The 222,721-nt window shown below is 39.7% G+C and overlaps 5 protein-coding genes across 9 annotated transcripts; 2 read left to right on the top strand and 3 right to left on the bottom strand.

Annotated features, from left to right (window-relative positions):
* The first annotated feature begins 13,855 nt into the window (after positions 1 to 13,855).
* On the top strand, positions 13,856 to 35,675 carry LOC129731172 (lysosomal alpha-mannosidase). 2 transcript variants are annotated; one of them, XM_055690980.1, is made up of 6 exons: positions 13,856 to 14,250; positions 31,944 to 32,046; positions 32,103 to 32,710; positions 33,144 to 33,277; positions 33,337 to 35,107; positions 35,164 to 35,675. In XM_055690980.1, the coding sequence occupies exons 1-6, from the start codon at positions 14,080 to 14,082 to the stop codon at positions 35,605 to 35,607; spliced, it is 3,231 nt and encodes a 1,076-aa protein (XP_055546955.1). In that variant the 5' UTR covers positions 13,856 to 14,079; the 3' UTR covers positions 35,608 to 35,675. The 2 variants fall into 2 exon arrangements, with proteins under 2 accessions (XP_055546955.1, XP_055546954.1); XM_055690979.1 differs by lacking the exon at positions 33,144 to 33,277 and adding an exon at positions 32,774 to 32,907 and having other exon boundaries at positions 13,857 to 14,250.
* Positions 35,676 to 47,451: 11,776 nt separating this feature from the next.
* Positions 47,452 to 58,631, bottom strand: LOC129730607 (lysosomal alpha-mannosidase-like). The gene is made up of 4 exons (XM_055690067.1): positions 58,288 to 58,631; positions 49,837 to 50,547; positions 47,964 to 49,781; positions 47,452 to 47,905 (listed from the first exon to the last, which is right to left on the bottom strand). The coding sequence occupies exons 1-4, from the start codon at positions 58,450 to 58,452 to the stop codon at positions 47,519 to 47,521; spliced, it is 3,081 nt and encodes a 1,026-aa protein (XP_055546042.1). The 5' UTR covers positions 58,453 to 58,631; the 3' UTR covers positions 47,452 to 47,518.
* Positions 50,556 to 58,281, bottom strand: LOC129730608 (uncharacterized). 3 transcript variants are annotated; one of them, XM_055690070.1, is made up of 3 exons: positions 56,133 to 58,281; positions 56,000 to 56,076; positions 50,556 to 55,930 (listed from the first exon to the last, which is right to left on the bottom strand). In XM_055690070.1, the coding sequence occupies exon 1, from the start codon at positions 57,973 to 57,975 to the stop codon at positions 56,299 to 56,301; it is 1,677 nt and encodes a 558-aa protein (XP_055546045.1). In that variant the 5' UTR covers positions 57,976 to 58,281; the 3' UTR covers positions 50,556 to 55,930; positions 56,000 to 56,076; positions 56,133 to 56,298. The 3 variants fall into 3 exon arrangements, with proteins under 3 accessions (XP_055546045.1, XP_055546043.1, XP_055546044.1); XM_055690068.1 differs by having other exon boundaries at positions 56,000 to 58,281; XM_055690069.1 differs by having other exon boundaries at positions 50,556 to 56,076.
* Positions 58,632 to 70,491: 11,860 nt separating the features above from the next.
* On the top strand, positions 70,492 to 90,215 carry LOC129733179 (lysosomal alpha-mannosidase-like). Its single transcript, XM_055694804.1, has 5 exons — positions 70,492 to 70,738; positions 87,078 to 87,788; positions 87,844 to 87,977; positions 88,036 to 89,716; positions 89,777 to 90,215. Exons 1-5 carry the CDS (start codon positions 70,592 to 70,594, stop codon positions 90,149 to 90,151), a joined length of 3,048 nt encoding a protein of 1,015 aa, XP_055550779.1. The 5' UTR covers positions 70,492 to 70,591; the 3' UTR covers positions 90,152 to 90,215.
* On the bottom strand, positions 90,148 to 208,772 carry LOC129733177 (cGMP-dependent protein kinase, isozyme 1). Of its 2 annotated transcripts, none has more exons than XM_055694802.1 (12): positions 208,078 to 208,772; positions 138,328 to 140,061; positions 120,086 to 120,334; positions 119,067 to 119,440; positions 118,714 to 118,994; positions 112,589 to 112,758; positions 112,363 to 112,465; positions 111,931 to 112,194; positions 111,408 to 111,859; positions 111,173 to 111,336; positions 90,557 to 90,742; positions 90,148 to 90,488 (listed from the first exon to the last, which is right to left on the bottom strand). In XM_055694802.1, the coding sequence occupies exons 2-12, from the start codon at positions 139,681 to 139,683 to the stop codon at positions 90,326 to 90,328; spliced, it is 3,762 nt and encodes a 1,253-aa protein (XP_055550777.1). In that variant the 5' UTR covers positions 139,684 to 140,061; positions 208,078 to 208,772; the 3' UTR covers positions 90,148 to 90,325. The 2 variants fall into 2 exon arrangements, with proteins under 2 accessions (XP_055550777.1, XP_055550778.1); XM_055694803.1 differs by lacking the exon at positions 208,078 to 208,772 and adding an exon at positions 170,786 to 170,931.
* Positions 208,773 to 222,721: the final 13,949 nt, after the last annotated feature.

The following is a 222,721-nucleotide window of genomic DNA, read 5'->3' as shown; positions in this document are numbered from 1 at the left end:
TCTTATCAGTACACCCTAGAGATTATCGAAAAAATCCCCACGGACCATTATTTCATCTTAAGGGACAGTCTCAGTTTCATTGGATTCTCCGATCGATAAAAGATGTTAAGCGCTCTCAAATACGGGAACGTTTGAGTGCTTTATCCGAAAAATCTTCTCAGATTACCTTAGTGCGGGTTCCTTCTCACTGCTCGATACCGGGCAATGGGAAAGCGGACTCTTTGGCTAAAGTAGGCGCAACAAACGGTGACATTTATGAATGACCAATTGCCTTTAATAAATTTATTGCACTTGTACGTCAGAATAGATCATCAGTTGGCAAAATTCTTGGACCAGAGAAGAACTGGGATACCTTCCCACATTCCATTATACACAAGGTATCGACAAGCCCGTGGTTCAAGGGGTTGGATGTAGGTCGAGATTTCATTTACGCGATGTCTCGGCTTATGTTCAATCACTACAGATTTGACGCGCATCTTCGTCGTGTTGGGCTCGGAGGAAGTGGTATCTGTGCCTGTAGTGAAGGTTACCACGACATAGGGCACGTTGTTTGGTCATGTCTTGTACACCGTGGCGCCAGGTCTAAATCAATAGCTTTCCTTCAGGCCGAGGGCTGTTCCTGTTCCAGCTCCTGTCTAAGCGAGCGGTGACCTACCCTACATGCCCCTTAGGGAACATTCATAAATGATGTATCATTCGAGGGGGAGGGGGGTGTTTACAGTTTTGTGACGAAATGTGACGATGGGGTGGGTGAGAGGTCAAGCCAAGCTACGTAGCAAATATGAAATCAAGAAAAAAAATGGATTTGTTCTAATTGTTCCTTTTTATTACTGTTTTGTCTGTTAAGGGTCATTTTACTTTATTGCCTTTTCTTGTTCATTATTGATACAATGTATGTTCTTGAAAATAATATTTGCAAAAAATTCATGGGGTCTGCAACTTTGTGACGAAATGCTACGATGGGAAGGGGGGAGTCAAAAAACCCAAAAAAAAGCTACGTCATTTATGCATGCTCCCTTATATAGTATTCCTAAAATCAACCCATGCCCCAGTCTAGTCCCGCTCCCCTCCGCCTACACCCAGCAAAACGACAAGAACACGTTTGAACCTCAAGCATAGAACCAGCAACTAGACCCCGCACAATACCTCCAGGACCCGAGGATTACAATCCCCTGCCTTAGCTCATGACATCGAGGCTCAGCAGAACATTCCATACATACTGCATATTTATGGCCATCCGAAGATCATCAGACGCCCATTCAACAACAAAACACTGATAGAAAAAATCCATGTTAGTTTCAAGTTAGACTTAATTTCAGCTCGTAGTCGGTAGCGAGGATAAAAACTATTTTAATGTGGTTTGTGCCATACAGAATTTCGAGGGCGACGAAACACGCGAATGAGGACAAGACAGTAGGATTTTCTATCCGACTATCCGTGGCTGGATTAAACCTTAATGAAAACTACGGATCGCACTGGTCCTGAGCAGTATCGCCAAATCGTTCAACACTCTGACGACCGCAATATAGAGCCGTGCGGACGAAGAACTAACACTGGAGCTAGTGAAAACTAAGCTGATTAGCAGAGAAACTATGAGTTCGTTTTGAAGGCCGGAACTAGCAAAAAGGAAAAGGAATTCCGGAAACGGAAACTGCACGTGAAGCACGTAACTGTGCGTTCTTGGCAAAGGAGTCGGAATAAACCAGAATCTAGATTTTTGATTCTTGGCGACATGCCACATGGATGAAACAATGGAAATATCACGTTTGTCGACGGGTCGATGACAGCTGCGATAATCATATAATCAAAGGGACCTGTCTAATGATCTGCTGGAATAGCAGGTAACATACGCACAATCAGGCTTTTTAACTGTCAGCATTTTCATTTGATTTCGATACCTTAGCGTGCACCACAGTAGACTTATACACTCGTAAATGTAAAATAACCGTCGTCTCTCACACAAAAGACACGATGGTCATTCGACACTCGCGCATCAAAGAGATGCACACTGTCATTCGTTTGGCGATATTATTTTGGCCTGTTTGTGTCTACTTCGTTCTATTTATGTTGAGAAATATTATTACAAAATCAATGATATAGGTAATTTCCAAAATCTCCACACACAACGTGCGTAGAAAAATCCCACACGCCGAATTGACAGTACGCGTGGCAAATTAGTACGTCTTCCGCTTTCAAATAACGCTGAATCGATCGAAAATATCTTTGGTCTGATCCACATAAACTTATGTGATGGAAAACGTTGCGCTAGGAGGTTACCGGTATTACCCGTGTTCTTCTAGCGGAATAAATCCGACGCTGGAAAGAAGATGCGAGATCGTACGCTCGGACAACAGAGGCGAAATCAAGAATAAGTCACTCGAGAATTCTACAAGCAAAAAAATAATCAGACAATAGAGACCCATACTCCACACCGCGCAATATAACAGAACGGCGGAACGCAAAAAACGCTCATTAAACAAAATGGCGCGATGCTGCATGCTAAGCTACCGACGTGGTACCGGGTCGAGGCGGTGAACATCGCAATTTGTCTTCAAAATCGACTGCCTTCTAGATCGCAGAAGAATGGAGGGTAGAGAAGACAGACGTGAGCCACCTACGCGCGTTTAGCACTGATTTATTTATTTATTTGATTATTTATTTATTTTTATCATCTGACGTAGTCTTAAAGAATGTTTAAAGAGCCATTGAAAATTCTAGAATTAATTAATCTATGTTTAAAAATATGACTAGGCTCACCATACTCAAACAAATGCTGATGCTTACGTTTGGATACCGAAGCAGAACAGGACGAAGTTTGATGCAGAAGATAATTTTTGTTGGTTATTCGTCGCAGCAGAAGGTGAACAGATTTCTGGAAAGGAGCGCCGGGTACATAATCAACAGCAGAGATGCACGGCGCGGATTATAGAAGAATCATGGAATATCACTTCCCTTCCATCGACGAACTCCATTCTAATTTTTTTCCCATGGTTGCAGGGGACGTTTTGGGAGGACCAGCAGACGACGAGGAAAAAGGATTTGCACCGGACCCTGAGAAACGCGATTCATCGAGTGGACAGTCAAGCACGCCGATGCAACCATTGCGTGTGTCAAGTCGAGTGAACTACCGTACCGCTGCAACGCGTTCGAGCTGAGTACAGTAGCAGAGGCACTAGCCAGTCCAGAATTGGACCACTAGAAGAACGCCATATATAAAGAATATACCAAGAGAACTCCACCTAGGACATCGCGAATCTTCACGAAAACGAATAGCAGAAAACCATTCGGCTGACGGTTGATTTTCGAAAAGAAGCTGAACGAGTCAACTGGATTCCGACTCTTCACCCACGGGCTCAGCCAGAAAAATTGCAACCGACTACGACGAGGTCTACGCGGCGGTGGCTAGCAAACCACGCTTCGGGCACTCTTGTCGATAGCAACACTTCGATAAATGCACGTCAGGCAATTTGTACTCATTTATATAAAATAAATTTCAGAAACCATCTACATGCGTCGCATAGCCGAAGTACAAGACTAAAAATCCTTAGGTTATGTGCCATTTGAAGAGGAGCCTACACAAGCAGAGCGGGTTTGGAACTGTACCGTCACTGACGTTCTGCAGCAGATTGTCACCTATGGCAATAAGGAGTATGACCGAGTTTGGAAATACGCGAAAAACTAGTTGGAGTAGGAGGAGTAAGAGAATCCCAGATGGTCTCCAGGTAGGTTCTGGTCTCGACTCAGAAGAGACTGTTCGTGTCAGTAGGATCGTAGCGCTAGCCTTGCAATTGTCCTGTACACCAAAAAGAAAGTTGAGTTCAAAATCGGAATGTAGCACCGAGGCTTTTCTTTGTTTTAAAAGGAGTCCAAGATCTCCAGTAATGGGTGTGTGTCCGTGCTAAGCGGCAAGAAGTGGAAAAGTTTCTGTTGTACCAAGAGAACTATATCGAGCAAATACTGACGAAATTCAGGATGGAACAGACAAGCCATCGCCGATTCCAATGGATACTGGCTACGTCATCGAGAAAAAGAAAGGAGAAAATGATGACTACCACGAGGAAATATCAGAGTCTAGTGGGAGCCCTACTCTAAGTCGCCGTATGCACATGGCCTGATCTGGTAATACCGGTGTCCATCCTTGGCATCTCTGGCACTCGGATCAATTGGGTAAAGTTCATACTTTCTGATCCCACTTTTCAATGTTTCACCGATTTTTTTCCATTTCACTTGAGGAATGGTGTCATTTATTTTCTTGACGGAATCACGCCAGCGTTCCTTGATTCTTGATCCCAGTGAACTTAAACCAGGGTGGTTTACCGGTAAAACGAAAACCGGTAAAACCGATATTTTTTTCAATACCGAAATACCGGTATTTGAGAGGCGAAAAAAACCGGTTTTTTCGGTATTTTTCTTTCAATTAAAAAAAAACTTGCCACAATATCCTAAGGCTAATGAATGCTTAGGTACGCTTACAAATCACATGACGATGTATATATTTATTTCTATTTCAGTTACAAACTTGTTCATATGCCACATTTTTCGTTTCTCCATCAGGAGCTAAAATTAATAAAATAATTATAATAATAAATAATTTGGACGAACTGTTTAAGGAGCATCGAACAGAATAAATTTACCTTCGATTCCTTCGGATTCGTAAAAAGTAAATTCTGGTCTGATTGTCTTTTGTTTTTATTTCTTTTTTTTTCTTCATTCAAATACTTTTTTTTTAGTTTTTCAAACACTGTTAAATTTATCCAGTGCTGAATGTGGATCCTATACCACAAGAGATCAAAAAAAAGGTCGCAGAGGTCCAAATCTTACAAAAAAAAACTGGACCGTAATGAAGCATAGGTACTCATAAATGCAAAAAGTAGGAGGGTGGTATTCAAGACACGACCGCATGACGTTGACTACCGTATTCTTATAAAAAAAAAATTCCATTGAAGCAAATAGTAGAGGGAATTGCAACGCTTCTTTTACAAAACTTCTGTAATGAAATTTCGAGGCACCAAAAGGTACCAGTTGCCGATTATTCTCGTTTACTGGTTAGTCCGTCCAGAATTCCAGCCATTTAAGTGTTTTGCACTAGCCATTTACTACTAAAGCCACCAGCATTACGGGTGAAACCGGCACGAGATGACCGGTACTATTTTGTTTTTCCTCCTTTTAGCTGCTAATACCGAGCGTCCGTATGTATCCGGTACGGTTTAATAATGAAACTGATGGGGTGAAACGTTCGAACGATACGTTTTATACCAAGGCTTCGTCAGATAATTAGAAAGAAGGAGGGGCTACATAGATGATAGAATGGTAGAGACAAATGTTTCTTGAAAGCTGCGCCGGCCGCTGTCGTAATATTAACGCCAACACAAACATGCATTTTTGCAAGGTTTTTCCGCTAGCAGCAGCATTTGGTAAAACAAAAAATTCAATTAGCCGCTTCTATTACACAATTTCGAGGCACCAAAAGGGGCCAGTTGCCGAATATATCCTTGTTTTTGGTTAGTCCGTCCAGAATTCCAGCCATTTAAGTGTTTTGCAGTAGCCATTTACTACTAAAAGCCACCAGCATTACGGGTGAAACCGGCACGAGATGACCGGTACTCTTTTGTCTTTCCTCCTTTCAGTTGCTATCACCTAGCGTCCGCATGTCACTGGTGCGGTTTTGGAATTAAAATTATATGCGCCGGCCGCTGTCGTAAAATTAACACCAACAAAAAGATGCATATTTGCAAGGTTTTTTCCGCTAGCAGCAGCATAAACATCGGAAACAGAAAGTGACAACAACAATAACAACAAAGTCAGATCGATTGTATCCGTTAGTGTCGACTGTGCTTGGGAAGAGAGGTAGTGATTGGCTGCGCGGTATGATTTAGACAATCGATAATAATTACCAATTTTTCAATAGTGTATCTCAAACAATAGTTTGTTTTTGTTACATAAATTTAACCGTAAAAGAATTTCTGATCGATTGATGCCAAAACCTCGAAAACCTGATTATAGATGACTGCAAAAAAACCTGACCACTTTTCTCTGGTTTTCCCTGGTTGAATTACTAGATTTTCAAATTCAGGGGCCTAACTTCGATATAGACGTTAGTCAACGTCAAAACATGATTATGCAGCGACACGTCTATACATGGATGCAACCTGAGACCTAAACGAAAAATAAATTTCAAATCCAAATTTGTGTAGGTAACGTCTTCGGCAGTGGTTCACTCCGGCAGGCTTTTGCATAAGACTGCGGCAGAAAACCGGCCGATAAAAACCACTGTCGGAGACGTTCGACACCCCCCTTAAATTATTTTTCTGTTTTATTTTTAAATAGGGCAGCGAGAATGACTTGCGTTTTTTCGCGGACAATCATCATTACTTCTCCAAACTATGATGTTAAGAATTTTGTAGGAAAAGTACGTTCAAAGTCCACAAGTCATCCCTGGTTTTCCGAAAATATCCGAAAAAATACCGGTTTTTACCGGTTTCACCGGTTTTTATTTTTATGAATACCGAAATTCCGGTTTTTCAAAAAGTCGGTAATACCGACCACACTAACTTAAACGGACGGAAGAAATACGGACGGAAGTATACAAGTCGGGGGGTAAACACAACAATCCTATATTCTTTGCCCAGCAAAAATCAATAGTGTTGTGTGAAATATGAAAAAATGATTGGTCACATATGTCTCAATGTCTATGCACCATTCTTATCGTTGTTTCGGAAACGTTTGCACAGGCGAATTTTTATTACTACCCTTCTATGCAACTTCGCGACGGAACCGCATTGTGGAAAATATTTCGTCTGTTGGTTATCTTTGCAAAAATTGGTGACGCAAACTCAAATTTTTCGCAGGGGAAAACTCAGCCTTTTTTATCATCCACTCGTAGATTTTTCTATACAGTCTTGAGCCTAATTTAACGTATTTTATGATTAATACCTCGCAAAGTACCGTGCTGGATCGAAACCCGTACAGTATCGAAATCCGTACACCTTGATTTTTTTCTTCAGTTTTAGGCATTACAAAAATGAAAACTGATATAAAAGTTACATGTACATGTCCGTTGAACTATTGGCTTTCTGTTAAATTGAACTATGCGCCAGTAGGCCATAAAATAAAATTATTAAAAATGAAAAATCAATCGTGTATCGGTTTCAGTTGTCATTTCGTCGCATCGTTAGAGATTTCACTAAGGAAACGTTCTTCAGATAAAAACGTTTTTCAAGTGGGATATAAGTGTTTTACTCTGTGAATCTTTTTGAAATCGATTGAAAAGGTAAGTCTTTGTCATTTTCGAGCTGTGTATTGTCTGGTAAATAGTGCAAATTGTATTTATTCATCAAAAACTGTGCCGTACGGATTTTGATCCTTGTTAATCGCTTGAATCCAAATCCGTACAGCGTGTGTATCATGCAAATTTTGTTGAACTTTTATCCTTGTTTTCAGCATTTTATGGAAGAAAACAAGCATAAATATACGGCAAACAATCCCGAAAGAGCTGTGACAGAAATGCGCGAGGGAAAGTCGTACCGGGAAGCTTCGAGAGGTTCCGGCGTTCTAGTGACTACGATAAAAGAGCCGTAAATTATGGCTACGAATCTCAATCAAAAGGAGTTCCACCAACCTTCACTGCTGGAGAGGAAGATTTGGATCATGAAGTGGGGTATAGCAATCGGGGGCCCGGGGCATTTGCCCCCTCCTTAAATCTGGGCCTGGAAGAAGGCGTCTTGCAGCTGGTAGTTGAGAAAAAATTTATGTTTTTTATGTCGAATCATTCAATTGGGACCTAAAGCTATTCCAGATCTTAAATATCATTAAAAGAAAGCCGCATTTTCTGAGCAAAACTTGATTTTCAAAAAAAGTTTATCGTTTTCCTTCGATTTTTAGACGAAAAATAAGAAATTGCTCGAAATTTAGGGCATTTCGAGCAGTTTTTTATTCTTCATTCAAAATTTGAAGGACAACGATAAACATTTTTCAAAAACATGTTTTGCACAGAAAGCTGCACTATTTCAGCTGATATAAAAATTAGAAAATCGTGTAAAACTTTAGGAACCAATTGACCGCCACAATTTTTTTTTGCTAAGTGTAGAATTTTATAAGAAGTAATTCTTACTCTACATGCCAAAATAAACAAATAATAAATAAATATAATATATTTATTCGTAAATTTAGAGATAAATCGAAAAATAAAATTCATTTACGTACTTCTATATCTATACGGATTTTGATTCACTGCTGTACGGTCTTTAATCCAGTCTATATCGCGTGCGTGCGGATTTCGATTCAAAAGTGTACGGATTTCGATTCAGATGAAAAACTGCGTACGGATTTCGATTCAAAACATGTTCTATTCAAACATGATTTTTTCGAGTTTCAGAGTAGTTTAAATCATTTCGCTTGAAAATAGTGATAAAATATAAGTAGACCTATAAGTTAACATGTCAGTTTAAAGCAATATGTAATTTCTTGATTTTATATTGGCCGTTGAAGATTATCATGTGCTTAAGTGTACGGATTTCGATGCAGCACGGTACTTAGTGGATTCTCGAGTATCGCATAAAGTGCTCACCATTTTCCCATGACAAATTCTTGTTACATCTGCGTTTCCCGATGGAGATTTTCTCTAAATTTGTTTGCTGTTTCTTTCTGTTCCTTTCTCTTCAACTTCTCATAATTTTCGCATAACCCTATTTTGATGGTTCCTTTCCATCTAAAAACTTTTAAATGTAATGTTAACACTGCTATCTATATGAGTATATTTTCACGGTGCTCCCACAGACCGTTATTATAAAAAAAGTGCACCAAAGAATCTGAGTACACCATTCGATTTGTTATGACGTCCAGAATCTCTGGTCAAAATTTCAAAATCATCGTACGGTACATTTTTGAGTAATGCTCTTTTGAAGGTCGTAAGGTACAAAAAAGTGATATTAAAAAGACGAAATACTCAATGTAAAGCACGTTTTTCAGCCACAATTTTATGAAACAACTTCCAAAATAGTTTCTACACATTACAAGTATCATATTTCAAGACATTTACAATTGGTGGAAAGATTAATTTGAAAATCCCACAGTGCACAATGGTCTAAATTCGAAAAATCGTGATCGTTCTAGATTTGACTATGAAAAATTGATTTTATGTACTCAATGTCTTCAGCAAAATTGTTTCATAGATCAAGGCCTTACTTTCGGCGTTTTTGGTTTTTCGATCAATCCACAAAAAACTCAATTCAGACGTGTTCAACGTACAGATAGGACATCACAGTATTCCGCAGTTGTTTTTCTTTCAAAATTTCCCACAACTTTACCAAAGGAAGCAATCCGGTATATTGAAAATTAGAAAAAATATTTTTTTATCTAACTGGTAGGTGGATTGATCGAAAAACCAAAAACGCCAAAAGTAAGGCCTTGATCTATGAAACGATTTTTTTGAATACATTGAGTACATAAAATCAATATTTCATAGTCAAATCTAGAACGATCACGATTTTTCGAATTTAGACCATTGTGCACTGTGGGATTTTCAAATTAATCTTTACACCAATTGTAAATGTCTTGAAATATGATACTTGTAATGTGTAGAAACTATTTTGGAAGTTGTTTCATAAAATTGTGGCTGAAAAACGTGCTTTACATTGAGTATTTCGTCTTTTTAATATCACTTTTTTGTACCTTACGACCTTCAAAAGAGCATTACTCAAAAATGTACCGTACGATGATTTTGAAATTTTGACCAGAGATTCTGGACGTCATAATGAATCGAATGGTGTACTTAGATTCTTTGGTGCATTTTTTTTATAATAAGGGTCTGTGGGAGCACCGTGTTTTGTTATTATAAGCACTTTGTGTAACCTTTTGAACACCAATGAATGTGGACAATTTCTCACCCTTTTCGCATTTTCCCCACCACAAAATTTTTTTGTCAATCTCTCGATTGATAACATTCCAATAAGTTTCAAATTTGAATTTTTCCAAATTACTCTTTTAAATTCGATAATTTTCGTGTGTTTATGTATTTTCAATCAGATTTTTATTCTTCCAAAAATGGAGAAAACTAAAGTCAACTTAACGATTACTGCCCAGACTGTTGACTAATTAATTGTTGATAAAATCATAACAAAAAATTACTCATCCAGTTATGTTGAGATCAAAATCAAAACTTCTGATTAAATATTGATGTATTTGCGTAAACATTTCTGTTTATGTTGCCATTACAATTGCCTATTCTTCCAATATGTGGTTTATCATCGATAATTACTTACTAAGCTCAGTTTGTATTCGTATCTCTCATTTATTTGTTATTTATTACTAGTTTAATTTCCTAGACGAAAGCTTCAAATGTATATCTCTCACTTGGCGTTACTACACATACAGCATGAATATCATCGCGGAACAGCTTTCGCGATGTTTCTCTCGACGCCATCTCTGTGAAGCTAAGAGCAACCTGGGCAACATTTCATGTAACGCTCGCTCTCCAAATGGCTGCGTGCTTACTTTCAATGGGTGGTTTAGGTGGAATGTAGTGAGCTTTTATGTTAATGCCTAGTGGGTGTTTTGAACACAACACGCAAATCTTATTGAATGTATTTGATATGGTCAAAAGTGAACTATGGGAAAATTGTGCAAAGAAACCTGCAATAGAAACCTTACATTATGTTAATGAAAACCATCGAGAACCTCAGTGGTTGTCGATTGATCTATTATCATGTTTGAAAATATTTTCTTGAGCGTCTTATTAGAATATCACTAGTCCATACAGATACATATTTCGGTTGCTACATACAACCACAATCAGGTCTACATATCTGTACGAACTAGTTATATTTTCAATATTTAATGCTCTAATTTATAGTAATAATTCTCATTTCTGATTTTTAATTATCTATTTATTTGAATTTTAATTTTATCTACCGCGACAGCCAATCTGCATCAGCGGTCAGTTCAGCCGACAATGGCAACGGGCGCATTGGCATTGAACTTGAAACCGGTTAATCAAAGAATTGTGATACACCTGCTTACCGCTACACCACGCCGCGCCGGCCATTCACTTGTGATTGCGTTTCGAAGTGAGAAACAGGTAAGCGAAAGAAGAAAAAAAATGTATCAGCCAAAATCAAAATGAAAGCGAAATTCGACGCACTCGACGTTAGTCTGCACACAAAAAAATCCACATAAATCTCACTTTGCATACAAGCAGTAAAAGTTGGGCGATCGCTCAGCTTAGCCACAGTCCGTAAATGATTGGTGATGTGATGAATTGATTGAATTGATTAACGGCGACGGTTATGGTTATGGATGATGTGACCGGAAATTAATTATACCTCCTTCGGAGCTTCTTCTCGAAAAACAACAAAATGTACCGTTGAAAAGTGCGCTATTTAGGGAAACCCAATTTCGTTCGATTTCATAACATGTAAATTGCAAATTACACTCCCGCGTTCAGTTATTAGTTGTTTTCCTTGCGAATGTGTGTCTGTCCGTAAGTTCTACGAACTTTTCCGCTTCTCGCCACCAATCGGTTACGGTTTTCTTATCAACTTTTATGCTTCTATAACAGTGTGTAAACAAACTCTTCGAGAAATGCTCTCATAAATTACCTCAACAAAGCATCCAGCGCGGAATGCCACTTCGTCTTGTTTTAGTTCCTGCCGATCTGGCGAGCGACGTTTCGAACAAGCTCTCGCATGATATAGATGGGATGTTGCTTTGTTAATTAGTACATCTCACAAGCTAACGTAAAATATCTAACGTTATTTTTTTTTCTTTCTCCCTTGTCTATACTCTGATTTTTTTTTTAAACGCAAAGAAATTGTCTCAGCCTTTCAAGGTAAGTCGCTTCATACAGTTGCAGTCTGAAGAAAGAGAGATACAAAAAAAAACATTATTATAACACACTGCACTCATGTAATTATCAATGAAAGTAAACGCGATTGAAATGATTGCCCCCAGACAAACGAAGGGAAAAACGGCGTAAACTGAAACGTTATGTAAAGCGGCAAACATTTCGGTTGTGTTGCTCTATTGGAGGTGAGATAATTTCGTGGCCAGATGTTTTTGTGCAGTTTCAACTGTTAGTGCAAAGCGGATTTTTCTTTTTCTAGCAATTTGACGTCAACATTGGTGGATCAATCGAACGGAGGAAAGCGATTGCAGTTAATCTTCTCCTAAGCAAAATGATGCAATTGTTGTGGAAATTATACTTAACAAACGTTTGCGTTTTAAACAACCGCATAAAATTTGGTGCGTTGAACGTCTCTGAAGTCGATGTGAAGAAAATATTATTTTTCTAAATTTTTTTACAACATAATCATTATTATTAACATCATTAATAATCAGTGAATTTTTTCTTGAGTTCTCCTTCATTGAAACTTTGCTTTTGAAAATTTCTTCTTTTTCACTAAATCTTTTGAACCAAATGTTCAAATGTCTAGAAAATAAATTAATACTATTCTGTAGATACTTAGTAGATACTTACCTTCAACTTGACATCTAAACGCTTTCTAGACTGAAATTAAAAATGCTCTACGTCCGCTAACAAGCAACTAGAGTGGCGAAACCACAGCACAAACCTAGCGGCATTTTTTCGCAAAAGTGAAAAATGAAAGCAGTTAACACTGCAGCAGAATGGCATCAAAAACCGCTCGAACCATAAAGATCTAATTTCTCCTTCGTTACTTATCAAAGACCTTCAAAGACCCTAGCGTTTATCTCCGCGGATGAAGCAAAAAAAGCGGACTTGGAAAAGAAAGAAACGTGACCAAACAAATTATCCATCAAACACCCCGCAAGCGGTCGAGCGGTGCAGCAGACTTGCGCTAGACGTGTTGCGAAGTGGAGTAAAACGCATCAATCATTTGGCTTAAAACCGCTAGAAAAGCAAGTCTTACCCCATTGTTCCAATCAAATCGAATAGAATTATAGTCCACGGTGTCTCGACTTGATGGACGCACGCATCGGACCAAGTGCTGCTGGTGCTGCGGTCTGCCACGGCAAGGCCCTGATGAAAGTGAGAACTGAACTTTCCAATTTAGTTCGACCGCCTGCGCCAAGTGCCAAGCGAGACTCACCGATGAAAGTGAAGGTATAAGATGATTTGTTCTACTTTTGCCTGCGGCGTGCACCGTCCCTTTTTTATGACCGGCAGCGCGCAGCGGACCACAGCGGCGCTGATCGGTTTTCCGGTTTTATAGTGGTAATTTCTTCCAAATCTGACGCGGAATGGTTTTTTTCTTCGTCTACTTCCTCTGCCGTTAGTATACCCTTGAAGGTAGACGTGATCGATAGGTTTTTCGGGGTAAATTAACGGTGGCTGTACTTTCTAGCTGTTATGCCATAATTTAATTTTCGGTACGTTGATCTGAACCGCAGTCTGCCTTGCAATAATGGCTGCACATGGAAGTGGTTGAGTACGAAAAATCCTGATGTATCGATTGGGCTGTTCCAGGTTATGAACCTTAATCTACAGCTCAATCATGTACCATGATCCCAGCTGACGCTAATGGATGTTGAAGTAAAGTGGTTGAACATCGCGTTGCAAAAGCAGCGAATCAAAATTCACATTCTTATCAACGTAGATAATCAAGAGCGTTCAGCACATAAAACACTCCACGATAAACAATACGATTATGATCGAATAGTTAATCCACTTACTTTCACACGATAAGCCCGCAGCATGCAGCGGGTGCTGCACCGGCTTCTGATCTTCCGTTCAATGATCTTCTGCAAAACAAAGTAACGCAGCAGTGATCCGCTCGCGCTCACGAAGCTGCGCTGCGTTGTCGTCGATCAGAGTCGACAAAGAGAGCAGCGCAGCTCGAAAGTCGATTCTAGCGGCCAAAAAGCAGCCCGAGCGGAACTTCGCCAGTCAGTCTTTCCCGGCGGTTGGCTCTTGATGGTTCGATTTTCTTGCGCTTTTTTTCTTTCAAATTGTTCGCGTTTGCTCTGTTGATTGGTAACCTTTCTTAGGTCACCGGCGTCAGGTTGTTATCAATTCAGTTCGGTTTCTTTTACAAAAAATACATAAATGTGATTAGTTTGAATTGACAAATGTTCTAAGGAAAACAAACTCGACACGATAGTGTAATGAAGATGTTAAAGTGCTTGATCCTGTTGATAGCGGTTTGCGGTGCCTTCGCGGGTCCAAGCGGCCAACGGTGGAGGAATGGAAATGGATTTTATAAGCGCGGCCAGCGTGACGACTATCAGGCGTATTCAGATGCTGACAGAAGCGGATCTTCTACTTGTGGATATGAGGTATGAGAATTACGCTGGGAAGGACAATCGAGCTCTTAGTTGGAGCTCAATAGACGGTGTTACAATGAATGAAGAGTGAACAAGCGAAGATGATGTAAAATTACGAAGCTAGCTTTTGTTGTCTGCGTGCTAAGAATGTCATTTAATAATATTCAATGTGAATTTTGAACTAATTAAAACTAAACAAACATTATTTTTGTTGTGCCACGTGAAATAAACATTTTGTGAGCAAAAAAAAATTAAATTTCAGTCTAGCAAAAATATTTATGTTTAAATTGGACCATTAATAATTTCTGGATCTTTTTTTTTAATTATCTCTGCCAATAATGGCTTGGTTGGAAAAACTAGTGTTGCTTGCATTCAAAATTCAACAGGGAGCGGATAGTGTGAAGTGTGCCATAGAGAACAACGAGAAACGGAGAAGCTAGCCGCTATCTCTTATTCTCCGCAGACGATAAAATTTGGGTTAGAATTACCGACTGTGGCCTAAAATCAAGAACTAGGTGGTTACTGTAAATAAATCATGCAGAGTGTTGTTCCAGAAATTATTGATAAATTACTTGGACGCAGAGATAAATAGAATAATCTTTTCGAATTTTTAAACTTCAAAACTTAACCCCACAGAAACGCTGTTCACCTTTTCTTCGAATTTATTCATTAAAATTAAAGGAACAAAAAATAATTAATGCATTCATCAATATTTATCTCAATATCATTTTTTCGTGCTTTTGTCATTCGAGCTACCTGAGTATATTATACAAGTTTTTGAACTGTTTTTTCTGTGCAAAATTATTATTCATGGAATTTGTTCTCACAATCCGACGATCAAATTTTCTTTTGTTAAATATTCACATGCATAAGTAATTTTTTCATATATTTTGCCATTATTATTTTGCATTTCTATGATGTAGATCAATTCAATATGTTTCTACTAATTTGTCCGTCTCTCAAAAAACTTCATTTGTGATTTTTTTATTTTTCATTGATTATATTAATACATGTTTACATAATAGAGTCAGAATTCGTGAAACGTATCACTAAAAATCGCGATGTCTAATATTTTAAAATAAATTATCAAAACTTCGAATTTGCGCTTATCGCAAAAATAGGTGATGGTCGAACCGCGAATAAAAATTTTCGTAGTCCTAAGCTTACCATGTGATCATGTATTGGATACCACCCTCCTATTTAATCCTAGAATGCTTTTCTAACAACTTATTTTTGAATATTGAGCCTAGATATGTATTAGATCATTGACTTCGTTATAACTTTTAACGATTTCCAACCCTGCAATTTTCATCGGTTTGGTTTTGAGTATTTCGTCAGTTCTCGTCTTTTTAGCAGTGTATCGAATATGACAAATGTTTTGTTTTTTTTTTTTTGCTATAAATCATGTGACTAAAAACCTTAATTAATAAATTATGATAAAATCACATGGAACAACTAAACTTTGACCACAAATTACTGGTTATATCTGCTGTTTTCAGCTATAAAACTATTCCTAACGAATAAGGAATAAGTTAATGTTAGTAGATCATTTTTCAAAGCAAACCCTAATTTTTCACTGCCTGAAAGAAAGTAAAGTGTCGCATAAGCGCCGGCAGAATGATGACCGTTTCCTACGGAAATTCGTTCATAGCTCCAGCGCACTTAGCAAGAGCCTAGCCCGTCAAAATATTTAATTGACGACTATGCTTATTTTGTAAATATCTGACTAAGCCGTCTAAAAGTATACTGGTTTCCGTTACTTACCGATACCGCGAAGCTCTTGCCAAATTGTTACTGAATTTACGAACACTTTTATACGGATCAGCAAAAAGTCAATAGCATACCTGCTACTGACATATTGCTGAAGCAAAACCTAATGCGTTTGCGAATTTCCCCTAATTTCTCTAGCATCGATTCTCTATGATTTTTCTTACCCTTCATTCTTGCTCATTTACCATACTGTAAATAAATTTAGGTTCAATTCGACAACGTGATATTAAGATCGGGGAAAATAATAATTCAATGGTTTCCTTCCAATTGATATGTGATTTGGAAAAAAATGGAAGCAGTTTGAATGGACAAATATCATTTTGCTTCGTGATGGATCGTGGAGGGTACGCGGTTTGCATCAGCAGGATTTTTTCGTCATTCATGAAGCACATGTTATATTGATTCATTCCTGCTGGAAGATTTCATCTTCAAACGAACTTTTTTGCCTATCATTTTTACTACTTCACAAAATACAATGTGCATCTAAGTGGCAAGCTGAAGCCGGTTGGTTCTTCAAAGTTTTTAACGATTGTTTTTACAGCCTAACTTACCTAGAGTGCAACTGATTTGAATGCATTTCCAATCTGTGAGAAATTTCTGTTAATTTTTAAAAGTATTTGTTCAGCGATTTTGATTACTGTACAAATCCTTTTTTTGTTACTTGCAAGGGGCAATAAAACTTGGCATGACTGCTACGGTACTTTTTCTTATCTCCAGCGGTTTGATAGTAAGAAAACTCTGTTTATTTGATTTTGCAGGGGATCCACCGACCTACTTATTGATCAGCACATATTTTATGTTTACATATATTTTTTCGCTTTTATATTATAGAGTGTGTCGTGCATTTCATACTCTCTAGCTAGTATTCATATTTTAGGCTTGCTTTAATTCAACAAAATCGATCAATTATATGCAGTTTAATCTGAATAACAAAAATTTTTCACGCCCTGCAGGAACAAACCTTTGAACTTAAATTTCTTAAAATACTGAATGTAACTTAATTTTGGGTGCAACAAGCTTTATAGTCTTCAACGATATTCAACAATTTCCATTACAAATGTTTTCAAATTGAATTTAACTATCCATTTACGGAAATGATAGTTCTGAAAAAAAAAAAAACGACTCCGTGAAGGTTTCAAAATTTAGTATCGTTTGTTATACTTCAGTACTTCAAAATGGTACCCTGGGTTGGTTTTCAACCGCTTGACATCATTCAACCGCAAGTCGCCTACTTTGACTTCTAAATAGTGTCTTAGGGTGGGGAGAGGGGGTTAAGAAATCGTAACGGTTTGGGACGAAGGGGGATGGGGGGTATAACGTTGCGTGACGTCACATAAAAATTATTTGAAAATATAAAATTTACTGGAAAAATTGTAAAGTTTACCTGCTTTTTAATCAAAAAGGATTAGATTAAAAAGAAGGTAAACTAAATAATTTTCCCAGCTAATAATCAAACTGAAACTAACTGAGACAAATACAATAAGAGCGAGGGAAATTCTTCCGAAACTGGTTGCTTCAAGGCATCAGCAGAAAACCCCGATGCCCCCAATAGTCTGACACAGTGTTGCTACATTTTCGTTTCTACTAAGAGCTGCAAAAATCCTTTTCATTTGTATTATTACCTACAAAAAACTATACCAAGATCTGTTCCATTGGAACATAGTTGTTTATTTTGTAAACTGTGAAAAAACAACTTCAACGACGTTTGTGCATTGTTTTGAGGAAACTGTTTGACTCTGTTAATATTAGTTCTGAAGCACAAACTCGCTTGTCAATGAAACTTTTAGATTGCGAGATCACGTTCATTGTATCGTTACTGAGTCGGTTACAAAGTTCAGTCTAATCTCTCTGACAAGCTCGAGTTGATGCATAAAAACTACATGGATATTAAAGAAGCTTCCTTTGACATATCTAAGGCTACTGAAACTAATCCGATTACAGCAATCGAAGAGCATTTCTAGAATCTGTGGAATTTTTTGAAGATGAGCGAGATGGGGAGGGTAGTTTTTGTGACGTGACATACTTCTCTTGGGGAGTCGTCAATGTGTGACCAAAGGGAGGGGGGGGATAAAATTTAATCAAAGTTTGCGTGACATACTTAATGGAAGTCGTCTTAGGTGGATTTTCGGCCATTGGGTTTAATCCCGGTTCAGGAAATATCCATTTTGGGTGATTTTTTACCATTTTTGGATGTTTTCCTAAAACCAGAGGTCTCCTTTGTGGATTTTGGATGGTTCAGACTTGTTTTTCAGCCTCTGAACGTTATCCCGTTTCAGGAACTCAAATATTGGGTGGTATTAGGCTTTTCTGGCTGTTCTCCTAACACAATGGTAGTAGCCATTTTAGATTTCAAGATGGCGTCCAGAGTCTAGATCTGAGCATGCCTTTTAGCTTCGGAAGTATCCGTCTCAGAGCATCATCCTGGTTCCGAAAATACTAATATTTGGTGGTGTTTGGCTATTTTACAGTCAAACACACCTAAGAAACAAAGAGAGCAATATCGCCAAGATCAACTCAGTTAATGGATTTCGCATTTAGATAAGAATCAGAGGGATCCAAATTTTCATAAGAAACTAATAACTAGAAAACTGATCATAATAATGTAAAAACAGGAGAAAAAATACATAAAAACATAAAAACAAGGAGTTGGAAGTCAAAAAGTTGGCTGTGTTTAAAAATAAATCACATACAACTTAGAAGACAAACATTTTAAAGGCATTTGAGTACGTAAAAATGCAATCGCTTGAAACTAGAGTTCGAAAAATAAAATTGGCTGGCGTTGTAAGCGTACTTGAACAAATTTTAATTAGTTGCGTTGGAAAAACTAACCATGTTCTCCATTAAATATATGAAACATTAGTTGAATGTTCCCGGCGATTCTCGTGATCAGAGGTTTCGAAATTAAAAATCGTTTTTAACATTCCATTGCCGCATTAGCACAACTTATTTCAGATATATATTACATCTTATTTATATCCATCATCACTTTAAATTAGTTTATTTATTCATTTGTTTATTTCTAAGTGCATCAACTGACATAAAGTCTTAATGAAAGAAGAATGATCATTAAAAGTAACTAGAGTTAGTTAATCTACGTTTAAAAATATGACTAGGCACACCAAATTCAAAAGATGCTCGACACTCGTGAATGCTCTCACCAGAGCTGCGAAAAGTCAATATCATACTACTGACATTACGCCAAAATGATGCAACACCAGAATCAGCCAACTACGACGCATGCCTCATTACAAAAGAGTTTGCGATGTTACAATGATTCTCTTATCGTCAACTCTCACTCTCATTTTTTTCTTGCTATCTTTCTCGATCATTCGGGTATGGCTGTACTGAGATTGAACCAGCAGAAATATCAAGTTCATTTTGACAGCATGATATTATGAGGATAGCAAACATAAAATCAATGATTTTTCTTCAATTGATATGTATGATATTGATATATGGTCGGCATGCGATCAGACTGAACTAAGCGCCGTTTTCTCAGATTGAGTTATTGACACCCAGTGGATATGAGAAGTAATAATCTATCTATTGTGAAGTAACGAAATCGTTTGAGCATTTGATAACGATATTATAACAAAAATTCTCTGTAACAGCTTGAACACAGCAATTGCGGCGGTAAATGTTTTTCGATGCTTGGCTCGGTTTGGCTGCACGCCGACTAAAAGCATTGTCAATAAACAACTATTACTTCGTTTTGTAACTGAGCGTATTTTAGTTTGGTACTTTTGAATCTGTATGATCATTCATTTTTATTCTCAGTAGAGAATATGCTCCTTCATAACACCAATTGTAATAAAAAGAATTCTTTCAATATTTTTCGAATGATCTCATATCTGAAAAATAATATTGCATTTTTATTTGTTTTTTGACAGCATGAGTTTATTAATTTGATTCTTGAATATTGTGCTTGTTGTAGGTTAAACTAAAGACAGTGTTGTTCGCGGCAAAAAATGAATCGCGGGTGGCAAAACAGAAAACTTTTAAATATGTATGGGTATGTATATTTATATACAGATCCTGTTAAATGTTGGCACGGTTCAACTTTGAAACTGTTCAATTTTGGTTCGGAACGGTTTTGCTTTTCTCCTAGTTTTTATTCATATTTTCTTTTAACGAAGAGGATGGCCGGAGTTAATCGACTGGTTTCGGATATATGACCGGAATATGTTTCAGTAACATGGTAACGATGATCAAAGCAGTGCTTAGAAGTGCTTAAAACCCTACCATGCCTCTCATTGAAAAATGTAAAAATGCGGACCTGTTCCGGTTGTGTTCCGAATACTCGGAGTTGTTGTGCCAGCCCATCAAGCGACACCTATAACCGCTGGTTTGAAATTATAATCCTAGTTCATTGGTTGCCATATCTTGAGTTGGGATCGTCACAGACCGCAAAGCAGATCAATTTTAAAAAATCCTGATAGCAACAAACTTCAAGCTAGCACTGACATAATCACGCTACTGAAACGATTTTTGATATTCCAAAAATCACCCTGATTTGCATTGCACTGATATTTCCGAGTGAACTCTGTATATTCACGACGATTGACAATGAGAAGCCGAAAATGGCAACAAAAGAGACAAGATATTGAATCACTTGTCGGAACCTCACGCTTACTGTGATGGTTGCTGGCTATTTATGAGAGAAAGAAACGAGTGCGATGATATTTTCTCTCTCGTCATAGTCAGCATGTTGCTTGGATTAATCGCAGCTCTGGCTCTCACACAAAAAGCAACAGGTTCGTAATAATCATAGTTCGTGCGATGGAATTGGTTTAAAAGCATCGAAGAGGGCCTCAGCATACGTTGAGATACAGGGAAATTCATCAATGACAGCAACTCTGGGGAATCCAGTTCAGCGTTCAGAATCTTGGCAATGCGTACAGCCTGTTGTACTTTGCGGCGGTGCTCTAGAGTGTCAAGTCCAAGCAGGCGGCAACGAAAACCGAAACGTCTCTGTATACGCTCGAGACGCAGGTTCCATGAAAGCTGGTACAACATTGATATTCTGAGAACGCACAGAAAGCAAATACAATATGTGCTGTTCTCCAGAAATTAGAAGTTGCCATTTCAGATGTTAAAATGACGTATAGAGTTCCACTTTCGAAAGTATTGGTTTCGTTGGCCGAATTTAGGATATTTTCTATGAAACCGGAAGTCACCATTTTGGGAAGGATTTCTAGCCTCATCCTGATTCTTAAAATACCAATATTGGATGACATTTGACCACTCTGACCTGTACGCCAGAAACTGGAAGTGGCCAGCACATAATTAAAAATTGCGCGTGAAGCTGATTGCCGGTCTCTGAAAATCATCACGGTTTTGTAGATAATCAAATATGGGGTGGCCATTTAGGGCTTTTGTCTAGGGTGATCCCAGTTCCGAAAATATCTGTATTTGGATTGTACTCGGAACAGTCGTTTACAGTATCAGTTAAATATTTTTTTACGGTACTTTCAACAAAAAGAAATCAATGAAAAAAGATTAGAGTATGACAACTCATGTTTAGTTCTCCTCTGCAATGAAATCTAAAGAGATGACATGTGGACTTTTTACACGAGAATGTTTATTGGTTTCCAAGGAACACGAAAAAAATTAAGGTTTACTGATTACTAAAATAAAAACAAGTATCTTTTAATGCTTAAGTTGTCTCCTAACCGACATTTAGACCGGTGAAATGGGACCTTAGTTTCAGCTGAATGTTCCTTTATGCTCAAAGATCTAGTTTGAGTAAAAGTCAAAACAAAATCTGAATTCTGTAATATAAGACTATTCACAAAACTACAAAAACATCAGAAATGGTAATTTTTAGGCTTGAAATCAAAACATGGGTTTTTCTGACAGAAAATATTTGCAGATGTTTAAGAACAGCAGCATTTTATTGAAAAAAAGTAAGAGGGTATGTGCTTAAGTGCAAGAACGCAGCAGTGTTGCTGGAAAAATTCAATGGTGAGCCGTTCGTCAGACATTCAATCAGTTTGGGGTGAATAACTTTTTCTACAAGCATCGTAGCGCCTTACGGTCTTCAGAAGAGTTTTTCCCACGAAAATTTCCTACAAATATCATGTAACGATATTTTTTTGGGCGCCAACTGGACATCTCTAGAGAAAAAGTTTTGAAAAAGTGGATTTTCTCATATAAAATCGTATGGAAACTTTAAAAATCGGACGCAACAATATAGTTTCACCGATCGATCTGAAAAGTTATTATTATAGAACCCATAAGCCCATTAATTATTATAGAACCCATAAGGAACACGAAAAGTGCATGGGAGCTAACATTTATTTTTTGTCCCACCCTAGTATACAGCCCTAGGGTTGTATAGAATGGAGACGTGGGACTAAACACTATAGTTAGAGAGATATTTGTTACAAAAGTTACAGATTCCGCAGACAGAATCAATTCGTTTGCTCAGTGACTCACGTATTTTTATTGTCAGCCTTCCCGCAAAATCTATTTAGAAAATATATTTAACAACACTCGAAGGAATTTCGTTTACTTTTGGCAATATAGTGCCTGTAGTGTTTTGTTGTGGAAACAACATTTTTTGACAAGGCACAAGCATATCGTTGTTGTTGAAGAAGCACCGACAATTTCTCGTAATGTGTCTAAATGAGAATTAACTCTATTTCCCCAAAAACCAAATCCAATAATACACCCAACACAAACGGGGAACATTTTGTTACTTTGGTAAACTTTTTATTACTTATTGTGTATAAGACCGCGCATTATACACAAACAAAGTAACAAAAATTATGACGGCCACACGCTTGTATGTGTTTCTGCAGGAGAACATACAGCCAAGAACCGCAATGCATGTGCTAGCAAAACTACACTCGTTGCATTTGTATTGATGCAACGATCAGGTTCATTTCTGTCCTCTTATTCACACATAATAAGAATCACACCCGTCAACCTCAAATGTCTAATTAGAAACACCACTGTTTCGTTCCCCAGTGTTTACTGGAAATGAAAATATGCAATACCGTGAGCCCAGAGTTGCGAATGTTGTTCGGGAAGGGCACGAGTTTTGTATCTTCAAACAGGTCCAAATGAGTTTCTATGAAGCACTCAATGCGTGTTTTAGATAGTTTGCTTAAAGGCAAATGTTTGTGTTTTTCTCAGACGCAGTTTACAAATCATGATGTGATTCCAAAACGCATTTGAAATCTTTGAACTCATCAACGTTAGCATACTGTATGACGGGAAAAAATGCTGCTTGGCAACTCTTGTCATATTATTTCTTTATTCCGTATGCGTACAACAAACTAATACACGCACAACGGATGACTTGTAGATAGAAGAAACGGCTTGAGTTGCAATGACGGTTCGTTTTGCCCTGAGTTAATGTACAGCCCTAAGTAGTGCTGTTCACTACCCTGCGGCAGGGGGAGACACCCTCGCAGTGCATGTACAACATATGCGACGGTGTTTTTTTTTTTTTTTTTTTTTGACTGGAGATGGAAAGGGAGCATTTTTCGACAGAGAAAATTTTGTATGTGGTTGAAACGTCCATCATTAGATGGCCGTACTCTCGTAACACGTGCCAAGTATGTGACAGTATGTGTTGTTACTTGACTGGAGATGAACTTTTTTACTTTTTAACCGTTATGTACTCGGCAGGGTACCCGGGTACCTTTTCAGACTTTATTGCTTTAAAGAACAAGGATAACCTCAACCTAGCCAGCTGAAACTTATGGAATGCTCCTAACCAGTGGAAATAAACCATTCCCCATCATCAGACTGTTTATAGCAGCAGGCGGAGTCGATGGGGGAGGCTTCAAATTTGTATACCCCATAAGTACTCGGCAGGGTACCCGGGTACCCACAAAATGAAATGCTTCTTGCTTCTTTAGTTCTTGGTCGATTTGCGGTCTTGGCCTGTCAAAAGATTGGGAAATCTATCTAGTTTTAGAATCTGAGACCGACATGACATGGTCACTGGGACCGCATAGGGTTCCCGTAGATCCGGATTTTCGGGAGCATGTTCCGGTAAGACAAATTAGTACAACTGTCGATAAAACCGACCAAAATTGATATCAAAATTCATGAAACCACTCCAGGCGTTGATTTTCATTTATTTTGAGTCCATTTGATGAATTGTCCGAAATTGGCCATTTCGGAGCAGATTCCCGATCTTGAACACGGTCCCGAAGATCCGGATTTACGGGAACCATATTAGGACCAATGGCTCTTTCAGCACCACATACTAAAAATAGACAAATTTTCCAATCTTTTGACGGGTCAAGATCGAACATCGGTCAAGAATCGAGGAAGTAAGAAGCATTTTTAATTTTGGTGGGTACCCGGGTACCCTGCCGAATACTTACGTGTGGTAAAATTGCCAAGTACATAACGGTTAAGTAACAGATTTGTTACCTAAAGAGTCATTTCACATTATTGCTAATCAAGTAATACGGAAAAGCTTTGCGTGTACTTACGTTATTATAATGAATGATTTGGTGTTATGTAACTCTGATTAAATCGAATTTGATATATGAATCTTACTTTTGAAATAATTTTTTTTTTTTTGAATAATATGGTTCGCTTATAGGCAAACGTAAAAAGATATATTAAAAGTAAAATTATCGATAAGTTCCAGCAAAAAATCGTAGCAATCAACAGTTACAACGAAGTTGGAGTTCAAAAAGATTCATTTGTGTTCTTTTCCTCGCCAAGTTTTTTTTTTCTTTTGCTAACAATTACACGCACTGTATAACGAGGACAGCTAAATTCATTGCTTGTACGTTTGTTATTGTTACGTGGTCCCCGTGGCTCTGTGGTTAGCGATGTCGGTCGGCTAGCTTTCCCACACGGTTGTGATATCGGATTCGTTTCCCGATCAGGTCGAGAATCTTTTCGAGCTGGAAAAACAATATCGATAACGAATTCTCTCAACTAATCTAGTTGATCGAGACCGCTATTAGCCCCAAGGCTAAGCGTGCGATATTGTTTTACGTTTGTTATTGTTGTTATTTTTCAAGTAGCAGAACCAAAATACAACCGATCACGAGATCTTCAAGTGTCGGAAAAAACATCTAAAGTGGTATTCTATTATCGTGTAAAGGATTGCCCCACGCAATACTAGAGCAACCGATCGGACAACTTTTGTTTTTCACGCTTTTCAATCCGGATTGCATCCAAGTTGCGACCGTTCTAATTTACTCTTTCGATATTACACAATATTTAGTGCATGGCGAAACTGAAATGAAATAAAAATAACTTATAACCGTTGCAAAAATGTTCAATTTTTTTTGAGGAGTTCATGGTAATCATATACATGAGATAAACTTTTAATCACCATCAGCAGCAGAAATGCAGTTTTTTCTCGATTGCACACGCATAGAAATGTACGAATAGAAGTGTACCGCTGCAGTACGAATATTACACCCAACACAAACGAGCAAGATTTTGTTACTTTAGTGCAATATTTTATTACCTTTTGTGTCTACGACAAGGTTACAAACTAAAAGTAATAAAATAAAAGACCGCTACACAGTTGTATACCGTACTGCATCCAATTTCGAACACTTAAGCTATGATGTAACTTGTTGCCCTGAAAAATCAACGAAAAACGAACTTTCTCACCGTAAAGGTTTAGCATGTTAGTTATTTTATTGGTGTTGCAATGAAGTGTTATTTATATAGATTTAAGCACGTTTTGTACATGAAAACAAGAAGAATTAGAAAACGGTTTTGTTTCAAATTCCGAACACTTCATCGTAATCGCTAAGAGATAGATAGGCAAACCGTCTAAATACTGGCTGTCACTTTTTTCAACGCCTGCTGATTCCCTAGAAGTGGCTCTACTGAAAAGAGCTATACATCACTGGGTGGAGGACATTCCAAGGAATGAAATTGTATATAGGAATCATTCTTTTTATCACACTAGCTATAAAAATGTGCAAAATATGCGACAGTATGTGCTGTTTGTTGACTGGAGATGAATTTTATTACTTTTTTTAGTAATGAGATCATTTTAAAAGGAAACCTTTTTTTTGTTATTGCTTCAAAGGAACAAGTAAAAATGTTGCGTGTGACCGTTTGTTTGAGTATGTGAAACACTCGCGATCTCGTAACATATGCAAAACACATGACAGTATGTGTTGGTACTTGACTGGAGAAGAATATTATTACTTTCCAAGTAACAAACCTATTACAAAAGGCAGAATTTTTAGTTATTGGTTTTAAAGTAACAAGGAAAAGTTTTGCGTATACCGCTGCAGTGCGAATAAAAGTATGCCACTGAAATGTACCACTGCAATCATAGACCTGCGGCTCTCTGCTACACATAAACTGTACGGTACTGTTACTTTTATCATGTTGCATGTTTTCTTTCAAGACATCAGTTTTTCACGGTGCTCCCACAGACCGTTATTATAAAAAAAAATGCACCAAAGAATCTGAGTACACCATTCGATTCGTTATGACGTCCAGAATCACTGGTCTAAATTTCAAAATCATTGTACGGTACATTTTTGAGTAATCCCTTCTTGAAGGTCGTAAGGTACAAAAAAGTGATATTAAAAAGACGAAATACTAAATGCACGTTTTTCAGCCACAATTTTATGAAACAACTTCCAAAATAGTTTCTACACATTCCAAGTATTATATTACAAGACATTCACAATTGGTGGAAAGATTTATTTGAAAATACCACAGTGCACAATGGTCTAAATTCGAAAAATCGTGATCGTTCTAGATTTGACTATGAAAAATTGATTTTATGTACTCAATGTCTTCAGCAAAATTGTTTCATAGAACAAGGCCTTACTTTTGGCGTTTTTAGTTTTTCGATCAATCCACCTAACAGTTAGATAAAAAAAATATTTTTTCTAATTTTCAATATACTGGATTGCTTTCTTGAGCAAAGTTGTGGAAAATTTCAAAAGAAAAAATCACAGAAAGGTTGTGTGCAAAGCCACGACCACAAGGTTGAAGTAGAATACTTTTACAAGAAAGATAACCCGGCTGCTCGCGTGTCAATCATTTTTCCTAGTAAATAAATGTTCACCGCTCATTGGCAGTATTGAAAATTCTGTGCAAACGAAGTTGAAGTACTACTCAATTTCAGTTTGCACATATAAATACGACCTCACTGAACAGGAAAAGTACAAACTCTTTATGGCGCAAACAAGTTTCAACAGTCAGAGTATATAACAACAACAATATCGCACGCTAGCCTGGGGGGCTAATGCGGTCTCGATCAACTAGATTAGTTGAGAGAATTCGTTATCGATATTGTTTTCGGCACATTTTGCATGTTGTAGGATAAGTACAACGATACACCGTGCCCCAGTGCTGAGTCGAGAAAATTTCCAGCTCGAAAAGATCCTCGACCTGATCGGGAATCGAACCCGATATCACAACCGTGTGGGAGAGCTAGCCGACCGACATCGCTAACCACAGAACCACGGGGACAGAGTATATGTACATGTGAATTCAAATTAAGATAATTAACTTTTGGTTAAAGCTCAGAACAAGAAAATGTTAAATCTTCTTGGTTGTCCTAAAAAGGACAGTTTGTTGTTGAATTTAAAATCGGATATGACGCTGATTGCATCTCTGTGTTACGCCGATAGCGGGAGTTATGGTGAACTCGTGTATGACGAAGGCATCGTATTACCTGTTTTATTGAATGGGAAAAAGAGGAATATTGTAAAATTTTGTAAACATTTAACTCAAACAATAATACCAAAGCGTAGTCAGGCACTTTGATAACAAAGTTGAAGGCTGTTTTCACACTGAAAATCAAACAGCCAGCAGAAGTTTTGATTGCCAAAATCCAGAATGCTTGTGTAGTTGCCAAAACAAGGCAGAGCTTCACCGGAGGAAGGCCGAAACCCTCAACCGGCAAAGCTGCTCCGATAGCAGGTAAATAGTGGTTCCGCATTCAAGAACGGCATCGTAGTTAAGGATTCATGAGTAGGCAGATGTCCGTGGAGAACTGTTTCCAACTTTAATGCCAGAACAAAGCAGAGCTTTACTGGAGGAAGGCCGAGACCCTCAACAATTACAACCTTTGAGCTGCCCTAACATTGGGGGAAACAGCGATGCCAACCTTTTTTTATTAAAAACTGGAAGCAAAATAAAAAACTGAAGAAAACTTGAAGCTTTTACATAAATTTATTCGATTTCAGGTTCAAAAATGCTGCACCGTATTATTGCATGTAACCAAAAAGGCTAAAATAAAATTGTTTACACATGGAGATTATAGTCACTGGCGTACTTAAAATTGAGTAGATTTGAATGAAATCTTACAACCGAGGCGCATGAATGCACAAAATACTGAAAAGACCATACATGTAATGGGAATGAGTCAAAAAAATGTGGTGATGAACATAAAACTGGAAAAATTTTCAAAAAACTGGAAATATTAAACCTTCAGCTGTTTCGCTGACGATCTTCAAAAAAACTAGAGATATCCAGGAAAAATTGGAGGGTTGGCAACGCTGGGGGAATTAAGATACACGGACAGCATGCACTGTGGAAGCTATTTCACATTCAGTAAATGTGACGGGTGCGACAAATTTAAATTGCTAGGATGCAACACAGAATGCTTGCTTGCGTTGACAAAAATTATTAACTTTCAATGACTTGTTTATTTGCCTTGAAAAAGGCATTTTGATGTTCAAAATTGGATTTCCTGATGGCAATCTTCATGCTGCCCCAACACGGGGGGAATAATGGCAGTCTGGCGACACACGCTGAGAAGAACCGCGCTGCTCCTGAGACGTGATGACCAACCACAGGGCAAGTGATTTGTTTAATTTGAAGGCAACCACAGGCGCAACCCGCTGCTATGGTCTGTTACTGCTGAGTGCCGATATCTGCTGTTACTGCTGTCAACGTTGTGGACGGTCCTCCAGTTCACCTTCCGACTAATGAATGTAGCTAGTTTTCCCAGAAACACTCTTTTATAGCCGAAGGGTGCTACGTAACAGGCCACGCCTTTCAGTTCAGGTTTACCATTTCCTTATGTTTTTTAGACGAATTATTCCACAATTCGCATTTGATTTTTGTATCCAGCGAATAAACACCGATGGTGCTCTCACACACGCAACGGTTTTAACCCGTATCTTATCGCGGTTTGTAACATCAAGCGATTTCGTTTGCTCGCTGTTGCGTGTTGCATCATGTTGCAACTTGGCAGCTGGGAGACGACGAAATTCTGTTTTTTTTTTTTTTAGGGAATTTGTTAGTAGTTTAAGTATTTATGATAAATATTAGGAAATAATGAGTATGTGTGTCCAATCACAAATGGTGACTTCTCAACACTGTTAGAAATTTGTGATTTTAATTGTTAGGATTTGTTTGCTTTCGCAATTAGGACTTATCATTCGTAGGGATTTAAACCTATTCGTCAGAAAAGGGGAAGTAAACTTACAACTAACTTAATTGCTAACTTATTGGCTATAAAGAGAGCTTATCGTAGCAATTGAGGATTGCAACGATTTTTGTCGAAAATTGTCAATAATTTTATTTGACATAGTTTCTAATGGTTCAACACCAGTAAGTCTAAGTAATTCGAGTGTACCAAACCAAGGAGGACGCTTCAAAATTATTTTTAGAATTTTATTCTGAATCCTTTGGAGCGTTTTCTTCCTTGTTGAACAGCAACTTGACCAGATCGGTATAGCATAAAGCATTGCTGGTCTAAAAATTTGTTTGTAAATCAAAAGTTTGTTCTTTAAACAAAGTTTAGAATTCCTGTTAATGAGAGGATATAAACATCTCGTATATTTGATGCACTTGGCTTGTATACTCTCAATGTGCTCTTTGAAAATAAGTTTTTTATCATAAATTAGTCCCAAGTACTTAACCTTGTCAGACCAACGTAAAATAACCCCATTCATCTTGACAACGTGATTATTGTTTGGCATGAGGAAAGAAACCCTAGGCTTATGCGGAAAAATTATCATTTGAGTTTTAGAAGCATTGGGAGAGATTTTCCACTTTTGCAAGTAGGAAGAAAAAATATCTAAACTTTTCTGCAATCGACTGCATATGACACGAAGACTTTTTCCTTTTACGGAAATGCTTGTGTCATCGCAGAACAATGACTTTGTGCATCATGGAGGCAAATCAGGAAGATCTGAAGTGAATATATTGTACAGGACTGGACCCAAGACTGAACCTTGAGGCACACCTGCTCTGACAGGAAATCTATCAGATTTTGACGAAATTCTGTTACTGCTGATTGATTGAATCGACTTCATATTAGCTCTGCATAGTCGAACTAACTGTCTTTGTGAATGCGGTCTAACAGGGCAGTTTGCTATTCAAAGTTGGTTATGCTGATCGCAGCCTTTGCGTTGCCCCTACAGTGGGGGGTTTACTAAATAAAGTAAAAGTAAAAATTAGACAACTACAACAGAATTTGATTGCATCTCGCACAGAATGTCTGCTTGTGTTGATGCCAGATAATTATTAACCTTCAATTATGTTTTTATTTGCCTTGAAAAAAGCATTTTGCGGTTCAAAATCGGTTGCTAATTACAACCTTTGAGCTGCCCTAACATTGGGGGAATTAAGATACACGGACAGCATGCACTGTGGAAGCTATTTCACATTCAGTAAATTCGACGGGTGCGACAGATTTAAATTGCTAGGATGCAACACAGAATGCTTGCTTACGTTGACAAAAATTATTAACTTTCAATGACTTGTTTATTTGCCTTGAAAAAGGCATTTTGATTTCCAAAATTGGATTTCCTGATGGCAATCATCATGCTGCCCCAGCACGGGGGGAATAATGGCAGTCTGGCGACACACGCTGAGAAAAACCGCGCTGCTCCTAAGACGTGGTGACCAACCACAGGGCTAGTGCTGCTGCTAAGGAAGGACGACTGCTGTTGTCGCTGTCTAGAACTATTATGAGCGGCTCCGGCTGAAACAGGCTCTTATATAGGCCAAATAGCATGTTTTCAATTGCAAGGTATAGGATCCTGTCGGCCGTGCTTGGGAAGCAAGCATATAACGACCAATCAGAGGTCGAATTTTTCGTTTTGACAAGGCTTGACTATTTTCAATAGTACAATAGTGTGAATAATAAAATTACAGTTATCTTATTTCGGGAAGAATCTTAGAAGATTTTCCAATCTTTTGCTGCAAGAACGAAGGAAATCCATCGAATACTAACCGATTTATTAGCATTTGAAATTGGACATATTTTTCACTTTTTTCGGTTTTAGATTTTCATTTCACATCCCTATGTAGCCGAACTTCCTGAGAGAAGTATTCTACTTCAAAAAAACAACATGTGCCTTGTTCGAGTGGTCATACAATAACTTGACTCGACGCAATTTGTTTTTGGCTCTTTTTCATCCGTAATTATTCTACTAAAGCAATGATAAAATCGTTAAAAAGACGAAAACCATTTTACCTATATTTCGTCCAATTGAAACTGTCAACGCACGACTCTGCCAGGGGGCAAGTGTGCCCAAAGTGCTGAGATAATTGTTGGAAAGCTTTGTTTGAGAGGGATAGAAACTGTTGATAAGTACTGGCATGACAAATTGACCTTGTCTCTTCGCTCATCATCTCGAAAATCGCTGACAGCAACGAACAACATCATAGTTACTGGACGCAGCGATAAGGCACCCTAATGCTGATCTTGAATCAATTGTTCGCAGCTGTTATTATTAACTTCAGCGGCTGATAGCAATCGGCACTCTCTGCAGACCTTGATTAACAGAAGATGATTGTGTTTTTTTTTGTGCTGACGATGGACACCGGGGCACTCCCAGCCTACCCGCCTGTCTGCTGGAGGTCAATGTTTACAAAATATACGTTAAGCTTTTGCAGCTGGAAGCCACTGTTCAAGGGGAAATAAACAATGGAATTTTTACCTCGCTGCTCACGATCACGACATTCAATTGATTTGTTTTTTGTCTCTCTCCTCTTATCATCTATTCTAGTCATGCCCGGCGGTTAAGAAGAATATGCTTAACATCCATTTGGTTCCGCACACCCACGACGACGTCGGCTGGTTGAAGACGGTCGATCAGTACTACTATGGCAGTGAGTTGCGGTTCCGGTTTCATTTGTTCGCCCTCATTAATTTCTATTATTTTTAGGTAAAACATTAATTCAAAAAGCTGGCGTTCAGTACATACTTGATTCTGTGATTGATGCCCTGTTGAAGGAACCATCGCGTCGCTTTATTTACGTCGAATCGGCGTTCTTCTTCAAATGGTGGAAGGAACAGACGCCGGAGCGACAAGACACAGTTCGTGATTTAGTGAACGAAGGCCGGCTGGAGTTCATCGGCGGTGGGTGGAGCATGAATGACGAAGCAGCCACACACTATCAAAGTATCATCGATCAGTTCACCTGGGGATTGCGGCGGTTGAATGACACATTTGGGGAGTGTGGCCGACCCCGGGTCGGCTGGCAGATTGATCCGTTTGGTCACTCGCGGGAACAGGCTTCCATTTTCGCCCAGATGGGTTTCGACGGGCTGTTCTTTGGCCGGTTAGACTACGAAGACAAGCGCCAGCGGATGTCGAAGAAGAGCGCGGAAATGCTTTGGCGTTCGAGTGCCAATCTTGTGGATGGCGATCTCTTCACGGGAGTGCTGTACAACACGTACCAACCGCCGCCTGGATTCTGCTTCGATATTCTATGCTCGGATGAACCGTTCATAGATTCGCCCTACAGTGCGGAGAACAATGTGGACTCGAAGGTGAGATCGTTGCTGGTTTTGCGATTATGAATGAACACTAATTGGCGACCAATTTCCGGGAAGGTCGAGAAATTTTTGTATTACGTAGAATTGCAGGCTAAACACTACAGAACGAATAACATAGTGTTGACGATGGGCGGGGACTTTACCTACATGGACGCCAATGTGTACTTCAAGAACTTGGACAAGTTGATCAGGTAACGAAAAAGTTTGGGTTAGATGAGGTGTTTGGAAAATTTTCGGTTAAGTTAGGAGCACACGAGTACTTGGCGTTCTGACCATGTCTTCTGAATGACGACGTAGTTCATAAACGCCCTCATGGACTTCAAAACAAACAGACGTTTGACACTATTCATCCCAGAAATTGGTCGCACCACTTTCGCATCGATTTATTCCCTCTTTCTGTACATAAAATCTGAATCTATCGCTGTAGGTCGACCAATTCATAGCCATTGTACAGAACATGAGTTCATCCTACCGCACAAATAACATTATTCTAACAATGGGTGAAGACTTTCACTACCAATACGCCGAAATGTGGTTCAAAAATCAAGATAAGCTCATTAAGTATTGTTGCACCCCGCGGATCTTTCCGTCACTTATATTAACTTTAATTTTTTTTTTAGATACACCAACGCCCGTCAGGAAAACGGCTCGAATGTGAACGTTCTCTACTCAACACCCTCATGCTACCTGAAGGCACTGCACGACGCCGACATCACCTGGCCCACAAAAAGCGATGACTTCTTCCCGTACGCTTCGGATCCGCACGCATTCTGGACCGGCTACTTCACTTCCCGTCCCACCATCAAACGCTTCGAACGTGTCGGTAATCACTTCCTCCAGGTATGCAAACAACTCTCGGCACTCGCACCCACCAAGGAAAACCACTTCACCGCCCATCTGAACGTCCTCCGGGAGGCGATGGGTGTGATGCAGCATCACGACGCCGTCACCGGTACGGAAAAACAGCACGTAGCGAACGACTACTCTCGGATGTTACACCTTGCCATCGAAGCCTGCGGCGCTAACACTAAGATCGCCCTGAACCAGATGGTGGATCCCGCCCAGAAGAAGCAAACCTTTTCCAAACGAAACTTCCACGGAATCGAACGCGAGTTCACGTTCGAATTCGACACCTGCCACTGGTTGAACATCAGCAAGTGTGAAATCAGCGAGGGCAAGGACAACTTCATGGTGACTCTGTACAATCCGTTAGCCCACTCTGGGTACCAGTACGTCCGGCTGCCCGTTTCTGGCAACAAATACATCGTCAAAGACTACCGTGGAGTGGAAACACCCTCCCAGATGGTTTCGATTCCGGAGACGATCCAAAATCTAAACTATCGCTTCAGTAACGCCACTCAGGAGTTGGTTTTCCTAGCGAACGAACTTCCTCCCCTGGGGTACAAATCGTACTTCGTCTCGCGCGTGATCGAAACCGTAGATGATTTCACCCGAATACATCGTTCCCCACCGGCAGTATTCTTGCAATCCACAGGAGCACCCAAACAGTGGCACGCAGAGGAGGTCATGATTGGGAACAAATACCTGAACGTAAGCTTCGACAGTAATGGGTTCTTGAGTTCGATCAGTGCTAACGGTGTTAGCAATCGCTTGCGACAGACATTTGTGTACTACGAGGGAGCGATCGGAAACAATGTCGAATGGCGCAATCGATCTTCGGGAGCATACATTTTCCGCCCCAACGGTACCGAAAAGTACGTAAGCGATTCCGTACTACTGCGTGTTTTCAAGGGCAATGTGGTTCAGGAAGTTCATCAGGTGTTCAACGAGTGGATCAGTCAAGTGGTTCGAGTCTACGCCGACGAGAATCACGTAGAGTTCGAATGGCTGGTCGGCCCGATTCCGGTGGATGATGGTATCGGCAAGGAGGTTGTTTCACGATTCTACACAGCCGCTCAGTCGAATGGCGTTTTCTGGACCGATTCAAACGGTCGAGAAATGATTAAAAGAACACGAAACCACCGGGATACGTGGAAATTGCAGCTTGAGGAACCGATCGCCGGAAATTACTATCCGGTGACAACGAAGATCGCCCTGGAAGATGACAAAATTCGGCTAGCGGTTTTGAACGATCGTGCCCAGGGTGGCTCCAGTTTAGAGGATGGATCATTGGAGTTGATGGTACATCGGCGGCTGCTGCATGATGATGCTTTTGGTGTTGATGAAGCTCTCGACGAAAACGCCTTCGGTAAGGGCCTGATAGCTCGCGGTAAGCATTACGTGATTTTCGGTACGAAAAAGAACACCAGTCCAACTCTGCAGGCTAGGGAGCGATTCCTGCAGAACCAGGTGCTGCTACCAACGTGGGTCTTCCTAAGTGACACCACTAACTACAAGTACGAGGAATGGCAGAAGAGATTTAACAATATCGTTAGTATCGACATCAATTAATTTTTTTTATAATTATAAATAAATTTTTATTCTAGTACTCAGCTCTCTCGCTATCCCTCCCGCTGAACGTCAACCTGATGACGTTCGAGCCATGGAAGGAAAACAGTCTCCTGGTGCGTTTCGAGCACCTGCTGGAGAAGGACGAAGACCCAATGTACTCGAAGCCGGTCCGATTCAACCTGCAGGATATCTTCCGCTTGCTCAGCATCGAAGAAATTGCCGAAACTACTCTGGCAGCGAACCAATGGAAGGAGGATAACAAACGGTTAAAGTTCAAACCGGATCCTGCGTACATGCAACAGGTGACCAGTGCAGATCTGGTCGATGTCGATCCTTCTCTTTCTAGTACCGACCGTACCAACGCAAAGCAGGAAGAGTCAACGGATGCTTTGCGTAATGTGAGCAACGAAGGATACGAGATCGTACTCGGTCCGATGCAGATTCGAACCTTCGTGTTGCAGCTGGAGTTCAGGCCATAGAAATACAGGTGTAGACGTAAGTGTGACTGATACGTACGAATTAAATGTTAGTTGTAGTTTTATCTTAAGTCGTTGTGGATAATTGAATTTGATGACACCAAAACCGAAACTCAGTGTCAAACCACTCATTGGCAAAGCCACTTCTCCAGCTGATAACCGCTGCATGCTCAACAGTAGTTTCGTCGTTGTCTTGGATTAGAATACGTTTGACAGCCGAGCGCGAATTTTGCATACTACGAGATAGTGGTAGTGTTGGTCAACGTTTGGTCCTCTGAATGATCTTATTTCTGTAACGTCTGAGGAATGCCCATCGTTCAGAACTTTTGGGTGCCTTCAAGTGTGCTTTCGAATATTCTGACGTGCAATCAATAAACCATCTGCCATTGCTATTCGTAGTAGAGTGTAGGCTTTCAATACTAATTACAGAACAGAAGAAGTCTGCTTGCCCGACAGGCGCATTTGGCTCTCCGATGACGATCTTGAATAAGTCTTTTCAAAGAGCTCATACAATTCTTTCTCCTTATCATCGGGTTTATCATTGGTCACATTGCAAAACCGATTCTACAGAATGCCCGTTCCTCCGTTTTCGACCCCCGCTTCTATTCGATACCTGCAACCTCCATATTCACGTTTCGTCAGCTCTCTTGGTTACCTGCGCGTGCCTTTTCGAGTGGTGTCCTTACATTCCAAGTATCGAGTTAGCTGATCGTTGTCATTTTTGCCTATATGCATACCGGTTATTTCGTTCTGTATTATTCTCTGGATTCAGTAATTCTTATTTAGTGTGCTAATTGCTGCGAAACCTAGTCTCGCGATGGAGACATTGTAGGCATCGCATTCAATGATTCAGCATCTCACTCAGGGTCAGACGCTGTAGTTCGCCGCCCCTAATATGGGAACACAGCCTCGTACGATTCCCCTCCCCAGTCAGCATACGACCAAAGTTTCCAGCGGGGGTTGATTACCTGAAGGTTGAGATAGAAGCTGCTGAAGAGAGATGAATGATCACAATAGGGTACACGTGTCCAGCTCTTTACCAACAAAGACTTGCGACGTTCCCAAGCGGTCATCAATAGGCAATTCTGGATGAAACCTGCCCACTAATGACACGAGGTCTTGAATATTGATTTTTTGTGTTGTTAAAAAACAATTATTACAGTTAAGTTAGTTCCAATTAGTGGACCCATCGTTCATCTGGTTTTTGGAAAACTGAAAATTTAGCATGCTTATAGAGATATATTTCAAAATTTCGCTCCAAAACTCTACAAACAGCACATCATTATGCAGGAAAGATCTTGGGCTGTTTTATACATTCTTCAGTGATTCGACCGCCGGTTTCAATTGAGAAACCGGCATACGAAAGCTGAGAAAAAATCTTACAAGATACATTCAGAAAAATAGGGTTTCGGGAAAAACATGCCCACCGAGTCAACTTTCTGTGCAAATTTTGAAATCGAATGGTCACTGTATTTAGCCTCAAGAACTATATAAAGTGATTGTAAAACAATGTTCCAATAGTTCTGAGAACAAAGTCAAAAGCCTCGAATGCAAAGCTTTGGACGTTATTAAATTTAATCAATTGGCTGGATAAGATGTGTCCCGATTAAAGTTGTCGGATAATCCCTCGAGTTTCCGAATAAACTGGCGAGTAGTCCACTATGAGCAAAGGTACTATAGGTGAATTTACCCTATCCAGTCAATCTGCAACAAAATCACGAGAAACATTTATATCTGGGTGCCTATATCAAGAGAATAAACAGTTATAAAAAATGGATATTTTCCTCATGTATGCACTTTGTTAGGTACGATGATTTTGAAGTTTATTTGGACGGCAGTTCAACATACTGACTGGAAATTTGTTGTGTTACGATCAAAAAAGAGCCTAAGGTAGAACTACCTTGGATTGACCACGTCCATCAGTAGACCACACCGACAAAAAACTGTCTCATGATATAAATTGAAATCAACACATATTTCTCGTGACTCTGGCACAAAACTAGCTGAATAGGTTGTTCCCCAATGGTAATATTCTGGAAATCCCTCGAATGGAGTTAATCTGACGGGTGGTCCACTAAAAGACGAAATCCATTCAAAGTTGTTTACTCTAACTAATAATGTGGAAGAACCGCGGCAAAAGCGTTTCTGTTATAAAAACTGATCACTCATCGACAATTGGTGAAAAACTACATAGATTGCGGAGGTGAAACGCAAACTCATTACATGTTTGAACAAAAACAACAATATCGCACGCTTAGCCTTGGGGCTAATAGCGGTCTCGATCAACTAGATTAGTTGAGAGAATTCGTTATCGATATTGTTTTTGGCACATTTTGCATGTGTAGGATAAGTACAACGATACACCGTGCCCCAGTGCTGAGTCGAGAAAATTTCCAGCTCGAAAAGATCCTCGACTCGATCGGGAATCGAACCTGATATCACAACCGTGTAAGAGAACTAGCCGACCGACATCGCTAACCACAGAGCCACGGGGACCACAATTCGTTTGAACAACGAATGGTATTTGCTTAAAGAAAAGTATAAATTGATAGTTAAACAACATACCAATGTATTGATGTTAAATGTATTGGAATTAATTGAATATTTTCTTCTTATCTTAAAAAAAATTGACTTTTTCTGATGGTAATTAAATAAAATAGGACGTATAATTGAGTTTGATAAGTTTCCCATTCAAGGTAATTATTTTAGCTTACTTGCGAACAAGTTTTACCATTCAAGGTAATTATTTTAGCTTACTTGCGAACAAGTTTTACGTCCTTGCGAACGGCCTTGCGGCAGTTAGCCGGAAGAATTACCATGGCGGCCGAAAACATGCTTGTGAGCATGTTTTTGAGTTCTTTCTTCGTTTATTCATCAATTCATCTCCAGTTTTCGCGACAAAATTGTTCGAGTAGATCTTACGCTTTGGCTTTATCCAGAAACTCTCGATGGGATGCAGCTGAGGAACGCTGAATGGATTAATCGACTCGAGTACCAGATCGGTATTCAGATCTGGCCGACGCCAGATCCGGCCAGAACACCGTGTCTTCGCTCTTATAGTACTTCTTGATGAACGACGCAAATTCAGGCAGGTACTTCGTACTATAATTTTCCTCGGATCTCGAATTGCCCTGCCACTCGTTGCCATTTAGGGTGTGATGTGTCTCGTCAACCATCACCACCGTCGCCCTTCGATTCACCGGGTAAATCGACATGACCATTTTATTCAGCCACTGCCGCTGCGTCATTGCCTGTAGCTTTGAGACCAGTGGACAGGCCCGCCGCTACCTGCCATATATGTCCATGTTCATCAGGTATTTTTTCACTTTTGGTCCGGATGCACCGACATCCCGGCCAAGCGCACGCAGCAATGTAGCCACTTCTCCCTCCGTCTTCCTTTGGAGCTTCTCGTCGCTCTGGGTCGTCGGCTGTCTGGAACCGGGTTTCCTTTCGATGCTCTGATTATTGTCCAAGAGTGCCAAGGTGTCGTAGATGCCGGAACGTATTGATAATGAGTGTCACCCGAGTCAATTATTAGTGAAAATCATGTCAGTGAAATAAATGATATATCGTAATTAATATCGAGATTTTTTGATCCGAGCCAATCCATTGAATGACGTCGATGAAGAAGGTAAGTATCTTCATCCTACACCGCATAAACATCGCTAGAGAAACATAGCATGTGCGAAATCACTGTAATGCTGCCAGTCAGCATTATCACTGTCAACTAATTGAAGCTGAAAGCAATTATCACCTTCAGCTTGTTCGTGTTGAAACTGATATTCGTTGTTTTCAGTTTCAACTGAGAATCTATCACTGACAGTGAAAATTTGCAACCATGCGCCCGACATCCGTTTTCGACGCAACGCGATACCATTCTTTGAACGCGGACACTTCTGAACGGAGTAGCTTCACTGTTTTCACCATAACGACTAGAGTTCGAAGGATTCTAAAACGCGTCTGAGGAATCACCTTCGAACTTTTCAAATTCGACGCTTCTGCTCAGCAGGAACATTGAAATTCGGAACGGGTACCTTCTTCTAGCTACACGATATTTATGATAGAGCGGTTTATTACAAACTGAGGGTGATTTTTTGCTACGGAAAGTCTTTCTGTCACAATTTAGGAAGGATCCATTAGATTTTTTTTGAATATTTGGCCTTTGCCGTACCTACAGAAAATTTGTCATCCTTTTTCTTCTGGAGCTTCTCTGGAACATCCAGGTAGGACTTGCCGACGAAAAACTCCGCTTTGATGTACGTCTCGTTGTCCATTACCGTATTTTAGTTATTGGTTCGGTTAGTCGACTCCCTTATCTTGAAAACATGAAGTTCAGTCCGCCTCCTTCTCTACTGGACGAACCAGGCGAAATAATTATAACCTGGGTCGTCTGGGTCTTTTTGAACGACACACACGGTCGACTGTCGGTGTCACGGGACACAGTCGAATAATCAATTCCTAACTGTTTCGTGATCCACCTGTGGGACTGGCTCTTTTCGATTTCATCGATTCTCGCCAATGCAATACACACAACCTGTACGAAAGAAAGCATTTAATATTTGTCGAGTACAATCTTCATCATGATTTAGATGTTCTAGAGTAGTCCTTTCAGTGCGTCTTGAACTGTCCTACAGATCAGTCGTTTTTTCGGTTGCTTGTGGACTGGTCTTTGACTGCCTATAGCTTCAAAGTTTGTGTTTTGTCAGTGTGTCTTTTAAAGACTACCTGAAAGTTATTTCCCATCAGTCTTTCTCAAGACTACCTACTTTTGAATTTAACATTTGTTTAAACTTTTTTCGTATCACCTGAAATGGCTGGACGGAAAAAGAAACCTCCATCGCTGCGGTCAGGAAAAGAGAGGCATCTCTTTCTGACACTTCGAGTGTCTGTAGTGACAATCGTGTTGATATTTTGCCTGAGCAAGAAGCTGGTGAAATGGAAGTTACCAATAATGAAACTATACAGAATATAAAATCTTTAAAAAAGGAGAAAGTTCCACCTATTGTGGTAACTATTTCTTCTGAATTTAATATATTCAAAAAGGAACTTTCAACGTTCGTTTCTGACGTTGAAGTTACCTATCAAATTGGCCGTAGAGGTGAATGCCGCTTATTGGCCGACTCAGTAAAGGATCGTGATCGTCTTGTTCAGTATTTAACTGACAAGATGTACAAATTTTTTACATATGACACCAAGAACGCCGAGCCGTTCAAGGTCGTATTGAAAGGTCTCACCAACGATCAAACCGTTGATGAGATCAAACTTACTTTAACAGAATTACTTGGCATAGCCCCTACCCAAGTAATTCTAATGAAACAAAAATCACGAGGCGATAACAGTCAGAGAACTGGAATTTCCCTTGTTAATTATTTAATTCATTTTAACCGCAATGAGGTTAACAACTTAAAATTTTTTGAAAAAGCACATGCTTTGTATAATGTGCGTGTAAAGTGGGAAATTTATAGGAAGTATGGCGGAGGTGAAAAGCATATCACCCAATGCCGTACTTGCCAACGTTATGGCCATGGTTCCAAATTCTGTAACATGGACCAAAAATGTCTTAATTGTGGAGATTCTTCTCACAAAAAGGACACATGTCCTGTGAAAGAGAGTAAAAATTTTCGCTGTGCGAATTGTAACGGCAACCATATGTCAAATTTTTATCAATGCCCAGTCCGTTTAGCAATTGTTAAGGCAAGGCAAGGTAAACAAAATTCAATTTCTCAATTAAAACCAACGTCAAAACAAAATTCTCCAAGCGTACCAGTGACGCATAGTTTACCTACTCCTTTGCATACCCGTTTAACTTATGCACAGGTTACAGGTAGTTCGAACATTATACCGCCTAGTGTTGGTAGTTCGAAAATGACCGTTAATATGGGTAAGCAAAACACGCTAGAAAATAATTGTACACCTATTACTCCAGCTAATATTGCTGCCGAAAATATTTTTTCTAATGTCAACTGCCTGGGGCCTATTACGGCAGGTAAACTTTCTTTTTTTGCAACAGGCAATGTTCGATCTTATGAACGCCATGTTGCAGGCAAAATCAATGTTCGAAGCCATTCAAATAGGCACAAATTTTACTATTAAAATTGTTTCTAATTTAAAATTTAGCAATGATTTTAAATAAAACAATTAAAAAATTAAATTGGAATGCTCGCTCATTGAAGGCCAATGAGAATGAGCTTTTGAATTTTTTAACAGTAAATAATGTGCATATTGCAATTATTACTGAAACATTTTTGAAACCTAACATAAAATTAAAATATGATCCCAATTACGTGGTTCATAGATATGATAGGATTCAGGGTTCCGGCGGTGGAGTTGCAATTGTTATTCATCGCCGAATCAAACATCGTGCTCTTCCCCATCATGGGACGAAAGTTATTGAAACTTTGAAAATTGAAGTTCAAACTGAACTTGGGATTTTATTCATTGCCGCAGCATATTTACCATTTCAATGCACACGCGAGCTCAAAAATTATTTTAAAGGTGATTTACAAAAACTCACCAGAAATCGTTCGAAATTTTTCATAATCGGCGATTTTAACGCAAAACATCGTTCATGGAATAATTCTCAAAGTAATTCCAATGGCAAAATTTTATTCAATGATTGTTCTTCAGGATACTATTCTATTTTGTCTCCGAATAGTCCTACATGCTTTTCTTCTGTAAGAAACCCTTCAACAATTGATTTGGTGCTAACAGATCAAAGTCATGTATGTAGTGATATGATCACACATGCTGACTTTGATTCTGACCATCTTCCAATAACTTTTTCTTTATCACATGAATCAGTTTTAAACCCTATGAGCTCTGTTTTTAATTATAACAAGGCTAATTGGGAAAGATACAAAACTCATATTGAGAGAAATTTCAATAATGAGCTTGATTTGCAAAACGAAGTGAATATTGATTCCGCTTTGGAAGCATTAAAGTGTGCAATTGTTGATGCCAGGAATTATTCTGTTCCAAAGGCTCAAGAGAAATTTGATTCACCAATAATTAACGAAAATCTTCAACTTCTAACTCGTTTGAAAAATGTCCGCAGACGTCAATATCAACGTTCTCGTGACCCTGTTTTTAAAACTATTTATAAAGATTTACAGAAAAAGATTAAGCATAGATTTACTCTTCTGAGAAATCAAAATTTTGAGACTAAAGTTGAAAAATTGAAACCATATTCAAAACCATTTTGGAAGCTGTCGAAGATTCTTAAGAAACCTTCAAAGCCTATTCCAGTTTTAAAAGATGGTGAACGTTTTCTTGTGTCCAATGAACAAAAGGCTCAAAGACTTGCTCAGCAGTTTGAGAGTGTTCGTAACTCAAATTTGAATTTTGTGAGTCCAATTGAAAACGAAGTCACACGTCAATTTGATTTAATTTATTCCCAGAATTTTTTACCTGCAGAAATAATTGAAACTAACTTGAATGAGATTAAATCAATTATTAAAAATTTCAAAAATATGAAAGCACCTGGTGACGATGGAATCTTTAATATACTAATCCAACATCTCCCTGAGAGCACAATGGAATTTTTAGTGGAAATTTTCAATTGCTGCTTCAAAATTTCATATTTTCCCAAATTATGGAAAAATGCAAAAATTACTCCCATTTTAAAACCGGATAAGAACCCAGCTGAAGTTTCAAGTTATCGACCAATCAGTTTGCTTTCTTCAATAAGTAAACTGTTTGAGAGAATTATTCTTAACAGAATGATGTCACACATCAACGAAAATTCTATTTTTGCAAATGAACAGTTTGGATTTCGCCATGGGCATTCCACAACTCATCAATTGCTCAGAGTTACTAATATGATACGAGCTAACAAATCTGAAGGTTATTCCACTGGAGCTGCTCTTTTAGACATAGAAAAAGCATTCGACAGTGTTTGGCATAAAGGTTTGATTGCGAAATTGCAAACTTTTAATTTTCCAATTTTCCTAATCAAAATTTTAAAAAATTATCTTACTGATCGAACTCTGCAGGTTGTCTATCAAAATTCAAAATCTGATAGATTTCCTGTCAGAGCAGGTGTACCTCAAGGTTCAGTCTTGGGTCCAGTCCTGTACAACATATTCACTTCAGATCTTCCTGATTTGCCTCCAGGATGCACAAAGTCATTGTTCTGCGATGACACAAGCATTTCCGTAAAAGGAAAAAGTCTTCGTGTCATATGCAGTCGATTGCAGAAAAGTTTAGATATTTTTTCTTCCTACTTGCAAAAGTGGAAAATCTCTCCCAATGCTTCTAAAACTCAAATGATAATATTTCCGCATAAGCCTAGGGTTTCTTTCCTCATGCCAAACAATAATCACGTTGTCAAGATGAATGGGGTTATTTTAAGTTGGTCCGACAAGGTTAAGTACTTGGGACTAATTTATGATAAAAAACTTATTTTCAAAGAGCACATTGAGAGTATACAAGCCAAGTGTATCAAATATACGAGATGTTTATATCCTCTCATTAACAGGAATTCTAAACTTTGTTTAAAGAACAAACTTTTGATTTACAAACAAATTTTTAGACCAGCAATGCTTTATGCTGTACCGATCTGGTCAAGTTGCTGTTCAACAAGGAAGAAAACGCTCCAAAGGATTCAGAATAAAATTCTGAAAATGATTTTGAAGCGTCCTCCTTGGTTTGGTACACTCGAATTACATAGACTTACCGGTGTTGAACCATTAGAAGCTATGTCAAATAAAATTATTAACAATTTTCGACAAAAATCGTTGCAATCCTCAATTGCTACGATAAGCTCTCTTTATAGCCAATAAGTTAGCAATTAAGTTAGTTGTAAGTTTACTTCCCCTTTTCTGACGAGTAGGTTTAAATCCCTACGAATGATAAGTCCTATTTGCGAAAGCAAACAAATCCTAACAATTAAAATTACAAATTTCTAACAGTGTTGAGAAGTCACCATTTGTGATTGGACACACATACTCATTATTTACTAATATTTATCATAAATACTTAAGCTACTAACAAATCCCCCCTTAAAAAAAAAAGAGTAGTCCTTTCGCCTTTGTCCTCGTCTAAGATCTCATATCAATCATTACAATCATACATGGGAAAATTTCATGTCCGAAGCCTCAATAAAAATTTTCGAATAGACGCTATCAAATAATAAATCCTATTGCGCAGGGAAAAAGTCAAGTAATAGGTTTAAAAACTCATGCTCAACTCACTTTACAATTTCCAGGAAGTCAATAATCTTTATCATCACTAACATCGATGTCGCATGTCAATGAAAGCATTTTATGAGTAGGTTTCATTCCTCTATTATTTTTCAGTGGACACTTCGTTGCAGGTGGAACCTTCTGAAGGAATTCAATTGGTCTGCGCAATGAGCCTATTCTAGAAAAATAAAATATCATCTCTATCACAAGATGGTTTATTTTTCTCGGATGGCCCAGTCAAGAGCAATAGTGTTGGATTTGGAGTATATAATCCTGAGACTGAGACCTGTTTTTGTCCGAACGATCCCTGTACAATCTTATCGGCGGAATGGACTGCAAGGAACCACGTTTGTTCTGACAGTTTCGAAGCGCTCGAAACTGTAAAGAATATCATGGTCTCCATTAGTTAAATTCGTGATACAATTATATATCTTACAAAATAGAACTACATCGTGTCATCTACATCATGTCTGTACATCTTCTATCTTGTTTTTGTGGGTATCGTCTCATTGTAGAATTGCTGGAAACGAAATGGCGGATACACTGGCAAAGTGCGGATACGAACAGGGCGAGATTTTCAATGGAGAAATCGAACCACACGTTGTTTTCCGGATTCTGTGTAGTAAAACGATAGAGTCTTGGCAAAGTGCTTGGGCGAAAAGTGACTTAGGAAGATACTCCCACAGAATCTTTCTATCCGTCAAGCTGAAACCTTGGTTTGTGGATCGTGAACTAGAACCTATTTTGATCTCAAACCACTACACTCAAAATAGCCCGCAGTAGTGAATCAACATCACCAATTCCAACCTCTGCGAGATACCTAAATATTAACCATCTCTTGAGGGAATGTGAACGATACGAAGAAGACCGAACAGCTCTCCTCGTTGGCAAGCCAACCAGTCCGAGATGAACTTGGAAACATGGATTTTGGAACGATGAAGACCATCCATGAATTCATTACTAAATACAGAATTTGGCTTTACTCTTATAAAATTCATCTGATAACTGATTCCAAGTAAACCGGGAGTGTTTTTTTTCAGCCACTAAAGACAAACATCCCTGTCGCGGTTCGAGAATAACATAGCTTTTTTACTACAAAAGATCAAAATAATGGTCGCAGTGTTTTCAAGCGTACAAAAAAAACATAGTAGTTTAGTTAGGTATAAGTTTTTCCATTGTAGGAGCTTATGACCACTGCTACCATTAGTTAGATATATTGTGGTATACTTCGCGTTATTATATATGTGCTGTCAGTTCGTTCCATCACTATAGGTATCAGTGACGGTCGCCCTAGGACTTTGCATTTCCCCCCCAAGAAGGAATGCCCTCTTTGATAAAGTTCATTACCTTTGTTAGTTCAGCATTCCGTACCTCGTTGGGCGTAAGGACACCTTTTCCAAAAATACGCTGTCTTTGCTGAAATAATGCGCCGCATTGGCACAGTAGGTGTTCCGAAGTTTCAACTTCAAGATTACAGAAGCGACATATGTCCTCTCTCAGTTTACCTATTTTTTTAAGGTGATAACCTACTCGGACAGTGTCCAGTCAGTAGGCCAGTCAACGTACTCAGATCAGCTTTATTTGTACTGAGGAGGTTGCGGGTGATTCTATTACAAGGTGTAATGAATAGTTTAGATTGTCTGGCATTGGAAGTAACCTTCCAGTTGGCACCAATCATCATTGCTTCCCAGTCTCTGAGCTCTGATTTCAGGTAGGATGTAGAAACCCCACAGAATGGCTCCGGTCCGACGAATCCAGTTGAAGAACCAATGCTTGGTAAGAGATTGGCTTTTTCATTTCCTTCTAGAATTTTGATTGATTGATTTCGAGATCGGGATGATGATCATAACCGGAATTATTGAGGAATGAAACTTCGTTGTTTTCATTAAACATTTTTTTTTGTAATTTTAGTTTTAAATTTTTCAACTTTTCTCGGCTTCCTTTTTTGTAATTCTCGTCTTTGAATCGTGCTTCAATAATATTAAATGGTTTTGGATACAGGATTTTTATTGAAAATAAGACTGAATCAAGATTTTGAATAAAAAAAAACGATTGGGATTGGAATTGGATTTAGGATCGAAATTGAGACTGGAGCAACAGTTGAATTCGGAATACATTAAAAAAATGGGGTTGTAATATGGATAAGACAGGAAATAAAAATTGAGATTGTAATCAGAATTGAAAGTTAAATTGGGATTGAAATTTAATTTGGGGCTGGGATGGGATTGGCAATAAAATTTGGATTGAATTGTGATTCAGATTAGGGTTGGGATCGGAGCTATGATTGTGACACGGAATATAAATTCTTCCTTTACTGCTGCAGTAAAATGAAACGGCTTGGAGCAATTTTATATTTAAGTAAGTCATTCTTCCAACGTTTGTTTAGTTACAATCGAATTGAAATTTATATATGCTTTTCCACTATTTTTCTATTCATAAATCGTCTTTCAATAATAACACTCAGGTTATAAATTGAGTGATTGTTGCTTGAATAGTGTTTATTATTCCGTAATTTAATCAGATTTGGATAAATAATTTAAACTCTCCTGATTTTAGTACAGTGCTTTCATGAAAAATCTTTCCAAAAAGTTGAAAAAAAAAACTGTGACTAATCATTTCCTTCTTTAAAAAAGTTTTTGTCTATAGAAATGATAAAGATTAACAGTAAATTTTACAAAATGATATATTTATTATTTCAATAATACATCAAAATCAATCTAGATCTGGAAGAATCAAGTCTCCACCACAAAAGTTCGAATCTCCATCGGTTTCAAGGTGAACTCCATTCCGGAGGGGTGCGGAGCACTAGCTTCTTCAACCACGCCAGCTTCTTCAGCAACGCCAGCTTCATCATCAAGTGGTACAGGCTCGAAGAAAAACCGTAGACGCTTGCTGTCCGCCTTCCACTGGTTTCCTGCCAGAGTCGTTTCACGAGCGCTGGAAATCGAGAACTTGGAAAACACTTCCCGCAAATTTATCGTCACCGGTTGGGAGTAGCGGGAATCTTCGTTCTTTTCGAGCAGATGCTCGAAGCGTACCAGAAACGAGTTTGCTCCTTTCCACGGTTCGAATGTCAGCAAGTTTACGTTTGGTGGAAGCGACGTTTTCAGGGCGGAGTACTGAAATAAAATGATGTCAAATAATACTAGAATAAAATGTTCAAAAATCAATAAGTACCGAATTGTGCGAATTGGCTTTCCACAGATTGTACGATACATCCGATGCATCACTGACGAACATCCACGGCGGAGTGAGAACCTGATTCTGTAGAAACCGTTCTCGAGCTTGCAGTGATACAGTTTTTGGACCGGCTGTTTTCGGCCCAAAAAGCAAATAATGCTTTCCACGAGCAATCAAACCAGCTCCGTATGCAGTCTCATTCAGTGCCTCTCCAACGCCAAACGCATCATCTCGCAGCAATCTTCGGTGCACCATCAGCTCCAGGACTCCATCCTGCATGCTAGTACCTCCCTGGGCTCGATCGTTCAGCACGGCCATTCGCAGCTGTTTGTCTTCCAATGCGATCTTCGTCGTCACCGGGTAATAATTTCCCGCAACCGGTTCGACCAGCTCCAGATCCCACGTCTCTCGATGGTCCCGAACTCTTCGGACCATCTCACGACCGTTGGAGTCCGTCCAGAATGTTCCACTAGACTCGATGTCCGAATAGTAGCGCGTAACGATTTCCTTTCCCTTATCGTCATCGATCGGAATCGGACCTACCAACCACTCGAACTCCACATGCTGCTCACCCTTGTAGACTCGAATGACCTGACTTATCCACTCGTTGAACACCTGATGTACTTCCTGAACGAGCTCACCTCTCACAACGGTTAGCAGCACACTTCGTCCAACGTGTGATTCAGTTCCGTTCGGTCGGAAGATGTACGCTCCAGAAGAACGATTCTCGAACACCTCGTTATTACCATAAGCCCCTTCGTAGAACAGGAAGTCCTGCTGCAACCGATAAGTTTGCTTCTCGATGTCGATTGTGCTAAGGAACCCGTTTTTGTTAAAATTCAGCGTCAAATGTTCGTTCCCAATGCTGGTCTCATCTGCTACCGGGAGTTCGTCTACAGCTTCTCTTCTGTAGTCGTTACTCTCCGTAACGTAGAACGATTTAAAGCCCATCGGTGGAACTTGATCTGCCTTGAAGACAAGTTCTTCATGGGCAGAACTTTTTCGGAACTTCAACTCCGAAACGGGTGCTGGAACTGGGACCACCTGCGAGTGTTGTTTATGACCTTGAGGGTCGTGGATTTCGTAACCGTTGCCGCTGACCGGTAGACGTACGTAGTGATCACTTGCTTGAGCCAGTGGGTTGTAGAGTGTGACTACGAAACTCCTCTTGGTTTCGGATACTTCACATTCGCTAATGTTCAGCCGGTTACATGATTGGTACTGTAATTTATAAGCACCAGAAGGAGTGGCAAGGTTCGTAAGAGCTGCATTCGTGTTCAGACCGCAAGCCTCCAAGGCAGTGTGAATCATTCGGGCGTAATCATCGGCAACGTGTTGTTTTTCCGTTCCAGTGATTGCGTCGTGATGCTGCATTACTCCGATTGCCTCTCGCAGATAGGTCAAATTATCTTGATAGCTTGTTTCGGATGCGGATAGTCCCAGAGCGGATAACTGTTTACAAACTTGCAAGAAGTGATTACCCATCCGCTCGTAGCGTTTTGAGGTTGGCCTAGAGGTGAAGTACCCCGTCCAGTAGGCGTGTGGATCCGATGCGTACGGGAAGAAATCGTCGGTCTTCGCTGGCCAGTTCAGTTGTGCATCATGTAGTGCCTTCAGGTAGCAGGTTGGTGTTGAGTAGAAAACGTTAACCCTGGTGTCTTGCTGTCGAGCGTTGGTATACTTAATAAGTTTATCCATGTTTTTGAAGTTCATATTGGCGTCCATGTAGTTGAAGTCATCCCCCATGGTGATGAGCAGGTTGTTGGAACGATACTTCGTAGACATATTCCCAACAAAGTACAGGAATGTATCAACCTGAAAATAAACTTTTGTTAAGAAATTTCCTACTGAGAACTCTAAGCCAACAAACCCTATCTTTAACATTATTCTCCGCACTGAACGCTCCATCTACAAAAGGATCATCCGAACAAAGAACATCGAAGCAGAACCCTGGTGGAGCACTGTAATGATTATACAGTACCGAAGTAAACATTTCACTATCATCCAGGTTTGCACTGGCCTTCCAAATCATCTCCGCCTTTTTCTCCTCCAAACGTTTTGACTTATCCCTCCAGTCGAGTCGAGCAAAGAACATCCCATCGTAGCCCATTTGGGCGAACAGCGAAGCCTGCTCCCGTGAATGTCCAAACGGATCGATCTGCCAGCCCGTGCGAGGCCGTCCACAATCGCCGAAGGTGTCGTTCAGCAAACGTAATCCCCAGGTGAACTGATCAATCAAACTCTGGTAGTGCGATGCTGCCTCATCATTCATACTCCAAGCACCACCCACGAAGGACAGCCGACCTTGTTCGATCAGTTCTCGAACCTCGGCCTGCCGCTCGGATGATTGTTCCTCCCACCATTTGAAGAAGAAAGCTGACTCAACGTAGATAAACTTACGATCCGGATTGTGCAGCAGGGCGTCAACTACGGAATCCAGGATGTACTGAACGCCAGCTCGCTGATGGTTGGTTTTGCTACCGTAGTAATACTGATCCACGGTTTTGAGCCATCCGACGTCATCGTGAGAGTGCGGTACAAGATGAACGTTGATCATGTCCCTTTTTGGGGTCGGGCATGACTAGAAGAGATGTTTAATCAAAAATCAGTGTGAGTGTGCATATGAAGTGTCAAGATAAACTAAGGCATAATTTTAGCTTTGAGATGCCATTTGCTAGCACAGATTCGGAAGACAATGAATGTTTGTTTTGGCTGGGGGTTGATTGTGTGACTGATAATTAAAGAAGAGATGGAGTTGTGCAATATTGATATTGTACTCATCTAAAATTAGATGTTTCTTTGTCATCAGTGAAATGATCTGTCAATTTGCGGAGATTTATTAGTTCAATACCTTATCACTTCAATGCACAATATTATTACTGAAACTTAGTTCTTATTTTGAAATTGCTTTTGGATATGGACTCGGGCATGAACTTGGACTTGGACTTGGACTTGAAAATATTGCATCTAAGCTGTTACCTGAAGTAAAACTCCACATATACGGTGATTTCAACCAACGCAACATTGATTTTATTCCGGACATCGATAACCATAACATTTTACTTCCTATTATTGGCGAAAATGAAACGCTGCAACTTCTTTTTGATAAAACCTCTAGTCTTGGTCTTAATCAAATAAATCATGTGAAAAATGGACAAAATTGTTATCTAGATCTGTTAATGTCCAACATTAGTGAAGACTTTTGTGTGCGAATTCATTACAACCATTATGGAAGAACGAAGTTTATCATACAGCAATAGAGTTTTCTTTATTTGTGCATGTGAATAAAAGACCTGACGAATATGAATTCGAAGAAGTTTTTGACTTTCAGTCAGCAAACTATGATGAATTAAAACATAAACTAAATAGTATCAACTGGCAAGATGTATTGTTTGAAGACGGAAACGTCGATTCGGCTATAGAAAATTTTTATAACATATTATCTGATTTATTTATTAGCGAAATACCATTGAAAAGAATAAGACGTCATGGCAATTCCAAATACCCAGTCTGGTACAATAGACAAATTAAAAACTTAAAAAACAAAAAGCACATAAAAAATACAAAACTCATAAAAATCGTGATGCTTTAACAACTTATCTTAACATTTGCGGCGAATTAAACGATGCCATTAGTAACGCGTTTGAAGAGTTCACATTAAAGACTGAGCTTGAAATCAAATCCTGTCCAAAATTTTTTTTCAAATATGTTAAATCAAAGTTAAAATCTGAAAATTTTCCATCAAAAATGCAACTGCATGACAAAGTTGAAGAGAACCCGGCATACATCTCTGATCTATTTGCTGATTTTTTTCAACAAAATTATACAACTTTCTCCGAATCTGATCGTGACTATACATTCTTCACCAACTTTCCTGAGTTTCCCAACTATTTCAATATTGAACATGTCAGCGCAGAAGATGAAGATACTTTAAAAGCTCTGGATGCGTCTAAAGGTCCGGGACCAGACGGAATTCCGCCAGCATTCATGAAACATTTAGCTAAAGAGCTAACTTCCCCACTGTTCTTGATTTTCAATATGTCGCTGGAATCCGGTTGCTTCCCGAAATTCGGGAAAAACTCATATCTAGTGCCTGTGTTCAAATCTGGTAAAAAAACCGACATTAGCAACTATCGAGGCATAGCCATTCTTTCCTGTATACCTAAGCTTTTTGAAGCAATAATAAACAAAAAGTTATTCCACCAAATAAAAAATAGAATTACCCCAACGCAACACGGTTTTTTCGAAGGGCGCTCAACAACAACTAACTTACTCGAGTTTATTAACTTCTCTTTGAACGCAATGGATAATAATACCTAAGCTTTTTGAAGCAATAATAAACAAAAAGTTATTCCACCAAATAAAAAATAGAATTACCCCAACGCAACACGGTTTTTTCGAAGGGCGCTCAACAACAACTAACTTACCCCAACGCAACACGGTTTTTTCGAAGGGCGCTCAACAACAACTAACTTACTCGAGTTTATTAACTTCTCTTTGAACGCAATGGATAATAATACCTAAGCTTTTTGAAGCAATAATAAACAAAAAGTTATTCCACCAAATAAAAAATAGAATTACCCCAACGCAACACGGTTTTTTCGAAGGGCGCTCAACAACAACTAACTTACTCGAGTTTATTAACTTCTCTTTGAACGCAATGGATAAAGGTAATTATGTTGAAACCTTATATACTGACTTCAGTAAAGCTTTCGATCGCATTGATATACCCCTGCTTCTCTTCAAGTTACGAAAAATTGGAATTCATCCACAATTACTCAAATGGATTGAATAGTATTTGACAGATCGTCAACAAACAGTCAAATTTAAAGGTAGAATATCGAAACCTATTCAGGTAACCTCAGGAGTTCCTCAAGGCTCTCACTTGGGCCCTCTACTATTTTTATTATTTGTAAACGACGTTTCCTTTATTCTAAAACATGTAAAAATTCTTATTTATGCTGACGATATTAAACTTTCCATTGTAATTAAAAACGCTGATGATGTAAATATTTTTCGTAACGAGATAAAATATTTTTACATTTGGTGTAAAAAAAGCCTTCTTCAGCTAAACGTTAAAAAATGTAGTTCGATGGCTTTTGGCAGAAAAAGAAACATGCCAAGCAATATGATTTCCTTAGAGATCAGGTAGTAGAGAAAAGTGAACGAGTTAGGGACCTAGGAGTCATACTCGACTCAAAATTAACATTCACTGATCACTACAATACAATTATTAATAAGGCTAGTAACATGTCAGTTTTATAAAACGTTTCTGCTATAATTTCCAAGATCCATACACAATAAAAACACTTTATAATTCCTATGTCAGGTCACTTTTAGAATACTGTAGCATTGTATGGTCTCCGTTTTCTGCAACACATGTAAACAGAATAGAATCAGTGCAAAAACAATTCCTGTTATATGAACTTCGTAATCTACGATGGACGTCATTTCCCCTACCATCATATGACGAACGCTGCAGACTTATTGACATCCAATCATTAAAAGCCCGTCGTGAATTCGCAATGATGTCATTTGTTAACGATATCGTATCTCAACGTGTCGATTCACCCGAAATATTATCAAAACTCAATCTTTATGTACCTTCTAGAAATTTACGAACTCGGACTTTGTTTTATTTAAATCATCAACGAAACAATTATGCTAAATACGGGCCAATTAATCAAATGATGTTAGTGTATAACCAACACTGTGAAGCAATTGACTTTTCTATGTCGAGAACTAAATTAAAACAATATTTCAATTCAACGCGCAATTTAAATCGATAGAAAACATTCATTGTAATAATCCGACAAAGTGAAGAAATTATTATTCAATTATGTATAAACTCTTTTTTTTTTTGCTCCCACTAGTATAAATAGCATATAGCATGTAAGTTAGTTTTAAACATATGTAGTCTACTTTTGTTTGACGAAATAAATAAATAAATAAATAAATAAATAAATAACTTGGACTTGGACTTGGACTTGGACTTGGATTTGGACTTTTACTTGGACTTGGACTCGGATTTGGACTTTTACTTGGACTTGGACTTGGGGACTTGGAATAGGATCTGAATATTCTCTTTTTGGTTGCCAGTGTTTTTGGGAACTTGAATTTATTTGATTTTGTACGATTGCCTAGTTTTCAAATTTGCGATATTTCTAAGATTTCTTTGGAACTATTTGTAGAATTTTGCAAGGAGAAAAATGAACATTTTTCAAGACTTCTGGTATTGTTTAGATATTGTAGCTTTTCAAGTTATTTCTTCGTTCTGTCGACGTTTCTGCTTTGCTATTGAAGTAGAATACTTCTCTCAGGAAGTTCGGCTACATAGGGATGTGAAATGAAAATCTAAAACCGAAAAAAGTGAAAAATATGTCCAATTTCAAATGCTAGTAAATCGGTTAGTATTCGATGGATTTCCTTCGTTTTTGCAGCAATAGATCGGAAAATCTTCTAAGATTCTTCCCAGAACGAGATAATTGTAATTTTATTATTCACACTATTGTACTATTGAAAATAGTCAAGCATTGTCAAAACGAAAAATTCGGCCTCTGATTGGTCGTTATATGATTGCTTCCCAAGCACGGTCGACAGAATCATATACCTTGCAATTGAAAACATGCTATTTGGCCTATATAAGAGAATGTTTTAGCCGAAGCCGCTCATAATAGTTCTATACAGCGACAACAGCAGTCGTCCTTCCTTAGCAGCTGCAGTAGCCCTGTGGTTGGTCATCACGTCTCAGGAGCAGCGCGGTTCTTCTCAGCGTGTGTCGCCAGACTGCCATTATTCCCCCCGTGTTGGGGCAGCATGAAGATTGCCATCAGGAAATCCAATTTTGAAAATCAAAATGCCTTTTTCAAGGCAAATAAACAATTCATTGAAAGTTAATAATTTTTGACAACGCAAGCGAGCATTCTGTGTTGGATCCTAACAATTTAAATCTGTCGCGCCCGTCTAATTTACTGAATGAGAAATAGCTTCAACAGTGCATGTTGTCCGTGTATCTTAATTCCCCCAATGTTAGGGCAGCTCAAAGGTTGCGATCAGCAACCGATTTTGAACCGCAAAATGTCTTTTTCAAGGTAAATAAACAAGTAATTGAAGGTTAATAATTTTCTGGCATCAACACAAGCAGATATTCTGTGCGGGATGCAATCAAATTCTGTTGTATACAAGCATTCTGGATTTTGGCAATCAAAACTTCTGCTGGCTGTCTGATTTTCAGTGTGAAAACTGCCTTCAACTTTGTTATCAGTTTGCCTGACCACGATTTGGTAATATTGTTTGAATTAAATGTTTACAAAATTTTACAATATTCCCTGTTCTCCCATTCAATAAAACAGGTAATACGATGCCTTCGTCATACGCAAGTTCACCATAACTCCCGCTATCGGTGTAACACAAAGATGCAATCAGCGTCATATCCAATTTTTTTTTATTTTTTATTGTTTTTTTCAACAACAAACTGTCCTTTTTAGGACAACCAAACAAATGAAGATTTAATATTTTCTCGTTCTGAGCTTTAACCAAAAGTTAATTATCTTAATTTGAATTCACATGTACATATACTCTGACTGTTGAAACTTGTTTGCGCCGCAAAGAGTTTGTACTTTTCCTGTTCAGTGAGGTCGTATTTATATGTGCAAACTGAAATTGAGTAGTACTTCAACTTCATTTGCACAGAATTTTCAATACTGCGGTCAACATTTATTTACTAGGAAAAATGACTGACACGCAAGCAGCCGGGTTAACTCTCTTGTAAAAGTATTCTACTTCAATCTTGCGGTCGTGGCTTTGCACACAACCCTCCTGTGATTTTTTTTAGCATTAGAATTGATCAATTTATGTACTTGTCAGGGGGTGTTTTTCGGCTTCGCAGTCTTTCAGCAATAAAACGAATTAATATCGCTCTTTCACCAACGTTTCGGTGTATATTGCACCTTCATCAGGGAATCCTGAATTTAGAAGACAAGACAATATAAAATTACAAACTTACACAACAAATGAAATCACAAAACTCTTACAGAACATAAATCGTTTTTGTCATACAAGCTTCGGCATCAGCATTCCTGTCCTATTCACTAGCTACTATTGTGTCAATCTATAAAATAACATGTAAACATTCAAAAACTGTAGCACAAAAAACAATAATCTTACATTCAAACCCGCTCTTATTTAAACTTAACAAATAAACTCTGCCACAAACTTTCTTCACTACTCTTTCAACCGCTAACTCAAATTCGATTCAAAATGGAGCGAAAAAGTGTGGACTAACAGTGGGTGCAATATATATTGGGTATTAGCTATTAGCTCTTACAGTTTGCTATTGGGTTTCGTTTGCTGGTGTGTGCGTGTTCTGTGTTGGGATCTGTTTGTTAAGTGTGTGTAGTACACCTGCATACATGGAGCTGAGATTGTCAACATCGGACCGTTTGTTGACTGCATGTTTGGTGTTAACAATATGACAGACTTCTAAAATCGGGAGAGCTAATTTTCGTGTGTGCTGATCGATAATTTTTGTTTTTTCTAGGTTGAAGTTATGATTTGCTTCGATGCTGTGGTAAAGGAGTGCCGTCTTCTCTTTAAGTCGTTCGAGATCGAATTGTGTGCTGGGATCGTCATCGTTTTTGCCGCGGAGTCTTTCCATTTCATTAATCGTTGATCGGTGGCTGCTTATGCGTTTTTTCAGTTGGGTTGTGGTTAACCCGACATAGCTGGCTTCGCAATCGTTGCAGGGAATCCTGTAGATCACGTTATGTCGCATCTCTGGAGGAATAGTGTCTTTCATGTTGGTGAAAATTCTGCTGGCGGTGTTCCCGTATCTTGACGCTAGTGTTATGTTGGGGAAGGCCGCTTTTAATGCCTTACTCAGCCGTTGTGTCAGGTCATTCACAAACAGCATCGGTTTGTACACAACCGTGCCTCCATCGTCGGACGAATTTCTCGTGTTTCGTTCGGTGTTTCGGATGTTGCCATTCAACAGCCGATGTCGTAGCGCCGCTGGGTAGTGGTTCCGCCTCAACAGTTCATTTATGGTTATGTTAGCTGCTTCCTTCGGACTGTTTGTGGTGAACTGTCGGACTCTTTGGATAAAGTTTGCGATGGTATTCATTTTTAGATGAAGTGGGTGGCATGAATGAAAGTCTAGGAGGCGACCAGATGCCATCGGTTTGCTATACCACTCAGTACGGATGGTTTGGTCAGTTTGCCGTATTAGTACCATGTCAAGGAATGGTATTTTTCTATCTTTCTCCAATTCGATAGTGAATTGAATATTGTTGTTGAAACTGTTAAAAATGTTCAAAACGACTGTGACTCGGTCCGGGGGAAGAGCAAGAATCAAGTCATCGACGTACTTTTTTAAAACTGGTACTGGGAAGTCAATTTTTCTAGCGACGTTTTCCAGAAGCGATTCCATCACTAAGTCCGCTATTGTTGGTGAGAGCGGATTTCCCATGGCTGTTCCGTGGATCTGCCGGAAAAACTTTCCTTTGTATGAAAAGTAGCTTCCATTCAGACAAAAATCTATTATCTCTAAGAATAAATCTAGGTTGATATCCGTGTTTTGCTTTATATCCTGCCATCTGTTAATGATAATGCCAGGAATCATGTACGTTGGAATGCTAGTGAAAAGCGATGTAACGTCAAACGATACAAGGACATAGTCTTCTGGTAATCGAATTGAGTTAATATAGCTACAAAATGAAAACGAATCTTTTATGTTAAAGTCGCTCTTGATGGATGCCTGTATTATTTGCCCGACATATTTCGACAACATATATGACGGTGCTCCTATGTTGGAGACTACCGGCCGGAGTGGCATGTTTGGTTTATGTACTTTGGGTAGACCATATATTCTCGGACATTGCGCTGTGGTCGTTTTTAATCGGTATGCTGTTTTTGCATCGATTAGCGCCAGATTTTGAAGGCGTGAAACAAGGCTGTTGTTCGTTTTCTGATGGCCCCACGTAGGATTCGCTTTGATGGCCAGGTACGTCATGGTACTAATCGCTGTGCTGCTGAACGCAAAACACGTTGCCGCTATCCTCTCAATTTAATTGCAAAATAAACAAATTTTGATCATATCATATCAAAATAAAGCAAATACTGTTTTTGTCAGCAAATTAAGAGTCAACAAGCAATTCTATCAATGTAATCGAATTCCAAATATTGCCTTTATAACGACAAGGTGAAGTGGTTTTCAATATTGAACTCACTTTCAATTGATATCACTGCCAGCAAGTCAATAGATTCTCAAGTCCTCTTCAATTGTTATGTATTGAAATTAAAGTATCATAAACACATTACCCACCTCGTAGCCGCATTTAGCAACTTGTTGTAGATTCCGTCCATACTCGGCATGCCTTTCCACAAACGTTCCACTGCCGCCGCCACGATGGTTCCGTCCAGGCCGACCGTGCCCTTTCCCTACGAAAACCGCCAGTAGCAGCAATCCAACAAACCAAAAACACCTCATTGATGACGCAGCGAAACCACTTAGTCCAAAGATCAGCAAATACTACAGTAACAGAAAATTTCGCGCTTTTGCGCTGATTCTGATTTCTGCCTAGTAAACAGTTTTCGTTCTTTTCGTTCCGTTAGCTCCGATCCGTCTCTGAAGAGCCCTCAGGCTTGACTGAGCTGATATAGCCGATCCGGGGGTGACTGGGCCAGAATGAAGTCATACGCGAAGAAGAAAGGCCATCAATTGTCGTGTATTTTTTTTGCTCTGTTCGAATGCGATACAGATATACAGAAGTACACCTATCATGTGCATTGATTCTTTCGACATATAGAAAACAATTGCCCATTCAAAGTGTACGCCAATCAGACGTTGATGGGCGGTCTCCTCCTTAGCGCCAGGAGGGTAGCTGGAAGCTTCAAACGATAAGGGGTGGCACACAGAACGTTTGTTGATCATTTTTGTTGATTTGTTAAAGTTTTCATGTTTTCAGGTATTTTTTTTTTTTTGGATCGTTCCTGGATTGGATCTGCTGTATGACAAATTCATCACTAGATAAAATCTGTTAAATCAGTGACAAAGCGCTTTGTTTTAGCCTTTAGGTAATATAAAGTTAGAGCGTTAATTGAATGTAAAAAATTTGTAAAAATTTGTTTTTAATAAAAGTAAATAGTAAAATTTGAATTTGAGAAATTTCATTATAAATATCAAGAAACGGATTTGAAATTCGAACCATACAATATAGCAATGAACATCATGATGATTTGTAGAATTGAATCTCACAATACAGCATTCAGCAGGATAAAAGGTCCGTATCAAGGGTGCTTGATCTTGAGTGATATGATAAATTTCAAAATTCTTATTAGAATTGCTATCGCGTCAAGTTTCAGGACTTGGCCTACAAATGTCATGTGATAGTAATGTTGCGAGTTCAATATAAAAGTTCGCACCTACACACTACCAAAAAATGAAATTTACAACTAATACAAATGAAAACACATAACGATTTCTAGCACATGAAGTGAAAAACATATACAATTTCACACCGTAAATCATGTACAATACAGAATCGTTTTAAGACATGTAAATTTGTACGTTAATTGATATAAACTTAAAGCTTCGAATATAAATATGCATGCAAATTCACAATATATTCATTTACTTTGCATGTGATTATAATGCCACACGGAATATTACGTGGTTTCCAATGCTCCATTTATGTGCATTTAAAGTAATGTAAATTTTCTTTACTGTGTAGCTCTTATACATATACGAGTTCGGATGCTCGCACTTTCGGTCAAAAATTGCAAATTGAAGAATATAAACTCTTCTCTTATGTGCGACTGTTTCCAAAAATACAACAAAATTACCAAGAATCATAGATCATGTTAAATGAAATATCGATTTTTAATAATTGCTGTGATTAAAGGGCATGCAGGATGCTACATCGTTTTTTTTTTCTTTATTAGTGAATATATCTAGGTTCTTATATTCCGTCGGGCAACGATTGGCCGGAAACTATGTTAAAGAAAATAATTTAGAATATTTCAAACGCACTATAATCTTACTCTTACCTTACTAAAACATACTCACTCTCACTCTTACTAAGTACTCAATCCATTCGCACTCACATTCATGAACGCACATTCGTTCAAGAGAGGAAAATTAACCTATACCTAGCTCAATTCATGGCAAGACTAGAGTTCAAGAAATAGCCAGTGTTATTTTCACAAAGTCAAGAGTTGGGTGGGCAGAGGATTCCTTTAAGCCCTTCAAATCGCCCGGACCGGGCGGGATTTATTCAGTGCTTTTACAAAAGAGTAAGGATATAATAGTTCCCCTTCTGATAGAGATGTTTAGGGTCAGTATGGTTTATATAGGGTGTGGCAATGGTATTATAGTTCTACATCTACATCTACATTTTTTGTTATATCATGTGTAAAACTACTATGATGATATTTACGCAACCGTTGCTAAGAAAGGGTGCTACGTCATACCAATGTTTGGTATTCATATTCTTGTTAGTGCTGAAGTGTAATTAAATACCAAATGATTAAAAATTTGGTTATTTCCCTTCTGAAATTTAGAAGACTAAGCGATGAGTAATTGTGCAGTCCCCTTTTATGGAGTTACTACAAATTGTGTTGAAAATAGCTTCGATTTCCATTGCTCTCCGAAGGAAAAGGCATTACGAAGAAGGTGGATATTGAGTTGTTGAAATGGATATGACGGGTCTTCTTGCAGACTAACTGCATTTCCAAGTAATTTTTCGAAATCATAGCGCGAGTTAACAACCGAGCTACCAAAGGAATTTGCTGACAATTCAGACAATGCCATCGACGAGCAGGTTGACGACAATCGAACGATCGGAGCCACCACCGAGCGATGCGGAGTCAGCGGTTCATATTCTGACCAACGTGAATCGAACGGCGGGCACAAATGTAATCGTTAGAATTAATAAAGTTAGTCTTAATTGAGCAGTGAAATGTATCGGTAGCTTTTTTAAAAACTCCGAACAACACCCAAGTGTTTAACTGGCGCCCGAATAGGGACCCAGAAGTCGGGAAAAGTATAAGTGTTTTAAAGTGTGAAAAACTTCATATTCGGTTAAAGCAGCCGGATCACAACGGTGGAAAGAGCCACACACCAGAAACCAAGCGATCTGCAGGACACTGAGGTAATCACCCGATCGATATGAGAGTCCCGAGTACCGCTAGGAAAAAGGAGCAACTCGTAGCATCTGCCTGCCGATCCCCCGACGATAAAGGGATTCCCGTCAACCCAGGAAAAGAAAGTCCAGATATGCTGGCATTCATGTAAGTGATAGTTTTAATAAATAGTGACGTTATCATAATACATGATTTTGTCTTATTTAACTCTGATCAAATTAAATTTATTACTTAAATCTTATTATGGAAGTTATTTCGAAGCCGTTACATAGGTTCACTCATAGGAACAACAACTTCCAGCGAAAAATCATAACAACCGACAATTACAAGGAAGTTAAAGTTCGAAATGATTAATTTCTGCTTTTTGTTTGACAAGTTTTTTTTCATTTGCCAACAATTACATTAACTGTTTTACGAAGACAGCTAATATACGTAGGAATATTATTTGTTAATATTATTTGTTGAAATGTGTTTCAATCCTAGTTAATCGACAAAATATTGAGAAGCATTTGCTGGCTCTTAGGCTTCTATAAATATGTATTTTCAGAAATCTACTCTTTCGATCACGATCATCTAGAGAATATCGAAGATTAAATGCAAAAAAAAAATCTTATGACCGTTGCAAAAATGCTCAATTCTTGTTGAGTAGTTTATGTTCTTTTAAGGTAACCATATTCATGACATAAACTTTTAATCACTATCAATGCAGCAGCATTGCAGTTTTTCCTAATATTCACGGAAATGGAAATCGTGTACCACTGCAGACGACGAAAGATCAGCGGCGCTCTGCTCCACATAATATGTAAGTAATGCTCGAATGGTTACGAGTATTATAAAAAAATATTTATTCACGTTTAAGACCGATTACAATAGAACGCACGCTTAAGACTAACTCGATATTCCTATCGCTAAACCTTTTATTAACTAAATCTACCTAGTCAGCACAACCAATATCGTTCGATGGGTCCTCCACGTTGGTACTCGTTGGTCGTGTCTACGTTGCCTTCCTGGGTTGTTGCTACGCTGGATTCTTCCTGGCTCATCATTTCTACGGTGCATCGATCGTTGCGTCCGATCGATGGGGCAAGTTGGCGTTGGTCGTCTCGATGTAGTTACCCTGGCTGTTGCTACGCTGGTTTCTCCTGGCTCATCAATTCCCTGGCGCATCGGTTGCTGTGGTCGATCGATGCGGCGTGTTGGCATGGTCGGCTGGGCTCGTCTTTTCATAACGTCTCCCCCCATAAGTATCAAGCGTCCTCGTTTGATGTTTAAGGACCTCGAATAATGGCGTCATGGTGTGGACTCCATTGCTTCCGTGCTTAGGCGTATCTTCATTTGTCTTAGCCGTCCCGTCTATTTCTCCTATATGTTTGGGGGTAAGAAGCTCTGGTAGCTTGGTGTGATTTTCCTTGCTCACCCTCGCATGTATTTTTCTGTAGAAAAATGCAGTGAAGAAACAAAAAAAAGGTTAGTGCGAGGAGGATGACACCTCCATATGTTACCCGTTTTTGTGTATGGTTTAGAGATATTTGAATCTCGCTGAGTTCTTCTAGGTTCAGGATCCGAAGCATAAAGTTTTCTTCGTCATCTTTTGAGTAAGATGTGTTTTGTAGAGGTTTGCTGTAGATTGGAACCAGATACTCGTCTTGTTGAACTACGTCAAGCCTTCCAGAGAATGTAAGGTTGCGAATTCTAATGGTACAGTTTTCGGTTTCTACAATGGTGGCATCCCGTACCATCTTCGAGTTTCCACAAGAGTCTCTTACTTCAGTGTTTTCGGAGGTATCGATCAGGATAACGCCTTTTACAATTTCATTGACTTGGAATGCTTGTTTCGTCTTTACAAGCGGGCATGTTGGTGTTTGATGGGTTAAAATTTTGTAGATACATTCGTCTTCCACCAAGTTGTTACCCTCGCATATGTCGCATTTTGATGTTTGGGAGTAAATTAGATCGCCATGCTTAGTAACCAGGTTGATATGAGTGTCGATTCGTGTTTCGTTGATTTTCAAGGTATGAAGTTCCAAAAGGTCGTACGTCTTCTCGTCTAGAATTGGTGTCTTGATGAGTATAACTGCTTGTCCTTTGCTGATGCCGATACTAGCTGTGCTGTACTGAAAAATTTCGTCTAAATAATTCAATTTAAGGTTTTGGTTCACAAGTTTATCGAAAATGTACATTTTCTCTTCTACTGAAAGAATATTTTTGTTTAACAAGCCTATTCTAGAAAATTCTATCTGTTCCTCGATGTTCTCTAAAATATGAATAATTTTATCTGTATTCCAAATAAGGTTAATGAATTCTAAATCTGATCTCAAGCCTTGTACTGAATTATATTCTTTTGATATTTTGGAGCTGATTTTTCCAAGTGCATCTGTAATGTTGTTGATTTTGTCTTTAAAAAGTTCATTGATTTGAATTTGTCGGACTTGGTTGCGGACTAATTTGTTTTCTTGTGTTTGCAATTCTCCTAAGCTTTTATGTATGATTTCGAGATCATCATTATCTGGGTTCCCTGCAATGATTTTAATAGCCGTTCCTAGTGCATTTATTAGTGCTCTTTTTGTTCTGTGTGTATTTAAACTCCTAAGTTTTCCGTTGGCTACTTTAATTTTTTCTACAAGAGTTTGTTCTAAGTGTTCAATTGTTTTGAATGACTGGGTAATTTTTTCTATATATTTTACGTTGTCTTCTAGCGACCTAAGATTGATTTTGTGTAATGTCCTGTCATATCCAGTTTTGATCCTTGCTGTTTTGATTTTGAACGCAACCAGTCCATTGCTGTTGGGAATTTCTTTGTATGTGGTAGCATTAATTGTGTGGATGAAAATTATTCTGAAAGGAAAAAGGGATGGTTGAAATGTTTAGTTTTTTTTTTTTATTATTATTTTGTTAGTTTTTAATTCGGTTTTTATGGATTTTAATATCGTTCGCATCAGTAAAAGTGAATTCATCTTTGGATTTAACAGTTGCAATTTTATAAAGGTTTTGATCTTTGGTTTGTCTTTGACCAATTTTTATGTATTTTTTATCATTTATATTTAAAGTTTTTGGTGTTTCATTTTTATCAAATTTATTCTCGTGTGCTTCCTTTCGCTTATTGAGTTCAACTTTTATCGCGGATTGAATTTTATCAAAATTTCTTGCGATTTCCTCGCTATTTGTAATATTTGTTTTGTTAAAGACTACATCGCGTGGTTTTTGATTAATTGCCGAATGAAAAGTATTGTTGTAAATGTCGGTTAAAATATTCATTATTTCGTTTAATGCCAAATCTTTGTACTTCGCGTGTAAAGTTCTGTACAGCTCAATCAATGTTGAGTGAAATTTTTCAACAATGCCATTCGATTCGGAGGAACTAGCGTGATGAACGACTATTCCTAAATCGTTTAGGAATCCGATAAAATCAATGGATTTAAAGGAAGGTTCTTGATCGCACACAATCGTTACAGGTCTTCCAAACTGTCTAATGTGATCCGTTATTGCTTTTTTCATGTCAATAATGGTTCTTGTTTCGAGTGCAATTATATTATATTATTTTATATATTAATCAGTAATACAAAACAAAAAAAAAACGAACTGATTTTACCTCCAGATATAAACTTCTCCAAAAACTGTATACTTGATTCATAGAGCACACAAAACTAGTACAGGGTTTTCATGACCTTCAGCCAGACCAACCACAACTATTTCATGATTTTCTCTAAGCATTCAAATAACAATTTTAATTTGCTAAAAGAAATCATTTATATCTGAAAACCGCGCGCGAGGCTCAAGCTTTTGTAGTCTCTTTCTATTATTTTTAAAGCTACAACAACAATAATGAAAGAAAAAAAATCCATCATCATCACCGTGACGAACACAGTAGTTTTGTTGTTATAAATTTAGAAAAGTCCAATTTAATATAAACATATAAATAAAATTTTACAACACAATCAGATCCGTTCGTATAAAACTTCGTCATTTACAAGCTTCAATAAAACAATCAATATATGAATAGAAACCAAAACAAATAGTTCATCTAAAATAAATCCGTTTGTTAAAACTTCGTCATTTAAGATCCGTTTGTTCAAACTTCGTCAGGTGAACTCTACATCATTTTGAAAAACTTAGTATCGTTCTATACAATAGAAACTTTAACGTGTGAAATACATTGTCTCTTGAACTCCGCAAGTGTTGGTGCACGTTTAACATGTCTTGGCATCGAATTGAAAAAATTTATACCTTTATAAAACAATGAATTTTGTGAAGCTCTCGTTAGAAAGAAAGGTGTTCTTATTTCATTCGCGGTTCTAGTGTTATATCTATGAAAATCACTTCCTCTTTCAATTCGATCACACAAATATTGAGGTAGCAAACCATTAATTATTTTAAAAATGAACACCATAGACAAATAAACAATTCGTTGCTTCACGGATAACCATTGCAAAGCGTCCAACATAATAGCAGAGGAAGTTAATCTATCACAATTTAAAATCAAACGCATTATTCTATCCTGCAAACGCTGTAACCTCAATAATTGTGTGTTATTGGCTAAATACAAAAAGGTAGGGCAAAAATCCAAATGGGGCGAGATGATTGACTTGTATAGCTGTATTTTACTACTAACCGTCAATTCGTTTTTCAGACGGCATAGAATTCCATACTTTTTGGCAATTTTCTTGATGACATTGTCAATGTGAGCGTTGAACTTTAGATTGTCATCAATAATCAATCAATCAATAAACGCCAAGATATTTAATCTCCCGAACGCGACCAATTGCCTCATCATCAATCAAAACAGAGACATCATCATTTACAACGGTGCGCGAGAAAATCATAAATTTAGTTTTATCAATATTCAATTTCAATTGCTTATACTTCAGCCATCTGCTTAGAGAACGTAAATCTTCGTTCAAGTGTGAAACGGCTTCTTCTACGTTCTTAGCTGCAATGAATAATACGGTGTCATCGGCAAAAAGATTAATATCACAAAAACGTAAAACTCGTCGCATGTCATTTATATACATAATGAACAAAAGGGGCCCTAATACACTTCCCTGTGGAACTCCAAGATCATTCTCCACGGGACTAGATACAGAATCATTAAAAACAGTCCGTTGAGTTCTGTCAGACAAGTAACTTTCAAACCATCTGAATGCAGTACTCGAAATTCCAAAGCGCTTGATTGTGTTCAACAATAAGGGCCTAGAAATTGTCTCAAAAGCGCGTTTTAGATCCAAAAAAACAGCAAATATTGTGTCTCTATTTTCTAAGTTATCTTTCCATTTTGCTAGTACTAAGTTTAACGCGGTTTCACCTGAGTGGCCTTCCCGGTAGCCTGATTGTTCCGGAATTAGCAACGAGTTACTATTTAAATATTCTAGAAGCTGGCCTTTAACAACTAGTTCTAATATCTTTTCTAATGTGTGTAACATGTTGATGGGACGAAACTCTTCGGCTTTAATCGTTCCAGCAACCTTTTGAATCGGAACAACCAACGATTCTTTCCACACCAAAAACACGTGCCCTGTTTGCAACGATTCATTAATGAGGTCCAGCAAAGTGTGACCAATGACATTGAAGCAATCTTGAATAACTCTAGCATTTACATTATCTACTCCAGCCGTTTTACCTAATGAAAAACAAATTTTTCTCAGTTCTTCTAACGTGATTGGGTGAAAACCATCAAATGTACAACTACTGTTAATCGGCTGTTTTATTTCGTCGGGTTCCTCGACCAATTCAATGGATTGATTGATCAATGAAACACTATGGACAAAATAATCATTAAATCTAGATGCAATAATTTGTTCTGAATGTTCTAATGTGCCTTCAAAAGTTATGGACCGCGGTTTACAATTACTAGGTTTCAACAAAGATTTCAAAATTTTCCATAACTCTTTGCTGTTTTTTTGATGTTGAACAATCTTTCTCTGGATATATTCACAACGCTTCTTTTTAATCGCTTGTGAATATTTATTACGCGCGAACGTGTACTCAATCCAATGATTCTGATTGTTTGATCTACAAAACTTTTTGTACAGTTTATCTCTCTTGCGCTTTAGGCGCAAAAGATCCAAACTATACCAGCTGTTCGAGTTTTTCAGCGAAACAAATTTATGTTCAACTAATTGATTCGTACACGTCTTCAAAATGTTAGTAAGAACAGCTGCAGATTCATCTAAACTACCGGTCGCGATTGGAAAACCCAAGCTTCTCTCAACAAGGTTCGAAACAGCCTGTTTCGAATATTTTCTCCAGCATTTCAATTTTATTGAATCATTATTATTATTCAAGTTTTCTAGAACATTAATTACTAATGTCTCATGATCGGTTATTTTCATATCAGAATTCGTAACTGAACGAATCGAATCAAAATTGCAATAAACATGGTCAATCAAAGTTCTACTCCACTGGGAAATACGCGTATATTCATCTACACTTTGTTTCAAATTGAAAGACTCAACTAAACGCTTCAAATGATTCGAATTTGCATCATCTCGCCAGTTAATATTAAAATCGCCCGTCACTATATTTATTTTACCCAAATCAAGAAATTCATCAAGCCAGTTTTCCAATATTTCAAGAAAACGGCGGTCACTAGCATTAGGAGAATGATACAAAACACCATAATTGCCCACCTTCATGCCACCAACTACTGTAATGCCCAAGAACCAGTTACCATCCTTAGCTTCGTTGTGACAAAGCTGGAATTGAACTGATTCTCTGACATAAATAGCAACACCGCCAGTTTGCCTAGAATGTGATAAACAAGCAGCAACATTGTATCCCGGAATACTATATTGTTCAAATGCTTCATCATCGACAATGTGAGTCTCTGATAAAAACACCAAAAGTGGACGTTTATCTTCAACAATCTGACGTAATGCAACGTAGTTTGTTGTCAACCCCGCAATATTAAAATACAAAAAATCAAACTTATTCACATTCTCGTTGGAACTTGTTTGCTATTTATTGAAACGCAAGCTGCTTTTCTTTTGCTCGAATAGTCTTTTATAAATTAAACACTCTGAACTAAAAGCGGCACCTCGTGCGAAGGGATTTGGTAACCCCTCCGCACCCGTCTCTTTTGTTTTTGAGCTCAACATTTTTGTTTATTGGGTCCCCCTACCAGCCGCTATCCTTATCCATAATGGAGTAGTCGCCTAAATGGTCCCAAGGTAGTCTATGCCGGAGCAGTGAGGCCATGGCTAGGGGCGGCTGCCATAGCGCCTTATGGGCAACTATGACACCCCCGACCGGCGCAAGTCAGGAAAAGACATCTGATCCTACTCCTGCCGGGTCCCCACCCGGCAATGGACTCGGAACGTACTGGAAGGCCTGCCAGGTTTTACGGGACGGAGACCCCTGCACCGGTTGTAATCTCGCCGTTTCAAGCCGTTATCACACGACATTACTAAGGGAGCTCGGCGCAGGTGCCAGCCCAAAATCATGGTACGAAAACGAGATCCGACTCTTATCCTATAGTGATGCGACCAGTTGCCGTAATTGGGAACATTACTGGCATCAGTCCCAATTGGCGGTATAGTGCATTTGGGTGGTGGGAGCGGCACTACTCGCTCCGTCGGAGCTGCTTCCGGCCAGTGTGGCTTTTGCGAGAATTCAGCGGCCCAGTGCCTGAATCTCGCCACGACCTAGGCTAGCTCCCGCTGATGGTCCGGGACTGCTTGCTAGCAGTGAGCACTTCCGTGGCCTTCGGTAATCGCCAATTACCGACCCGTGGTGGCATTCAGCTCTGCCAGTGGCCGTCTAGCATGCCTATCAATAACTGGAGCGATGGCCAGCGCACCATTAAAAGCCTTAGAAGCTCTTTTGTATCTTTTACCTTTGCATCAATATGTGCAACTTGAAGCGGTAAAAGGTGCTCTCAGGCTCAAACGCGTTAAACTTCTTCAGGTAGGGGATCTAGAAGGACACTTACGAATCCCCAAAGATTTTCATCTGAACAACTTAGTAACAATGTATGAAGACTGAATGGAATCCAAGACTAACTTCAAAATTCCCTTCGAAGTGATTGAATCTTCTCGCAGCGAATGGGAAGAAGGAGGTTAGGAAACTCGTCCAGGATCACTCTTGTTTTCCACAGATGGCTCTAAAATGGGTGAATCTACTGGTGCTGGGGTTACTGGACCAGGAAATAACATATAAATTCCAATGGGACAGTGGCCCACAGTCTTCCAAGCTGAAATAAATGCTAACCTAACATGCACAAATATTTGTTTGGCTAGAAAATATAGATATGCCAATGTTTGTGTTTTCTCTGATAGTCAAGCAGCTCTTAATGCACTTAAAGCCTACACATGCCGGTCGAAGTTAGTTTGGGATTGTATTCTATCCTTACGACAACTGACTGTAACAAACGATGTAAATCTATACCTGGTCACTGTGGTATAGAATATAATATTTCTAACGTAATATAGTTCCAATAACAAGTCCAATCGCGATCGAATTCCCAATATAAATCTAAATCATGTTTCCATCCCAACTCCTATTCCAATCCCATCCTCAATTGCAATACTAATTCTAATTCCATTTCGGTTCCAAGTTTAATTTCAATCCAGCACTGATTCCCAATTCTATTATTAATTGCCATCCGAATTAGAATTGTATAAATATTACCTACATTCAAGACATTGAACCTTAATTTTAATAAAAATAAAATATCCTCTACTGACTGGTTATGAGACTGCTTTTTAAAGACACCTGTTATACAAGGTGGCAGAAACAGAAACTGATTTCTGACTTGATTTTTTTCTAACGATACTCAAGAGATTTACTATCGCGTTGTTAAGAGACACTTAACATATTCTAATACCGGCTTAAAAAGCAATCAAGGAAACTTTGGCCAGCAACTGATACTCTAAGTGAGTTTAAATCTGAACCTTCAATGGTAGTTTTACTCATCACTGACAAAAACGCGCAACTCATGACCACAACAAGCTGTGAGCTGCGCAGATGTGAACACAATATTGATTGATCCCCGGTGCCCTTCCGACTAATTGACAGCGCACCCACCAATTTCCAGGCGCCGGACTCAATCGTACAACCGTTATCGGCGACTTTTTGAGATCTCCCACGAAAACCTATCGAAATTCAATCCAAAATTTATATTTAGCTTCAGATTCTCTTTCTCTCGGCTGTTCGTGCTTATTTTCTATAACATGTCCCCGTAAAATTATGCAACAATGCCATTGTTCTCTGGCCCCAGGACAGACAGCGGGGATAACGAATCGATAAAAAAGACAATCAATAAGGCACCATGCAAAGAAAATGCTCTCGTACATTCGCTCACTGTATAACGCTGATAAACAATCTGACTTTCTTCGAATCGCCAGGCTGCTTCATATATAAGTATAGGCCACTCAATTAGTCAAGCTCGACGGCTCTAGGCGAGTGGATCGAACGCTAGAGGACAGTTTTGTTTCTTAATTTTCTGTACTGGTCAAAAGAAAAAGAATCAGACCTCGGCCTTAATTCGCGGAATGAAGTGTTTGTTGATTTTGACCGCCGCCGCGTTGATTGCGGTGGCGTCAGCGCGTCCGGGAAAGCACCACCGCGGCAACGGAATTCTGGTGGAGCAGTTCTCCGAGTGGGATCACGCCCAGCAAGGAGCCAAATGCGGATATGAGGTAAATATTCTGAACAAAATAGTGTTTTCATAAGTCATGGTAATTCATGAATACGAAACAAGATTAACTAGAAAAAAAATGAATTCATTAACTTCCATTCTATACGACTTCTGAAAAAAAAATGATATTTGAGAAAAAAAGCGAATTCTGAACGAGTTTTTTCCACTCCGAAAACCGTTCAGAAATGCGTAAATCTGACCAACAAATGTGAAAAGCAGTTTTTTCAAACCCCTGTTTAGGAGTTTACTGCTAGATTCAAAGCGAAACTGGCTGAAAAAGATAAAAAATGAGAAAACGAAAAACAGAATTTGCTGTAATTTCTTTTTTTTTTTCTTTATCAATATGACAAAAAGACTATACTGTTCCATCGAGCAAATGTTGGCCCTTGAATTTTTTTACGTTTTGTAAATGTGAAGTCTAACCTACATCTAAAATTGTTAGCTTGGGGGTACCAATTACCCGCGGTCATCTCGGGCTAATATATTACAGTCATACTCGCATACATACTTCTCAAGCATTTCAATCATTCATACTTGCGTTCTCTCCCGCCTTCATTCGAAGGGGTGAGGGAACCTAAACCTAACCTTAATACTAAGAAGTTGTTCTTGTTGCCAAGGATATCTCGGATGGGTTGTACAAGAATTCCAGTCAACATATTATAGAGATCCTCCCTAAAACGTTCACATGTTGGATTCAGTGATGTTATTCCTGAAAAGATTACCGTTTTGAGTGTAATGTTGGACCACTGAAAGGATACTGTAACAGTATCTACCTAGCTCACTATCCGACCATCCTTGCTACCCCGAACCGATTGCTCTGCTACGCAGAATTGGAATTAAGTCATGCGATTCACCCTCCCTAGAGAATACATGATCCTTATCATAGCTATGCTTTGCCAAGATGTCAGCCATTTCATTACCGGCAATCTCAGAATAAGGTGGAATCCACATAAAACTTACAGTGTAGTTGTACGATGAGAGATACGCAACGATACCTCTTAGGGGCCATCCACATATATCGTGGACAGATTTTTAACGGTTTTGACCCCCCCCCCCCCCCTCCGTGGACAACTGTCCATATAAATTCTAAAAAAAATGTATGGACCGTGGACATTAGTCAACCCCCCCCCCCCCTTTCCCTTCAAAGCTGTCCACGTGGTATGTGGATGGAATTTGATGTTCTTTATAGCTTCCAAAGCACTGAAGCTGACAGAACATATAAGATATTTTTTGACGTGGGACACGTCTTTGTTTACTATACTGGGATGCATTCTGTAAAATTGGAAATGAAACGGGCAAATGTTGCGTCAGATTTCAAACGCTAATAACAGCATAACCACATGATGGATAACAATAACCAATATGTTGTTGGATAGATAAAATGTATAGCAATTTTGTAATGTGTTAATTATCACTCTAATTTCATTGCTAAGCGGTAAAATTGATAATAATTTCAATAACAAATTTACGCGAATAATGAACCAATTACATGCGAGCATTCCTAGCACAGACGACGTGAATGGACACCATCCGTTCCCTGTGATATTCCCTGTATCAATTTCGAAATAAAAACTGACAGAGTCTCCCCGTCCCAATAGGTCAATTTATTTTTGCTTCCATGAGCTTAGACTAATATGATGTCTCGAAGGTAAAAGTTTTCCTAAAAGTTTGAAACAATACCCATCCTTGAACAACCTCTAAACCTGCGTGTTAGGTACTGTAGAACCTAATAAAAACTGATGTCTTGAAAGAAAACATGCTAGTAAAAGCAACAGTACCAGTGGAGTATAGAACCGCAGGTCTCTCGTCGTCTATGATTGCATTGGTACTCTTCTATTCGTACTGCAGCAGTACTATTCGTATTGCAGTGGTACACTTTTGTTCGTACATTTCTATTCGTATGCAATTGAGGAAAAACTACAATGCTGCTGTTGATGGTGATTGAAAGTTTATTTCATAAATATGATTGCCATGAATTACTCAACAAGAATTGTAAATTTTTGCAACGGATATTTTTTAAATTTTATCTTCGATATTCACTAAATAATCGTGACCGGATATTATCGAAAGAGTAAATTCCTAAATATATACATTTATAGAAGAGTAAGAACCTGCGAATGCTTGTGATTTTTTAGTTTATTTAGTAAGATTCGTACAGAATCTCTTTATATATTTCAAAATTGTTAGATGATATATTATTATTCTAAGCTTTACCATAATAAACGTATATTTCCTGTCTTCGTAATACAGCGAATGTAGTTGCAGGCAAATGAAAAAATTGTCAAGCAAAAAATAAAAATGTAATTGTGGATTCCTACGATTTTTTGCTGGAACTTGTTAGGAATTTTGTTGCTTCTTCAACAAGCATGATATGCTTGTGCCTTGTTAAATACATATTTTTGTGCAAAAAAAAAAATACTAAAGGCATAATATCGCCAAATATAAATGATATTTCTTCGAGTGTTAATGAATATATTCCAAAAATTGATTTCCAGGGGAGGCTGAAAATAAACACATTGATTCTGTCTGCAGACTCTGTATATTTTGTAACAAAAAATCCTCTAATTACAGTGTTTAGTCCCACGTCACCATTTCATACAACTCTAGGGCTGTATACCTTGTAGTATTTAGTAGAAGGTTTCTAATGTGTTCAATCACAAAGAGGATTGCTGATAATTCAGCTGAGAAAATTGAACATGGGTCATTCAACAGCCATCACACCTCTAGGTTGAGGCCACACGCCGACTCCATTTGTCTTCAGTGTACCATCCGTGAAGAATTCATCATCCTCAGAAAATGCTGACAACTTTTCTTAGTATACCGAGGATCTTTCACTGGGAATATCTCTCTGTAAGGAGGTATCAACTGACATTCGAAACATAATAGAGGAAAAACTGTAGTCAAAATAACGCTTCATCGCAGATTCTGTTGAGGGCAGAGTAAGGGAGTTTCTATACACTGTTGGGAACCTTGACTGTAGGTTTATGTTAAAGAGGCAATCTTATTTATTGAGAACTCTACTGGATGCAATATGACAATTGACAAGATACCTTCAATCAATTCAATTCATCAAAACGATCTCTAAGGGGAAAAACTTCAACAATTTTTGTACGAGCCGACGTCATCAAACCTCAGCAGATTCCCAGGCATCTGAAAAAAATACGCTCGAGCTTGATAAAGTGTAAGTTAGCTACTTACTTACTTCAGCAGCCTAGAGTCGTAGTGGCTCGTGTCGTATCAAGAATTTTCCTCCCTTCTTCTCGGTCCTGGGCTACTCGTCGCCAATTTCCTAGACGTCTCGATACTCGCAGATCCGCTGCAACCTGGTCAAACCATCTAGCCCGTGGTGCATACGCCTACGCTATTCTCCGCTTTCGGTTTGTACTCCTCCAAATATCCCAAGTATGCGAGCTCCTCTACCACTTCGAGTTCATCGCCGTCCATTATCACCGTCCGTGGGAGGCGAATGTTGGTTTCTTTCGAGCCTTTTCCTTTCATATACTTGGTTTTCGACGCATTTATTTCTAGTCCTACTCTTCTAGCTTCCACTTTTAGTCTGGCGTAGTTGGCCTCCGTTGTCGCTGAGTTTCTCGTGATAATGTCCAGGTTGTCTGGGAAGCCTATGAGTTGACTAACTTTGCTAAAAATCGTGACTCTCGTAGCCCTTGCCGGCGGCTCTGTTGTTCTTGGGGACTCGGCGTGTGGTCTCCGCGGGATTGGTTCAGCTTCTCAAAAAACTTGCGCGTATCGTTAGTCCGAAACAGCTGATCCAGCTCTTCACGATCTCTGTCCTCCAGCTGGTGCTTCTTCCTCCTCAGAATCGTGGTCAAATCATTTCAAGCTCGTCGGTTTTTGGCTGCGTTCCCTCTTGTAGCGATGCTCAGATAGTTTTTCCAAGCTCTCTTCATCCTCTCCATCGCTTGCTAGCATTTCCCGTCAAAACAGTCATTTTGTCGGCTCGACGTTACCACACCTAGTGCCGCGGACCTCTCCAATGGCCGAGAGTAACTTTCTCCATTCATCGTCAAGAGTCGAAACACATAATTCTCCCGTGGAAGTGCTTCATCGTGTAGGCGCGCGTAGTTCTCGGTAACCTGCGGGTTGGTCAACTGCCGGATGTCTGGCCGAGGAGGACGGTTCTGACGTGTGTGAAATACCGCGGCAAGTTTTGAGCGAACCATTAGGCCTCGGGAAGCTGCGAAGTTGATGCATCGTTGACCGTTGTCGTTCCTGTCAGTGTGTAGGCTGTGAGGCCCTATCACCGGTCTATACATCGCTTCCCTGGGCGTTCATATCCCCGATGACGATCTTGGTGTCCCGTGACGAGCAGCCGTCGTATGTTGCCGCCAACTGCGCGTAAAACGATTCCTTCTCGTCGTCAGGTCTACCTTTCTGCGGGCAATGCACGTTGCGATGATGCTGTAGTTGAAGAAACGACCTTTAATTCTCTAGTTGCTCAAGCAGCACCCTGTCTCCGCCCACAAAATTTAGCGACTCACAGTTCCAGGTAACGAGTTTCCACTCGTGGTCCGTTTTCCGTTACCTAGGTCCATGCCAAACGTTCCGAGTTTTATTTTCTCGGTTTTTCGTAGTGTAACTGTTTATGTAGGTTACCTTATTAGGGCCACGCTACCGAGTCGCGTAATGGGGCTTCCATCTTGGGTATAGCCTCCGAGGAAGCGCGTTTTTTTATTCAGCCGCCCACTCCGGGTCAGACGCTGTTATAAGCCGCCCCTAACCTGGAAAACAGACCTTCAGAAAGGCTGGGCTCCGGAGAGGTCAAACCACCTCCCCCTTATCTGTCAGCAAACGACCGAGGTCCCACCACGGGTTGGTTTGCACGATCTTCGCTTGATCACTCGTATCCCGGTTGGTACCACGGGAAGGTAGGAATGGAAGTTGCTGGGCAGGATGCTATAGACCACAATGGGATCTATTTTATGACAACTAGTACGCCACCACTTCACCCTTTTCTAAGATTCAGAAATAGTAAAATTCCAGAAAATCCAACTCAGAAACTTAAAGTAAGAGTTTCTTTGCTGATAGTGGGAGATTTTTTATAAGCGAGAACTTTATACCATCTGTGCCTGGCGAAGAATTGTTGCTTTGGGTCAAAGCAAGTTCTATTTCAGATAAAGCAAAATCTGTCGTTAAGTCGTTCACAAATTCAAGAGATTCACTAAACTCGGGCCCGTCAGAAGGAACGAACGATGATAAATTTTATTAGGAAATTCAAGAACCCACTCTGCATCGTAATTGTCAACGTGCGGCGGGAAAGGGTAATAATTATTCATTTTTCGAGCTGTACTCGATAGTGTTGTCATGGTTGTTTCTCTAGTCCGAGAGTCAACGAACTTTTTTCCAATTGTTACGTTTTTTTGGATTTAAAGATTTTTTACTACTAGCCGCAAGCCGCTTATATTCCAATAGGTGTCGGATTTCACAAGCATGGAAATGTTCACTCCCTAGCAATATTTCATGCAAATGTGTTCTTTGATTTATCAGTTATCGTTCAACTATTTCCACTCGCGTACAAGTTTCTATAGAAACGCTGCTGATTGTTTTTCGCTTCTAACAGTTCCGAATACAATAGAAGGAGACTGAATGATTCAAACACGGTAGTATTTTTTGTGTCCAAGTTCACTTGCACTCAACATTATCGCGAGAAGCTTTGAGATATTATCGCCAGTGATTCAAAATTATGAATCCAAATGAACGTTAGATTGCGTTCAATTGTTTGCTTGCCGGAGCTAATAGGTATCATCAATGCTTACGGAAATTGTAGCATGGTGCATTAGCATCTGATACTTGAAATCACCAAGAATCATCGTGGTATATCACGGTGAAAGCACGACGTGGAGTAGCCGAATTACGCCTACAAGCAACCAACATTTGAAAGAATCATTGCGATCGCTTGAGTGCAATCGTTTACGATTCTTTCGTGAAACACTCGCTATATGTTGCTCGCTCCGCCTAAAGCAGGCAATACTGAAACAAAATCATCAAAGAAAGCTACCATATATTTCTTTGCTCTAAGTTGTCTCTTGCAAGCTTGAGAATGTAACTTTTAATGGTGATGGTTTGCTAGGATTGAAAGCTTATAAATAGCACGTTCAGAAATGATACCCGAATGATTGCTATACGATACGAGTTTTTCCATCCTTGAGATTTCACTATGTTTTTAAACTCTTTCAATGCCTTAGAACGTTTTTTTTTTTTCACTATTTCCAAGCATTCACTATACCATGTTTGCAGACTGTAGAAGAAACAGGGACGGCTCTGGTTTGTGCTTGAGAAGCAGTTTCGATCATAAGCTTGCTAAGAAAATAATGTAGATCTGGGAAAGCTACCTCCCAACAGTTTACAGCTTTGAGCGTAACCTGTGAAAATTGCATCCAATCGATATTTTTGGTAAGATCGTACGGCATTGTGGTTTCAAATGTATTCAATTTTTTTTTTTAATTTTATAGACGCTTTAACCATTTATTTTATTTGCATCAACTTTTGGAAGTTTCTCGTATATGATGTCTGAAGTTCTGTCCTTCATTTCCAGGTATTCCACAGTGTCCTGGAATCCACACCAGACATATGTCTTTATTTACAATATCGTTTTCGCAAGCTTTCAAGCTGTAAGGATGGTCCATGGATTTTTATTTTTTTATTTGTTGGGGAGTTTCAGATTGCTGTCCGAATTCCCATGATTTCTGCTGACAGTACGGAGCATTAGTTATTGATTCTGCCACATATCGAAATGTTTTCCGAATGCACTCCGAAACCAACCTCACATTCTTTTTTGAACCACCTGTGAGTATTTATAACTTGTCGATGAGCCGCTTGCACTTTCTGTGGGTTGTCTCCGGCTTTTACCATGCGCAACATAGACCAATTTACTTCAACTGCTTTCTGATTCCATCGTTGATTACCCATTCGCCATATACATGTAATTTTTGGAAAGTCCGAATCTGTTATTGCAGCAAATGATACTTTTGCTCTTTCTATCACTGTAAGATTAGTAACTCTGTTTATTTCTAACAATCTTACAAATGTATTCCGTATGGGAAATTCTACGTAAATCGGCAAATTATCGCTTCCAGCTGCGTCATCCAGTACACACCAGTTGCAACTCAAGGCTAAGCTTGAAAAACAAATCGAAAGATCTACTCGGTTACATCTAGCTGGGGGACAGGCCAATCGCGTAACCTCGCCTGTATTAAGACGCCTGTATCGGACGAGGTAATTGATTGGTTAAATTTCTGAGAGCCGTTAGACTCAGTGAACAAGACGCTGGAATGTAGACTGAAACAACAGTGACCCGTTGGTCAACAACTTCAATTGTACACGCCACTGCCTCTACTGTCTCTAGGTTCACTAACTGTACACGACTATAAGAAAAGTTGTCTTTTATACCTAACAAAAACCCACCAGCACGACTTTCGCGATCTTCTCTATTGATGTTAAATTTCGGAACGGCCAGATTAAAACCATCAGTCAGAAATGTTTCTGACAGCGCAAAACAATCAGCACCAACAAAAAAAATTCTAAGATTCGCCTGTTTTGGCAAGAAACTTCTACAGTTTCACTGGAATAAGGAAAATTTATTTCTAGATTGTCGTGAATTAGCCATCGATAGTCAAAAACATTTCAATGATAGGGGAAAAAATTCTGAGATTGTTCAGAAGAGTACTCAAAATAGGAGTTAATTTCATCAATGCATCTGTCCACATTGGTGGTTTACCGGTAAAACAAAAACCGGTAAAACCGATATTTTTTTCAGTACCGAAATACCGGTATTGGAGAGGCGAAAAAACCGATATTTTCGGTATTTTTCTTTAAATTGAAAAAAAAAAACGTCACAATATTCATAAATCATTGTTAGGCTAATGAATGCTACTCACTTAGGTAGGCGTTACAAATCACATGATGATGTATACAGGGTGTAAGGTAGCTCACTTTCTATCAAATCCCTTAAGGGGTGATTGAGGACCCTATTTGATGAAAAAAAAACCTTCTGCGCATGTGGTCAAAATTTAACTACTGAAGAGTTATTCTCTTTTTCTAGTTTTCGGTTATGTTCATCTCAACGAGGTCTATCACAAGAAGTATGATAGCTAGCTCAGTTATGTTGGTTCTTTTGGAGAGCTGAGAAAATTTCGTAAGCAATAGTGTCTCAAAAATTCACAATTTTCTGCTCGTTAAAGGCAAACATAACCGAAAACTGAAAATAGTGAATAACTCTGCAGTAGTTGAATTTTGGCCATATGTGTAGAAGGATTTTTTTTCTTATCAAATATGGTCCTCTATCGCCCATTAAAGGATTTTATGTGAGCTCCCTAACATCCTGTATAATAAATACATTTAGACAGATGCAACATTAAATATTAATTAACCCTTGTCTATGTATCAATTTTTGTTATTTTCTGACAATCTGCTCGGATTCAGACGATGTGTTTGTGTGTATCGATAATATGTCAAAAAACTTCATATCAATAAAGCAACACATTCATTGTTTAAGTATAACAGCTAATCTCTCTACACATTCATACTCACAGAGGCAACGCGTGGGTTTTAAACCTACCAGTTTAACTACAAATAATGAAATCATAGTTTGAGGCAGTAATCACAATCATGTCAGCGAAAATACGCAAGTCATTATTCATTTTGTGCTATTTAAAAACAATAAATAAATATAAATCAATAAATAAAATTTGGATTAGGAATTTATTTTTGTTGATACAAAGTGTTCACAGGATGAAATAATCAACCAATGAAGAATTTCATCCTAAAAATTACTGCTCCTTGATAAAGTGAAATTTAAATAGCTGTAGCCTGTAGCATGGTCAAAGCTTCGTCGCCCGTATCGCAGCGGGCTTTTATTAGCATCTAGCTGAATGTATCCGGCCTTACTCGTGTAAAAGCTTCTGCTTTTTCTATCATTTTCTACATTTTTATATATTTTTTACCAACCTCTCATTTCAAATATTTATTTCTATTTCAGTTACAAACTTGTACATATGCCACATTTTTCGTTTCTCCATCAGGAGCTAAAGTTAATAAAATAATTATAATATTAAATAATTTGGACGAACTGTTTAAAGAGCATCGAGCAGAATAAAGAAGTATTTACCTTCGATTCATTCGGATTCGTGAAAAGTAAATTCTGGTTTGATCGTGATTTCTTTTTTTTACTTCATTCATTTACTTTTTTCAACAGTTTCAAATATTGTTTTTCTACGAATTTTAAAGTTATTCACTAATTTGAAACTAAGCTTTGCGATACGAAAGAAAGTTAAAATAAAAATCTGCATGTTTTTTGTTATTACATGAGTTTTGAAATTATGTTCTTCGTAATCATATCACTAGATTCATTCATTGGAGTTTTTCAAACACTGTTATCCAGTGTTGTATCTGGATTGTATGCCACAAGAGATCAAAACAATGGTCGCAGAGGTCCTAATCTTACAAAAAAAAAATCTGGATCGTAATGGAGCATAGATACTCATAAATGCAAAAACATAATCATGCAGCGACACGTCCATACATAGATGCAACCTGAGACGCTAAGCAAAAAATTAATTTCAAAATTAAATTTATGTAGGTAACGTCTTCGGCAGTGGCTTACTTCGGCAGGTTTTTGCATAAGACTGCAGCAGAAAACCGGCCGAAGAAAACCACTTCCGGAGACGTTCGACACCCTTTCATTATTTTTTAGTTTTATTTTTAAATAGTACAGAGTTTTTTTTTTTTTCGAAGACGATCATCATTACTTCCCGAAGCTATGATTTCAAGAATTTTGCAGTTGAAAAAGTAGGTTTAAAGACCATGAGTCACCTCTGGTTTGTATTAATCTGAAAAAATAAAAATACCGGTTTTTTACCGGTTTTACCGGTTTTTATTTTTATGAATACCGAAATACCGGTTTTTCGAAAAGTGGGTAATACCGACCACCCTAATTCACACAGACACACACACACCACATACCCACACATACGCACACACATACACGCTCACAGATACACACATACACGCTCACACATACACACATACACGCTATCACATCGGGGTACAGGTCGGGGTACACACACATCACTTACTTTCAATACGGGTTACGTTGCAGTTGAGGAATGGGTGCGAGAGAATATTAAACAGAAAGATGTACGAGAGAACTACTTTGGAAATGAAATGTTTTTCTGCTATCATTAGTGATGCGGCTTACCGTGCAACGCACGGGCTGTTTGAATTAATCGGTGAGTTCAATGATCAATTCAACTTTTGGAATTTCGTTTAGCGGTTGGTCTCAAATGTTTTGTCTTCACGAAAAAATTCCCCATGCAAATTTCCAACTGATTCGTGCACGCTGCGTCTTTCCCAGAGGTACAGTCACAAAATTCTGTTCCCACATGCGGACATTTGATGCAACCCCTCTGTTGCATAGTCTAAAACATAAAAGATAAAATAATTTTACCGACATTCCTTTGCCAGAAAAAAGTGCTGATACTAGACACCTTATTTTCCACGGAAGTAACGTCGACGACCGCATGGCAGCGCGATGAATTGGCAACACAAGAAGAATAGCGCTAAAGTTTTCAAAGCCAAGAAATAAAATGCTATGGAAAGTCATGCGGAAAATTTGGAATAGGAAATTTTGTTTCTTCGGGGTCAGAGTAGAATTTGTTTAATAAAATTAATCTAAATTTCAGTTTTTAACCTCTGTATGCCTGAAGGGCACTGGGTACTGAAATGCCACTGCGACATTCTTGCTGATTGTCTTTTGTGGCGGGCCCCGATTGCTGTGCACAGGTTACGGATTGTTCGTACTCATTGATGGAGTAGAACTGTTTTGTTGTAAACCTGTACCCCAATTAGGTACAACATAGTTGATGAAACTAATGACCTGCTTGGGATTGGAGCTCCATGCTTGGTATGGAGTTAAAAGGTAACTTCCTAAGAAGTTGTACCTAGAGGAAGCAAGAGCTTCGCAAGAGCAAAGCAAATGCTCTGAACTCTCTGGTTCAGATTTGCAGAATCGGCAGGTGTCGTTCAACACTACGCCGATTTTCTTTAAATGATAAAAAGCGGGACAGTGTCCGGTGAGGAGTCCCGTGATTATCCGTAGGTCACTACGATTTAGACTAAGTAGCTTTCTGGCGGTTCCAGGGTTCGGATAGATAAACTGTTTGCCTTGTCTACAACCCTGTGCCTGTTGCCATTGGGATACTATTTCTAGCCTTTCCCAAGTTAATAGTTCGCTTTTGATAGCGGAAATGGACGTACCCAGAAACGGCTCGGGACCAATAAACCGCTGAGCTGATCCCTGTCTTGCTAGGTAGTCAGCGTGTTCATTACCCTCGACTCCGCAGTGTCCGGGCACCCAAAACAGAAAAACTGAATTCTGTCGGGAAAGTTCCCGTAGAGTTTCAATGCATTCCCAAACAAGTTTGGAAGCGCATTTGATGGACTTAAGTGCTAGTAGTGCTGCTTGACTGTCCGAGAATATACCGATTTTCGCATGTCTGTAGTTGCGTTGCAGACATATTTTTGCGCAGATATATATGGCATATACCTCTGCTTGAAAAACGGTGGGCCATTTTCCCAGGGAAAACGTTTCCCTGATACCGGGTCCGTATATACCAGATCCCGTTAGGGATCCCATTTTCGAGCCGTCCGTATAAAAATTGACGATGCCAGGTGGAAGATTAGGCCCTCCATTGTTCCACATAGAGCGGTTTGTTTCAATCACTCTATATGGAATATCCATGTTGGACCTAACGTCCATCCAGTCGGAGACTGTGGTTAATAGCGGAGTTAGTTTGAACTCCCTAAGTATGCGAAGGTGGCCGATTTGGTCCCCTTCAAGTATGGTTTTCCTCCTTTGCAACCTTAGAGCGCCAAGCTCTGCTTCCTTTTTCACATGAAGATGTAGGGGTAGTAGGCAAAGCATAGCTTCCATGGCTGCAGTTGGAGTTGTTCGCATAGCGCTGGTAACCGAAAGACATGCAAGTCTTTGAACTTTTTTGAGTTTGGCTTGCGCAGTCACTTCGTTCACCTTAGGCCACCACACTAGGGCAGCATAGGTGATTCTTGGTCGGGCAATGGTCTTGTAAGACCAGAGTGCCAAGTCTGGTTTCAGTCCCCAGGTCTTACCGAAGAGAGTTCTGCAGGCCCAGATCGCTGAGATCGCTTTCTTAGCGGCATGATCCAGTTGTGCAGACCAGTTCAGTTTCTTGTCCAGAATAATTCCGAGATATTTGACTTCATTGCTGAAGCCCAGTCTAACTCCACTCAGTATTGGAGGAGGGATGGAGATCGTCCTTCGTCTGCCGAATGGAATTAGGACTGTTTTTAAGGGGTTTATGTTTAGACCCTCCTGTAAACACCATGACATGGTGGTATTCAGAGCCGTTTGCATTCGGCTCGACAGAGTTGCGTCATCTTTACCTCTGACGATGAGGACGATGTCATCGGCGTATCCAATGACCTCGTAACCAAGCTGTGAAAGCTTGTTGAGAAGTGCGTCGACAACTAGTGACCATAACATGGGCGAGAGAACTCCTCCTTGCGGACACCCCTTGATCACTGACATTGTTACAGACGAATCTCCCAAGGTTGCTGTGATCACTCTGCTAGAGAGCATTGCGTGTATCCAGTTCCTTGAAGTTTGGTCGATTCCCTTATGAGAAAGAGCCGTATCGATTGATGCAAAGGACGTGTTATCGAAGGCCCCTTCAATATCAAGAAAGGCACATAGCGCCGTCTCCTGATAACTTAGGGACTTTTCAATCAACGTCACTAAGCTGTGAAGAGCAGTTTCTGTTGACTTGCCGCTTTGATAGGCATGTTGGTTCCTGTTCAGCGGGGAGTCTTTAAGAAACTCATCACGGATATATTTATCCATTATTTTCTCCGTCAACTTGAGAAGCGATGAAGTCAGACTTATGGGTCTGAAAGTTTTAGGTAGGGTTTGTCCTTTCTTCCAACTTTGGGGATAAACACTACCTTCACCTTCAGCCAGTTATCCGGAATATGGCCCAGGATAAAGCTGGCTCTGAAGAGGTTGATGAGTTCGGACATGATAACTGCGGCCGATTTTTGTAGAAAGATGGGTAGTATGCCGTCTGGACCAGGAGACTTCATAGGGTCGAATGAGCTTAGAGCCCAACCTATTGAAGCTTCCGTGAACAGTCGACGGGCCAGCAGGATGGACTCCCGAGACGCCATATGTCTCGAATTGTCCTGCCGCGACCCATCACTATTCAGTTCTTCGGTCTCTGTCGATCCAGGAAAGTGGGTGTTTATAAGAACCTCCAGCGTTTCCTTGGTAGTGACAGTGAGGCATCCATCCTCTTTCCTCACCTGTCCTAAACCGTTAGTATGGTCTTTGGACATCGCCTTTTGGAGCCGCGTAGCTTCCGGCAGAGTTTGGATTCTTTCACAGAAACTAACTCTGGATTTCCGTTTAGCCTTGCGTAGCTCGGCGTTGTATTTAGTGAGGGACGCCCTGTAGTCGTCCCAGTTAGACGTGACTTTTGCCCTGTTGAACAACCGCCTAGTTTCCCGACGAAGGTCGCTAAGTTGATCATTCCACCAGGGTACGTCACGGCATACTGACCGCTGTGTTAGTGGACAGTTAGCGTCGAAAGCATCCATGATTCTGTTTTGTAGATCATTTGCTGCCGAATTCAGGTCAACAGGATTCGTTGATCCACGGCTCCTGGATGAAAGCAGCCGCTAGCTGCTCTTTGGCGAATCTCCTGCAAAGAACACCCGAGGCGCCTTTTGCGTGATGGAGATTCGCTTGCACGCAGCGAAGGCTGCTCACTTTGCAGCGAAGTTGCCGTCTTTGTCCGGATCGGAAGATGATCCTGGTATTGGCTGACGGCTGCCAACAGCGGTTTGGCTGGTTGATGGAAGTTGCTCTTCCTCACTGTTCGGCTTCGGTTGCAGCAGTCGATTGGGAACAGAAGGTCGTCGCGCACACTGTGGCGGTTTTTGACTCCGGGGGGTGCGACTTTTCGGTGGTTGATGCTTCACACTCTTGCGAGTCTTCGGCGGAACCGTCCGAGCAGCCGCGGGGTTGCGTTTTTTGGGTGGTGACAGGGCACTCACGGGGGAGCATCCTGCGCGTACCTTCCCAATCGCAGGGTTGCGTTTGGGTGGTTGTGGGGCACTCCCGGAGGAGTTTCCCACGCGAACCTTTAGCCCATTCGCAGGATCGTTTTGCCTGGGTGGTGGCAGAGTACTCCCGGAGGAGTTACCCGCACGTACCTTCCCTGACATTGCGACGGAGTCTTTCCTGCCTGTGACGTTCGGCCTTCCGCTTACCTTTCGGATGCGTGCTTTGCCGAAACCGTAGTGCAGTTCATAATTTCTACTCTCAACGAGTTTGGCCGATTCTTCGTCAATATCCAGAACTAGTTCGACCAAGGTCTTTACCAATTTGCGGTTACAGACTCGCCACATTTTGGTAGAGAGATGGTCGTTCTGATTCTGGAGTGAACGAAGAATCTTCTCGTCCGGAGAGTTCGCACTGTCCGCGAAGTAACCGACATACCGTCTGGCCTTCGGCAGATCCTTCATGTGGTATACACGAAGTTGTGCTCCCTCCCATGGTACGAGAGAAGGTACCTCCCTTTCCAACCACTGCACTGTGTCGTTGTCGGCACAGGCAAGTTGCAGGAAGCCATTTTTTAGATGGCAACCGTTAAACTTGGGCTTGGTGGTTGGATTTTCCTGGTCCGCAGTGTGATCGAGGATGGAGGTCTGGACAGCCTGAAGCTGGTCCGTTGTGAGTAGGGAGCTGGGGTGGGTAGCAGAAGTAACCGCAAGGCTTATAGCTCCCACCATGTCCCTATATGTGGCCTTCGGGAGCGGCTTCGAACCCGATGACCCCAAACCAGTGCCGTTCCGCAGTTTTTTAGGCTGTGGACACTTAGTACTGGTGTTTGGTGACACCAAGTCGTCCGACCGCTGTCGCTTGACGGCAACTTGGTTCGATTGAGCAGGCTGCTCTGTTGGAAGGAGGGCCAGCTTCCTGGCTTCTTCGTACGAGAGACCGGAGCGGAGATTTTTGCTCAGTCGCCGCCTTTGCGCATTTGAAAGTCGCTTGACAAGGGGTGCCGATGATTCGGGTTTCCCTTCGTCATCGGGCCTTGTCTGTGGACCGGGAACTAAGTCCATTTGACTTTCGTCATTCCCTTGTGGAGAAAGTAGGATTAAGGATGAAGCCGAGGGTCCTCCGTCCAGCGATTCGCTGTCGAGGTTGAAATCATCCTCATGCTCCATCTCCTCCGTTCTGCCCGGTGCGTTTGTTTTTATTGGACTACGCTCCGATGAGTCCATGGGTTCCGGCAAAGAAAGGCTGCCGGTGGCCGAATTTTGTGAAGTTTTGTCGTTCATAAAATTCCCACGAGTCGCTGGGTAAAGAAGAGTCCGCTGCATCAGTGACCCGCGTGATGCAGTAAGGGCTAATTACTGTGAAGGGTGCCCTGGTACTCCACAGGCTCCGTTAGAGGCTGGGTATTTCTTAAACCCCCCCCCCCCCCCACCACGTCATCCATCGGCACGGGTCGCATAACACCTTAGCTTAGGGGTTTTAGCCATTGGATTTTACGCAACAGCCATGGTTAAGAGCTGTTGCAACCATCCTCTTCTACAGGGGCTTTGGACCCTCTGCTACAGTTCTCAATAATTCAAGTCTATTCGTAAAGGCTAAACTGAACCAAGAGAATCGTAACAGGCGGAGTTCTAAATTTCAGTTAGATCGAATGTAATATTAATGGTGAAAAAGTGCAGGGATGTTACGGATGTGATTTTTTAGACATCTGCAGATGCAGATGCGGATGCGGACATGTGATTACGGATGCAGATGTTGATGAGTATGTCAATTTTCATGCGGATGTCCCGCATTCGCGGATGCAGATGCGGATATCCGTAGCATCCCTTGTGTTATTCTATTTTGCTTTTTTCACATAACCATGCTTCTCCCCAGTACAAAAGTTATTTCGGCGAGCAGTAAATACACCAAGGAAAATTTTTCTGCAATATTTTATGAAGCGATATTTTATTTCAATATCCGCATGGTATGATGCTGATGCGGATATGTGACTACGGATGCAGATGTTGATGCGGATGTCAATTTTCATGCGGATGTTCCGCATTTGCGGATGCGGATATCCTTTACAACCCTAAAAAAGTGTAATGAATCAGAGATTTGAATCAATTTAAAGATTTTATAAAATGCTAGTAATATATGTCATTCTTGCTATAAGATCAATCATAATTATCAAAGAAATAGATAGAATAATTATTAAAAAACCTTCAACTTATTATAATGTCATTACAAGTCCTGTCCAACGGCACGCAAAGGAATGCTCAACCTTCACCTTGTCCCGCACACCCACGACGATGTCGGATGGCTAAAGACGGTCGATCAATACTACTATGGCAGCAGAACTAGCATCCAGCGGGCCGGTGTCCAATATATTCTGGACTCCGTGATCGATGCCCTGCTGCACAACCCGGAACGCAAGTTCATCTACGTCGAGTCGGCTTTCTTCTTTAAATGGTGGGATGAGCAATCACCCCAAACGCAGGCAGACGTAAAGCAGTTGGTCCAGGAGGGACGGTTGGAATTCGTTAATGGAGCGTGGAGTATGAATGATGAGGCTGCGGCACACTATCAGAGTTTAATCGATCAGTTCACATGGGGACTGGGACTGCTAAACGATACCTTCGGAGAGTGCGGCCGACCGCGGGCGGGCTGGCAGATTGATCCGTTCGGGCATTCGCGGGAGCATGCCTCAATGCTGGCGCAGATGGGTTACGATGGCATGTTCTTCGCTCGACTTGATCATGCTGATCGGGCCAAGCGGGAAGCCAGCAAGAAGACGGAGCTGATTTGGAAATCTAGTGCTAACCTAGAGGATAGTGATATGTTCACAACTATTTTGTACACTCTGTACCAGGCTCCGCCTGGTTTCTGCTACGATGTGCTCTGTTCGGATGAACCTATTTTGGACGGAGCTGAGAGTGCGGAGAATAATGTGGAGGAAAGGGTATGTTCCTGTTATTCTTAGCAAAGACTTTTTCAATAATTGTGGACCATTTTAGATCGACGTTTTTCTTGAGTGGGTTTACGGAATGGCCGAGAAGTATCACTCGAACAATCTGATCCTAACCATGGGCGGTGATTTTACTTACCAGGATGCCGGCATGTACTTCAAGAACATGGACAAACTTATCAAGTAAGTTTTCCTACTATAAATCAAACTGATTGATACAGTCTTTTACTTCCTACTTTAGATACACCAACGCCCGCCAAGAGCAAGGGGTGATGGTGAATGCCTTCTACTCAACGCCAACCTGCTACCTAAAGGCACTGCACGATACCGACCTCACCTGGCCCACCAAAACGGACGATTTCTTCCCGTACGGTTCGGATCCGTACACCTACTGGACGGGGTATTTCACCTCGCGCCCAACTTCCAAGCGATTCGAACGTCTCGGAAATCACCTCCTACAAGTCTGCAAACAGTTGACCGCTCTGTCGACGGCCACTCGATCAAGCTACTTCCAGAATCGTCTCACCGTTTTACGCGAAGCGATTGGAGTTATGCAGCATCACGATGCGATCACCGGAACCGAAAAGCAACATGTTGCCGATGATTACGCCAGAATGCTGCACGTGGCGTTCGAAGCTTGCACCGAAAACACAAACATTGCGTTGAACGAGTTAACTCGTAAAGTTGACGTTCCCCCTCCGCAGGTTACCTTTGAGTCGTGTCACCTTTTGAACATAAGTCACTGTGTGACTTCAGAAACTAAGGAGTCGTTTGTGGTAACCTTATACAACCCGTTGGGACATTCTACGTATCACTATGTAAGACTTCCGGTGAACGGTAACAGCTACTCGGTCAAGAACGCGGCGGGTGTCGACATTTCCATTCAAATGATTCCCATACCGGCAACTGTATTCAGTCTCAACTCGCGGGATAGTATTGCGAACCAAGAACTCGTATTTTTAGCGGACGAAATTCCTCCGATGGGCTATGCGTCCTTCTACGTTACGGAAAAATACGATGCGAAAGCACGCGATGACACCAACGCTCAGCAGATTATCAGCATTGGAAACAAACATCTTTCGGTGTATTTCAACAACAATGGTTTCCTAAATTTGATCAACATCAACGGTGAAAGTCACTGGCTGCACCAGGATTTCCTGTACTACGAGGGAGCTCTCGGTGATAATCGTGAGGCTAAGAACCGTTCATCCGGAGCGTACATTCTACGACCAAATGGAACGGAAAAACATGTCACCGACTCAGTTCGGCTGGAAGTTTACATGGGTGATCACGTCCAGGAAGTTCATCAGGTGTTTAACGAGTGGATCAGTCAGGTGATTCGCGTCTACGAGGACGAGCAGCACGTTGAGTTCGAGTGGATGGTCGGACCGATTCCGGTTGAGGATGAAATTGGAAAAGAAATTATTACTCGTTATCAGTCGGATATTAAATCCAATGGGGTCTTCTGGACGGATGCCAACGGTAGGGAAATGATAAAGAGAGTGCGAAATCATCGTGATACTTGGGATGTGGAACTGCTGGAGCCAGTCCCTGGTAATTATTATCCGGTGACGGCGAAGATCGCCCTAGAAGATGATAACTGGCGGATGGCAGTTTTGAATGATCGAGCTCAAGGAGGAACCAGCATGGAGGATGGTGTACTGGAGCTGATGGTTCATCGTCGATTGCTGATGGACGATGCGTTTGGCGTTGGTGAGGCACTGAACGAAACTGCTTATGATACAGGGCTGATCGCACGAGGAAAGCATTATTTGATGTTCGGTTCTAAAGCTACCCAATCGCCAACTATGAAGACGAAGGAACGCTTCCTTCAGAATCAGGTGCACACCCCTGCTTGGGTGTTTGTCAGCGATGCCACTGAAGTTCCGTACAACGCTTGGCAGACGAATTTCAGAAGTGTCGTAAGTTGAAATTGACTTTACTTGTAGAATCAGTACAATTTTATAATACTTTTTTACCAGTTCTCAGCTCTATCAGAATCGCTACCTATGAACGTAAACCTTCTAACGTTTGAACCGTGGAAGCAGCCGTACACTTATCTGGTGCGCTTCGAGCATCTGCTTGAGAAGAACGAAGATCCCTTGTACTCTTCACAGGTCACTATCAACCTGAAGACGCTTTTCTCTGCATTCGATATCTACAGTATCCGTGAAACCACCTTGGGTGGCAACCAATGGAAAGAGGACAAATCCCGGCTAAAGTTCTACGCCGATCCCGTCCCGCAGTTGGAGGAACCCGCCAGCCAGAGCGCACCCCAGCATGACGATTCCAATGTAGTCACCCTGGGCCCGATGGAGATTCGGACGTTCATCATGGAAATGAAGTTCAACTATTGATTTTAACATAGTGTCATTGTCATAAAACTTCATACAATAAAGCTACTTCAATGTTCAAACTCCACGTTAAAGTATTCTTAAGCAAAAAACAACAAGAGATAAATTTCTAAGATTACAAACGCTAAGGCCACTTGTTCCTCGCAGAAGCTCGTATTTGATATTGCCTTGAGTGCACTAGAAATCAATATCCCATCCGGAGTTCTCATCCGGCGGTACGTCCGAATCGGGCGGGAAAGTATCGAAGTTCGACAAATCGAGCGGTCCTTTCAGCTTCGGTTGTAGGGGCGATTTGAACGTCAGATTAGATAGGCCCTCCCAGTCGAAGCCCTGGAACCATCTGAAATAGAAAACCGGGTTGTGTTAATGACGGACGCTTTAGAAACCATTTGTTAGTAGAGACTTTACTTGTGCTTCTTGATGTCCAGAATTCCACCCCGCTGATAGCCCAGCCGCTCCGAGGGAATGTCACGGCAGAGCCGCTTGATTAGGCTGATCGCTGAACGGGACATGTGCTTCGGGAAGTTGACCATGTCGATGCCCTTCAGGATGATGTTGTACGTCTTCATCGGGTCGGCGGACGCGAACGGTGGGCTGTTGATCATTCGAAAAAATATTAGATTACTTAAAAATTTTCGGAAACGTGTTTGCATTTTTTTTTCAGTTATTAAGCTTAAATGATTTGACTGATTTGTTTTATGGAAATTAAAATGCCAATCTTCAAATCAATAGAATTGTAAATTTTTTAACAGATTTCCATCAAACTTGGCATGAATATTCCTCATGCAAAGGAGAGCATTTGTGGGGAAAGAAAAGTAACAATTTCTGAAAGCTGAGGGGTCCTATTTGATAAACAAGTCAAGATTTTTCGTGCATTATGTGAACTCTGTGAATGAAACCAAGAAGAACAACTATACCTAGATCATTTACCAGAACGAGGGTTAATAATTTCTCAGATAAATAACAAGGCTGATCAAAGCTACCATGAATCAAATCATGTATTTTGTGCGTGTCTCGAGGACATTTTCGAACCATTTCAAGTCATGCAGAGAATTGAGACCTTGAAGGTGTGATACGAAGAGTCCATAGGATAGTACTACTCTCTGATGCGTCGAAAACAAAGTATGTGCCAGGAAGACACTTTAAAAAGAATAACATCAGCCTCTCACAGGTGGTTTAAGAGCTTGTTTACTGCCAGCGTGAGATCTGTAGACGCATGTAAATCGCGCCTATTTTTCACTTTAGTCGACCCTGAGATCGAACAGGCTGGGCAGACGTTATTGAAATTGTACAAAACACTAATTAGACCTCTATGCTAACCTTATTATTTGTCTTCAGTGAGCTTGAGACGACTACCTCATCTCAGAGAACCTGAAAGTCTTTGGAATTTAAGTAAAAGTAAGTATATGAAAGGGGAGCTGCGTAGCCGCAAGGTTACAGAGTCCGCTTTGTCAAGCGGTTGGTCGTGGGTTCGAATCTTAGAAGAACCAGGCCATCCGATGTCAAAAAGGACTTATGCATGGGTTTATTCTCAGGCTCCCCACCAGTTACCCTTCCTTTACGCTGAAATCTACAAAAAACCTTTGCGTGACTTCCTCTTAACAAAAAAATAAGTCCCTCTTATCAATAAAACTGGCCAGAAGGACGTACGACGAAACTTCTCCAGGGAATTATAATTGGTGATATTTGGCAAGAGGAACGAGTATCGGTATAGAACAGCAAGCGTGTGAGGAAGAGCATAACATTACACACAAGCACTGATGAACAATAATAATAAGCATGCCATTTCTCAGTAGCGGTATTGCTATTAACAGAAGTGCGGGATACAGCAGACACCCGGGCATATCTCACAATAGATCTACGATTCTGGTCGCAGTGAGGAAGTCCATACAGGAAAAAAAAGTATATGAAACCAAGAAGATTTACCATCATAGGCATCTAACCCACCCCTACACGTCTGATCCTCAAAAGAAGCGGCACAAACAGCGTTTGACCAGCATCCAGCGGCTGAATAAGAAACTCTTTCTCACCTGAAGCTACCCCACGGGATCGGAAACCTTAGGCCATCCACCCACTTTCCCCGAAAACTTCAAGTTGTTGCAAAAACCGAAAAAACAACGACAACTGATTTTTGCCCAACCAGGCTAACCCTCTCAAGGTAAAGACCATGGGACTGAGTCTGATGGCTGAACTCTGCTCTGGCTACTCTGGCATGCAAATCGAAAACACGACTCGGGAACGAGTAGTTGGGTTCCTAGTACTAAGCCTTGAAGCACACCCGGCGAGATTCAGAACACGGCACGGGTGAGGAACCTTCCAGTGCAGAGTATTTTAGCAGTTTAGTTTAGTTTTAGTTAGCAGTAGAGCGTGATTGGAGAGATACCAAATGGTGACGTCCAAATCCATCTGGGTAACTAAACGCAAAGATTGACCCCGAAAACGTAGCCCTTGAGCGGAGAGTTGTTTGTAAAATTCTGTGGCAACAACAATATTATCATTGATGGGTCGCTTTACCTCCATCGACCATAACATAAGGCCACTGGGTGTCTCGAAATGGCCGAAAGACGCAAGTGAAGAAGGTTGGCCAAGACTATCGCCCACCATTGATACGTCGGGTAGGAAAAGATAATTACTATCTTGTAAACGGGATAAAAGAGCCTGGAGAAGGAAAAAAGCTACGATAACCGTTTGTTGTACGATATTTCTGGCCGCCTCAGTGGTACCAGCACTATTGTCAAAATGCCACTAAAAACCGAGCAGCTTAGCCATTGATAGATCCAACAGATCAGCCCAAGCATTGGGTTGAGCACTTCGACCAACTTTACTGAGTCCCTATTCGGGACTCCCGAATAACGTTGCCCTTCACTTTTCCGGCCAACTGAATGCATGGCATCTTGTTAAAGGTCTCCAAGAAGGGTAAGCACAGAATGTGAGGGCTGCTCTGCATAACGCTCAAAGTACAAAGTGATCTTTAGTAGGATCCTGGAAGAGATCGACTGTACACTCCGACGGTTAGAATCTGGAATCCGTGTCGGACGATCATGTGTGGACCACATTACAACGCTCCGGATAATATTGGAAACAGTCAACCAATTCCAGGACTCTCTTCTGCTGATATTCACTGATTTCGAAAAAGCATTTGATCGTCTCAACCATGAAAAACATCTGAGCTGCAATTAGGCAAAGAGGAGTCCTAGAGAAACTAGTCCATCTCATCGAAACATAATACAAAGCATTAAAAATAGTGTAAAGTCTTGCACGACGGTGTGCTATCGGACCCTATTCATATCGTTGTTGAAGTGAGGCAACGATGCATGCTATCTCCACTACTCTTTCTCATCGTGATGGACAAGATATTTTGACGGTACTCCGAACCAAGAGTAAGCTTAGAATCCTTTAAGAAATGAATGTCTCAACGGCCTCTACCTGGCCGACGATATTGTCTTGTTCGCCCAATAACAAACAGCAAGCTTGATTTCCTCGCTGAAAACTACAAAGCAGCTGGTATCAAAATCATCGTTGCAAATTCCGTCAATTTTACAGTAGCAGAGCAGCAGGTTGAGAAGATACAAATCTTTCAATATTTTGGTACCCAAATAACGCCGCACAGTGGTACCAAGAGTGATTTAGAAATCCGAATCAGGGAGGTTCGACACATAAACCACGAGTTACGGCTAAAAACGCCTAAGTGGCTAAAATCGGAAGGTTACGGTTGACTGGGCATGTCATAAGAATGTCGAACGAAACCCCAGTCAAAATGGTTCTGGATAACGCCCCAATAGGAAAGAGGTCTTTGCAGCCTACACAATCTGCAATAGTGGCGAGGCGCAGCCATGGATCGAGTACAATGGCGTCGGCTCTAGGATACAACAAAGTTAAATCTCCGGATAATAGATAATAATTGTTGGTTTGTATAAGACGAGTGGGGAAATTGACTTTAAATTAACAGATAACTATATTTAATCATCAAACACGTTTTAGTTTATTCAACCGTAAAAAAAGGAAATTCTTGGACGGAGTAATAGTTGTTCTCTTCTTCTCTTGTCATTAGCAGAGTTGCCAGAAAGTACAGAACGAATGAGGTAAATGATTATTGAATGCATATAAATGATGACGTCAACACTCCTCCTTAATCTTTGCCTGACGTTCTTTACAAATTTCCGGCAAGTAATCCCATTTGCCTCGACAGTTTTTGGTTTTTAACAGATCCTAACGGCTTCGTTAGTCCATCGGCTATCATTTTTTCCGAACTAAGGTACTGCAAAACAATTTCTCCTTTCTCGCAAAGGTCGCGCACAAACATCTCCTTCGTTTCCATATGTTTAGACCGTTTACCAATCCGCTCCGAACGCACGAAAGCGATGCACGATTGGCCCCTTTTGTTCAAATCCTAAATCAGCAAGTATTCTTCGCAGCCACAGGACCTCCTGTGTGGCTTCACTAAGCGCAATGTACTCCGATTCCATCGAAGAAAGCGCCACGATATTCTGCTGCTTGCTCTTCCAGGCTACTGCAGTGCCGCCTACCGTGAATACAAAACCTGATGTTGACTTGCGAGTTGTATGATCCCCAGACCAATTTGCGTCAGAATATCCCAATAACTTTGGTTCAGATCCGCTGTAATGTAGTTTCCAATCAATTGTTCCGCGTAGGTATCTTACGACACGTTTTGCGGCCGTCCAATCCGCCTCCAACGGTTGTGAAACTTTCCGAGCAAGGATAGAGGTAGCAACTGCTATATCAGGTCTCGCGTTCACAGAAACGTATAACAAGGCTCCCACTAAACTTCTGTAGTCCACATTATCCGGAAGCGGTGGACTATCTAAATCACCACGAGCGTAAGCTTCATCCATAGGTGTGCGAGAAGATTTCGCTTCACCTAGACCGAAACGTTCAGCAATGCGTTGAATATACCCCGACAGACACACACTGTAGTTTCCGTTGATTCGTTCAATCTGTAGCCCGATGAAATACTGAAGATCTCCTAATCCGGTAGTTTCGAAAGACTTTTGGAGCTCTTCGTGGTTCTTTCCTTTTGTATTTCGCTGTGATCGCCTGGGAAAACCTTCGAAATCCGACTCATCCGTTTCGTTCGGTGTACCGAATTCAAGAGATTCACCATCGTGTTCGCTTTCACCGTCTGATTCGGGTTCATCATTCAGACCGTTCATATCGTTCACGCCAACCGGTGTACGTTCTACTTCAATCTCGATCATATCCTTTACAGGAGCTACCTTTTCGCTTTCAAAATGATTTTCTGCAATTTTTGGAATAGGAACTACCTCACGAATATTTTCCGTTTTTGAAACATCTTCAACCAACTATGCATCTCTACTTATAATCACCGCATCCGTTTCTGAATCGAGAAACCTATATGCCTTCCTTCCATCCGCATAACCGACAAAAATCAATTTTCTTTAGGTACGTGGACATACGCAATGGATCCAAAGATACGCAAATGTTTGTAGTCCGGTCGCTTTCCGAACCAAAGCTCAAATGGCGTTTTACCAGTCGCGGAGCTAGGAATTCGGTTCAATAGGTAGTTGGCAGTGTTTATGACCTCACCCCAATACCTTATGTCCATGCGTCACGTAGTAGGCAACGGGTCATTTCGATCAACGACCGGTTCATTCGCTCAGCTTTGCCGTTTTGCTGTGGGCTGTACGGCGCAGTCTGTTGTAGCAAAATGCCTTCCTTCCGCAAAAAGGACTTAAGTGATTCACTCGAAAACTCTCCCCCTCCATCGGTGCGAAGAATTTTAGGCGCTTTCTCAAATTGCGTTTGAGCCAAATGAACAAATTCCCGGATCTTTTCTTCGGCTTGAGATTTGCGTTCCAGGAGATAGATTATGAAATATCGGCTAAAATCATTGATTAACGTCAAAACATAACGGTTTCCGCTAGGGGTTTCTACTTCCATTTGTCCACATAAATCGGAATGGATCAAATCAAGAACTGCTTTTGATTTAGAATTTGATTGTGAGAAAGGCAAACGGGAAAGCTTACCCTCGCAACAGATATCACAAACCGATCGAATTCCACAGTCCGACATATTCAATCCTGTTCCCAAAGCATCACGTACAATCTTGATTATATCTTCCGGGTTACGGTGTCCCAAGCGACGATGCCAAATATGTTGGCATCCGTCCCGATGATTCGCTTTTACCAGCAACGACTGCTCATTTTCACGCTTCAGTTGGTACAAATTGCCATCCCGTATGCCGGTTACAACAACATTGCCATTCCTAATTATTTGACTCTCACTTTTGTTGAACGTAACTTTATATCCTTCGTCAGTGATTTTGCTCACAGAGAGCAAGTTATTTTTCAAGTCTGGCACCTGCAGAACGTTTTTCAGTTTTAGATTCACTGGGTTACCACCACCATCACAAGCATCTATGCGACAATCGCCAACACCTCTGGAGTGCACTTTATTGCCATCGGCCAAACAAATTGTTTGTTTATGCGAAGTGTTCACTGACATGAGCTTCGAAACGTCCCCAGTCATATGGGAGGTACACCTCGAATCTAAATACCAATTTTTATTTTCATTCTTCGACGGCGCACTAAAACAAATTTCTTTTTCTTCTTGGACTTTATTCACTTTCTGCTTCGTGCTATCGTAGCCACGATTAGTTCGCCGTTATTTCTCCGTTGTTGATCCTGGCTCCACTTTCGGCAATCTCTTTTAAAATGGCCCTCCTTGCCGCAGTAATGGCACTTTTGTTTTGATTCTGTGCCAGTCTGCAGTGCACGCTGAGGCTGTTCCGAACTTCTGCCGCCATAAATATCTCCACCATTACGTCTGCTCCACTCGTCCAACAGTCGGCCTCTAACAAAATCCAATGAAAGTTCTTCTTCCGGACGAGACTCAAATGACATAATGAGAGTATTATATGATTCTGGTAGACTGGAAAGAATTATCGCAATCAGCCACTGGCCTGTAATCTTTTCTCCTATCCCAGCGAGACGATTGTGCAATAAGGTTATTTCGGAAAGATGGTTGGTCATACTGCCTTTTTCTGGCATATGCAGCGAAATCAACTTTCGCATCAGGAAAACTTTTCCGCACATCGACTTTCTCTCGTGGTGTGACTGTAGTGCTTCCCACATTTCTTTCGCAGTGGTTTTACCCATGACGTGGCATAATTGTGTGTCCTCTAGCGCTAACCCGATTACGGATCGTGCAATTCCGTCCTTCAGAATCCAGTCGTTCGTTGGTTCTGCTTCTTTCTCTTTTTTAACTATAGCAGCAAGACCCTTCTCACCGAGAATAAGGTTGATCTTAAACTTCCATAGAGGCCAGTTGTTATCCCCTAATTTTTCGATCGAAACCATTTCCGCCATTTTGTTCACACGACAAAATACAATTTCCGACTGATTTACCCAGCGATGAGTTCTCAAATAATTCATACCGATTTCTATGCAAACTGATTTCCACCACTCAACGTATCTGGGCACATAACCTGTTGGTTTATATAAGACGAGTGGGGAAATTGACTTTAAATTAACAGATAACTATAATTAATCATCAAACACGTTTTAGTTTATTCAACCGTGAAAAAAGGAAATTCTTGGACGGAGTAATAGTTGTTCTCTTCTTCTCTTGTCATTAGCAGAGTTGCCAGAAAGTACAGAACGAATGAGGTAAATGATTATTGAATGCATATAAATGATGACGTCAACAATAATCAGGATTCGGGATCGTAAGTGGAAGTGGAATAGACATACGCTGCGACGGAGTGCGAACGAAGACGACTGGAGTCCACAAGAACAGCGGAGAAGAGGTTGACCCAGAAGCTCGTGGCAGCCGATATACAGACTGTCGACGACTATCTTAGCTGGCGTCAAATGAAAGCGAAAGCGGCTGCTCGTCGATAGATTTTTTTGTGTGACCCTATGCGACGGTTATTCGACATGAAAATCATAAGTAAGTAATCATACAAAATATTCATATCACATGGTTTCGGGATCCGGGACCGCTACTGAAAATCTCTGTTCGATGCCATTCTAGTATTCAAGATGGCGCTCTCCAGTCTCTAGAAAAATGAAAAAAAGCTGAAGAAAATACTCCAATTCTCCAGAATATTACTATTTCCAGAGCCCGAAATTGATGTCTAGCGCCGTTTTGAACCCTAAGGAAGCGATTTTCAGTTTCGGGATCCGGGACCGCTACTGAAAATCTCTGTTCGATGCCATTCTAGTATTCAAGATGGCGCTCTCCAGTCTCTAGAAAAATGAAAAAAAGCTGAAGAAAATACTCCAATTCTCCAGAATATTACTATTTCCAGAGCCCGAAATTGATGTCTAGCGCCGTTTTGAACCCTAAGGAAGCGATTTTCAGTTTCTGGAATACTAATTGCGCTTGAATACCGTTTTTGACGTGGGACTACGTCTTTGTTTGTTATACTGGGATGCATTCTGTAAAATTGGAAATGAAACTGACAAATGTTGCGTCAGATTTCAAACGTTAATAACAGCATAGCCACATGATGGATAATAATAACCAATATATTGTTGGATAGATAAAACGTGTAACAAATCTATAATATGCTGTTTATCATTATTATTTCACTGCTCAACGGTGAAAATTGATAAAAAGTTACAGAGAAATTTACGCGAACAATGAACCAATTACATGCGAGCATTCCTAGCACAGACGACGTGAATGGACACCATCCGTTCCCCGTGATATTCTCTGTATCAATATCGATATACAAATTGACAGAGTCTACCCGTCCCAAGAGGTCTAAGGGGCCATCCACATACCACGTGGACAGATTTTTAACACTTTCGACCCCCCCCCTTCCCCTCCGTGGACAACTGTCCATATAAATTCTAGAAAAATTGTATGGACCGTGGACATTAGCCGACCCCCCCCTCCCCTCCAAACCTTCCACGTGGTATCTGGATGGCCCCTAATTATTTTTGCTTCCATGAGCTTAGACTAATATGATGTCTCGAAGGTAAAAGTTTTCCGGAAAGTTTGAAACAATCTCCATTCTTAATCAATTTCTAAACCTGCTTTCAGAACCTAATAAAAACTGATGTCTTGAAAGAAAACTCTCGTCGTCTATGATTGCAGCGGTACTCTTCTATTCGTACATTTCAGCGGTACACTTCTATTCATACTGCAGCGGTACTATTCGTATTGCAGTGGTACACTTTTGTTCGTACATTTCTATTCGTGTGCAATCGAGGAAAAACTGCAATGCTGCTGTTGATGGTGATTGAAAGTTTATCTCATAAATATGATTACCATAAATTACTCAACAAGAATTGTAAGTTTATGCAACGGATATTTATTTAATTTTATCTTCGATATTCACTAATTAATCGGGACCGGATAGTATCGAAAGAGTAAATTTATAGAAGAGTAAGAGCCTACGAATGCTTGTGAATTTTTAGTTTATTTACTAAGATTCCTTCAGAATCTCTTTTTACAATTCAAAATTTTTAGTTGATACGCTGGATTCTTGATGCGATTGATGCGTCCGTGCAAAAAAAAAGAATCCCGTAAAAGAAGTCGCGTAATTTTCGTGTTAAAAAAAGATCACGTCGTTTTGATAAAATTATCCACCACGTGTGAAAAAAATCGTTTAAAATAAAATTACGTAAAAATAATCGTGTAAAAAAAGAATTCAGTGTATATCATTGTCCTAAACTTTACCATAATAATCGTATATTAGCTTACTTCGTAATACAGCGAATGTAGTTGTAGGTAAACGAAAAAAATTGTCAAGCAAAAAACAAAAATGGAATTGTTGATTGTTACGGTTTTTTGCTGGAACTTGTTAACAATTTTGTTAGACTTAGCTTCTTATGTTTGCCAATTAATGAACCTTTAAAAGGGCTTCTGTATTATTCTGAAAGTAAGATCCATATTGTAGATTCGATTTAATCAAAGTTTAATAAGACAAAACCATTTACAGGGTGGCCACTCTACCGGGAAAAACGGGAAAAGCGGGAAAAAGCCGGGAATTTCAAATCACCGGGAAAAAACTACGGGAAAACCGGGAAATTAGGCTTCGCGCCGGGAAAATCATCCTCCTTTATGTCTGCCGTTTCATTCGTTCAACAGTTTCTGAGGAAATGTCAACATGGAAACCTGTTTTTTTTTGCACTGGCATGATTCTGTCGGTTAGGGGAAAGCTGGTTGTTGGTTTCAGCCAAAGTCGATAGCAGCTTCGCAGCAAGATCTGCGTCAAATAAAATCAGGCTTAATCAGGTGAATATATTTACTGTTCCGTAACATATATTGTCAGATTTTTAAAGAAATCAAAAAGTAATCAGCGTCACGAAAGGCGTGTTGAAACTTCTTGTGAATAGTGTTCGACCTCGCATTGGGTAGAATCCGTTCAAAAGTCAGATAGGACCGGAAACTTCGAGTGTCGATTTTATTTCGAACCGGACCGAACGGAGCTACCCGGTTTGTACTTCTCGATTTTAGATATGATTTTGATCACAGGCAGCACATTTATGTTGCGGATCATTTTAACCCGTAAAGACCCGGGACGGAACTTGTTTTGAAAATGCTTGTTCTCAGCACCGGAACGGCCGATTTGGGAAAACTTGGAATTCAAGGGGAATAGTTGCTCTAAGTTTTGGTAATGATGCCACCCCTCTAGACCCCTCCCCGTTTTCGTGAGACGCAAATATGTCTGTGTGTTTTTTTTTAATTTTTCAAACAGATTGAGCAAACACTGGAAATTTTCATACGTATCAATTGCTTCATGTATCAAATCATGTCAGGTGGATGAAATATGGTATGTAAGAGTGAATTTTGGAGTTTCCAAATTATTTCAGTACAAAATCACAAAACTACGTATTTTCATAAAAATTCAAACAACGAAACCGTTGTTCAAATTTTAAGCTCTACATTTTTGCGGTAAGGTCTTCTTTTTTTTTTATTCTGACTTTTTGACTACTGAATTACCTTTACGAGCTATTTGTTAAAGATTTCTCAGATTTTGTGATTGTGTAATTGTTTGGAAAGAACAGATCTCAATGTTTCATGCATTTTGCAAAACGCATCTTGACAGTTTCATGTGCATTTTTTCATTGGTCATTCTGGGGCTCTTCTTCCCAAAGTCCGCTTGAAATTTTGCCTGAGGACTTTTTTCGAGAAGACAAAACCTCTACGCTCCAACTCTTAAATTTATCCCATGCATTTCATTGGCATCCTGATACAGAAGCACTGCAAGCTCGAGAGTAGGTTAACAGAGAAAGAAGCAGAAGGAAGCAAGAAAGCGCGAGAAAGCGAAGATTGTCAACGATTTGAAGATAAAGAGGGCGAAAATTTCGCAGCAGATCACTATGAAAGTAGTTGCCAACGTCTACGAACACCTAAAAACGATAAAGGAGAAATGTTTTTCATAGTTTTGTAACACTATTTTTGCAAGGCATAAAAAAGCAATTGAAAATTGATTTTTTCTCTTGTTTTGAAAAAAAAAAACAAAAAACACCGGGAAATTTTATTAATATCATCGGGAAAACCGGGAAAAAACCTGGAAATCGAACATTGATATTGAGTGGCCACCCTGCATTTATTATAATAACGTAAGTATTATTGGATTTGGTTTTCGAGGATATAGAGTTGATTGTGACTTTGACGCATTACGAGAAATTCTTGGTGCGTTTTCAACAAAAATGATATGCTTGTGAAATATTGTTTGCACAACAAAATACTACCGACTAATACTAATATCGCCAAATATATACGATATTCTTTCGAGTGTTGTTGAATATATTTCAAAAAATTGATTTCCTGGGGAGGCTGAAAGTAAAAATACGTATAGTCGCTGAGCAAACACCTTGATTCTGTCTGCAGGCTCTGTATATTTTGTAACAAAAAATTCCCTAATTACTGTGTTTAGTCCCACGTCACTATTTCATACAACCCTAGGGCTGTATACCTTGTAGTATTTAGCAAGCAGAAATCAATCGGTCATTCATTAGTACTAAAGTGTCATTCCCGGAATGGAATTACCCGGAAAATTTTATTTTCTCCGAGATTTCCTGATCCCGGAAAATATTTGATCTAATCCCGAAAAATATATTCTACAATGAAAATTATTGGAAAATCGAATTAAAATTACAAACCGGTTTAAAATTGTGTAACACTATTATCCTCCTTTCTCATTCTTTGATTCGTTATCTTATGTAAACAAACTTGGCCCTGAATAGTGTAAAACAATTCTTCCACAATTTGTCTATGAATATTAGGGTGGGGCAAAGTGATTGATTTTCCAGAACCAAGTTTTTTTGGTTCTTTTTGGGGCCCCAAACAACCTTAAACTTACTGAAAATCGATTGGTTTTGTCTCCGCTTGGCGCATTGCATTTTAAATTTGTATGAAACTTTATAAGAGAAAACCTGCTTTTTTGCAGTTACCTTTCTAAAAAGCTCGAAAATACTCTAATGATGCACTACATTATGTGAAAGTATAGTACTTTAGATGCCCAACAACTTTACAGAAGACACTGACGAGCTAGGATGTCCCTAAGAAGAGCTATAGCTGTTCAAAGTTGAGTATGACGATTTAAATGCAGAAAATCTTGTCTTCCGCCAACATTACCAATCTACCAGCGTCAGTAGGATTCCCATCAGAAGAAACCGGTCGTAAGGAGTTTATACATTCAGCTGGATCAAGCAACCAAATTTAAATTCTAGGCATGAGTAGAATCTACAACGTGTTTCAGAGGTTACTTCTGATGGAAATTTGACTGACGCCGCACAGTGGGACGAAGAGAGAAAAACTTTCTTATACAAAGTTGTTACATATGATAAAGCGCTCATGGAAAAAATATCAAAAATTAGGGTGACCAACATTTTCGATCCAATCAAGTATCTAACTTTTTTATCTTTGTAGATAGAAGAAAAATTTGTTCTACAATGTTATAGCTCCATTAATTTTAAGTAACTTTGTGAAAAAAGTTTTTCTCTATCTTTGAAAACAACCTATTTATATTGAAAAAACCTATTTTACGCTCTTACTTTTTTATTTCAAGTTTTATCTCAAAACTGTCTTTGAACGACTTTTAGAGCTTTTTTTTCGATGTATTTTATATTAAAAAATTCATAACTTTTAAACCAGTTGATCGATTTTCGATCTTTTTGAGTCAAATTAAAGGTAATTACGTCTAGTTGTAAGAAAAAATACCAAAACATAAATCTGGGTGCTTCTATATGCATAATGTAAAAAATTATTGAAATTTTCGTCTTGTTTTTAAATTGAATTTACTCAAATTTTAAAAATAACATATTTCTAAAAGTTCCTCCATTTATAGAGTCAATTATGCCCTTCAAAATGAGACCAAGAGATATTTTTTATGTTTGCCCCAAAATAAATGACATACAAATGAAAAACGCATATTTTTTGATGAAAAATATTAATAACTTTGAGTAAAATTGAGATATTTACGATGTCAGCATTGCAAATTGTTTCTCTTAAAAAGCTCTAAAAGTCGTTCAAAGACAGTTTTGAGATGAAACTTGAAATAAAAAAGTTAGAGCGTAAAATATGTTTTTTTAATATAAATAGGTTGTTTTCAAAGATAGAGAAAAACTTTTTTTCACAAAGATACTTAAAATTAATGGAGCAATAACATTGTAGAACAAAATTCTCTTCTATCTACAAAGATAAAAAAGTTAGATACTTGATTGCATCGAAAATGTTGGTCACCCTAAGTTTTGATAATTTTTCAATGAGCGCTTTATCATATGTAACAACTTTGTAGAATAAAACTTTCACGTCAGAGCACACTTATCAACTGGCAGACCTCGTGGGATAAGGGAGAATTGGGAATTGGGTGGCTACACAGCATCATCCCCAAGGTATCCACCAAACCTTGGTTTTGGGGGTTGGATGTAGGACGAGACTTCATTCGCGTGATGTCCCGGACTATGTCCAACCACTACGGGTTAGACGCAAATCTACTGCGCATTGGGCTCACGAACAGCAATCATTGCGTTTGTGGCTTGGGGTATCATGACATTGAACACGTAGTTTGGGTGTGTGCTGAATTCCGTGACGCCAGATCCCTACTTTTGGACTCCCTCAGGGCCCGAGGAATACTACCCTACGTCCCTGTTCGTGATATCCTGGCTCAGCGACACATAACATACATGAAGCTGATTTATGGCTATTTGAAAAACACCTGAGTGCCCATCTAACAACAAACCGAACCACTGATTAAAAAAAAAACCATACTAGTTTTAGTTTTAGCTCGTAGTCGGCAGCGAGGGTAAAAAATTTGCCTTTAGTTTATAAGATACGCTAGAAATAAGAGTTTTCTGGCTCCGGTAAACATTTTTTGTATTGTGCCGTGTCAAATAAACGTTATGTAAAAAGAAAAAAAAACTTTGTAGAAGAAAGTTTTTCTCTAAAATGTTGTTATAGAGCTCTAGACCCAAATTTCCCCCTAAGTTTGGTTTCTGGACCATTGTGCATTGGTGTTTGTGACGAAACGCATGGTTTTAGCGTTTCGATGTCTTCTAGAAAGTTTCTTAGTTTTATGAGTACTTTGTTTGAGTGCTGAAATTTTTTGTTTAAGGGGGTATACACCAAAATAAAACAAAATAATTATTTTATTTCTTGATGAGCTTGGTAACTTAATTAACTTGGTAATTCCAGGAAAGTTACAATTTAATTTCCAAAAAAATACTATGAATTCCCTTCGATTCCAGTACGACGGGGACGGGACACGAGGCATATGGACGCTAGGCATATGGATGGTAGGCATAGTATGCTAGGCATACAGACGCGAGGCATAATGGATGTGAGGCATAATGGATACGAGGCATACTGCCACAAGGCATAACGGACGCGAGGCCGAATGGACGCGAGGCCGAATGAACGCGAGGCCGAATGGACGCGAGGCCGAATAGACGCGAGGCCGAATGGACGCGAGGCCGATTGGACGCGAGGCCGAATGGACGCGAGGCCGAATGGACGCGAGGCCAAATGCGATGTTGTACGATCGCATGATATCCAATTATGTAGTTCAGGTGTTATTATATTCCTAAAGAGTTTAAGTTGGGTATAATACCTTTCTTGAAATCATGCGGCGAAGACGCATAATCGAGGGCAAGGAAACGTGGTTTCCGCAGTCCGAGCCGGCCGCCGACCCGCCGTCGGAAGCGGCGGCCTCTCGCACCCAAACGACTGATCTACTGGTTTGCTAGGTCTACTCAAACAGAGTTTTCTTCCCTTAGTTAAGTCCGAACGAGCGGTAGCGAGTAAGGACAGCATTCGCTCGGACAGCGAGTCGGCCGAAGGCCGCGAGTGTATTGCTTTTCAAATGACACTTTGAAGCGAAATACATGTTATCGAATGCTGTGTTGATGATGACGGTAATAACACATTCCATATCACTTCCCCTTGGCCTTGTGTCCTAGCGTTTATTCGGCCTCGCGTCCATTCGGCCTCGCGTCCATATGCCTCGTGTCCGTATGCCTCCCGTCAATTATGCCTAGCGTACTATGCCTCGCGTCCGTATGCCTCGCGTCTGTATGCTTAACGGGGTGTCATCCAGTACGACATATATACACAATTGGAGGGAATAAGTATCTGAATAAAACGAAACTCAAAGTAGCTGCCAATATTTGCCTTTCCGCAAGTTATGTTCTTATGAAAATTGAGTCAAAAATTGCAAAAACAGATATAACTCCTCTTAATTAAGAGATAGCGATACGCTTTCTTCTAAGAAAAATGTGACAATTAAGCTTAGTTTAAAGTTTGTAGAATCCTCAAACAATGGCAGAATTAAGATAAGAGCGTTAACACCCAAAAACACAATTCAAAGGGGTGCATCAATTTTATACCTTATAACTTTGTCAAGTTAAAGATAGAATTTTCTAATCTTTTTTTTTTCCTGTATGGGCTTCCTCACTGCAACCAGAATCGTAGATCTATTGTGAGATATGCCTGGGTGTCTGCTGTATCCCGCACTTCTGTTAATAGCAATACCTCTATTGAGAAGTGGCATGCTTATTATTATTGTTCATCAGTGCTTGTGTGTAATGTGCTACTCTTCCTTTACACGCTCACTGTTCTACTATACCGATACTCGTTCCTCTTGCCAAATATCACCAATTATAATTCCCTGGAGAAGTTTCGTCGTGCGTCCTTCTGGCCAGTTTTATTGATAAGAGGGACTTATTTTTTTGTTAAGAGGAAGTCACGCAAAGGTTTTTTGTAGATTTCAGCGTAAAGGAAGGGTAACTGGTGTGGGGAGCCTGAGAATAAACCCATGCTTAAGTCCCTTTTTTGACATCGGATGGCCTGGTTCTACTAAGATTCGAACCCACGACCATCCGCTTGACAAAGCGGACTCTGTAACCTTGCAGCTACGCAGCTCCTCACCTTCTAATCTTCTACAAACTTGCTCAAAATAGCTAGTTCTACAATGTATTAGAAGAAAGTTACCAAGTTTATCAAGAAATAAAAAAATGTGCCGTGTCAAAAAAAAAAACTTTGTAGAAGAAAGTTTTTCTCTAAAATGTTGCCAAATGCTGTGTGAACAAAAATAAAAATGTTAAAAGTTTTTTTTTCGAAGACTTATGAATGTGAATAAATTGTTAGGGGCCATTCAATAGTTACGTAAGCAAATAGGGGGGAGGGGGGTGTGTTATTTTCTTACGCTGTCTTACAGGTGAGGGGGAGGGTGAATTGATTATCTTACGTAAGAAAAACATTGTTCAAATAACCATGTTCATGACAGTGTGAAGGGTAAAATTCATAAAAAGAAAATTACGGAAGGACGATTAACTGGAATTAAAACGAAAAATTGTGCTTGCTTCAGGATGATAAAACTATAATAAAAATCTATATAGAGTATAAATAGTAAGATCTTACTAGGGGGAGGGGGGGTATCAAAAAATCTTACGATGTCTTACAAGGGGGGGAGGGGGTTTTGAAAAAGCGGAAAATATGCTTACGTAATTATTGAACGGCCCCTTAGGCTTGAATTTTAAAACAATCAAAGCATTGAATAAACCTAAAAAAATCCAACATTTGAAACAGAAAATCCATTATAAATTACAAACACTTCTTCCTCGATTTCGTTGGGTTTCTTCGACGGGAAGACAAAACGAATCATCCAGGAAAGCAGCCGAGAGGGTACGCCAAAAAAACAGTTTTGAATTCAGAGTACGAAGAGCCAGGTGCGGGGAGTTGGATGGTCAGGTGTCGACGGCTGAAGGGTTCAAACAACGTGACGAGGGGGATGAAAAATATCGAGAAGGTGATTTGTGACGACAACGAAATCAAGCGACGGATAGAAACCCACTAATCACTTCACGGGGCCTACACGCGTGGATACAATTATTACCAAATAAAACCAAAAAAAAACTTTTTGTTACTATAAAAGCTGACCGCCGTGAGCCGTCTTTTCTAGATGGCTTATCTCATGAGTGGAAGGGGATGCACCGGCCACCTTTTCAGAATTAGTTATGAACCCTACATTCTATTTTCAACTGTATATTTTTGCCACAGACTTTCAAAAACTTGATGCAACATTCCGTTGTATATTCTGAAACAGTAACTGCGCGCGTTTATTCATTATCAGTACTTTTTCTGTGGGAAACCAACACCCGCTGAATGGTCAAATAAGGGAATAACGGTCGTTTAAACATAACTAGCGAGTGAGAGAGCAGAGGATAGAGTTTTTCTTTTCCCAGTCGATAATCGGACAAATGAATTGTTTCTCTACGATGCTTTTCGGAAGGGTAGAATTCAGTTGGAATGTTCTAGCTAGTATACCGTGGGGTCGCTCAACTCCCACGTACGGAACCTAATGGTTTCTTCAGTAGATATAACATCACAGGATCCGGCAGGAGTCCTGGGCAGAATCCTGCAACCAGTCGATAAATCGACGAAATGGTTTTATGAGCGCAACCCTATTTGGTCGGTATATCGGGCGAATGATAAGCTGAACGCACCTGGTTCAGTGTGATTTTTTTGTGAAATTTTCGATGGGACACCGTGAAGAAGTATTGCATGGACAACAGCAACTGTATGTTTCATCGTTGTAAACATAAGTGAACCGGCTTGGACTAGTTTGGTTTTCTGTAGGTGATCATTGGGGGTGTTGCTATTTACGCCAAGGAAACAGTATCATTCAATATTCTATCAAACAAAATTTGTAGACAAAAATCATGTTTAGAATGTAAAAGACAAAGGGCCACTTTTGTTTCCCGGAAAGCTGTATTGATCAAATGCATCAGCTACTAGGGTAGAGAACGGCTTAAGCAGTAGCGCATGTTTTAATCAGTAGAAGAAAACAGGCCTCAAACTCCTGCATCTTGATCAATATCGACAATTTCAATGATGGAAACGAAATTTTGATTGTCTAGCTGTCTTACGAATATAAGAAATGATTGATGATTGTTGAAGTTTGCTAACTTAGTTTTACAATCTGAAAGTTAGTTTTTGTTAGAAATACCATCACTGGAAGTTTTGCCGCTAAGTAACATAAACCAGCAATATTTAAACTATGTTTCGCGTTGCGATTTGTTTAGCAGCTATTTACCAAAAACCTAAATTAATCCACCTAGCGGTCAGACTGAGCCTTTCTCATTCAAACTTCTTATTTGTAAAAATAGATTGACATGAATGCTTAAATCCAATAAAGGTATTTCCACTTTTTGGATTTTAAAATATTGAAGTTGTTATTAAGGTATAAAATATGAAATTTGACGTAATGTTAGTGCTTAAGAAATAGCGAAATAAAAGAAATGATTCTAAATTTTGAACAATTTAACCACGAGCGATGCGGGAACGTTTAGATAGTACGATACCGCATTTAAATCATGTTGAGGCCAAAAATATTGATCAAAGCAAAGTGTGTTATTTGTAAGTTTGAGAGATGACTCGTTTGTATGACACTAGTTATGTTCAAATAAGTCGTGTAATACTTGAGATAATAGACTTTCATTGTTTTACCAATTAAAACATTACGGTTGCTTAAGTTTGATTACAATCAAATGAAAAGGTAACGTATAGGGCAGCCAAACTTTGAAACCACGTGTTCAAACATAATTCATCAGCTAACCCTTAACTAGCACGTTCATCTGATATCAATATTGTTCAAATCGGTTGTGTAGTGTCTAAGATAATGAAGTTTCGTGATTTTCACATTTCGATGCATTACAGACGAAGTTACAGTCCGATTACAGCAAAATTCAATAAGGTGTTATGAAGCAGCTAGACCTTTCATTAGATACTAATTCTGTGGAAATCGGTGCAACCATCTCTGAGAAAAGTGAGTGAGTCCGAGTAGTCTTAGTAATATGTTTCTTTTCATAGCTGGACTTCACATTTTTAAACATAACAGGCAAAGTAATAATTCGTTTGCAAAAAAAAAATCATTAGTCTTATGGGGCAACAAGACCTTCCATATGACACTAATTTTATGGAAATCGGTCCAGCCCGTTTATTTGAAACCAATTTTGTTAAAATCGGTTGTGTAGTTTCTGAGATATTGATGTTTTGTGATTTTTACATTTTGATACATAACCTCTAAACTAGAAATCAGATTACAATAAAATTCAATAAGGTCTTATAGGGCAACTAGACTTTTCATTTGCAATTAATTTCATTGCAGCAACCTAAGCGGAAAATAGACTCTTCAGTTGACACCAAGATAGAAAGAATCGGTCAGACCATCTCTGAGATGAGTGAGTGCGAAAGGGAGGTGCACATACACACGTACACACCCACACACAAACATATACACCAATACATGCATATATGCAGAAAATGCTCGATTCGTTGAACTGAGTTGAGTAGTATATAACATTCGGCCATTTCAATCATTTTTCTACCTTTTAATTAGCCAGTGATCGTTAGGAGAAAGTCAATATGTTTACTTTTATTATGTGATTTCACATTTCTATGAACAACGGACACAGTTACAATCCGATTGCAATGAAATTCAATAGCAACCTATGGGGCAACTAGACCTTTCATTTGACACTAATTTTGTGAAAATCGGTTAAGCCATCACTGAGAAAAATGAGTGAGTTTGAACAACCTCAGGATTACTTTTCTTTACATAGCTTTTGAACCATATGTTCAATCATAACGAAATTCAAAAGTTAAGGGTTCTGGGGACAGTCCAATCATTTGAAACCAGTTTTATTGAAATCGGTTGTGTGGTTTCCGAGATATTGATGTTTCGTGATTTTTACATTTTGATACATAACCTCTAAACTAAAAATCCGATTACAATGAAATTCAATAGCAACCTATGGCGCAACTAGACCTTTCATTTGCAATTAATTTTATGAAAATCGGTCCAGCCATCTCTGAGAAAAATGAGTGAGAAAAAAAAGTTGCACATACACACACATACATACATACATACAGAAAATGCTCAGTTCGTCGAAGGAAGTCGAGTGGTATATGTAATTCGGCCATTGGGACCACTTTTATACCTTCGGTTTTTCCAGTGATTGCTATACCATTCTAGGAGAAAGGCAAAAATGTATCCCTTTTTTGTCTCCGATAAACTGAACACAGTTAAATTCAGTTGAAGAACAATCAGTATCAGGTGTCAAAAATATTTCAATTTTAATGATATCTCACAACAAAGTAAAGAAAAATGTTTTTTTGAAAGTTTGCCGAAAAACCGAGTCCGATCAACAAAATACTCTAATGTTGGTCGACAAAAGCGAAAAAAGTGCTGCTCAAAACTCGAAATAGCTGCCCTAGAAATATTATAGATTTTGAGAGTTCACATAGTAATTGCTCGCTGGGTCGCTTCAACGTTGTGTTTACGAAAAAACTCATTTAAGTCTGTGAAAAAATGTTGGTGATTAGAGGTACCAAAACTTACAGGAAAGGCCAAAAACCTATAATTTGTTTTTAAGTTGAGCTTTAGAGCCACACTTGTGTTGACCAGTGAAACAAAAAATATTTTCTTCCCCTTGTAGGAGCCTATGACCACTGCTACCATTAGTTAGATATATTGTGGTAACAACAAACAAAAAATATTATGAGAACTAATAAAAATATACTCACATTCCTGTCAGCAACTCATGGATCAAAACGCCTAGCGCCCAGTAGTCCACCGAACGGTCGTGACCTTTATTCAACACAATCTCCGGCGCCACGTATTCCGGTGTCCCGCAAAACGTCCACGTCTTACTACTGTATCCAATAAATTTCGCAAATCCAAAATCAACCTAAAAATATATGTTAACGACCATCACAGAACCATCACTCAACAAAGTAAATTTGCTTCTCATTTACTCACCAACTTCACGTATCCCTTCGAATCGAGCAGAAGATTCTCCGGCTTCAGATCGCGATAGACAATGCCTCTGGCATGCAAAAACTCGAACGCTTTCAGCACACAGCCCACGATAAACTTTGTCGTTCCGTCATCGAAGTACGACCGATCCCGCAGAATTGTCCACACTTCACCACCCAGACAGGCTTCCAGCAGCATGTAGACACACTTATCATCCCGGTAGGTTCGATACAAACGACAAATAAACGGACTTTGGCAGGCCAGCATTATTTTCCGCTCGCTATAGACGTGCTCCTGCTGTCGAGTGTCGATGATATGTTTTTTCTTCATACACTTAAGGGCGTACACCTGAACCGTTCCGTTACGTTCCAACTTGACCAGTTCCACTCGCCCAAAGCCACCCACTCCGAGTGTCCCCACCACGTCCAGATGCGACATCTCCACGTCCATCAATTCTGTTCAAGAGAAAACAAACAACTGTTCGTTAATTTAACCACCAAAGTGGCAAACATTTGCAGCTCCTTACCGGGTTTCATCGCGTCCAGCGCGGGCGGATTGTTTTTCAGATTGCGGAATGCCAGCACCCGTTCTGCATCGCCATAGTCCTTCTCGTGCAACTCGCACAGATCCCCGATATGCTTGGTGAAGGACTCTCTGTCCAGCGTGAGGCACTCCACACCCGGGGACATGGCGATTATGTTGGCCGTCCGTTTGTCCTCCTTGATGAGAGCCTTCTCGCCAAAGTACTCCCCCCGGCCGAGTATTCGTATCTCCTCCTCGGTGGAGCGCCCTTCAGAGGTGGGAAAGAAGAAGAGTAAAAATGAGACGTAAGGATTAAAGAACGCGGACAGAAGCAACAAAACGTGATTAATTGCACCTTGGCACTGACTGACTTGCACAGTTTCACTAATGAGGCGGTGCTGTAAGCACACACAAATTGGTAATCCGGTGCACTTACCCGGCAAACGCTGCGTGACCTTCACCGTGCCCTGACTGATTAGGAAGAATGTATCGCCCGCGGCTCCCTGACGGATGATGTACGCTCCGGCGGGGTAGAATTCCTTTTGCAATTAGAAGAAAGACTGTTGTTTGTTTCGTGTTCCAAAATAGTCACAAAAGAAATCTTATAAAAAATAATGCGAAACGAAAAAGTATGACATAATAAACAAACATGATTTACTTACCACCTCGAGCACATCGGCAATCTTGGTAAGTACATCGTTGCTAAGATTCTTGAGCAGTGGCACCGAACGTAGAAAACTGACGTTTTCCTCTATTCGCTGCATACCGGTTCTCATCATTATCTGTTGAAAAACCCGTCGATCCAGTACCCACACCCGGGAATCACAAATCACTGGTGAAAAAGTAAAACGTCTCATTAAAAACTTTATGTTTCAAAATCATTCAAATCATTCTGTGCCGAACACGCATCAGTATCGGACGTGTGATCGGTGATCGCTCCGATAGAATATAAAACAAAAGACGTGTGAACAAGTGTTGGCATTGTTTGCCTGGTCGAGTAAAATAAATCCGAGTTCAAGGTCGCGCGTTTCGCATCGTGACAACCAGCTGGTGCGTAAGCCGATTTGGCTGCTGGCTGAATTGTGCTACAGCAGTGGACGAGACACAAAAGAGGAAAAAGAAGAAGCCATCAGTTGACAGTGAGATGTATCGCTGTGTGGAGTGATCTCACACCTGGCTCGCTGCTGGTGGCTGTTTGGTGCTGCTGTATTGGTGCTGCTGGCTGTAACGGCTGCAACTTCGAACGATCGGACAACCAACCTTACTGGAAGGGAGAAGTAAAAAGGTACGTGCTCTTGTCGGCGCTAGTGCGCTAGACTTAGCGGGATGGATGTAGATCCCGCGCCTCCCGTGCCACCATCCCCGAACCCCCCTGACCCTGACCCTTCTGTTACCCCCTCCCCTGTTCATTCTTCAGTCCCCCCTCGCCCCAGGCTTTACCCAGACGGAGCCCAGGGCAGCTATACTGTTTATTTTCGGCCAAAGGCGGGACCGAAATCGAAACAGTTGAACCTCTTGCAGATTTCTAAAGACCTGAAGAAGGAGTACAAGGGCGTGACCGAAATTTCCAAGGTCCGGCCTAACAAGCTCCGTGTCGTGGTCAGTAACCTGAAAGAGGCCAACGATATAGCTTGCTCTGAGCTCTTCACACGCGAGTATCGCGTTTACATACCCGCACGAGACGTGGAGATCGACGGTGTCATAGCCGATTCGAGTCTGTCCGTCGAGTGTATACTGGCAAGTGCCAAAGGGTGCTTTAAAAACAAAACCTATCCCGATGTAAAGGTGCTCGACTGCAAGCAATTGCGGTCAGCATCGATCATCGGTGGCAAAACACTATACACCCCGTCAGACTCGTTTCGAGTTACGTTCGCCGGGTCAGCGCTACCAAGCCACGTCTCGATCCACCGGGTTCGTCTCCCTGTGCGATTATATGTGCCTCGCGTCATGAACTGCCTGAATTGTAAGCAGTTAGGCCACACCGCCGCCTACTGCTGCAATAAGGCACGTTGTGGCAAGTGTTGGGAGAATCGTGCGGATGATTCCTTCAGTAAAAATGCTGAAAAATGCATTCACTGTGGGGAGAGTCAGCATGAGCTCTCGACATGTGCGGTGTACATGCAGCGCAGGGATAAAATAAAGAGGTCTCTCAAAAAGCGTTCGAAGCGTTCTTACACTGAGATGCTGAAGAAGACCGTTACCACTTCTTCCATTACATCAAACCCTTACGATCTGTTGTCCTCTGATGAAACCGATTCTGACGATTTACCAGCGGGAACATCTTACGCCAATCCTGGGGAGTCTAGAAAGAGGAAAAATATTTCCTCTCCTAAACTTCCCAGAAAAGGTCCTAAGATTTCTCAAAGTGAAATGAAAGTTACAAGCAAACCAAACAGTGCTGCGGAAAAACCGAAGCAAACTCCTCCTGGGCTTGCAAATTTAAAGTCCCAGAAGGAGTTCCCAGCACTGCCAGGAACATGTAAAACCCCAGTTGTTCCTTTTGCACATCCAGTTGATGAAACAAACTCTGGATTAGTGAAATTTTCTGACATTGTGGACTGGATTTTTGAAACTTTCAATGTACCCGATCCAATTAAAATTTTTCTTACAGCATTTCTCCCAACAGTTAGATCGTTTTTGAAGCAGTTGACTGCCCAATGGCCCCTCCTTGCAGCGATTGTATCCTTCGATGCCTAATTCAACTGCGTATATGAAGGATTCTATCTCTGTCTTACAGTGGAATTGTAGAAGTATTTAACCAAAAATTGATTCGTTTAAAGTTTTGATAAATAAAAACAAATGCGATGCATTTTCCCTTTGTGAAACTTGGCTTACTTCAAATAGTGATCTCAACTTCCATGATTTTAATATTATTCGCCTTGATCGAGACCCCCCTTATGGAGGAGTACTTTTAGGGATTAAAAAGTGCTATTCTTTCTATCGTATTAACCTCCCCTCGATTCCAGGCATCGAAGTTGTCGCATGTCAAATGACAATACAAGGTAAAGAGCTTTGTATTGCCTCAATATATATTCCTCCCAGAGCACAGGTTGGGCAACGGCTGCTCTTTGTATTAGTAGAACTTCTTCCCTCGCCACGTTTGATTTTGGGAGACTTCAACTCTCATGGCGTGGCTTGGGGTTCCCCTTACAATGATAACCGCTCCTCTTTAATCTATAACCTTTGCGATGACTTCGACATGACTATTTTAAACAACGGCGAAATAACACGTATCCCGAAACCTCCAGCGCGCCCAAGCGCTTTGGATCTATCCTTATGTTCGACGTCGCTACGGTTGGATTGCACATGGAAGGTGATCCTCGATCCCCACTGTAGCGACCATTTGCCTATTCTTATTTCAATTAATAACGGGTCAACTCGCATGCGACCAGTTGACATTCCGTATGACCTCACACGGAATGTCGATTGGAAGTTATACGAGGAAATGATTTCAAAAGCGGTCGATTCGATTCAACATCATCCACCACTTGAAGAATACAACCTCCTCGCGGGCTTGATTCTCGACGCCGCGTTGCAAGCCCAAACGAAGAAACATCCCGGCGTAACGATTAAAGAACTGCCTCCCACTCCGTGGTGGGACCAAGAGTGCTCCGATGTCTATACGCAAAGATCCGACGCGTTTTTGGCCTACCAGAAGGGAGGTATACCTGGCGACTATTTACGGTATTCGGAGCTTGATACCAAGCTTAAAAGCTTGGCTAAAGCAGAGAAACGCGGATATTGGCGTCGGTTCGTGAACGAGACGTCGAGGGAGACATCGATGAGCACTCTTTGGAACACAGCCCGAAGAATGCGGAATCGCGTAACGGTCAACGAAAGCGAGGAGTCTTCAAGTAGGTGGATATTTGATTTTGCCAGGAAAGTATGTCCGGACTCTGTTCCTGAGCAAAACATTGTTCGCGATGCGTCTCCGGGCCACGACGCGATAGAATCACCTTTTACGATGGCAGAATTTTCAGTTGCCCTCCTTTCCTGTAACAATAACGCGCCTGGGTTAGATAGAATCAAATTCAACTTGTTGAAGAATCTACCCGGCAATGCCAAGAGGCGCTTGTTGAGCTTGTTCAATAAGTTCCTGGAGCAAAACATTGTACCGCAGGATTGGAGGCAAGTGAAGGTGATCGCCATCCAAAAACCAGGGAAGCCAGCTTCTGATCACAGCTCTTATAGGCCGATTGCAATGCTATCCTGTATCCGGAAATTGATGGAAAAAATGATACTCCGTCGTTTAGACCATTGGGTCGAATCAAATGGTCTACTATCAGATACTCAATTTGGCTTCCGCCGTGCCAAAGGGACGAATGATTGTCTTGCGTTGCTTTCAACAGATATTCAGCTGGCGTATGCTCGCAAAGAACAAATGGCGTCTGCGTTCTTGGACATTAAGGGGGCTTTTGATTCCGTTTCTATTGACATTCTTTCGGGTAAACTTCACCGACAAAGATTTTCTCCAATTTTGAACAATTTTTTGCACAATTTGTTGTCCGAAAAGCACATGCATTTCACGCATGGCGATTTGGCAACTTTTCGCATTAGCTACATGGGTCTTCCCCAGGGCTCATGTTTAAGCCCCCTTCTTTACAACTTTTATATAAATGACATCGACGAATGTCTGGCAAATTCATGCACGATAAGACAACTTGCAGACGACAGTGTAATCTCTGTTACAGGAGCCAAAGCTGCCGATTTGCAAGGACCATTGCAAGATACCTTGGACAATTTGTCTGCTTGGGCTTTACAGCTAGGTATCGAATTCTCTCCGGAGAAGACTGAGATAGTAGTTTTTTCTAGGAAGCATGAACCTGCTCAGCTTCAAACACAATTAATGGGTAAAACGATTTCTCAGGTTTTGGTACACAAATATCTTGGTATCTGGTTCGACTCTAAAGGCACCTGGGGTTTTCACGTGAGGTATCTGATGAAAAAATGTCAACAAAGAGTTAATTTTCTTCGTACAATAACCGGACAATGGTGGGGAGCCCACCCAGGAGACCTTATAAGGCTTTACCAAACAACGATATTGTCTGTTATTGAATACGGGTGTTTCTGATTCCGCTCCGCAGCAAACACACATTTGATCAAACTGGAGCGAATACAATATCGTTGTTTGCGTATCGCCTTGGGTTGCATGCAGTCGACCCATACGATGAGTTTGGAGGTCTTAGCCGGAGTTCTACCGTTGAAAAACCGCTTCTGGAGCCTGTATTCTCGTATTCTTATCAAATGTGAGGTCTTGAACCGTCCCGTGATTGAAAATTTTGAAAGGTTAATCGAACCTAATTCTCAAAGCCGTTTTATGACATTGTATCTCAATCACATGTCCCAAAATATTAACCCTTCTTCGATATTCCAAATCGTGTCGACTTATCAAATACTTCTGATTCTACTGTGTTTTTCGATACATCCATGATAGAAGAAACTTGTGGAATCCCGGATCATTTACGCGTGCAGCAGATCCCCAAAATTTTTTCCAATAAATATCGAAACATCAACTGCGACAATATGTACTACACTGACGGATCACTTCTTGATGGGTCCACTGGCTTCGGTATTTTCAGTAACAATTTAACCGTCTCCCATAAGCTCGATAATCCTGCTTCTGTTTACGTCGCAGAATTGGCTGCAATTAAGTACACCCTAGGGATTATCGAAAAAATGCCCACGGACCATTATTTCATCTTTACGGACAGTCTCAGTTCCATTGAGGCTCTCCGATCGATGAAAGATGTTAAGCACTCTCCGTATTTCCTGGGGAAAATACGGGAACATCTGAGTGCTTATCCGAAAAATCTACTCAGATTACCTTAGCGTGGGTCCCTTCTCACTGCTCGATACCGGGCAATGAGAAAGCGGACTCTTTGGCTAAGGTGGGCGCAACAAACGGTGATATTTATGAAAGACCAATTGCCTTTAATGAATTTTTCGCATTTGTACGTCAGAATACGATCATCAGTTGGCAAAATTCTTGGACCAAGGGGGAACTGGGAAGGTGGTTACATTCCATAATCCCCAAGGTATCGACGAACCCGTGGTTCAAGGGGTTGGATGTAGGTCGGGATTTCATTTGCGTGATGTCCCGGCTTATGTCCAATCACTATAGATTTGACGCGCATCTCCGTCGTGTTGGGCTCGGGGAAAGTGGTATCTGTGCCTGTGGTGAAGGTTATCACGACATAGAGCACGTTGTTTGGTCATGCCCTGTATACCGTGACGCCAGGTCTAAATTAATAGCTTCCCTGCAGGCCGAAAGTAGGCAGCCGGCTGTTCCTGTTCGTGATGTCTTGGCGAGCCGTGACCTATCCTACATGTCCCTTATATACGTTTTCCTGAAATCCATCCACGCCCCAGTTTAATCCTATTCCCTTCCGCCTACATCCAACCAAACGACAAGAACACGATAAGACCCCGGATCCGGAAACAGCAACTAGACCCGCACGATACTCTCAGGTCCCGAGGGAGACAACCCAATATGCCAGTCCGTAATATCTTGGCCCAGCAGCGGAACATATTCAATATGCTGCTTACCTATGGCGATGGAAAACCATCAAACAACAAATCAGTGCTTTTAATGCAAAACATTCTAGCTTTAAGTTAGATTTAGTTTTAGCTCGTAGTCGGCAGCGAGGATAAAAAATTTGCTTTTAGTTATTAAGATACTTTAGAAAGTAAGCTACCAGATATAATTGGCGCCGTTAAACATTAAATTGTATTTGTGCCGTGTCAAATAAATTATAGATGAAGAAAAAAAAATCATTCAAGATCCTACCTCTTATCGAAGCCGTTCGAGTGCAATTGTACAAAATGGCGAGCTCCCCAAAGGCTTTACCAGGGCCCATCAGCCCGAGCAGCCGGCCGTCCTTCACCACTTCGAACTCGCCGGCGTCCGACACGTACAGATGCGATCCGGCGTGTCCTTCGTGTATCACGTACTCTCCGGTGCGATACTCCCGACTGTACATCGAATCGACAATCTCTCGAATTTGTAACGAATCGATATTCTTGAAGAAGTCATTCTCTAAAATGGCTTCCTTAATAAGCTGTTTCGCACTGGAAACGGAATCGAGGTCAATTGTAATTACAACCGTAAATTGCGTATTGGTTCTAGTCCTCCGGGCTTACCTGTAGTCCTTTTCGTATTTGGGAATTTTAATATCAGAATGACTGCCCATCAGTTCGCAACTTTCGCCAGAGACACCTTGCTTTTTCATGGCCATCAGCATTGCTCCTTTTGCGTTGTAGTTGAAGTTCCCATCCGTGGTCCTGTTGCCAGTGCCATTATGGCTCCCTTCAATGTGATTCAATTTGTATCCCTTGCCGGAAATGCCGTACAATTCGGACATGGGCAGCTGCTGTCCTGCCATCACGTAGTTGGCCTGAATACTGGATAACAGATCGCCCTCAACCACGGGAAGCACCTTTTCGCTCGAGGCCGCTGTCGTGCTGCCATGTTGCTGTAGATTCAAGCTATTTGTTGCTGTCTGCTGAAGAACACTCTAACAAACGGAATAGAAGGGCAGTCACAAGGGACATCAGTGAGCCTGTCGTTAACCTTAATTTCTTCATGTATCGAAAAATTATTCATTCCCAACACGCGATACGGCCTCGGCACTCGGCAGACCTTGCGTCGTACGTCTGTCAGTCAGTAGTGGCCGTCAGTGTCAGCTTTGCGATTTAGTGCCTATCAGTCACAGAAAATTATTGATTCATAAATGCGATGCGTAGTTATTAAGTCAATCAAAAATGCCGGGCCGCACTAGCGGTAATGCGTGGCGTACGGGATACGAAACGTAGTTGAGGGATTTCAGTCGTAACTCGTCTAATGAACTTAAATTGTCGATGTTATCGATGTTCGAGAGGACATTGACAACGGCTGCATGAATTGGCGTAAAATCCCTCAATTCATGAAATGCAAAACGATGGAAATTTGTCAACAATCTCTTCGCATCGCAAAACAAAATTGAATGAAGCTAAAACTTTTAGCGTCGATTTGTTAAAAGCACGCGAGCAATCAACAGTGAGCTTGCAAACACGCTCCGTCCGTCTGTCCGTTTGTCCATCGGACAGATCATTCCAATTAGTTCCCGCCCGTTAATCGTGCCGCGTGACGCGACTGTCTTTGACACTTTGTACATACTCACTTTCAGTTTGTCGATCTCACGTTTCAGCTTGCTGATCTCGTCGTCGCGGGTTCGGAGCAACTGCCGCAGCCCGGCGATTTCCTTCTCCAGCGATGGCGATGCCGACGGCGGGTGGTTTTCACTGGTCAGCGTCGGTGTGCTCCCGTACGACTGGAAGCTGTCCGAGTTGCTGGCCGGTGGGATCGATTTGCGCCGCCCGTTGCTGAGTACTGTGCGTTTCCCGTACAGGAGCTTGGAGTTTCTGCGAATCTGTGAATCGTGTACATACAGAAAACATTAATCAGAAACCGTTTGACTACACTAGACAAACACAACCATATTTATGTAAACTGTGTAAACAGAGTAAGTGGGAGAGCAAACGCAGAAATTGTGTGCGAATTGTGTCGTCACGCATGAGGACAAACTATTAATTTAGCAACCACGAAACGGGGCAGTAGGAGATCACGATTCCAGTTAATGTCGGCTGCTGTTATTTGCGAAAATCTTTCTGCGCTTCGCCAGGTACAACCAGTGAAAGCTTTCCTCAGTTAAAAATCACGCACTTCACCAATGTTTTACCATTATTTTGGTTTTAACAAACAAATCAGATCAATATTTTTTCGCTGTTTCCACGAAAAACAACCAAGTCCCTTGAACTCTACTTCGAATCCAATGCACAATCTTATGAATTTGGCAGGTGTAAATTATTATCGTAAAGTACTAAAAAACGATACGATATGTTGTTTCGTCGTGGTATTGCAAAGGTGTGTTTATTTTGGCTAATGAGTTCCATTAGAGCGAACTTCCCCTCGGTCACCCTCCATATGATAAACATTCTGCTGTCAAGACAATTAACACCGTTGGCTTCGATTTGTGTTCAACTGATGTCTGCGCTTTAGCCGTTCCTGGTAATCGCGTGTCTTGGTGGTAATGTTTTCATCTAACAAGCCAATTGTCACATATTTTTCCGATTAGGTTAGATACTGCAAACAGTTTCAGACTGATGTTTTTTCTCAATCTCCGATTAATCTAATAATTTATTCACCACACTTTTTACATAACTCTTGAATTTTAGCCTGGGATTGACAAAATTGCTCCAATCTTACTCAAAAATTTGACCAAAACAATCAGATGCATTTTAAAAGTAAACCTTCAATTTTGTCTCCGGAAAAACGAGGTTTCATCTGTTCTGCTGATATCTTCCTATTCAGAGCCACTTAATAATTTCGTGTTAAAATTTGACACCTGTCGAAATCAAAGAACTGCCACCATTTTATGCGAGTCAAATAGCTCCAATCTTCAATCTCCTGTTAACAGTATAATATTCCTATGAACAAAAAAAACAATCACAATTGAGCAATTTTCGCTGGAACCATCCCACTGATGACACAAAGTCTTTAAAAAAGGATATTTTTGTGTTTTGGCTCAATATATTGCGTTGATTTAATATTTTCTGCGCGTCATGCGTAGAACTGTTCGAAGTTCGATATCGAAATGTTATCTGAAAGGTACACTAGATGCTTATTTAATTTTTTGAAAGTATTTTAAAGCATTTTTTCCAATGGTAATGTTAAATTTACAATCGGTGACTCCAACAAGATTCTAGAAGGATTCTAGAATGGTTTTTAAATGATCTGAAAATGGTTTTTTATACGATTCCAAAATGTTTGTCCCTGATAGTTATGGATTAACTTGTATAAATACTGAACCCACTTCATACCACCCCAGCAATTTTTCCAACAGTTATTATATCACATGTATTGCCTTCTTCTCTACAATAATATCTCGCAACATTGGCAACATTTCGCTAATTCGCTAATTTCTAACTAGCGACGCTAATATTTAGTTAGCGGTTCAGTGATTTCGCTAATTTTTGAGCTGGTTAGCGGACTGTTAGCGTCGTTCAAATTTTGGCATCCGAAACGCTAATCGCTCATTTTATAGAGAAGCGACAAAAAAAAATCACAAGAAGGTTGTATGCAAAGCCACGACCGCAAGGTTGAAGTAGAATACTTCTACAAGAAAGATAACCCGGCTGCTTGCGTGTCAGTCTTTTCTTCTAGTAAATAAACGTTGACCGTTCATTGGCAGTATTGTAATTTCTTTTTGTCTGATATTTTGAATGAAGTTCATTGAATATTTTTAAATTTTGTGCAAATGAGAAGTTGAAGTGCTGCCGAATTGTAATATGCACATTTAATACGACATCATTAAACGGGAACGGAACAAAGGCTACGGTTATGCAGAACGCGAATGCCGGCGCGATGCGATTCGCCTTATCGTGGTGAAATGTACAGCTCTTTTTAAGGCAAAGTAGAGCTATACATTTCAACAGATTTCGTCTTGCCGAATCGCATCGCGCCGTTATTTGCGTTCTGCATGACCGTAGCTAAACACAAAGCGACGCAAACACGTAATAATAGTCAGAGTATGCATGTAGATGAAGATAATTAACTTTGGATTATAGCGCCAAACGAGAAAATATTAACTCTTCAAATAATCATTTGTGTTCTTCAAATTTCAGTTGTTCAATTTAATATCCGATGAAATGTTTGTTTATTATCTGATGAAGCTCTTATATAGGCCAAATGATGCATTCCCAATTTACTAGGTCCATAACTCTGCCGACCGTGCTTGGGAAAGCGCGGTATGACGACCAATCAGAGGTCGAATTTTGTGTTTTGACAAGGCTTAAGAGTTTTCAATAGTACAATAGTTCGAATGATAAAATTGCAATTTCATGCATTTGGTAGGAATCTTAGAACATTTTCTAATCGATTGCTGCAAAAACGAAGGAAATCCATCGAAAACTAACCGATTTATTAGCATTTGAAATTTATCTCACTTTTTTCAGTTTTAGTTTTTCATTTCACATCCCTATGTAGCCGAACTTCCTGAGAGAAGTATTCTACTTCAAAATTAAATCTTTACAATTCATTTGTTGTCCTTGTAAGGACAGTTGTTCAATTCATCATAGGATGTAGTGTTTCTCTTACATCTCTGTGTTACCTTGATAGTGAGGACTAAGGCGCAAGGTCAAAACAATGAGAAAGCTGTTTTCACATTGAAAACTAGACACGGCTTTACTGGAGGAAGTGTTGGCAAATGCATCTACCGCTAATACCACCGCTATCATACGAAAGCGCGTCTTTCCATGTGGGGAATATCAACAACGAAAAATGACGCGCGTCTAAGCATAACCCGAACTGTTTCACCGTGCTGCTCCTATTTACCTTTACATCGGCCTCAGGGAAGTACCGGCTGCATCTGCATCTACCGCTGAGGCTGTCACTATACTGCTATTGGTACCAAAAGCTATTAACTCTTCAAATATGTGTTTTATTTGTTCTCGAAAGAACAATTGTTCAATTCAAAATCGGATTTACGCAATCGCATCTCTGTAATATTACCGAAAATAATATTTTTCTAAACAAAATGATACAACTTTCCTATTAGGCCTCTGCCATAATAGACGCGAAAAGCGTCGCGAACCGATTCGCTCGGCTGTAGGTTAATGTACAGCCATCAGTAGAGCTTTGATTTTATATCACGACAGTGCGGTGATTTCCTTTTACGGGAATCACTGTATTGAGCAACCAATTGGCCAGATAAGTACCAAAATTACCAAAAATATATTTGTCATAATATTGCTTTTATTGATGATTAATACATTCTATACATTTGTGATGGCTGCGTGTGAAGTGTGAAGAGAGATGATGGTTGCTTGAGATGTCCCCGATTGAAGTTTGCTTGCGTGTGTGTGTAAGTCGAAACGTGATGAAGTCGATGCGAAAGTGTTTTCAAAATATTTGCTCGGCGGCGGCATGTGGGCGCAGTAGGATTATTTTCAAGATTCATGAACCTGAAACTAAAATTCAATTTATGATTTCGTAGCTTTTGAACGAACAGTGTAGGGTAACGGGGGTATTTTGGCCCACATGCATATTTTGGCCCACCCGGTAACATTTTACGCATTTTATCTGATAAACTCAATTAATATTAGAAAATTATGAATGCAACATTGAATAACACACCTAAGAATCATACTACACTATAATTTTCGGCGAAAAACTGGCTCTAGGTAGTGTTTTTTTGGAATTAGTTCATACATATTCAAAGTCATGGCTGAGTCAACCCAAAGTCAAGAGGAAGCGGTAATATACAAGTGAACGTCCGGAAGCTATTGTAACAAATATGTATGCTTTTGAAACAATTCGTTGTTGTAGTAACATCAATAACATGTCATAGAAACAGTTTGTATACTCTAACATGTTGGAAAAAGTTGGAAAAGTGGTTAAACGCATGGCCGAAATATGTTTGCCTCTTTCTGAAGCAAATATATTTTGGCCATGCCAAGTTCTGACATCGCTTTGATTGGCGTTCGGCCGTTGCACGTGAACAAAGAAGCAGCTTGTGACAATTTACAGGTAATTACTTCTTAATTTATCACATTTAACGATATGAAATTAGATAAGAATGCCTGTCAAACCGCTATAAGCCAAATCATTTCCTTTTTAGATGCCTAAAATTTACAAAAATTCATAGCAGAAGGATGTTCTCCTCAAACCCACTATTTCTGCTCTAAAAATACTGATGATGATCTTAAATATAATTAGTCCGAACTATTTCCATACACGTCTGTAGATATACAGGTGGGCCAAAGTAAAAATTTGGTGGACCAAAATATGTTTTTAGTACTTCGTAGAAATTTTGATATTTCTAGGATATTTTTAAATATATTGCATTGTTGAACGGTGTATATTAAAATAGACACTTAGTTTTTAACAATGGTATAATAGAGTAGGTATTTATGTTGAGAAATTGTGTTTGTTTTTAATGAACTGTGCGAACACTTCCCAAAGCTGGCCAAAATACCCCCGTTACCTACTGTTTTGAATGATTATGTTCAATTCGTGTGAGTCGGGCTAACATGAGTCCACACTGATCACACATTGTCATTAGTTTAACATTTTGTTAAAAAGCTTTGCTCAGTTCGGTCAAAAAAAATATTTGTACATATACACTTTTTCGAATACTTAAGTTGGAAACATACAACACGCCGTCCATGATAACCGCATTTCAGTTGTGAACAGTTTGGCATTTTGCAAATAAAGTTAGAATTTTCTGATTTTACTAGCTTTTGGACGAATGTTGCAAAACCTGAACAGTATTTTTTTTAAATCAATTTCGAAAATCTCGTTGGTCGGCATAACAATAGACCATGCGACATAATGTTGATAGCGATTGTTTTGGCATTTTGTAAATGAACTTCGAACTCTGTTTTGTTTGATATGCATATTGGCATTTTTCTAAGTTTTTTTTTTGCTTTGAAGGCATGCAACTTTGCCAGTTTTTCTTCTCAGTAGGTATTATAGTTTATATAAAATTCTCCGCGAATTACAAAGTCTGCGCTTTTTCGGTAAATATCCTTAGCCGGTAACCCTGGTCGGTTTTCTTCCCCGAACCGCATTATTACTTAAGACAAGAATGGTGCATAAGTAACCGCGTTTTACATTAGGCTTGGCGCGCGGTATTTTGACTGCGCTCAGTGTTACTATCCTCATACATCGGTTTCGAAGTTCAAAGACCACGTATCATCGACCTTACATCGTATAATGCTCGGATGTATTGGCTCTTTGGTCAGAGAATTTTTCCCCTTTACTCGCTTTATCGGTTATTTGAGCGCTTATCCATCATGTCACGAAACAACGCGGCGTGATATTTTCCACTGGTACCAGTAGTTTGCTTAGTTTGCGTTTGGCGTGCGGTTGTTGCGTTTTACGAAAACCATTCGTTTCAAGGTAAATTAAAAAAGTTCACGGGATAAAACGCGAAGTTTAGTGTGATACAGACTGTTAACGATTGGTAGGTTGCCGAAGATAACTAGAAACTTAAATTCTCCTGTATGCCGATGCAGTGATCGTGACGTGGTTCTATTTATATCGTCTCCTGGTGGCCGGTTGCCCAGAGACCGAGAAGTAACCATATCGTGCGAGAATTTGTGTAGGAAAGATCGCACCATCAACCTCGATGGATCCAGATCAATTCCTTTCCACTAATACTAATTCCTTCCTTTGATACTTGTGGATGATGCAGAGGATTCCTCGGTCTCTAGTAGCAACAAGTATTAAACTAACACTCCCGATATCCCTTCCTCTATTGATCTGCATTGGGCGTGGCCAGCTACGTTATTGACCAGTGAAAAGAACGATCACCAGGAATTGTACACTGAAAATGGCTTGCTACTCCTAGGCACCGTTTTGAAGGTTCTTTATGCAATTTCAGCTGATTCTGGTCAATCGCGGGCAACACACGGGCGATCAAATATGCTATGCTATGCTATGCTATGCTACCCGTGAAACATTCTTAACCTATGCTGTTTTCGGCAGAAATTTAAAATTAAATCGGAAGTTTATTTCAAAATTTTAGATTAAAATATATTAAAAATATTTGTTTTTTTACAGCAATACTTTTTCAGGTATTCTCGAAATTTATTTCAATTCCATTCAATTTATGTTTCTTTAATTTGGTTTAACATAGTTTGTGTTAATAGAGTACATGGCTGAGATATTGATAAACTTTCAACAACTTGGTTATTCGAAGGACCAAACTAATTTGGTTCTGGTGGCTAGCTTTTAGTAAAGAACAAAATTTGAAAAAAAAAACTCGTTTATCGCAAAAATGCTTGGTGGATATCTAAATGTCAGTTTTAGGCCACCAAGCGCCCCAACAATGGGTACGGTGAGGTAGCACATTCGCTCCGAAGCTTTGAATTATTCGTTAAAACCACTCGTCGAACTCTTCCATGTTTGTTGCTAAATGAACATACTCTGTTGAGTTAAGTGGGTCCGAACTCAGCATCATTTTCAGTAGCCGGTTTTGTTTCACTTGAAGTTTTTTTCTGCGAGACACATCGCAGTCATACCAGGCAGGAAAAGCATACGTCGTTGATGGTTTAAAAACACCGTTTTGTACGACGACAGCTCGCATTTAGTTGAGATATTCTTAATATCTGCTGCAAATTCCAGCTTTCGATCTAATATCAGGATATTTCACATCGTCTTTGTGATTTGCTAGCGTTGGTTCTGATCTTCCACCCTTTCTGGTAGTTTAACCTTCCGGCAATTGATCAGAACATTCGCCATGGCGCACGAAAACATGCGTGAAGGCATGTTTTGCAGTTTTTTTTTTTTCAATTCATCCTCAGTTTTCGCGACAAAATTGTTAGAAGAAATTATAGTCGCAATTCGCCTGGAAAATCGACTTGACCATCACATTCAGCCGCTACCGCTGCGTCATTGCCTGCCTTCCGAGTCAGTGAATGGAACTGCCGCTTCCTGAAATGTATGCCCTTGTTCGCCAGGTACTTTGTCACTGGCTGGCAGGTTGCACCGACCTCCCGGGCAAGCGCATGCGGCAATGTAGCCACTTTTCTCTTTGTCTTCCTCTTCTGGAGCTTCTTGTCGCCTAGGGGTCTCCTACGAAAGGCTGAAAATCAAAAGGTGGAATCACGGAAGGCAGAATCATGAAAAGTAGAATTGCGAAAGGCAAAATATTTCATAAGGCAGAATCACAAAGAGCACGAATGGCAGAATCACAAAATGGCAGATTCGATTTTGGCTATGTACTTTACTAACATTGTGTCATCTATTTGCCCTTTAATAACACACACACACACGCGGCCTTTGGCTGACTCTCTTGTCCAAGTGTGTGTTGTCCCTACTCGCTACCGCTCGTTCGGACTGAACTGAGGAAAAGAAAACCTGTTTGAATAATCCTAGATATCCAGTAGATTAGTCGTTTGTATGCGAGAGGCCGCCGTTCCCAACGGCGGGTCGGTGGCCGGCTCAGACTGCGGAAACCACGGCGGCTGCGTGCTGCTTCGGTTCTTTGCCCTCGATTAGGCGTCTTCGCCGCATGAATTGTGTTATGTTAATTATATGTAACAAGCCGTTGAAACTGGTGTAAGTAATACCTAACATCGAAAAATTACTCTCCGCGACGCCGTGAAAGTTTTGAGGACCTAAGCCAAACCAGTTTGCGCGTTTCGAATCTAATAATTAGGCTCGATTTGCACTTCCCGCCAAATCTGGTCATTGCTGCGACCAGTTATTAAGTCTGGTTACCAACCAATTCGCACCAATTTTCCATCACGTACTTGACTGTTGTGAGTCAGGTTATGCTTCCAGTGCTTCTGCCTTTCGTGCCCTTCGAAATTCGGCCATTCATATTTCCGCCTTTTGCAAAAACTCTGCCATGTATGTACGGTCATAGGATTCTGCCTGTGTTTGTGGTCTTAAGAAGGAACAATTGTATTTTTATGCTCGGCAAGAGGAACGGAAAAATTTGCTTTGAGCTACTGCAGTTCGTAATAGCTTTAGCTTCGGACCCAGCGTACTTGGCCAGCTGTCCTGGTAACAGCAAAAAAAATGAAGGCTAAACTTACTCTCTGATTAATTTTATAGGAGGATCCCTTGTGTCTTTTATTTTCGTTTTATATTTATATTTCTGTATTACTGTTTATTGGGGTGCCAATTAAATAAATGGGAAAAATTTGATCTTTGAATTTCGTTTAGCAGGCTCAAAAGCTTCGTCTTCACGAAATTATAGTAGGAGGTTGTATCCAAAACACGACTTCAGAACTGACGCAGAATACGCGCACTTCCCAACAAACAATGTAGTTGATTTATAGCTTGTGAAGCTGCTATCAAACGGATTGCGGCAGAACTACAGCATAATAAGCTATTATAGAACACAATTTTTTGTTTGATTTTTAATAATAAATGCTTTCTTGAGAGTGTTTCATTAATGAGTCATATATCCCTGGACATAAAATCTGCTATTATTGGTTTAAATCAAGCAACGCTCAATTGAATAGCTAATGTAACTTTTTCTAAATTGCTCTATTTGCAAACAAACATCGCAAATAAACGCTTTTACAATATCAATGTGAAAAACTCAATAAGTGCTCCAATTGAAAGCAAGTGATCGTCCCTTAAAGAACCGTCGGGCGAATTTTCTACAAAGCTCAGAATCTATCGAATGCTTTTTTTTCCTGTTTTCCTCGAAAGCAGAGCTTGGATATTCGTAAGATCATTTCCCTGGGCGCCGGATATTAGCTTGTTCAGTTTCTCGTCAATGTGGATTGCTACTTGCAGGATGATTGTCGTTCTATTGTCTCTAGCAGCGTTCCTCGCCAAATTTACCACTTCCGCAGCAAAGTACTTTGCAGCCACCAGATCGATAGGTACTTCTGTACCAACCCACATAATTTACGGGTACTGGTCGTAGTGTTAGCTGCCTTAGAACTGTCCCATCCTGTTACCATCCTGTTACCTGTTAGAACTGTTACCATCCACGTGGTAGAAACGTAATCTCGAGAAACCCGAAGAATAAATGTGAACTGGAACCGAGTTTAAAATATGCACTTGAATCGCGCGAAAGTCAGTGGACGAAGCCCGTACGATCTTATTGAATACCTACGGAGACTAACGCGACAAGTGAGCGGGGCCACAGACACGGTATTATGAAAAATGTCAAAAAAGAGTTGGGCTGCGGTGCGCGTTGTTTCTTTAGGTATAAAGACGAATATTGCGCTCGAAGTACATTAGTTTTCCGTCAACTTTTCAACCGTCAACAAACTTAAAGTTGCATCGAGGACATAAGCGGCAGAGCAGCCAAGTTCTTTTAAGGACAAAAATAATCATATAAGGTATCGGCTCTTTTATCGTCTGGTTTGTCCTATTATCGTCGGAGGGGTGGGTAGATAAGTCACAAAAAGCTAAGCATGCAACAAATAAACGCTCTAGGACATCATTTACCCAGTGCTTTGTAAAGGATCGCAAGTTGACTGTTAAAACACGAATGCGATCGCCTTCCGCAGTCAACTTGTCTGCTCGGCATAGTACAGCGATCGCCCGGAGAAAGAGCAGTCAAAGTGGAATTGAACATTTTTTTAGTTCCTAGGTGGCGGTCATTCGCTATGGCAGCGCTCGTTTATTTCGTTCAATCTTTCATTATGTATACGTTCAAGGCACAAAGTGAATAGGGCAGTTGGTACCATTTCTACAGCTTCGCTGAGTTGCGGGCCAGCGAAGACGGCACCAAAGGCGGGAAGTTAAGAATGAAATCACTTTTGGTCGCTTGCGCGGAAATTAACACATGTGATTTGCTATTTCCTAATTGTGTGATGCAGATGCAAATCTGAGGTGGATGGCCTTTAGATTTTTTTGAAGTAGAATACTTCTCTCAGGAAGTTCGGCTACATAGGGATGTGAAATGAAAATCTAAAACCGAAAAAAGTGAAAAATATGTCCAATTTCAAATGCTAATAAATCAGTTAGTATTCGATGGATTTCCTTCGTTCTTGCAGCAATAGATTGGAAAATCTTCTAAGATTCTTCCCAAATGCAGATAATTGTAATTTTATCATTCAAACTATTGTACTATTGCAAATCGTCAAGCCTTGTCAAAACGAAAAATTCGGCCTCTGATTGGTCGTTATATGATTGCTTCCTAAGCACGGTCAACAGAACCATAGACCTTGCCATTTAAAATGTGCAATTTGGCCTATATAAGAGCCTGTTTGACTCGAAGTCGCTCATTATAACTCTAGACTGCAACAGGAGCAGTCCTCCCTTAGCAGCAGCAGTGGATACAGCAGCAGTAGCAGTGCACCGGATAACGGCCACAGCTGTGGTATGGCAACGGATAGCGGAGTGCGGCTCAGCATCGATAGCAGGACCAGGTGATGCAGGGCAGCGGATACCAATGGCAACGGAAGCGTCCACTACTGTGGCAACGGGGATAGCGCAGCGGTTGACGTTGGTCTCAGCATCTATATAAGCAGGGTCAGCTGATGCAGTGTGGCTTTTTAGTGAAATGCTGTCTCTGAGCGATAGCAGGCACACTAGCAAATGCATCCAACGTTCTGGAAAGCTTTTCAGTGTTTATTTTCCCCCAAGGAATACTTTATTTGCACTGCCAGTGATAACGCAAAGATGTGATTGGCATCTTATCAACAACAAATTGTCCTTTTCAGGATGAAATAAAAACCCTAATTGAAGAGTTAATATTTTCTCTTAAATCAATTTACACTTTCAAAAAATTTGGAACAGATATATATATATATTTTGTTTCATCTCCGTGTCTCAGAACGTACTGAATTATCTTTTCCTTCAGTCATGAGCACATCCGAAAAGCTTTCATTACCAGCATAAAAATAATTTTTCGCATAATCAAAATTCAAAAATTATTAAGTCCAAATCATAACAAGCAACTATATTATTGAGAATGGTCAATCCTTGTTGAAGCGCGAAATTTGACTGATCTGATTAGTAGTTAATATGATTGCTTCCCAAGCACGGTCGACAGAATCATAGACCTTGCCATTTTAAATTTGCTATTTGTCTGTATAAGAGTAAGGATGGGAATTATGGCTCGATAGTTTTCGATGATTTCCTACTACTATCGATAGGTTTTCCATCCTTGTATAAGAGCCTGATTCAGTCGAAGCCGCTCATGATAGTTCTAGACAGCGACAACAGCAGTCTTCCCTTAGCAGTAGTAGTAGCAGTGCAGTGGATACCAGGCGGATAGCGGCCACAGCTGTGGCATAGCAATGGATAGTGCACTAGTTGCTGCGGATCTCAGCATCGATAGCAGCTGGGCCAGCTGATGCAGGGACAGCGGATACCAATAGCAGCGTATAGCGTCCAAAACATTGGCATGGCTACGGATAGCGTAGCAGTTGCAGCGGGTTTAGCATCGATAGCAGCTGATGCAGTGAGGCACTTTAGTGAAATGCAGTCTCTGTGCGATAGCGGGCACTAGTAAATGCATTCAATGAAAAGTTGACTCATTTTGACAACACATGAGCTGTCTAGTTTTGAGTGTTAAATCAGCTTTTTACTGTTTATTTTATCATAAGGAATACTTTATTCTCACTGTCAGTGATAACGTCAAGATGTGATCGGTATCTTATCCGACATTGAATTGAACAACCAATTAAAAAATGACTGACACGCAAGCAGCCGGATTTTCTTTCTTGTGAAAATATTCTACTTCATCCTTGCGGTCGTGGCTTTGCTCACAACCCTCCTTTGATTTTTTTCATTTTTTTTCCTGTAGGAGCCTATGACCACTGCTACCATTAGTTAGTTATATTGTGGTATACTCCGCGTTAATTTTGATGCACTGTCAGTTCGTTCCATCACTATGGGTATCAGTGATAGTCGCACCCAGACTTTGCATTTCACCCCAAGAAGGTATGACTTCTTTGATGAAGTTCCTTACCTTCATTAGTTCAGCAGACCATATCTCGTTAGGCGTGAGGATTCCTTTTCCAAGAATACGCAGTCTTTGCTGAATTAATGCGCTGCACTTCAGAATTACAAAATTAAAATTTAAATGCTTTAGTTCTAGCTTTGGAAAAGTTGCGTATTGCACTGTGTTGTTCGTATCTTGAACAATTGTTGTGTTCGTTTCGCAGGTACTGTTTTTTGGAATCTGCTACCTACTGAGCTCAAAAACATACCATTCCGTCGCGAATGTACAGTATGGTTCAACGTTGGGTGAAATCAGCAAAATAATTGAGAAATATTCATTACAATCTGCAAAGTATTGTTGACAACTTATAACGAATAGTTTTTCTTAATTTTATTCAATTTTGTATCCAATGGGAAAGTTCCCTACGTTACATCATTCTCTTTTCGGGGGGATGATGTAGCGGTAGACTTTGTAAGGACATAACGGGACAAAAGCAAGGCAGACGAGGCATCTGGACTTTGTTAAAACACGTAACACGCTAAAACGTAAGCAACTGGCCAATGTACATTGAGAGCTAATTATTAGCTTACGGCTCATCCACAAAATACTTAATGGTTAATGGGAAGAGGGGGGGGGGGGCTTCCAAGTTTCCTATGAATACTTACGAAAGGGAAAAGATGGATTCGAAGAAATCTTAAGTAAGATTCAAAAATTTAAAATTACAACGAAAACTCACGAAACTACAAACATGTTCAAAGTCAGCTGAAATATTTTTAGCTTAGATTCTAACAGTCGAACCTTGAAATATATAAAAATGCTAGCTTTACATAGAAAAGCACAAATAGCTTATCCATATTTGATACCGGTTTAAACTAACAGACATCAAGAGGGCTGATAGGAGTGCGTGTGGTTTATTTCAAAAGAGCACAATGTTTTTCGACTTCCCTAATTGAGACCGATTGAAACGAACAGACAATAGAATGCTATTGTGGCACCTGAGTGAATTGCGAAATTTTACACGGAATCTGATTTAAACCAACATACCCTAGAAAGGCTGTTGGAGCCACGTATAAATATGTGAGGTTTCAACTATTTTTCTTTATTTTGACTTCAATTTATCTGAAAGAAGTTTTAATAAATAACAAAAATCAGGTTCAAAAATCGTGCTCTGCGGTGCACTTGCAGCTCCACGAAGCAGTTGCAAGTGCTTCGCGGCGTTTTTGATAAAAATAAAAACCAGCCGCTATGTTTTTTCTGTATGTTTACCATGCTCTTCACTCGACGGAACAGAATAATTCCAGAATAATTTTGAAGTGGTTCTTGAATGATTCTAAAATAATTCGACAATGACTCCAACCAGATTCCCAACTGAAATCTGAAGTGATACTAAAATGATTCTAATGAGACATCAACAAGATTCTCAACCAATTCTCATTTGATTTCAAAATGATTTTAGAATGATTTCGAAACGATTCCAAAATAAATTCAAAGTGATTCTAGAATGATTCCTGAAGGGATCTAATGTAATTCTAACTGTATTCTTAATTTACTCCAATAAGATTAAAAAATGATTCTACAGTGACTCCAACAACATTTCAAAATGTTTTAAACTGTTCCTAAAATGACTCTAGAATAATTAAAAATGATTAAAAATAATTCCAAACTGATTTGAAAATGATTTTCGAATGATTCTGAACTGCTTCTTAGAAGATTCTATAATGATTCTGAAGTGATCCTAACCAGATTTTCAAATGATTCCAAAATGTTTCCTTAATGATTCGGAAATGACTCCAAAATAATTGTAAAATGGTTCTTAAATTAGCCTTTCAGCTGGTCTTGAGGTACGATGCTGGCCTAACAAGCCAGTCATCGTAGGTTAGAGTCCCGACTCGGGAAAGACTGTTGGTGTCAGTAGGATCATAGCGCTAGCCCCGCAATTGTCCTGTGCATTAAGCAGTTTAATTTAAATTTATATTCGGTATATTCACCAACAGGCAGGCAGGTGCCCAAATGGTGGAACCTTAAGCTAACAATTAAAATATCTTCAGAGAGTCAATTGGCTGCGAAGTCTGTGTAAAATAAACAGAAGGTCAAGTTCCGATACGGGATGTAGCACCCAGACTTTGCTTTGCTTTGGTTCTTGAACAATTATAAAAGGATCCTGAAATAATTCTAAATTGATTCGACAACGACTTCATCGAGATTCTGAAAAAAATTTAGAATGTTTCTAGAACAATTTTAAAATCATTTCAAAAAGAATCCGAAATAATTTTATAATGATTCTTGAGTGATTCTAAAATGTCGCTATAATGATTATAGAACGATTTCAAAGTGATTTTAAAATGATTCTTGAATGATCAATGAATGGCTCTAACAAGATTCTAAAATAATTTCTGAATGGCTCCTATAAGATTCCAAAATGAATCTATAATTACTCCAGCAAAATTCTTAAAGGATTCTTCCCTTACATCAGCGTTTCTCAACCTGGGGTACTCGAAAGTCTTCAGGGGGTACGCGAAAGAAAAATCAGTAATGGCGGACAGAGCAATTTTTTAATAATACTTCATATGTTGTCTGATCTTGGTCTTGAAAACATGATTGTAGCAATCAATTAAACCATAGTTTAATTTGAAACCAGAACTAGACTACCATTAAATGATCTACCACTACTCTCTCCCACTCTGCGATAACATTCCAAGCCAGGGGTACAATTGATATGAAACATATCGCCAAGAGGTACGCGGACAAAAAACGTTGAGAACCGCTGCCTTACATGATTTTAAAATGATTCTAAGTTGATTCTGAAATGACTTTAACGTTTTGTTATTTGGTCGTGTACCGAATACTGTGGTGTTAGGTCTGAGCTTAAAGCTTAAATAAATCGTATGACTCAATATAGTTAAAATCAAAATTGTAACTCCCCTCCTCTCACCTTAAATCCCCACTAGCTCGTAGTCGGCCGCGAGAATAAAGAAAAGGCCTCCCTCTTTTCCCTGCTAATTTAGAATTTAAAAAAAATGTACTTGGCTCAGTTAAACATAAATTGTATCGTGCCGTGTCAAAAAAACTATTTAAAAAAAAAATAAATTCAAAAATGGTCTTAAGATGATTCTAAGATTGTTTTTAAAATTATCTCAACTGATTATTTTAAGATTCCAAATTGATTCTTAAATGATTCTGAAATGATTCCAAAATAATTCTAGAATGATTCCAAAATGATTTTCAAAATGACGCGAACGAGATTTTTAAATGATTTTACACTTTTTTACATTTTTGACTCCAGCAAGATTCTAAAATGTTTCGGGTTGATTCCAATATAACTCAAAAAAGATAATAAAATAACTCAAACTCAAACAAGTTTCTAAAAAATATTATGTGTTTCTAAAGTTAATTCCAAATTGATTTTAAAAAGATTCCTAAGTGGATCTGAGATGCTTCCAAAATGATTCTAAAAAGAGTCTATATAATTTAAAAATGGCTGAAATTGATTCTGAATTGATTTGCAAATTATTCTGAGATGATTCCAACATTTTCCTGCAAAGGCTCATATGAGATGCTGAAAGTAGCCTGAAATTATGATAAACTGATCCCTCAATGAATAAAATGAATCTGAAATGACTTTGACAAGAGTCATGAAGCACTCTCATATGATTCTTTTTTCTTCCTCTGTGTGGACTCATCACTGCGACCAGAGACATTTGATCGATTGTGATATTGCCCGGGTGTTTTCTGTACTCCGTACTTCATATTATTGGCAGTATCATTATTGAATGGTACGCTTTTCATTTATATCCGTGCTTGGTGTGAGAATTTACCCTTTTGTTTTCAAGCTTACTGCTCTACTATACCGAGCCTCTTTCTATCCTACCAATATCGCCAAATTACAATTCGCTGAACTGAGGCTACACTTAACTATCCTCTCTGGCCAGGGTAAATCTAAGAGGGACTTATTATGTCAAGAGGAAGGAGTCTCATCGAAACCTCGTTCTTCGTGCCAATATCGCCAATTACAATTCCCTGTAGAGGATAAATATTCCTGAGATCAGTTTTATTATAAGAAGGACTAATTTAGTCAAGAGGAAAGAAAACCACGTTTCTCCAGCCAAGACCGCGCCAGAATTACAATTCCCTAAAGAGAACTATTATACTTTACTTAGAACAGTTTCATTTAAAAAAGACTTTTTTGTTAGAATGAAAGTTAGCAGGGGTACTATAGAATTCAGCTTTAATGAACGGTATGTTGTGGAGAACCCGGGAATAAACCCATGTTAAAGTCCTTCGACAACCAAATGGCCTGGTTATACTAAGATTCGAACCCACGACCGCATTCGCTTATCAAAGCGTACTCTGTAATCTTGCGGCTACGAAGCTAAGATTCTTAATTGATTTCAAAATGTTCTTAACTGATTCTAGAATGATTCTTGAATGCAGGCTTGTCGTTTCTCCCCAGAGAATCACTAGCGTGTTGTAGGAGAATGCGAAAATAACTGCTCTTACACTGGTGGGCAAACCGATGCACGTACTTGAAGAGAACAGCGAATCATATGTATCTAAGGAGCAAGCAAAAAAATACCGCGGTCGAACCTGTAATATCACTCCAGAACGATAATACAGGCAAACTTCGATATAAGGTACATTTTACCTCGATATAAGGTACAATACTATGTTACAAATAACTCCGAAATTGGTATGGAAACTTCTGTAAACAACATACTGGTTATCTTGTCAACATTTCTGCTTACTATTGATTATTTAGGGAGTGTCATAAATTACGTTACACTCAGAAGAAGTTTGAAAAAATGTACAAAAATTTAATTTTGCCGAGAAAACATGATATAGTGTGGATGGGAACGGGAAGCTAATAAAAAAAAATTAACTTAAAGTTTGACCCCTGCACAATCTGTGTGGAATTCAAACTACAAAGCTCAAAAAAATGTTCCAAACCCAGTTTTTCTTTCATAAACCGCACTTAAACACTCTCTCAGCTGAAACAAGTTTTGATTTAAAAAAGAGCATTGTTATCAAAAACGTCATAGAACCTAGGAAAAAAGTTGAAAATATGCTTAAAGTATGTTCGGCAGAATAATGTATTTCTCAAATATGAAAAAATGTCTAGGACATAGTAGGCCTCTCAAATCACACCCCAAAAAGTTTATTGGTATTTGTTTTTTTTATACATTTTGAGAATGTGCGTTTATGAAACTACCTGTATGTGGTCTATTTTCATGAGATAGAACCAAAGTGTCTTTAGCAAAGTTTTTCTACATGAAATTACCTACAATTTTGCCAAATAAATAAATAATAAAATAATTAAAATTATCATCTCATTTCTAGGCAGATTAATCAAGAATCTATTTGCATCAAAAGTTTCTCCTTAAGATATAAACAAACTTTGTCAAATACACTATAGCATTTAAATGGCATTTTTACAATCAAAAGGTTGACGATGACGTTTTTCACGTTTTGAACCACTATGCAATGTACATTTCTGTACATTTTTTTACATATGAACATTTTTTACATATGGACGTCATAAGTTCTAATACAATGTGAATATAATATGACACCCAAAACTGCAAATCAACAAATTTCATACGGAAACTTCTATGATGCATTACAAGAACAAACGCGAGACCAATCGATTAATAAACTTGCATCACCACGATCTCAAACTGACACTTTAAACTGCTTTATCAGAGGCTCGAAACTGACAAAAACACCACGACGATTAAATTGCTGTTGTTGTTGTTGAGAATTCCAACAAAATAAGCCGTGCAGTCGCCCAATTCGCTCCCAATCAGACGATGCGGGCTCAAAGACGTTAGTCATCAAACGCCAACAAATCATTGCTTCACAACATAGTCCGAAATTCCCCTCTGCACCGCAGCATCCCGTGATCGGCCAAGCTGTTGAACGAGCCAATTAGCGATGAGGCGTCACTTTTCAATTGAAGTTGAAACCCTTCCCTCCCCCTCTTCATCACACCCCACACTTACCTTCTCCTTGACCGGTGCGTCAACATTCGGCACGATCTTGGAAGTTCTCCGCATAAGCGATGACCCATGGCCCATTGGTCCTAGGATACCGGACAGGATAAAGAACTCATGCGCCGAAGGATCGTGTTTGGACTTCAAAGGTACCACCTGCGAGGGGTCACTTCGAGGGCTGTTTTCGGTGCTACTACTGCTGCTTCTACTGCTACCTACACTGCCACACACACTATCACCGAAACAACGCTTATCAGCACCAACTGCACCAACAGTAGGAATCGGAATACTTTGCTTGTTCTGTACCACAACAGGTTGAATATCACTTTCACAAATTTTGGTTTCACTTTTCCCCGCTAGAGTATCCTCGTCAATGATCGCTGGCTGCTGCTCGCCACTACCAATACTAGCATACTTGAGGGAAAGCTGACGAATGTTCGAATTGCTAAAACTATTTCGGCCCGAATCAGGCTCGGTAACAAACGACACACAGGAACCCTGCGAACTGCTGAGATCTTCGATTCCGCTGGTTTGAGCGTTCTGACCGTCGTCCTCCTCGTTGACTTCTTCGACACTCGAGGAGGTAGAATAATTGTGAGCCAAAGAACGAAGAATCGAGTCTACGCTGCTATCCGAAGGGGACAGCCCTGGAAAACTTTTCGATCCTTTCTTCAGACAACCTCGCGGTGTCAATGGAATGGAGATGGAAGGTGTTTTACCCGCTTTGCTGAGTCCGTTGTTGCCGGGTGAAACTTTCTTCAGCACGAACTCCGGATGAAAGGCGTAATCTGCTCCAATGTTCGGCGTCGAAAGACGCTTGCAATGGGTTGAGTGTAGAACTTCAAACTCACCGGCTTGTGCGGAAGTGATCACAGCACGTGTGGGCGATTCGCCCAACTTTCTCGCGTACTTATTTTCCTCTGTGAACAAAGTGGTCGTGTCTGGATGGGCGAATGTGTGTAACACCTTAATCTTACGAAAATCTTTCTCCGATGTGGAAATGGGCCTATTGCGCGAATGATTATTATTACGACTGCGTTGCGAACCGTCGGGACTTCCGGTGGAAACTATCTCCTTCGATTCCCCGCCGGGGCTGCTGCAACTGCACTTCACGTACAAACTGCCACAAGTATTAGATTTGCGGAACCACGCGCGTAATCCCAGCTTCGCTTGCTGCTGCGGCGACGTCTGAGACTGAGAGTGAACTGATTTCTCGATTTGGGACTTTTCGTCTCGCAGCTCGAAAATCGTCACCGCCGTCGCCGCCGCCGTTGTTGTTGGTGTTAGTGCTGGGCCGGCTGCTGCCATGGCCGTTGGTCCAACATTATCACCTATTTGTATATTTTCCTTGTTGACCATCGTCATTCTGACTGAGCGGCGGCTACCGTTGACAAGGAAGCTGCCGCACGGTGGGTGGTTAAAGGTTTGGCACCCGCTGCGCACCCTCACACTCCGCCGTTAACCTCCTCCCGGGCCGGAGATTTCACGTTCTGATACCTTTTTCTGTTTTCAGATGGAAATGAACCACTTTTCGAGCCGAGTGACTGACCGTTTGACGGAGCTGCTTTTCGTGCTCAGGATTATTTTGTTATTTGACCCTCTTTTTTGTCGGTCGTGATTTTGCGCCCACTCCTTCTCGCTCCTTCTCGGATGGTGGGTGCTACTTTGGTTCTAATTATCCAAGAAATTCACCGATCACAGACTAGCTAAACTGGGCCGCGCCACTTGGTAGAGGGAAATTACCTGCGGAAACGAAAGGGAAAACAAAATGAAACTGAGAATTGAATTTGCTTTGCTACTTGGTTTGGGTTGAACACGGTTACTGGAACGATGATGTACTATCGGAGCGGTGATGATAGTGGTGACTCCTAGGGGTGTTGAAATATTTTGCGTTAAATCATAATTCTACCTCAGGTGCCATGCGGAAGGATATTTATACGTACGCTCTACTTACGCTCTATTCATGAATTTGTTTACAAAGGATCGCACTGGCAAAGGCACAGCATATTTACTGAGCGCTATATTTGCTGTTGAGTTCTTTATCCAGGCAGAAACATGGGGAAAAGGTATAAAATGGTCTGGTGCGACATTTTGTTTTGATTGAACTCCAAAACATTATTCATAGCTTTGAAAGAAGATCAATAACGTCATCAGTAAAGGATAGAAATACCAAGAAAAAACTAGCCTAGATACTGTAGACTTCATAGTAAAATAAATGTTAGGTAAAAATATCAATGCCTAAAATCAATCAAAATAAAGTATTACTGACATGACTATCAATTAAAATACCCTCAAAGAAAAAAATACCCAGAAAAATAAATATCTTATCACATCGTCTAATAAGGTAGCTAAGAGAGTAAACTAAGAGAGTAAAAAATAATCCAATCTTTAAAGCTCCAGAATTTTTCGTGTTTTTTTTCCTTCCACTCTCTCCACAATCTGACCAATTAGACTGGGACACGGTTATATGGGAAAAAAAGCGATGGTGTTATTTTTTCGCTCCCATGCACTTTTCGTGTTCCTTATGGATCCTATAACAACTGTGCAAATTTTCAGATCTATCGGTGAAACGCCCGATTTGCGCCCGATTTTTAAAGTTTCCATACGATTTTATATGGGAAAATTCACTTTTTCATAACTTATTCTCTATAAATTCCCAGTTGGGTCCTAAAAATATATCGATACATGGTAGTTGCAGGAAATTTTTCCTGGGAAAAACTCTTCTGAAGACCGTAAGGCGCTACGATGCTCGTAGAAACAGCTATTCACCCCAAACTGATTGAATGTCTGACGGACGGCTCACCATTGAATTTTACTAGCAATACTGCTGCTGCATGCTGCTGTTGCAAATTCAACCATGTGATGAGAAATGATATCGCTTAAATTTATCTTGGAGGCTTCCCCAAAGATATTTTGAGCAAAAATCACACTTTGAAAATTAATTCCACTCGAAATTATTTCTCATATTTAAGCAAGTCTGCAATAGCAGCATGCTGTAGCCAGGGATCGGGTGCTACTCATTTTTGTGCGTGCAAAGCACACGCCGTTGGGAAACTGCACATAAATTTCTAAAGAGACGAGTAAGAGCAGTTCGGATTGCACTGTACATTCGTTTCCAAAGAGACAAGTCAGTGCAGGTAGCATGTCACAACACACTTTATCCGTCTCTTTCCGGAGATGTCTCTTACTCAGGGATCGGGTGCTACTCATTTTTTTTTACGAGTGAATGCACGATGTTGGGAGACTGCACATCAATTTCCAAAGAGACGAGTAAAAGCAGTTCGGATCCCTTTCGTGTCGTTCAGGAGACCTCACAGAATTTATCTGCGGGTAATTCTGCGCAGCACATTTTCCCGCGTACTCAGCTTATAAAACTGCTTGCTACAGTAAATTTTACTAAAACATACATAATCTCTGTACTATTATAGCAGACTATGCTATGCACATGGTAAAGCACTCAACCCAACTGTGTTTTAGTAAAATTTACTGTTGAAAAATTGTTTTTTAAGATGAGTGTGCGGAAAACGTGCTGCACGGTAGTTTCTACCTCAGAAAATTTCTTGGGCTGTGTGTGCCTCTTTGTTGAGAGAGTTTTTGATCACAGCCAGTGATGCCACAAATTCAGATTAATCTGTAGTTATACAGATTTTATTTTTCGACATTTTCACGCTTAACGATTAACTGTGTTGTATGAGGATGCGGATCACACCTTTTCAATAAGTGAAAAATTAACCGTACTATGCATATTCTTGTTTTGAAAGGTATGCTTCTATGTTGAACAACAGATTGAAGAAAATTGATCTTACAACACTAAATGAAGGCACAGCTTAATGCTTTTAAAGTTAACTAGCACCTAAACATAAAGAGGCGTCAAAGAACATCTTGTACAGTGGACTTTAAAATTTAATTTAGTTAACAACAAAACCCATGTTTATCACATATTTAAGAGAGGAAATTGTTTCTTTTCTAGGTGCTTCTTATTCTCTATAATTCGACGTTTCAAAGATATCATTGATTACGGACTTTCTCGACTTTCCAACGAAACCAACAAAATTAAGATAGCTTTACAATTCTTGTGCAGTAGTTAAATGTATTTAAAAATGTGAGTGGCAACCCTGACTATGCCTGTGCAATGTGAAAATTTTGCCCGTTTGCGGCTTCCTGCTGACTCGTAGGGGGAATAGGGGCATAATGGGCTCCTAATTCGGTTGCTGATTTAAGCATGGAAAACGACAAAAATTTAAGGGCTGTGCAAAACTTGAATCAACTATTTATAATTAAAGGTACACTATTCACAAATTGAAAAGTTTATCGTATAATGGTGAAAAACACAAATTAGATTCATGCTTATAAAACTAGCAATCAGTCGGTGTGTGGGGCACAATGAGCTTCCCACTGGGGCATAATGAGCACTCTTAGAGAACATATCTGTGTAGAAGTACAACTTATTGGCCAACGTTTGTCGCGAGATGCCATGATACTTGGCGGCTTGTTTCGTAAATGTCCCGTCGCGCCTTATGGTGGCCGATTCTGCCTGCAGTCCCTTTTTCTGACCGATTCGGCTTCAAAGATTTTCTAATATATGTTCGCACCATCACTGTAAACAAACACTGACACACAAACAGAACAAGTCTCACAAGTCTACTGAGATGAATTTCAGGTAAATTTATGTGACAACACACCTTGTCTTATTTCACCCCAACTATAGGTGACCATTTCGCTCCTATCGAATTAGTTAAAGTTAATATGAGTTTTTAACACTAATTATAGCTTAAAATCAAAACGTCAATGATGGTGAAATTTGGGGTACGACTCATACGTCATATTGATGTGTCTTTATACTTGATTGAGCCACGACCGTATAAGCTTATTTTGTAGTGCGCAATAATAATAATTTTTCCAACATCCGGGAACCAAGTTGATGTTTTCAGTATATTTCCATGTTTTAAACAGACAAATCACTTTTGTTCTACATCAAGATATACTGTAGAACCTACGGAACAGTTCCACATACCATATTGTATTAAAAAATGCGTAGTTTCGCATATAAGAGGGGTGCCCATTTCACCCCGTGTGCTTATTATGCCCCTCATCCCCCTACACAGATTTTAATGCAACATTCATAGCAAGTTTCGAACGCTTTCATTGCACATAATTGCACAGAGACATCTTTGGAAAGAGACGGATAAAGAGTGCTGTGACATGCGAACTGCACTTACTTGTCTCTTTGGAAACGAAATGTACAGTGCAATCCGAACTGCTCTTACTCGTCTCTTTAGAAATTATTGTGCAGTCTCCCAACGGCGTGTGCTTTGCACGCAAAAAAATGAGTAGCACCCGATCTCTGGCTCTCAAGTATAAAATCTCTCTCTCCTTCGTCTCTTACTCCTTCCAAATATTGGAGACGTGCACAAAAATCTGCGAGACGCACGAAGATTTTTTGCACAGCTCTGAGTAGTTAGACGATCCCTGGCTGTAGCAGTGTTGCTGGAAAATTTCAATTGTGAGCCGTCCGTCAGACATTCAATTAGTTTGGGGTAAATAGATGTTTCTACAAGCATCGTAGCGCCTTACGGTCTTCAGAGAAGTTTTTCCCAGGAAAATTTCCTACAACTATCATGTATCGATATATTTTTAGGACCTAACTGGGAGTTTCTAGAGAATAAGTTTTGAAAAAGTGAATTTTCCCATATAAAATCGTATGAAAACTTTAAAAATCGGGCACAAATCGGGCGTTTCACCAATCGATCTGAAAAGTTACAAAGTTGTTATTGGACCCATAAGGAACACGAAAAGTGCATGGGAGCTAACATTTATTTTTTGTCCCACCCTACTGACCATCTCCAAGCTCCAGCTCCGCGTTTGGGTACATAACAAATCATTTACCCACTGTGTGCCAGCCAACAACGATAAACACGAACCAAATCGAAACCGAGCGCAAACTTAGGACTAAAAGTCGCACATCTTGTTTTGGCAGATAATTTGCAGAGCAATAATTGGTCCAGCACACAGTCCGATGTTTGTGTCAGGAACGACGTCACTACAGCGTTGTTCACTCACTGACTGGCTGCTGGTCAGCTGGTCTAAAGTTTAGTGCTACGTTCCGCACACGGGCTTAACCTGCCCCGGAGGTGACCCGTCACGTGCGATCTGGAGGTTATTTTTCTCGTTCTGCATAGGGCAGAGACGAGAAAAAGTATATGTAAATATTTGTTGAATGTTATCTTTACTAAAATAGAATTATCTTCTAATAAGCAGTAACATTATGTGACAGATTACATCCCGCTCAGGTTATCTTATCAGTAGCTTTGCCGCAAATTTTATCTCATCATCCAATCGACTGTGTGTCATGCACGAAGCATAACTACCCGGCGATTTTAAGTTAGTCCATCTGTTTTTCCCGATGAAATTCCTCTATTTAAATCGGTACAAACAAAGCCACCATATATTCAAGGTTGTTATTCGATTCTGTCGCATTCAATGTCCCCAAGAATGTTTGTGACTTTCGATCCCCAGAGTCAATCGGGTGAAACAGCCCTTGAGCCTGATCGTTATCGGCATTTGTTTCGGTTTACGTTTACCCAACTTTTCGCTCTCCGTTCAAAACATTCGCTGAACGCACCGAGAGCTGAAGTCTCAGCAGCTACAGGATCGTTATGAATACACAAAAGAAGAATAGTCCAACCACTCTTATCAGCCAATCGTACCGGAGCGCGTGCGAAGTGCGGCTTTTGCCTTTTCTTTACTTATCATCTCACAATTATTATCATCACAATGCGGAGCGAACCGAAAAGCCGAACTGATTTGAATTTCTTTTCGCTGCGGTACATTGCGGTACATCACCGACAGCAGTTACTTCAATAATGTTATCGGAATATAAATATAATAGAAGCAATGTCCACCAGATGTACAGTGAGGAAAAACAACCGGTCTCTTAGTATAAAATAAAACTATGCAGCGGTCGAAACACCGATAAACGTAGTCACGGAAATCATAAGCCATTTATTCTTGTTTTACCCGGTAAGGGTTCACCAAGAAAGCCTTTTTTTTGTATTGCTGGTACAAACAGGAATCAATCAAATATGTATTTCTGATTTCATACTTCATACTTAGAGACAGTGGTAATTCGCGGCAAAAAAGTTGAAAGTTATATTGCCTCACACTGCGTTCCGTATCTACCGATTTTCTGGGATTCGATAAATATTCATTTGGCAATCGGAAAAGTTCAGGAAAACGTTCGCGGTCCGAATACCTACAACTAACTCACTATTTTTCAAAATGCTTGCTTGTGCTTAGATAATCTTGCAACTTTGATTTTATGGCTGTACACTCTGGAATTCTACTATGCAGGGTACCGATTGCCAACATCTTTGCTCGAAGAAGATCTAGCAACCGAGCCGTCCGAAAACAATTGAACGCAGGCTGACAAAATCGCTTTATGAGAGAGCAGTAGTATTGTTTCATCTTATTGGTTGCGTGGGAGAAGACCTTCTATTGCCATCAAGATGCCTATTAATATCCAGCTTTGTCCATGTTGTCGGATTTCATTAATTTTTCAGGTTTCAAATCTAAATATTTCATGATTGACATAGAATGTTGCTGTTTTCCATTACTTTCGCGGGTTTTTTGTGAACTTCGCGGCCGATGCTTGATTTCGCGAAATTCACGGCTTTCGCGAAATCTTGATATACCACTGTCCCTATTCATACTTAATACTTCATACTTCTGAAACAAAACTGGAGTGAGTACCACAGACAGCAAATCTCAGCACTTTCTCATAATTTTATAAAACATTGAAATTTAGTATTTATAAAAAATTCCTACACCTAATAACTAACTGACTTTCTGAAAACGATAATCATAGTAGAGATACCAAATTTCCACAAATATAGAAAATCTTTGTCTATATTTAAAAATAGTTTATGTTTATGCTTTTGATTCTCCGACTGATCGGTTATTACCGATATTGGTATCAAAACTATATAATGAATAATCAACACTCTCGAACTAAAAATAGAAACTCCCTTTTGACTTGAAAGCATGTGAATCATTTTGTAAGAAGAACCCGAAACCATGAGAATGTTTTGTACTGTTTTGAAGTACATAGAAAGTTTGGTGTCACTTAATCACGAAGTTCTGGCGGAAGCAACTTGCAATAAAAAACAAAAAAAAAAAAACAATTAAAAAACAAATCGTCAGAATGAATGAAAACTAGTTTTTCAATTACCTGTGAAACATTCTTAACCTGGTGAATGATCCTGGCGGTGTTGAAGAAAATGGCGAGATATTTGTGTTGTGAAAATATATGCGTGCTTTACTTGAGCGGTGCGAGGGAAAAAATGAGAGAGAGTTGTGTTATAATAGCCCTTTTTGAACAGTGTTTTACTAATTGGAATTAAATTAGAGAGTTAAATAATTGTGCAATTATGAGAAAGTAAATAGATAAAATTGTGTGAGACTATGCCACCAGCCATAGTGGTATGTGTGATTTTTGTCTTTGCTTTGACACGTTAGCACACGTTAGTATAAACGAGCTTTGCATGACATATTTGAGAGACAGGAGGTTTGATTTTATATCACGACAGTGCGGTGATTTCCTTTTACGGGAATCACTGTATTGAGCAACCAATTGGCCAGATAAGTACCAAAATTACCAAAAATATATTTGTCATAATATTGCTTTTATTGATGATTAATACATTCTATACATTTGTGATGGCTGCGTGTGAAGTGTGAAGAGAGATGATGGTTGCTTGAGATGTCCCCGATTGAAGTTTGCTTGCGTGTGTGTGTAAGTCGAAACGTGATGAAGTCGATGCGAAAGTGTTTTCAAAATATTTGCTCGGCGGCGGCATGTGGGCGCAGTAGGATTATTTTCAAGATTCATGAACCTGAAACTAAAATTCAATTTATGATTTCGTAGCTTTTGAACGAACAGTGTAGGGTAACGGGGGTATTTTGGCCCACATGCATATTTTGGCCCACCCGGTAACATTTTACGCATTTTATCTGATAAACTCAATTAATATTAGAAAATTATGAATGCAACATTGAATAACACACCTAAGAATCATACTACACTATAATTTTCGGCGAAAAACTGGCTCTAGGTAGTGTTTTTTTGGAATTAGTTCATACATATTCAAAGTCATGGCTGAGTCAACCCAAAGTCAAGAGGAAGCGGTAATATACAAGTGAACGTCCGGAAGCTATTGTAACAAATATGTATGCTTTTGAAACAATTCGTTGTTGTAGTAACATCAATAACATGTCATAGAAACAGTTTGTATACTCTAACATGTTGGAAAAAGTTGGAAAAGTGGTTAAACGCATGGCCGAAATATGTTTGCCTCTTTCTGAAGCAAATATATTTTGGCCATGCCAAGTTCTGACATCGCTTTGATTGGCGTTCGGCCGTTGCACGTGAACAAAGAAGCAGCTTGTGACAATTTACAGGTAATTACTTCTTAATTTATCACATTTAACGATATGAAATTAGATAAGAATGCCTGTCAAACCGCTATAAGCCAAATCATTTCCTTTTTAGATGCCTAAAATTTACAAAAATTCATAGCAGAAGGATGTTCTCCTCAAACCCACTATTTCTGCTCTAAAAATACTGATGATGATCTTAAATATAATTAGTCCGAACTATTTCCATACACGTCTGTAGATATACAGGTGGGCCAAAGTAAAAATTTGGTGGACCAAAATATGTTTTTAGTACTTCGTAGAAATTTTGATATTTCTAGGATATTTTTAAATATATTGCATTGTTGAACGGTGTATATTAAAATAGACACTTAGTTTTTAACAATGGTATAATAGAGTAGGTATTTATGTTGAGAAATTGTGTTTGTTTTTAATGAACTGTGCGAACACTTCCCAAAGCTGGCCAAAATACCCCCGTTACCTACTGTTTTGAATGATTATGTTCAATTCGTGTGAGTCGGGCTAACATGAGTCCACACTGATCACACATTGTCATTAGTTTAACATTTTGTTAAAAAGCTTTGCTCAGTTCGGTCAAAAAAAATATTTGTACATATACACTTTTTCGAATACTTAAGTTGGAAACATACAACACGCCGTCCATGATAACCGCATTTCAGTTGTGAACAGTTTGGCATTTTGCAAATAAAGTTAGAATTTTCTGATTTTACTAGCTTTTGGACGAATGTTGCAAAACCTGAACAGTATTTTTTTTAAATCAATTTCGAAAATCTCGTTGGTCGGCATAACAATAGACCATGCGACATAATGTTGATAGCGATTGTTTTGGCATTTTGTAAATGAACTTCGAACTCTGTTTTGTTTGATATGCATATTGGCATTTTTCTAAGTTTTTTTTTTGCTTTGAAGGCATGCAACTTTGCCAGTTTTTCTTCTCAGTAGGTATTATAGTTTATATAAAATTCTCCGCGAATTACAAAGTCTGCGCTTTTTCGGTAAATATCCTTAGCCGGTAACCCTGGTCGGTTTTCTTCCCCGAACCGCATTATTACTTAAGACAAGAATGGTGCATAAGTAACCGCGTTTTACATTAGGCTTGGCGCGCGGTATTTTGACTGCGCTCAGTGTTACTATCCTCATACATCGGTTTCGAAGTTCAAAGACCACGTATCATCGACCTTACATCGTATAATGCTCGGATGTATTGGCTCTTTGGTCAGAGAATTTTTCCCCTTTACTCGCTTTATCGGTTATTTGAGCGCTTATCCATCATGTCACGAAACAACGCGGCGTGATATTTTCCACTGGTACCAGTAGTTTGCTTAGTTTGCGTTTGGCGTGCGGTTGTTGCGTTTTACGAAAACCATTCGTTTCAAGGTAAATTAAAAAAGTTCACGGGATAAAACGCGAAGTTTAGTGTGATACAGACTGTTAACGATTGGTAGGTTGCCGAAGATAACTAGAAACTTAAATTCTCCTGTATGCCGATGCAGTGATCGTGACGTGGTTCTATTTATATCGTCTCCTGGTGGCCGGTTGCCCAGAGACCGAGAAGTAACCATATCGTGCGAGAATTTGTGTAGGAAAGATCGCACCATCAACCTCGATGGATCCAGATCAATTCCTTTCCACTAATACTAATTCCTTCCTTTGATACTTGTGGATGATGCAGAGGATTCCTCGGTCTCTAGTAGCAACAAGTATTAAACTAACACTCCCGATATCCCTTCCTCTATTGATCTGCATTGGGCGTGGCCAGCTACGTTATTGACCAGTGAAAAGAACGATCACCAGGAATTGTACACTGAAAATGGCTTGCTACTCCTAGGCACCGTTTTGAAGGTTCTTTATGCAATTTCAGCTGATTCTGGTCAATCGCGGGCAACACACGGGCGATCAAATATGCTATGCTATGCTATGCTATGCTACCCGTGAAACATTCTTAACCTATGCTGTTTTCGGCAGAAATTTAAAATTAAATCGGAAGTTTATTTCAAAATTTTAGATTAAAATATATTAAAAATATTTGTTTTTTTACAGCAATACTTTTTCAGGTATTCTCGAAATTTATTTCAATTCCATTCAATTTATGTTTCTTTAATTTGGTTTAACATAGTTTGTGTTAATAGAGTACATGGCTGAGATATTGATAAACTTTCAACAACTTGGTTATTCGAAGGACCAAACTAATTTGGTTCTGGTGGCTAGCTTTTAGTAAAGAACAAAATTTGAAAAAAAAAACTCGTTTATCGCAAAAATGCTTGGTGGATATCTAAATGTCAGTTTTAGGCCACCAAGCGCCCCAACAATGGGTACGGTGAGGTAGCACATTCGCTCCGAAGCTTTGAATTATTCGTTAAAACCACTCGTCGAACTCTTCCATGTTTGTTGCTAAATGAACATACTCTGTTGAGTTAAGTGGGTCCGAACTCAGCATCATTTTCAGTAGCCGGTTTTGTTTCACTTGAAGTTTTTTTCTGCGAGACACATCGCAGTCATACCAGGCAGGAAAAGCATACGTCGTTGATGGTTTAAAAACACCGTTTTGTACGACGACAGCTCGCATTTAGTTGAGATATTCTTAATATCTGCTGCAAATTCCAGCTTTCGATCTAATATCAGGATATTTCACATCGTCTTTGTGATTTGCTAGCGTTGGTTCTGATCTTCCACCCTTTCTGGTAGTTTAACCTTCCGGCAATTGATCAGAACATTCGCCATGGCGCACGAAAACATGCGTGAAGGCATGTTTTGCAGTTTTTTTTTTTTCAATTCATCCTCAGTTTTCGCGACAAAATTGTTAGAAGAAATTATAGTCGCAATTCGCCTGGAAAATCGACTTGACCATCACATTCAGCCGCTACCGCTGCGTCATTGCCTGCCTTCCGAGTCAGTGAATGGAACTGCCGCTTCCTGAAATGTATGCCCTTGTTCGCCAGGTACTTTGTCACTGGCTGGCAGGTTGCACCGACCTCCCGGGCAAGCGCATGCGGCAATGTAGCCACTTTTCTCTTTGTCTTCCTCTTCTGGAGCTTCTTGTCGCCTAGGGGTCTCCTACGAAAGGCTGAAAATCAAAAGGTGGAATCACGGAAGGCAGAATCATGAAAAGTAGAATTGCGAAAGGCAAAATATTTCATAAGGCAGAATCACAAAGAGCACGAATGGCAGAATCACAAAATGGCAGATTCGATTTTGGCTATGTACTTTACTAACATTGTGTCATCTATTTGCCCTTTAATAACACACACACACACGCGGCCTTTGGCTGACTCTCTTGTCCAAGTGTGTGTTGTCCCTACTCGCTACCGCTCGTTCGGACTGAACTGAGGAAAAGAAAACCTGTTTGAATAATCCTAGATATCCAGTAGATTAGTCGTTTGTATGCGAGAGGCCGCCGTTCCCAACGGCGGGTCGGTGGCCGGCTCAGACTGCGGAAACCACGGCGGCTGCGTGCTGCTTCGGTTCTTTGCCCTCGATTAGGCGTCTTCGCCGCATGAATTGTGTTATGTTAATTATATGTAACAAGCCGTTGAAACTGGTGTAAGTAATACCTAACATCGAAAAATTACTCTCCGCGACGCCGTGAAAGTTTTGAGGACCTAAGCCAAACCAGTTTGCGCGTTTCGAATCTAATAATTAGGCTCGATTTGCACTTCCCGCCAAATCTGGTCATTGCTGCGACCAGTTATTAAGTCTGGTTACCAACCAATTCGCACCAATTTTCCATCACGTACTTGACTGTTGTGAGTCAGGTTATGCTTCCAGTGCTTCTGCCTTTCGTGCCCTTCGAAATTCGGCCATTCATATTTCCGCCTTTTGCAAAAACTCTGCCATGTATGTACGGTCATAGGATTCTGCCTGTGTTTGTGGTCTTAAGAAGGAACAATTGTATTTTTATGCTCGGCAAGAGGAACGGAAAAATTTGCTTTGAGCTACTGCAGTTCGTAATAGCTTTAGCTTCGGACCCAGCGTACTTGGCCAGCTGTCCTGGTAACAGCAAAAAAAATGAAGGCTAAACTTACTCTCTGATTAATTTTATAGGAGGATCCCTTGTGTCTTTTATTTTCGTTTTATATTTATATTTCTGTATTACTGTTTATTGGGGTGCCAATTAAATAAATGGGAAAAATTTGATCTTTGAATTTCGTTTAGCAGGCTCAAAAGCTTCGTCTTCACGAAATTATAGTAGGAGGTTGTATCCAAAACACGACTTCAGAACTGACGCAGAATACGCGCACTTCCCAACAAACAATGTAGTTGATTTATAGCTTGTGAAGCTGCTATCAAACGGATTGCGGCAGAACTACAGCATAATAAGCTATTATAGAACACAATTTTTTGTTTGATTTTTAATAATAAATGCTTTCTTGAGAGTGTTTCATTAATGAGTCATATATCCCTGGACATAAAATCTGCTATTATTGGTTTAAATCAAGCAACGCTCAATTGAATAGCTAATGTAACTTTTTCTAAATTGCTCTATTTGCAAACAAACATCGCAAATAAACGCTTTTACAATATCAATGTGAAAAACTCAATAAGTGCTCCAATTGAAAGCAAGTGATCGTCCCTTAAAGAACCGTCGGGCGAATTTTCTACAAAGCTCAGAATCTATCGAATGCTTTTTTTTCCTGTTTTCCTCGAAAGCAGAGCTTGGATATTCGTAAGATCATTTCCCTGGGCGCCGGATATTAGCTTGTTCAGTTTCTCGTCAATGTGGATTGCTACTTGCAGGATGATTGTCGTTCTATTGTCTCTAGCAGCGTTCCTCGCCAAATTTACCACTTCCGCAGCAAAGTACTTTGCAGCCACCAGATCGATAGGTACTTCTGTACCAACCCACATAATTTACGGGTACTGGTCGTAGTGTTAGCTGCCTTAGAACTGTCCCATCCTGTTACCATCCTGTTACCTGTTAGAACTGTTACCATCCACGTGGTAGAAACGTAATCTCGAGAAACCCGAAGAATAAATGTGAACTGGAACCGAGTTTAAAATATGCACTTGAATCGCGCGAAAGTCAGTGGACGAAGCCCGTACGATCTTATTGAATACCTACGGAGACTAACGCGACAAGTGAGCGGGGCCACAGACACGGTATTATGAAAAATGTCAAAAAAGAGTTGGGCTGCGGTGCGCGTTGTTTCTTTAGGTATAAAGACGAATATTGCGCTCGAAGTACATTAGTTTTCCGTCAACTTTTCAACCGTCAACAAACTTAAAGTTGCATCGAGGACATAAGCGGCAGAGCAGCCAAGTTCTTTTAAGGACAAAAATAATCATATAAGGTATCGGCTCTTTTATCGTCTGGTTTGTCCTATTATCGTCGGAGGGGTGGGTAGATAAGTCACAAAAAGCTAAGCATGCAACAAATAAACGCTCTAGGACATCATTTACCCAGTGCTTTGTAAAGGATCGCAAGTTGACTGTTAAAACACGAATGCGATCGCCTTCCGCAGTCAACTTGTCTGCTCGGCATAGTACAGCGATCGCCCGGAGAAAGAGCAGTCAAAGTGGAATTGAACATTTTTTTAGTTCCTAGGTGGCGGTCATTCGCTATGGCAGCGCTCGTTTATTTCGTTCAATCTTTCATTATGTATACGTTCAAGGCACAAAGTGAATAGGGCAGTTGGTACCATTTCTACAGCTTCGCTGAGTTGCGGGCCAGCGAAGACGGCACCAAAGGCGGGAAGTTAAGAATGAAATCACTTTTGGTCGCTTGCGCGGAAATTAACACATGTGATTTGCTATTTCCTAATTGTGTGATGCAGATGCAAATCTGAGGTGGATGGCCTTTAGATTTTTTTGAAGTAGAATACTTCTCTCAGGAAGTTCGGCTACATAGGGATGTGAAATGAAAATCTAAAACCGAAAAAAGTGAAAAATATGTCCAATTTCAAATGCTAATAAATCAGTTAGTATTCGATGGATTTCCTTCGTTCTTGCAGCAATAGATTGGAAAATCTTCTAAGATTCTTCCCAAATGCAGATAATTGTAATTTTATCATTCAAACTATTGTACTATTGCAAATCGTCAAGCCTTGTCAAAACGAAAAATTCGGCCTCTGATTGGTCGTTATATGATTGCTTCCTAAGCACGGTCAACAGAACCATAGACCTTGCCATTTAAAATGTGCAATTTGGCCTATATAAGAGCCTGTTTGACTCGAAGTCGCTCATTATAACTCTAGACTGCAACAGGAGCAGTCCTCCCTTAGCAGCAGCAGTGGATACAGCAGCAGTAGCAGTGCACCGGATAACGGCCACAGCTGTGGTATGGCAACGGATAGCGGAGTGCGGCTCAGCATCGATAGCAGGACCAGGTGATGCAGGGCAGCGGATACCAATGGCAACGGAAGCGTCCACTACTGTGGCAACGGGGATGGGCCAGCGGTTGAAGTTGGTCTCAGCATCTATATAAGCAGAGTCAGCTGATGCAGTGTGGCTTTTTAGTGAAATGCTGTCTCTGAGCGATAGCAGGCACACTAGCAAATGCATCCAACGAAAAGAACGTTCTGGAAAGCTTTTCAGTGTTTATTTTCCCCCAAGGAATACTTTATTTGCACTGCCAGTGATAACGCAAAGATGTGATTGGCATCTTATCAACAACAAATTGTCCTTTTCAGGATGAAATAAAAACCCTAATTGAAGAGTTAATATTTTCTCTTAAATCAATTTACACTTTCAAGAAATTTGGAACAGATATATATTTGGCTTCATCTCCGTGTCTTAGAACGTACTGAATTATCTTTTCCTTCAGTCATGAGCACAACATCCGAGAAGCTTTCATTATCAGCATAAAAATCATTTTTCGCATAATCAAAATTCAAAAATTATTAAGTCCAAATCATAACAAGCAACTATATTATTGAGAATGGTCAATCCTTGTTGAAGCGCGAAATTTGACTGATCTGATTAGTCGTTAATATGATTGCTTCCCAAGCACGGTCGACAGAATCATAGACCTTGCTATTTTAAATTTGCTATTTGTCTGTATAAGAGTAAGGATGGGAATTATGGCTCGATAGTTTTCGATGATTTCCTACTACTATCGATAGGTTTTTCATCCCTGTATAAGAGCCTGATTCAGTCGAAGCCGCTCATGATAGTTCTAGACAGCGACAACAGCAGTCTTCCCTTAGCAGTAGTAGTAGCAGTGCAGTGGATACCAGGCGGATAGCGGCCACAGCTGTGGCATAGCAATGGATAGTGCACTAGTTGCTGCGGATCTCAGCATCGATAGCAGCTGGGCCAGCTGATGCAGGGACAGCGGATACCAATAGCAGCGTATAGCGTCCAAAACATTGGCATGGCTACGGATAGCGTAGCAGTTGCAGCGGGTTTAGCATCGATAGCAGCTGATGCAGTGAGGCACTTTAGTGAAATGCAGTCTCTGTGCGATAGCGGGCACTAGTAAATGCATTCAATGAAAAGTTGACTCATTTTGACAACACATGAGCCGTCTAGTTTTGAGTGTTAAATCAGCTTTTTACTGTTTATTTTATCATAAGGAATACTTTTTTCTCACTGTCAGTGATAACGCCAAGATGTGATCGGTATCTTATCCGATATTGAATTGAACAACAAATTAAAAAATGGCTGACACGCAAGCAGCCGGGTTTTTTTTCTTGTAAAAGTATTCTACTTCATCCTTGCGGTCGTGGCTTTGCTCACAACCCTCCTGTGATTTTTTTGTGACTCGACTGTAGTTGTATCCTGCGCTGCAAAAGCGGCTCGCCCTACCGCAGTTTAATGTACAGGTATACTTAAGGCTGTACATTCACCCACGGTAAGGCGAACCGCCTACGCAGCGCAGGCCGCGCCAGTATGTTTTTAGCCTCACAGTCTTTCGTGAAGGTGTAAAAGAAATCATATTTTCTAATCAATATTTTGTACCGTAAAACGGGGTATCATTGATCAGCGGGGTAACATTGATCAGTTTCACCCTTCTCATGAATAGTTGAAATAAAACTGCCCCGTGATTACTTTTGCTAAATTTGAGTAAAACATCTTAGTCTTGTGTCATTCGAGATCTGAACAATATTGCATTGTTTGAAATTTTTTATTGTTTTGATAACCAAATTTTAAAATCAATTTGATCGTTATATTTCTTACTCTCAGTAAGTGCCAAAAAAGCACTTTATACTAGTCGAATATTAAACATTTCGTATTCATTGACATGTTTTCCAAATGTTGAGAAAGTCCAGTTTTATGCTCTAACCAGACATCATCCTGGTCTACGCCAGGATGTTGTCTTGGCTAGAGCATAGAACGTAAGAGGCTAGAGCTGGCCTATTGATACTTCCGTTGTTGGAAAGGCCTTGCATATATGATCAACATACGTTTTCTGAACATAAACATTTTATAACGATTGCTGACTTACAAAATACTTCTGGCACATTTCGCAACGTTTACAACGTTTTTAGGGCTTTAAAAACTAACTTCTCAAGTTCTAAGGATGACAATACTGGTACTAAAAATATGAAAACTGTAATTTCAGTTGTAAAATATATAAATACACAGGGGTCTTTTTTACGCGGTTGGTTGTACCGCGTTGAAAAAACCGCGTAATTTAAAAAAATTGCTTAAAAAACTCCATTCAATAATAAGATCCGATTAAAAATAATGGCACGTAAGTAAATATAAACGTGAAAAATGATATAAAAACGGTAACGAAACACACAAAATAAGTTTTCAGTGCTTCTGAAATGAAAATTCATTGAAGAACATGACAATAACTTTTTTATAATAATTTTGCTACATGTTTTAGCTTTCGTTTCTTAAACGAAAGTAAATCGCAACGACCCTGACTCGTATCGTTGTAAAATTATTAATGTATTTTTGTTTCTTCTTCCCGAATCAACGGAAATTGCCTATTTTTTGATAATAACAGCAAATATATTAAAAATATGCATTATTGAGATTAATAAAACAGAATATCTTATTGTCATGAACCATACGATTGATTTTTACTTCATTGGACTTACTTATACTGAACTTATTTCGCGTAAAAATAATCGTCACTGTGCTACAGCGATTTAAAACTTCTGAAGTGACCTACTGTAGGTTGTAGGTCTTGTTGAGTATAACATTCGCTTATACTAGAAATTTTACAAACACCCTCAAAATCTGAAGTTAGGGTCAAAATACGGTTTTTTGGACATCAGCGCATATAATATTTTTTAACTCAGTCATTTATCAACCGATTTTTAATATTTGAGCAGTTTTAGAAAGGGGATAAATAGAGCTTTCAAAATATATACAGGTTTTTACTAATATCAATAAAACATGTTGTTGTTTTTTTCACGCAGTTTTTCGACTTAATTTGAAATTTGCCGTTTTTTTGAAGTAGAATACTTCTCTCAGGAAGTTCGGCTACATAGGGATGTGAAATGAAAATCTAAAACCGAAAAAAGTGAAAAATATGTCCAATTTCAAATGCTAATAAACCGATTAGTATTCGATGGATTTCCTTCGTTCTTGCAGCAATAGATTGGAAAATCTTCTAAGATTCTTCCCAAAATAAGATAATTGTAATTTTATTATTCACACTATTGTACTATTGAAAATAGTCAAGCCTTGTCAAAACGAAAATTTCGACCCCTGATTGGTCGTTATATGCTTGCTTCCCAAGCACGGTCGACAGAATCATATACCTTGCAATTGAAAACATGCTATTTGGCCTATATAAGAGCCTGTTTCAGCCGGAGCCGCTCATAATAGTTCTGAACAGCGACGACAGCAGTCCTCCCTTAGCAGCAGTGGGTACCATCGATAGCGGAAGCGGCCACAACTGTGGCTTGGCTGTGGATAGGCCAGCGTATAGCGGCCACAACTGTGGCATAGCGTAGCATCAGACAGCGACAACAGCAGTCGTCCTTCCTCAGCAGCAGCACTAGCCCTGTGGTTGGTCACCACGTCTCAGGAGCAGCGCGGTTTTTCTCAGCGTGTGTCGCCAGACAGCCATTATTCCCCCCGTGTTGGGGCAGCATAATGATTGCCATCAGGAAATCCAGTTTCGGAAATCAAAATGCCTTTTTGAAGGCAAATAAACAAGTCATTGAAAGTTAATAATTTTTGTCAACGCAAGCAAGCATTCTGTGTTGCATCCCAGCAATTTAAATTTGTCGCACCCGTTTAATTTACTGAATGTGAAATAGCTTCCACAGTGCATGTTGTCCGTGTATCTTATTTCCCCCAATGTTAGGGCAGCTCAAAGGTTGTAATTAGCAACCGATTTTGAACCACACCATGCTTTTTTCAAGGCAAATAAAAAATAATTGAAGGTTAATAATTTTCTGGCATCAACACAAGCAGACATTCTGTGCGGGATGCAATCAAATTCTGTTGTAGTTGTCTAATTTTTACTTTCACTTTATTTAGTAAACCCCCCACTGTAGGGGCAGCGCAAAGGCTGCGATCAGCATAACCGACATTGAATAATAAATTTCCCTGTTAGTACGCCTTCACAAAAGCAGTTAGTCCGACTATGCAGAGCTAATATGAAGTCGATTCAATCAATCAGCATAAACAGAATTTCGTCATCTCCCAGCTGCCAAGTTGCAACATGATGCAACACGCAACAGCGAGCAAACGAAATCGCTTGATGTTACAAACCGCAATAAGATACGGGTTAAAACCGTTGCGTGTGTGAGAGCACCATCGGTGTTTATTCGCTGGATACACTATCTCTATACTGTCTACTGAACGCAATAATCTGCTTACATGCGACACGGGGACGGGAACATTTTCTTCAACCAAGCTGCACAACACGACACAAAACATGTTATTTTGTTGCTTCAATGAGAGTGCTATCGGTCCGGCTCGACAAGAAATCATTTTTGTGCATCCGTGCTACGAAACTGAGGAAAAACTTTAGAAACTGAAAAAAGAGGTGGAGCTTATCAAATGATCGCTATATCATTCCACCACGTACGTGAAATAATTCATTCCTATTTTCATCCCTATATAAGAGCCTGTTTTAGTCCAAGCCGCTCATAACAGTTCTGAACAGCGACGACAGCAGTCCTCCCTTAGCAGCAGTGGGTACCATCGATAGCGGAAGCGGCCACAACTGTGGCTTGGCTGTGGATAGGCCAGCGTATAGCGGCCACAACTGTGGCATAGCGTAGCATCAGACAGCGACAACAGCAGTCGTCCTTCCTCAGCAGCAGCACTAGCCCTGTGGTTGGTCACCACGTCTCAGGAGCAGCGCGGTTTTTCTCAGCGTGTGTCGCCAGACAGCCATTATTCCCCCCGTGTTGGGGCAGCATAATGATTGCCATCAGGAAATCCAGTTTCGGAAATCAAAATGCCTTTTTGAAGGCAAATAAACAAGTCATTGAAAGTTAATAATTTTTGTCAACGCAAGCAAGCATTCTGTGTTGCATCCCAGCAATTTAAATTTGTCGCACCCGTTTAATTTACTGAATGTGAAATAGCTTCCACAGTGCATGTTGTCCGTGTATCTTATTTCCCCCAATGTTAGGGCAGCTCAAAGGTTGTAATTAGCAACCGATTTTGAGCCACACCATGCTTTTTTCAAGGCAAATAAAAAATAATTGAAGGTTAATAATTTTCTGGCATCAACACAAGCAGACATTCTGTGCGGGATGCAATCAAATTCTGTTGTAGTTGTCTAATTTTTACTTTCACTTTATTTAGTAAACCCCCCACTGTAGGGGCAGCGCAAAGGCTGCGATCAGCATAACCGACATTGAATAATAAATTTCCCTGTTAGTACGCCTTCACAAAAGCAGTTAGTCCGACTATGCAGAGCTAATATGAAGTCGATTCAATCAATCAGCATAAACAGAATTTCGTCATCTCCCAGCTGCCAAGTTGCAACATGATGCAACACGCAACAGCGAGCAAACGAAATCGCTTGATGTTACAAACCGCAATAAGATACGGGTTAAAACCGTTGCGTGTGTGAGAGCACCATCGGTGTTTATTCGCTGGATACACTATCTCTATACTGTCTACTGAACGCAATAATCTGCTTACATGCGACACGGGGACGGGAACATTTTCTTCAACCAAGCTGCACAACACGACACAAAACATGTTATTTTGTTGCTTCAATGAGAGTGCTATCGGTCCGGCTCGACAAGAAATCATTTTTGTGCATCCGTGCTACGAAACTGAGGAAAAACTTTAGAAACTGAAAAAAGAGGTGGAGCTTATCAAATGATCGCTATATCATTCCACCACGTACGTGAAATAATTCATTCCTATTTTCATCCCTATATAAGAGCCTGTTTTAGTCCAAGCCGCTCATAACAGTTCTGAACAGCGACGACAGCAGTCCTCCCTTAGCAGCAGTGGGTACCATCGATAGCGGAAGCGGCCACAACTGTGGCTTGGCTGTGGATAGGCCAGCGTATAGCGGCCACAACTGTGGCATAGCGTAGCATCAGACAGCGACAACAGCAGTCGTCCTTCCTCAGCAGCAGCACTAGCCCTGTGATTGGTCACCACGTCTCAGGAGCAGCGCGGTTTTTCTCAGCGTGTGTCGCCAGACAGCCATTATTCCCCCCGTGTTGGGGCAGCATAATGATTGCCATCAGGAAATCCAGTTTCGGAAATCAAAATGCCTTTTTGAAGGCAAATAAACAAGTCATTGAAAGTTAATAATTTTTGTCAACGCAAGCAAGCATTCTGTGTTGCATCCTAGCAATTTAAATTTGTCGCACCCGTTTAATTTACTGAATGTGAAATAGCTTCCACAGTGCATGTTGTCCGTGTATCTTATTTCCCCCAATGTTAGGGCAGCTCAAAGGTTGTAATTAGCAACCGATTTTGAGCCACACCATGCTTTTTTCAAGGCAAATAAAAAATAATTGAAGGTTAATAATTTTCTGGCATCAACACAAGCAGACATTCTGTGCGGGATGCAATCAAATTCTGTTGTAGTTGTCTAATTTTTACTTTCACTTTATTTAGTAAACCCCCCACTGTAGGGGCAGCGCAAAGGCTGCGATCAGCATAACCGACATTGAATAATAAATTTCCCTGTTAGTACGCCTTCACAAAAGCAGTTAGTCCGACTATGCAGAGCTAATATGAAGTCGATTCAATCAATCAGCATAAACAGAATTTCGTCATCTCCCAGCTGCCAAGTTGCAACATGATGCAACACGCAACAGCGAGCAAACGAAATCGCTTGATGTTACAAACCGCAATAAGATACGGGTTAAAACCGTTGCGTGTGTGAGAGCACCATCGGTGTTTATTCGCTGGATACACTATCTCTATACTGTCTACTGAACGCAATAATCTGCTTACATGCGACACGGGGACGGGAACATTTTCTTCAACCAAGCTGCACAACACGACACAAAACATGTTATTTTGTTGCTTCAATGAGAGTGCTATCGGTCCGGCTCGACAAGAAATCATTTTTGTGCATCCGTGCTACGAAACTGAGGAAAAACTTTAGAAACTGAAAAAAGAGGTGGAGCTTATCAAATGATCGCTATATCATTCCACCACGTACGTGAAATAATTCATTCCTATTTTCATCCCTATATAAGAGCCTGTTTTAGTCCAAGCCGCTCATAACAGTTCTGAACAGCGACGACAGCAGTCCTCCCTTAGCAGCAGTGGGTACCATCGATAGCGGAAGCGGCCACAACTGTGGCTTGGCTGTGGATAGGCCAGCGTATAGCGGCCACAACTGTGGCATAGCGTAGCATCAGACAGCGACAACAGCAGTCGTCCTTCCTCAGCAGCAGCACTAGCCCTGTGGTTGGTCACCACGTCTCAGGAGCAGCGCGGTTTTTCTCAGCGTGTGTCGCCAGACAGCCATTATTCCCCCCGTGTTGGGGCAGCATAATGATTGCCATCAGGAAATCCAGTTTCGGAAATCAAAATGCCTTTTTGAAGGCAAATAAACAAGTCATTGAAAGTTAATAATTTTTGTCAACGCAAGCAAGCATTCTGTGTTGCATCCTAGCAATTTAAATTTGTCGCACCCGTTTAATTTACTGAATGTGAAATAGCTTCCACAGTGCATGTTGTCCGTGTATCTTAATTCCCCCAATGTTAGGGCAGCTCAAAGGTTGTAATTAGCAACCGATTTTGAACCACACCATGCTTTTTGAAGTAGAATACTTCTCTCAGGAAGTTCGGCTACATAGGGATGTGAAATGAAAATCTAAAACTGAAAAAAGTGAGAAATATGTCCAATTTCAAATGCTAATAAATCGGTTAGTTTTCGATGGATTTCCTTCGTTTTTGCAGCAATCGATTAGAAAATCTTCTAAGATTCCTACCAAATGCATGAAATTGCAATTTTATCATTCGAACTATTGTACTATTGAAAATTCTTAAGCCTTGTCAAAACACAAAATTCGACCTCTGATTGGTCGTTATACCGCGCTTTCCCAAGCACGGTCGGCAGAGTTACGGTCCTAGTAAATTGGGAATGCATCATTTGGCCTATATAAGAGCTTCATCAGATAATAAACAGACATTTCATCGGATATTAAATCGAACAACTGAAATTTGAAGAACACAAATGAATATTTGAAGAGTTAATATTTTCTCGTTTTGCGCTATAATCCAAAGTTAATTATCTTCATCTACATACTTACTCTGACTATTATTACGTGTTTGCGTCGCTTAGTGTTTGGCTACGGTCATGCAGAACGCAAACAACGGCGCGATGCGATTCGGCAAGACGAAATGTGTTGAAATGTATAGCTCTACTTCGCCTTAGAAAGAGCTGTACATTTCACCACGGTAAGGCGAATCGCATCGCGCCGGCATTCGCGTTCTGCACAACCGTAGCCTTTTTTCCGTTCCTGTTTAATGATGTCGTATTAAATGTGCATATTACAATTCGGCAGCACTTCAACTTCTCATTTGCACAAAATTTAAAAATATTCAATGAACTTCATTCAAAATATCAAACAAAAAGAAATTACAATACTGCCAATGAACGGTCAACGTTTATTTACTAGAAAAAATGACTGACACGCAAGCAGCCGGGTTATCTTTCTTGTAAAAGTATTCTACTTCAACCTTGCGGTCGTGGCTTTGCATACAACCTTCCTGTGATTTTTTTTAAGTAACATACCACAAATATACTATAATTTTGAAAGTATATTCAATTCCGAATTAAATGGAAGTATTTTGGTGAAAATCGGTTGATATTTGGCTAAGTTATATATATTTTTTTAGAAAACCAGTATTTTTGGCTTCTATCGCACAATTATTTCACGAGCTACAAATGATAAAAAAATGCAAGAACTTTCGATGTGACTTAGTGTGGGTTATATTAGATCAATGATCTAATTAATCAGCCAATATAGGCTTTTACTTAGTATAAGTCGGGTCTTCTTCAATCAGTTATTAAAAACTATCTTTAGATTTAATCTTCTTAATTGTCTCCGTACGTACTCGTTCACGACTCCAATCAGAAAGCTTTTATATTCGGTCTTTTCATGCTATCATTTATCGAGAGCGAGAAGTCTCTCGCATCGGTTGGTTTTAGCACAATTTGTTATTTTTACATGCTTAATTTAAATAACTAAACTATCAGTATATAACAGGTTGGCGTAGCGTAAGCACGGTATATTTCGTAGATTGCAAACTGATGACTAACGCTTCCACTCGGACTGTATGAGGTACAATGTTTGGGAGTAACATTTAAACCAATCTGAGATGAAGTAGGCCTGATAGTCATCATTGCTGGCCACGCCCATCTTGAGCGTAGCTTGGGGATATTAGAAAGGATATTGATGAAGTAACACTTGCTTAATGAGAGGCCACCGACTCAGTGACACTCCCGTAAGTACTACGGAGTTGGATTGAGGGGGATAGGCAGGAACGCAAAAACTATCTATTGAAATTGAAAAACTGGCGAAATTCCATGCATCCAAAGCCTAGGAATTTATGAAAATACAGGCACGCCAAACATATTTATAAATTCCAGCTCAAACCGCCAAATTTATCATAGTACGCCGCCACAAAGTTTAATCATAATTATTTAAACAATTTAGCTGAGCTCAAAGTACTTAAAGTGTTTAATTGATGTTTCCAATAATTTCTGCGAGTATTTATAGTCTTTATATATCAATATATGAAGAAAAAATTTACTCACTTCTCGTGAAGTTCTCAAAGATTAAGTTTAGAATTTCTTCATGTTATACACCGTTATGAGACATTATACGTGAAATTAATGGGACACCGCCGCTAATTTTGCTAACGAATCACATCATCTACCCGCCAGCGAACGGCGGTGGCGCTGCGAGCGTTAAAATAATCGGTACTTTTCGTGACTGGTCCGACTCGATCCACCGATTTGCTCCTTCACTATGGCGCCTTGCTGACAGTTGTTGGCCTTGTTGCCAGCCTCTCCAAACTATCAGTATATAACAGGTTATAGTTTAAGTCATGTGTTACTTGCGCGTTTACTTTAAGTTTTTCAAAAAACCCCAAAAATTATAAGTTAAGGTCAAAACCCTGCTTTTTACCTTAACTTACATTTTTATGTTTAATTCGGTTATTTTCCAACCATTTTTTTTTATATTTTGGCTGTTTTGGATAGGCGAAAAATAGAAACTTCGAAAAATATAAATATGTTTAAAGAGTTTACCTATATGTGATGAAAAGTTTTAAAATAAATAAGATGATTCATAAATAATAAAATAAGATGATTTTTTTCTTTCAAATTTTACCTATATGTGATAAATAGTATGTTACACTCAACAAGACCTATAATCTACACTAGGTCACTTCAGAAGTTCTTGCATTTTTTTGAAGTAGAATACTTCTCTCAGGAAGTTCGGCTACATAGGGATGTGAAATGAAAATCTAAAACCGGAAAAAGTGAAAAATATGTCCAATTTCAAATGCTAATAAATCGGTTAGTATTCGATGGATTTCCTTCGTTCTTGCAGCAATAGATTGGAAAATCTTCTAAGATTCTTCCCAAATGAATTGTAATTGTATTATCCAAACTATTGTACTATTGAAAATAGTCAAGCCTTGTCAAAACGAAAAATTCGACCTCTGATTGGTCGTTATAAGATTGCTTCCCAAGCACGGTCGACAGAATCATATACCTTGCAATTGAATATATGCTATTTGGCCTATATAAGAGCCTGTTTCAGCCGAAGCCGCTCATAATAGTTCTAGACAACGACAACAGCAGTCATCTCTTGGCAGCAGCAGTAGGAGTGCAGTGGATACCAGCGATGGCGGATAGCGGCCACAGCTGTGGAGTAGCAATGGATAGCGCACTAGTTGCAGCGGATCTCAGCATAGACAGCAGCTGGGCCAGCTAATGCAGAGACAGTGGATACCAATGGCAGCGTATAGCGGCCACAACTGTGGCATGGCTACGAATAGCGTAACAGTTGCAGCGGGTATATCTGACCATGAAGCATTTATGCAATAATTGAATGAAATTTGCAAATGCAGCAATCGACCTTTTTCAAGGCTACTAAATATTTTTGGAAGAGCATAATGAATGGTTATCAATAAACTGCAACTGAAGTTTGATGCTGCTGCAAAAGCACAGCAGTGTGATGTTTATTACGTTTTTTTTTTTTTTTTCTTCACATAACATTTATTTGACACGGCACAAATACAATTTAATGTTTAACGGCGCCAATTATATCTGATGACTTAAAAACTAAAGCAAATTTTTTATCCTCGCTGCCGACTACGAGCTGAAATTAAGTCTAACTTAAAACTAGCATGGGATTTCCAATCAGTGTTTTGTTGTTCAATGGTCGTCTGATAATCGTCGAATGGCATGTATGGATTCGTTCTGCTGAGCCACGATGTCGTGAGTTGGGACAGAGGCTCGTAGTCCTTGGGTCCTGGTTCTATTGTGCGGGGTCTGGTTGCTGGTTTTGTGCTTAAGGTTCAAGCGTGTTCTTGTCGTTTTGTTGGGTGTAGACGGAGGGGAACGGGACTAGACTGGGGCGTGGATGGATTTCAGGAAAACGTATATAAGGGACATGTAGGATAGGTCACGGCTCGCCAAGACATCACGAACAGGAACAGCCGGCTGTCTACCCTCGGCCTGCAGGGAAGCTATTAATTTAGACCTGGCGTCACGGTGTACAGGGCATGACCAAACCACATGCTCTATGTCGTTATAACCTTCACCACAGGCACAGATACCACTTTCCCCGAGCCCAACACGACGGAGGAGCGCGTCAAATCTATAGTGATTGGACATAAGCCGGGACATCACGCAAATGAAATCCCGACCTACATCCAACCCCTTGAACCACGGGTTCGTCGATACTTTGGGGATTATGGAATGTAACCACCTTCCCAATTCCCCTCTGGTCCAAGCATTTTGCCAACTGATGATCGTATTCTGACGTACAAGTGCGAAAAATTCATTAAAGGCAATTGGTCTTTCATAAATATCACCGTTTGTTGCGCCCACCTTAGCCAAAGAGTCCGCTTTCTCATTACCCGGTATCGAGCAGTGAGAAGGGACCCACGCTAAGGTAATCTGAGTAGATTTTTCGGATAAAGCACTCAGATGTTCCCGTATTTTCCCCAGGAAATACGGAGAGTGCTTAACATCTTTCATCGATCGGAGAGCCTCAATGGAACTGAGACTGTCCGTAAAGATGAAATAATGGTCCGTGGGCATTTTTTCGATAATCCCTAGGGTGTACTGAATTGCAGCTAATTCTGCGACGTAAACAGAAGCAGGATTATCGAGCTTATGGGAGACGGTTAAATTGTTATTGAAGATACCGAAGCCAGTGGACCCATCAAGAAGTGATCCGTCAGTGTAGTACATATTGTCGCAGTTGATGTTTCGATATTTATTGGAAAAAAATTTAGGGATCTGCTGCACGCGTAAATGATCCGGGATTCCACGAGTTTCTTCTATCATGGATGTATCGAAAAACACAGTAGAATCAGAAGTATTTGATAAGTCGACACGATTTGGAATATTCGAAGAAGGGTTAATATTTTGGGACATGTGATTGAAATACAATGTCATAAAACGGGTTTGAGAATGAAGTTCGATTAACCTTTCAAAATTTTCAATCACGGGACGGTTCAAGACCTCACATTTGATTAGAATACGAGAAGACAGGCTCCAGAAGCGGTTTTTCAATGGTAGTACTCCAGCTAAAACCTCCAAACTCATCGTATGGGTCGACTGCATGCAACCTAAGGCGATACGCAAACAACGATATTGTATTCGCTCCAGTTTGATCAAATGTGTGTTTGCTGCGGAGCGGAAGCAGAAACACCCGTATTCAATAACAGACAATATCGTTGTTTGGTAAAGCCTTATAAGGTCTCCTGGATGGGCTCCCCACCATTGTCCGGTTATTTTACGAAGAAAATTCACTCTTTGTTGACATTTTTTCATCAGATACCTCACGTGACAACCCCAGGTGCCTTTAGAGTCGAACTAGACACCAAGATATTTGTGTACCAAAACCTGAGAAATCGTTTTACCCATTAATTGTGTTTGAAGCTGAGCAGGTTCATGCTTCCTAGAAAAAACTACTATCTCAGTCTTCTCCGGAGAGAATTCGATACCTAGCTGTAAAGCCCAAGCAGACAAATTGTCCAAGGTATCTTGCAATGGTCCTTGCAAATCGGCAGCTTTGGTAACAGAGATTACACTGTCGTCTGCAAGTTGTCTTATCGTGCATGAATTTGCCAGACATTCGTCGATGTCATTTACATAAAAGTTGTAAAGAAGGGGGCTTAAACATGAGCCCTGGGGAAGACCCATGTAGCTAATGGGAAAAGTTGCCAAATCGCCGTGCGTAAAATGCATGTGCTTTTCGGACAGCAAATTGTGCAAAAAATTGTTCAAAATTGGAGAAAATCCTTGTCGGTGAAGTTTACCCGAAAGAATGTCAATAGAAACGGAATCAAAAGCCCCCTTAATGTCCAAGAACGCAGACGCCATTTGTTCTTTACGAGCATACGCCAGCTGAATATCTGTTGAAAGCAACGCAAGACAATCATTCGTCCCTTTGGCACGGCGAAAGCCAAATTGAGTATTCGATAGTAGGCCATTTGATTCGACCCAATGGTCTAAACGACGGTGTATCTTTTCTTCCATCAATTTCCGGATACAGGATAGCATTGCAATCGGCCTATAAGAGTTGTGATCAGAAGCTGGTTCCCCTGGTTTTTGGATGGCGATCACCTTCACTTGCCTCCAATCCTGCGGTACAATGTTTTGCTCCAGGAACTTATTGAACAAGTTCAACAAGCGCCTCTTGGCATTGCCGGGTAGATTCTTCGACAAGTTGAATTTGATTCTATCTAACCCAGGCGCGTTATTGTTACAGGACAGGAGGGCAACTGAAAATTCTGCCATCGTAAAAGGTGATTCTAACGCGTCGTGGCCCGGAGACGCATCGCGAACAATGTTTTGCTCAGGAACAGAGTCCGGACATACTTTCCTGGCAAAATCAAATATCCACCTACTTGAAGACTCCTCGCTTTCGTTGACCGTTATGCGATTCCGCATTCTTCGGGCTGTGTTCCAAAGAGTGCTCATCGATGTCTCCCTCGACGTCTCGTTCACGAACCGACGCCAATATCCACGTTTCTTTGCTTTAGCCAAGCTTTTAAGCTTGGTATCAAGCTCCGAATACCGTAAATAGTCGCCAGGTATACCTCCCGTCTGGTAGGCCTTAAACGCGTCGGATCTTTGCGTGTAGACATCGGAGCACTCTTGGTCCCACCACGGAGTGGGAGGCCGTTCTTTGATCGTTACGCCGGGATATTTCTTCGTTTGGGCTTGCAACGCGGCGTCGAGAATCAAGCCCGCGAGGAGGTTGTATTCTTCAAGTGGTGAATGATGTTGAATCGACTCGACCGCTTTTGAAATCATTTCCTCGTATAACTTCCAATCGACATTCCGTGTGAGGTCATACGGAATGTCAATTGGTCGCATGCGAGTTGACCCGTTAGTAATTGAAATAAGAATAGGCAGATGGTCGCTACCGTGAGGATCGAGGATTACCTTCCATGTGCAATCCAACCGTAGCGACGTCGAACATAAGGATAGATCCAAAGCGCTTGGGCGCGCTGGAGGTTTCGGGATACGTGTCATTTCACCGTTGTTTAAAATAGTCATGTCGAAGTCATCGCAAAGGTTATAGATTAAAGAGGAGCGGTTATCATTGTATGGGGAACCCCAAGCCACGCCATGAGAGTTGAAGTCTCCCAAAATCAAACGTGGCGAGGGAAGAAGTTCTATTAAATCAAAGAGCAGCCGTTGCCCAACCTGTGCTCTGGGGGGAATATATATTGAGGCAATACAAAGCTCTTTACCTTGTATTGTCATTTGACATGCGACAACTTCGATGCCTGGAATCGAGGGGAGGTTAATACGATAGAAAGAATAGCACTTTTTAATCCCTAAAAGTACTCCTCCATATGGGGTGTCTCGATCAAGGCGAATAATATTAAAATCATGGAAGTTGAGATCAATATTTGAAGTAAGCCAAGTTTCGCAAAGGGAAAATGCATCGCATTTGTTTTTATTTATCAAAACTTTAAACGAATCAATTTTTGGTAAAATACTTCTACAATTCCACTGTAAGACAGAGATAGAATCCTTCATATACGCAGTTGAATTAGGCATCGAAGGATACAATCGCTGCAAGGAGGGGCCATTGAGCAGTCAACTGCTTCAAAAACGATCTAACTGTTGGGAGAAATGCTGTAAGAAAAATTTTAATTGGATCGGGTACATTGAAAGTTTCAAAAATCCAGTCCACAATGTCAGAAAATTTCACTAATCCAGAGTTTGTTTCATCAACTGGGAGTGTAAAAGGAGCAACTGGGGTTTTAGATGTTCCTGGCAGTGCTGGGAACTCCTTCTGGGACTTTAAATTTGCCAGCCCAGGAGGAGTTTGCTTCGGTTTTTCCGCAGCACTGTTTGGTTTGTTTGTAACTTTCATTTCACTTTGAGAAATCTTAGGACCTTTTCTGGGAAGTTTAGGAGAGGAAATATTTTTCCTCTTTCTAGACTCCCCAGGATTGGCGTAAGATGCTCCCGCTGGTGAATCGTCAGAATCGGTTTCATCAGAGGACAACAGATCGAAGGGGTTCGAAGTAACGGGAGAAGTGGTAACGGTCTTCTTCAGCATGTCAGCGTAGGAACGCTTTGAACGCTCTTTGAGAGACCGTTTTATTTTATCCCTGCGCTGCATGTACACCGCACATGTCGAGAGCTCATGCAGATTTTCTCCGCAGTGAATACACTTTTCAGCGTTAACACTGCAAGAATCTTCCGCATGAGACTCCCCACACTTGCCACAACGTGCCTTATTGCAGCAGTAGGCGGCTGTATGGCCTAACTGCTTGCAATTCAGGCAGTTCATGACGCGGGGCACGTAGAGCCTCACAGGGAGACGAACCCGGTGGATCGAGACGTGGCTTGGTAGTGCAGACCCGGCGAACGTAACTCGAAACGAGTCTGACGGAGTGTATACTGTTTTGCCACCGATGATCGATGCTGACCGCAATTGCTTGCAGTCGAGCACCTTTACTTCGGGACACGTTTTGTTCTTAAAGCACCCTTTGGCACTTTGCAGTATACACTCGACGGACAGACTCGAATCGGTTATGACACCGTCGATCTCCACGTCTCGTGCGGGTATGTAAACGCGATACTCGCGTGTGAAGAGCTCAGAGCAAGCTATATCGTTGGCCTCTTTCAGGTTACCGACCACGACACGGAGCTTGTTAGGCCGGACCTTGGAAATTTCGGTCACGCCCTTGTACTCCTTCGTCAGGTCTTTAGAAATCTGCAAGAGGTTCAACTTTTTCGATTTCGGTCCTGCCTTTGGCCGAAAATAAACAGTATAGCTGCCCTGGGCTCCGTCTGGGTAAAGCCTGGGGCGAGGGGGGACTGAAGAATGAACAGGGTAGGGGGTTACAGAAGGGTCAGGGTCAGAGGGGTTCGGGGATGGTGGCGCGGGAGGCGAGGGATCTACATCCATCGCGCTAAGTCTAGCGCACTAGCGCTGACAAGAACACGTACCTTTTTATTTCTCCCTTCCAGTAAGGTTGGTTGTCCGATCGTTCGAAGTAGCAGCCGTTACAGCCAGCAGCACCAATACAGCAGCACCAAACAGCCACCAGCAGCGAGCCAGGTGTGAGATCACTCCACACAGCGATACAACTCGCTGACACTGATGGCTTCTTCTTTTTCCTCGTTTGTGTCTCGTCCACTGCTGTAGCACAATCCAGCCAGCAGCCAAATCGGCTTACGCACCAGCTGGCAGTCACGATGCGAAACAGTTGCACAAAGGCACGACCTTGAACCCGGATTTATTTCACTTGACCAGGCAAACAATGCCAACACTTGTTCACACGTCTTTTGTTTTATACTCTATCGGACCGATCACCAAACACGTCCAGTACTGATGCGTGTTCGGCACAGAATGTTTATTACGATTTGTCGATACTGTGCATAACAAGCGGTATATACGAAACAAATCCGATTTCAAACAGAAAAGTTCGGCACGTTCTGTTCACGATGCTGAGTCTGTTTTAGAAAATTCACAACACTTCATTAAGAACGATGTAACGCCTTGAAGAAGACGGTTATGGTTAGACATCATAGCATAATTTCGACCTTCATACTCATGTCTACCATCGGCAATATCAAACACGCAACAATTTGCTTCCATGCGACACGGGGACGGGAACATTTTTTCTTCAAAGCCGCACAACACGACACAATACATATTATTTTGTTGCCTTAATGAGAGCTCTATCGGCCCAGCCCGACAGAATGTCCACAAGAAATCGTTTTTGTACATTCGTTTTACGAAACTGAGAAAATATGTAGGAAATGAAAATAATGGCGAGTCCAGAATGAATGAGATGTATTTTTTGTACATGAGTATTACGACATACGAAATAAAAATTTTCGAACGTTGTAGAATGGTATAGCTGGAAATAATTTAGCCACACCTTTTTTTCCACAACGTTCAAAAATTATTATGTCAGAGCGGATATCGCACGCTATCTGACCATGAAACGTTTATGCAATAATTGAATGAAAATTGCAATTGCAGCAATCGGCCTTTTTCAAGGCTACTAAATGTATTTGGAAGAGCATAATGAATGGTTATCAATAAACTGCTACTGAGGTTTGATGCTGCTGCAAATGCACAGCAGTGTGATGTTTATTACGGTTTGTTGATACTGTGCTTAACAACTCCGATTTCAAAATGGCTGACACGCAAGCAACCAGGTTATCTTTCTTGTAAAAGTATTCTACTGCAACCTTGCGGTCGTGGCTTTGCACACAACCTTCCTGTGATTTTTTTCCATTTGTAGCACAGTGTAATCCGCGTTATGTCAAAAAACCGCGTAAAAATAATCCGCGTTATTGTAAAAATCGCGTATAAAAAACCACATAAAAAAAACCCGCGTAAAAAAAGACCCCAGCGTACTTACGAAAAAGTGAAAAAACTGATCAATGTAACCCCGTTTTACGGTATTTACCTACCTATTTGTGTTGTTGCGAGCACGAGTGGTTGATTTTTCTTTAAATGCTGTTAATCAATTTACTTTGATTATTGAATTTCATAGATTCAACTGCACTAATGCAGTGCAGACCATGAAACAAAACGAGACGATCAAAAGAATTGGAATTTTGTATTAAAACGTAATTGAATTTGGATACGACGGCCATGTAGCATGTACCACTTTCACTATATGAAAAAACAACGGATACAAACGTTGCGAGCTATTTATTTAAAATATATATATTTAAAACTTATTCCAGCCACAAATCGTAATTTTGACAACAATGCGAATGTTAATCATCATTTCGGAATTCTCCCGCTACGCCTCAAACGTAAGAATGCTTTAGACTGATTGACTGTTTTTTCGGTCGATCATGAACATAAACGAAAAACGGAATGGTAATGCAGACAGAACATTGTACGAAGTTTCCCGAACGGCCTTGAATACCGAGGCCGTGCTCCTTTTGCGGAAACAACGCACGCAGCCCGTTGCATATTCGTAAATGTTGAAGACTGATTGACTGTTTTTTCAGTCGATCATGAACGCAAACGAAAAGTGGTATGTGAATGCCGGCAGACGATTTTATGACGGACATGAAAGACAAAGCGGCGGTCCTTTTGCAGAAGCAAACGTTGCCCGCAGCTCGTTCCACATTCGCTCTGCTTTAAACCGTTCTTTGAAATTGAACATGCTGCAAATACAAGTTGAAAATGAGCGAAGGATCGCACAAAAAGGAAGGCATGTAGCTGAACGAGAAAACGATCAAGCGTCTTTTTAGAAAAGGATTTTTCAAAGCTATCCCCTGACAATCATGGAGCCGGTATCGGCATTAAAAAAATCATAATTTATGGTGTAAATGCTGACAACTTATAATATTGCATCTTGGCCGTCAGACTGATCACTATCATATTGAAGCTTTTTGGCCTTTTTTGGAGCTTCTAATTATTTTGGGCTTTTGAGTTTTTTTAAAGTTTATTATTGCTTATTAAAAATTAAACGCTTTCTTGCGTTTTTTGTGGTTTGTTTTTCGTGCATTATTTAGGAGAAAAATAATAAGAAGATTTCACCACTAAAAGTTTATAAATCTATAATTTCGAGAATTATTTGTTCAAAAATGTTTTACTAGAGGCGACCCAGCTTAAAGCTGAAAGCCTCTTCAATAAAGCAATAAAGTCAAAATAAAATATTTCAAAATTATCGTAAAAAAAATTAAGGTAAACCAAGGCCCTGATTTTAGGGGAGGGGGGTTGAATCTCTACACCCTAATCCTAGGCCAGACATACCGACATGCAACCACCACTCGAAGGCATAACAAATAGGAAGATGAGGTGAAGACCATTCTTTTGCTCGTCACCTTTCAGCGGTGCGTGAATTCGTTTCACAATTTGCAATTATCTAAGTCTATGTAATTCGAGTGTACCAAATCAAGGAGGACGCTTCAAAATCATTTTCAGAATTTTATTCTGAATCCTTTGGAGCGTTTTCTTCTTTGTTGAACAGCAACTTGACCAGATCGGTACAGCATAAAGCATTGCTGGTCTAAAAATTTGTTTGTAAATCAAAAGTTTGTTCTTTAAACAAAGTTTAGAATTCCTGTTAATGAGAGGATATAAACATCTCGTATATTTGATGCACTTGGCTTGTATACTCTCAATGTGCTCTTTGAAAATAAGTTTTAATAACCCCATTCATCTTGACAACGTGATTATTGTTTGGCTTGAGGAAAGAAGCCCTAGGCTTATGCGGAAAAATTATCATTTGAGTTTTAGAAGCATTGGGAGAGATTTTCCACTTTTGCAAGTAGGAAGAAAAAATATCTAAACTTTTCTGCAATCGACTGCATATGACACGAAGACTTTTTCCTTTTACGGAAATGCTTGTGTCATCGCAGAACAATGACTTTGTGCATCCTGGAGGCAAATCAGGAAGATCTGAAGTGAATATGTTGTACAGGACTGGACCCAAGACTGAACCTTGAGGTACACCTGCTCTGACAGGAAATCTATCAGATTTTGAATTCTGATAGACAACCTGCAGAGTTCGATCAGTAAGATAATTTTTTAAAATTTTGATTAGGAAAATTGGAAAATTAAAAGTTTGCTATTTCGCAATCAAACCTTTATGCCAAACACTGTCGAATGCTTTTTCTATGTCTAAAAGAGCAGCTCCAGTGGAATAACCTTCAGATTTGTTAGCTCGTATCATATTAGTAACTCTGAGCAATTGATGAGTTGTGAAATGCCCATGGCGAAATCCAAACTGTTCATTTGCAAAAATTGAATTTTCGTTGATGTGTGACATCATTCTGTTAAGAATAATTCTCTCAAATAGTTTACTTATTAAAGAAAGTAAACTGATTGGTCGATAACTTGAAACTTCAGCTGGGTTCTTATCCGGTTTTAAAATGGGAGTAATTTTTGCATTTTTCCATAATTTGGGAAAATATGCAATTTTGAAGCAGCAATTGAAAATTTTCACTAAAAATTCCATTGTGCTCTCAGGGATATGTTTGATTAGTATATTAAAGATTCCATCGTCACCAGGTGCTTTCATATTTTTGAAATTTTTAATAATTGATTTAATCTCAATCAAGTTAGTTTCAATTATTTCTGCAGGTAAAAAATTCTGGGAAGAAATTAAATCAAATTGACGTGTGACTTCATTTTCAATTGGACTCACAAAATTCAAATTTGAGTTATGAACACTCTCAAACTGCTGAGCAAGTCTTTGAGCCTTTTGTTCATTGGATACAGGAAAACGTTCACCATCTTTTAAAACTGGAATAGGCTTTGAAGGTTTCTTAAGAATCTTTGACAGCTTCCAAAATGGTTTTGAATATGGTTTCAATTTTTCAACTTTAGTCTTAAAATTTTGATTTCTCAGATGAGTAAATCTATGTTTAATCTCTTTCTGTAAATCTTTATAAATAGTTTTAAAAACAGGGTCACGAGTACGTTGATATTGACGTCTGCGGACATTTTTCAAACGAATTAGAAGTTGAAGATTTTCGTCAATTATTGGTGAATCAAATTTCACTTGAGCCTTTGGAACAGAATAATTCCTGGCATCAACAATTGCACATTTTAATGCTTCCAAAGCGGAATCAATATTCACTTCGTTTTGCAAATCAAGCTCATTATTGAAATTTCTCTTAATATGAGTTTTGTATCTTTCCCAATTAGCCTTGTTATAATTAAAAACAGAGCTCATAGGGTTTAAAACTGATTCATGTGATAAAGAAAAAGTTATTGGAAGATGGTCAGAATCAAAGTCAGCATGTGTGATCAAATCACTACATACATGACTTTGATCTGTTAGCACCAAATCAATTGTTGAAGGGTTTCTTACAGAAGAAAAGCATGTAGGACTATTCGGAGACAAAATAGAATAGTATCCTGAAGAACAATCATTGAATAAAATTTTGCCATTGGAATTACTTTGAGAATTATTCCATGAACGATGTTTTGCGTTAAAATCGCCGATTATGAAAAATTTCGAACGATTTCTGGTGAGTTTTTGTAAATCACCTTTAAAATAATTTTTGAGCTCGCGTGTGCATTGAAATGGTAAATATGCTGCGGCAATAAATAAAATCCCAAGTTCAGTTTGAACTTCAATTCCCAAAGTTTCAATAACTTTCGTCTCAAGATGGGGAAGAGCACGATGTTTGATTCGGCGATGAATAACAATTGCAACTCCACCGCCGGAACCCTGAATCCTATCATATCTATGAACCACGTAATTGGGATCATATTTTAATTTTATGTTAGGTTTCAAAAATGTTTCAGTAATAATTGCAATATGCACATTATTTACTGTTAAAAATTAAAAAGCTCATTCTCATTGGCCTTCAATGAGCGAGCATTCCAGTTTAATATTTTAATTGTTTTATTTAAAATCATTGCTAAATTTTAAATAAGAAACAATTTTAATAGTAAAATTTGTGCCTATTTGAATGGCTTCAAACATTGATTCTGCCTGAAACATGGCGTTCATAAGATCGAACATTGCCTGTTGCAAAAAAGAAAGTTTACCTGCCGTAATAGGCCCCAGGCAGTTGACATTAGAAAAAATATTTTCGGCAGCAATATTAGCTGGAGTAATAGGTGTACAATTATTTTCTAGCGTGTTTTGCTTACCCATATTAACGGTCATTTTCGAACTACCAACACTAGGCGGTATAATGTTCGAACTACCTGTAACCTGTGCATAAGTTAAACGGGTATGCAAAGGAGTAGGTAAACTATGCGTCACTGGTACGCTTGGAGAATTTTGTTTTGAAGTTGGTTTTAATTGAGAAATTGAATTTTGTTTACCTTGCCTTGCCTTGCCTTAACAATTGCTAAACGGACTGGGCATTGATAAAAATTTGACATATGGTTGCCGTTACAATTCGCACAGCGAAAATTTTTACTCTCTTTCACAGGACATGTGTCCTTTTTGTGAGCAGAGTCTCCACAATTCAGACATTTTTTGGTCCATGTTACAGAATTTGGAACCATGGCCATAACGTTGGCAAGTACGGCATTGGGTGATATGCTTTTCACCTCCGCCATACTTCCTATAAGTTTCCCACTTTACACGCACATTATACAAAGCATGTGCTTTTTCAAAAAAATTTAAGTTGTTAACCTCATTGCGGTTAAAATGAATTAAATAATTGACAAGGGAAATTCCAGTTCTCTGACTGTTTTCGCCTCGTGATTTTTGTTTCATTAGAATTACTTGGGTAGGGGCTATGCCAAGTAATTCTGTTAAAGTAAGTTTGATCTCATCAACGGTTTGATCGTTGGTGAGACCTTTCAAGACAACCTTGAACGGCTTGGCGTTCTTGATGTCATATGTAAAAAATTTGTACATCTTGTCAGTTAAATACTGAACAAGACGATCACGACCCTTTACTGAGTCGGCTAATAAGCGGCATTCACCTCTACGGCCAATTTGATAGGTAACTTTAACGTCAGAAACAAACGTTGAAAGTTTCTTTTTGAATATATTAAATTCAGAAGAAATAGTTACCACAATAGGTGGAACTTTCTCCTTTTTTAAAGATTTTATATTTTGTATAGTTTCATTATTGGTAACTTCCATTTCACCAGCTTCATGCTCAAGCAAAATATCAAAAGGATTGTCACTACAGACACTCGAAGTGTCAGAAAAAAGTTAAAACAAATGTTAAATTCAAAAGTTGGTAGTCTTGAGAAAGACTGATGGGAAATAACTTTCAGGTAGTCTTTAAAAGACACACTGACAAAACACAAACTTTGAAGCTATAGGCAGTCAAAGACCAGTCCACAAGCAACCGAAAAAACGTCTGATCTGTAGGACAGTTCAAGACGCACTGAGAATCCAACATTCTTTGTCCATTTATTAACAGCCTTTACAGCTGCTTGCAGTTTTCTGTACACCGGTTTTTTCTTGTGCGCTTTGATAGTTAGCAGAATATCGTCAGCATATAGCAGTACTGTAACTCCAACAGGTATTATGCGGAAGATGGGCTGGATTGCAATGAGGAATAAAGTGACCGATAGTACCGAACCTTGCGGAACTCCATTTTCTAGTAGATGTAAACGTGATAATTGTCCTCCTACAGCAACTTGGAATGTCCTTCCTGTCAAGAAGCTCTGTATTATGTTAAGCATGCGTCCACGAACCTGCCATTTCTTCAATGTACGAATGATGCCATACCGCCACGTGGTGTCATACGCCTTTGATAAATCAAGTGATGCTATCAAACAATGTTCGTTGTCATTTGGTAGTGATCTTTCAAGTTCCGCAAAATATGTATCAGTACCATGACCAGCTCTAAATGCATGCTGTCGTTTGTCAAGTCTTTTGTTGGATTCAAGTTCGGTGATCAATCGTTGGTTTACCATTCTTTCGAATAGCTTTGCTAGGCAACTTGTCAGGGTGATGGGTCGAAATGCAGCGGGACCTGAATCGTTAGAATTTGGTTTCGGAATCGGTATAATTGTGCCTACGCGCCAGCTAATGGGAAACACTCCACCCCGCCAAACTCTATTAAGCAGTTCCAGTAGAACCGTTTTGACGGAAAGTGGAAGTCGCTGTATCATTGGGTATCCAATACTGTCTTGACCAGCGGATATGGAACGTCCTTTGTCGAGCGCCCATAATAATTCACCAAGGGAAAAGTCCGTATTATATACATCTTTAGTGTCAGGTGATAGCTCAATATGATTTTTTTCAGCTTTTGCTTTTGCTTTTTGAAATACGGGGGTATACGATGACGTTGCCGATCTTTGATTGTAATGACGCGCTAATTCTTCCGCTATGACCGCCGAGTCATTTGTGTAACCGGTTTCCAATTTCATTATCATGTTATTGTGTTTTTGTTTCCCTCGTAAAGCGTTCGTTCTCCGCCATAGATCTGTTGTAGTGCTGTTTGGAAAGATTTTCTCAACGAAATCCTCCCATGATTTCTGTTTCGCTTCTTGAATCGTTTTTCTCGCTGCTGCGCGAGCTTCTTGGAATTTCTTCAGTGTGTCTGGTTTTCTTGGGTCAGAATTTGGTATGCGGCGTAATGCACGTAGCATTTTCCTTCTACGTTTAATCGTTGTCACTACCTCATCATTCCACCAGGATGCATGTTTCAGCTGCTGTAAATAATCTTTGGGTGAATGTTTGGACGTCGATTTCTTCGCCTGGGCGGATAGTGCTGGCAGTAAGTTGTTCATATTTTTGCCAGTTTGCTCTATCATATAACCATTTTCGCTGTTTCGTAGGATTCGGTGACCAATTGGTTGTGGATATTGCAATTGGGAAATGGTCGCTGTTGTGAGTGTCCGGGAGGACACGCCAAACAAATTTTGGGGCTAATGATTCTGAGCAGATAGTTAAATCAATAGCTGAGGTGAGACCGGTTGCAGGGTCAATGCGGGTATGTGAGCCATCATTCAGGATGATAAGTTGTTGCGTTAATGTTTTTTCAGCTAACAATCGACCAACGGAATTGGACGTGCTGGAGCCCCATGCAAGATGATGTGCATTAAAGTCTCCTAATATTATTACTGGTCCTATTAGTTGATCTAGCATGTTGTTTAATACATTGTCGTCAATCTGATGGTTTGGTGGGATGTATATTGAAACAATCGTCATTGGTAGTGGAAGGTGGATGCGTACAGCGATGAGCTGCAAATCACTGTTGATTTCAATCTGTTCGAAGGGTGTTCCATCGCGGATGGCAAGGCCAACTCCATGTTGCCAGTAGCTCCGCGTACCGGTTTTTAGTAATAGCGTGTAATTTTTTCCAATGAAATCAGCCGCAATCATGTTTTTGTCAACTTTTGTTTCTTGTAGAGCTACAACTTTTGGTTCATAACCAGCGATTAGTTGTTTCAATTCATTTACGTTGTGACGTAGACCACGTATATTCCATTGCAATGCAAGCGTATTTTTCCTATTGTTATCAGGTGGCAGTGATAATGTCGTAGATGAGCAAGCTGATGTTTTTCCTTATCTGTTTCGAGTATCGTCCGGTAAATTTGAATGGTTTTTGTTACTGATCTCATAATCTACTGTATTCTCTTTCTCTCCTTGTCGGTTATCACTCGCTATTTGCAGTTCAATTCGTGATGATTGTGTGCTTGATTCAGTCCTAGGTTTGGAGTTTTTGGGCATTGTGGAATCTTTCGTGCGTGATGATGATGGTACCGATGGCATTGTTGAGTGGGTGGGTACTGTGTTGATGGGTGTAGTATGTGTGTGCAATGGGTTGGTGGTGGTGTTTTTTGGTGGCTTTGTCATTTGTTCCGTTATCGACCGCAGAAGTAGATTCTCTATCAACGGGTTGGGGTATAGCGTCCCGGACAGATCTTCTTGCTTCCTGCGCTCTCATTTGTGAGAGTGAAGGGGGTACTACACTTTCCCTCCCTTCAAGTCGATCACTGTCATTATACGTTTCGTTGGGTAGGTTGTTCACGTTTAGCTCTGTGCGTGTAGGGTTATTAATATCGTTGAACAGACTGGATACGGGGGTTTTCGCTGATATCATAGTCGTCATTCAAATCCACAACCTCTTCGTCAAGGTACTCTGCATCATCAGCATTGTTTTTTTTCGGCGGAGGGCTTTGTCGGTCAGGCGATATCTCAGTTTTCCGGTTTTCTGTCTCGATTATTCGTTTGTTTTTTTTTGCTGGCGTCTCCCCGTTTTGTTTCTATTATTATGGGTCTGTTACGTAGCTGCATGTTGGTTTTTGCTATTTGTCCACCTCGTGAGTTCTTTGGCTGTTGCGTTTCAGTTTGGCTGTGTTCTTGTTTTGTTTGCATGCTTTTAATGTAGTTCACCATTTTTTTCTATTTGTTCGTCTTTTTTCTTCGCTGCTTCTAATAGTTTAGAGATTTAGAGATAGAGCTTCTATTAGTTTAGAGATGATTTAGAGATTATTTTCTACTCTCTTTCGTGCCTCCGAGTATGTGAGATTGTGATTCACTTTCATTCGGATAATGTCCATTTCTTGTTTATAAACCGGACATTGCCGACTATTAGGGCGATGCGATCCACTGCAATTTAAACAATGAGGAGTTTCCCCACATTCTTCGACCTGATGTTCAGCTGAGCAGTTAAAGCAGCGCTGTTGGCCAGGACAGCGTGCCCGAGGATGACCAAAGCGAAAACAGCCGTAACATAGCAGTGGGTTTGGGTAGTAAGGTCTTGTATCTGTACGTAGGAGGCCGATTTTAACGTGGGATGAATATGTGGGTTTGTTGAAAGTAAGAATCAGAGCAGGTGTGTTGACTCTTCTTCTGTTTTCATTACGTGTAATTCGTTGCACTTTTATGACACCCTGGCTAAGCAAACCATTCAAAATGTCCTCCTCTTCCATATCTATAAGATCAAAACACGATATAACACAGCGGCTAATGTTCAGATTTGGATGAAGTTGGACAGTGACTTCAGAATCGTCCAGCAACTTGGTCATTGACAATAGTTTCTCTACTTGAGCGCGTTTGCGAACTTTTAATGTATAGCGGGTGCCTTGTGCTTCACTTGCTGCTCCTTCTATGGGTCCACCTGCGGCATTTTCTACGGATTTGCCAATTATGAACGGATTTTTTGGTAGGGGCGTATCATTTCTCCCAATCAGCTGCACATATGTCAATTTACCAAACTCATTGGTTGGATTCATATAACAAGGTAATTTCCTATTAATCCATGATCCGGCAGGATCACCACTGCTCGCGGCTGCCATAGCCGCTCTATTCTACTCCCCCACTAACCCAATCGCACAACACCCAGAACGTTGGTAATAACTCCGAAGATAAATAACAACGGTCACCCGTTGTTTACCCCAAAGCTGGTAGAATACAAATAAAAATATTTTTCTATCTTTCGCTTCTTCAACGTTTCAATGCTATCACAGTAGCTGGAGTACTTTGATAAATCTCTAGCGCACACCCAGCATACTTAACTTACAGTAATCCAAATTTAATCAATTACTCCAAGCACAAAAATTCACCTTCCATTCAAATCTCTTACGACTCGGGAATCTCCGCAGTGTATATTCAATAGATCACAGCAGTCAGCTGGCAAACAATGTACAGGCAAGAGATGCGGCACTTCAGCCTCACTGGACCACGTCACACATGCAAACAATGCGACGGATATTATAACCTCACAGATAATCCACTGATGTTGAATCTTATCTTCGGCGATTTTTATCGTCTTTTTAGAGTTATCAAATGGAGTTCAAAAGTGGTTGTTTCACGAAAAGAAAACGGTTTTGAGTGTGTGAAAAGAGTGACAACGTCAACTACTGGACGTAAAGAGTGAAGTAAAGACCTTTCGGAGGTGCATCAGACGGTTTGGAAAGTGTTTGGATTCCCGGCTGTATATACTCGAAGCTAAGTTCAATATTTCTCAAGGGGGGCGTTCGTGTTTTTTTTTTTTCATTGCAGTAACAACCATGCTATAGGTATTACAATTGCATAACCGTTAATCCCAACAACAGTGGTCAATATACCCACAAATTCAATTATGAATAATTTCAAGTCATAAAATAAGCATACCAAACTTATGTTTATGACATAAAGATAGCTAAAAACTACATTTTGGAATCATCATATTTGGCACACAATCTCTAATTACCGAAAGAAAATAATTGTTGAGCCCCCCAACGAATAACGAAATTTGCACTTCTCATTAGGGTTGCATTTGAATAGATAATACCGTGAGACTTATCGTTTCGATTACTAAAATCGATTCTGATTATCGAATACATTGATGATGCCGTGTGTTCGCTTTGCGTTGCGTTTAGTGCATGTTGACTGTATTCAAATACAAAATAAGAGCTGATATCGTTTCGTGACGGTGCAGTGTTCACGAATCGATAAATGTGCTGTGTACAATCGCAAAGGTGCTTTCAATAAAGTACATCGATACCAGATATAATGTCGGGATAGGAAGAATCGATTTTTTATATCGATTGATGAAGGTCGCAGTCATCGACGTTTATCTGTTTACTTTTTTCAATTGAACTAGATAGTTTAAATGAATTTGGATAGGAGTCTAATATAGAATTTATCTAAAACTGCTCATTAATATGTTGCTGTGAGTATAACGTGTTTTAGCGGCTCAAGTATCTAGCTTGTTAATAGCTGGGATATACATACAATTTCTTGAAAGGTGTCTAGCTCACAATAAAACTTCTTTGTGTCTCTAGTAAGAATTCCAATGAATAAGTTAATTGTTGGTATAAAATTTGTGTTTGAAATACTTCACTTCTAGCGGAACGCTTTGCCTTGTAGAAAGTGAAGTGATTGATCTCAGGTATTTTCATAAAATAGCTTCTATGAGAGCCAGTTATCAATGATACCAAACAGAATTTATTACTTTGAATGAAATCTTTTTCTTTTTTGCTGTGCTAATTCTAACCAGTCCTGATACATCAGCGCTTCGTATAGCCCCATATTGTGCCTTATAGTGTCCCTCCAAGCAAATGAAGGTCTACATCGACGTAAATGTTTAGCTTGCAGACGAGTGGCAGCCTTAAATGGGTGTGATCTCCCGCGTCGTCGTACTTCATTTCACGGGTATTCACGGATCTTGCCATTTGTCCAGCATCTGAAGCACGGCATAAGCTAGCCATCCCACAAATAACTGCTTTTGATAGTCGCGAATCGAAAGGCGGCTATATTTAGTCAATACCGTCACCTGAGTTCCGTATATTATGGCAGGTGCAATCATTGTCTCATATATATCACGGGTAACTTCTCAGGTTGGTTTATATTTTTTTTTTAGAAATCGCATCACCGCTTTAGCAACTCGGACAGAATTCCTGCACCGCGTGCGTACTTTCATTGGTCGATCCAATTTCAAACTGAGATTAACACCTAGATAACGCAACGGGTCGGTAGTAGTATGCTAATATTCCACTAATATTTTTTTCCTGCAGTGTCACCTCTCGCTCTCGAACCAGTGCCTTGCACTCTTTGTCATTTAATTTTAATCATACATAGTTTAATCATTCTGTTAGCTTGGTCAGGATTAATTCAAAATCTTCAATGTTTTCTGCAATCAAAATTAAATCATCGGCAAAAGCCAAAACCATGGGGAGAGTAATGCGGTCCTACTAATTAAGACGTAACGTAGGTACTTCATCTTGAACGGATTACAGAATAGATTCCATGATTAAATTAAAATAAAAGGTAACAGAGGGCACACTTGTCCGCGAATTCGTTCAAACTGCTCTTCTAACAATTTGTTGTTGCTGTTGAAGTAGCAACGTTTATTTTAGCTGCGGTAAGTCAAAATTGTTTGACCTGAAATATTCAAGTGAGCTTCGCCAGAACAACGGCCGCTGCTCCACTAACTTTTTCACTCAATTTGCGCCAGTTTTGATTCCACGGGTGAAACTTGATTTCATTTTATGATTTTCCTAGCTTTTGGATAGATATTTCTGTATATGTTTTCCAAACAATAATTTACAAACTTACTTTGATTGTGATTGGTTTGGCAATTTTCAAATAAACTTAGAATTCTGTTCGGGTTTTAATAACTACATTTATGCATATTGTTTTGGCGAACATGTGTATCTGCATTTTTTTAATTCTTATGGCTTTGAATGCATGGAACTTTGCCAGTTTTTTCTACTCAATAGGAAACTTGCAACGAGAGATAGATTTCATCAGAAAGATCGCTTCACTCGGACGGCTGCGACCATTTTGCTCGGTTTTATATTTTCAGCTTTGATGTTTTGAGCTTTGGATTCATGGAATTTCGCCGATTCCCTTTTAGATTTATTTTTATTATTATTATTATTTTTTTTTAACAAAGCGTGTGTTTTGGCTTTTCCGTCATACCAGTGGTCGGCACGCTCTTGTTTGCTTTCGGAGAGGGTAGTTCAGTTTCGCACGCGGTATTTTGACTGCACTCAGTGTGACTATCTTAATACGACGGTTTCGAAGTTCAATGACTACGCATCAATGACCATTACATCGTACTATGCTCGGGTGTGCCTCGTGGTGGCTTTCTGGTCAGAGACTGTGCTCGCGAAGGTTTTTTTCCTTACTTGTTCTATCGGTTATTTGAGCGCATTATCCATTTTTCCATCATGCCACAAATCAACGCGGTATGATCACTGGTACCAGTAGTTAGCGTTGTTAGCGTTCGGCGTGCGGTTGTTGCGTTTTACAAAATCCATTCGTTTCTAGGTAAATTTAAAAAGTTCACGGGATAAAACGCGAAGTTTGCTATGATACAGACTGTTAACGATTGGTAGGTTGCCGAAGACAACTATAAACTCCGATTCTCCTGTATACCGATACAGCGTTCATGGCGCGGTTCTATTTATATCGTCTCCTGGTGGCCGGTTGCCCAGAGACCGAGAAGTAACCATATCGTGCGCGAATTTGTGTAGAAAAGATCGCACCATTAACCGCGATGGATCCAGATCAATTCCTTTCCACTTACACTTATTCCTTCCTTTGATACTTGTGGACGATGCAGAGGATTCCTCGGTCTCTAGTAGCAACAAGTATTAAACTAACACTCCCGATATCTCTTCCTCTATTGATCTGCATTGGGCGTGGCCAGCTACGTTATTGACCAGTGAAAAGAGAGATCACCAGGAGTTGTACACTGAAAATGGCTTGCTACTCCTAGGCACCATTTTGACGGTTCTTTGTGCAATTTCAGCTGATTCTGGTCAATCGCGGGCAACACACGGGCGATCAAATATGCTATGCTATGCTATGCTTTAGAGTTATCAAATGCTGTCAAATGTAAATGTAGTAGCGCCTGCACTTTATACGTGAAAATATATGAGATGAGCCACTTAAACTGCACTATGCGTGCCTGTAGTTTTTTGCGATGGTATCGTAGGCAATCCGTTACAGAGATCGAAGCAAGCTGTGATCAAGAACGGACGTGAAAATGTTTCTCTTCGGAATTTTTCATCGTTTTTTCAATTTTTTATAAGATTTATTTTCTATCCGGAAAAGGGATGTGTCTACGTTTATTGAATGAAGGCCGCTGTTGTTTCGGTGTGAATTCCAAGTGTTTGATTTAAATCGCGATGAAGTGTTCCGAGGGTTGTCGTGCACGGTTGAGGATAGTGCAATAATGTCGACGCATTTTATTTGGCCTTCCCGTCGCGTAATCGTTATATTTTAAGTGCAAAGGGAGGAGTAAAAGGTAATACGAAATGTGGCGGTTTCGTATTATCGGTGTTAGTGACGTCAATGTTGAAATCCGTGAAAGATTCGTGCAATTTTGTGGCTAATTTGTGAGAGCTGCATTTCTTTTTCGGTGGCGGAGCACGTTTCCCGCTAGCCCTTGCCTTGCCATAAGTGTGTGTGAATAAGTGCAAGGTTGCTCTTGCGTGCGGCACGTTCTCGCACCAGCATGATGGTTCAGAGAGGACGCGAGAATTAAAAGATAAGTATTAGTGTTGGTGACGTTTTGCCTGTGTTTTTTTTTTGTTTGATTTGCATGGCAAAAGGGAACCAATGTTTTTTTTTCTGCTTTTCACAATTCCTTTTGCGGGGATGCTACATTTCTGTATATTGAACATCGAAAATGTTTTACAGATTTCCAGTATAAAAGTCTGTATAAAAATTTGTAAATTTCGTAGAAAATCGTAGGAATCTATATGGCTTTACAAATCTGTAAACTGTAAACTGTATGAATGAGAAATTTATAATTCACAGATAAATTTAAATTTACATATGTGGCATCTCTGATTGTTATCGCGGTTTCGCGGTTTCTTAGATGCCGGTTTTGGAATTTTCTCACTCAATCGCTTACAGTAGGTACAGTGCGTACTGGGGCCGATGCTGTTCGGGTGACTGCGTCGAAACAGTTCGGGATGTGTTTTAACGCGCGTCAGTTTTCATTGTTGTTTTTTCTCCTCTCGTGAGAAAGGACGCATTTGCAGTGTGGCGTCGGCCTAACATCGGCCTGTATTTTGAAGGGCGCGTTTGCAGTTCTGTATGTACATATACTTGTGTGGGAATTTTGTTTTGCAGAGATTGGTCTGTGTTTGTGGCATCCCTGCTTGTGACCGCGGCTTCGTGGAAGCCGGTTTTGAATTTTTTTAAACTACCGATTGGGCCGATGCGACGCTAACTGCGTCGAATCAGTTGCGCGTCAGTCTTCATTGTTGATATTAATTCCTCAGGTGAACGGAGACGCTGTTACGAAAATTTAGAGCAGTTTTATGCCCTTGTTTTATAATTTTTGTAGCTTTTGAGTAAATACTGAAACACATAGGCAATTTTTAATTTAATTAAGTAGAAATCTTGTCGGTCAGCATGGCAAATAAATTTTGATTGCGATTGTTTTGGCATTTTGTTAAATCTAATTAGTACTTGGTCTTGTTAGATATGCATATTTGCATTTTTAAAAATTTTCTAGCTATGAATGCATGAAACTTTGCCAGTTTTTCATACTCAGTAGGTATCTTCGCTTTATTATTCAAAAAGTAAATGGTAATCAACGCGAAATACCGTGTCTCCGCGCGTATGCGTCGGTAAGAGGGAATAGAGCGGTCGCGCATAACTTTCCGGGGTAAACGTGTTTTCGGCCCAGGTGAGCTTTGCTCAAATATAGATTTTTGGTGTGTTGTGACTTCCGAGGTGTACCAAACCATTTATTCGCAGACTGTCCACCCGTAGGTTCTATTACAGCACGCAGTGATTCAGAGTAGGTTCCGTTCGTTCGATAAATATCGTAAATAATTAATCGCGACAAAACATTGTAATTAATCGCCACCAAATATCGCAATTATTTGCAATTAATATCAGGATTATACGCGACTCGTCTGTCAACGCACACATCTTTATTTTTTCTTTTTTTTTTTTTTCGTTCGATTCGAACGGCGATGGCCAAGCAAATAGGCCGTTTTTGAAGCTCTCTTGCTGACCGCTTGCAGTATGTGTTGAGGGTCTATATATTTACTTTTTTCTTGTTTTTGGTAATGCATATCTGGTTGCTTCGTTACATTGTGTAGTCAGCTGAGATAAATCAATGAGAGATACGTTTCGGTAGTTGCATAATGACTTCATAAACATATTTTGGAATATTGAAATCTGTCTTGATTAGGTTATAGGTCCGGTATCCTCGCGTGCGCTTTACTTTTGCGGTGTTACATCATCAACCGGAATGAGTTCGGATCGTGTTATGATTTCCGTAGAAGATATAATAAACTCGTACGCGCGCTATGTGTTATTATGAACCCGGTATTAGAACTCAGCGCATCGTTTACCAAAACGAAACCTCCTGCAAACCTTACCCTTTTCTCCAACATCCCAGTGATTTCTCGTGGAAGTGCAGAGGTGTTCTCAGCTTCCGATAAAGCGAGTATCACGTCATCATATTCCCATGCACACTCCTTCTTTGACCTGCATTCGGATGCGGCCGGCGCTGGTATTGCCTAGTATAAAGATTAAGGTCACCAGTTTTTACACATTAAGGATGAATGTTAATCCCAAGCATCATCCATTGGTTCTCTGTGTAATTACAGCTGATCTGGCAATAACGGAGTAGCAACCGCGGGCGGTCAATCATGCTCATGCTCATGCTCATGGTATCGTAGGCGATCCGTTACACTTGCACAGTGACTTTCACTTTTCACAGTTTCAGCAGTTTTTCATCAAATTTTATCGGGTTTTTGATAGGAGCACTAACTTTCACCAATTCACTATTCAGCAGCAGTTGCCTTTGATTAAAGTATCGAAAAAACTACCGAATATTAGAGTTTTAAGACGAGCACGCGTACGGTTGTTGTATTTCCAACTATATCCCGAACTCGAATGTCCGTACTGATACTGAAGGATGCCGCTTGTAGTATTCCTTAACTTTTTTGTCCATTGTGGGATCAACAGGCTCGGGTTTTCTACCACGTCTTGGGGCATCAGTAAATGTGCACTCTTTACAATACTTCCGCAATGCGGTTTGAACTTCTCCGACACTTATACCTTCTTCTCTGGCTAATTTTCTTATAGAAAGACCACTCACGGTGCCCCATTTGTGCACAATTCGCTTTCTTAACTCGGGAGAAAGGCCACGCATTTTCAAAATTTCGCACTAAATGTTAGAAAAAATGACAGCATCTGTTTCTTTTGGATGTAAACAACAGGACGCAGCCAACGTTTGGTTGAATACTGCACGTTATTTGAAATGACGGTTGATCGTAAGTGTATTTATAATTATCGGAACGGTCTATATTTCTGAACATCAATGGTAATTCACTAATATCTTAAAGTGGTAGTCAAATAATATTTTATCTTGAGTAAAAAAGTCTCAGAAATCGAATGGTAGGTGTCTGATCTACGTAAAATGTCAGTCTACTAATGTCTACTTATTATTTAGCTAAATTAGTTAAGCGTAATTTCTGAAATAATAAAGTTGGGTACCGATTTGAGCTGGTCGATAAAAGCGAAAAAAGTGCTGCCTTGAAGCTCGAAATAGCTTCCCTCGAAAGATTATAGCTTTTAAACCATTGAATTTAGGTTCCCTTAGCCATTACCAAAACGCATCAACTTACGTGAGAGTTTGCATAGTAACCTTCACCATTGCCAATAGAAAACCATCGAGAGCTACGATCACTTCGGGAAGAAGGGCGGTCAACTGCTTTAAAAAAGTTTAAATTGTAGGAAAAGATGGTAGTGGAAGTCGTTCAAGTCTTTTAGTAGGTCAGATTTTGGCTGAGTGTTATATACAAACAAAAACAGTTCATCTTGTTAATGTTTCTGAAAATGCCGAATCGAATTCTCAATTTTGTCAAGCTCGGAACGATATTTGCTTCGGGTTTTCAACAGCATTCTTTCGTCGTTATATTTCTGTCATTCTAGGTGATGCACTTGTTTTTTGTTTAAACAACGTTTATTTGACACGGCACAATACAAATAAATGGTTTACGGCGTCAATTATGTATCTCATAAACAAAGAGCAAATCTTTTATCGTCGCTGTATATTTAACTAGCATGGTTTTATATTCAGTGGATTGTTGTAAGATGGACAGCTTGATGTCTTCAAATAGCCATAATTAGGCAGCATGTTTCGCTGAGGCAGGAAAGGGGTGAAGCTCTTTGTTGTCTTTTACTAGGTAGTTCAAAGAAAAACAATTTTCTGTTCACTCTCTAGACCTTCAATACGACAAATCTTCGGATAAATATTTAAATTGATAATCCGGTGATAATTGAACTTAGAAGAAGTTGATTATCGATTGATCCTTTTTTCCCGAAGAGCAGTGCTGACATTCCTATTTAAAGTCAAGAATGTCCAGCACCGCTCTCAAAGGACCAATTCGAAATTTAGCATACTTCAGACGGATTTGTTATTGACCATCAATCAACTTGATGTCGGAGAAAGAAAAGGTAAGCCAAAAACTAATCCTAATTACATAGTCCACATTTCAATGTTCACATTGCCACTCATCCAATAAGGACTTTCTTTTGAAGGCTCAATATTTTCTACTGAAATGTTTCTTTGTGGCCTCAGGTTCCGTTAAACCCCCCAAATAACGACTTCTATTTATAACGCCCACACTGAACCCTTACCAACTTGCTGGATTCGTCATCAGCATAATGTGACTGACTGACGACGGTATGTGGCGTTCGATAGTGAGGTGCACTCTATCACTTCGTGGTTGTACGGTAATAATAGCATAATTCTGTTTGCTATGCATTGGGGCCAAATATAGCCTTCCGCCCACACCGTTCGTATCGCCTTCTACTTTCGGCAGGCCATGTCGAGTTAATGATTGATTTACGATTCCAGCTGCTCCAGTTTCCGTACCCTTCCATTGATCCGATCCGATCCGATCCTAGTTGAGTCACCCTGGTGGTGGCGTCTGGCAATTGGTGGTCTATTTTTGCGAGGGCATTAGAGTACGCAACACCCAACAGTCGCGATATCGCTGATAAAATAGGGATTGCCTTAATCTCTCGCAATGATCCGACCTTCACCTGTACACGACGCGACTGTGTGTATACAAAAGTACAAACAAGGCAAAAGTGGCGGCGCGTTGGTGAATCCCCGCGCTCGATATATCATCCGTAAATACGCGGCGGGTGCCGTGTCGTGTCCGACCCACAACATCCGATTACTGTCGTCTCCGGTAAATTAGTGAGTGAGTGAGTGTATGAGAAGCTCAGTGTGACGGACTGTGTCTCCACTCTGTGATTGATTTATGCACATCGCGAACGGTTGTTTTTTTTGTGTCTTATCTCGGTGTTACCGGTTCTGTTTGTTTCTGCAAATTCTGCCTGATAACATATTTAGCCAATGGACAAAATGATAATGCAATGAATGGCTCCCTGATATCAACTCGTAGCCAGAAATTTACTGGTGTTATATTTTTGTATCTTTCAAATGACTTTCAACGGCGCATAGCGAATGCAGTTTTATTACGGATGTTTTGAATTGAATGATAAAGCTCAAATGGATCCAGTGATTGGAGGTATTTATTTTAAATTTGAGTTGCGCCACTTCTATTGTTGTTGAGTTCCGAATCGGCAGATTGCTTTATCAGCCGATCAATATCTTGGCAAATTTGTTATGTGGCCTTCGATTCAAGCGTTAATTCGCTGTAGTTTACGCATTTTCTTACCAACAATCATACTCAGTTTTACTGATAGCATTTTGGTCACGAGTTGTCTACAATTATCACATGATTGTTGGAATGTATTGCTGTTTTCATTTTTTTCTTTTCAAAGTTTATTTACAAGCGATTTTTTCACCGTAGAAAATTTTGCAACAGACTTTACATATTTTTTAGGTCAGTAAAGTGCACCTTACCTTCGAGCTGAAATCATTTTAATTATATTTACAGCTTTCATAAAATTCTCTGAATATCAACTTGAATAAGCTGGGGTGAATAATACAATATTGTTGTGTCTTCTTCTAAATTAGAACATGTGCAGCTTGCTGCTTGGATTTAATAACATTTTTTTACAACCGTCCCACTTCCAGAATTGCACTTTTCCAAGCAATAAATAAAAGTTCTACTTGTTCAAGAAAAACGTTGACAGCAGCGCGTTGGCCACTTGAGCGAACGGTTGAGGAAGAAGAAAAAACGCACGCGCGGCAATAAAATGCCAACAGACGAGTCGACCGAACGGTAACACCGCCGCCGCAATCCGCCGCTTAGGACCGCTCAGATACACAGAGGAACGCGTGGTCATCGCGTGCAACCGAAAACAAAATGACACAAATTGTGCTGGGAGGGGGCCGGGTTCTAAAAATAGTGTGAACCAATGTGTTTTGTGGGCGAATGATTACCTTCACCTTTCTCTAGCATCCAGTCACTCTGCACCCGGTGTCGGGCAGCCGTGGCAGCGAGAAAGAATTAATTTGTTTTATTTGCTGCTGCCGCTAGGTAGCATATGGAGGAGGTCACGGTAGAGCAGTCAAATTCAGATGTCCCAGGGGACAATTTCCGGCTGCGAGGATGTTATTTAGGTAATTGTTTCATTTCTTAATTTGAAGACAAAAATCGAAGAACCAAACACGAAAGCATACGTGTTAGACAGGTGTTTATGTGCTGAGTTTATTATTTTTCCGACTCAGCCTTACAGGCTGAGAATCTTCTAATCACACTTTGCGAAGCAAAGTTTACCGATGCAATAAATTGCCTTGGTATGTGTGTGACGGCTGACAGATGCGTTGCGATCGGTCGTTGAGATCACCGCTTCGAGTGGAGGTCGGTCATTTTATAAACATTATTATTCTCTTATTTTTCACTAGTTGAACTTTCCCGGCGATGCTCGGGGTCAAAGGTGTCAAAGATAGTTTTTTTTTATATTTCATTGCTGCATTAGCTCAACTCACTTCAAAAATATAATTTACATCTTATACTTCCATCATCACTTTAAGTACTTCAATATTCTGAGAACGCACAGAACGGAAATACCCGTATTGGATTGTTTTTTGTGATTTTGGGCTGATTTACAGAAACTGGAAGTCACCATTTTGGATTTAAAAATGACGTATGGAGTTCAACTTTCGAAAGTATTGAAATTGTTGGCCAAATATCATTTTGGAAGTCAGAAATTTGCATGTTTCACGTATTTTTGTGAATAATATCTCAAATTTAGTAATCAGATACTTGTTATTTTTCTTCAAATCTCTTTTCTGAACGTTGACAAACATTTTAATGAAAAAAAAACACGTGTCATCGCTGTAAAATGACGTATGGAGGTCCACTTTCGGAAGTATTGAAATTGTTGGCCAAATATCATTTTAGGTCATTTTCCTGAAACCGGAAGTCGCCTTTTTTTAATCCACAAAACTTCGTGGAAAATAAGAAAATAAAAGATTTTTAATGCTTAAGCTGCCTCTTTATCGATATTCAAACCAATGAATCTTAACCTTTCCTCCAGCTAAATATCCCAAGAGTTCTAGTTTGGATTAACGTAAAAAAAGGAAAACAGTAAGGCGTCTTACACAAATTACGTAACGCATGAAGGGGGGGAGGGGGGTTGAGTCTGCATTACTTATTGTTACGTAGGGGGGACGGGGGGTAGTATAGACAGTTACGTAACTGTGATGTTTGCTCGAAATTGAAAATTTGATCAGCGTTACGTAATTTTAGAGGGTGAGTCATGTCGAACGTTACCTATCGTTACATAGGAGGAAAGGAAGTCTGAAATCTAGATCATTAGCGTTACGTAATTTGTGTACGACGCCTAAGGTTAAGAGCTGAATGACCTTCTGGTTAAAAGCTCTCTAATAAAAATCAAATTCAAATTCAAAAGTACAAAAGTAAATCGAATGCCGTAATATGTAACTATTCACAAAACTACGAAAACATCAGAAATGGTAAATGTTTATGCTTGAGACATGGATTATTCTGCAAAAAAAATGTAAATGGTGAAAGAACAACGAACATAGTATTGAAAAAAAAACACAAATAATTGAATTTTGATTGCGCATAAGAAGTCAAGATTTCGCATGTATACGTATAATACGAATAAATTTGAAAAAAAGGATTTTCAGGTGTTTTTCTGTATTCTGTATGCTGTATATGGTCCTCGTGGCTCTGTGGTTAGCGATGTCGATTGTCTCCCACACGGTTGTGATATCGGGTTCGGTCCCCGATCAGGTCGAGAGTCTTTTCGAACTGGATTTTTTTTTTTTTTTGACTCAGCTCCGGGGCACGGTGTACCGTTGTACTCATCCTACAACATGCAAAATGTGCTAAAAACAATATCGATAACGAATCACATGTCATCGCTTTAAATTTTGATTTAGAGGCAAATTCAGCATAAAAAGTCATGAATTTTCATGTTTCACGTAGTTTTGTGAATAATATCTCAAGTTTTAGTAATCATATACTTTTAATTTTTCCTCACATGTCTCTCCTGAACGTTCACAAACATTTTAATTAAAAAAGAATCACTTTTCATCGCTTTAAATTTTGATTTAGAGGCAAGTTCAGCATAAAAAGTCATAAATTTGCATGTTTCACGTAGTTTTGTGAATAATATCTCAAGTTTTAGTAATCAGATACTAATTATTTTCCCTCACATGTCTTTCCTGAACGTTAACAAACATTTTAATGAAAAATAATCAAATGTCATCGCTTTGAAATTAGATTTAAAGGCAAATTCAGCATAAAAAGTCATGATTTTGCAAGTTTTACGTAGCTTTGTGAATAAAATATCAAGTTTTAGTAATCAGATACTTAATATTTTTCCTCACATGTCTTTCCTTAACGTTAACAAACATTTTAATGTAAAAAAAAATAACATGTCATCGCTTTAAATTTTGATTTAGAGGCAAATTCAGCATAAAAAGTCATATTTTTGCTTGTTTACGTAGTTTTGTGAATAAAATCTCAAGTTTTAGTGATCAGATACTTTTTTATTTTTCCCCAAATGTCTTTCCTGAACGTTAACAAACATTTTCATGTAAAAAACCTACATATCACCGCTTATTTTTTTGATTTAGAACGATTTCAAATGATGGTGGTGACTGTACACCACTGAGACGGAAGCAATAACATCAATAAGATCAAACGTTACGGAATTCCATTTTTATATAGTAGATTTGTAATACAACTTTGTTGTTGAATCAAACCACGTCGAACACTCAAAACTTATCAACAAATTTCTAGTTATTTAAGCGCGTACTGAATTAATGACCTCATACCTTCATTTCTAAAGAATTTTGGGGGGGAATAAATTGCCTAGCGTAAGATCAAAGTACAGAGAAGCTCGCCTTCGCCTTTTCTCAAGCTCGAACACATAAAGCAGGAATAATAAGAATTATTGGATTATACGAACTCTTAATTCAGATCAATTGATTAACGGTTCTATTTGTTTATTCAAACGGAATCAATACGTAAACAACAAACGCTATTCTTACCAAGCGGTATCTTGTTTTCCGTCAACCGGTGCAATGAAGATTAAATTGCTGCCAATACGAGTCGCCGCCGCCAGACTGGCAACTGGGCAGCGCGCGCGAAAGTTGATAATGATCAATTTAGATGACTTGCATAAAAAAAGTGGATCGGTTCTATGGAGCCGATAAATTACACCGAATGGCACAACTAACATTGATCTCTATACTGCGCGCGCTTCCCGTGTGAGTGCAGGTAATTGCGACCGCATTGCTCATTCTGATGGTGACTTGAAGTTGATAATGATGTGTACATTACATAAATTAGATGGATACTTAGAGGCAGCGCCGGACTTTGAACAAAAGTGCATTTTGTTGCGGTTTATCATCGACCGCCGCTCAGGCGTCGTCGTGTGTGTCCAATGCACCTTAATTGAGGCTGACAAGCATTTCCTTTCAGCTGCTGCTCCTTTCAAATCGAGTAAACAACAGCGGCTGTGGCGACAGTTTCGAAAGGAAGTTCGTAGAAAACAGCACTTGTAAATATTATTCGCTTATATGAATTCAGGTATTATCTACCGAAATTAAGTATGACTTAATTTTCCACACCAGTTTTGGCTGGAATCGTTTAAAACAAAAATCGAACCAATAAAAATAACCAAGGCGAGACGATTGGTCAAACATGTACCTTGATTACGGACGATAATCATGCACAATGAAACCGATTTATGATATTCGATTAGAACACGATTGTTGCTAGATGCCCCACTTAGCAACATACAAAGAACCCACCATCGCAAGATTTAAATAGTCAAACAATGACTGACCTTCGATTCCATTATTTTAGCTGCAATATGCAAACGCGGAAAGAAGAAGGAAATCATTATTGATGAAAATGCAACCGTTATCAGCTGTGCTGTCGCATGACCGGCTGACAGATCAGTATAAATAAACAGCGCCGGAGCAATTTATTCAGTCAGACAAATTATCACCGAAGCTTGATAAATAACCGATAAGTACCTGATACCAACCGGGATGGCGTTCACCTCAGTTACCCTTGGACTCTTCAACGCCTTCAACGAGGTTCATCTGCAAACTCCTAAAGATAGAAGACCTCAACTTAACCGTTTAATCTCCACCCACAAACACGTGGAAAAGCGACGCATCATTACACTATCACTGTCAAGTACCCCAAACCGGTTCGCTGCAATCTGCCGCCCGATCACGTGCTTTACGTTTGTTTGATTGCACTTATTGCGCGACAAGTAGAAAGCTTACATTTCAATGCTTCACCTCGATCAATCTGTCACGCATCGATGACGCGCCGCTTTACTAACGCATCGCCGCTGTCATTTTGTGTTCTGAAAAAAACTTCACTATCGTACGCCACGCCTCTCCACCATCGAAAACTAGCCGATTTTTGCATTCGCTAGGGATTGCGAAATATTACACATTCGTAGGCTTATTTACTTACCGCATCTGGTACGAGAAGCAGTTCTTTACCTATGCATTTATGACAGTGGTGAAAAGGTGAATACGACAAAAAAAATCATTTCCTCCGAAACGCTAATCTAATCGAATGCATGATTGTATTGTGATTGATACTGAAGTAGTTTTTTTTTATGTTTCATGATAAGTGCACATAATATTGGTACTTCAATACGGGTGAAAAAAAAAATTGGCGTTAAAGCCTTGGTTTTTGGAACATAAGAGGAAGATTATATTTTGTTGAGTCATGCTGAGGAGGAGACCTTCAACACTCAATCTGCTCAAGATTTCCGTTCAACGCTTGCACAGAAAATCACCCTTCGATGTTCAATCTCTTCCAAAATTTCCGGACTAAAAAGCGTATTGAATTAAAAGCCTACATACATAATAAGCTGATACTGAATCTCAACAGAATTAGGTATACTGAGCTAGTAAAAATTTCTTCTTTAAAGTACCATTGCAGTTAGAACTAGTTCTACAAAACTTTTATGAACTAATTACACAAGAAATACCATCTTCATCTTTGCGTTGTTTTTTTCTCTTCTTCAAAAACTTAAGTTTGTATCATTCTCTCTGCACTGTCTTGCCTTTTCACTCTTTCTTCCTCAGGATATCTCTTTGCTTTTTGCTTTTTTTGCTTTCCCCTTTGTTTCTATCACTCTCATTTCTCCATTTCTCTTTTTATCATCCTTTCTCTATCATCTACTTGGTCGCCTAACACATTAACTCCATCTCCTCTGCTACCCTTCTTCATCACAAGCCTTCACCAATTTTTCTTTTGAACCTTCACCCGCTTTTCCTAATAGCAATAGTTCAGCAACTTTTCCAAACGTATTTTTAATCCAAAACACTAGTTTTGACTCTTCACCATCACCGTGTTTATTAGTTGTGACGGTTTTAAGAAAGCGATCGATCAAAAAACCGATCACAGCAGATTGGACGTTTTATAATATTTCTGTAGAAAGATTTACACTAAAGCTGATTTTCAACTGCAAACAGCAACATTCTCGCTTCAGATATTCACTTTAAATAGCAAACTTTTCTTAGAAAATATTCGGTACAAATACTGCCTCAAATTTGTGTATACGTAATCTCTTACAGGGTGTTCAGTAAGTTCGAATACACTTTTAAAATATGTTAAAAAATAGCCAATAAGCGATTGAAACGGTTTTATTTTTTTAATGCCAAAGTTGGGGCATTGAAAAAATAAAACCGATAAATGCTTTATTGCATCTTTATCAAGGGTTCTATAAAACGAATTGGTTAAACTTGCATAGTTACATCAAATTTACAGGCTTACAGAAAACGTTGTTTTTCGTCCGTTGGTCTATGATTAACAGTCACAGTCGTCAAAAAATTATAGTCTTGCATCAATGTATCTAAAAACATTCATTAGTCAAGAATTATAGTCAAAAAAACACACATCATTTGTCAAATTTATTTCTATGCTACCGATACTACTGCTGACTATGCCACTGGTCATTTTCTGTTTTCCTACTCAAATTTGGGAGGCATTATTGTGGGTCTAATCTATTAGGTTGTGATGAGTTGGTATTTGTCTGTAGTGTAATTTATGACTAATGTATGTCACACTGTATCCGTGGGATTTCAACTACCGGAATATGTTGCCCAGTCGCTCACTTTCGCAAACAACTTTACTACGAGGTAACGATACTCCTTAATCGAGCGCAGTAAACAAACCACAAATGACAGCAAGTTGACACCGTGCGCGTCGGTTAGCCTAAGCTAACACAAATATCAATACACAGAATGTACATGGTGCGCACCTGCACAACGATAAAAGTTGTATTCGAACTTACTGAATACCCTGTAGTCATCGTTTTTCAGATTATAGATGGTGTGTTCAGCTTCCCGTAATCTGGAAGACGTTATCTCGGACTTTAAAATGGCACCCGAAACTAATTATTGGGAATTTGAATAAAAATAATTAAAAAATCGCTAATGAACTGGTAACAAGGCTCACTTGCATTATTTATTCTAATTGTACTTGCAACACTGCAACCTTCACTGCACTTCATATTAATTGTAAAAATATTATTTAGGAGTATTTTAACATTTCCATCAGGTAGGTATTAACCATATTCTTGTCACCAACGTCATTCCCATACATTATACATGAAGCCGTTTTACTCGAGCACTCTGGCTCGTTTACATCACTGGTCAACACAGGTATGGCTCTTAATCTCAAACTAGAAAAAAATGAAAGTTTATAGGTTCTTAGCCATTCCTGTGAATGTTGGTGCCCCCAGCTACCAACATTTTTTTCCAGAGATTTAAATGAATTTTCTTGTAAACACAACATTGAAGCGACGAACCTGGCGGGCAATTACTATGCGACACTCTCACGTAAGTTGAAGCCTTTTTACACTGGCTAGAGGAACCAAATTTCACAAGAATGGTTTGAAAGCTATAATCTTTGTAGGGCACTAATTTCGAGCTTTAGGGCAGCATTTTGTTTCGCTTTGGTAGACCAGTGTTATTCGTCGAAAGGCTGTCAGTGCTTTCGAAACAGCCGAATAAGATCCGTTTACGCGAGATTAGTTATTGCTGCCACTGGTACCTATGTAGAAATGGAAGAAACTAAGAACGTTTGTTTTGTTTTAAACGTGTCATAGTTTTTGTGCAGGACATCAATGTCACGTCCAGACATGTTTCAGCACATTCTGGATAACCCTAAACTCAATATAATAAGAAACTCCCAAAGCATCTGTACTGAAACCAATGCAGTACAATGAACGGAGCTTGGGCACACATTTTCAGCACAAGCACCACCATCATCGGCAGCGGCTTCAGGAAACAGTCGCCGTGACGCCATCTTGGATTTTATAATAGCATCAGCCATAGGTTTCTAGTTTCTGGGTTAAGTTCCGGTTCTAGATACATCAACATGGGGAGTGTTTTAGTTTTACAAAACTTGTTATTTATAGCATTTTTGTAGAACATTTCTAATGTAAAACTTTCTAAAAAATTGCTATGGGCAACCCAAATTTATGAAAAAATGACTTTTTTAAGCTACAAAACCAATCTTTTGCACTTTTTTCAATTCTGTTGGATTCCTACATTTTTCCATATATTTTTTTATTTTTGTGGGGTTGTTTTTGTATATTTTGCATGGTTTAGTTCAGTACCGCATTCAGTTATTTGACTTTGGCAACCTGAGAACAATTTTTTAGAAAGTCGAAATTTTCTACAACAGCGGTTCTCAACCTTTTTTTGTCCGCGTACCCCTTTGCAAAATTTTTCAAAATCATTGTACCCCCTGGCTTCTAATGTCCTCGCAGAGTGGGAGAAAGTAGTGGTAGATCACGTTGTAGTAGTCTAGTCCAGGTTTCAAATTGGACTTTAGTTTGTTTTATTGCTACAGTCATGTTTTGAGAGCAAGTTTGAACACCAACTGAGGTATTATAAAAAACATTGCTTTGTCCGCCATTACTGATTTTTCTTTCGCTTACTCCCTAGAGGCTCTCGCGTACCCTTAGGGGTACGCGTACCCCAGGTTGAGAACCGCTGTTCTACAAAAATGCTATAAATAATATTATCTTTCAATTTATGGCTGAGCACCTTGACTTTTTCAACATAGATTTTTTGGGACAGCCTGCTGTGTAGTGCAATTGACCAGATTATCATAAGAGTATGGTCTAAGGAACAACTACCTACGGATTGGTTGTAAGGACTCATATGACCTATCTAAAAGTAGAAACCTATAGGGGGTAGACAAAATGATTGAGACAAGCAAAATTTTGTCAATTTTTAAATAGCCAGAACTTCAAGAAAAATGAATCAATTTCGATGAAACTGGTTCCATTTTTCTAGAAAACTATTCTAGTTTTAAAAAAATACTAGGAAATTTGACGGGATGAACGGACACCGGGAATTATCCGTAGTTTAGGAGTGTGTGTCAAAATCTGGACTCTTGCAACGCTTAGAACTTTTTTGACATCTTGTTTCTTTCAGGTTTATATGTTTCCAATTAACTAGAATTCATTCCGAGTTTATTGGTACCCAAAGGTTGAAAATCTGTCGGAGAACCAACGAGATATGAATTATTTGAGTATGGGTGTTGTTTTTGGCAGTTTTTTATTTCTCTTAATGCTTTTCATTTTTCTTGGGCACCCTAGCAAAACTCAATAAATACCACAAAAGATCAAAATAATGGTCGCAGTGGTCCAAATCTTACAAAAAAAAACTCAATAAAACTTTGTTGGTGTGCAGGTCTTAGTAAACGTAGCAACTTTGCAAACATTTTTTTGAAATTTATCTGGACTAACATTTGAAAAGATTTGAAGTATTTAAACCTTTTTCTTATGAATCAACATATCTAAATAATGACGAAAGATAGAGAATGATTGTCAATGGATAACTTCTAGAAAATTATCTGAACTATTATTTATAAAAATTAAAAAAATTAATTTCATATCCTAGATTTTTCAAAACGAAGGTTTTAAGATAGACAATTTAGTTGCCTTAAACTCATCAGAACAAACCACAGTGAAAACTCTTAAAGAAAAAATGTTTTTCTAACAAAAACTTTTTCGTGTACTCTGTACACAACAGCAAAAAACTGCAAAAAAAAAACAAACATAATTAATTAATATCTCGATGGTTTTCCGACGGATTTTCAACCTTTTGGTACCAATGAACTCGGAATGAATTCTAGTTTATTGTAAACATATAAACCTAAAAAAAGATGTTAAAAAAAGTTATAAAGTTGCAAGAAGCCTTTGTTGGAAATTACCAATGCGGTTTTCGAGTGGGGCGATCTACAACGGACCACATATTCACCTTGAGAGAAATCCTCGACAAGTTTCGAGAACAAAACTTGCAGCACATCATCATCAGTCAATAAACAGACTTCAAGGCAACGTACGATACAGTTAAACGCAAAAAGGTGTGGCAACTAGTGCTAGAACATGGTTCTCCAACCAAATAAATTAACTGTTACGTGCGACGCTTGACGGTTTCACATCATGCGTCATGACAGCGGGCGAATTTTCGGACGCGTATGTGACGTTAGAAGGTCTGAAGCAAGGTGACGGACTCTCGAACTTTAGAAGGTGCAATACGAAGGGCAAATGTGCAGAGGAACGGCACCATCATCACGAAATCCCACATGCTTCTAGGCTTCGCGGACGATATTGATATATGTAATTGGTGTTAACCGTAGAGCAGTTGAGGAGGCCCTTACAGTTCTTAAAAGGGAAGCTGTGAGAATTGGACTCACCATAAACACTGCCAAAACAAAGTACATGGTGGCTGGCAAAGGGCGTGGTAGTTCTGCGGGTGTTGGTGCTGCGGTGGAGATGGATAGGGATACTTTCGAACTGGGTAAAGGCCGACGATTTCGAGGCAGACCTCGCACGCGCTGGATGTGTGCTGTCAACGAAGATACCAGAGCAGCAGGTATAAAGGGAGACACAGGTTTGTATTGCTCTAATCTTCTTGACGAAGACGACGAAGAAAATTTTTACCGACTTTCTAAAGCCGAATTTTTCACTGTTCGTTTCACCAAACAGTGGGCCGATGTGTGATGAAAAAAAAAAATTTTGTGAAGAATCCTGGAAAATGTGGTTTTATTGAAATTTGTTCTCTATGTGGAACAAAAGCTTAAAAACATTCAGAATATACATGAACATTACCTTTTCTACAAATGAATAGTGCGGGTTTGTGACAATGTCTGAATTAGGATCCCAATGGAATGTATGAGAAAAATTTGATCTTTAAATTTTGTTTAGCGGTAGGTCTCAAAAGTTTTGTCGTCTCGTAAATAGTCTCTATGCCAAATTTCAGCTCGATCGGACCTCGGAAAGTCGTGTTTCATAGCGAATAAAATTGATTTACAAGGCACCCTGATGAACACGTATTGGACCACTGTTTGGTAAAACGAATAGACATTTTCCACCAAGTGACGCCATCCAAGTTGTAGTGCTTGTGAAATATCGATATTTAGTACAAAAAATAATTTCATTTGTAAGCTACTAGAATATATCAATATTTAAAGTTTCAACTATCTTTTTTATATTGAAAAATTGTGTTTTGAACTCATTTGCGTAAATTGCTCTCCTCCCTACGGAATGAGAAGAGAGTGGAGGTGCCCAGTAGTTTTTTTGTGCATAACATTCACAGTTATCATATACAGAAAATGGAATATCGTATCTCAGTTATGCGAAGAAAATTCTAAAATACTTTTCGATAGATCGAACACCTGGGCCATAAGGGTTAAGTAACGAATTTGTTACGTTGTATTCGTTATAGCTTTCAAAGGAAGAAGTGAAACTTTTGCATGTGATTGTAACGGCCATTATTAGAGAGTCGTGATCTCGAAACATGTGCCAAATATTGTAATAACACATACTACTTGACTACAAACAATTTTATTGCTTACTAAGTAATAAATTTATTGATAAGGGAAAATTTTTCATTATTGCTTTAAAAGTTTTGATAGTTTTGCGTGCACTATAAGGGAAATTTAGTATGTTTTCCATAGCTTTTTCAGCAGCCCAGAAACTGGAGATCACCATTTGAATTTGAAAATGATATGAAATATCATTTTCCGGTCACCAGAAATCAACTTCCAGCCTTCATACAAGACCGAGAATTCTAAAATTATCTAATTCATTCTATAATGCACGCAAAATCTAAACTTTTTACCACTCTTTCTTCAGTTTATTATTGGGGGCCCAAATAGTCCCACCATCAAATCAACATCTCGGGCAAATCAAGTCAGCATGTAGACGTTTGGACCAGTTTCATGTTCAAATTAAAAAGGGACCAACTATACCTGGATTTTAAAAATGGTGGGCTACGGTTAGTTGATCCAGAAGCTAAAGCATAGTCATTATTTCTAAAAAAATATTTTTTGTACAAATGGAAGTAATATGAGAGAGTATTACTTGCTGAATGATAATATCCGTTACAAGATTTCACGCAATGCTAAGTACTTCAGTGAAGGATCTGATTCGAGCAAGCCATGACCGAAATCGGTCGTACAAATTTTCGCTCGCGTGTTATATAGGAAGAAAGCTGCTTTAATGTTGTGCGTGTTCGTTATAAATGTTATCGCGAAGTGCGTTTATTTTTTTAAATTTACAAGTGTTTTTTGGAAGAGTTTGCGGCTTGTTGTGTTATGTTTGTTGCGAAACATCCACCAATTGAGTGTAGTAATGCCGTAAACATCGATTGACAAAATGGCTGCAATAGCATATAGAGTGGTACTACGCCACCGTCGCTTGCAGCTGGTTTTAGTTTGCTTCTCATCACTGTGTGTTGTGTGTGTAGAGAGAGTTGAACAAGGTGGAAAATTGAACGTCGAGAGATGATGAAAAATTCATATACCTAGTTTTCGGGAGAAAAATTGGACGAAACGGGAATCGAGTGTAGTGAAATCGATTTAGTGCGTTTTATCGGTGAAATTATGATTGTTCTAGCGGAATTGGTTAAATTGTTCAGAAAACTTTAGATTGTGTTTTGTCTCGCGGCTCTTTGTTTCGCAGTTTCGTGATGGTAGTGTGCATATCTGGATAGTGTGTATCAAATTACCGGGACTGCTGCTCGCACTGGCCCAACGATTCACAAATGTGAAGGGAATTGGAAGATAAGTATCGGTGTTTGTGTTCTTTTACATGCAATCTGAAGTAGAAGTGGGCAAAACAGTTCTTTACCGAAAGCGACTCTGAACCGGTCACTCACCGTCTCAATAAACGCCTCATAGTTAACAATTATTCGCGAGATTGATGGATCGTGCTGTTTCGGTAAACTTCGGTCTCGGGCGAACCATCCGTTTTAGCGCGCAAAGAACCGTGGTTCATTTTCTTGAGCCGTTCGATCAATCGCTCGAGCTCGGCTTACCGAAATGTACTATTTTCCGTAATGAGCGCGTGCTAAAAATCTTTGAACGTGATAAGCAGAACGTTAGTAAATATGAATGAGCCAGAATCGGTCAGTTAAATATTCCGCTCCACTTATATATCGATTGTCTAACTATATAGTCAAATATTTATTTACCGCGCGCGAGATTAGGAAATATATGATCGTTACCGTTTTGCAATTTATGATTTTTCTAGCTTTTGCGCAAATATTGTTACAAATAAACTTTTCTCTCAGTTCACCATATTGTAATCTTATAGGTGGAAATGAAACTAGCTCATGTATACTCGGATTGTTATAGATTTGGCCCTTTGTAAATAAACACTGTTTGTATTATGTATGGTTGTATATTTGCATTTTTCAAATTATAAGGCTTTGAATGCATGCAACTCTGCCAGTTTTCATACTTGATAGGTGTCACAGGTTACTCATCGTATCAACGGACTCGTTCAAGCGCTATATAGAAATTGTATATTTTATGATACAAACCACGCACACGTGTACGTGGCCCCAACAACTTACTTGTAGCTTGTTGGTTTAATTCGATTCCATGAACGAAATTATAAATTTTGTATTTCTTCCAAGTAAACCACACACATTTTTCCATGGTCTTTCGTGTTTTAATCGGTCTCAAATCATGAAATAGTTTTTTTTAAATAGACGAACAGTATACGAGAAATTTATTAGGCATAAAGCCAGATGTGCTGGTGACCAAATATCTGGATACTCCGCGTCGATACCATCCATGAGATCGTATTTTCTACAGATTGATCATCAACGCGTAATAGTTGTTGGTAGCCAAAAGGGTCACTTCAACACAACATAAGAGTGGAGGGGCATTAACGTGGATACAACTTTCGTGATTCGTAGCTTTAGTAACATTATATAGTTGACTAATATAAATCAATGAAAGATACGTTTCGGTTTCACGGTTACATACGGTTACAGTTACATTATGACCTCGTAAGGAGATGTCCGAACATTTGAGTTGTCTCAATTCAATTGTAGGTCCGGGATCAACTCAATTATAGGTCCAGTGTGCGTTCAATCATAGGTCACGTGCGTTTCGTTTTTTCAGTGTTACATCATCAAACAGAATGAGTTCGGAACCCGTTTTTATTTTCGCGGTAAATATAATTATTTCATAGGCACGATATTAGTTGTTATGAACCCGGTGCTCGAAATCAGCGCATCGTTTACCAAAACGAACCCAGCTGCAAACCCTTCCCTCACCTCCAACATCCCAGTGATTTCTCGTGGAAGTGCAGAGGTGTTCTCGGCTTCCAACAAAGCGAGTATCACGTCAACATGTTCCTATACATACTCCTTCTTTGACCTGCATTCGGATGCGGCCGGCGCTGGTATTGCCTAATATAAAGATTAAGGTCACCAGTTTTAACACATTGAGGATGAATGTTAATCCCAAACATCATCCGCTGGTTCTCTGTGTTATTACAGCTGATCTGGCAATAACGGAGTAGCAACCGCGGGCGGTCAATCATGCTCATGCTCATGCTCAATGCTAAGTACTTCAGTGAAGGTGTTTATATTAAAGCAAACTATTGTCTTGATTGAACCCATCTTATGTATAAGTATTTTATCGACAAATTTATTAATTATTGTTTTAAACTATTTTAATTTTTTTCCTCAACTCCGCCATTCATCATTTTAAAATACGTAATTGAAGTTAGCTCTGACGAATTTTAGAATATTGTCCTGCCAATACTATTATGTATTAGCATCCCAATATTTTCTCTAATTACTTATGTTTGAACTTATAAACGTGCGAGGTTTAAAGGCCAAAGAGACAACGAATTGTTCTTTGCTTCTAGTGACTGCAATTATGGTGTAATCACGCTAACAGAAACCGGTTTGAGATGGCTGTACCGATTCCTTACAACTGTTTGTGTTTTTGAGCAACGGAAGTTTCTAGCGATGCGGAAACAATTCTTCATGTTTCCTGAATTCAAAAAGGTTGAAAAATGATTCGTTAGGAACTATAGAAGAATTACCAGCCTTTCTGCTGGATCTAAGCTCTTCGAAATCATCGTTCGTGGTGTAATTCTGAAAAGGACGGAAAACTATATTCCAGTTGATCAGCATGAGTTTATGCCGGGTCGTTTCATGTCGACTAACTTGATCTAATTTACAAGAACTTGTATCTTATATTGACGCTGCGTATACAGATATTAAAGCCGCTTTTGACACAGTAGATCGATGAATATTAATCGAATAAATCTGTCAAAACAGACAATGCCTGCAAATACTGTTAAACACATTTGGTGACAGGTGTAACAAAAACAAGCTAACAATAAGTAAGTGGTTATAACATTCCATCGATGTTTGTGCTCATTTTTTTTTTATCAGATAAATGGATCTGTTGAATCACAAGCTCACGTTCAATCAACTTTATATCGGTATCATCGGCAAAGCTTTGAAACAACTTGGTTTCATAACCAAAATCGCCCCAGATTTGATAGACCCACACTGTCTGAAAGCATTGTACTATGCATTAGTTCAACTAATCCTGGAAAGTGCCTGCATTATCTGGAATCCTCATGACCAATGCTGGAAAGACAGAATAGAACGCGTTCAACGGAGATTCGTTCGTTTCCCTCTGAGACATCTACCTTGGAGTACACCTAATAATCTTCCTCGATAAAAAAAATCAAAATTGTCAAAAGCATATTTTAGAGTAAAGTAACTATACACTATATCTCAAACTAATAAAAGCCTGCTATATATTTTGGTTTTTACACAAGATTTATCTGTATTAAAATATCAACACATCATTTTTTGTAAGGTTTGTATCCATCACAATCTGGACACGTTTAAAAAAATTCAAAATCCCCCAATCGTAACGAAAAAAAAAATCTACGCAGAATTAACTGTTATTATTTGACGAAGTTTTCATCTGCCGTTATTAACAATAGCAATCCATGTTCTGAAAAATTTTAAATAACTTTCAGGATTGGTTTCCATACTTAGCCTTAGCTTTAAAAGCCAATCTTTCATCACCACAGGCATACTCAGGAAGAGAATTTACGAGAAAAAAGGCCTGCAAAAAGGGTTGCTGATGTCTTTCATCGAAGGCCACGAGAAAATTCTTTGTTTTTTTTTTTTAATTAGGCATCATGCCACTACGGTCGTGATGAGGTGGTATGGAGCCAATAATGGCCTATAATATTCCTTACAAAACATGGCTGCCTGAATTTGAGCACTGAGCGGTCATATTTAAAAAGAAGTTACAAGCTCTTGTATTCAAATTATTGCGGAGACAGACGCGTTCTAACGACTATCAATAAAACGCCCACCCACCACGGAAAAATCTCCGAACGACAGAAGCGGGTCAAGTGGACACCTTGAAGAAATTTTACTTGACAACTGGTATTGACTTTCTCTTTCTACTATTCAATTGTTGCGACAGACTAGTATAAACATGCATTAAAATGCTTGTTTTTGGCATAAAAGCACGTTCCCAGCAATCAAAACAAGTTGTCAACAATAGCACTAAAACAAGGTAGAGATGTTAAAATTCCATTGCATTGTAAATAAAACGTGCAATTCACACTTAGAAACAATGACAGATGATTGATGGGTTGATATGAACATCTACTTACTTTCGATTAGTTTCGTTCTACTGCCAGCTTTGATGATGTAAAAGTGATTATTTTGCTTTCAAACAACAATATATCTTATAGCCGAAAAACAGACATTAATAATGGTAACGCGTGGTAATCTACCTCCGGCAGCTCACAACAAATCAAGCGAACACACCAATAATGAACCCAACCGACTCGTAATCTTCACCGTCACTGCTTTAGTTATGATTGCCATCGGATCGCGTTGCCGTCAGTTCTAACCGGTTCACCAAACACAATAAGGGAAAACTAGTTTCTTCTCTACTGACGAATCTATCACTTGCAGTGATCTGAGTAACCGCCTTTGGCGGATTTACTATGACATTTCTACCTTCCGACTGCGCTGACTGCTTGTCATCTCCAACCCTCCGGTCGGCACGCAATTTTGCGACAACGCACACACGCACTAACCGGCCGCGCGGAGGCGTTCCGTCAATCAAACCTCCGCCGGTAATCTTCAGTCACTTCACTAAGCCTCTTTTTCACCCAAAACCGTGAGTGTTGTTATCGAGCGCGATGATTAGCGTGAAAAACACACTCACACGGGATTTCGCACCCGTTTTGTGTTGTGTTGCTGGATCGCTTTTCGTGCGCAACACCGAACACCCGTTCTGCTTCGGTTTCGGTAGTCAACTAACCAAAAGGACGGCACACCGGCACTCCCGAAGCTTAGCTAGAGAATGAACAGAACATACGCCACCACCGCAATTGCCATGATAAGTATTTTTTTTTTCTTTTCAATTCCACCAACCCCCGGAGGCGGTTGTGTTTCTCTACTAGCGCATCCTTCTCCATGCCTACCCCCAGCACCCTTCGCGTCACACCCTAGTCACAGTTTTTACACAATTTACCGCTGTGGAATCATTTTTTTATGTGTGTACGCGCTTACCGTACGCGGATATCGCGTGTTTAGCCGGTGAATTTGGTTAGGCTGAGGCTAAAAAAAAATTGAATGAACTCACCGCTGTGCTACTGTTGTTTGTGATCAGCTGTAGGAAAAAATAAATAATTCAGGAAAACATGAACTAAGACTATTTTAGTAACGCTAATAAGAAATGTTCTCTTTATAGAATGGACATTTGGTTTTCAATATTTCAAGGCTAATACCTAACGGAAAATTATAAACACTGCTTCAGTGTGTACAGATAATGTTTATTTTGGCAACACAGCTTGGAAATGTCAAAAGAAGTGCAAATTTATAGGGCAACGGACGGATTAGTATGTCGACAAACAGATTAATTCTGCACAAATGGTGTTCTGCAATGCTATTGGTGGGCGAACAAATTGTGAAGAAATATGGAAAAGCTTATTCTCTTGAGAACTTACCGCAAACTCTAAGCAAAAACTACACAGTAAACCGTAATAAGAAGGTTGCAGCAGTGCGTCTCTTGAAATCAAAATATTGCCCAACAAACAGAGCTTAAGTCCAAAATGACTTATGATCTTATAAATGTCAGATCAACGAGTTTTAATGAAGAACGCAACGTTTGTCTACTTTAACACAAAGACATTTCCGCGTCCGCAGTTATTTTTAACACTGTACGGTGGACAAGGTGTTAGTATGGCAAGCGATTTGCTAGTGCGTATTCCACAACGGACACGATTAACGAGGAGGACTTCTCCATTTACTCTAGAGCCTGTTTATGCCAAAGCATTAAATCGACTTCGCGGGTCACCAATTTTCCAATCAGCAATAACACAATCGGATGATAGTTTCAGGCTGTCATTGGTTGGATTCTCCATTGAGATGTCAAAGTATTAAATTGATCATTTTTTGGCACAAACTCTCTCACATACGGAAAATAGACGAAACTCCGATACGTAAATGTCTTGAGGCGGTAACAAGTCTTACAGAACAGTAATCTCATGCGATCTAATGGAGATTCAAGCTAGGGTCACGATGAGATGAAAGATTTCAAACGTGAAAATCTGTCATACCACTGAAAGGACCATGCATTTTATTTTAAATGTGAAAACTGATATCACTTTTGTATTTAAGTTGCGTGATATTTGTTTCAACTTTTTTAATTTGTTTGAGACATTTACTAAAATTGATTTTTTTTTTTGCTTCAAATAATGCCGAGAAAAAACTGCAGACCAGTTATAACCAAATTATTTTAATACCTTTTTAAAACAATAAAATCGTACCAAAAAAAACTTCATCAAGTATGAACACGTCAAAATGGGAATGCAAGCGTCACGTTAAGTTCGAATTGAAAACAGTAAAAAAATATTGTCTAAATAGGAAAAACTAATTATGTCCAAATTGCAGGTGAAATTGTTATAAGGGTCTAAAAATTATATTTAAAATGAAATCAAACTATCCAAAAATGCAGTCAAAATTAAAATTTTATTCAAGCCTTAGAAAAGTTTCAACTGTAATGAAATTAATCGAATTTTGAAATATTCGACAACATCATAACGAAATTATAGTAGAAATGATGCAAATATTGAGATTAAGGATAAATAAGTGTCGGGCAAAGAATGCTAAAATTGTAATGAATCCTCTCACAGAATTTTGAAAAGAGGTAACGCAAAAAATGTAGGTAAATTTTTAACAAAATTGCAGAAGTGGCAACGACTGTGGTAACAAGGCCGGATTTAGATGGTAGGGGGCCCGGGGCAGATATTCTCGTGGAGCCCTCTATTCTTAGAAAAATTAGAGGTAAGAAAATTTTAAATTTTGAAATGATTTAACGCTTTGCTGGAAGGTGGCGAGCAAATAGGAAATGATCAGCGCTCTGTCTTCACCTCCACCAGAAAGAAATCCAGACTAAGCCACTGGAAAGCGGTGCATTAAATAGTCAAGTGCCGTGTTAAAACTTTAACCTTAAAATTGTTCTCATAGAAATCAAAACTAGAAAATTTAGATAAAATTAGGTTTTCATCGCGTCGTATCTCAACCGATATAAAGTAATTTGTTATACGAAGTATTTTGAAAACCGGCCAAAAATGTTTGAAAATGAAGTCAATATTATGACCTCATATGTTAAAAATGCTCAAAAATTGTGCTTCTTTATAAAAAATCAATGCAACAAGGATATAGTTGTTCCATGGAATTGATCAACAAATTCTAGCCAAAACTAAAACTGTTTAATAATGCAGTTTTGCTACAGTCTTGACATGTCAAAATAATCAAAGATATAAGAAACGCTTTAATAACAATGAAAAAAAACACAAGAAATTTTTTGATTTTCGTAGACATTTGTGTTGAAATATTTGTCACAAAAAAAAATTGTTTCAAAATGTACTGCCAGCTTGTTTTATTTCGTAAATAACTGAAATGACTGTTCTACCAAAACTCCGCTGAATTTTGTCCGGATTATACAAAAATTGAAATAAAATTGTATCAAAAATGATAGTCAGATCGATCATTTTTAATTTTGAGGAGGCTTCCTCATCAGGTGGACGTGGTTTATTGTTTATTTTTATTTTTTTGAAGTAGAATACTTCTCTCAGAAAATACGGCTACATAGGGATGTGAAATGAAAATCTAAAACCGAATAAAGGGAAAAATATGTCCAATTTCAAATGCTTGTTCTTGCAGCAATAGATTGTAAAATCTTCTAAGATTCTTCCCAAAAGAAGATGATTGTAATTTTATTATTCACACTATTGTACTATTGAAAATAGTCAAGCCTTGTCAAAACGAAAAATTCGACCTCTGATTGGTCGTTATATGATTGCTTCCCAAGCACGGTCGACAGAATCATATACCTTGCAATTGAAAACATGCTATTTGGCCTATATAAGAGCCTGTTTCAGCCGGAGCCGCTCATAATAGTTCTAGACAGCGACAACAGCAGTCGTCCTTCCTTAGCAGCAGCACTAGCCCTGTGGTTGGTCACCACGTCTCAGGAGCAGCGCGGTTTTTCTCAGCGTGTGTCGCCAGACAACCATTATTCCCCCCGTGTTGGGGCAGCATGAACATTGCCATCAGGAAATCCAATTTCGGACATCAAAATGCCTTTTTTAAGGCAAATAAACAAGTCATTGAAAGTTAATAATTTTTGTCAACGCAAGCAAGCATTCTGTGTTGCATCCTAGCAATTCAAATTTGTCGCACTCGTCTAATTTACTGAATGTGAAATAGCTTCCACAGTGCATGTTGTCCGTGTATCTTAATTCCCCCACTATTAGGGCAGCTCAAAAGTTGCGATCAGCAACCGATTTTGAACCGCAAAATGCCTTTTTCAAGGCAAATAAACAAATAGTTGAAGGTTAATAATTTTCTGGCATCAACACAAGCAGACATTCTGTGCGGGATGCAATCAAATTCTGTTGTAGTTGTCTAATTTTTACTTTGTTTAGTAAACTCCCTACTGTAGGGGCAGCGCAAAGGCTGCGATCAGCATAACCGACTTTGAATAACAAACTGCCCTGTTAGAACGCACTCACAAAAGCAGTTAGTTCGACTATGCAGAGCTAATATGAAGTCGATTCAATCAATCAGCATGAACAGAATTTCGTCGTCTCCCAGCCCAGCTGCCAAGTTGCAACATGAAGCAACACGCAACAGCGAGCAAACGAAATCGCTTGATGTTACAAGCCGCAATACGGTTAGGGGTAAAATCGTTGCGTGTGTGAGAGCACCATCGGTGTTTATTCGCTTGGTACAAAAATCAAATGGAATAATTCGTCTGAAGAACCTTAGAAAATGGTAAAACTGAACAGACAGGCGTGGCCTATTTCGGCTATAAAAGAGTTTTTCTAGGAAAACTAGCTACATTCATCAGTCGGATGGTGAACTGGGTGGACCGTTCACAACGTTGACAGCAGTAGCAGCAGATATCAGCACCTAGCATTAACAGAGGATAGCAGCGGGTTGCGCCTGTGGCTGCCTTCAAATTAAACAAATCACTTGCCCTGTTTGGTCACCACGTCTCAGGCCTCTGCCAGGCTGAACGGCAACGCGAGCGATCGGGTGAGATTTTTGCCGTACATCAGCCGGCACTTCCTCTAATGTAAAAGCTGGATCATTTTGTTCAGAAGAATATTACTGCCGGTAATATTACAGAGATGCGATTGCATTATATCCGATACGGAATTGAACAATTGTTCTTTTGAGGAAAATAAAACATTTAATTTGAAGAGTTAATAGCTTTGGGTACCAGTATGGTAGGTGCAGCAGTATGGTAGCAGCCTCAGCGGTAGGTGCAGCCGGTACTTCCCTGAGGCCGATGTTATAAAAAAGTAAATGGAAGCGGCACGGCAAAACAGTTCGGGTGTGCTTAGACGCGCGTCATTTTTCGTTGTTGATATTATTCCCCACATGAAACGACGCGCTTTCGTACGATAGCGGCGGTATTAGCGGTAGATGCATTTGCCAACACTTACTCCAGTAAAGCCGTGTCTAATTTTCAATGTGAAAACACCTTTCTATTGTGTTGGCCGTGCGCATTAGGCCTCTGCCAGGCTAAATGCGAAAAGCGGCGCGAACCGATTCGCCCGGCCGTAGGTTAATGTACAGCCGTAAGTAGAGCTGTGTAAAAGTATTCTACTTCAACCTTGCGGTCGTGGCTTTGCACACAACCCTCCTGTGATTTTTTTTTTTTTCAAAGTAAAAAAAGCTTTTGTTGTTTCGATGTGAAATAACCTCAATTTGTAAGTTTAAATTAGCAACTAATCCGTCACAGTGAAAAAAACATTTTTTCTATGTTTTTAAACGCTTTTGATGCGAAGAAAGGAACTAAAAAAAAAGAATTTTTATTTTGGACATCTCTTGACACAATTATATGATTATAAGTGGAAATATGAATATATTTTCAACGGAGAATCAGGTCTTACGTCAAAATATATAGAGGTACAAACGATTTCGATCGCAACGTTCCACACGGACCAACCGGCGGACCGCAGCACTGCATAGCATTGCTGAACATGTCTGGACATGTTAACAGTTTTACCCGTATATGTCGCGTCGCTTTTACTTTTAGCCTTTCCGGCCACTGATAATACCTGTGAGTGTACCGGTAGTGTGTGATATTATCGTTATGTCTTGACTGCTTGTTTGTAGTGTGTGTGGAGCGAAGAACAACAAGAGAACTGGAATCATCCCGTGTCATCAGTAAATGCAAATCCGAAATCAACACTTCTCTTTAAGGTTACCAATCAATTCACACCATTAAAATGAATAAAATTCTGTTCAACGGATTCTTTCAAACAAAATGCTCTAATATAAAGGTTATGAAGTGCTTTAACATGGGGATACATAAAATTAACAGTTCCTTCGCGAAATCGGTGATTTTATCTCACCAATGTACATAGACCACTCTGACTTGATATATATATATATATATATATATATATATATATATATATATATATATATATATATATATATATATATATATATATATATATATATATATATATATATATATATATATATATATATATATATATATATATATATATATATATATATATATATATATATATATATATATATATATATATATATATATATATATAAATATAAACCTGGCAAATGACAAAGAAAATGACGGTAACTCGTATAAAATGGCTAGTGTCACATGTTATATGGTACATATAGCATGTCACATGTAAGATGTCACGTGTAACATTACATGTAACGCAACATGTTTCATATTACATAATATTTTACATGTTACATTTTTCGTGTTACATTACGTGTAACATGTTACATATTACGTGTGACATGTGGAGAACAAGTGCCATGTTATTTATCACATGTAATATGCTACATGTTACGTGTTACATGATAGTATTACACCGATTCATGTACATAGATCAAAAAAAAAAGAAATTTAAACACGGTATAAATCAACTTTAAAGTTCGATTTTTCGATATTTTCTTAATCTCCCAACTTCAGTTTCTTGAGTAGATGCGGTTTATGCAAAACACTCATTTTCGAAAAAAATGGTCTTTAGACCAATCTGTTCCGCATCGGCTCATATACAAGGGTCCAAATTCAATACAGGGATACTCATGTCTATACCACCATACTCATGTCTATACCATCGGCAATATCAAACACGCAACAATCTACTTCCATTTGACACGGGAACGGGAACATTGTCTCTTGTCGAGCCGTAACACTTCACGATACAATGTTATTTTGTTGCCTTTCTGGGAGCTCTATCGGTCAGGCTCGACAGATTTGATTTGATTTGATTTTTATTAGAGAGCCTTTAACCGGAGGGGTCATTCAGCTCTTCCACCCGCTCGACAGAATATCAACAAGAAATTATTTTTGTGCATCCGTATTACGAAACTAGGGAAAACTGTGGGAACTTGAAATTCAGACGAGGCTATTCAGAAGACAGCTCTAAACCAAAATGAAACGAGATTCATTATGTCAGAGCAGATATCGCACGCGATTATGAAACATTTATGAATTAATTAAAACAAATTCTTTTCGTTTTTCATCTTTCTTTCACCAGAGTCAACGATTAGTAAGCTTTTGACGTGGAATGACGTCTTACGGCAACATATAGAGGGGTACTAAATTTGACCACTTTCAAAGGTTTTAAACTCAGTCAGTTTCCAACGGATTTCGTTCATTTTGAACGCAAAAATAATATGCGAAACAAATATACGAAAAATTATACCGCTTCACACTATTGTAATGATTGACCCCAATCGAGTGTATTTCCAAACCTATTGCAAAAAAGAATTATTGACAAAAGACAGGCTGTCGCAATTCAACGTTAACCTTGTGGTCGTGTCTTATAAACAACCTCTTTGTCCAAGAAACGTTTTTTGATCGATGTCCGTTTAGAAAAAAATGTCTAATTCTTTAATACACAAATTTGATTTTTTATCTTATGTTATGAGTTGCGTTAAGTTTCACAACATTCTAGTTGTATACCTGCCTGAGTATTAAAGGCCTTCGACGTTTTGATGTACAACTATGTCTCACCGGAAGTTTGGCTCTATAAGGGTGGTGAACGAAAATCTAAAAATGGAAAAAGGGACGTAGATCTCTTTTTAAATGCTTCTAAGTCGGTTTGTTTCCAACGATTTTTTTCGTTCTTGCAGCATTCGATGCTAGCTTTCCTAACACGGTCGACAATATGATATATCCAGTTAACCGAAAATGCATTTTTTGGTCTATATACCTACCGGCTTCTGCTCAAACTAATCATTTCACTATCGGATAGTTCCACCGCCAGGCATAATTAAAAAGCAGTGAATATCGGCATCGGTAGTAGCAGTGCTCTCCCAGCTGGTCCCGAGGTACAATGCTGGCCAGTCGTCGTAGTTACGAGTCTCGGCTCCGGTAGAAGACTGTTTGTGTCAGTAGGATCGTAGCACGAGCCCCGCAATTGTTCTGAACACTAAAAACAGTTGGCTGGGAAGTCTGTGTATTGATAAACAGAAGGTCGAGTTCCGAATCGGAATGTAGCACCAAGGCTTTTTTTTAGTAGTATCGGTAGCGGTAGAGGCATCGGTGCAACCGAAGCAGCGATAGCAGATAGTTATAGCGGTAGCGATAACGGCAGCGGCAGACTTTCCGAGTCTGCTTTCAGCTCGAACAAATCATTGTATTGTTGAAAGATAAAATGGACGGTCTCCCGGTGAAGCTTTGCCCGCCGTTAAATTTTTAGTTTGAAAACAGTTTGCTATTATGTTATCAGAGAGACAAAGTCCCACTGCTAGTATGTAGCGCAGATATGCGAACAGCATATCAGAATTAAATTCAAACTGAACAAAAATTGTCCTTTTTAGTACAAAACAAATAAATTATTGTAGACTAACTGTTTTTTCAAGTGCTTTCAAGTGCTGTAATTACAATTCTTTAACTTGTTCGCTCCGAAAAGTTTTTGTTCCATTCCTGTACATAGATGCCGCATTTCTATATTTAAATTTAAATTCGATAACACTTCAACTCTTCTCAAAAAACTACGCCGCTCAGGTATATGGTTACATGGAGAGGGGTGTAAAATAAAAATTCTGTAGCCGGAATAAAAAGAAATCTTACCAACTCGGATTGTTTTTATGTCGGTTATTTATAAACGACAATCCTTCATTCTTGCAAAGGCCAGAAAAGGCCAAAAAAAATGTTCCCAAATTGAGCTCAGAATGGCCAAAATCGCCTTCGGAAGGCCAAAACAGGAAATGATCCCAAATTGAGTTAAGAATGGCCGAAATCGGCTCCTAAAGGCCAGAAAAGGCAAAAAAAAATGTTCTCAAATTGAGCTCGGAATGGCCGAAATCGCCTTCTAAACGCCAAAGAAGGAAATGATCCTAAATTGAGCTCAGAATGGCCGAAATCGCCTTCTAAAAGCCAGAAAAGGCCAAAAAAGAAAATGATCCCAAATTGAGCTCAGAATGGCCGAAAACGCCTTCTAAAGGCCAGAAAAGGCCAAAAAAAAAATCCCAAATTGAGCTCAAAATGGCCAAAATCGCCTTCTAAAAGCCAGAAAAGGCCAAAAAAACAAAATGATCCCAAATTGAGCTCAGAATGGCCGAAATCACCTTCTAAAGGCCAGAAAAGGCCAAAAAAAAATGTTCTCAAATTGTGCTCAGAATGGCCAAAATCGCCTTCTAAAGGCCAAAGAAGAAAATGATCCCAAATTAAGCTCAGAATGGCCGAAATCGCCTTCTAAAGGCCAAAAAAGAAAATGCTCCCAAATTTAGCTCAGAATGGCCGAAATCGCCTTCTAAAGGCCAGAAAAGGCAAAAAAAGAAAATGATCCCAAATCAAGCTCAGAATGGCCAAAAGCGCCTTCTAAAGGCCAAAAAAGAAAATGATCCCAAATTGAGCTCAGAAAGGCCGAAATCGCCTTCTAAAAGCCAGATAAGGCCAAAAAAGAAAATGATCCCAAATTGAGCTCAAAATGGCCGAAATCGCCTTCTAAAAGCCAGATAAGGCCAAAAAAGAAAATGATCCCAAATTACGCTCAGAATGGCCAAAATCGCCTTCTAAAGGCCAGAAAAGGCCAAAATAGAAAATGATCCCAAATTAAGCTCAGAATGGCCAAAATCGCCTTCTAAAGGCCAGAAAAGGCCAAATAAGAAAATGATCCCAAATTAAGCTCAGAATGGCCAAAATCGCCTTCTAAAGGCCAGAAAAGGCCAAAAAAGAAGATGATCCTAAATTACGCTCAGAATGGCCAAAATCGCCTTCTAAAGGCCAGAAAAGGCCAAAAAAGAAAATGATCCCAAATTAAGCTCAGAATGGCCAAAATCGCCTTCTAAAGGCCAGAAAAGGCCAAATAAGAAAATGATCCCAAATAAAGCTCAGAATGGCCAAAATCGCCTTCTAAAGGCCAGAAAAGGCCAAAAAAGAAGATGATCCTAAATTACGCTCAGAATGGCCAAAATCGCCTTCTAAAGGCCAGAAAAGGCCAAAAAAGAAAATGATCCAAAATTAAGCTCAGAATGGCCAAAATCGCCTTCTAAAGGCCAAAAAAGAAAATGATTCCAAATTAAGCTCAGAATGGCCAAAATCGCCTTCTAAAGGCCAGAAAAGGCCAAAAAAGAAAATGATCCCAAATTAAGCTCACAATGGCCAAAATCGCCTTCTAAAGGCCAGAAAAGGCCAAAAAAGAAAATGATCCCAAATTAAGCTCAGAATGGCCGAAATCGCCTTCTAAAGGCCAGAAAAGGCCAAACACGAAAATGATCCCAAATTAAGCTCAGAATGGCCAAAATCGCCTTCTAAAGGCCAGAAAAGGCCAAAAAAGAAAATGATCCCAAATTAAGCTCAGAATGGCCGAAATCGCCTTCTAAAGGCCAAAAAAGAAAATGATCCCAAATTACGCTCAGAATGGCCAAAATCGCCTTCTAAAGGCCAGAAAAGGCCAAAATAGAAAATGATCCCAAATTAAGCTCAGAATGGCCAAAATCGCCTTCTTAAGGCCAGAGAAGCCCAAAAAAGAAAATGATCCCAAATTAAGCTCAGAATGGCCAAAATCGCCTTCTAAAGGCCAGAAAAGACCAAATAAGAAAATGATCCCAAATTAAGCTCAGAATGGCCAAAATCGCCTTCTAAAGGCCAGAAAAGGCCAAAAAAGAAAATGATCCCAAATTAAGCTCAGATTGGCCGAAATCGTCTTCTAAAGGCCAGAAAAGGCCAGAAAAGAAAGTGATCCCAAATTAAGCTCAGAATGGCCGAAATCGCCTTCCAAAGGCCAGAAAAGGCTAAAAAAGAAAATGATCCCAAATTAAGCTCAGAATGGCCGAAATCGCCTTCTGAAGGCCAGAAAAGGCCAAAAAAGAAAATGATCCCAAATTAAGCTCAGAATGGCCAAAATCGCCTTCTAAAGGCCAGAAAAGGCCAAAAAAGAAAATGATCCCAAATTAAGCTCAGAATGGCCAAAATCGCCTTCTAAAGGCCAGAAAAGGCCAAAAAAGAAAATGATCCCAAATTAAGCTCAGAATGGCCAAAATCGCCTTCTAAAGGCCAGAAAAGGCCAAAAAAGAAAATGCTCCCAAATTTAGCTCAGAATGGCCAAAATCGCCTTCTAAAGGCCAGAAAAGGCCAAAAAAGAAAATGATCCCAAATTAAGCTCAGATTGGCCGAAATCGCTTTCTAAAGGCCAAAAAAGAAAATGATCCCAAATTAAGCTCAGAATGGCCAAAATCGCCTTCTAAAGGCCAGAAAAGGCCAAAAAAGAAAATGATCCCAAATTAAACTCAGAATGGCCAAAATCGCCTTCTAAAGGCAAAAAAAATCCAAAAAGAAAATGATCCCAAATTAAGCTCAGAACGGCCGAAATCGCCTTCTGAAGGCCAGAAAAGGCTAAAAAAGAAAATGATCCCAAATTAAGCTCAGAATGGCCAAAATCGCCTTCTGAAGGCCAGAAAAGGCCAAAAAAGAAAATGATCCCAAATTAGGCTCAGAATAGCCGAAATCGCCTTCTAAAGGCCAAAAAAGAAAATGATCCCAAATTTAGCTCAGAATGGCCAAAATCGCCTTCTAAAGGCCAGAAAAGGCCAAAAAAGAAAATGATCCCAAATTAAGCTCAGAATGGCCAAAATCGCCTTCTGAAGGCCAGAAAAGGCCAAAAAAGAAAATGATCCCAAATTAAGCTCAGAATGGCCGAAATCGCCTTCTAAAGGCCAAAAAAGAAAATGATCCCAAATTAAGCTCAGATTGGCCAAAATCGCCTTCTAAAGGCCAGAAAAGGCCAAAAAAGAAAATGATCCCAAATTAAGCTCAGAATGGCCAAAATCGCCTTCTAAAGGCCAGAAAAGGCCAAAAAAGAAAATGATCCCAAATTAAGCTCAGATTGGCCGAAATCGCCTTCTAAAGGCCAAAAAAGAAAATGATCCCAAATTAGGCTCAGAATAGCCGAAATCGCCTTCTAAAGGCCAAAAAAGAAAATGATCCCAAATTTAGCTCAGAATGGCCAAAGTCGCCTTCTAAAGGCCAGAAAAGGCCAAAAAAGAAAATGATCCCAAATTAAGCTCAGAATGGCCAAAATCGCCTTCTGAAGGCCAGAAAAGGCCAAAAAAGAAAATGATCCCAAATTAAGCTCAGAATGGCCAAAATCGCCTTCTAAAAGCCAGAAAAGGCCAAAAAAGAAAATGATCCCAAATTAAGCTCAGAATGGCCGAAATCGCCTTCTAAAGGCCAAAAAAGAAAATGATCCCAAATAAAGCTCAGATGGGCCAAAATCGCCTTCTAAAGGCCAGAAAAGGCCAAAATAGAAAATGATCCCAAATTAAGCTCAGAATGGCCAAAATCGCCTTCTTAAGGCCAGAGAAGCCCAAAAAAGAAAATGATCCCAAATTAAGCTCAGAATGGCCAAAATCGCCTTCTAAAGGCCAGAAAAGGCCAAATAAGAAAATGATCCCAAATTAAGCTCAGAATGGCCAAAATCGCCTTCTAAAGGCCAGAAAAGGCCAAAAAGAAAATGATCCCAAACTAAGCTCAGATTGGCCGAAATCGTCTTCTAAAGGCCAGAAAAGGCCAGAAAAGAAAGTGATCCCAAATTAAGCTCAGAATGGCCAAAATCGCCTTCTGAAGGCCAGAAAAGGCCAAAAAAGAAAATGATCCCAAATTAAACTCAGAATGGCCAAAATCGCCTTCTAAAGGCAAAAAAAATCCAAAAAAGAAAATGATCCCAAATTAAGCTCAGAACGGCCGAAATCGCCTTCTGAAGGCCAGAAAAGGCTAAAAAAGAAAATGATCCCAAATTAAGCTCAGAATGGCCAATATCACCTTCTGAAGGCCAGAAAAGGCCATAAAAGAAAATGATCCCAAATTAAGCTCAGAATGGCCAAAATCGCCTTCTAAAGGCCAGAAAAGGCCAAGAAAGAAAATGATCCCAAATTAAGCTCAGAATGGCCGAAATCGCCTTCTAAAGGCCAAAAAAAAAATGATCCCAAATTAAGCTCAGATTGGCCAAAATCGCCTTCTAAAGGCCAAAAAAGAAAATGATCCCAAATTAAGCTCAGAATGGCCGAAATCGCCTCCTAAAGGCCAGAAAAGGCCAAAAAAGAAAATGATCCCAAATTAAGCTCAGATTGGCCGAAATCGCCTTCTAAAGGCCAAAAAAGAAAATGATCCCAAATTAGGCTCAGAATAGCCGAAATCGCCTTCTAAAGGCAAAAAAAGAAAATGATCCCAAATTTAGCTCAGAATGGCCAAAATCGCCTTCTAAAGGCCAGAAAAGGCCAAAAAAGAAAATGATCCCAAATTAAGCTCAGAATGGCCAAAATCGCCTTCTGAAGGCCAGAAAAGGCCAAAAAAGAAAATGATCCCAAATTAAGCTCAGAATGGCCAAAATCGCCTTCTAAAGGCCATAAAAGGCCAAAAAAGAAAATGATCCCAAATTAAGCTCAGATTGGCCGAAATCGCCTTCTAAAGGCCAAAAAAAGAAAATGATCCCAAATTAGGCTCAGAATAGCCGAAATCGCCTTCTAAAGGCCAAAAAAGAAAATGATCCCAAATTTAGCTCAGAATGGCCAAAATCGCCTTCTAAAGGCCAGAAAAGGCCAAAAAAGAAAACGATCCCAAATTAAGCTCAGAATGGCCAAAATCGCCTTCTGAAGGCCAGAAAAGGCCAAAAAAGAAAATGATCCCAAATTAAGCTCAGAATGGCCAAAATCGCCTTCTAAAGGCCAGAAAAGGCCAAAAAAGAAAATGATCCCAAATTAAGCTCAAAAAAGAAAATGATCCCAAATTAAGCTCAGAATGGCCAAAATCGCCTTCTAAAGGCCAGAAAAGGCCAAATAAGAAAATGATCCCAAATTAAGCTCAGAATGGCCAAAATCGCCTTCTAAAGGCCAGAAAAGACCAAAAAAGAAAATGATCCCAAATTAAGCTCAGATTGGCCGAAATCGTCTTCTAAAGGCCAGAAAAGGCCAGAAAAGAAAGTGATCCCAAATTAAGCTCAGAATGGCCAAAATCGCCTTCTGAAGGCCAGAAAATGCCAAAAAAGAAAATGATCCCAAATTAAACTCAGAATGGCCAAAATCGCCTTCTAAAGGCAAAAAAAATCCAAAAAAGAAAATGATCCCAAATTAAGCTCAGAACGGCCGAAATCGCCTTCTGAAGGCCAGAAAAGGCTAAAAAAGAAAATGATCCCAAATTAAGCTCAGAATGGCCAAAATCACCTTCTGAAGGCCAGAAAAGGCCAAAAAAGAAAATGATCCCAAATTAAGCTCAGAATGGCCAAAATCGCC

This window comes from Wyeomyia smithii, chromosome 3 (genome assembly GCF_029784165.1).
Source record: "Wyeomyia smithii strain HCP4-BCI-WySm-NY-G18 chromosome 3, ASM2978416v1, whole genome shotgun sequence".
NCBI classification, from domain to species: domain Eukaryota; kingdom Metazoa; phylum Arthropoda; class Insecta; order Diptera; family Culicidae; genus Wyeomyia; species Wyeomyia smithii.
Note: the sequence above shows the minus strand (reverse complement) of the source record. Positions and strands in the feature narration are given on the sequence as shown.

Bases quoted from the DNA above. Each gene is read 5' to 3' on its own strand.
- LOC129733177 (XM_055694802.1), bottom strand. From the start codon at position 139,683: ATGACGATGGTCAACAAGGAAAATATACAAATAGGTGATAATGTTGGA. The intron at 120,335-138,327 runs GTAAGTGTGGGG...CACGATTCACAG, and splicing joins ACGCACCGGTCAAGGAGAAG to ATTCGCAGAAACTCCAAGCT. The intron at 112,195-112,362 runs GTAAGTGCACCG...CCACCTCTGAAG, and splicing joins GGTCACGCAGCGTTTGCCGG to GGCGCTCCACCGAGGAGGAG.
- LOC129733179 (XM_055694804.1), top strand. From the start codon at position 70,592: ATGAAGTGTTTGTTGATTTTGACCGCCGCCGCGTTGATTGCGGTGGCG. The intron at 87,789-87,843 runs GTATGTTCCTGT...GGACCATTTTAG, and splicing joins AGAATAATGTGGAGGAAAGG to ATCGACGTTTTTCTTGAGTG. The intron at 89,717-89,776 runs GTAAGTTGAAAT...CTTTTTTACCAG, and splicing joins AGACGAATTTCAGAAGTGTC to TTCTCAGCTCTATCAGAATC.
- LOC129730608 (XM_055690068.1), bottom strand. From the start codon at position 57,975: ATGACGTACCTGGCCATCAAAGCGAATCCTACGTGGGGCCATCAGAAA.
- LOC129730607 (XM_055690067.1), bottom strand. From the start codon at position 58,452: ATGAGGTGTTTTTGGTTTGTTGGATTGCTGCTACTGGCGGTTTTCGTA. The intron at 50,548-58,287 runs GTGGGTAATGTG...CATCTCTTCTAG, and splicing joins TTGCTAAATGCGGCTACGAG to TCATGCCCGACCCCAAAAAG. The intron at 47,906-47,963 runs GTACTTATTGAT...ATTTTATTTCAG, and splicing joins AAGCCAATTCGCACAATTCG to TACTCCGCCCTGAAAACGTC.
- LOC129731172 (XM_055690980.1), top strand. From the start codon at position 14,080: ATGAAGATGTTAAAGTGCTTGATCCTGTTGATAGCGGTTTGCGGTGCC. The intron at 32,711-33,143 runs GTGAGATCGTTG...CTATCGCTGTAG, and splicing joins AGAACAATGTGGACTCGAAG to GTCGACCAATTCATAGCCAT. The intron at 33,278-33,336 runs GTATTGTTGCAC...TTTTTTTTTTAG, and splicing joins AATCAAGATAAGCTCATTAA to ATACACCAACGCCCGTCAGG.